The following is a 288,358-nucleotide window of genomic DNA, read 5'->3' as shown; positions in this document are numbered from 1 at the left end:
GCGTTTTATCTTTGCTGTTATCTTAACTCTACAAGTTTTATAAAGCGAAAATTTTTAAATTGTGTTTGTAATTTAATAATTATGAAGAACTGGCGGGATGCGGCAAGTATTATTTTGGCAGCTCATTATAAAAATAATTTGAGTCAACAATTAAAAACAAATGTAAGTTTAATTTTTTTTACTATTTTTAATAATTAAATTACTTAGTTGATTTTTTGTTTTTCAAAAAAAATAATTCATTTTTTTATATTCAAGACTGGGACAAAATTAGTATAAAAAATTCAATTAAATTTATTAAACTTAGACTATAATAAAAAAATTTTTTTAATTTTCAATTTAAATAAAATTTTTACATGATACTAAAATTAGCAAATATCTGAAAGTTTTTTTAAATATTTACAATCGATTAATTATTATAAAAAATAGATTTTAAAATATCCGTATGAGTAATTTTTTTTTAATTTCTAAATGTGGAATGTATTTTATCATAATTTAATCTATATTATTAAAAGAATAAGAACAATTTTTTGTCCTGGATAGTCATATGATAAAATAGATTTTTTTAGTGAAATTTAGTGTCATTGCAAAGGTCTTGATTTGAATTTATGCCTTTTCAAGGTTTCATATGATTCTCATCGATCGTTAATTTATTATGATGAATTTAGACTGCATTCAAAAATACTCTATCTCTAGATACATAATTAAGAAATGACCTGGTATCTTATGAAATATTGACATTTTTAAAGATATAAGCTCATCCTGATGTTACACTCTTCGAGACCTTTCATTTAAGTACCCACATGGCAATTTTTATATATTTTATATATATGGTATTTGTGAAATATATAAATATATAAAATATATGAAAAATTGATGTGGGTACTCAAATGAAAGGTTTTGATAAGTGTAACATCGGGGTGATCTTATAACTTTAAAAATGTCAATAGTTCACGAGATACAAGGTAATTTCTTAATTATTGACATTTTTAAAGATATAAGCTCATCCCGATGTTACACTCATCGAGACCTCTCATTCAAGTACCCACATGGCAATTTTTATATATTTTATATATATATGGTATTTGTGAAATATATAAATATATAAAATATATGAAAAATTGATGTGGGTACTCAAACGAAAGGTCTCGATGAGTGTAACATCAGGATGAGCTTATATCTTTAAAAACGTCAATACCTAAGAAAGTACAGTGCAATTCAACATAATTAAGAAATGACTTTGTATTTTGTGAACTATTGAAATTTTTAAAAATATAAGCTCACCCCGACATTGCACTCATCGAGACCTTTCGTTTGAGTACCCACATCAATTTTTCATATATTTTTATATATATATTATATATATATATATATATATATATATATATATATATATTTATATATATATGAAAAATATATAGAAATGTATGTGGGTACTCAAATGAAAGCTCTTGATGAGTGTAACATCAGGATGAGCTTATATCTTCAAAAATGTCAATATTTAAGAAAGTACAGTGAAATTTAACAAAAGTCATTATTTAATTAAGCAAAATTTTATTTATTTATAGTTTACAATCCTCGGCAGTCACATAGTGACTGCAGGTTGCTAGTTATAAAAATCTAAAAAATTGTTAGATGTTTGTCAAATTCAGTATCATAAATTTTACTTAAATTTTCAAAATAAAATTTTATTAATACCAGCAAAATTTTAAAACAGTTATTTATCACTTAAAAATACCGTTTTTATCCAGTTATATCTATTTTTAAAATAATCATAATAATAATTAATAGCACAATTATTAATAGATATTTGTACAATAATTATTTTCAGTATGACTTCAAATTACTTTGTTTAAAACGCCATAAAGATTCATCATTTATGCCCGGCAATTATGTATTCCCCGGTGGCGTTGTAGAGCCAGCTGACGCAGATTTTAAATGGAAAAGCTTGTACAAAAAATTTGGTTTTAATGATAACCATTTTTTATCACTACTTCCTAACAATAATAATAATTCAACAGCATCTTCTTCAAAATTAAAGCCAATTATTTTCGAAGCACAATCACCGAACGAATTACCACGAGAAGTATCATTGAGGATAACGGCAATACGCGAAACATTTGAGGAATGTGGTATTTTAATTGCAGCGTCTAATGGCAAAAATTCAGCTCACGCTCAACATTATACAAGTAATAAATAATAATAGATTTAATTAATAGTATAAGTTTTAATGATATGTCATTTCTTGGTTTATTTAAAAAATTAATAAAATATGTTTTTAGTCACCGGAAAAAAATTGGTTGATTGGCAAAAAAAAGTCCACGCTAATGCAGCTGAATTTTATGAAATGTGCGAATCGTTACAGTGTTATCCAGATTTATGGTCTCTGCACGCGTGGAGTAATTGGTTAACGCCAGTGTTTCTTGGTGGAAAACGTTTTAATTCTATTTTTTTCATCGCATGCTTGCAGTCGATTCCTGATGCTCAGTTTGACCCCAAAGAAATGGAAGCTTTGATAGTGAGTAGAAAAAATATGATACTGAAATTAACAGATGATAATTTTTGGAACTTTTATAACAAATCAAAAAAATATTTAATAAAATTCACAGTTTTATTTACTTATTTACTTGTAAAGAAACGCTCTCGGCAATTTACAACTATATGTTACATTTTCATGTGTAGAATATTTAGTAATGATTTTATACAATAAATAGCATCTGTAAAGAGAAGATAGATTTAAGAAATTTAAGGGGGTATTCTAGTCTAGAAGCATGAGTTTCAGGTAATTTTTTGAAGTGCCGTAAAAAAAGGCAATCAATATTTTTAGCATCCAATTTTTTATAAGTTATTTATTAACATTACAAGAATACAGAAAAAAAATAAAAAAAGTTGAAAATTCAAAAAATTAGCAGCTCATGATTAATCTAGAGTAATGTCGCTATGGCATGAACTAGGGAAAAGTTGAAAAAAAATTTTTTCACGAAATGGCGATTGTCTGAAAAAAAAAATGTTTTTTGTTCTACTTTTTTTTACTTTTTCGAATTTCTTAAAAATAGTAAAAATTGAACTACGGTCATCCCCAAATTTCAATTTTTACTATTTTTAAAAAATTCGAAAAAGTCAAAAAAAGTAGTACAAAAAACATTTTTTTTTTTTCAGGCAATCGCCATTTCGTGAAACAATTTTTTTTCAACTTTTCCCTAGTTCATGCCATAGCGACATTACTCTAGATTAATAATCTTTTTTACTTTTTTGTTTCTGATTGTTAGGAGGCTTGGAATCGTGGGCATGGTCACGTGCCAATTTTTTGAGACCCCCCAACTTCATGAGCTGCTAATTTTTTGAATTTTCAACTTTTTTTATTTTTTTCTGTATTCTTGTAATGTTAATAAATAACTTATAAAAAATTGGATGCTAAAAATATTGATTGCCTTTTTTTTACGGCACTTCAAAAAATTACCTGAAATTCATGCTTCTAGACTAGAATACCTCCTTAAGGAATTTAAAAAATTTGAAAGTAAAAATTTTAAAAAATTTAAAAGAAAAAATTTTAAAAAATTGGATAGAAAAAATTTGAAAGAAGAGAAAAACAAAACAAGAAAAAAATGTTTAGTAATTGATAATTGGTAATCACTAATTGATAATCACTATCGAATATATCTGATAGTTTATAATCACTATTTGTACACAGAAAAAAAAATGTTCTTGAATCAAGTATACAGGGTGTCCCAAAAGTCACAGACGCCATTGTAGCATCTGATGAAAAAAATAATTCTGAGACGAAAAGTCCTTAGCCATTTTTCAATTAACCGCATAGATAATTAATTATTAATTAAAAATAACGTCTCTTTATTTGTTAGAGAGAGAGCGCCAGTGTCCAGTAAAATATGTGCCAAACAAAGACACAACTAACTGTATGACTAACTAGTTTCTATAGCTAACGTAGTCACACATTTACTTACACATTCACACGTGCAAGCATCTTCGTTGGAACGCACTTGACTTGACACTAGTGCTCTCTCTCTAACGCATAAAAGAACGTTATTTTAATTAATAATTAATTATCTATGCGTCTGATTAAAAAATGGCTAAGGACGTTTCGTCTCAGAATTATTTTGTTTATCATATGCTACAATGGCGTCCGTTACTTCTGGGACACTGTATAATTTTGAAGAAATTAATTTTCTTGATTTGAGTAGAAAAATTCTTGATATAAAGAAATTTTTCTTAAGGAAATTTTACTTGATTCAAGAATTTTTTCTCTTGATTCAAGACAATTACCCTCTTCAAAATTATATTCTTAGTTCAAGAATTTTTCTCTTGACGCAAGTTAATTTTTTTTTCAGTGTACACCTGATATGTTATTATTTTAGAATCACCCTTTTTGCTTCACTTTTTATTTTATCTGCTGGTCCTCCAAAAATGTTTTCATTTTTTTTAATTTTTACATGTGGAATTTTTTTTAAAATTATTTTAATTCCGAAAATCTAAACAATTGTTAGATGTTTGTTAAATTCAGTATCATAAAAAAATTCATTTTATAACTTTGATGATTAAAAAATTATTTGTAATTAATTTTGCAGTGGGACACTTCCAAAGAGTTGGTTGATAAATCAGAAGAATTCAAACTCGCACCGCCGCAACAATATCAAATCAATGAAATTTCAAAAATTCATCAGTTGAATGATTTATTGAATGAAGCGATTGCGAGAAACAAAAAGGACATGCTGTTATATTATCCTGTGATTAATTATCCGTCTTAGATAATTTTATTATATTTTTAATTATTAAATTTAAATAATTTTTATTAGTAATTGGTCTAATGATTTTACTTTATTTCAGATACGTATTATATTGTTAGATGGGATAATTTATTTGTTTCCTGGCGATGCAATGTATCCAAAAGAAGTTCACTTGAGTGAAGTAAACGATATCGTTAAAAATAATTTAACTATTCAGGAGTTTCATGATCAATCAGTTGGCCCGAAAAATCGGATGTTTAGGAAAGGAAAGAATGCGTTGATTATAGTCTTGGAATAAGCAGTGATTACAATCGATTCTTTTATAGTTTTATTATTTTTAAATGAGTATAAGTTTTATTTTTTTTTGTTTTGTTGTGAAATATTTTATTGAATTAAATATTTTTATATAAAAAATTTTAATAAAATATCCAATATGAAATTTGTCTTTATTAATTATTATTAAGCTTTAAATTAATTTTAACATAGTCTGCAATTTTCATTGATTTTAATAAATCAAGTTTTAACTTTTTACCGTTAAGTATTTTAATATTGTTACAGAGTTTTTAATGTCATAAAAAGTTAATAAAAGAAAACAATTTTATTTCAATGGCATAAATAATCTATATTATCAAGAGAATAAGAAAAATTTTGTGGCCAGTGTATTTATATGATAAAATGAGTTTTTATGGTTAAATTTGGTATTGTTGGAAAGGTCTTGACCTGAAGTTGTGCCTTTTCAATGTTTCATATGCTTTTCTAAAATAGTTTATTTATTATGATGTCTTTAGGCTGCATTCGAAAATGCTCTGTCTCTAGATACATAATTAAGAAATGACTTTGTATCTTGTGAACTATTGACATTTTTAAAGATATAAGATCACCCCGACATTTCACTTATCGAGACCTTTCATTTGAGTACCCACATCAATTTTTTATATATTTTATATATTTATATATTTCACAAATGCTATATATATAAAATATATAAAAATTGCCATGTGGGTACTTAAATGAAAAGTCTCGATGAGTGTAACATCGGGATGAGCTTATGTCTTTAAAAATGTCAATAATTAAGAAATGACCTAGTAACTCGTAAACTATTGACATTTTTATAGATATAAGCTCATCCCGTTGTTACACTTATCGAAACCTTTCATTTGAGTACCCACATCAATTTTTCATATATTTATATGTATTATATATATGTATATATAAAAAATATATCAAAATGCATGTGGGTACTCAAATGAAAACTCGATGAGCGTAACATCGGGATGAGTTTATATCTTTAAAAATGTCAATAGTTAACAAAGTACAGTGCAATTTAACAGAAGTCATTATTTAATAAAGTAAAATTTTATTTATTTATAGTTTACAAGTCACGACAGTCACATAGTAACTGCAAGGTTGATAGTTTATAAATAAAACAATTATTTCTCAAATAAAATTTGGAATTGATCAGTTAAATTAAAATTGTCTACTATAAAAAAATAAATTTTTATAATCTTTAAAGAAAAAAGAATAAGGTAAAAAGAATAAAATAACAAAAAACAATTAATCATGTTTCTAGCATTGTAATTTTTTTATTATTGATTACCATGATACACTCGAACACTTATCATTTATCATATCTTTATTAATGATTACAATACTTGAATATATTTACTGTTAATATTATTCATTATTTAGTTAATATTCGTTATAGATTAGTCATACATTCGCCAATAAAACTATATTTACAAGAATTATATTTTGGGCAAAAATAAAAGTATCATAAAACGAAAAAAAAAAGGTATAATTTTTTACTCGGAACAGCCATGAGGGGAAAGAATATTTATTAATTAATTTATTTTCATTTTTTCTTGAATAATAATTTAAAACAGAAGAAAATTAAAATCAAAAAATAGTTTATTAATTATCTAGATCCTCATAATGAAATAAAAAATTTGTTTCTCAAAAAGTAATGAATAAGATGCACGTAGTGTGAATCCTTATGACTTCTGTCTGATACTGAGTTTTAATTTGCTTTCACTCAATGAGAAATATTACTTAATCCTCACCGGCCGTATTACCGCGTCAAGGCACTTAATTATAATAACAATAATTACTAGTCATTATTATCATGTCTTTTATAGTTTAATTAATGCAACATTTTTTTTTTATTTTAATTATTACCATCATTTTAGGAAGTATTATTCAATTTATGATGTCAGAATAATTATTTAAATATATAATGCTGTTATGTATCTATTTATATTTAGATAAATGCTTTCAATTATCATTATAATTAATTATAAATTACTTATCAGACGACACAGAAAGACAAATTTTTTTTCCCAAAATTTATCTTCTGAAATTAATATTTTTTATAAAAATAATTTTCAAGTCTTGCTGTATCATCTAAAGCTTATTATTTAAATTATAATTCTATCGATATGTTTATTGATACGCCTGTCTTCTTAAATGTTTTTTAATAAAAAAAGAGCTTAAAAAATAATTTTTTTTCTTCTTTCAACAGAAATGTTAAAAAAACCAATGAGAAATAATTTTAAACAGATAAACGGCGTAAATTATTCGGAAGACCTCTAATTAAATCTTATTTATTTAATTAATTACTTTATTATAGCATAATATTATTACGTGTATTATTCTTACGATTATAATTGTATATTATTTATTATTATAATTATATATCGCACATTGTAGTTAATGCGTGATAAAGTAAAACCCACAAACGCCTAGAGGTCGCTCTAACGGTTTGTGTTTGTGGTTTTCATCAATTAAACGTGAAAACCCGTACCTGTTTTAAATATAAATTAAAAGTTAATACATATTATATTCATTTTATTTTATAAATCGACAAATTTCCATTAATTTTGTCTCATCTCGTTGTTATGCATTGTGATTTAACTTTCTGTTTATTTAATTTAATTTATTATTTATTATTCATCTTCTTTGAAAAAAGAAGACAAGAAATTATTTTTTAATTAATTCGGCCTTTATGAGTCATATAACTAAGACTGTCGCTAAGAAGCTTTTCTCTGGCTGCTCGTCGTATTCTCGAACAAAGAACAAGAAGTGTACCTACCATTATGCAAATTAAACCACAACTAAAACCTACTATTGTATTAACGACTGTTGATCGTAAACAAACTTTATCTCCTGTTGCTTCACTTACTCCTGTAAATCAACAACAATATAATTATTATTATACTTAAATTAATACATTATATTATTTTTGCCACTAAGAACAAAAAATTTCTTTTTAAAAAAATTAACAATGTTGTAATAAGAAATAAATTTTTAACAATTTTTTAAATTTATTTTTTTTTAATAACTAATTTTTTAATTAATTTTTTTTTTTAATAACTAATTTAAAAATTTTTTTTTATTCATTTTTTTGGTAAAGAAATAAAGATTTTTTCTCACAGTAATTTTTTTTTCAAAAAAGTTTTTTAGATTTGGAAAAAAACAATTTTTAATGAAAAATCTATCTGTTTTTTTTTTCCAAATCGAAAAAATTTTTTTTCAACAAGAAAATTATTGTAATAAAAATTTTTATTTCTTAAGTTAAGAAATAAAATTATTTAAAATTTTCAACAAAATAATTTCTTGTTACAATGTCAATTTAAAAAAAAAAATTGTTTCTTTCTGTGTGGTTTATTTTTTATCAAATAACTTCCAATTAAATTTTTTTATTTTTTATTTATTAACTTCTCTACCGGAAAAACAATTAAGTATTACACGATATTGAAGAGTAAAAAGTTTTCAATTCTTTGAAATGTTGGTAGATTAAGTCATTATATATTGACGAGGTTGTAATTACGATGAAATTATATGTAATAAACATACTATTGATGGAATAATTTAGGGCATCTACTTATTAACAGTAATCATGTAAGTTTACTATTTTATTTAAAAAAAAAAATATTTGAAATAAAAAATTATGATCTTTAATAAAAATTTCAATTTAGAGATAAACTTATTCTTAGAAATTAATTAAAATTTTTTCATGAATATCTGAACTACTAATAAAAAATTTAAAATATCATTAAAAAATTACTTTACTTTTGTATAAAAATTGTTATAAATTAATATGTACTGATTTTCTGCTTCAAGAATCAATACAAAAAAATTTTAACATAAGTTTGTACGGTTAAAGAAATATAACGTATTATTTTCCGTATTATGTTAATAAAAAAATAAATAATAACAAATTCAGTGATTGAATTTTCGTACCAAGAAATTTGAAAAACAGTTAGCCCGTTCCGAGAAAAATCACCGCGTGTAGATGTAAAATTAAATTTGCCCGCATTCCGATTACTTAAAATCCCGTAGTACAGTAATTTTGGTTCTCAACAGATTAAATTATCTTGAATTCTTAAAATATTACAGATGAATAAAAAAAAATTGATAATTTATTCAAACAATTGGAAAAATATTCCATTTGTTTTTATTATTGTTCTTGGTACTATTAACCGCGCTTGGTTGTTTTATTTTTTCCGCGGTGAATTTCAATTTAAAATTTTAGTAATTCCCTAAGGTGTAGTATTAAAATAAAAAAGATGATCTGTTAGATAAATTTTACCGGAAGTTTTAATAAAAAATAAAGTAAAGTAAATAATATTTACCGCTTTGAGATGCAGTTGTTGTATTTTGGAATACTTCTGCTTCAGCTTCACCTTCTTGAAGAACTCTTAGCGATTGGAAGAGATTTACATTTTCGGATAAACTCGAAGCTGGAGTAGTGAGACCATCAATAGCCAAAGAACGCTTGGCAACATTTTTTGAGTTTCTCCAATGACATGGTTGGCTCTAAAAATTAGAATTAAATTACTCAAAAATCGTACTTAGTAATTCAGATCCCAGTTGGTATAATAATAATAATAATAAATAATTCAGGTTATTACGGATCAAAGATCCTTATGTCAACTTTATTTTTCAATTCAGGGACGTTTCGCCATAGATCATGGCTTCTTCAGGCATCTAATTAAATATATACAATATTTTTTTTTTTTTTTTTTTTATACTACTGAGTCATTGTAAAAAATTATTTATCAAATATATTTTCACATATATTTTTTTTGCGCTAAATATATGTCCGCATATATGTTCACATATATGCGCGCATATAAATGCAATATATATGTCTAGAGATACACAGAAAAAAATTTAACTTGAATTAAGTAAATAATTTTGAAGAATTTAACTTTCTTGATTTGAGTAAAAAAATTTTCAAACTTAGAACTTTTTTTTTCAGTGTATGCTTACATATATGTCTACATATATTTTAGCATGTATCTCTGCATATATGTCAGCATCTATGTGAAAAATATATGTTGACATATTTTTTTTTTGAGTAAATATATGCGACATATATTTTTGACATATGTATATATTTCTCCATGCGGGATAAGAATCTTTGATCCGTAATAACCTGAATTATTTATTATTATTACTCAAAAATTTTTATTTTAATTATTACTTTGCTTGAGAGCAATAAATAAATAATTATTTTAAAGGAATAATTACCGGACATCTTCCGTGACACATTCTGACATCGCATTCGATGTACAAGGCCGGGGACCCAGTGAATCTGAACGTCTTCATGTAGGCAAAGACTTGAGTCTCAAAGAGCCCGCTCTCGGACCAAGATCCTCGGAACCGGCTGATAAGTTTATCGTCTACCGGGCATCCGTATTGATCAATAAGCTGGATCCTCTTGTTACCGCCATTGTGCGCGTAGCAATCATTAACAACGATATCGAAACCATCGTATTTACTACGCATGTAAATGATAAGAGTAAGTGGATCGCCAACTCTTACAGGCCCAGCTACTCGAGTTCCAGTTGTTCCGTAACCATATCTTATCTCCATGTAACATTCTGGTGGTTGTAATGTAAAAACAACTGGATTCCCTGTTGCAACTCTGCAATACACATTTTAAATATTTATACAAATTTATTTTTTAACATTGAAATCTCTCTTTTTTTTTTTTTTTATATTTTTCTTATAGTGTTTTTAAAAAAATTCAAATGACTTTTTTTAAATTTAACTAATTAGAATCAATTGACTAGAAGAAAAAATTAACTTGATTTAAAAGAAAAATTCTTGAATAAAGTAAAATTTACTTGAACTAAAAAAAATTTCTTAACTCAAGAATTTTTGCTTGATTCAAAATGATTTTTTTTAATCAAATTAATTTTTTTGTAAGTGTATAAATAATAAATTTTTTAATTATTAAAATAATAAACTTACTCGACATCTAAAAATGGAAATGTCACAGTTTTCCAAAAATCGTAACCATATTCACAAGTTACTTTGAAATGTTCGTCAAACTCTTCTTCAATGAGTGGATTGTATTGAACTGTTACTGTATTCCACATCAAATTTTTCTATCGAAAAAAAATTATTATTATTATTATTTTTTTAAGGATTGGGGTGATAATTCATATACTCTTTGACCGACTAAGAGTTTAACTCTAAAACTTAATTAGTAAAAAACTACTAATCTATATTATTAAGAGAATAAGCAAAATTTTGTGGCCAGTGTATTTATATGATAAAATGGGGTTTTATTGTTAAATTTGGTATCGTTGGAAAGGTCTTGACCTGAAGTTGTGCTTTTTCAATGTTTCATATGCTTTTCTGAAATAGTTTATTTATTATGATAGGTTTTCGAAGTAGTTATAAATAGATTCGAATTTAGCGATAAACAAAATTTGTTTATTTATTTATTTTGTTTTGTACACGTCAATGTGGTTATATGTCAAAAATTAATTTATATAATTAAGAGACTAAGAAAAATTTAGTAACGGGTATATCTTTATCGTAAATTGGGTTTGATATTTCTTAGCGATTGTTATTTATGATTTAAATAATTGAGAGAGAAAGGAAAATTTTGTGACGAGCATATTATTATTTTTAAAGAAATTTTTAAAGTTTCATTTGGTATCATCAGTAAGGTCGAGACAAGAATTAGTGCCTTTTCACGGTTTTATATATTTTTCAGTGATAGTCAATTTTTTAAGTTAAGTTTTTAGAGAAGTTTTAATAGTTTTTTGGTTCTATAAGTCTATTCGATCACATTTGTCCATTAAATTATTTGTAATCGATCCTGTGAAAGCACTATTATTTTAAAAATTTTTTTAAAAAGTATCCAAACTATGTACAGTGTGATTATAAATATTAAAAAAATTATTAAGTCAAAGTTTTCTTATTCATAATTCGTAAATCTCGGCAGTCGCATAGTGACTGCAAGCTGCTAGTTGATAATCAATTAGTTACTTTTTCAAAATTTTCAAAGTTTACTCCTTTATTAAGAAAAACAATTTGAATCAATTAAAAATGATTTGAGTTGACTACTGTATAGACATATACTTTGCATGAATTGATTAATTTTAAATTGTTTTTCTTAACAAGAGCTACTAGTAGTAAGTAGTTATTAATATTTTGAAGTAGTGGAAATAGTCACATTTTGATTCAGTAGATTTTTTACTAATTAGAAAGTGAAATTTCACAAATGACAAAGTTATTTTTCTACTAATTCTATCGCGAACTTGGATCTCCTGACTTTTTTAAATTACTAAAAAATAATTGATTTAAAAGTAAAAAGTCTATAGATTTACTAAATTTTTAGACGTTTATTTTAAAACTACTAATTTATCTAATTACTATGTCAATAAATTAAAATTTTACTACATTTAGTATTAGAGAATTATTCACTAAACTTTTTAATTTGGTAACCCAGCCAATATTTCAAATGACTAATTAATAACGATTCAATAATATATTATAGTTCAATACTGAGAGGAAGTTATAATAAATTGAAATTAAAACAATTTTTTCCTCATTGGAAGCAAGTTATCTAGAAAAAAAATTTTTTTTTCAAGAATCGGAACCAAGCCAGGACTAATTATTATAATTATTGCGCTTAAAAGCATAAATAATTTATTATCCAATAAACATTCTTACCGTTGGATTTTTCCTGCTATCTTGATGATGAGTGTTCTCCCCAAGAGTACCACATCGGTTAAGCTGAATATAAAACTCGTAGTAATCCCTTCCAGTACCGTTGACGTACATGCAGTCTGGATCGTAAGAGTAACCTGTAATTAAGGAGCAATTGTCTCTCATCAAATTCACCAATCGGCCGCAAGGGGTGGATATATATGATCTCGCAAACACAAGATCGATATCGATCAATTCCGAACAACGGTCTTCGATCATTAGTATAACACCTCTTTCTTCATCATCATCATCGTTATTATCATTATCGGGATGTTACACGCCTTTTTTCCACGTCATCAAGCTCACTATTCGCAACTCATTATTTTTCTTTATTTATATTTTTTTAGATTTTTTCATGATCTGCCTTTCAGATACAGCCAATTTAATTTCATTCGTAACAATTACATTCCCATTTATCGTGACTCAGGATTATTCAATTGTAGCAGACCGCGTGAGAAATAATTTTTTTAAATTTTGTTTTATCTTATATTTTATTCTTACCAGCTGAGTACAAAAGTCCGGCAAATGATCCATTGAAAGCGATACGTATTTTCATGTAATCATCTTGACATTCAGCTTCGATATCTGTAATCAAAAAATATATACATTTTTTATTTTCATATGTTATTATTTTTAAAATATTTTTGATTTTGAAATAAATTTTTGTAATATTTCTTCGATAAATTAACTAATCTTCAAAATTGATACAATAATTATTACTGTTAATTAATTTATAGCCATTGTGAATCTATATTAAATCATATTTTTTTATGATTTATTTGGAATTATTCATACTAGCAACCTTGCAGTCACTATGGGACTGCCGTGACTTTTAAACTAAACAAAATTAAAATTTTGCTTTATTAAATAATGACTTTTATTAAATTGCACTGTGCTTTCTTAAATATTGACGTTTTTAAAGATATAAGCTCATCCTGATGATACACTCATCAAGAGCTTTCGTATGAGTACCCACATGTATTTTGATATATTTTTCATACATTCATATATATAAATATATAAAATATATGAAAAATTAATTGGGTACTCAAATGAAAGGTCTCGATGAGTATAATATCGGGATGAGCTTATATCTTTAAAAATGTCAATAGTTCGCAAGATAAAAGGTAATTTCTTAATTATGTTAAATTGCATTGTACTTTCTCAAATATTGACATTTTTAAAGATATAAGCTCATCCCGATGTTACACTCATCAAGAACTTTCATTTGAGTACCCACATGGCAATTTTTATATATTTTATATATATGGTATTTGTGATATATATAAATATATAAAATATATGAAAAATTGATGTGGGTACTCAAATGAAAGGTCTCGATGAGTATAATATCGGGATGAGCTTATATCATTAAAAATGTCAATATTTCGCAAGATAAAAGGTAATTTCTTAATTATGTATCTAGAGATAGAGCATTTTCAAATGCAGCCTAAATACTTGTCACAATAAATTGACTATGGGTGAGAATGAAATGAAACCTTGAAAAGGCACAAATTCAAGTCAAGACCTTTGCAATGACACTAAATTTTACTAAAAAAACCGATTTTATCATATGAATATCCTGGAAACAAAATTTTTCTTATTCTCTTAATAATATAGATTAATTGCGTGAAGGAATTCAATGTATTTCTCACTAAATATGTCAAAAAACAATAGGATATCTCGTTAATAAAAAAAAATTAACAATAACTTGAATTAATAATGATATCAGATAAAAAATTTTGGTTGTTCTACAAATAAAATAATTTTTTTTTATAATTGACGTTGATAAATAAAAAAAAATTAATTTTGAATTTTATTATAAGTATTCTAAATTTTTTTTTAATTAATTTCATTAATGAGATTACTAAGATCTAGATAAAAATACTGCATTGTTTGTAATATGTAAGACAGTTTTTTAATTATAATATAATTGCTCAATAAAATCTTAAGATTCTTTTATACTAACTAAAAAAAATTAATTTGAGATAAGAAAAAAAATTTTAAACCAAAAAAATAATTTATTGATTAGAGTTTTTCTATTCTATTTAGAATTAAAAATTTTTTTTTTGTATAGAAAATTCGAACAGTGTTGAAGAACAATTCTAAAAATTTCAAGTCATCAAAAATATTCACATAAATTTTTGGTATTTACAGAAATTAAAGTAACTAAATTTCAAAAGCAATTAATTAGACAGAAAAAATAAATTTTTTTGACTCGAAAAAATATTTAGGAAAATGAAAATTGTCTTAGTTGAATTAAAAAAATTTTTTACAGTAAAATTTCTTCTTTTTTTAAAACATTTTAGTTTGAAAAAATTTTCGTAGTTTTTATAAGTAAAGTTTTCGAAACTATTCTACTTATTATCACTTAAACCTTCCATGACCTCAATTATTTCTACTCAAGTAAATAAATAATTAAAGGAACGTTTATAATAAAATTGGAGATCGTTATTCACGGCCTCAAGATTATTTCTCGTGCAACATCCGATGTATATAAATATATAGATATATCGACGTAGATGTTTATATATATATATATATATATATGTATGTATATGTATATGAACGTATAAGGTAAATAAGTTTCCGTTGTAGTTGGTGGAATCCGGTCATCGATACGATGGAGTATGGAGTAAGTGAAAGTAAAAGGAGCAAATGGGTTCTACGTGTGTACACAAACAACCGGCATGCACGTTCACATAACACATGTAATGTATTTGTGTACGCGTGCTCTTCGTGATAAGGAGGATAGGATAGGTTAAGGAGGTAAGGATACAAGTAAAGAAGGCACACGTAACGACGTGTCTAAACAAGCGGCGGTCGAGATTTTAAATCGATAGTCATGCATCAGGTAACTCTGGAATGATGATACAATGTTCCCTTATAACGTTTTTATTACATCCCAGAAAACAGAAAACAGAAAATCCGATTGCGTTACTTTATTTTTAAATTTAAATTATTTAGTGCCATGCTCTTAAATTGCTTACTTTAATTACTTTTTATTACTTCCATCGTCCGACGTAATTTGTTATTTACAACCCGTAATTCAAGGCTTTAGTTATTGGTATTAAATATTATTGTAATCATAGTGTTGAGAAATGGCAATGTAAGAAATTTTAAATAATAGTTCTCATTCTTGTATAAAATTCCTTGTACGCAATTTAAAAATTTTTTCAAATTGTTAAATAATTATTAAAAAAAAATACTTGAAAAATTTGCACATCTAGTTTTGTTAACTTTCTACATGTGCAGTTTTTTTTTTTTTTTTTACTTATTTTCGTATTTTATTAATTATATAAAGAAAAAACATAACAAAAATTGTCAAATAAAAAGTCACAAATCGACGCTCTAATTAACAAATTGTCTAACTCCATTTTAGAGAATCTTCCATTTGTACGAAAAACACAATTAGTTTAAAATTTACTATCACTCTAAAAAACCATTCAATACCATTAATATCTAATAAAGGTATAATATTTTGGTTTGAATCATTCAAATAATTTATAATTAGACTATTGCTACATCAAAATGTTAAAAAATCACCCTCTAAAAAATAAGGAGTTAGACCAATTGCTAATTAGACCGTTGAAATGTGTTTCAAATTTATAGCAATACTTTTTTCATTATTTATTCAAATATTTGTTAAGTAAATTTAAGCCTAATATTACACTAAAAAAAAAATTAATTTGATTCAAATGAAAAATTCTTGAATCAAGAATTTAATTTTGAATAGGTTAATTGTATTGAATCAAGTAAAATTTCCTTAAATCAAGAATTTTTCTATTCAAATCAAGAATATTAAATTCTTCAAAATTATATACTTGATTCAAAAACATTTTTTTTTTCTGTGTACTATATTAATCGATTATACTCCGTTAAAGTTACATAAATTTTATGAATTTCCAAAATTTTTATTTAAAATATTTAAAAATTTTTTTCTTAAAAAAAAAGTATTATTTCATGAAATACTTTACAGAAATCTAATTTTATCTTAAAAAAATTAGTAATTATAAAAATAACATGTGCATAAAATAAGAGTAATTTATAAAACAAAAATAAATGTTAGTTAAACTAATTTTCGAGTGAAACGATCTGGAAATAAAAGATCGTATTCAGTATAATAGAGTGCAAAATCTTGGCATCACAATAGAAAATTTTTTAGCTTCCGGAGAATAGAAGAATGAAGTAAATTGGTGTCTATATATATATATGCTAAAATAGTGTGTAAAACTCGTAGTTGTTAAAATATTGTACGGAGAGAAGTTTTACAACAAAATAAAAGGCTTACGAACAAAATGATGATGATGATCAGCGTGAAACTCTAAAGAATAAAAAAAAAGTTTAGGAAAATACGAGTAAAAAGTAGATACTGATGGAATGGGTTTAAGTGTCCCGGTGGATAAGAAAACATAGGGTTAAGGAAGAAATGGTGGATTAGATGAAAAGAGCCGAGTCTGAAGTCTAATAAAAGAAGTGGATAAAGAAAAACAAGAGGCGAAGAAAATGCTAAAGACAGATAGGAGGAAGCTGAAGAAGAAGATAAAGAAAAATAGGAATTCAGTGATGGAGAATTTATGGGAATCGGGCAGAGCCTCAGCTCTTGAAGAATGCTGCACTCTGCTCTAAACCTATAATCCCCTAGGTCTTCTTTTATTCGCATAATTCACGATTCCGCATACATACATTCACCAGTATTCACTTCCGGGCCCCCGATATGTCTTGTAAATTAAAGTTCTCTTACACAACTGTTTCATAACCTCATCTCGAAGAATAACTGACCAACGACTTAATTCGATCTTTTTTCAATTCTCACATCCAGCAAGCACTAATGCTCTTATAATGGTTCCTCGTCAATTTGTTGGTTTTCTTCATATATGTTAGTGAATCCTGAGTATAGTATAGCTTAGGGCTAATCTGTATCAGCAACGACATCATAATTTATATGACCTCCTGTACATTGAGCTCATCAGAAGCACTTGATAATTGCACCAGTACAGCTGATACACTTATAATATAATTGAGGCAGCGAACCAATAGAGCAATCCATCATGCTGATCGGTATAATTTAGTCATTTTTAATTCATTTATTTATGATCGCTAGTTCGTCCTTTTTCTTCTTCTTCTTATTCGTTTTCTGGAGACTTTAGTGATTATGGGTGATTCTCTGTAAGGATGTTTTTCGCTGTCCCAGGCATTTTTTTATTGGAAAAATTGTTATTTTGTTACTGAAAAAAATTTTTTACAAAAGTAAAAAAACATTTCTATTTAGAGGATTAAAAATTAAAATGAAATAAATTTTGGTATTTTTGCTATAAATTTGTAAACTACCGAAATAACAGTTCCTTGGGCTGTCCCATTCCCAAAATTAAAATTTTAAGATTAAATTTTATGTTATTGGTCCATAACATATAATTTGATCCATAATATTTATAAACTTAATTAGTTAACTAACAATCTTCTTCAATAAAAAGTACCGAAAATTAATTTGTTTCATTAAATTCATTAAACCAAAGTTTGTCCCAGACATTTCAAGAACAGTCCCCTGCCAGAAGTTTAAAGCCAAAAAAAAAATCCAGCGTGTTATTTTACCTTTTGTAAGGTTTATAAGGATCTAACTAGCCTTAAGTTAATAACCATATATGGTTATAGGGCTGTTAGCGCTTTATCGGCATTTTATTTAGTGTCAAAGCACCGTTTGTGCTGGACATATGTGTCTGGGCCACTTCAAAACTCAGTCCCCTGCACGGAAAAAAGTAAACTGTAATAAATAACAGTCGATTTATAATAAGTAATGATCAACTGCTAAAAATTACCATTTTAATCGTGATTTTACTATTCACTATATCATTTTTACCATTTAAACGTTACAATTTACTCTTTACGTGGAAGAAAATACTATTTCAAACAGTAATATTCGCTATTTAAATGTCTAAAATGTTAACGTATAATAATTAAGAATTCAGACTTTGATATTTATCATCTCGTACCTAAAAAATGATCTTATGATATGTAAAAAGTATAAAATAAAGTTAGTAAATTTCTAATACAAGCAACGTCAATATTTATAAAGTAAAATGGTAAATTTTAAGCGCAACGCTAAAAATCAAACTGTAATTATTGACATACAGCAAGTATTGACTTGCTTGGACTGGTAAAATGTATATTTTAAAAGTATAATTTTTACTGTTTCAAATGTTAAATTCAAATGTTAGTTTCAAATGTTTAATTCTCCCAGAGTGAGACCCCCTTCTCTTTCATCTGAGTTCCCCTTCTCCTCATAATATGGAATATATATCGAAATGGCAATTTTTACTGTTTGAAACTGTAATTTTTTAAGATGAAAGAGTCGTTATTTACTAGTGACAGCTACTAATCACTTATTTTGGATATTAAATTATAAATTGTGGCTTTTATACTTTCTATATTAAGTTCTGTAATATTTATATTTTTGCCACCCCGATGTCCGCTTTACTGTTTGAAACTATAAAAATTAATCGGAATCCGAGTGAATATTACAGTTTACTTTTTTCCGTGTGGCAACTGTTTTTATTTATAATTTATTTATAAAATTGGATTCATAAGGCTTAATATTATTCTAATTAATGTAAACATTCATTGAGAACTTGAAAAGTTGAATGCATTGAAATAGTTTGCTTGATTTTTCTCAATTTAATAAAAAAAAACAGTCCCCTGGCAAACAGTCCCCTGTCATGTTATATGGCAAAAGACACAAAAATATCGAAAAAACAAAAATTAATTTGGCTGTTTATTTATTATCATTAAGCTGATAGTTTTGTAGCCCTTGTTAATTTTTTTCTAATAAAATAAAAAATAATTTGGTCCGAAAATTTTTTACAGATTTAAGACGTCCTTACAGAGAATCACCCTTATGATTATTGATGATCATTACATGAGCTTGCACACTCTTTGTCATCGAGCTAAGTACCCGAGTGACGTGATCGTCTTTATGCAACAGACACCTGGATTATATTATGATAAAGAGAAAGAGTAATGAGTTAATGGTAGTGGCAATGGCAATGGCAGTGCCAATTGGAATACAAGTGCTGCCGTACTGTGTGTCAGCGGTGTATGAGCTCCAACACCGTACACCGTTTTAATTGGTATGCTAACGGGACTGATCCAGACAAGTAATATTGTTTATTTAGATAGTTGATGGGTGTCTAAATCTCTTTCAAGGAGAAGAGAATCTTCATGGTCCAGACAACTTGTCTAGGTCATTTGTCTAAAATGCTGCTCCTTTTATTGCCAAGATTTATGATAACCCAAAAGTAGTCTTTATTACTAAGTGCTCTCTGTCTTTATTGCTAATTGTATGTAGTATACTTCTGGTACGCTATGAGTTATTTATGGGCTATATGTTAATGCTTCAACACATACTTCAAGGTTGAGCAACTTTAATTCTTATTTTTATTCAAAGAAAGCTCCAATTTTTAATACTACGTTTTTTATGCACAGTTACTTTTTAATTGGATGTCATAAATTCACTCAGTACTTTTTATTTTAATTATTACTTGGTAGATTAATTGCTTGATCTATTTTTTAGGCTTCAATTATCTGACTGTCAAAAACGGTATTTAATGATCAATGTCATTGTTAATCAAGGTGATAATTGATTGTTAGAAAAGGAGAATAAAGAAATGAATTTTTGTTGGTACCGTTTTTAATTCGTACTTTAAAATTATTATCAATTTTTAGTTTTTAGAGTTTAAATTGATTGTTTTAAATTATCAATTTCATTTAATTATTTGTATTATTGTAAAAAATAACTGCAAATTAAATTTTTGTTATTAAGTGTCAAAAATGACGTTAAATTAACACTGCTTGTTAATAATAATTATGAAACGTAATATTTAAAATACTTTTGATAATTAAAAAATAAACAAGTTTATAGAAATAACTATGTCAACAAAACGATTAAACTCCACGTAATTTGCATAATATTATTTTTAACGCTATAAATATGACAAGTACTTTCATATAAACCGGTTTAGATTTCCGTGTAAAAAAAGTCAGTCTGTCATAAATACCTTTCTTTTTTATCATTTCTAATGCGCTAATAGAATAATTTTATAATGCGAGATAACACTTGAAGCCTTTGAAATATGCCTTATGGGTTTAGCATTAAAAGTCTGATTTTTAAGGTTGCAACCGAATTTTTCGTAAATATATGTAAATAGCATTGAAAAAAAAAAAAACAATATTCAAAAAGAATGTCTTATTAGTTAACGCAAATAAATTAAAAAGGTGAAAATTAATGATTATTCAGTCTAATTTTAAATATTCACGTAATCCTTAACAAGAAAACAATTTTCCATATTCAGAATTCGACTAAATATTGCTATTACAAAGAATAATTTTGTTTATTATCGCTTTTTTGAGCTAGACAATTATTTTTGACAGTAAGTTTTTATTTTCGCATCAATTTGTCACTAATTTACTGATAATAACACTGAACACTGTTTAGTCAAACCGGAGTAGCATGTTTACAGTTTCAAACAAATAAGTTTCATTGAATAAGCTTCAAAATTAACCTGTGCACACACGAATCCGTTAATGAGATTCAAGATAGATGAGGAGACACGGAAAAAAGTATGTGAAAATTACGTGGTTCATGTTATGTCATTTTAACGGCAAAAATGTTATCTTTCAGGTAAATTTTTTTTCTAGTGTTACAAAAAACAAAGTTTTGTATTCGGTCTCTCGGTAAGACTGTGAATCAATCATTCTTGGAACTTGAGTGTATTTTCTTATTACAAAAAAAATGTATTTAGAATTTTTTTTTAATTCTTCTTGTACTATTAAAAAATTAACTTGAATAAATAGAAAAACTCTTGAGCTCAGAACATTTTTTGATTGTTTTGAATCAATTAGAAATTTTTTTGGTTTCAATAAATTTTACTTGATTCAACAATTTGGCATCTTGATTCAAAACAATCAAACTTATAAAAATTATTTTCTTGGCTCGAGAATTTCTCTCTTGAATCAAATTGGTTTTTTTCATTAATGTTACCCGTAAAAAAATTCTGATAAAGCCTGATTTAGCTAATTTCCATAATTAACACTACTTTCGATCAAAAAATTATATATGAGCATGTTAGACCATAATTAGGCTTAATATCGACTTATCAAGTCATACCAGAATATATCAAACTAAATTGATGTTCTAGATTCACGATTTTTGCTCTTGAATCAAGTTAATTTTATATCAGTCTATAAAAATTTGAATAATTTATAAAATTAAAAATGTAAAGAAATTTTATCTCCACACGGAAAAAAAGACTCTGTCAAAATTACAGAAAAAACTGTCAAATTTACAGATTTACCGCTGTCAACCCAAAAATGTCAATTTTACAAAGTTAAAAATGTTATTTTCACATTGTGAAAACTGTCAATCTAAAACTGTTAATTTTACAGTTTTTCAATGTAATAATGTCATTAAAAAAATGTGAAATTCACTTTTAAAAAAAAAAAGTTAAATTTATGTTAAAACAAAAATTGAACTTGTTATTTATGAGTAAGATTTTCACATTTCGTGAAATGTAAACAATAAACAAAAAAATATTTTAAAAATTAAAGTTTTAACTGAAAAAATTAGGTCACATAAAATAATTGTTCAGATCTGCAAACCATAGAAAGTAAAAAGCATTAAGATACATATAACTATAATAATGAATATTAGATTTATCTATACTGTTAAGAGAATAAGCAAAATTCTGTGGCCAGTGTATTTATATGATAAAATGGGTTTTATGATTAAATTTGGTATGGTTGGAAAAGTCTTGACCTGGAGTTGGGCCTTTTCATGATTTAATATCATTCTCACCAATAGTCAATTTATGATGATAAGTACTTACACAGAAAAAATTAACTTGATTCAAGAGAAAAATTCTTGAACCAAGAATATAATTTGAAGAGGGTAATTGTCTTGAATCAAGACGAAAAATTCTTGAATTAAGTAAAGTTTCCTTAAATCAAGAAAAATTTTCTTAAATCAAGAATTTTTCTACTCAAGCCAAGAATATTGAGCTCTTCAAAAATATATACTTGATTCAAGAACATTTTTTTTTCTGTGTAGGCTGCATTCAAAAATGCTCTATCCCTAGATACATAATTAAGAAATTACCTTGTATCTTATGAACTATTGACAGTTTTAAAGATATAAACTTATACCGATGTTACACTCATCAAGACGTTTCATTTGAGTACCCGCATCAATTTTTCATATATTTTGTATATTTATATATATTATATATATGTATATATGAAAAATATATCAAAAATGCATGTGGGTACTCAAGTGGAAGCTCTTAATGAGCGTAACATCGGGACGAGCTTACACACTGACAAAAAAAGTACTACTCTTGAGAAAATTTTCTTGTCACAGGAATATATATTCTTGATAATTTTCAAGAATATATTTTCTTGTCTCAAGTATTGATCGAATTAATCGAAGTATTTATTGTTTAATTCAAGTGAACCTATTTGTTTGTAAATCTATCGAAATTAATGCAAAAATTTTATTATGATAAATATTGATATTTTTTTGTTCAAAAACTAAAATTCATCTCAAGGTAGTACCTCCACGAAAAGCATATTTCAAGAAACTTATGGAATTTTTTTATCGAAAGATAAATATATTAATAATTCACCACCAAAATTTCAGATCAATTCACTGCACCGTTTTTGAATAATTAATTTTCAAAATTGCATCTTTGACACGTAGGGGTATAGAGAGATGGTAAAGTTAGTATGAAATCTATTTGCATCACTTGAGTGGTACGGAAGATTTCATACTAACTTTACCATCTCTCTATATACCTCTACGTATAAAAGATGCAATTTTGTAAATTAAAAACGGTACGGTGAATTGATCTGAAATTTTGGTGGTGAATTATTAATATATTTATCTTTCGATAAAAAAAATTCCATAAATTTCTTGATATATGCTTTTCGTGGAGGTACTACCTTAAACGATTTTTGAGCCAAGAAATTTTTTTCTGGACAAAAATTTTTTTTTTCTCAGTGCATCTTTAAAAATATCAATAATTAAGAAATAACTTTGAATCTTGTGAACTATTGACATTTTTAAAGATGTAAGCATTTTTTCAAATTTTTTGTTTTAATTTAATTTTTTTTTTAACTGAGGTCTTTTGCTTCATTTTGATTTTTTCTTTGTTCTCAGCGATACTCAAGACTTCGGGCGATACTTAAGAATCGTGGTTTTCCCTCGACGATGTTTTCTGGGAGGAGAATATCTAGATTTTGATGACATTGGCTTAAAAAAAAATAAAATTTGTTTTCATATGATTTTTTGGGGAGAAGACCGTCGTACCCCACAAAAAAAAATTTTTGTTTGATTTTTTGCAAAATTTCGACTGATTTATTCGAAACAGACGGAAAATAAACGAATTTGATAGTTAAAAGCCGCAAAAACCGTTAAGGGGACCGTCGTGCCCCAGGCTCCCCTAATTAACTTTTTACATATTATTACTGTAAATTTGACAGTTTTTATCTGTAAATCTGACATCTTATGGTTATGTTATTTTCACATATTATTTATGTAAATTTGACAGTTTTTCTTTGCAAATCTAACAAAATCTGGCCATGTCAATTTAACATTCCCATATCTGTCATTTCCACAGATTATTTTATTCCGTGCAGCGTATTTATATGGTAAAATGGGTTATTAAAATTAATTTTAATGTAATTAGAAAGATAGTAACTTGAATTTGTGTATTTTTAAGGTTTCATATGGTTTTTAATGAGAATTAATTTATTGTGAAAAGTTTTCGGAGTTTTTCTAAATAGATTCGATTTTCGTGCTAGATAAAATTTTTTTATTTATTTTATTTTGTCACGCGAATGTGCTTATATTTAAAATATTAATCTGTACAATTAAAAGAATAAAAAAATTTTGTGACACGGGTATAAATTTATTTATTGAAAAATGGTTTTCTAGAGTTAAATTTGGTATCATCGGTAAGCTCTTAACGTGAATTAGTATTTTTTAATAATTTTACATAATTTTGGTGATAGTTAATTTTTTGTATAAGTTTTGAATAGTTTTTCTGTAATAGTAATATCATTAAAATTTATTTAAAAATTATCTAATCTATATTGTTACTAAAAAAATTGAAAAATCATCAAGCCAAAGTTCTTTCATTCATACTCTGTAATTCAAAACTGTTTAAACTTTCATATTTTTATGACGTTTTAATTGTTACACTTATAACACCTTGACAGTAATTGTTTTGAAAACAAAAGCAGTTAAAAACTTGAAGATTATCAGAGTTAATAGAAAAGACATCGTTAATCTCCCGATGTACCGTTGACACATATTGCAACATTACTTAAAAATAACTGGAAGGAGGCTTAAAGTATGCAATTATCTAAAATAATAACATTAAATAACAGGAATAAAGTATTACTCACGTTGCACACGCGTGGTATTAGGCCTATATCTCCGGTGCTCTCTGTCCCAGGTTTCCGGATGACGTCCCCACTCATCATCGCTGGAAAGAGCAGTTCCGCCTGTCCCAGTGGCAGAGCCACCGCCTCCAGTGCCTCCAGTCGCTCCGATACCCTGAAGACCTTGTAGAGTTTGTAGAGCTTGCAAATTTGGATTCAACGGTACTCGAGGCTTTATTGCCGGGACCGGAACGTACTGAGCGCCTTCGCCTAAGTACACCACCTTTGGGAACAAAATAGAAGAGAACAATAAATTACTTAACTGTAGCATTGTCTATTTGTATTATAAAAAAATAAAAAAATCATCTTGGATTGAAATTGTCCAATCTCGATTAAATTTGCCGGACAAACTAAACAAATAACAAGGCATCAATGCATGTGTGTAAATAAAATACACGTACAATATTAAAAGACCAGGAAGCGGAACTGTCACGTCAAGAGTGCGTCCTCGTGGCAACACGACATCTTGTAGTATCCATCCCGTTTGTTTCACGTCTCTTCGTGACATGTCGACGAGCATCACGAAGACGCACGAGTCGACACCCGCGCATTCATGCGTCGATTAACGGTCACAAGGTTCACCATCTTAAATCATTAGTCGAGCTACTTTATTCGAGAATCCAGAGGGATGCTTACCTCCTGATTACACTTTTTTATTCGGATAGGATATTTTACGGGCAGGAGGATACGCAGCAGCTACACCACCACTTATTCTCCTCGGTGAAGGTGGATTAGATGTTGTCTCAACAGACAAGACAAGGTTCAGTGACAATGCCCTGCAGATAGACTAGATCCACTTGATACAGATACACTAGACTAAGACTAAGACCTAAGTAGTTTTGATTCTTAACATTTACCCCTTTTTAACTTATTTTATCTCCCATCTCCCATCTCCCATCTCCCATCTTGCTTTAAAATGTCTCATTTAATTGTATTTAATGCCTCTAATGGTTTAATTTATACGAGCAATAACTTGTAAACACTTTTTTACTCGGTATCTGAGGAGTTTTTACTTTTTTTTCACTACCAAAGCTTGGCTACTGGGAATCTAGCACCGGTTCTTCTCTCTAGTGACCAGTTTTACTCCCAGAGATTAATATCTGTTTTATTGGTTGATAATTAAACTGTTTAGATTTATTGCGATCGATCTGTGAATCTATCGGTTATCTGGACTTGGTAGGAAATATTTTTACATTTCAGCTGTCTTGTTTCGAAATACAGCAATTTTTATAATTTTTTAATTTTTTCTGAGTATTCTAGCAGTTTCTTTTTTAAATCCACAATTTAGGCTGATTAAAAAGTTAACGATTTGAGAGAAAATCCTTGAAATAAGAATATAATTTTGAATAAAATAATAATTCTCGAATCAAACAAAATTTAATTAAGCTAAGAATAATTTGTCAGTTTAGAATATTTTTGATTGATTTCAAATAATTATAAAATGTTCTTGGTTCAAGTTTTTAGCGTAGCAATCGATTTGAAAATCCTGAAAAAAGCAGAAAATTTCGTAGTAAGTTATCATTATTTTCATTAATTTTTACTAATTTTTGATGAAACAATCAAAATTAAATTTCAAATATTCGCGTTGTTTAAACTTTACTAATGAAGAACTTTATTGAAGAAATTAAATTTATCAAAAATCAATCTTTTTTTATCTATTTTCCTTTAAATGTTCATCATCTGTGATATAAACGATAGTTAATATTGTTTTATATTATTTATTTTTTCTAATTTTCTTTTTTTTTTAAGGTTGTATTCTATATTAATTAAAGAGTACTAAAGAAATAATTAATTTAAACAAGGCAAGTATTAATTCTCTCTCATATTATTCGTTGTGTTTTAAAAGATTCTAGATAATTTATGTAATAAAATTTAATTTTTTAATTAAACAAGAATCTATAAAAACATTGACTAAGTAAATTATAGCCACAAAAACTTTACGCTGTTTTTTATAGTATTTTTAAATTATGACATAGACTATTTAGTGAGATAATTGAAAAATTTAACATCTCTATTTAATTTTCATTTTTTATGTAATTCCTGAAATTTTATTTAGAGTCAAGAGAAAGGGAATTTTAAAATAGCTTTAAATCATCACGTACATACTAAATTTTTTATCAATTTAAAGTTCGAACTTTTTTCTTATAAAATAAGTTTGAAAAAAATTTAAGAATTGTCAATTATTGTGAAACTGAGCACCCGATTTATTTTCCCGAATAAAAATAATAAATTTAAATTACCAACAGACTAAATTACAATTATAATAACTTAGAATTTTTAAATTTAAAAATTAATTAACAATAAAAAAAATTTGACTAAAACGATCATCTTAATTTAATCAATTTTTTAACTCGTCTAACATTAAGCTTTTTCATAAATAAACGGTAAATTCAATTTACAAACTATTTCTTCCCTCTCGAAATTACACAAAATTTATTCCAAAAAAAAAAAAAAGTCATATCCTGTTCCATCTCTCTCCGCTTAAAAGAAACCCATCACATAAATAGTCATAGACCAGCAATTACCAATAATAAATAAATTACCCGAACAATTTAATGATACATTTTATCTATTAAATATGAATAACAAACGGCCAAGTGTTGAATTATTTTTATAGACCGTTGAATAATAAATTTTTCTTAACATTACATTTATATTACCCAATACAAGTTAAAAGTTTGTATCTAGCCGATTAATCTATCGAACTAGTGTCCTAAATCAAAGCGGTAATTTAAATATTTATTTATTATTATCATTATGATTATTATTATTATTATTATTATTATTTTAGCAGCCGGTGTTTTTAAATTTACCCGAGAAAATTGATGCTCAGCGGTGATTTACGGCTTACGGTAAACCGCGAAAGAAGCTCTCTCTACCTCAGTACACTACTTATATACACTTTATACTCGGTAGTGATAAAACGCGATCGCTCATACACTGGCAGGCTTAGCTTGGCTGTATAATAGAGTAAAGAGAGTGTAATGCATAATGTTGATAAAATAGTGTGGAGTATCTAGACAGAGTACAGGGGCGTTAACCGACGAAACGTGCAGTAGCCTTATGGAAGGATTATGATATGCCCCTAGTGGACCGGTACTATTATACCTGGCGCATCATCCCCCTATTATCCAGATCTCGGGATTATTTGCCTCTCTTTATTTCGCCTATTGCTCTTATAATGCATAATACATAATATGTAATATATGAGCCGTGTGCCGCTTGATACGATGCGATACCAAAAGCTATCATGTACAACAACCCGAGCTACCATTCCGCAAGCTGTAAGCTATAAACTATAAACTATAAACTATAGAGCATGAGTGCTTCCTTAATATAAACAACGTGCCGTTTTACTCCGAACTACGCCGCGGATCTAAAGATATATCTGTATCCTCGCTTATCCTCATCCAGTTGTTTGGCTGGATGAGCATCATGTCATAGACTAAGACCGTAGACGCTCTTCCTGTCGGCGAACAAGACGAGAAACCGTTGCTCGATCAACTATCCACCGGTGGAAGGAAACTTGCAACTTGAATTATAATACAAGTATCACGTAACCAAATGCTTGGTCACTATAATTCCGTTCTTTTGCTTATTACTCGTTATTTTGTTGCTGCATTGTGTATTATACTTGTTATTTTTATTTTTCTTTTGACTTAATATCAGAGGATTATATTGAAAACTATTAGAGTACTCACGGCATCCTGGTCACTGGCTTCGTGAGTTAATGATTCCCGGGTCTCGGTGCGGTTTAGCTCCGTGGCATCTTCTGGTCCCGCGCCGCTACCAGCCCAATAGTCCTCTGTCGTGTCTTCTATTAGTGTGTCCAAGTTTGGCTTTTCTGGTTCTATCACTTCTGGTAGAGCCTGAAAGATTTTTTTATTTTTTAGTTGATATTATAGAATAAATTTTGTTCAGAATATTTCTGTTCAATCTAATCGGTGGTTTTTAATTATTCTTTAAAACGATGTTAGTCAAATTTTCGATTAATGAAATAGTAAGTAGAGAAATTTACTTTTAAATTAGTCAGTTTTTACTAATTTAAAAAGTTATCAAAAAATTAGTTGAAAAAAAACTATTGACTGTTAAGCAATTAATGATTTTTCACTGATTCAGTTTTGTAGAGTAGCTTAACTTGTAGCTTTAGGCGTGATATCGAAAAAAGGGGGTTTAATTTCCAGACACAACCGCTATAAACTTTAATGTAGAATAATTAAGTGTTTAGTTTAAATTTAACAGGTAATATACTGTTCAAAAAAAGTTTGGAAAATCCAAAAGTGCACGCCTCATAACGCTCATTCATTTTTTAAGAAAAAAATTAACTGTGTAATTTATTAAAAAAAAAAAAATTATAATGAAGTAATTTCTTATAAAGTATTTTTTATTTTTTTTTTAAATATCGGCGCCGTTTTTTCTTGTCATATGCGCACGCAATCTTAAAAAATCTAGCTTGATCAAGTGGCGCCATAGTTTTCACGTGACAAATAAGAAAGTTCGTTTGGCTTTGTACGGTTGTATCGTAGTGAATTTTAATAAAAATTCAATTTAAAAAAAAGTACGTCAGCTAGGCCACTGATATGAAATACGGACCCAGTTCATCGAATTCTTAAACTAATAAAAAAGGTCCGGTCTTGAAATATCAATTTGTTCGGGAGTAATCGTTGGTACATCCAAAATGGGGTGACATCCGGACGTCCACGTAAAATTTTTTTCAAAACGTTTTTTTTTTCAAAATAGCAACATGAAATGATTTTAGAAAGTAAGAGATGGTTTAATTTAAGTGTTTTTTCGGTGTACATCTACTTATATCATTGTATAAGTGTAATATGGTTGCGTTAGAGGCATTTAAAGATCACAAAATTGCTTGACCTTGACGAGTCGAGTATAAAGCACAACCTCACGCGCTTCGCGCTCTGAGGCGTGCAATTAATGTAATATCCTAAAAATACAAAATTACCGATCGAGTGAGCAAATTACTATAACAACGTTGATATAAAAGTGAATTAGATAAATTTTGGTTGGAATTTTAAAAAGTTAATTTGTGTAAGACTTAATGGAAATATGTATTGAAAAATTTTAATTGGTGACTTCTTATAAGCCATACACTGAAAAAAAATTAAATTGATTCAAAAGAAAAATTCTTGAACCAAGAATATAATTTTGAAGAGGGTAATTGTCTTGAATCAAGACGAAAAATTTTTAAATCAAGTAAAATTTCCTTAAATCAAGAATTTTTCTACTCAAATCAAGAATATTAAGTTCTTTAAAATTATGAACTTGATTCAAGAACATTTTTTTTTCTGTGTACGGTTATTAAAATTGTGAATTTGAAATTTCAGATAGACTGTGCTTGAGATAAATGAATTATTAGTAAAAAAATAAGTATATAAGTTGATATCGTTCAGGAAAAGTTTTCAATGGCAGCTCAAACATATAATCGAAATATTTAAAATTTTTATAAAAATGCATTTCTTATGTCCAACTCATATTTTATTAGGGTAGTTTTTACTCTAAAATTCCCCCCTGACAACTGAAGTTTTAAGTAGAAATAACACGTAAAAAATTCATTTTATTCTTTGGAATTTTATAAACCGTTCACATATATGCTTAAAATTATGCAAAACATATATTTACTGGTATAAAAATTTACCTCTCTACGAAGAAGGTCTCTTCATTAATTATAAAAATGAAAATACAAGTTTGGTGACATAAAATTAAAAAAAAAAAATTAGACTCCTCTGAATGAAGTTTAATAGATAACTAAACTACTCAAAGTTAATAAATAGAACTTATGCATGTATAAATATTAACGGTTTTACCTTTAAGTATAGTAAAAAGTACTCACCTGAATGGAATTTATAGTAACAAGCAGGAGAATCCACGCGAGCCTGTAAAAACATAAAACAAGATATAAATATCCGTGGAATCTCAATACCATAAAATAAATAAAAAACTTAATGAGTTTTCAGTTAGCATTAAAAAAGTTTAACTAAAACATTAAAAAATAGCCAAGATATTCTTAATAGAACGCAGTAAAAAGCTCATATATGCATGCACAGTAGCGACAAAATAAAAATTTATTGATCACGGTTTAGAATTCCTTCCAAGTAGGTACAGTAGTTTTCATTATCCCGAGATTTTAAATAATTATCCCGTCTTCTTATTCTAGCTCTCTATCACTACTAGTACCGTAGTATACATCAACACACCACAATAAAATCTAATATAACTCTCTTATATAGTATAGAGTTAAGTCTAGAAAAGTTATACAGTATCCTTGATGCTCCACTTCTGTCCACGGTTGAGTTGATTCAGTATGCAACAAGTAAAGAACATGAACAGCAGGAAGATATCCTTCAGCCTTAGTTCTTAGCTCTTATTTCTCAGTTCTCTACACACGCATAAAGATGATTCTGAAACTATTGGCTCTTAACTTCTAACTCTTACCTCTTAACTCAGAACGACCGTGAGGAATAGCCAAGTGATTATGAGTGAGATCTTAGTACTCAGATATAGTTTATTCTTCTTCTTCCGGGAATGCCCGATGAATCGAATCGAAAAGTACTTATCGCTTCAGGTTAATACAACTTGGGGAATCATAAATCCATTATATTATAAACTCACATTTTACTTCATTTCAACTCATATTAATGTAAAACGTTATATTAATCTACAATAATCATTTTGTATTTATGAATACACATTATGAATTTATTTATTTTATATTCACTTTATTATCAAATGCATCAGTGGAGTTATATTAGCAGGGAGGAGCTAAACAACTATCATATAGGATTAAATTACCAATTATTAACTTTTTTCTGAATCCTAATGCTCTTTTAATATCAATAATCTTTTTTTTTCTGCAATATGGACAAAGAGGCGTCAGTTTATCCATTTTGCTGAAGGGAACTTGAAATAATAACACCCGTAAGTTTTTTAATACAAGTTATGATTTCATAAAATTTTTCTCCAATAATTTGGAATTTATTTCCTCCATACAAGTTTCCTAGGTCGAGACAAATTTGAATTTCAAATGGATAATCGCAAAAAGTTGATTGTTAATTTGTTTTCCGCGAATAGTTATAAACTGAGCAGTGCCGCGAGGCTTGAGATGATTAAGCGTCATAACTTACATAATGTACATTCCACAAATATTTTACTGACACTTTACGTCTTAAGGTTCTTTTTCATGGGATGTTATGGAGTAGAGTGTTGAAGAAAACATTTAAAATTGTTCTTTAATTAAACATTTATCACACTAACTAATTTTGATTAAAAAACTCTCTATTTTACGATAAGTTAAATATAATTTTTTAGCATTAATTATTTTTGCTAAGATTAATTATTTTTTAATTAAAAAAAATTCATTTCCATTATTTAAAACTTTATTCACATTCTAAGAATCTATTTTTTTTTTAATTATAGGATCAAAATTTTTTGGATGGACATTTATATTTAATGTTTAATTTTAAAAGTTTAAGGTAAAAAGATGATGTCCATTGACAGTGGACGATATAACTGTATATCTCAGAAAATATCTTTAGTTTGTCTATCTTAATTGGAAGTCCAGTTAATTAATTATCATGGAACAAACATAAAAAATTTTACAGATTTATAAATTATGTATAAATGTAACTATGAACTAATGTGCCGTAAAAAAACCAACTAAAGTTTCTTTTAGAGTCTTATATAAAAATATGTTAGTTTATCATGTTTTAAACACTGTTTTTAAAAATTAATAAAGCAATAAAAGATTTTTACAGTTCGCTCAAGAAATTTTAAACTTTTAAATAATACTTGAAATGTTTTTGAACGACTTCTAATTATGAATATTCCTATAAATGATTTCTAATCTTTTTCTATCAAATTAAGTTATTGAAGAGTCTAAGTAATGCACGAGACATGAATAATAGTCAGAAATACAACTATTACTACTGTATCATAATTAGCACATATTTATTCGGCAATATTTATTCCTAGAAATCAACATTTTGACTTGAAATTTTCAGAATGTACATAATTTTTAACCAATAAAATATTGAATAACAAAAAAAAAGATTAAAGGCAAAAAAATTCGATTTTTGACAATTTTTCGAAATTCTAAAAAATTATAAAAAAATTTTTTTCCAGCTGATTTTTTCCGAGAAAATTTAAAAAAGAAAAATAGTAGTTTTTTGCACCACTAATATAAAAATAGTGTTAATAATTAAAATATCCCAAAAATCAAAGAGTGACAGAATTTTAATTTTACAAAAATTTCCAAAAACTTTTTTTGATTAAATATTCAAAAAACCTTTAAAGAAGGTCACAATACCTCAAGACATATCACATTACACTAAAATTCCCCATAATTTATCTTTTTCCACCTAATGTACATTATCCAAGGTTTTATTAGGCTACGAAAAATACATTGATAATGTCTGCAACCAAGCATTGATAATAAATAATTCCAACACGACTAGATTTCAGGCAAACATTCCCGCCTTTCCCTGTCATTACGTAGTCACCCTTAAATTCAAACATCACGAGAAATAAGTCGCGGTTTATTATCAATATCGGGACAGCAGACAGCTCGCTTAGCCCAAGCTTCAGGGTAAACATGCCCACATACTTATATATTTATATTGATTATCCATATCCACACATATGTATGTAAAGTGCTTAAGTACTTAGGTATGTCTTATGTAATAGGAATAGCGGTGGTAGCGCATCATCACTATTTTGACCTAGTGAAGCTTCGTAACAGTCTCGTAACACGCAACCGGTAACGTAATAACCTATAACAACAGCTTTTGCTCCCGTGGCATCACATGTGCGAACTGCCGTGTGAGAATCATACACGTTAACTGGACATATAAACTCAAAGAAACATAACAGAGACAGTGTTATGTTACATTATACATTATAGAAGTGAGAAGAAATGATAACAAGCTGAGAATGAAGGGAATAAGATTAAAAACAAGAAGAAGAGAAGGAAAAAGAAGAATAAGAAATAATAAATAAAGGAGAGCTGGTAGAAAATGAATGGCCGCATTCTGAAGACTATACCGCAATGTTCTTATAACATATCCGGCGAACGTGCTCGAGTTTGTTTCAAAGAGTATTAAATAAAAATAAAAATAAAAATAAGGAAACAGCGAACTAAAAAACTCGTGTATCGTGCATGGGCGAGATGGTATATACCTTGCTGTTAGTTACCGGAGTTGGGAATTCGCATTTGACAGCTATTCACTGATAATTAGGGCAATACCAGGGAATAATTAACACCAAAGGTACTATTATGTGTCAGTTAGATAACTTTATGTTCTGAGAATTCAATTAGTGATATTACTTTTTTTTGCTATATTTATTCGCTCTTAATTGAGATGGGGATTATTTTAAAAGTTTACATTTTATATTTACGCTTATTCTTATGCAGGATAATAGAAGAGCTGGAGGTTGTTAGCGATACCGTATTAATGAAAATATTTCATTATTTTTATCTTAGATATTTTTTTAATGCTCATTATACATTATACATGAAAATATTGTTTTGTTATTTTCTGTTAAATTACCTTTATGTTGTACTGCGCTCATTGTCAGACTTTCCGTTAAATCTTGTAACTTTATATAACTTCCAATTATAAATTATTTATTATTTGTACTTATTTATTTATCATCGAATAAAATATTTACAGCTTTTGAGTCAATTGAGATTTTTATTTTTTTTTTTCAGTTCAGTAGTTACGATAGAGTTTTGTCAAACAGAAAATTTCCTCACTACACACTTGAAGAAAATTTTTAAATTTTATTTACATAAGGTAAAAGACCCAGTTATTGACACTGGCCTAGTTGTTTGACACTTGCAATTTTATTCTAATTAAAAAAATAAAATATTCTCATAAAACTAATTATTTAAAAATTTATAATTCAAAAATTATATTTATTAATTTATTAGAGTTGATTTGTTTTTTTTTTTAACTAAAATAAAATTGTAAGTGTCAATAACTAGGCCAGTGTCAATAAGTGGGTCTTTTACTTTATTTAGAAAATTTTTTTTTAAGTTTTACAAATCAAAAATAATTCAATTTAATTAAAATTTTCCGTTGTTGGATCAAAAAAATTTTGAGTAAAAAATTTTTATTGTAAATTACCTCGATAGGATATTTTATATTTATCTGGTCAGTAAATAAATTAAAAAAAAAGAATATGTAACTTTTGGGCGTTAATTCGATAAAGTTGTGCAAAAATATTTTTAATAAAAATTTTGCATAAAATTTTTCTATGAAAATTTTTTACGAAGGTAAATTTAACTACAATTTTTATAAGTTTGTTCTTTCATAAAAAAATATTTTTAACCATATGTAAATGATTTTTTTTTTTTTAAAGCATAATTCGAGTAAGTTAACCAGAAAAATAGTGGTAATAGTTCAACACGTGACTACTTAGACGCCTAAGTGTGTTCAACAAACCAAATCTAATATAAGTACATAAAAATAATTCAGTACAATACATATGTGTTAGCCAGTGGAGGAAGAAAATATGTAATAAGTAGATATTTATTATAAATGAATAATAAATTGAGGATAAACATAAAAAGAAATTTGCGAATAGAGGATGGATGGAGTAAAAAGTGAAAAATAATAATAATAATCACAATCATCGAGATAGTACACACTGAAAAAGTATTATCAGCAGGAGATGGATAATGATAATGCTAATGAATGATATGACGTCTAAAATGTTAAAATAATTGTATAATGATAGAGAGTAACGTGGGTAGAGTTTGATCTAATTAATAAAACGGAGGTTGGAATCAGCAAACGGGAAACTTGATTTGCCTAGAGCTTTAACTCTTTCTCTTTCTCTTTATTTTATTTATTATTATGAGTTATTTTATTTTTACAACTAAATACATTTAATCCTTTCTTATTTAGTTCTTTCTCTTTCTGTTTGTCGTTTTTGTTGTATAAAGATAGTGTTGCCTTGAGTGGATAAAAAAAAGGTTCTCGCATTCTCGATGAACTCAAGTAGCAGGCCCACTTGAGCTCTATTTTCTCCCACTAGTTTGTACGGGACTTGGTAATTCATTTTCTTTTCTTTGCTGTTATACGAAGACACCTGCTATTACGTATGCGGTTGCGTGCAAGCAACTTGATCTTGACGCTCGACCACTAGGTCAGTGATATTCTTCCTTCAATTCACTTATTTTATCTCATATCCACTTACACGTGTGTGTAGTCACATACATATTTATGTGTTTATATCACTGATGGATATACATCATGCGAGCTATTATTTCCTTTAAATAACCTTATTCATTTTTAAGTACATCTACTATAAATTTAATTTATAATTGTAGGAGACAGCAAAACATTTGTGTCTTTTCGTCTAAAACATCTGTCATTAACTTTTTGAAATTATTTTTTTTGCTTTTAAATAAATACTGCAATTAAACATACAGTAAACATTTAGTTAATCTTAATTGCAAGGATTTAAAATAAATCTTTACACTGTTATTCGGTTGAAAAAAATTTATAATTTTTTATAATTTTGAACAGTTAAAAAATTAATATCAGATAAAATTAACCCGTGAAAAAATTTTTTGGTATGAACAATTATCATAAATGTTCTAATATGATTAACTTTTTATCAAATTATGCATATGATTATTAATAAAAAATTAATACAATAAAAATTTACAATTTTTACTATAAAATAACAACTAATACAATTAATACAATAAAAAATTTTTTACGGGAAACAAGAAATTATCATGAAAATTTTTTTGTGATATTTCGATTCTAAAAATAATCGAAAATTAATAATTAAAAAATTTTTTCTACCGATTAAATTATTACAGAAAGAAATTAAAAAATAATTTTACGTGTAGAAATCTTAAATATTTATTTAAATAAATTTTTTTCAAATATTTTTTTTTTTTAAATAAGCAATTGTTATTTCGAACTGATGATTACAGATAAATAACTTAAATCCAGTTAATTAGAGTACTTTAGTCAAATAACAATCTATTTATCGATTTTTGTATTAAATAATATTACAATAAAAGAAAATAGTATTATAATTTTTATGTGCATGATTGGGTGGAACGGAATATCCTAAATGGCTCCAATAAAAATCTATTCCGAGAAACTTGCTCACGAATCTTAAAGAAAATATTGTTTTTGCAGAAATAATCTTAAATTTTTCAATAAATAAATTATGATCCCGTATTTTTACCCTAGGTATGTATAAAATTCATAAAGTGAAATGCATTTAGTTTAATAAATTCATAGAAACGATTGGTTCTCAAGAAAGTTCTAACGGAATTACAGCTGTGAATTGCTGGGAATAACAAATTGTATTCTGTGACTGTGAATTTGTCTTGGAGTTACAATTTTAAATTTTCTTAAGGTCGAGTATCGGTATTTATTCTCAGAAAATTCAAAATTACCAGCGGATTTCCGTTTTTTATCCGTTACGTATTTTTTTTTCTCACAAAAAATATACGCTAACTTGGCCTGAAATATTTAAATATTTTTATTACAAATCGTAAATCATATTTTTTTTTTTTTTTTTAATAATTTGTATGTAAACTAGATTTTTTCTATTTCTACACAAAAACAAATGATTATCTTACGCCAAAAAAATTTTTAGTAAAACCAAAATTATTTTGGAGCAAAAAGAAATTCTCTTAGCTCACGAAAAGTTGACTTCGTTTAAGAAATTTTGACTTTATTCAAGAAATTTATCGACGGTCTAATTAGCAATTGGTTTAACTCTTTATTTTTTAGAGGGTGATTTTTTAACATTTTGATGTAGCAATGTCTAATTATAAATTATTTGAATGATCTAAACCAAAATATTATACCTCTATTAGATATTAAATAATTTTTTAGAGTGATAATACATTTTGAACTAATTGTTTTTCCGTAAAAATGGAGATTCTCTAAAATGGAGTTAGACAATTTGCTAATTAGAATGTCGTTATAATCTTCTTTAATATTTTCTCGAGCCAAAAAAATTTACCCTTAAATTAAAAATTTTTACTTTCTGCGTATATTTAGTAACTCATTTTTTAGTGAACAAATTTTTAGTTATTAAGAAATCATAAAACTTCACAAAAAGAAAGGTTCACTTGAGCCAAGAAAATATTTTTCTTCCTAATTATTTACTTGGGCGAAAAAAAAAAATTTTTTTTGACACAAGAAATTTCACTTATTCCAAAAAATCAATTCCTTTGCTTCAAGAAATACGTATCTTGGTCCAAGTCAATTTATTTAAGTCAAGAAAATTTTCTTGTTTTGAAAAAATTTCTCTTTTGCTCCAAAAAATTAAGTTTTTGACAAAAGTAAATTTTCTTGTCTTGAGAAAATTTTTCTCTTGCTCCAAAAAATGAAATATCTCGATAGTAAATTTTCATTAATATTTCTGTTGACTAACATGTCAAATGGGAAGATCAAATAATATTGAATCATTTTTTTTCATTCAATATGTATAATTGCGCGCCAAAATAATCTAAAATGGGTATCAAATATTCAAGAGAAAAATTTTCTCAAGATGAGAAAATTTTTTTCTCAGCTGAAGTAGGTGGCGCTGTTTCCCTAAAGTATCTAAAAATCTTGATCAAATATAAAAATTTCTTGTATCAAGTATTTATGATAATTTGAATTAAGAAAAAATGACTTCTATCAAGAATAGAATTTCAAGAAAAATTTTTACTTCGGCCAAGACAACTTCGGTCTTCCTTCGGGCGACCGAAAATTTACTTGAGCCAAGAATTTTGTTCTCCAGTCAAGAAATCTTTCTTTCTGTGTTGATCTGTTGCGGGATAACACGCGATTATTTACCCAAATACTGTAAAAAATAATGGGCCTAATTAAAAAAAAAAAATTAATAAAATTTTTTGTGTAGAATCTAGGGAGTAATTTCCGTTAGGCCATTCTTGGCAACTAGATGCAGAGAGCAGGGCAGATGATGAGATATCGTAAGAAGACTTAAATAATTTTGAAGTTAATATCCTGGGAGTTGAAGATAATTGAAAGCAGATCGCGTAGGTAGATTAACGAACCTAGAAGAATACACTCGGGTGGTACATATATTTTCTGATTTAACGATCCAACCACTACTAGTTCGTGCCATACTTCACTATCAAGGTAGACAACACACAACGCCAAGGAATTCCCAGATCCACCATATGGGAAAACAGATCCGGGGGAGAAGAATACACATTTAAAAAATAAAACGTCAGCAACAACATAAACTACAGCTAAACCTGAAAGAATAAAAACAAATAACTGCAAGAACTAATCTGTCATCTTTATCGTTAACCTGAATCATCTTACGCGCAGGCGTGCAGTCATTATCACCTCGACATCAACATCCACTGCTAAGTTAACACAATAAATTAATGCTGATGATATTCTTCCTACATAACAAGACAATGTTCTACAGCATTCCTGTTAAATTCTTTTCAAGCACGAAACAAAAGATATAACATATATTCATACTGAGATTTTTATCTTGAGCAATCCCTTTAAATTGTATCACAATTACTAATTCACTGGTACATTTTTTTTTCCTAGAATTTTTTATATTTTTTCTAATAATTAAACACTTGTTTTTTTTTTGTGTAAAATATAAATATTTTAATGATCTAATTTTTGTGAATGATATAATTATTTTCTTAAAGTTTATTGAAAAGAAAATTATTTGAAAATATCTATTTTTTTTCGAATCATGAATCAAAATTCATTAATTTTTCAAACATCTATAAAAAATTATAACATTTTTTTTTTTATTAATCTGTTCAATTGTTCGTGGTCTTTAAGGTAGTTCCACAAATACCACAAATCTAAAATATTGAATACAAAGTCTCTTTTAATTTACGCAGTAAATTTACCTGTATATAATCTAGCATTGAAGAAAAAAAGCCAGAAAATTTTTGATAGTTTTTCATTCATTTTTACTATCGCATGCTCTCAATTTGTACTTTTAATTATGCAAAGTATTCAATATATTATTTCTTATTATTACCTAAATTTTTATTGAAATCTGAACGGTACTTTTTATGTTAAAGCACACATGCAATGTTTAAAAGAATTTTTGTTTTAAGTTTTAGCTTAAAATTAGAAATTTCTAAATTTTTCAACATTATTAATATTCACAGCAGGAAGTTAAAAAATTGAACAAGTTAGTTTTCCAATTTTTTATGGCGAAAAATATGTAAAATTTATATCTAATACTTCACTGAAAAAAATTAACTTGATTCGAGAGAAAAATTCTTGAATCAAGTAAAATTTCCTCAATTCAAGAAAAATTTATTAGTTCAAGAAGATTGTTCTTTAAAATTACCCGCTTGGAAAAGGTTTATATGTTTCAAAATATATGGTTTAATATCTTGATATTATAATGTGATGTACGGAACGATATATAAAATCATATCTATAATTTTGCCACAATAATATGAAAAAATATATAGTAAATAAATATATCATTCTCATGTATAAACCATATACTCATCAATATATTTGCTTCATGTATACACGATCCATATGTGTATCGGTACAACTTTTTATATATTGATACCTTATTCTTAAAATAATGTATCGATAAATATATGGTGTCACATATATTCTTCATACATTAAACATGATATATTATATATGGTTTTTATGTATTCGGTAATATAGCAGATGATATATACTAAACGATATATGGATCACCATCTATTAATGAATATATTATTTAAAATACATGGTTCCATATATAGAATAAAGTTATACTTTTCAATATAGACAATTTTGCCGCCATATATTCATCACTTATTTGCAATATATTATGTATAATATATTTTTAACGATATACAGTGCTCCCTCCCTAAGATATTTTAGCTCTGTCGCAATTTTTTCATTAGTTACTAACAAGAGAAAAAAAAATAACCTGTTATATCTTAGGGAGGGAGCACTGTATATACTTGATTCAAGAACATTTTTTTTCTGTGGGGGATTTTCATTAAAAATTTATGTACGAAAAAAAAAGGTGTAAAAATCGCATCAGATGATAAATAATCTGTATCTAATGTATTTTTAAATGGAACTAACTTAGTGGCTTTTAATACATGTAGATGGAAATTTTTAACTAGTATTTCTAATGGACATATTTTAATTTTAAATGAACATCTTTTAAATTTTAAGTGATACAATTTTCGTATCATTGTGATTCTAAAATTAAACTACTTTCAAGAAGCAATTTTAGTATCACTTATATGTAATTTTTAGATCAATATTTTTTCCGTATAATGACTTGATTAGAAAAGACAGAGCTCTAGCAATCAATAAATTAAAACGGGATCAAACAACATAAAAATATTACGAATTATTATTATTGTAATTTTGATTGCTATCTTTATTGTTACAAAGTAAGTAACTAAAGCAAAAAAAAAAGTTAGTACAAGTTATAAGTATAAGTAGGAGATAATAAAAGTCCCTTATTATTTCCATTGAATAATAAAGAAAAGAAATCATTAACATCTTGCGTCTATGCGCAGTTATGCGGCACAGTATTTTATTTATCTGAATGTTATTCTCTACAAAACATTTGCACGACTATTTGCATGTAAATGCAATTAAGTTACTCGCCGTGAGGGTTAACGACGTACGTTAACGTAACACAGCAAAACATGTGTTGACTGCCCGGAGAGACAAGAATAGCATGTTCTTGTTGTTGTTTTCTCAATATTCTATCTATATCTATGTCTATAGATAATACGTATGCACATGGACGAGTGAAAGGAGGAAAGGTAAAAGGAGTGTACTCTCCCGGTTTGATGATACTGATGCACATATATGTGTATAAAGATGCCTAAGAAATATAAGAAAAAGAAACAAGTATACCTGCACGGACTAGCTGACTAGCCCGAAGGATACTCAGTTACCGTTGTGTCTTAACCAGTTCGATACACCGGCTAGATTAGGATATTTTGAAATCATAAAATCAAATCAAATCTAAATAAACAAATATTTAAATGGATATAAATATATATACGCCCGTACTTCTCTATGTACACTTACATGTAATTTCAATATCGAATAGCCTATTTTAACTGTCTATGCATTATTTATCCACTTTTAAATTGAAATAATTTATATGCATCGTTTATTATCGAGGAATTCATTTTTTTGGTTCTCAAGCAAAATATCCTGACATTAATAGAGAAGTTATCTGATAATTTAAGTCTTGAAAACGTATGTTCGATTTATGATTTCATTTTTTCATTACCTCGAGAAATATCGAGCTATAAAAGTCTGTAATAATCATCGTGAATAACATAATTCAATGCAATCATTCGAGGAATGAATAATTGCCATTTTTATCTATAAATTAATATTTGTTTTTATTATTGAAAATTGATTCTATCGGTCGTGTAATCATCTAACTACAGTTTGAGCGTAAAAGTTGATCATCTACTTTTCATTTCAACTTGGAAGAAATTGTAATTATGCATTACGTCAAACTGTAACCGTCATTAGACGTCAAAATAAAAAAAAATAGTTACAAAATTTTATCTACAATAAAATCAAATTTTTGGGTTTTTTTTTATTACTTAAACATTCGTTTTTTTTTTTACAAAAAAAAAATCAATTTTTAATATAAATAAATATTTATGAAGACAATAGTAATTACTTTGAGTAAAATCAAATTTTCTAGAGTGAAGACAATTTCCTTGCTTCAATAAAATTTTTACATGAGCCGAGACTATTTTGATCTTCCTTATTGATTTCTTTGGCTCAAGTGAACCTTCTTTCTGTGCATAGATATTTGTTGACTCGTGAAAAAATTTTTTGATATGGTCAAATATGCCTATACATAATTTTTCAACCAAAAGTAGTAATGAAAAACTCCGATAGAGGGGATATGATCGCTGAATTCTCTTCTAACAAGAGAATCAATCTAAGGTGTTGTCTAAAATAAAAATCATTTTTTTCTCTACTAAACCTAAATATTTTGTCAAATGTTTGTAAACGAACGAAATTTAATTCATATTGTAACTATAAGCTACCACAACATATCATTATGCATGAGACATAAAATTAACAATTCTTCTTTTTAATCTTTTTCCTAAATCAACAGAATTCTTACTGGGTTTTTTCTTCCGCTTTTTCCCAAAACTAAAAATATGTAAAATCCTATATTCAAATCACTTAAATATAAATGGCTCAAAATTGTGAAAGCCTAAGGGCAGGGAACAAAATGTATAATAATGTATAGATATATTGTGGTACTTGTTATGTATATATCAAATTTTATCAATAAAAAATCTTTAAGTCTAAGTCTAAATTTTTTACTCTATAGTCGAGCCAAAACAAGGAATCATAAAATTACAATATTGAATTATATTTAATGAAATTTATACAATTTATAAAAAATGTAAAAACATCGAAACTATCAATGAAGAGATTTAAAAATTGGAAAAAATTTTTTTACTCTCCGGAGAAGCTTAACTGTCGTTGGTTTTAATTGTAATGAACTACTAAATTAATTTTTTTTAATACGATGTGTTAATTGACGAATACAGTTATAGAAAAAATAAAAAATTGATAAATTATTTCTTAGTCTCACACATAGTTTGATATAGCCATATTAAGATATATATAACCATTTTGAACTAGATAAAAATTTTTATATGAAGAAACATATAGCTTTAAACTAATGAATAATTACTTTGTAGAAAAAAATTGCTCAGTTTTTCTAATTTTTAAAAAACCACTGAAGAAATTCCCACTTTACCTCACATGATTACCTCAGGGTGGTTAACACGAGTAGTTGCTCAAGTATTTGTAATTTGAAAGAAGTTTAAACTAAGTAGATATAGCGCCACTCCCTGGTGAAACTTAACCGTGCGCCTAAGGAGATATTAACACCTGTTTGCAGGACTGCTATTCCACGGGTATGTTTATACTGTACAAAGTATATAGCACATGGAGTTTATTTATGTCTTGGCTTATATATCTGGTTAACTAACAACGACTTAATTGGCTAGCTTTTATGTATAGCATCCTCGGAACATAAAAAGAGCTGCGTTAATGTATCAAGTTACCAGTTTGTATTTGTGATGTTTGATGTTAATAATTTTTACTGTTATATCATCCGAGAGCTCGGCTATCAAGTTCCTCGCATTAAAATTATAACCGAGGCACACTTTTCAACTGGCTTCAATCGTTAGTCATTATCTCGAAGATTACATAAATCCATAAGATCATCACATTACAAATGATCCATGATCATGGTATGTGCTTTAATTAATTAAATTATAAAACTATGTTAGTTTTATCACTTATATTTGTAAAGATTTTTCATGCTACACATATTACTAAGTAATTACATTAATTTAAGCGCTAATTCATGTTACACCGGATAAGAAAAGTTGGATTAGATAAGAACGTGTGAATAGTTGATGGATTATCTGGTATGAAAACTCGATGCTTATAATAAATCTCGTGTGCTCATGCACTGATTTTAAAAAGGTTTATCTATAAATATGCTCTAAATACTTAGTACTCTATAAAAAATTTTCACATGTGGCCATATATGCCCTGGTTTGTTTATATATAGACACATCAAACTAATATATGAAAATAAAAAAATAATTCTTGATAATCATATTAAACATAATTTTATTCAGTAGTTGATCAATTTCAAAAACATTATACAAATTCATTTGAAAAATAATTATTGAATGGTAAGTTGTTACTAATTTTTAAAATTAATTTGTAAAATATTCTCTCATACTATGCTGAGAAAAAAAAATACTTTTCTTCTAAATTTATGTCCTTGATACAACAACGGACATTCTCAAAAATTTACAAAAATGTACTTTTTTGTGTAAAGAATTTTTTTTGCTTGAAGAATTTGTCGAATTGATTAAAATAATTTTTTTTCAATTCAAGTGAAGCTATTTTGTTTACTTATTATAATGGAAACAGATATTGATATTTTTTTGTCAAAAAATTAATATATTTAACTGTCAATTTTAAAAAATTGTTGAGTAAAGAAATCGTCTGAATATAATTTTTATTTTGTCTCAGTGGATTAATACTTATTACTATTAATAATGATAATATTATATAACTTGATCTCACTCTTATAAATTTAATAAAATACTTTATTCACTGATAGAAGGATTTCTTGGCATTTAAAAAGATTTCTTTGTATTTAAGAAATATTTCTTAGTATTTATAATATTTCTTAATATTTAAGAAATATTTCTTAAATACTAAAAAATCCTTCTATCAGTGTTTACAAAATTGATACATTATTTTTATGTATTTACAGTTGTAATTTTTGTAACTGATTATTTTCGCCACATATATATATCCTATATACTAAAATTGATGGTAGAATGAAGTTAGCTTAGTATCGAAAACATGGACCCTGATTCCTTATTGGTTCAAGATTAGAGCGCGCGCGTATGCGCGCAATTTGAATTTCTAGTAAAGAAATAATAAGCATATATATGACTATATCAAACCTGATCAAGCCATATACGTCCTGATATGCCCATGTGTGATCTGATAAGGTCAATTTTCATATCAGTTCAAATGTAGGCACATTAGAAAAATTTTTTATGGGACATCAGAGTCAGAATAGAAAAAAGCAAAAAAAGTTAACTTGAAATAAAACGAAAGAAGGAAATGTAGAAGAAGAAAAAATAAAAAGTTGCAAAGACTCATGCTGGACTGATCGGCGGAATAGAAAAAATAGCTGGACTGCAGAAGTGACTGGTGTGATTGCTATGGCATTGAGAGCTCTCCTATTCTGCATGCGGTTGAAAAAAGATGAAACTAAAAAACAAAAGCTCAACGAGAGTCAACTGGATTACACTTGGGTTGAAACGTTGGTTTGATCAAACAAAATAGATGGGATTGCTTTTCCGTGATCTTGAATATACTCAAGAGCCTTTAAGTGCCCTAAGACCCCGTCGGCAATTGCGGTTACAAGCTCCGGAGATGGAAAAAGATTGCCTGTACATGTATATCTTTCTTGCGAACGCAGTGTAAATAAAACTCGGGTATATTTTTTATTACACCCTGCACTACAACTGTAAATTCAAATTATTGTTATTATGTTACTCGGTTTTTATCCGCGGAATTAAAAATTCTCCGAGTATGTGTAAATCAAACATCATTACTGAAAATCAAGGAGGAAATTGTTTATTCAGACAATGATTCAACCACGCGTAACCAAATACTCGAGATTAACTTCCGGCCTCAAAGAGAAATTACTCTTCCTCATCACTCCTCACTATTCTCGTTTAATAGGCAAATATTTGAATAGATTTAGTTCTTTTATTTGCATCATTTTTATCGAGACTCGAGATTAGTCAACACTCATTAAATTTTAAGCTTTTCTATAAAAGTCTGTCTTCCGTTATTTAGTCAGTTTTAATTGAAGCTCTTCAACACAAGGAAGAACTATTATTCTTATTTTCTTAGCTATAAATTCCTATAAAATATCTCCACACATACTTTATTTACGTTTGTCAATAAATTTATTCTTTATTATCGTCACTAACCTTTCAGATAGTAAATTCATCATTTATTTTATGGATTTAGTTTTTTGTATGTTTATTTCGTTCTGTACTGTACTTGGGTAAATTATCCAATAAATTTATTTATTAAGATTCTTAACTTATCTAAATACTTGCTAATGACAATAATGACAAAGCACTTCTGTTTTTATTTATTACACTAACGTCGTAATAATTTATTATTTAGTACTACACTGAAAAATAACTACTTGGCTCCAGAAAAATATTTTCTTTAAGAATGCTGTTTAAATTAACTGATTCTTGGATTTTTACTACTTTTTATAAGAACACACCGAGGAAAAAAAAAACTTTATTAAGAATATTTTTTTAAAAGAAAAATATCGACGGTCTAATTAGCAATTTGTCTAACTCCTTATTTTTTAGAGAGTGATTTTTTATCATTTTGATGCAGTAATAATCCAATTATAAATTATTTGAATGATTCAAACCTAAATATTATATCTGTATTAGACATTAATAATATTAAATGGTTTTTTAAAGTGATAATAAATTTTGAACTAGTTGTTTTTTTCGTACAAATAGAAGATTTTATAAAATGGAGTAAGACAATTTGCTAATTAGAACGTCTATACATATTCTTGATAAATATGATAAAATCCTTATGTGGTAAATATTTTTTTTTCTAGTGAAAAAAAATCTCTGATAGTTTTTAAATAATTTCGTATTTTTTTAAATATTTATTTTTCTATATTTTTAAACTAAAAATATAAAATTTTTAAAATAAAACAAAATTATTTTTAATTTTAAAAATTACTGTAGATTGAAAATTTTTCCGTATCGACTGAAGATAATGACGTTTCAAATTAAATGCCGATATATATCGACTAAAGATACAAATCTGTTGAACAAAGAAGGGGAATCAAAGACAAGAAATTCTTGAAGCATACAAACCGTTTGTCTTCAAACTAATTCTCTTTTTTAGAAAAAATATTTCTCTTAAATCAAGATAATTTTTATACTAGCATAGATATCAGTAATTATATTAAGTAAAATTAATAAAAATATTTAATTCATAATTTCAGTAGTTTTATCATCTCTCTAATTTTTCTAATTAACTGTATGAAATAAAAATAAACTCTACAAAATATTAGACCTTCTAACTGTTTAACTGGCAAGGCATACCACTAAAAAAAACTACGACCTATATACTACCAGCATTGAAGCATATTGAACATGACAAGACAGGATAGTGCCTTCTTGAATTTCTTCAGAGCGTAAAACACGGTATGGTAATATAAACATCGAAATGTAGTATCATTATATACCCACAAGACACTTGATATTCCAGATCAACTAGAGTGGTCAGTAGCATCAGCACGTAACACATCAGCATCAGGATCAGCATCGGTATTACGACCATTACCATCACCATCACCATCACCATCACTGGATCAGTATTATTATACCGTTAACCAGTTCTATTAATAATTAATAACAGTACCTACAATGCTTAACTTCTAACGCTATTTATTACCCACTTCCGATTCATAATTCATCGGAATGAAGGTTCTCTTCTTAACAGATGCAGAGCCGAAGACAATGCTTTTATCCTCGTCCTAGTCTCGGCTCTGTCTTCAGACTCTGTCTAAAGACTTTCTAACTGGTGTCTGCTGCCGGTTCTAAAGAATCCATACCTGTACCAGGGGACTGTTTATATTTAAACTTTAACTGGGCAAAACACTGCCAGATCATAAAGCTATTTATTTCTTGTCATGCTCAGTGACTCAGTAACAACTGACCCAGCAATCAAAACCATCAAAGTCCCGCAGTGTGATGATGAGAATTTACGATCAGCTTTATCCGTTACCATGGCAACGTCACACCAAAACGACCACGAGCAGCACCGTGATCATCCGTCTTTTTTATCATCTTTCGAGGGAAGATCTTTTCAGATCCCGACCTGGGTCAATTATCCTTAGGTTACGCTTGACTACTAAATCTCGACGCCTGCTGGCTTATATAAGTTTTAAATCTTTTACTTTTATGCTCCAGAGACTCGATTGATCGGAGGAACTCAGGGAGCTATCGGACTCCAGCATTCCCGCAAGGGATACCTATTATCTTTCTTTCATATATATATAGTTGTCAAGTTATATATACAATAATCGATTTGATGAGGTCAAGAGGTAACCACAATCCCTCGATTTTATGCAATAACATTTAAGAAAAAAATTTATTGAACGATTTGATGGTTTCATCAAATTAAAGAATTGAAGAGTAAAGTAAGAAATCTTGATAAAAAAATATTCATTTCAATGAATTGGCTCGGTTAATTTTTTTTTGGATGATTCTTTGCGAATAAAAGCAAGAGTGAAGATTAAAATAAGTGAATATAAGAAAGGACTTTGGTTTTATTTTTATGGTTAGTCTCTGAAGAGATTCACTTTTAAAGTATGAAGGATTTGATTCTAAAAAATTGAACGAAGGTTACTGGAAAAAAATTTTCTGATGTGTCCTTATATGGTCATAAATGTCCACAAAAAAAAATTCCTGTCAAAATTGCATAAAAATTTGTTAAATTCATGTTTTACTTCTGGCAAAATAATTGTCAAATTAACATTTTCACAAATGTAATTCTTATACTATATAAATTATCAGCCAGAAAAATGCATTATCTGAAACTATATAAAATTAGATGTGACCAAAACTCACGTATAACTTCATATAAATATTTAAATAACTATATAAAAATTTTTTCCTGAGTATATAGAATTTTTTTCCGGGCATAAATAATTTTTTGACCAAAAGTAGTGTTCAAAATTTCTGACAGAGTGCGTATGATCGCCAAATCGTCTCTTTACAAGAGAGTTAAGTTCTAAAATATAAGTAAATTTTTTTTTTGACTAAATCGATTTTTATTCGATACAAAATATTAATTAAAGTACAAATTTATAGGAAAAATAAAAAATTATTTTACTATTGTCATATATAACTGGTTTTCTGTAAAAAGTTTTGATTGCGATGCCGAAGTCAAAAACACTGCACATTATATAGAGTTTCATAATAGAAAATTCAAAACTGACCATTTTCTTTAAATTGTGAATATGCCTTGAAAGAATTAAATGAAAAGCAAGTTTATCTAGCTGGTGCTTTGTTCCCACGGCCTTTGCGGCTTCTTGGCAACGCAAGCGCTGGTTAAGAGTCAGGGGGGCAATATTGTGGGAGTCGGTGGTCGCCATAGTGGACATACGAGCGCTTAGAGGGTAATTTAACTGAAGGGGATCCCTCGCGGTAGACACGAGTCTTCTTGTCTTCATTATCATCATAATGGTGGTTAAAAGTTAACAACTCAGCATTAGTACTAAAGCATACACTGGCTCAGCAAACAACAGCTAAACTAACAGCTACCGTTGCAGCAAAGGGTTAAACTGACTATTTGCAAAACCAACTCCGGTCTTTTATCTCATGGCTTCTGGTTCTTGGTTCTTAAGTTAAAGGTCAACATTATTAACGTGACTTCATTTGGGTCGAGTGTGAAACTTTAACTTTTTGACAGATTACTACGGAAAATCATTGCTATTATGTCAGATATTATTTACTATTAGTTTTAAGTATTTTACCAAATTAGTGTGGACAAAAGATAACGGGCTTTTTTTACCTTAATTACCCGTAGTAAGTTTTTTGATTTTGATGTATTGATAAGAAAATTATATTGAAGCAAGTAAAGAAATTTTGAACCTCGAAAATAATTATGAAGAGTTTTACTATTTTGTATGAAGCAAAAAAATTATTCAATCAAGATTTCTTAAATCAAGATAAATTTCTTGGCTTAAAAACTTTTCTACTTGATCAAAGAAAAAAATTTTTTTCAGAATGATTTTCTGGTTAAAATATTTTTAAATAATGATTAATATAAAGACTTGTTGATTAAATTGGATAAAATGTTAATTTTATTTTCAATTTTCCAACTAGTTCAAGTAACTGTGCCGATTAAATTCAAACTACAATGATTTTATCAAAAAATTTCATCACATTAATTAAAGAACTTAATTTGTCTCTGGTATTATACTTAAAATCATATTTCTCAGTAAAAACTGAGAGAAAAAAAAATAATTATTTGAACGGAGACTTCTCGGCTCTCAAATTTGTTGAAATAAACAATTTAATTCATTAATTTCTTAATAAACAAGCATATAAATAAATAAATAAATATAAACTTAATAAACCTTAGCAGTCTGACTGATAATACTACATACTCTGAGTATTATCTGGCATACTAAAACATCACCAAGAATTCAACATTGTAAGCCTGTCATAATCATCTCTAAGAATGTGTAACTATGTTTTGTTTCCATTTTTTGTTTTATTTTTTACTTTCCTTTAGCTTCTGGTCAAAACATTGAAAGCATTGATTAATTAATTAATTTAAGTGAATAATTAGCATTTAAGAATTAAAGATTTGGTTTATATAGAGTCATTATATATTATATAATATTGTTTATACTCTGTTACTATCTTCAACTCTGGATCTATTGAGTAACCCTGTTATTGGCCCTCTGTTCTGTTGTGTTTTAATAAAAGAAATAAATAAATAAACTGTTTTTTTTAAATTAAGTAAAAATTATATAGGTCAATTTGACGAATTCAAAACAGGAAAATATATATTCTCAAAGATTATCAAGAATATATGCCATAAAAGTTTGGGAAATCCAAAAGTGCACGCCTCATAACGCTCATTCATTTTTTAAGAAAAAAATTAATTGTGTAATTGATTAAAAAAAAAATTATAATTAAATAATTTCTTACAGAGTATTTTTTATTTTTTTTTTTAAATATCGGCAGCCTTTTTTCTTGTCATATGCGCACGCAGTCTAAAAAAATCTAGCTTGATCAAGTGGGGCCATAGTTTTCACGGGACAAATAAGAAAAATCCGTTTGGCTTTGTACGGTTGTATCGTAATGAATGTTAATAAAAATTCAATTAAAAAAAAAAATACGTAAACTAGGCCACTGATATGAAATACGGACCCAGTTCATCGAATTCTTAAACTAATAAAAAAGGTCCGGTCTTGAAATATTAATTTGTTCGGGAGTAATCGTTAGTACATCCAGAATGGAGTGACAACCGGACGTCTACGTAAAATTTTTTTCAAAACGTTTTTTTTTCAAGATAGCAACATGAAATAATTTTAGAAAGTAATAGTTTGTTTAATTTAAGTGTTTTTTCGGTGTACATCTACTTATATCATTGTATAAGTGTAATATGGTTGTGACAGAGGCATTTAAAGATCACAAAATTGCTTGGCCTTGACGAGTCAAGTATAAAGCACAACCTCACGCGCTTCGCGCTATGAGGCGTGCAAAAGCGTGTGTTAAATGAAACCCCCAAAATCTAAAAATCTCCCAGAAGTGTTGAAAATCTTAACACGTAAACTTTTCTCAACCCAATCTTTGAATGTGAAAGACCCTTGAGTGTGTAAGCATATCTTCCCTGAAAAAGATACTGCAATTAAAGATAAGATAGCATCGTAATTAGGCGAAGAATTGTCTTCACGTGGATTAGAAGCAATTTAATATAATTTTAATTTAGTTTGTTTACGTTGAGACCGGAGAAGTTGATTATTATAAAGGCGGCATAGCAGTTAGCAGTGGAAAGAGCAGGGAGAGATCATTGGCCGACCTTCTCGAACTCGTGGCGGGTTTATGTGATGTAAGAGAGCAACAAAGACGTATGACAGTATAGTTAAGTGTACGAGACTGCACAACCGGTCTCCGTCTCAGTCTTACTATCTAGTAATCCGTGTGTACACAGTATGTACTTATATATATTAATATATAAATATATATGTACATATTCTGGGTGATGAGAGCAATGCCGTCACCGCGGTCGAGACTAGACGGCCACCCAACTTACTCAACGCCTTTCATTCTGTTACTCAAGACCTTCACCGCTAATAATATTTAGTTACGTGACAAGGAGTGGAATCATTACCGCAAGAAAATGCCTAGGAAATCCGATGATTAATGCCGATCGATGATTAACATTTACACTATCTTCTTCCATGTGCGCATTTATAATTATAATTATAATCAGTAATTAGAGCCCACAGAATTGTTACATAGTATGATAATGCTTAATACTCGATACTTAGTATACTGATACGCATATTTATGATGTAAGCCGTAGTTGTAGACATAGATGTTTGACGACCAAGTGACGTTAACGATCGTTGATGGGTATTAATTAGTTTGGCCGTTTAAATACTTGTCAGACTTGTCTTTACGTCCTTGAAGCGTCTCAAGGCTAAGAAAATTGTTGTCCGTAATGATTGATGGACTTGGTTATTAGTTATTAGTTCATTAGTTTTTAATGTGTGAAAGTTATTCCATCATTTTGCTCTAGTCATGATTGATTTAAATTTTGTAAATTTTGAGGAACTTTTTACGTAAAGTTTCACACATTTTTTCAAAATTGAAAGAAGCGAAATCTCTAATTTTTCTTTAAATAAAAATTCAGTTTCAGTTAGGGGCCATTCATTAATTACGTAAGGATAATTTTGGTGACTTTTGACCCTCCTCTACCCCCATGTAAGTATACGTAAGATTTCTCGAACCTCCTCCCCTTTTTTACGTAAGATTCTTGATCTTTTAATTAACAAAAATACGATAATTCACGGAAAAATGTAAATATAATTTTTTCTCTAGAACCAAAGATGAATAACAATAAAAACATGAAATTTTGCTAATTTCTTTTTTTTTTGTAATAATCTATAAAAATTATTTAAATAAAATAAAAATTCGACTGTACCCTTTAAAATTAAAAAAACTATTTGAAATCCAAAATAAAATTAGATTTTTAATATTGAATTTTGATTCACGAAATATAACGTAAGAAAATGAATTTCACCCCTTCCCCCCAATATAAGGACATATAGAGATTTTCTTAACCTTTCCTTCTCCTCAATACCCTTACGTAATTAATGAATGGCCCCTTAAATAAAAAAAACATAATTATTAGTCATCGATAATTTCTTATAATTAATTAATAATGCACCATATTTAATTTTTTTATAGAAAAAAATAGTTTATTGTACTCAAAAATTTATGAAAAAATTGTTTTATAAACTAAAAATAAAATTAATTTGATTGAAAACAAAAATTTTTAAAATAAGAAAACTATTTTGAAGAGTTTGGCCAATTTGGACTAAACTACGTTTCTTAATTCAAAAACTTTTCCATTCGATCAAGCTAATTTTTTTTCACCTATAACAGCAACAATTTAATTACAATTCTCATGATCAAATTTCTTAAAGTCAGATACTGAAATACCATAATCAGCAAGTAGTTGTCGCGCTTCTTCTATTAAATTTTCTGATGGAAATTTATCATATGTAAAAATGGTGACGGCCTTCACACTGAAAAATTTGTTCATTAATTAATTTTTAATCACACCTTACATATCAAAATTTTAAACTAAATGATAAACTCACTGATTCGAGCCAAAATTTTCACAACCTAAAGCTACGAAATGGCTACCGTACACTACTTCAAAATTTTGGAAGGTGAAACTTCTGAATCCAATGATTCGTCCAGAGGTAAAGGTACGAATCACATAATCTTCACTTATAGTAATATTGCTTTCGATTATCGAATGATCGCCTGTCCTGTTTTATAAAGATTTTCAATTATAAAATTACAATAATTTTTTTAAAGAAACCCAAATCAATAATAAAAGTGTATAAGTAATTACTTTTCTAACTCAGCGGTAGAAATAGCTATTGCTACATTATTTTCGAGGGGAAACAAGTCATGCATTACACACTTTAAGCCACTAACATATCCATTTTCGGTACTCGCGTACTGATACCATCTTCCCGCCAGCTGAAAAAATACAGTATGTATACATTAAAATGCTAAAAATAATCGTATTTTTATTTTTATACTTTTATTGTAATTTTACAATTTTTTACAAAAAAAAATGTACTTACTCTAGACAAATCAGTTTCTACAGTATTGATATGGGGGCAAGGACCCGGTTCTATAAAAACTGCAAAAGATCCAGCGAATAAACAAAAAATGATTGTTACCGATAACATTTTTTTGATGACTTTATTTTTCTTTCACTTTTTATTCACTGACACACCTGGTACTTACGCAAACTTTTTATTCATTATAGCTAGTATTGATTTACGGTCTGTAATCGATAAAGCATATTCTTCCTGATGCAATAATTCCGTGCAAATATTATCGACAATTTTGTTAAATATTGCACAGGTGAATAAAGTTTGCGAATTTGGGATAAAGTTTTTATTAGTGTACAAAAACTTCATTGATCATTCATTTTTAATATTGAACTTTTTCTTCTCAAATACGGCAATGAAAAAAATGAAGTTTAAAATAAATTCAGATTAACAAAAAATTAACTTAATTAAAAGAAATTAAATTTGGAACGAAGAACATAATTTTAAAAAATTTCATTATTTTGAATCCAGTAAAATTTACTTGAAGCAACAATTTATTAGCCAAAAAATTCCTGTGCTTAATTCTAGATAATCAAACTCTTCAAAATGTTCTAAGTTCAATAAAAAATTTCTTCTAATCAAGGTAATTTCTTTCATCAGTGTAATCTTGCTTCAAGAATTTTTTGTCTTGAATTTAGATTAAATATTTTAAGACAAATGTGAATTTTTGAAGAAACTTTTCTTAAAGCAAGTAGTTTTTCTTCAGTATACAAAAAGTCTTCAGTGTAGCAAACCATCAGCTTGAAGTTATTTTAAAGACAGCAGTTTAAATTAATGAAAAAGTTACAACCACTTTCAAAGAAAAACATTATTTCTAGTCGATCGATTCTAAGTAGTACGGCTCTACGAATGTGCCGCGCATTAATATAACTTCTACAGTAGCTACCGAGCTACGCTACTCTTCACATTTAGCTCGACACAACAGAATATAATACATACAGAATCCACCGAAACATTAAACAAAATGCCTCAGCTAGATAAACTATCTTTCAGCAAAAGTATTTTAACTTAAACTCCAATAAAACCCACAGCTGCTAAGCGGATTTATAACTTTTAAAGAAACTCTGGTGCAGTATACCTTGACTTTGTACTTAAACGCTTTAATACGTCTTTAGAATGGATTTCTAAGATGCCTAGTGCTAGTCGGGCTCAGTTATTAATTATTGTAAAATATATCCCAACACTTAACTTCTCGGCTGTTGCTGGCGCTTGATGGTGATTCTGGTGATAATCAAAAAGCTATTGAATTGTATATAACCCAGAAGTAACTATCCCGCCTTCTAGTCACGACTAACCTAGCTTCCTACCCGTCGTAAGTTGATGTATTCTACCACTTCTTTCTCACTCTTACTCTATTATTATCTTGGAGTAAATTTTCTAAGCCTTGAACTGGAAATTAATACTAATAAAAAATTTTTTGAACCAAATATGAATGCCTTGAGCATTTGAAATCATAAAAAATTTATAAATTAAAAATTAGAGAACAAAATTTCCAACAAATTTTATATTATACGATTTTTTATCCATTTACTTCTTTGAATAACACGTTAAAGTTGTATAAAAAAATTGCTGTTAACGCTAAAAAAAGTGTAGAGTTATTTTTTAAATGTAAAATGCATTAAAAATCGTCTTTATGGAAAAACAGTTCTGGAAAAATTTACGAAGCATCTATTGTAAGTTATATTTAATGAAAACTTTTGTCGTTATTAGTCCAATATTTAATAAAATTTTTTTTAAGGAATTCTACTTTATTTTATAGTATACACTGAGAAAAAAAAATTTTTTGTCTGGAAAAAAATTTCTTGCCTCAAGAATCGTTTAAAATAAATTTTGGTTTTTTGACAAAAAAATATTAATATCTATCATAATAATAAAATATTGGCATTAATTTTAATAGATTAATAAATTAATAGGTTAACTTGAATTAAACAAAAAATAATTCGATCAATTCTTGAGACAAGAAAATATATTCTTGAAAATTACCAATATATATTCTTGTGAAAGAAAATTTTCTCTCAGTGTGTAATAAAATTTATACTAATTTCGTAATAATTTTTCTTAAAAATTCTATTCAATCGTACTTTAACAGTTTATCAAAAATAAAAAAATTGATTTGTAAATTTTAAGACGAGCGTAGAGCATAGCCTTGGTTCTTGAAGTCTGCAATCAAGAAAAGCAAGAGAAAAAATAATAACAAGAGGTATTTCAGGAAATGAAACCCCCTAGCGTGAAATAATCGTTAACGGGGCTGATGATAGTTTGAATAAAAGGCCAAGTAGTTTAATTCGCGCCTCGAAGCTGTTAGTAATCCAGGACTCTTTCTCCGAGAGGATATATTAATCAAAATCCGATCTACTGAGAGGTATAAATATGCCGGCTGAAAGCGTTTGATCAACTGCAAATGGATCTTCGTTCCCCGGTAAGTAAATGTTGCTATACAAGTTACTGCACACATTATCTATTATGTATCAGTACAAGATTCTCCTTTCCAGTGAATATATTTATAATATAATACATAAGTGCAGTAGTAGGTGAGGCTAAATTATTCCTCGGGGTATCCGACCAGCCAGCGTTTAGCTTTGTTTTATTTAGCTTTCTCCTGGTTAGAACCAAACAAGAAGCAGCCTTCGTAAAGAGCAACCTTGAGTTGTGAAGCAAGCTCAACTTTTGTTATAGATATCTAGTGTATAAACCTTTTTGTTTGCGTTTTATAGGTATTTGTGTGTGGAAGTATCGTATAGTTGTAATGAGAGAGCAAAAAAAAAAAATAGTTGAGGGAGACGTTTACTTGGGACGCCATCTGGAACGGCCCGTTACTCTGGATTACTTTTTAGCGTTTTATTTATATTTGTGTTTACTTACTCAGAGAATAGAGACTAAACCTCGGAGATTATCATCATGATTATGATATCTGATGGCAATCAACCGAAGAGAGGAGTTAATTTATCAAGGACTTGCCTGTGTTATAATTGATCGTAATCGGTTAAGTAATCAATGGTATTGTCTCCTTGGTGCTTTTTGTTCCTAAACCATCTATATCGATATCTATATCTATATCCGATAGAAAATGTACAAACATTGCGGGTATTTAGTGGAAAAATAATACGGGACAATTATTTACAATGTCAACTTTCCGATACTGTTAGAAGTGTAATGAAGGGTATCTATTGCAAATAAATCGATTTTGCGGTTTCTTTCCCCGTCATCAATTTATTTATTCTAACAGTGCCCCCGGTTGGCTGGGCATCAGTTAATGTTCTTGTTCTTTTTTCTCAGAAATGCTGATGCTGGATTAACTGATATGGGTGTAACAAATGGATATGAATTATTTAGTAGACACAGTTTTTCGTTTTATTCGTAATAAAAAATCTAGATGTAGTACAATTCGTTGCTAAATATTTCTATGACTTTTGATGAGGTGATAGAAGCATAGTTTCCCAAGTGATGTTAGCTACAAAATAGATATTAATTAAATCAAAAAGTTGTATCTAATTGTACAAACTATTTTGTAATTAAACATTTATGTATAATAATGCAAAAATTTATAATTTATATCGCGACCCAAATGCCAAAAGGGCGCATATTAATTTATACGCCCTTTTGGCTTTGCAGTGGCAAAAGGGCGTATAATTTTTTTTTTTTACTAATCGCTTTTTTAACATTTTTTAAGCCTTAAAATAAAAAAAATAAATATCCAAAGCCAAAAGGGTGTTAAATTTTATTTTATATTTCAGAGAAAAATTGAAAGTTTTTTTATATGCTCTTTTGGCTTTAGGTTAAACATTTCTAAAGCCAAAAGGGCGTATGTTTTGAGATATGCCCTTTTGGCGTTAGTACATTGAAAAATTTTTTTTGACAAATCTTTACGTTTTGAGCAGTTCCAAGTTGAATGGCGAAAAAAAAAATTTCTTATACGCCCTTTTGGCATAAAACCCTATCTAGCTGCTATAATACGCCCTTTTGGCATTTGGATTGCGATATATCAAATATAAAATTTAGTGACCTTGTTACTGGCCCTTGGCTTTTAGGTCTTTTTCAAAGAAATAAATAAATAAATAGTAATTTTGACTTAGTTTCGTTTGGTGCTTTCTGTGATGTTTTGATGTGAGAATTATTTAATTAATTTTAATTTTTATAAATATTTCTCTTAACTTAGTCAGAATTTTATTTTGTGATAATTTAATTTGGGTAAAAAAATCTACTTGATTAAAGAAAAATATTCTTGATCCCAGAAAATTATTTTTAAAAGACATATTTGTCTTGATTCGAAAATTTCTTGCTTTGAAATTTGTTACTTTAGTGAAAAAATTCGAAATTTGAGAATCAAGAGTATTATCTTCAATCAGAACAATTAAATTTGCCATTAAGAAAAAACTATTCTTTAAAATTAAAAGTTTTCTTTTAAAAATTTTATATCCTTTGTACAAGAAAAAGTTTCTTCATTTAAAATAGCAAAAAACTTAAACAAAATTTTTTTTCAGTTCTATTATTAAAATAATATAAACAAATTTTGTTTTTTATTTTCTTGATCCTATTTAAAAATCTCTTTAGTTAATTAAAACTTGATATCTCGAAATAAAAGTGAAATTTTTAAAAGAATATTTTTTTTTTTAGTGTAAAGAATTAAATTTTTAAAAGTTTGTTCGTTAATTTCCATCAGGATTTTAATGTGGGAATTTTTCCTTCAACTTAATTGATAACTTGATTATCCAAAACAACTTCCGCAATGAAGCAAACTTACAACTTTCCAAAAGTCTAATCAATAATTAGAAAAAAAATTTTCTCAAAAAAAAAGTCTCTTTTAAACTAGTATCTGATTATCTTCGGAAAGAATAGAAGTTAAAAACCTCGCCTCGACTTATTACTGACACGAAACAAAAAACTTTAATTGTGCTCAATTTTAATTATTACAAACAAAGCAAATACGTAGGAAGCAAAGCCCTTCCTCTGATTACGCAACACTTAGGGCGCTAGTAAATTAAAAAAGCAAATTGCTCAAGTTCATGAACTCATTAAAATAAGTCAAGAAAAGATTGATCGCAATCTCTCATTCTCTTTGCTCAGTAACTATTTTTTGTACCCATACCGCTTACAAGTCCTGTACTATCCTCCTCATTATTTTATAAATCCCACGTTGGAATACCCGGCGAAATTATAAAAATAAAAACGTAATTATTAATTATTAGCTATCAACTATTAACCATAACTTTTTAAAAAATACACCCGCACTGTAAGCTCCAGCATATGCATGATAAATACCCCCACGAATCTGATAAATTTATAACATTTAAGATATAAGATACAAGTTACGCAAACAACATTGTGGCTAATTATTTTGTTGCACCAGGGGCAACATCTGAGTACATATTTTCCAACGAACACGATAGTGTTCCGCGTTCCAAGTATTTTCTCTCAGCACGGCTCCAAGAATACCGGGCGTAACAGCAACAAATTGCTCCGTTTGTAGGTCTCCATTGTATTGTAAAAGGATAAAAAAATAAAACAATGTTGAAAAAATATCAAGTGAAGAAGAACGCAAGGATGGAACTAAATAAAAATAAAACCATAGGATTGCGAGTTGGCGTGGTCGTGATGAAAAAAAAATACATTATACTTCACTCTTGACTTGCATTTAGCCGTGCATTCCCTTTCTACAGTCGAGCATTAAGTGTAGGTGTGTGAGTATGTGTGTTCGTATGTTATCCGGCAGATAACTTTAAGAGAATTTAAGATGGTAAACATTACACCAGGATATCTCGATTCGAGGATCATTTTACTCGGGTTCAGAGTACATGCATTTACCAGGGACTTGGAATAGACCCTTGCTGGCTTTAACTTTACTTCGCTGAAAGGGCGCAAATCAACCGAGGGGCTCTGCTCTCTAACTTGCTAAAAAAAATATACGAAAAAATTCACCTCGTTTTGTTTTTACTTTAGCTTGCTATTTCTCGTGCCGATTCCGGTTGGTTAATGTTACTGTGCTCTTACATACCACGTGGCTGCAATCACGGGTAATGTAATTTGTGTATATGATCTCGAGTGGAGTTAAGTCACGAATTCATTATATAATCATGTTAGATCTTTCCTGATAAACCTTGACAATGATTAATTAGATTCCCATTAATCTTTTTTTTTTAAGTTTGCTTTATATTTATCGTACACTTTTGGGTAAGTTGCTTTTTAATTGCTGTGAATTATTTCATCCTGGATGATTCATAACTCAGTTAAGTGGAAGTTGGAAAATCGAGTGATTAATCAACTTTAAATTTTATTTGCTAGTAGTTGACTTTTATAAAATGTATATATTATAGATGTTTAATAATTAAGAAGTTAAGATTGATTAATGTTTTTTCAACTAAGAAAATTTGAAGATTTTTTATATTGAAAAGAAAAAAATGTTAGATTAATAGCTCAATTTTATTTTCTAGTCAAAGAAGATAATTGTATAATCAATTTTTAATTGGAATAAAATATGGAAATCGTTGCATGATTATTTTTATTTTGTATTGATTTAAAATTTGTTATTCTAACAAGGAATAATTTTTTTAATTATCGGCATTTTTATTTTTAGACATTTTTGATAAAAAAAGATTTTTGTATAAAAAAAAACGAAACTTTCTTAATCAATACGAATCAAAATTTTTAATAAATTAGATGTGGTTCCTAAATTAGTAAAAAAATGAACATAATTAAGAAGAAAAAATCTTGAATCTAAAAAATTATTTTGAATTAGAAAAAAATTTTTTTTGGCTTACATGAATTTATACTTTTTTTCAAAATAATTTTTTTTATTGAATCAGCTGAATTTTTTTTTCAAAGGCAATACTTTAAATTGTATTTTATAAAAATGATATTAATAAAAACTGTAATTTTTACAATTACTTAAAATTTACTTCTTAGACAGTTTAAGAAAATTTTATTTTAGAATTGTGATTTTTTTTTTGATAAAAACAAAACTAACATTAAAAACTTTAAATTAAATTGAGTAAACCTTGAAAAAAAAAAAAAAAAATTAAATTACTTTTAATTTAAAATAAATTTTAAATCACAGCAGAAGTTGTTAAACTAATCTAATTTCGTTTATTTCAAATAAAATAGACCAGATACACTGATCATTGTTATAAAGTTAAAATCGATCAAAAAGGCACGTGTTGGTTCTATCTAACATTACAAACGCTTCGATTCTTTCATTAGGTTATTTCTCGTTATTCTTTAATTTGTAGGTCTTGGTCTGGGTCTGGGGTCTATAGATACAGATATAGATACAAATATAAATGTGTATGGTATAAAGGCTCTCGCACTTAATCAACGCTCGCGTAATTGGGTACCAGCCCATTCTCGTGTTGCATATATACTTCTCCAGCATTATTGCCTCTTACTTCGTGCAGAGTACTACCTTTTATACAGCCACAGCCACGTACACTCGAGTACAAAGTGGGTAAATTGTCAGGATCATCAGCAGGCATAACCTTATATTTATATATTTATACGTACAACGTACATACACACTTACGTATAAATACAGTATATTATACATACACCGGAGAACCATTAAACGCCTTAACATCTGTTTGATTTTACGTTACTTGTTTTTCTATTTAGCAAATAAATCATCTGAAGCGACCTCGACCTAAATTGAGGTCGATTCACTGACGTTCAACTGTTATAATGATGTAAGGATAAGAAATATACCCGCGGCACTCGCTCAGCTGAATCCTTGAACTTGAATTATTAAATGGCTTGTATAATATTCTTTTTTTTTTTCAATTATTTTTTGATTTTTTTTTTTATAGAATTTGTTTTTTTAATAATGAAAGAAAATTTTAATCCGTAAAAAAAATTGATAATTAGTTTGAAATTATTAACTTTTTATCGATTGATATTGATAGTTATTATACGACAGTAATTTTCACTTAAATTGAAAAGCAAAAAATTAAAATTTTCATAAAAATTTAATATGTTTAATAAAAATTCAAATTTATTTAAAAAAATAGTCTACTAAAATTTATTTAAAATTTCTGTTAACTCTATTTAAATAATTATAAAAAAAATTTTAAAATTTTTATGATAATTAAATTTAACAATTAACATTAAAAACTTTACAAGTTAATTATTTAATCAATTTAAAATTATTTAAATTCATTGCAATAATACCACTTTATCCAAATGTTTTGCCGAAATAATAATTGTTTATTATCATTAAACACAATTGATGCTTAGCGGCTTAAATAGTAAAAATCATAAAGTATATTCTTGAAAACTATAAAAATTGTATTATTTATCATTAACAGTTTTTACTTAAAACCGCTTAAATATTTAGAACTCCTAACCCAATGTTTTTAATTAAGTTAAACTTTGTAATTGTTGTTTTAAATTTAATAAAAAAGTACTAGACTTTTTTCTCAGTGCAATTTAATTTAAAAGTGCAACTGCTCTCGGTTAATTACCAGCAATTTGAATGTCATAAATAAAATAAAAGTACATTTTCACTAGAGTGAGTAACAGTGAACCCATTTATACATATTCCGAGAGAAAAATAATTATCCACCACAATTAACCCATATATTATACAATATAATTTTCGTAACGTTAGATTTTTTTATATACTCGTGCTTCGGTGTAATATATGTACCAAAGCTAGCAGTATTTAATTGCAATTGATTAACAGTTGTCTCAATTACATAAAACGAAATAATTTTTACGATTTATATTATATGTATTCAGCTTAAAGGCTGGGCTTGGTTAAAAATGTGCCAATGAATACAATTATCTGTTATAAAAATAAAACAAATCGGAAGTTTCCTTCGCCAACAGATTTATTTATTTATTTATTTATTTATCTGTTTATTTATACATTATCCACATAATAGATAAGTTTGCTCTGCAATGCAAGGAGCTAAAGATCCGTTACAGAGTTACGTTATTCACCTGTATTTGTACTTCTTTTATTTAATAGTAAAACCATCCGATCACTTAATGAATAGTAATTCTAGAATAGTTATTATATTATTATTATTTATTATTATATTAAATATAAGGGAGATGTGAGTAATCTCGAGTAATTATTAAATACCTACGGACCTTATATTTACATTTAATAACATGTAATTAATCATAATTATAATAATTGCTATTTATGTTCACTTATTATTTTATTTAGAAAAAACAACAACTATTTAAATATTTTAACATTTATAATTATTATCTATAATTAACTATTATAATATTGTTTATAAAATCTTCGGGGTCTTGTACTCAGTAATTCTATTTTGATTAAGGCTGATACAAAGACGATGTAATGTTAGTAATTTTTTCATTTATTTTGACGTTTTATCGATGATTAAAACACTTTTTATCTTTCTGTTAAATTCATTAAATTATTATTATTTATTTTTTTTTAGTAAAAAAAATTTTTAAAGTTGATTATTTGAATAATTCATTAATAATACTTCCTATAAACACTGCAGCAATTATTATAATAATTATTATCATTATTGAATTAATGAGCAAAAGGTAAATGATTAAATCTGATGTTTATAAATTTTTCTGTGGATACATATGAAAGCGAGAGGAATATAAGAAAAGAATAAAAAAAGGTAACCGGTGAGAGTGTTTCGTGAAACACGTCGTGTCTCATTACCGAAGCTTGTCACCTCGGTCATCTTGGATTTGTTTTTACCTCTACACTATCATGGTACAGTGAATAGTGCCGGATAAAACGGTGGGTGGCGAGCTAGGTCTGTCCCCACACCGTTAAGGTCAATGTACAAAACATCTCAGTTGCATAAACACACACATCTATCCATGAATACATCACATACATACCCTGTATATATCCATATATACATATACATACATATGATATGCAGTGCTTCAAAACAACATGTAACATGTTACATGTTACATGTAACATGTTATATGATGTTACTCGGTTAGGTTTACCTACCTCATTTAGAGTTAAGTCACCGAGAGATATATTAAAGTTGAGCTACGAGCAATGTTAACTAACGATTAAGTAAAAGTTACCTCCGGGCCCCTCGTACCCAATCAAATTAAACATTTATTCTATTTATACTATTATCATAATAATAGTAAGAATAATAATTATAAACATAATAGTGCCGGCTTTATCTCCTTCACATCCAGGAAATTATTTAAAATTACTTTCCAGGATATAATAACTCTATGTGATCACATTAAGTGATCATTTCCTACCACCATATATTTCTAATGACTGCGGTTCATGTCACATCGTTTCCATCATTTTTAAAGTTTGATAATATAAACACCTTATTCTATTTTACAATTGATGCTATTAGTATCATATTGCTATTTACAATCAATATTATTAAATTAAAGAGCGGCCTAACACAATTTTCAGTGAAAGTAAAATTAAAAAATTACAAGTATTTTTTATTTAATGGTGTTGAATTTAATTGATTTTTTCTGTTCATGCGTGTGATGTTGCTTATTTTGGTCACAAGTATATACACTGATAAAAAAATTGACTTGACTCAAGAGCCAAACTCTTGGACCAAGAATACCATTTTGAAGAAAATGATATTCTTAAGTCAAGAGAATAAATTCTTGAGCTAAGAAATTATTCTTGGTCTAAGAAAATTTTCTTGAGTCAAGAATTTATTCTCTTGACTCAAGAAAATATTTTTCTTCAAAATGGAATTCTTGGTTCAAGAGTTTGGCTCTTGAGTCAAGTCAATTTTTTTATCAGTGTAAATGTGTGCAATTACTTTTTCTTTTTTGACTTGAGCTGTAGACACTGTTCTGTATTATGTATTATTTTTATTAACTAAGTATTTTGTATAAAATGTAAATAGTGCTATGGGAAATTCCCAAGAAGCAATAAATAAATTAAATTAATTGATTTTTTCTGCACTGATAAGGAAAATTTATTTGATTGAAAAAATCTTAAATGAAGAAAATTCACCAAGAAAAAGTTTTACTTGAAATAAAAAAATTAATTAGGAAGATTAAAGTGATCTTGATGTAAGTAAATTTATTTTTAAAGCAAGAGAATTTAGTTTCAGTTGAAAACAAAATTTTTTTTACTCAAAAATTAATTTTTTTTGTGTATTAAAAAATTTTATTTTATTAAATCGGGAATAAAAATTCTTGAACTAATGTATCTATTTTCCTTTCAATAAATTTTGTACAGTTCAAAAATTTGTATATTTAGTGCAAAATATTAAAATTTTTTTAGTTTAAAATTTTTAATCCAAACAAGTTAAATTACTTATTGATATAGGATTTAAAACTATCGATTTAAATGTATGAATACTAAGTAATCAAAAACATTAAGAATAAAACGATCGCAATATTATTTTATAAATTTTAAACTATCATTAAAAATTAAATATTTTCTAGAATTTAAATTAATATTTGAAAAATTATTCAATTCCATTAAAATTTTTAATCAGAGTTAAATCAAAAATCATTAATAGATCCTAACTATTTCCTTATAAAATAAAAATCTAAAGGTTTTTGATCTCTTAGAAACACTGAAATCGTAAAACTCTGTTTTACGACGACTGTATTTGAGCCTACATACAATTACTAATTCTCATTGTAGTCCGCGAGTATTATACCGAAGAATTGCACCCCCTTAGACTGAATGCCTGACTAATACTCTATAAATCGGCATGGTTAAGCTTAATTTTCTTACTCTACTACTACAACCGCTTTAATTTTTTTGTTTTTTCCAATTCCAACCATTACCCTATTACTTAAACATTGGAGAGATAAAAATAATATATTTTAACCACCATTGGTAATGTAACTTGAGCTATGGATCAGTTCACGAGCGCTAACCACCAATAGCTACAGATTGTTCTGTAAGTACGGGCGTATAGCGTCGATTACTCATTTATACGAGGCCATTATCCCTTCCATATAAAAGTGCCACCCGCGAATAATTCGCCTGTAGTTGCGTAGGCACTGGTTGTTCCTCCTGAGGATTTAATTTTAAAAATAAAGCATCCACGGATACTGATGCTCTGTACATATTCTATCTGGACATAACAGCAAAGGATAGACAGATAGACGGATATAGGATAGGAGTAAAATAAAATAGTTGAGGAGATAGTGTAGGGTGTATATGTATATATATATATATATATGCATGTATATGTATATATATACAAAACACAGTACCAGGGAACATACAGCAGATAGAGAGTAGAGGAAAGAAGAAGGATTCATGAGAAACATCTTTATCTATAGATCTGAAGTCCGGATGGGATCCCAAGTGCTTCAGAGAGCGACATGCACCAAGTATTAACATTGCTAAAAACCTTTTTCTCTTTTCTAGTCTCTTAGTCTATATATATACACACTATATATAAATATATAGGTACTGATCTATCTTGTTCTCTCGCTCTCGTTTTCCGTCCTTCGGGCGTCTCGTTTATTCTCGGCATCGGAGCGTATTACGGCTATTCATTAACGTGTAATTGACTTTTCAATACGAGTAGGCGGAGGAGAGAAAGAGTAAGAGAGAGAGAGAGAGAAAGAGAAATAAAATAAAAAAATAAATGCAACAGACGGGATGAGTTACGATCGGATAATCCGACGTTCGATTCGAGATCGAAGAAAGATCCTTTGCTAATGTGTACTTTCGGGATTGCTCTGGTCGTTAAGGCTCCACCTCATCATCTTACATCAATACGCAACTTGATACTGCTCTATCAGAGCTAGTAAGTTTTCTTTTTGTTGTTTATTGTTTTTTTTTTTTTGGTAATAAGTAATAACATTATTAGTATTTGGACAAGAATCGGTAGTGTTTTAATTAGTGTTTTATTAGCTATTATAAGCTATTAAATTCTTCACAGGATGCTACTTTAATTAAATTGCAAATTTTTTTAATGAAAAATCGAGGATATTATGACAGAATTTTTAATTATTATGGAATTAGAATTTATAGAAAAATTTAAGGCGTGCTCGTCGATCGGTTAGATTTTTTTGTAATTTACTTACTTGAAAGTGGTGTAGAAGTTAATTGATTATCAAATGAGTATAATATTAATCATTAATTTTGACCCAGTTGTAATGTAATCATTGAGAGAAAAAAATCGCAGTTATAAGTACACAAGCAAAATTTTTTACTTAATAAGTCTTGAGGTAAATAAATCAGAAATTTTATTAAATCAAAAAATTATTTTTACAAATAAGATAAATACATACTAATTCAGACAAATATTTACTCAACTTAATTTAAAAAAATTCATCTTAAATAAATGTATTTACTTATTGTGGCTGTGAATAATTTTATCAATCCAATTTTTCAATAAATTTTTCTACAAAAATCTGATAAAATATTTAAAAAAGAAGTATTGAAAATAAAGATAATATTACATCAATCAATATATAAAAAAAAAATTTTTTTTTTTTACGACTACAATTTTAAATTCTAAAAATGGAAGTTTGACCAAATTTTATCACTTGATTCATACTTAACATTAGAATTTTTTAGTTAAATAAAAAGTGTGATCAATTTGCACAAAAATAAAGGGAAGAATAAAAAAAAGCAGATGGTATAATTGTTACAATTATTCCTAGTTCGTAAACGGTGTTAGTATTTAAAGTTAATTTGCATTCGCTACACATTCCTTCGGAGCTTATGCGTAATAATAATAATAATAATAATAATAATAATAATAATAATAATAATAATAATAATAATGGTACAACCGGGGGTATTTTCCGGAGTTTATTTAAAGGAAAAGTATAACTAGAAAAGATGCTGAAAAGTTGAAGTTCAAGTAAATCTAAAATAAGTTACTAAAGTTATATGAAAACAACGGAGTAGTCTACATTTTATGGTCCAGTATTTCATGGATCAGATAGACCATAGACCAAGCCCGTACACATTAAAATAATTCTTCTTCTTTTCTCAGATTTCCTTTCTCTCTCTCTCTCTCTCTTTATCTTGCAAAGATGAAAAATTCCGCATTTTCTTATTATCTGGAGCACTGGCATAACTTGTTACATTCTCAGTAAAAGTCACCAGCACAGTATAGTGATGCAGTGTCCTTAACTTCTATTCGCTTGTATCGCAAAGAGTGGAAACAGCAACAAGAAGAATAAGAACAAGAATAACAAAAGGAGTAAAGAGAGAAAGGAGTATAGCTGAGTTACTTAAACTATACTGCTCTCCAATACTCATTTTAAGAATTACCGTTTAGATGATTATTCTTTCACTCTTAAATCTTTATCTTTGTCTTTTCTCAAATAACCAATTTAAATCCCATACTTATTATTAGTGTCATTTTTTTTATTTTATTATGCTTTACAATATACTTAAAAATTTAAACCGTTATAATTTTATTGTCTATTGTCCATTTTTTTCCATTTTTAACTATCTCAAATTTTTTATGATTCATTAAATTTATTTATTGCTTAATATTTATTGTTTTGTCTTAATTGTCATTTTAGATTTTTTTATGTAGCTATTCCGAATCTAAAAAACATTGGTAATCGCTATTTATTTTCATTTCAAGTGATAATTAGATGACATTTTAAAATTATAACCACAGAATTTTCAATACACCAGAAAATTATTCTATTAAAAACTTAGGACGTTCATGCAGTGCTTTAAAGTCAAATTAGCACTAACTGGTCACGAAATTTATCTAAGAATTTTAAATACGTTATTGTCATTAGTCTAATTTGGACCGGAATATTATTTTTAAACGCAATTTTTAAGTGAAATGGCGAAGCGGTAACTTCATGAAACTGATCCTCAAAAGTGCAGGGTTCGAATCCTATCGAAGTAGAAATTGATATCTTAAACTATCAATTCTTTTGGTTTTAATATTTTTACTAACTGAGCTGATTTTCTAAAGGGTATCTTTTCATGTTTTAAAAGAGCAGTTTTTTGAACTTTTAAATATTAATTACTTCGAGAATTATAAAGATTTCTAAATGAAAATCGAATTGTAGCTTCACAACCGATAGCACTTTATAGCTAAATTAAAAAAGTTCAACAAAAATATTTAAAATCGAAGATAACCAGTTTTTTGTCTCAATTCATCAAAAATGAAAAGATACCCTTTTGAAACTCAACTTCTCAACTATGATATCTAAAAATTAGTTACATAACTAGGAATTCAAATTTCGCGCGCTTTAATCCTAACCAATAAGGAATCAGTAACCATTCTTTCGAGATTTTCGATGCTAAACTAACTTCAGTTCAATCATCAATTTTATATTATAGGATATATTGTCAGGTACAAGTAAGTAATAAGGCCTAACTAAGCGATATCCGTAAGGAAATACTATCAAGGTACAAATTTATTATCGACGATAACTATTAAAAAAATTTGTTTGTTTTTCTCATAAGAAACTTTCACTTTTTCTTGTTTAATTCTTTCATTTTTGAAAAGTGGTGTTTTTTCATTTTCTATTTTTTTAAATTGAAAAAAAAATTTTTCATCTGGGTTTAAAACACAAAAAAAATTAAAACGAAAAATTGAAAATGGTAATCATCGAAAAAAATTTTTTTCAAAACAGTAAAAAAAAGAACAGAAGACAACTTTGATTAATATTTTTTATTAAAAACTGCATTTGAAAAAAAATTTTTTTTTTATTATATTTTATAAAGAATGTCCCTAAATAATGATTAACATAAAAATGGATCTATATTTTTCTTTTCATTTCAAATATCTCAACTAGATCTTATTATTCACAAGTATCTCATTTAATTTTTGCCCAAAAACTCTATCTGCCTACGTTAAACGGATTTCTAGATAATAATCTTCAATAAACAAAAAGTTTTAAGAGTAATATACGTATACATCGTCATAATAATTTCAACAGATTGTAAAAGCCTGTCAATCAAGCTGTCGGTTCAGTTACTATTGAAACATTAATATTCCCAACAATAAAAAAAATAATTATATCGACACCAACGGAGCGACAGAACATAATCGATAAAAAGCACATACCCATGCTCATAAAATATTTAATTATTTCCATATAAAGTTTAATACCTTGAAGAGAAAATAGTGAGTACAAAAAGTACAGGATAGTATTATATATTTATATATATAAAATATATATGTGGTGCAGTAGGAAAGGCGTAGATACTCGACAAAAGTTACGTTATATTTAATAATATCATTCATCTTATTGGTCACTTATTCACAGCATGAGCATAACATAAATAACCGTGTAAATTTAAATATCTTCAGTTAGTTTAATTAGATAACGGAGTGAATCGGCAAAATGTAACTCGTCTACTCAAGTATCGGCTACTCAGTTTTACCCGAGCTTGTGCCTCTTTTTTTAGTTTTAATATTCACTCACTACAAACTAGCTGCAGGTACAAGTAAATGTACAGTATCCTAGTCTGTATACCTAATAATATAATAATTTAAATGATATAACATTATTTACCTCAAGCACGCGTTTTAGTAAGACTGTCTTACTAACAATGCTCGAGACGTGATATATATAATATATAATATACATATATAAGTATTAACACAAGCATAAATAAAACGGTGTTAAAATATTTAACAAAACAAACAAAAACTTAAACATTATTCTAAAGTGTGATCCTGAAACACAGGAACGTTAACGGAACGCACGTGTCGTGGTTAGTTGACCACTTTAATAGCGTTTTCGTGTTAAGTTCACGACTTCGGTAGCCGTAAGAGAACGTGCTAGTGCTAGTGCTAGACAATTTAAGGGCATTGGCACTTGATAAATTTTTACCCGTTTAATAATTTAATAAATTATTATTTATTATTTAATCATGTTCATTGTTAGTCGCAGTCAATTTTGTTGACAGCACACCATATGAAAAAGTATTATGATACTTTTATGGAGAAATATTAAGATTTATTTAGAAATAAATGATAGATTGTTCAAGCAAATTACATTACAATCAAAATTGGACATAAATTGTTAAAAGTTTTAATTTATCCAAAAATTGATGCATGTTCATTGATCGCAAGTCATTTTTTATCAAATTAAATAATTTATTGTTTAGTAGATTTATAATAAATCCAAATGATAGTTATTTTAAGAGAAGTTAAAAAATTTTTAAGCTGCATTCAATTATTAATTTATTACACAACTCAATTTCAAAATACTGTACCCAAAATAATAGCTTGAAATTTAAAGAAGCTAAACCTCATTAAAAAAATAATATCAGTAAAATATTTTTGAAAAATTTTAATTCACAAAATTTGTTTTACGATTATTAGAATTTTTTAAAATCAAATTTAAATAGACTGAGACATCAATTATCAGTATCATCGTAGATCATGATTATCGTATTTTTACTAAATTTTTTTTTTAATTTTGAACTTATGCTAAATTTTTAGCCAAATATATGTTAATTTAAATACCATAAAAAACCTCAATTTACAATTTTCCATGATTTTTAAATGAAAAAATAGACTATTTTTTATTTTTTTTTTCTATGAATCTATCATTTATTCTGTTTTCTTATTCTATTAAGGTATAACGCTTTTATTAAAATTCATAGTTGATTTTTTAATAAAAAAAAATTTTTTTTCAAGTCATTGTAATTTCAATTAGAGTCCATTGAACTCACGTAAGTTCATCATTTAAACTTTTGTATGTTTACATTTCTCAAATCAAAACAAAAAATCACTTGACAAATATTTAAAAAAAAAAATGTAATTACTTAAAAAAATTTTTTTAAGTGTTTAATTTTCATTAAATTTTATATTTTAATCATAAATTTTTTTATAAAACATCTAGACTAAAAACTGATAAAAAACAATCCCACAAGATATGATTCTCATTAGCAAAATAATGATAGAAACTAAATAACTACAACCTTTTGCAAAACACATTAAACCTTGTGTTGCAAAGTTCATATAAAAAACAAGAATCCACGAGTTTTTGCGTTATGCACTTACATTTGAAAGAAACACCTATCATATCATCTTATTATTATATTATATATTATGTGAGATTACTTGGGTAGGAGTTAGAATTTATCGTAGGTGAGAAATGAACTACCAGGTTTTTAAATAGAAAAGTATCTATTCCAGATAAATCAGTGGTTGGTTTGATTTTTTCGGATAAATCTTGGTTTCAAATGGTTTGAAATATACTTCACATTAGCCAATAAATTAGACTCGTTAAATGTAATATCACATTCCTGGATCAGAGATTATAAATTTAAAGCGTAGTGGTAGTGATCTTGGTAATAGGTAATAACTTTTACGAATGTTATATATATATATTTTAAAATCAGAGGGTAGTCGTGCGACACAAGCCCGTCGACTAGCTGTAAATCGACCATACCGTGACGTAAATGATATTAGTCATCGAGAGTACTCGCGTTCGCTTCCTCCTCATCATCATATTATTTTTATTCTTATTTTTATTCATACTCTCAAAGCATCTTCTATTTCTTATATTTATTACACATTTTTCCTATTCCTTTTTTTTACGTTTTTATCTATAATTTGCTTTTGCTTTTGCTCGTGCTCTTGCTTTTGCCTTCCTCATCATGTTGTATCAATGATCCACCGACACGCTAATATTTATGTCTGTAGAACTGTGGTTACAATGTCCCGTTTGATTTAACTTTGATTTTTTTTAACTTAAATAAATAGACTTTACTTCTTTTTGCTTGCTACCAAGAAAATTGAATTAAAAACTTCATTTAATTTAATTTATTATAATTTTGCAGTAAAAGTCATTTGCAATCAAAGCGTTTTTTATTGAATTAACGATTAGGATTTTTTTGTGAGTATTATGTAAAAAGTTTTAATTAAAATTTTTCTTTCACGTTTAATGCAATTTTTTTTTTTAATTTTGCACTTTACAATTAATTTTCCAATAAAATATTTTTTAAAAATGAAGAAAAATTGTTTTTAATAATTAACTTTGTAATGAAAATTTTCTTTTATAAATTTATCATTAGTTCATAATTTGAAAAGTACGATAAGAAAATATTTAAAAAATTTAGACAAATTTTCTATTAAAAAAAAAACTTTAATTCAAATTTCATTAAAAAGCTTGCAAGAAATTTTCTTGAGTATTGACAATGAAATCAAAATTTTTTAATTTGCAACTCCGAAAATTTCAAGTCAAGTTTACTATCAAAAATTAAAAATAAAATTTTTTTATAATTAAATTTGTTTTAATTATTTTTTTATAAACTTACAATTAAGAATTATTTAAAATAAAATCAATTTTAAATTTTCGTCTATAAAATTGTGATTAAACTTTAATAACATTTTTTTCTATAAAAATAACATTCTTCTAACTTTCAGTAAAAAAATGTACAATTAAATTATAAATTTTACAGCAATTTTCCTAATCGAATTTATTTAAAAATTTTTCCCAAAATTTTATTAAAAAAATCCGTGATCAATAAATTAGCCAACTAAAAACTCATTAGAAAAAAAAAGTACTAAAAATGTAAATACCTTGTAGCGAAACTCTTCTTATCCATTTTGACTCCAAGTAATTTTGCGTTACACAAAAAAATAGTCGAAAAAATTGCACAGAGAAAAAAAAATAAATCACAAAAAAAAATGTGAAAAAATTCACAGAACTCGCACAATTTGTTCTCGTTGACTCGTTCGCGGGGTATAATAATGCAATATATTAAGTTACCGGAAGAGATAGGCTGGGTGAAGAGTTGTAAGATTGATAATAAAATGTCCTTGTATGAACCGAGGCAACTCTTCACCTTGAAGACGTGCAGTCAGAAACAGAAAGAGTCTCGGGCTCTTCTGCGTTGGCTGCTGACGCAAGAGTGGGCGAACAATTCCAATTGGCTCCTCTCACTCTTTCTTTTGCGAGAGGACTGTGTCTGTTGTCTCAGAGGATCTGTTCTAGAGGGAGAGTTGTGGAGAACTCCTCACCGGAGAGAACAGATAAGACGAGTGGAACAGAGGACTAGAGACTAGAACTGTAGACGAGTGCTATGCACCAGAGTCGAGTGTTAAAGGGAAAGAGAAAAATTACCAAGGAAGAGGTGGACAACGAGGTGCCGGAGAAGGAGGAGGAGGAGGAGGAGGAGGAGGAGGAGGTGGAGGACGATGAGGAAAAGGAGATGGATTATGGTGATGACGATGAAGAAGAAGGAAGTGCCGGTACGTGAATATAGTATGGATATATTTGTATATGTATGTTATGTTATATTACGTTATGTTATGTATTCGTATCGTTGTAAGAAAGATATTACGGTTTTGGCTCGTCGAGAGGAGAGAGAGAAACTACTATCTTCACTGTTCACTCTGTTATCTGCAGTCAGCAGTGTTCGGTGTTCGGTGTTGTTAGAGGCGAGCACCGCGTAGTAATGACATGGTCTAGGAGATGCCGGTCAGTTTTGTAATAGGGATGGTAAAAAGTGAATTTTACTCAGGTGGGGAAACCAGCCACTGACCAATAGTAAACTCCCGAGTTTAGTCTTCCTAGTCCATCGCTACTCAGTTGTGAACTTCTGGGGCTCCAGCTTCAGGACCAATTGCAGTACTTCTACATTCCTTAGTTACTCTTTACCACATGTTTTGCGTTCTGATGATAATTTATTGGGTGATGCTTATCTATTTCGATTATTTAACTCCTGCTATTATAGCTGCTTTACTCGATGGATCGATTGATAAAAACAAGCGGGAAAGGGAAATTTCCTGTGCAGGGCTCACACGTTTGGCTGGTAATTAAAGATTTGAGAAATTAGGAAATTTTAATACTTGAAAAAATTCTATTGATTTAATTTTCAAATTCAGGAAATTTACTTTTGATTTAAATGTTTAACAGTTACTAAATTTCGATCTATGAAAAATTTTTTTGATTGTTTTTGTGTTAATGTTTAATTGATTATTGATAAATTATTGATTATTTCAAATCCTTGTCAAATATTCAAAGAAATGTTCTAATACAGCCATATATGACTTGGTATGACGATATATGGCCTATTTAACCATATATGATCAATGATCATATAAAGCTATATATGAGAATCAAAAAATAATTTATTATAATTAAAAAATTTTTACTTTTTTTTAAAAATGAATACTTTAGTTAATACATCATTTTAAATAGAAATTGATTTAGTAGTTGATGAAATTAATTAACCAATGTCGAAAACAAGCTTCTTACGAAGTATAAAAAAGATTTTTATTTTATTTAACACCTCAAAATTTAAATTTTTTTTTTTTTAATATATTTATTGAATATTCATATTTACATATATATTTATACAAACTTTGTACAATTCATATATTTTATTTAAGTTCATTCATATTTCCTGGCCATTTTTGGCTTCAGCTTATATTAAATTTTATTTTATTTTAATGATAATAGTTACAATAATTTTTTCTGCCCTCCAGGCGGAAAGTGGCAACTTTCGGCCCGCTGCGCTAAACGAAATTGCCGCTTTCCGCCTCTGTCGGACAGAAAAATAGTATACAAACCTATGGCAGCAAAATAATAAATATCTCAGATCACATATGTCGACCTCGGCTTCGCCTCGGGCAACATATATGTGTTCTGAGACATTTCTCATTTTCTTGCCACAGGTGTGTAATATACTAAAATTTTTCATAATATAGTTTAGTAACAGCATTTAGGAAAAAATTTTAATTAAAAACCTAATCAGATTGGTGTTAATTTGTTATTTACTTAGCCTACCTTAACCTAATTTCATAATTTAACTCTTTAACAGGGAAACGATTCAGTGATCATACGCCATCTATCGAATATTTGCAATAGTTTTTGTGGTCAAAAAATTGTATATGGGTACAAATGACCATATCAAGTCATATGTTACAATATAAAATTTCTTGATATGGTCATAAATGACTTGATATAAACATTTTTGCCAGAATATCAAATATTTTCATTAAATAATTTAATTTTTTTTTCACATAAATTATATAAAAATTAATTTAACTCAAGAAAGAAATTGTTGAACCAAGGAGATCATTTTGAAGAATTTGATTAATTTGAATTAAGTAAGAAAATTCTTAAATCGCGTAAAATTTTCTTAAATAAAGAATAATTTCTTCGATCAATAATTTTTTTCACTTAATTCAAGTTCATCAAACTCTTCAAAATGATGTTTATTGCTCAAGAATTTTTTTCTTCAATTAAGTTGATTTTTTTTTTAACAGTATATTACTTTTAACTTCAACATGGATTCAAATATAAATTAAGTTCTATTGAATACATCCGATCCTTTTTTAATTCTAATAAAGTCCTCAATGAGCTTTTTCACCTAAAAAGTACATAAATATAAAAAAATATTAATTTTTTATGTTGCGTATATCTAGTAAATGTATCAATTATGCAAATAAAACCTATTACTTCAAGCAGTAACTTATAAATTTAACAATTTTTTTATCATAATCATATCGATTTAAAAATGAATAATAACATATAATCATGGAAATAATGGTGTTAAATTAATAACTCAGCATGAGTGGAAATTAGATCATATATCTATAATAAGATAAAAGTAATCAATTTCAATAACTATCTCACCTCGTAACATGTCCTCATACATACAATTATCGTCTCCAGAATAAAATTACTATACTAAATACTAAAGAGTATCCACGCTGACCAGTTTTTTAGTGCTTCATAGTGGAATACTTGTCTGTTTATAAGATCGTAAACGTCCGTCTTTAGTTTTCAAAAGACAATAATTATAATTTATTTTATTTTTAAATTGAGCTTAGAAATTATTTTTGTTTGAATAAATTCTACTTGATTTAAAATTTTTCTGTTTGATTCACGAGAATTTGATTCTTCACAATGGTTTTATTGGTCCTCGTATTATTATCTTGAATCAAATTATTTTTTTTTTGTACATAACATTACCAGATTACTATTAATCATAAAAAGTGATATTTTAAATTACCATATCTCGAAAAAAAAAAATCAAGCTTAATCTATTTTTTTTGTTTATTTAGAAAACATTCTTTTCTACTTTTCTTTTTTTTTTCTAATTCTGCTGAGTAATTTTTCTGATATAATAAAATGTATCAAATGAAAAATATTCCGAAAATTTGTCAACTTTTTTAATCCATCCATAGTAAATTCAACACCCATGATTTAATAAATTATAAATTGTTGTAACAGGAATCAGAACATAATAATAAAATGTTTATTTCTTAGTACATCTTTATTTCAGCTACGTTTCGGTCAAAATTTGACCTCCCTCAGGCATCTAAACTATAACAACACACATGTTAGCAAGTACAAAATTATCTAACGCTCCTGTGTAATACTATATTTACCATAATATGTACTTCACAATAAACATTAAATTATCATGCATTTTACAAATGATTGCAAATAAACGGGGTTTGTTAAAATCCATTAATAATACGTTGTGTGTTGTTATATTTTAGACGCCTGAGGAAGCTTAAATTTAGGAAATGTAGCTGAAATAAAGACGTACTGAGAAATAAACATTTTATCAAGTCTATATTCTATTTTTACTACTATTCTACTATTAAAACAATTTAAAATTCATTATTAATAATTTCGTGGATGCTAAAGGGTTAAAAATTCTGAAACTTCGAAATTTATTGGAAAATATTAATTTTAGCTTATAAAAAAAATATTGAAAAATTCTGGAATTATCTTAAGTTAATTTTTCAAGCAATCACGTACAAAAAAATAATTGTTTTGCATATTATGGAAGAGGTTACCAATTGGTGTAATCAAATCTTATTCCCTTGATAACTTTAAAAAGAAAAGCATTTGAATTTTTCTTAAATCTTGAAGCCATTAATAGTTGAGCTTGTTAGCTCGTTTATTTTAGTTTGGTTTGTTTGTTATTTTTATAATTTTACCATATACTTATTTCGTAAAAATGTAACGGTGTGTTTTGTATTATTACCATCTGGTTTAAGCCTCGGCATACAAATTTAATAAATAATAATTGAGCAAAAATTAAACTTGGAAAAATTTCCCAGTGAGTTAAAATGGGTAAACAAGTGATAACTTGGGAAGAAAAAAAAACTTAATATTTGCTAGTTACAAATAAAGATCAATAATTTATAATGTAATAATTTCAATACGATTGAAATAGTTCTGCAGCCTGGGAATTGTATTTACTATCGTTCTCCATGTTCCAAGAATCGCTCAGATTCCGTCGAATAGGAAGACTTTGGAGTATCCAAAGATTGTAGCAGTAAGCCCAAGAATGAGAAGGAGACGAGCACGACGCGGAGAAGAGCGTGAATAAGAAGAAGTGCACTTCACGGAGAGAAGAGAACCAGAAGAGGAGTCAGGAGTGAAGAGTTAAGAGTAAAGAGTAGGAAAAGAGTTAAACCAATTTCACTGATCCGTAGTGTCGAACCGTTAGACGCGTGCAGACCCGGAAATCCCGAGGGCGTGTATATACACCCGTAACTCTATTTTTATTAGAACTTGTTGCCAACCCTATGGCACACGTATGGCGCCACCACGTTACCTTAATAGTTACCTGTCTATCTCGTAACACAGTCGGCGATTGCGTGGGATGCCGTTCTGAAAAATCACTACTCACGAAAGAATTTTCTTTGGGCTCGTGATTTACTCGTTTAACTCTTCAAGTACTGTCGAATAACGGCAAAGTGAAATTATCCCTTTACTTACCTTTACTGTGCATTACCTTTGCTTTGTTTTTTCATTTCCGTACTACAACGCTCGAAATCTTAGCCATTTTTTAATCATTCTCTTTGAGAAAAAATTTTTTAAATGTTCAAAAATTCTTGGATTAAATTTTTTTATTTTCAGCAATTATGCAATTGCTAGTTATTGAATAAATTATTTATATTTAGTTCTAGCTGTTAATCTCTTGCTTTGTTGTCCAAGAAAACATTTTTTGATATGGCCATATATATATATATATTGGCCATATCAGGACGTATCTGGTATCTGGCTTAATGTAACTTGACATGACTAAATTTTCATACCAGGCCTTATATACTCTCATACAATTTTTCGACCAAAGCTAGTGTTAAAAATTTCTAACAGGTGGCGCATGATCGCTAAAGTGTTTCGTTACAAGAGAATTAAATTTGACAAGATTTAAAGTAAAAATTATTTTTTTGACTTTTCTAAGGAATTTTTGTAACTTTGGTGTTTTAAATCAAGAAAACTCGAGTAAAAAATTTAGTATTCTAGATGGAAAAAAAATTTTTTTTTTCAGTGTAGTCATATATGACCAAATGCGTATTAATTTATTAGTTTTCAGTGTTAGGTACTTAAAAAAAAAAAAAAAAAAAAAAAAAACATTTTTTTATTCACTACTCCAGATAGATTAAAAAATCAAAGAATCAGTACAACGAAAAAAAAATCACCTTGATCTAAAAACTGTGATTTTCTTAATAAAATTTCTTTTTTTAATTTTTGAAAAATTGAAAGCACTAAGTTCATTCTTATCATATTAAATAATTTATTCTCTCAACAACATAATTTTTCCTTCACTCTCAATTTCAGCGAGAAAATAAAAGTAAAACTTTCATACGTTGGTTGAATTAAAAATAATAAATTCAAAGTTAAATCCTTTGTCCTTGATCGATTATCTCGATTAGTCTTGACTCGCTAGGAGTCCTCAAGGATCCACGGGGAGTCTAATCCACGGGCTTCATTTTATCCCTTAACCATTTACCATATATATATTTTCTTACCAGCCACAGGAGTTAAATAATAATTTTTCCATGTAATATGCTATTTCTTCATTCGACTGTAGATTTTATATTCAATAGGATTTCATGCTGGAATTGCCGGCGATCACTCATCAGGTGATTTGATAAAAAGACTTGGACACGTCATTCATCTTCACCTCGTCACATTTTATGCTTTTGTTTTATTACTTTCTCACACTCTTCCGTTTATTCATCAACTTTTTTTTTAAATCAACACTTGCATGTCCATATTTAGTCTTCACTTTCTTTCCTTCAATGAATTAATTATTTTAATCTTTCCTAGGTCATTCATTTTCATTAATTACTTAAAAATTTTATCATTAGTTTATTTTATAATAATTAATTCTACAAATTTTTATTATTAAACTCTTACAATATAATTAAAAAAAAAAGAACAAATCAAACTTGAAGTTTTATCTAGATCAGATATGATATAAATGGGTTTAATTTTGATGGTGCGATGAAACAAAGTAAAGTGCCTTAACATTTTTACGCTGACAAGAGTAAAGTGTAAAGGAGGAAATAGTAATGAAGTAAGTTCTGATTTATCTCACATTAGTATAATAAAAATATGAATCACGGAATCATGACTACAGCTAAGTTGAGAAGCTTTAAACTCGACTACAAATAAACGAGCATCATTTCAACTGATCGCTGTCAGATGAGAAAAGGTTCCCATTGGCCTCTGCTCTTCTTCTTCGATTACTATAGAGCAAAAATAACAAAATAAATACACTTATATAAAAAAATATTCTATTCTTCAATTCTTATTATTTATAGACAAAATTATAACTCATACACTAATAAAAGAATTTATTAACTGTTAATAAATTCATTCATTTTGAAACAATTTATTCATTTAATCAATATAATTAATTGTTTTTTTTTTTTTTTCACTATTAATAAATAATTTTAGGAATAAAAGTACATTTATTAATGGTTAAAGAATATTTATTAACAATAAATTTTTTTTGGAAGTGAATGAGTCTAGTTTAGAGTACAAGATCGTTCATAAATACGATAAATGTACTCATAATTTTGACTACAAAAACAAAATCCTGTAATTTATTACAACCATTTTTTTATTAATCATTTTATTGTCTTATATTTTTTTTATCCATTAAATTTATGGGGTTTTAATGAGTGTCGACGAATTTCATACTTATTTTTATACGACGGTCTAAATAAATTTTTATTAACACGTATTTTTAATAAAGGATCTATTAACTATTAATAGATATCTATTAAATTAATGTTAAAAAATCATTTATTAATTATTAACAAAGCTTATTGAATACTAACAAATCCCTTAATCATTGCAAATCTAATAAATATCTACAAAATAAGCTTTTGCGATACTAAGATAGGAATGTATAATACTCTTAAAAAATTTATATTTTAAACTAATAAATAAATAAATAACAAAATATTTTAGACAAAACAGCTAACCCTTTTCTAAACTCAGAATAGTTCCAACGTCTATATAACTTCAAGTTCATAATAAAATAAACTGCACTTTGCAATTTGTTATCTCAGGATAATTTAATCTTGACACTTATGTAAGTTTTTCCATGTGGAAAAAAAATTTTTTTCAATATCTTTACTCTCATAATTTTACATTTTTTAACTTAAGATGTTACATCTCCAAAATACCTACAAAAGTAATCAACATACGAATTTTTACCGTGTAAATTTTGAAATGTAAAATTATGAAAAATTAAGGGATATAAAAAAAATTCCAAATTTTTGGGTGATTTTCAACGAGCTCTAACTCCGAGGAAAATGGTCGTACAGAAAAAATAAAAAAAGCAAATTATAGCTCCAAGTGTCTAGTTTTCAGACATGACCATAAAAATTTTTTGTCCTGTCCAGGTCTGGAGAAATCCTTAGAAAACTACCGAAAAAAAATTTTCAAATTTTTTCTCGTCTAAAAAAAGGTCTACAGGCTTCAAAAAATTTTTTTCCATTGTTTATTTCCAAAGTTCTTTTAGAAAATTTAATATCCTTAAATTTGACGTAGTCAAAAAGCCTGTACGATGATTTTCCGCGGAGTTATCGTCAATCAAACTAGGATTTCTCTAGACCTGGACATGACAAAAAATTTTCCATTTTCCTCGGAATTACAGCTCGTTGAAAATCACTCAAAAATTTGGAATTTTTTTTATATCCCTTAATTTTTATGACTAGTGTATTAAAGTCTGGTTCTAGATTATAATGCGAGAATTGTAATTTTTACAACAATTTTTTTCCGTATAGACCATCCATTGTTTCATCATTTTGACTCTTTCAGAATTGATAGTAGAGGCTATAAATAATAAATAATCCTGAATATTTTTATAATCTCCTCCCTTCTTCCCATACTGTGCAATAAACAAGAGTAACCAATACAAGGGTCAGGTAACTCGCCGCAGCTAATATAAGAATAAGGATATAATAAGAATAAGGACGGATATAATACAATAGACCATGCAATAGTAAGAAGCAATAGACCTTCCACCTTCCACTAGAGTGCAGGAAATAAAAGTTTTGATCCGTGAGAGAGCTTTACCAATTTCATGGCCATTTATTGTCACGGTTATAAGAACTTATTCTTCACCGAACAGTCGGCAGTATATTTCATTTTTCTTTGTCTTCTCAATCCTGTCTTTTCAATCTTCAATCCTCGGATCGTCATTTTATCCCGCTTGCAATTTGTAACACCCCCACAATAAAATCCACTTTTATAGCTAATTAATAATTGAGAGTTATTTATTGGCATTGGCGTGGTGTTATTATCAAAATATTTCATTTGCCGAGAAATATATGTACATACGGAAGTATACAAGTGCTGGAGTTGATCATGAAGGATTAACATCAGGATTAATGGCCGGAAAAAATAAAAATTAGATTCTAGTGTTCATTCGGCTAATCGATCAGCTATTAAATAAAAGTTAAGTAATGGAAGGGTTGGCGTTGATGAACTTACATATCTCTTGAGGTATATATACATCACACTACCCCGATGGTATACGGTAGAAACTAACGTAGAGGTCGATCTCGTGCGATACCCTTCCGAGTGCAATTATTTGTATCGCAGTATCTTTTTACATTTAATTTAGTACTTGTTTTTTAGCGATATCGTTTTTTTATTCGCTTAATAATTTATTTCTAAGCTTGTTTAATTTTACAATTACTCTTAAATAAAACTGTAATTTTACATAACTTTTAAAACACTCAGTTTAACGTTTAAAAATTTGTAAAATAATATAATAGTGCGTGTTGTAAAACAAAAAGCCATTACTTTTGTATCATAAAATTACACTCGGAGAAATTATCATAAGAAAGTAAAACTGAATTTAAAATTGTTCAGAGCTGCATAAATTATTTACTGTAGAATATACAAATTAAAGTTGGTATTGAAATATTTTATCGTTGAAGTTTAGACTTTTTTTGTTAATGTATAAACTGTAATTATTATGTAAACTTATGTTATGATGAGTTATTTGTGGAATTGTAGGATTGATTTCTTACATCATAAATCAAGAAATCAATTTTTGACTAGAAGAACTTTGAAGTATGATTCAAAGCTTAATATTTTTGAAGTTATGGAAATTATTAAGCCATAAAAATAATATTTAAATTTTTTTAACAATTAAATATTTTTTTTCTGGCATTTCATCAAAAAGAATTTTTTTTAATTATAAATTTTTGATTATTTAAAAGAAAGTAAAAAAGATGGGATTTTTTCAATTTTTTTTTTTTTTTTTATAAATGAATACTAAAAAAAAAATACTAGAAATGATTCAACTTATGCAGACATTTTTGATTAACGATTTTTAGTTAAAATTAAAAGCTAAAAATAAATAAAAAAAATTTAATTTTACAATTTTTCATGATTATTATCCTAAATTTGTCATTAAATAAAATAAAAAAAAATAATTTGTCTCTAATATTTTTTTTGTTAATTTTTGACGAGTCAATTTAATCCAAATTATGATAAAAATTATTAGTAGTTTTTATTTGAAAGATTGTTATAAATTTTTTAACTTTTGTCGACTAAAAGAACATTAAATTAATAAGTTTGCTCTCAATAAATAAGTCATGAAACTACGGAAAAAAAATGCATGAAATAATTTTTAATTAATAAAATATCTATTATCATACAATTGGAATAGAATGAAAGAAGAAAGGAGCTAAATAAAAAAAAATTAAAATTTAATTATTTTCTCTATATCTGATTACAATATATTACTGTTATTATAAATTATAAATATGATGCATATATAATTAAAAATTAAAACGTCAGTATTAATGATGATAAACAAAAGGCTCTATCTACCTCGGGAATTCCCAGTGAGAAAGCATCGACCGTTGACGACGCCTGTACAAAGAAACGTATTGTCATCTTACGTCAGCGAATTGTACTATAAACACAAACTCTATTTTAAACAGTATGATTTTACTCTTTGATTAACCTTAACCGTTCATTCATTCTCCTGTCACTTGGTTATTTCATTTGCAAAAACCTTCCCCGTCAAATTGTAGATTAATTAATTGTGTAATTTATCGCGCAATAGCCATCTGGATAATTAAATTAATATCAATTATAAATTATAAATATAAATAGGTAAAAATGGATGAAAGTTCTGATGAAAATTTAAACGAGACTGACGGATCTTCTCGACCCGCAGAAGTAACTTGTGGGTAAATTATTTCATAATTAATAGCCATTAAATTAAATAAAAATGAACTTATACTTATACTCAAACATTTAATTAATTTAAAAAGTACTTCAGGGTACTTACGTCACTTCCTGACTCCCTTAGTACTTAACTCGGAAGATTATTATAATCATCTTCAACTATTCCATCCCTTCTTCGTCGTACTTGGGTGGTCTCAGTCTATTTACGCCGGTAAAATGACAAACCCTAAGATATAATCAACTTACAGCCTGCAATGCACCTCAACACTTAACATCACCGACACCGTCCATATCTTCATTGTTGTTGTTGTTGTTATTTTACTCTAAATTTTTATTTATTTTTTTGTTTTTCATTACAGCTTGCAGTGTGAAATGTCAGAAATAATTTGCGACACTTCCGGCCTGCCAATAAATCGTGAGTAATATAATTTTTTACTCTTTACATTGAAGAACGACAAAGAGATATTAAAAAATAAATAAATATACTTCATATACTTTAAACATAAAAAATCAATAAAATTTTCGCTTGAGATATTACTGAGAAGAATTTAATTTTAAAGTTCATTTTTTAGTTTTATTTGCTTTAAAAATTTTATCGTGGGAAAAGGGAGAAAATAATTAAAATTAATCATTGAAGATTATTTTCTGAAAAAAATAAAAAATATTTAAAAATATTCAGTACAAAGAAAATTTTTATCATTTGAAATTATTAAAATTTTATTATAAAAATTTTTTCGTACCTTAAAAATAATTCTGGAGGTATAAATTTTTAAAAATTAGAGTTATAGAAACAAATCAAAATATTTTAAAACTAATTTGTTTGTAAAATATTTAAAATACGCAGAAATCATAAAAAACTTTTTTATAGAAAATTTAATTCTCTACAAAACAAAACTTTATTATATCTCTCATATTTAAAAAAAAAATTTAATTTTCAACTTAAAATTTGATAATTTAAAATCTTTTAATCAAAATATTTTCTTAACCCGTCGAACTCACGTGAATTTTAGTGTCTCACTTGCACTACAGCGCTGCTCTATAAGTCGGATGTTGTTGCGTGAGCAAAATGCTTATAACGTGAGTGCTGACGGGTTAAAAATGTAATAAAAAATTTTAAATCTTTATACCAATTTATTTTTTACAGTGTTTAAAATTAATTCTTTACAGTGTAAAAAATCAATTTTTTTTTTAAATGCCTAATTTATTTAAAACTAATCAATAGACAAAACCAATGAAGCATTTCATGCTTCCAAAAAGAAAATTTACTAAACTTTTGCCTTCGCTTTAAAATTCCACACGCCCCTAAATTAAATATATTTTGACCAACAGCTCTAGATAACATACAAAACCAACCATTTACCTCGACAATAAAAATAATAATAAACTCATGGAGGAATTGGTTAAGCAATCTGGAAATCGTGACTAACGTCTTAATATCCGACATTAAAACCCTTTGGATAATAACAAGTTACGTGAGATAAATCATTTGAAAAGTTTAAAAATCTATACACAATAATTTAATTCTATTTTTTTTATTAACTCCAAAAAAATAAAAATAAAACAATTACTGTAATAACAGGCGGAAGTAATTTGCATAAAACAAAAGTCATAGGAAGATTTATATTTTACTATTTAATAATAATAGCACTTTGGATAATTGAAAACGGATTTTGGTTGAACAAGAAAATTTTAAACGTTACATACGACGTCCTTCTGAGAACTATTCAGTGAGTATATTAATTATATTAATACTAAATCAGAGCTATGTAACAGTAGATGTGTATAAACACAGTAATGACGGATAAAAGGAAAAAGTTATTTAAATATTCAATTGACTGAGTGTATTACTAAAAGGGTCTTGAACAGTTATCATAGTTAAAGCAACCAATTTCGTATGCAGATAAACAATGAAATAGCGTTTCGTGAAGTAAAGTGAACATACATTATACATATAAACATATGCATACTATAGGTACTAGTACATGAAATATTGTTGAGAGTATTAGAGTAATTTGTTCACTCATAAAAATAATATTTCCCTAGTCTTTCTGCGGTCCTTACGACCGTCCAGTAGAGTTATGCTTTGAGGAGTAAAGAAACCGCCTGGTCATTCTTCCCGCAGTTGTACATAAGGGCGAGTGAAAACGTCCAAATGAGTATAGAATACAACTTACAAGTATACAACAACTTTTCCTGGTTGCGAATGCAACTTTAGTTTAAACTTTAATACTCGCAATCCTCTCACTTATTATTTTACACTACTCGGCTATGTATGTACGCTCTAATCTATGTTGTGTAGTACTCTACATTACTGTGTTACTACGTTACTACATTACTATACTCCTCACCTTCGTTTTCCTCTTTTTTATTTTATTATTATTTTTATTGTTATCGTTATTGTAACCTAGACCTTTGTATTTAACGATTAATTGTTATTGTAGTAATTACATTTTATTTATACATTCATTTCTCGATCTTGAAGAACTTTATCTAAATGAGACCCCTATTAGATGGAGATTAAATAAATCTTGAAAAAAAAATTATTGAATATTTGATACATTTTTTTTAAATTTTTGTTTAGTAAGAAATCAAAAAGTCTCGACTAAAATTCGAACAGAGGACCTGTTAATTGTGATTATATGTTTAGATTTTTATCCCTTGCCTTCATTTAAGATTTTCAAGACTCGCTAATTTTAAATGAATTTTCAGAAATTTAACTTTTTCACGTCTGAAATAAATTTGGAAAACAAAAAAAATAAATTAAAAAAAAATTAACTTATGAATGATAATTGCAATAATTTTTTATTTTATTTTGAAATTTTTTCCAAAATCAATTAATAAGACGTTCAATAATGTATTTTTTTGAAACAATATTAAAATGTAAGACAATTTTACTTATTGGAAGTAAAGATCATGTCGAGTACTTTATCGTTTAAATTACCCAATTATTTAAATACAATTAATTATAATGTCCTTTCTGAGTTTTGTTCTGTAATACAGTAGAACCTCTATAACTTGAACTCCAAGAGAGAGGCAAAAAAATTCGGGTTATAGAGGATTTCGACTTAGGCAGATTTTGATTCGACATAGAGGTTGAAATTCATTCTTATAAATTTTGAACTAGAGGGGTAAAATAAATAGGTTCCATGACAAAATCTCCCCGACAAAATTTCCCCGACGAAATACGCATCAAAATCTCGTTGTGCCTTTTTATCATGGTTTTTGTGTATATTTATACGAAATAGACCATCACAACTGTCAGGGATAATAATATTATAATTTAAAATTAGATTTTTTCGGAGAGATTTTGTCGTGTCACCCCTTAAAATAATAAAATATGGCATTAAAAAAAGTCAGTAATTTTTTTTTGCTTCAGATAATTCGGTTGTTCTCTATCTATTCGAGTCATCTTAAAAGTCTCATATAATCGAATTGTAAAGGTTGTAAAATAAAACATTGCTATATTCGGAATACAGAAGTAAAATTTAATTTTTCGAGTTATAGAGGGAAAATATGTACAGAAGTAGCTTGTGGGGACTCACTAATTATTTCGACTTATAGAGGTTAAAAATCTCGAGCAATGGCGGTTTTGAGGCTTGGAGGGAAGGGGATGAAACATTTCTTCGAGTATAGGAGGTTTTCAACTTATCGAGTTTCGACTTAACGAGGTTCTACTGTATATTATTGAACGTCTTCAATTAGTTGTTGTAAAATAAACTGGATTTCAATCAAAGAGTCATATGAGATCATTTATAATACACAAAAATCCTTAATTCAAATAAATTATAATAATGATAATTTAATTTAATTTCAGAAACAACCAAATAACAACAAGAACAACAACAACAGTACTATTTATTTTTATTGGTATAATTTTACTTGGTTTTCTGCTTGGAGGAACAATCACGTCTTCTGCATGCGACGATTAACAGACTCTTCATTCTTTTATTTATTTTTTCTGTTCTATTCTTACCTCGTCTAACGCAAATGTCACGATTGTGTGCACGCGAACCATCTAAATCGATTTCACAATCAATAGATTTAAACATTATCTCAAGTTCAAGTAAATCTCAAGCATGATCATGAGAAGTGTCTCTTTTCTCCTTTCTTTCAATGTCAACACTAAATCCTCCCTCGAGAAAAAAAGCTCCCTCACCATACCATAATTATAAAAAAATATTCTTGCATAAATTTATATTCAATAAAATCAAGTAATAGTAAAGTAATTAAGACACCAATTGGTCAATTACCTTTTTATTTTATTGAGAGTGTGCTCTAATAAGCTAATAAATGGATATTGACAGGAGAGCATCATCTGTAAAGTGAATTGATGCGTAGGTATAGCCAGATATTTGCGCCCATTATATGCAACACCATGAGTGGGTATGTCTTTACTCTTGCGTCTGCATAAATGTGGGCAGATTAGATGTATATATGAAATATAACAATAATATATAAAGCAGGATCACGTTACCACGCGTATGTAAATGAGAAAAAGGGTTATATACGTATCTACCGCTATAAGAGGACCGCTAAGAAGACCACGGTGTGAACCGTGTGAATCCCAACACGGCTGTTGTTACCGTTCTCGTTCTATTCCTCATCCCATCCTTTTTAGTTTCCTTCCTCTTTCTCTCTTGATCCGTGATCGCTTGGCTCACGGGAACCCCGCATTTTTTAACGCTAACGAATTGTGCATCAGTACGATTGTAGACAAGAGAGCTAACCAGAATGTAAAAAATATAAAAATCACCACAACAACAACAACAACAGCATCTAAAAATAATAATAAAACTAAAAATAGTAAAAAGCATAGACTTTATCACTCGCGGCTCTTTTATGTTCTCAAGTTTTATCAGACAGCGTTAAGATCCTCAGATCCTATGGCAATAAAAGATCCTTCGGCTTATCGCAAATCTTCATTTTTTTAACAACTGAGTCATTAATTTTAATTCAACTCCATAAATGTGATTGTACCCCGTGATTTATTATTTTTCAGGCGGTCATTTTATTTAATTAATTCGAAGCAGTTTGTTTATGTAATTATTCATTGTTTTTACCTTAAAGTTATTAAAATAATTGTAGAAATTTTTTTTAAAATACACTTGTAGAAAAATTAACTTAATTACAGTTAATTTTACTTGATAAAAAATTTTTCGTCTTAATTAAATTCTTCGAAAATATTTTTTTGGATCAAGAATTTTTTTCTCAAGTCAAATTAATTTTTTTTTCAGTGAATATTTTTTTGTTTTGTTACTCTTGAAAAGTTTAGTAATAATCCTGGCAGTAAAATAAAAATTTCAGGATGTAATTTTTATCTTGCCCTAAAGAAAAAAATTTTTTTTTAAACTATGAAAAATTTATTTCATCTTAATTTTTTTCTCAGTTGAAGAAAAGTTTTTTGTTTTACGAAAATTTAATTCTTGTTCTGATTACATTGTAATTTTAGTTCAAGTTTAAGTTCAAGCTTTCTCACTAATAAATTATAATAATAAATTTCTGTAAGCAACATTATTGTTTTATTATATTATATTGTATAATAAATATTATGAAAACGATTGTATAAATCTCTGATACGATTAAAACTATTGGAATTTATGAGTCGTACAACATTGGTCACGATTTAAGTTATCATCATTCAACAGTAAAAGTATCTTAACTTAAGATTGATATTTATATTTGGTGTTTTTTATTGCAAGCGATAAAACTCATTTTGGACGAAAAGTAACTTAAAAAAAAAAATTAGGAAAACGGTTGACCCTAAAGGCCATCCCTGCAACTTCCCGCTAATTCCGTTAATACCTGGCCGCTTTTTTGAGCTCTTCGAGCTCAAAAGTACAATCTGTGTGTTATTTTAAGCTCTCCGAGCTCAAAAAGATACCTTTTCTATGCTTTTGAGCTCTTTGAGCTCAAAAAGTCTGATAGAAGTTTCATAGAACACTATTTTTTGAATGTTCATACCGCAATAACTTTTGAATGAATGAACCGATTTTTACGCGGTTGGCGGCATTCTACGTTGTTTTTAAGCCTTATAAATAATTTCTAAGTTTCAATTAGTCAAACTAGAAATTTCGAGTAACTCTGAAAAACACTTTTTTCGGTTTTCTTTCGTTCACGATATCTCTCGAACGAATCAACCGATTTTGACCGGATTGGCGGCGATCGACGTGGTTTTTCAAGGTTGAGAGCTGATTAGTTTTTGGAATCGATCGGTTGAGCCGTTTAAAAGTTATCCCAAAAAAACCACTTCAGAAAAAAATTTTTTTCCTACTTTTTTTTAGATTTCTCCAAATTTCTCAAAATCTATCGGTCCGAATCGGTTCAAATTAACAGGAAATCTAAGTTTGGCGAAGCCCTTTCGAATGGCACCAACCGCGATGAAATCGGTTCAACCGTTCAAAAGTTATAAGAGGTTTACATACTTACACACACGCACACACACACACACACACACACACACACATACATACAGACATAGTGACACCCTCGCGGAAATAGTCAGGAAAGCTTCCTAGGACCTCAAAACTTCGAGATCTGATGAAAACTCGATTTTCGAAAAACGGGGTAAAACCAATAACTTCCCGATTTTTGAAAATTTTCAATTTTCTTAGCGGTAAGTTAAAAATGAAATACTTAAATAATTTTAAAATTCATTGGAAGTTTATTTTATATAAATTTTATTAATTAATCTGAAAATTTAAGAAGTGATAAATTTCTAAATAATAAGAATAATATTAAATAACGCGGAAGTTAAGGGACAAAGTTGCAACCTTCGGTCATATAATATGAATGACGCAATCAATTTTTGAGACGAGAAGAGTATAAAATATAGATAAATAAAAACAGGGGATGAGTGAGTGTAATAATTTTTTTAAAGCGAGAGTGAAGTAAAAGAGAATGAATAGTGCCGTTGTGAGTGCGAGTGGAAGGTTTTTAGTTGTTTTTTGTACAATCAAAAGATAATAAAAGTGCTATACATGTAAGCATCTACAGTGAAGAAGAATTCTTTCACATTTAGTAGTTAGTATAAGGTAATGTCCGGCAATTTTCAATTTCACTGACTCGCTGCTGACGGAAGTCTAATGCGATTGAGACACGACGACAGACAATCACGGTTATGCTTGTATTATGACGCCTTTACTTTTTATGCCTTTATTTATAACGTTTAGATATGGACAGCTGCTGGTGATCATTCGGTATGCTGGGTTTTATTTTTTTTTCCAGTTGCTAAAAACGCGCGTAATTTGAAATATTACTGGAATCATTTTGCGCTTTTCACACGATCTTTTTTTTTTTAAATTAATTATTAAAAAATTTCTAGCTGTTGAGTTTATATTAGTAAAATTTGTATTCATTCATTCATATTAGGCTGCAATGGAAACTATTTATTTTTTTTCGAGTTTTTCATAAAAATATATTTAGTTCATGTTTTAAGAACCTTCTCCAAAAATTAGCTTGATATAAAAATTTTAGAAGTCCCTTTAGATTTTTTGAACTTTTAAAGTAGAGTATTTGAAATTTTTTCGAGCGACTTTTGAATATTTATTAATGATTAATATTAGGCAAATAATCATTACTCTGCATTTTAATTAATAAATATCTATCCGGCATTTTTGAAAGTTAAAAAAATCGAAATTTCGACTTAAAATTTTCAGAATACACTGATAGAAGAATTTCTTAGCATTTAAAAAAATTTCTTCGGATTTAAGAAATAATTTCTTAAACATCATTTCTTAGCATTTAAAAAATATTTCTTAGTATTTAAGGAATATTTCTTAGTATTCATAATATTTCTTAGTATTTAAGAAATATTTCCTGAATACTAAGAAATATTTTTTAAATACTAAGAAATGATGTTTAAGAAATGATTTCTTAAATACAAAGAGATATTTTTTAATACTAAGAAATCCTTCTATCAGTGTATGTATAATTTTTAACTAAGAAAATAATAGATTAATGACAAAAAAAGATTAAAACAAAAAAATCAAAATTTTGACTAATTTCGAGACTTTGAAAAGCCTTGAGTCATCTACTGAAATTTTTTTATCGGCGACTCGGAAAAAAAATCTGAAAAATGGTTGACCTTGCCAACCGTTCCTGTAAATACCTCTATCTTGCTCAAAAATTTGAGAATTGTTTTATAAGATTGTTTTTTTAATTTTTAAACTGCAATATTTTTTGAATTTGACGTTCAATTTTGATTTTATTAACGTAGTTTTTTGAGAAAAAAAAACTCAATAAAAAGTTTTGAGTCAATTGATATAAGAATTTCAAAGATATTTAGAAAAAACAAGTAAAAAATTTTTTGATTTTTATTTTTTACATATCTTCGAAAGGGCTTGATTAAATAACTTCAAAATATTCAAAATCTAATAAGATTAAAATTTATTATTCAAAATTGGATCAAAGTCAATAACTTCCTATGATTTGTCTCAATATATAGATATACATTTAACATTGGCTAATGGCGACATTCATTTTTCTTTTAATTAATACCCTTTAATTAGTCGGGCAAGTGTCAATTTTTTTTAATTAAATTTATCACTAATATATTTACTTTCATCCATAAGTTTTTTAAAAATATTCACCGACAGTTTTACGAGAAAAATACAGAAATGTATCAATGCTTGAAGGTTACCCCATAAGACCAATGTTAAATTGCTCAACTTTGAAGTTAATTATTTATTTAAATAATCAGGCAATCTCTTTCAAATTTTCCGAATTTGCTTAGACATATTTAAACTTCATATTAAAAAAAAATCAAGCCTTTTATTGAAAGTTGTCTTGGTGCTTGTACTTCCTTAAACAGAGAAAATCGGAGAGTTTCAATGTTTTGAATCAAACGAAAAATTCTTGAATCGCGTTAAAATTACTTAATAAATCAAGAAAAATTTGTCAGCAAGAATTTTTCTACTTAAATCAAAAGGCTTAATTTCTTCAAAATGATTTCTTGGTTCAAAAATTTTTCTCTTGAAACAAGTCAATTTTTTTTCAGCGTGATACATATTTACAACAACAATAATGAATTTATTTAGTTTTAATTTAACTTCTTAGAATATAATATTTGAAAAGTGGCATCTAAATGCTCTATTTCCGTTTTGTGCTTAAAGTAACAGAGCAATTTAAATCATGGAGACGTTATACATATACATACTGCATTAGTTAGAGTACAGACTCCGGGTAACTCCCGCGGCCTTGTGCATATCTATTGTGCATAAAGTTGCATTATGCAGGAGGCTCTTTCGTTACATAGCTACTATACTAAGTACAGCCACTACTTGTACTCACTAGTCACTACACTTTTGAACAGAGACAGACTTATAGGACCCTCTGCTATCTTCCAACATTTATCCATCTTGTTCTTGCTCTCGTTCTTGAATTTTTTCAATTTTTAAGCTCAAGTTTAAGTTCACGGTCGACGCCCGGCCTGAGGGTACTTTTTAAAAAGATACTTTCTATGCTCACCTATGCCTCAAGCCTTCTGTTTTTTTTTTTAAGATTTTATTCAATGCTATGAAACTATTTAAACTCAAGTGATTAAAATCTGCTGATTTTTTATAAATTCGCAATTCTATTAGAGTTTTTTACCCGATTAAATCCTAAATGACAACCGCGACTAATGCGATTCTCTGTGGGAATAAGTATTAATTTACGGGATTAGATATAGAGCTAAGTACAATTAATGTTAAATACGTTGCTGAGTTTTAGTTTGAGTTTTAGAAAAAATAAAACAGTAATGCTGTAGATTATAAAGATAAGTAAGACAACAATAATATTAATGATAATGAGATGAGTAAATATAAAAGATGAAAATAAAAATGGTTAAATAGAGCTACATATGTTATGAAGACATATGCATTGCAATTGAACGATATTTTTATTGTTTACTTCCTGTATATTATTGATGCATTATTCAAATCTAACGGTCGCCGAATGATTCATAAAGGTCGTAGAAGCGTTTCAAATATTTATACAGTCCACTTGACTGAATAACCACATTATTCTCATTATTCATTAACCGTTTGTTTGTTTAATCATTTTTGCTAGTGTTATTTTTAATTATTATATTCAGAAGTAAAAAAAAAATTAATTTCTTATTTAAATATTAATAATAATATAAGTTTTATTCGTATCACTTTTTACATTTAGTGTTTTACAAAATATGATTCATTTATTTATTTTTTATATTGTGAAAAATAAAAAAGGATTAGTCTTATATAAATATTAAATCGATTTTAATGTAAAAAAAAATTATTTTGAGTAGAGAAGAAAAATTTTGAATTAAAAATAAATCATTTTGAAGAATTTTTCTTGAGTTATGTGAAAGAGTTTTTAAACGAATTTTATTTGAGTAATTAGATATAAAATTTTTATGCTTTATCAAGACAAGAGAATTTAATAAAATGATTTTATTCTTGGTTTAAAATTTTACTCTCTAAATCTGAAACAGTGAAAATCACTGAAAATTAGTGGTATTAGTATATTCACTATTTCACAGTTATAAGTATACCACTTGATATACTTATAGTTGTGAAACAGTGAAATTCAACTGATTCATTTTAAGAGAGTATACTTATGTTCATATATCATGTTCATATATCATGTTTATATCATGTTTATATCATGTTCATTTTTTTTCCAGTGAATAAGAATTTGCAATCATGACCTTATCAACAATGTAATAGTTCATTACTCTATAATTTATAACAGCAATTAAGTTTTTATTACTTGTAATAATATCCGCTGATGAACCTCGTTATTTGATTAATAATAAATAAAGATTCTTTAACATAAATTATGGTTTATATTTTTAAAAAAATCGTAATGAAAATTATAAATATTAATTTCTAATCAAAGCTAAATTTTTTTTTCCAAAAATTAAAAGTTAATGAAAATTTTTATATTGTTTAAATAACGAGAGAAAATTAAAAAAAAATGAGTTTATACAGAGCAATGAGGCATCATCAGAAAGGTCTTGACCTAAATTTGTGTTTTTTCACGATTTTATATATTTTTTTATTATAGTCAATTTTTTATGTTGAAGCTTTTGGAGTAATTTTGAATAGTTAGTTGGTAATATAATTTTGTTTCTTCAAATTTTCCATCAAATTATTGGCAATTGATCAGAGCAATATTATTTTTTATATATATTTTAAAAACACTTAAACTTTAGATATTGTGATTATAAATATCGAATTGTTAAGCTATTAAAGTTTTTCCACTCATAATTCTCGGGGGCTTGCTGGTATTAAATAATTATTCAAGAAATTTGGAGATAATTTTGTCGACGCATTTCATAATTTAAAATTCATAGCATTTAATTTAAATTAAAAACTAAAAATAAACTTTTTTTTACTACATACATGATAATTAATATAAAATAAATAGTTAAAATTTTTAACTTCTGAGTAGAGTTTAAAATTAATTAATTACTTTAATAATAAAATAAAAATGATTTTTTAATTTTTATGGCCTATTAATAATAAAAATTAAAAATATCAAAAATTAAGTTGCCATAAAATAATTATCAAAACAAAAAAAGTAATAATCTGGTTCATTAGCTTAATGACGGTGCAATAACATTTACAATTAATTGCTCGAATATTGAATTACAAATTAACAGACTTACTCTATAGTAAAGTAAATAAAGTAAAGTAAAGAAATAAAAACAGTAAATCATCCACTTACTCGAGTGCTTCATTTTTACTTACGGGTAATAAATTATAGACGTTAAAAAAGTGTTCTATATAGCGCGATCATAACTCTCTTCTCGCGTACGATAATGTATTAATTAATATTAATGAAGAAATTATTAAAGCATAAAAAATGAATCCATTTTTTCGCTAATCACTAGCCAACTTAGTTTAATTCACTTTTGCGATAATGAAAATAACGGACAGAGATCTGAGACCGTGACTATTCATTTAAATTAAATTTCTTCCTCTACTCTACACTACATTCAGACAAAATTGTCCCACGGCCTTAACATCAAAGCATCAAGCTTATCGTATTCTTCATCATCATTATCATTACCATCATCATCATCATCATCATCATCATCAGCGTCATCAACGCCATCTAACACGCTTTTGACTTATTTTCTCCAATGATCCATCGTGAAATTTACACGCTGCATTCACACTAAAGTTCTCATCAGCTGATACAATTTTTATATTTATAGTAATACTATAGCAACTATATATTCGTGCAAAAAAAAATTAATCTCACTGTCAATTTCATTATTGAATTCATATTTTTAAACAAATCTAGTTTTATAATCAATTTATAAAAAACCTTTTCAATTTTCTTCAATCATATTAAAATTTTTAAAAAATAATCTTTGCTGAAAAAAAATTAAAGTTGAATTTTTTACAAAAAAACAATTTATTACTAAATCATTTTCATATTTATTTCATTGGTAGTTCCATATAAATTTTGTAATAATTTTTATCAAATTTATCATAGATTACTTTTCTTTATTACCTTAAATTCCGTCTTTTAACAAAGCTAAAAATATTCTTCTTTTCAATTCGAAAAAAAAAAAAACCATAAAAATTGACTCACTGATTTTTTTTCCAACATTTTTGTAAGGTAATTAAAATATTGTTATTATAAATTAATCATAAAATCATACTTGTTTTAAAATACGGATTAAAGGATCAAATTTACTATAACAGACACATTTGTTTTTTTTGAGGGACGATTACTGTAATTTCAAAATTTAAAATAAGAAACTTAAACCCAAAAGACTCTTGGTTAAATCTATAAATAAAAAATTTAATGTTTCTTCAACTTTTCGTTGTTTAAAAATAAGAAATAATTCACTATCAAGAAAGCTATTGTAAGGTACCTACGGATAATAAAGTCTAATCAAGAGATATTTTTTACGGAAAGAGAAAAAAATCTTGAAGCAAAAAGGGCGTATATAAAAAAAATTAAATTTTTTTCTCTAACTTTCCAAAAAAATTGTATCTTCAATTTTTTTAATTAATTTTCACTTATTTATATTCCTGAGCTGATAGTAGAGCAAAAAAATTTATACATGCTCTTTTTGCTTTGGAAGCGCGATATGTGGATATTTAAGATAAAAAATCATGTTTAATCCAAAATAATGCCATAGATGATTAAACTATGGTGCAAATTAATTATTTTATTAAAATAAGTCGAAATTATCCGACTATCGCAAAATAAGCTTTAATTATTAAGGTTCCTTAAAATGTTTAATTTTATTTTCATTTATGATAAAAGTAAACATTTTATTGTTTATGTTTTAAAGAAAATTTTCTTGAATAGGAATTGACATGAAAAAATCTATTGATTAAATTTGATATTTGACATTTTCTTACAAATATTTTTTACCTAGACCTTATTACCCGCCGGTACCTCACATAAACATCTATTGATAAAAGCAAAACGACTTCTTAACTTTTCTATAATCTTACCTTGTTAATTTTATTTTTCAAAAAATAAAAAAAAAAGAATCTTAATAATATAAATGAAAGGAATAAGTCCAAGCATCAAAATAAAAAATCTCTAACTGAGCGCCTAGAGGATAAAATCAGCATTTAATTACCTAAATTACACAAAGCATTACGCAAAAAGTGTATTGCTGCAAAGTAAAACAAACATAAGAATAAGTAACAAACCAAAGTAAGTACATTTATGAAACTAACCTTGACCATTGCATTCTGTAATAATTACTGTCTATAAAATATGAATTAACTTGGTATAGGAATGGCTCGAAACAACGAAAGGCTCTAAGAGATATTATACGGTTGTTGAACGCGGGAATGATGAACAATAACAACAACACGTCAGGCGTTTGGTGTACCACACATGATACGTCCATGACGCTATTACTCCATCAGGTGGTCCTGCTTGAGTGACTCGTAAACTCTACCAGCAGAACATCTCTACCGTAAGGACTGAGGATTCAGGATGACCAAAGAGAATAATGGGAAGAGGCGCTGTAATACTTACCAAAACATCTTTTTTTAGTTTCAAATCCAAAAATTTTCCGCAAGTTACTTGATACTTATTGTTATTGTTCATTGTAACTTAACGTAAACCTTGAATGTAATTTATTAAAAATTTTCAACAAAGGAACCAAAATCATTGACTTTAAAAACTTGATTAAGATTTTTTTGTCAAATTTAAGATTAATAATTTTGATTTTCATAAAAATATTTACTTGTTTCATGTTTCAGTTATTTATATTAATTTATCTACACACAGAAAAAAAAATTAACTTGAATCAAGAGAAAAATTCTTAAACCAAGAAAATAATTTTCAAGACTTTCAGTATCTTAGTTTAAGAATTTTTCTACTCAAATCAAGAAGATGAAATTCTTCAAAATTATTTACTTGATTAAAGTAGATTATTTTTTCTGTACAATAAAAAATTTTGCGTCATTGCGTCAAAAAAATTTTTTTTAAATATTCAACACTTTTTTGTGTTGATTTAAAAGAATTAACACAAAAAATTTTTAAATTTACTCTTAAAAAAGTTGATGAAAAATTTTTTGACGCAATGACGCAAAATTTTTTACTGTGTCCTTCTTAATTAAAATTAATTAAATTTAATGAGCAAAAAATTTTGAAACTGAGAAGAAAAGTCAAAAAATTTCTTCTTTTGTGTTCTAATTTTTTTTAAACTCAAATTTAAAATTTTTCTTTTTAAATTATTCTATTATTAATGAACTTAAAAAAAAACTATGATTGTTAAAAAAAATTCCAATTATCATTTTCCGGGTTAAAGTATCGTAAACCCTTTTTCCAAATAACTACCGAAACTTTTACCACTCAATTATTGAATTTAATAATTGTATAAAAAATTCAGCGGCCAATCGTAATTTCTTTGTTTTAATTTAAACATAAATTTTTTCCATTAAAAAAGTGAAAGAACTAAAGAAAAATTAGAGAACGAAATGAATGTTCATCCCAACAGTTTTAAGTCAAGTATTAAGATTGCCCCCTGTAATTATTGCAGCAGGTCTCCCATGCCCAGAAAGGTGGTAGCTAACATTATACATTCGTAGTAGCATCCATATTCACATAAAAGGCCTTGATGAAGTTTCACTTTCGACACATCCTGAAGTGTAACGCTATCATCCAGGTTTGAGTAAGTGAGAAAGAAGTTTGTTCAGCCTTCACCCACATGCTCGTCCTTCTCTCCTGACTACACGATCCCAGGTACTAGATACTAGATACTAGATAGTGAAGACTAGAGACTAGATGCTAGATTCTACACCAAGCAGAATCAAGTAGGCTTGTATCTTTCCTCCTTTTATTTAGTTACAAGCTATCACACATCTTATTCATCATCATCAGGAACGTTGACGGTTACTTTTTTATCCAATTGAAACATCTTAAAACATGTATAATACATGCACCAACGAGCAACTCTCCTCACTCTCTACACTCAGAGCCAGCTAGACTACAAGCTACAAGCTACAAGTTACTAGTTACAAGTGTTAATCCGTTCTGTACTGGTACTGAGTCCAACAAATCTGGCTTTGTCCTGGTATCCTTGGCAAAGAGATTTAAACTGATTAGAGCTACGCAGTACATCGGTACATCAGTACATCAGTACATCTGTAAATTATGATACATTCACCAAGTCACCAAGGACTTCTGTTAATGTTATTGTTTTTTTATTACTCAGTTGTCTCACTTTCGTAAACGGCTATTCATTTCGTTTAATTAAGTTATTTACTGTCTGATGTAGGAAGACATGTTTTCGTTTTTTTCCTCTTTCCTAGGATGGATTTCATTGTCGGACATAAGATAAGATGTTCTTCTGAAGGTCTTAGTTTCGGTAATTAATTCGACGATTTTATCGAGAGTTATTAAGGGCCAGTTTTTCAATCCGGGATAAAATTTTATCCGAGATAAAAGTACCGCCAATAAAATAAAAAAAAAAATAAATAATTCAGCGACGTGATATTGCTCTCAATTAGTTCTCCATGAATTTGGTCGTTTATTTAAATAAAAATAAATAAATATATCATAAAAATAATAATAACCTCTTATTGTGTTATTTAAATTATTTTAAATTAATTAACACAATTATAAATTAATAATAGATATGTCAAACGCAAGATATGAGCTCGAAGGGCTCAAAAGCATAGAACAGCTACCTCTTTGAGCTCATAAAGCTTAAAATAACACATAAATTGTAATTTGGAGCTTGAAGAGCTCAACAACATTATAAGTGCAATTTCAAGCGCTTAGGTATGGAATTAGCGGGAAGTTACAGGGATCTCCTTCCGGGTCATCCGTTTTCCTAATTTTTATTTTATTTATTTACAATCAGGAAGTGGTCACAGTTGGAGGTGAATATTTCTGTGACATGTGGCTAATGTTTATTTATTTTAATTCAAAATAAGTGACTGAAATCAAGGAGAATTACTTGTAGGCAATATCACTGTGCTGAATTATTTATTTTTTTATCATAATGGCAGTACTTTTATCTCGGATAAAATTTTATCTCGGATTGAAAAACTGACCCTAAGCGCTTTATAAAATTAACACTATTTATTATGAAATTTTTTTATTCATATGCTTACTTTCGCGATCAGTAAAAAACAGGAAGACATGTTTGACTAGAAAATATAAAAAATTTTTTACAATATACCACTTTTCATATCATTTATCACATTGTTTCAATTATAATACTCTATTTCTTACAAAATAATTAGTTTAAAAAATGATCGGTAAATAATTTAGCGCTAAAATTAAATATTTACTTCTTTTTCTCTGTTTTAATATTGGTTTTACGGGAAGTGACGTACATAGATGGCGTATTGGTAAGTGCGCGTAATTTGAAAAATTAACAAAAGTAATTTGATAATGTTGAGAAAAAAAGTTTCTTTCGCGTTTTAAACATACTAACTATGTTACTCGCCCGCTCCACTGGGCGCTTTAAAGAATTGCATTTTTAGATCTAGACTTGAAATTTAATTAATTGTTTTGACTTGCACAAATTCCCAATTCTATCGAATTGGCATGCACCTTTTATCTATGTAATTATTCTAGCTAATATTCATTGTAACTTTCAATGTGCAATCATTATAACGTTCCCGTGTCTTTCTTACAAAAATTAATAATAATTGATATGAAAAAAAAATTTGTAATGAGCATTGAAAGTTTCAGTTAAAGAAATTGCAGGTCTCATAAGTGAAGAAATCTACCTAGTATATAAACATAACCAATAGAATTAAAAAATTTATTTTAAATAAATCGAATAGAATAAATTTAGTTACAATAAAAATTTATTATTTCTAAGCCAAAAAATATAGCTCCAAATAAGTAATCACCACCATATCATATACTAAAACCTTCTCCGAAACACACTGCATATTATGGTATAAGTATTATTCCGATCGGTTCAGTAGTTTTCGCAGTATAACGACAAAAAAACCGGCTCTCCATTTATTAGTATAGATTAATAAATCTTTTTAAATACTAAGAAATATTTGTTAAGAACTAAAAAGTGGTCTGCAATAAATGATTTGTTAAATATTAATAAATATTTGTAACTATAAACAAATCCTTCTATCAGTGCATTTATCACATCGTTTCAATTATATTCTATTTTTTACAAAATAATTAGTTTAAAAAATGATCGGTAAATAATTTAACGCTAAAACTAAATATTTTCTTCATTTTCTCTGTTTTAATATTGGTTTTACGGGGAGTGACGTACATAGATGGCGCATTGGTAAGTGCGCGTAATTTGAAAAATTAACAAAAGTAATTTGATAATGTTGAAAAAAAAAGTTTTTTTTCGCGTTTTAAACATATTTCTTAACGAATTGACAAATGTCTTTATTTTTTTTTACTGCTTATGTTAATAAATAATTATTTATGAGTAAGAAAAATTAATTTTATGTGAAATTAGTCAAAAATTCAAATTCAAATTTATTTCTTCAGTTTGTTAATTAAATAAATTTATTTCAGTTTTAATGTTTTTTGTATGATATTTATATTTTTGAACCCTAAAACTTTAAAAATTAATAGCATCAAAATTATGATTGTAAGTTTGTAAAAAGATCAAAACTTTTTCTAAGTTTAAAAAAATTTCATTGGTTATTAATTAAAAGAAACGGCATTTATTAATTGAATCATGTTAGTTAAAATACTGTTAAAGGTTACAACAGAAGCGTTTGATTGGCGTAAGAAAAAAAAACACTACTAATGGCATTGTTATGTTTAGTAGACATAAAATGTTAGAATAAAATGTGTAAAAAAAGAGAAGAAAGGTCATATCCTACGAGACAGTGAGTAATAACAAAGACTAAAAGCATCTTAAAATTAAATGACAAGAATATACGTGAATAGCATAACATATTATATAGAGAATGGAATCAGAAAACAAAATCTCTCGTGAAAACCAGTAGCGAACATTGTCAGAGTAGCACTCATTGCGAGTAAGAGATGAAGATCTTGAATAACGGTCGTCATAAAAATTCCCACGACGGTTACTTTTTAGGTTTTAAATTTTTAAAAACTCCACTGTACCGATAAACGAAATTGCGGGAAAATAATCTGGAAGCTTCCTGGATAAATCCAATAATTTTGTTCTTCTATCGCATTATCCGATTATTGTTGTGTGTAAAATAGACAACAGTATTATCTAATCAAATACAGTTCGCGAGCTATGAATATTTATACGAATGTACGTTGAGACAAAGGTACAGTTTAAAATGGCATGAGGAAGAACAGCCTTTGTTCAATTGTTCATAAATTCTTTTTTATTAATTTTCATTGAGTCATTTTTTTCCTACCGGTGAAATATGGCACAGAATAAATTACTCACAAATTTCAGTGATACAAAAATTAAAACAACTATTTTTATATTCAATTGAATTGTTCATTCATTATTGAAAGATTCAATTTTTTTTTAGCTTTAATGTTTTTTAACTAAGGTAAAAGCCCCAATTATTGACGGGGGTCTAAATATTGACACCCTAAATTATTTTTAAATATATTAAATTATCTGTAATAAGAATAACGATCAAATAAATTTTTATTAAATTCTAATTAATTAAAAAATTGAAAAAAATCATATTCAGTTCAAAATATTAAATATTAATTATTAAAAAAAAATAAAGTTAGCACCAGTTCATCAAATCAGCTTACGAGCGTCTATTTTCTTAACAACTTTGGTTAGAAAAGCATTTTTTTTAACTGCCGAGTTTAAATTAATTTTTTCATGTAATTATATGATCTATTTTTTTTAATTAACAATATATAAAATATTTATAAAATTAAATAATCGAAATTAATTGTATGCTTTATGATATTTAAATAATGGGAGTCAATAACTAGTTCATAATTTTTATGGTGAATCCCATATTGACAGCCAGTCGACAGCGCTGTGACGCCTTTTTTTTTAAGTATAAAATACGTTATATACGCGATTATATTCAAGGCTTTTAACTGTCAAATTACTCGGCGTGTTTTAGTGTTAAATAAGTTTTTAAATAAATTGTTATATTTTTCATAATAATTATTCATTCATAGAAATTATTATTAATTAACTTTAATAATATTGATTACTTTATATCAAGTTTTTGATAAATAACAATATAACCAAATGATTCGACGCATGTGCAGTAGGTGACGGAATGGTAGTTACGGACAATGTCTCGGATAGCTTAACTGGTAGAGCCTTTGGCGCGTAACCAAATGATCCGGGTTCGAGTCCCGGTCTGGGCTGTCTGAATTATTTTTTCGGTTACCGAAAAATTCCTACTGAGTAAGGTCCCTCCTCCCCCCTTTATCCTTTATTTCCCCAGTTCCCAAATTTATCTTTAATGACAAATTTAGCTATAAATTATGGCTCTTTACCGTAAGATGGACGGTGGTGTTTATTACTCGGTAGGTCTTATTAGGTGACGGAATGGTAGTTACGGACAATGTCTCGGATAGCTTAACTGGTAGAGCCTTTGGCGCGTAACCAAATGATCCGGGTTCGAGTCCCGGTCTGGGCTGTCTGAATTATTTTTTCGGTTACCGAAAAATTCCTACTGAGTAAGGTCCCTCCTCCCCCCTTTATCCTTTATTTCCCCAGTTCCCAAATTTGTCTTTAATGACAAATTTAGCTATAAATTATGGCTAACGAATCATTTTATATCATATCAAATAATAAAAAAATGTAATATTATTTTATGATTTAAAATGATTTGAAATGATTTCAACTTCCAAATCATTTTGAATAATATTGAATGATAAAATAATATTATAATTTCTGGTTTTCTAGATGATTTAAAATTATTTGAAATGATTTCAACTTCCAAATCATTTTGAATAATATTGAATGATAAAATAATATTGAAAATTCTGGTTCTTCAGATGATTTAAAATTATTTGAAATGATTTCAACTTCCAAATCATTTTGAATAATATTGAATGATAAAATAATATTATAATTTCTGGTTTTCTAGATGATTTAAAATATTATTTTCTAATTCTAGTATAAAAGATGTCAAATGCTTGAATTATTCCAAAATTTTTTTAAATATTAAATAAGGACTTGACAATTTTAATATTATTTTTTGATTTAATATAATTAAAATAATTTAATTTGATAAATTATTTCTAATAATAATGTTGAAAAAATAATTTAAAATTAATAGAAATTAAATTTCAAGTTATTTTGAATTAATTTAAATCATAATTTTACAATTTTTAAGTATTTAAAATGAGCAATTTTTAAGTATTCAAAATGAGCAATTCTAAATCATTTCGAGTTATTTTAAGTCATAAAGTTATGGTTCAAAATTATGGACAGCTAAGAATTTTGAATCATTTTAAATAATTTCAAATAATATAATTATGATTTAAAATCATATACTACTAAAAACTTTTAATAATTTTGAATAATACAATTATGATTCAAAATGATTCAGAACTAAGAACTTTGAATCATTCTGAATAATTTTGAATAATAAAATTATGATTTAAAATTATTCAGAACTAAGAATTTTGAATCATTTTGAATAATTGTGAATCATAATTTTGTGATATCATACAATATGAAATTATTAAAATTTTTCGAATCATTCCAAATCATATTTCTTAATCAGGGAGTTTTTTAACCCGTCAATAATTGGTGTATCCAGATCATATATTTAATTATTTAAAATTAATTAGTAAATATCACTGATTATCATTTTAAAAAAAGAAATTGATTAGTTAAAACATTACTGAAGACATTACCACAAACAAAATTTATCGATATTTATATTTGATTGCTTAAAAAAAATGAAATCATAACTTTGTCTCTTATAGCGTCAATAATTGGGGCTTTTACCTTACAATCAGGAAATTTGTTGACATGTAATTGATAATAAACTTTATTTCTTCTTGGAGAGAATAATTTGAAATTATTAGAAAAATATGATATTAAAATATCAGCAAACATCTGAAAATTTTTCGGACTTTTATGACAAATCAATTAATTATAAAAAAATATTTTTAAACATTCGCACTTGTTATTTTTTTTCATAATATTTTAATTGTGATAAAAATCTAAAAAATTGTTTTAAATCAATACACTGAACTTAATTGACATTAGAAATTTTCTTATAATTAAATAGCAATGCAACTATTGTGAAAAAAAAAATTTAATGAAAAAATTCTACATGTGAAAATTAAAAAAATTGTTAGTGGAAATTTTTAAAACCATTTTTTAATTGTAATTGATTTTTTAAAAAATTAAAAAAATTAACAGCTGTCAGCTAACTTCAGTATTATTTTACATCTCTATTAAGTTCAATTTCATAATTTTTGACCGGTAATTGAAGATAAACTTCATTTTTTCTGTAAGGAAAAAAATTTGATATTCTTAAATATTAAAAAGTATTAAAAAGTCTGCAAATAGTTTTTTAACTTTTCTTCCCGTAAATCATATTTTTATTTTCAATTCTTTGGTCCCAACCATTTAATTTAAATGTGCTGCCATCTTTGGTCTAAAAAATAAACTACATTCACTGACCACGGGCGGTAAGACAAATAATCATATGTTTTACATTCCTGATTTTAGTGTTATGACTTGTGATTGCGAGTGAAGTGAGAACTGAAAGGAAAAAAGAGAAAGCTAGAGTAAAGTAAGTAAGAGGTTAATAAAGTTAAACACAAGTGTCCATGCGTTTAGCGGCGCACCGATTAATTTTTTACTAAATAAAGTATCAAATAATTAGCATATTTTAGTCGCAGGAATTAACAACAAATAAATAAATGATGTTACGTCCGTCAAGGACTTTGGTGACAGCTCTTCAGCGTGTCAAAGACTGTTGCCCAATATTACGCACTGTTCGACAGCGTTCTGATGTCTCCGAATTTGAATGTAATTACTTTATTTATTTTTTATTATTATCATTGATAATTGTCTATTTATTATTTTCATAATAATAAATTTAATTTTTTCTTTGTAGCTCCAATTACTGATGAGTATAAAAGGGGTCCTGCAGAAGGGCGATCTCTTTATCTTGATGCACAGGCGACAACACCTATGGTATCTGATAATAAATATTTTATATTATTACAAGTATTTTAATAGTAAGAATATAATATTTTTTTTTTTTTTTTTGATAGAAAAAAATCAAGTTCAATTTTTAAAAGTTACAAAAGATTTTTTTCTAAGTATAATTAAATGTTTGATAGAATCAGTAGACAGTTCAAAACTTTTTTTTTTATTTGAGAAGTAACTTGACATGTACTAAGAAATAATCTTGAAAAATTTGTTTTTATAGTTTTATTTTATTTATTTATTTATTTATTTATCTGGTAAAGAATTCTATCGAGGTGTAAAGACACCTATTTATAGAACCAGTACAAAAATACCAATTTTACAATATATATAATTTTTACAAAATTTTTGTCGATAATACAATGCAAAGAGATAATAAGTACAAAAGTAATAAATTTATATAGAAAGAAATACAAAATTATAGATAATTATCATAAAAAGAAATATCCAATCAAATACTCGCATTTTCCATTACATTTTTCAAGTAATTAATCCATTACGTTTCTTATCCAGTAACTTAACTTTTTTTTTAACAATTTTTTACGACAGACAAATTTTTACACATATTTTTTTTTTTAAATTGATTCATTAAAAAAAATTAAAAGTTTTCAAATAACTGAATATATATTATACTGAAATTGAGAGACATTTGATCATTTTTTTAACAAGTACATTTTAGCAAGAAAAATTTATTTAAAAAATTTTATATTTAAAAGCTTTAAAGAATTATGAATGCAATGATTAATAACACTTTTTACTAAAAATAAAAAAATTTTCAAGTGTCTACTGATTTCAATGTCATGAATATATTACTATTATTATGACCAATTAATTTTAGACATATTTGAATTTATATCGCGTTACTAATGCCAAAACAGCGTGTAAAAAAAAACTTTTTTTTTCTCCAATCAACTAGGGAATGTAAAAAAGTAAAAATCTGGTTGAAAAACGCAAAAATTTTTTTTTTCAACACGCCCTTTTAGCTTTAAAAAAAAATTTTTTTAAAGCCAAAAGGGTGTATATGAAAAAATAGTCAAAGTAGCTTCTAATGATCTTAAAATGTCGAAATCTACCGAAAAATTAATTTTTTGAAGTGAGACTGAAAACACTCACACATCTCAATTTTGTTTAATTTTCAATTTTTCGTATTTGATGAAAATTCGCTGAAAACATTAAAATAAAATTTTTAATTTCACCTTATAAAAATTGACAATTACAAAAAAATGGGCTGTGATAGTATTTTCAGTTAAATTTCCAAAAATAATTTTTTCATTAGGTCTCGACGTTTGGAGGTACTTTGGCTATTTTTTTATACATGTCTTTTAGACTTTAAAAATTTTTTTTTAAAAGCCAAAAAGTACGCCGGAAAAAATTTTTTTTACGTTTTTCAACCAGATTTTTACTTTTATTCATTCCCTAATTGATTGGAGAAAAAAAATTTTGGCATTAATAACGCGATATAATAAACTATAGTAAAGACTAAATTTAATTAAATACCTGAAATATTTTTTTTAAAGATAAATGATCAATTTAAATATTATTTTTCCTAAAAATACATTTATTTATTAAGGACCCAAGAGTATTGGATAAGATGATGCCATACCTAACAGCGTACCATGGTAATCCTCATTCACGGACACATATGTATGGCTGGGAGTCTGAAGCAGCTGTTGAACATGCCCGTCAGGTAATTACTCCAATTAATAATAATAATGAATTAAAAAAAAAAATATTTATATTAACCAAATTAATTTGATTAAAAATTACTACAGCAAGTAGCCGATTTAATAAACGCAGATAAAAAGGAAATAATTTTCACATCCGGTGCTACTGAGTGCAATAACATTTCCGTAAAAGGAGTTGCTAGATTTTATAAAGCCAAGAAAAAACACATTGTGACGACTCAAACAGTAAGTACACTTCATTTACAATTACTTATATTTATTTATTTCTCAAAAATACATATAAAGTTGTACACATAACTACATATAATCCCTATAGAGACAAATGATTGACTATATATAGGGTAGGAAAAAAGAGATAGGCCTAATGCCTAATTATAAACAATAATATTAATTAATAACTGAATCACTCTCTCATGAGCCTTCTAAAGAGAAATTACAATTAAATTTTGACATATTTCATATTTGGTTTTTAGTATTTTAAGCCTTATTTTATTTTGTATTTAGTAATTTTAGAAACTTAGTTGATTCTGTGTATTTGTTAATTATTTTTTTATTTTAACCTTGTTCGTCTCATTAATTTCCGCCAATTATTTATATTCAGTTGGCAAAAGATTAAAATATTTTATAGCAACGTAGTATGAACTTTGACAATATCTAGTCTTATTGATTTTACATAGTTTTATCTTTTTGTGTCTAGATCTTCCAGCATAATCATTGTACAATTTTTTACATGCATCATAGTAGTAAAATAAACTATTAAAGATAAAAGTTTGAAGAAGATATGTATTTATATTTGCGTTTAACAATTTAATTAATTGTTTTTTATTTATTTAGGAACACAAGTGTGTATTAGATTCATGTCGAGCACTTCAAGCTGAAGGATTTGACGTAACATATCTATCTGTTAATTCAAACGGCTTGATTGACTTAGAGCAATTAGAATCATCAATTAGACCTGACACCTCTCTTGTATCGGTAATGACCGTCAATAATGAAATCGGAGTACGACAACCTGTCGAAGAAATAGGAAAAATTTGTCGGTAATTTTATTTTTCACAAATAATTTTTTTGGTTATTAATTATAGAAAAATTTATTATTTTTATTAGTTACATTAAAAATTCTTGTTTTCTAGACAAAAGAAAGTATTTTTCCACACAGATGCAGCGCAAGCGGTGGGAAAAATTCCAATAGATGTACAAGCGATGAACATTGACCTAATGTCGATGAGCGGCCACAAAATATATGGTCCTAAGGGTGTCGGTGCTCTGTACGTAAGAAGAAGACCCAGAGTTCGTGTAGAACCGATCCAAAGTGGCGGAGGACAGGAACGAGGCATGAGAAGTGGTACTGTGCCTACTCCGTTGGTTGTGGGACTCGGTGCCGCTTGTGAATTGTCTAAAAATGAAATGGAAGTTAGTAAACATTCATTTTTTATCGTTATCATTAAATAATTAAGTAGTTAATGAGTTAATTAACAGTGTGTCTTGATTTTAGTATGATAAGAAACATATAACACATCTTGCGAATCATTTAATCGAGAAGATATCTTCAAATTTACCTCAAGTAATACGGAACGGTGACCCGGTTGCTTGGTACCCAGGATGTGTTAATTTGTCTTTCGCGTACGTTGAAGGAGAGTCTTTGTTGATGGCACTGAAAGATATTGCTCTGAGCAGCGGTTCTGCTTGCACGAGTGCCAGTTTAGAGCCTAGTTATGTCTTGAGAGCTATTGGCGCTTCCGAAGATTTAGCACACTCGAGTATTAGGTTTGTTGGAACTTTAATTTATTATTATCATTCATTTTTATTTTATTGAAAAATTTACTTTTTACTTCAATTACTAAATGATATTAATTAATCTTATCTATCTTTTATTGTTACATCAAATATTCTTAAAATTGTTGGTTAATTCATTATAAATTAAATTTTTATACTCAATCATAATTTTATATAAATTCAATATTACACGAAAAAAAGTAAACTGTAATATTCACTCGGATTCCGGTTAATTTTTGTAGTTTCAAACAGTAAAGTGGACATCAGGGTGGCAAAAATATAAATATACAGAACTTAATGTAGAAAGTATAAAAGCCACAATTTATAATTTAATATCCAAAATAAGTGATTAGTAGCTGTCACTAGTAAATAACGACTCTTTCATCTTAAAAAATTACAGTTTCAAACAGTAAAAATTGCCATTTTAATATATAGTTTATATTAAAGGCTGGCAATGGCCTGGTCGGGCTCGGTGCTCGTTTTTCAAAAGAGTGGGACTCGGGTTCGATCCCAGCACGCACCAATATTTTTCAGTGATTGGAAATGCCAGCCTCTGGAAGTGGCAGAGATAAACGGGCGGCACACGTCTGACTTTGGGCGATCACACATTTAAGCAACAACTTGAATGGGTGACCACTCTAGTCAACGTTGGCTAGCGCGAGGGATCTCTGCACACTAGGAGAGGGGCCTAATGCTCCAGTGGTCGATAAAGAAGAGTTTCTTATCAATCACTGTAGACTTAGCCCAGCTCCGACTGTACTATCATGGGTTTTTCTCTGTGGTTTCCCCATGATTCTGTTCCAACAGCCTGAGAAGGTGAGGTTCAGTGAATACGGTACAGAAAGCACAAGTCGGTCCACAGCCGCAATAAAGAGGGAGTATAGAATGGAGATAAAGTGGGATATCAGCCTTGTAAAAACCAGATAACGGTATACAAGTAAAACTCAAAAATAAAAAAAAATAATATATAGTTCATATTATGAGAAGGGGAACTCAGATGAAAGAGAAGGGGGTCTCACTCTGGGAGAATTTAACATTTGAAACAGTAAAAATTATACTTTTAAAATATACATTTTACCAGTCCAAGTAAGTCAATAATTACAGTTTGATTTTTAGCGTTGCGTTTAAAATTTACCATTTTACTTTGTAAATATTGACGTTGCTTGTATTAGAAATTTACTAACTTTATTTTATACTTTTTACATATCATAAGATCATTTTTTAGATACAAAATGATAAATATCAAAATCTGAATTCTTAATAATTATACTTTAACATTTTAGACATTTAGACATTTACATAGCGAATATTACTGTTTGAAATAGTATTTTCTTCCATGTAAAGAGTAAATTGTAACGTTTAAATGATAAATATTATAAAGTAAATAGTAAAATCACGATTTTACTATTTGAAATGGTAATTTTTAGCGGTTGATCATTACTTATTATAAATCGACTGTTATTTATTACAGTTTACTTTTTTCCGTGTATCTATCCAAAAATATTCTTATGTAAAACATTCTAAATGTTTATAGTTTAAACTACACAGTAATGTAAAAATTCTTTTGTATATTTTCTCTTTGCCATTCGGCGGCATCAGCCGGCATAATTTGTTAATACTAAACTAAACTACACTAATTTTTAATTAAGGGGTTACATACGTTTCACGGTTTCAAAAAATCGATTTTTTTTTTAATCTCTTATTAAATTCTTAAACAACTCTAGAATATTGGCCTAAAGTTTCAAATCGATCCGAATAATAATTTCGGAGATACAATTTTAAAAAATTACGCGCTCAAGGCACTGTTGTATTGTCACTCAAAATTTTAAACGCGTTTTTCTCAAAACTATGTTTTCAAAGACGGTTGTCAAGATTTCTCGAGAACTACTCAACCGATTTTGATGAAATTTCAGACAGGTCTTCGAAATATAACTTACAAGGTCTGGAACGAAGGATTTTTCTTTTTTTCAATTACAACTATTAAAAAAAAAAATACCGCGAAAATTTAGCCAAATTTTTAATTTTTTTAAAAACCTCTGGCAAAAATCCAATTTTCATTTTTTTTTCCTTCGTTCAAGACCTAGTTTGAAGTCTTAACTAAAGCACACATTTTTTTTTTCACTTCAAATAATCCTGCTAGTTCTGTTATCAATGCAGATGCATTTTTTTCGCCAGAAATGACGTCTCAACGATAGTTTTTAATATTTTTTGTTTTAATTTTAGTAATTCCTTATTAACCATGTGTCTTTAAGACAGTAAAAAGTTTGAGTAAAATATTTTATTTTTTATATTAAAAAAAAAAAATTGTTGAAAGTAGGCCATTTTTCCCCGGAGGAAACCCATGTAACCCGTTAAATAAAAAAATTTTTTCAAAATTCTAAATGTGAAATTTTCAAAATTTTATCTATGCAATTTTTTTTAAATATTTTTTTTCGTTTAGAAAAAACCAAAAAATAATCAAATTTCTGCTGGATTTAGTCTCACAATTAATGATGAATTAATTTTTTGATTTCTTCTAGTCGTAAGAAAAAAAATAATATAATTAATAATATAGATTTTATTAGATTTGGCATTGGTAGATTTACGACACTCGAAGAAATTAATTACACTGCTGAGAGTACAATTCGTCATGTAAAACGTCTCCGAGATATGAGGTAATAAATTTTTAAAAAATTATCAAATTTTATTGAGGTAATGATTTATTAAATTAAGTTAATTTATTACAAAATATGTTTAGTTAATTTACTAATTCAATTATTTAAAAAATATCAATAATCGTAAATTAATATTAATAGTAGCGTAAATTTTTGTTACAGCCCACTTTGGGAGATGGTTCAGGATGGAATCGACTTAAAGACAATCAAGTGGACTCAGCATTAAGTTTTTTACTTTAAGTTATCTTAAAAATTATGGCTTTTTATTTAAATAAAAAAAAAAGCTTGCACCAAGGATTCTCAAAATTATCTCAAAATGCTTAAGAATGTAAATTGTATATTTGTAAACGAAAATTGTTATTCATTCCTTGTTTTCGTAAATAAAAGTACTTTTAAAGTGAGTTATTATGTTACGTATTAGTTTCTAGGTAAAAAAAAAAAAAAAAACGCGATGTAAATTCATAACCGAGATTAAATTTATATATATATATAAATATATTATTCGTTGTAAATTAGCACAAGCATGACGGATCGTTGGCTTCGTCGACGTATGAAATTTTGAAGTGGTCGTCCATGTCATGTAAGCCCATCTTTGATCTATTGGCTTCCACCAAATGTTGAGCTATGTCTTCGAACATTTCATTTATACCTTCTCCGGTTTTACATGACGTTTTGTAAGTCGCTGATATTAAATTATGACATTGTTCACTGAAAAAATTTTATTATTTTATTCATTAATATTTCTTAACATTTAATCACATCGCTTTTAATAATTTCAATCAATAAAAATTTAATTCTGAGATTTTAATTTTGATAAAATTGTTAATTTTTTTTATTCAATCAATTGATGTATTAATTAATTAATCATAATTTTATCAATTATCTTTTGTGGAAATATTCCTCTGAAAAAACTGAAAAAACTTTTTTATAAAACTTCAATTTTTACTTTTTCTCTAAAAGTCTGAAAAAATCTTACTAAGGCAAAAAAACTTATCGTTATTATTTACAAGTGAAAGTGAAAAATTAACATTTAAAAATTTTTTTTTATTCTGATTGTTTCTACAGCGCATTTATGATAAAAAATATCGTGAAGGAAAAAATAAAGATTTCGATAGCTTTTTTGCCTTTAAAAGTTGGAAAAAAAATTGGCTTTCATGTTTTTGGATAAAATTTCTATTTTATCTTTTTTTAATGTTTTTGATATTTTTTAACAATTTAAAAAAAAAAAATTGATCAAAAAAAAAATTAACCAGACCCCACTAGTAAATAATTACTAAACTTTTAATTTGACATACAAATTTAAAGTATTTGCGAGATTTTTGATTCTTCCAGAAGAGTTATCAAGAGTTATGATAATGTTATTCATAAATTTTTTAATTAATGAGACCCTTTGTAAAAAATTGATTTTTCTATATTAAATTATATAACTTGAGAGAACTAGTTTTTCTTTTTTGTTTTAAAAAATTTATCAATAAACCTAGTAGAAAAATAATAATACTAAAATTAGCAGGTATCTAAATAATTTTTTTAATTTTTATTACAAATCAATTATAAGAAAAAATTGTTTTTTTTTTAATTTGCGCTTTTAATTTCTAGATGTGAAATTTTTTTACTAAAGTTTTTTCATAATAATTTAGTTGTAACAAAAATCAAAACCATTGACAGATGCCTGCTCATTTCAGTATCATAAAAAATGTTATTATCATATAAAATTCATATAAAAAATGTTATTATCGCTCTAGATCATCTCAGATTATCATCTTCTATAATTCGTATAATTTGTACCACTGAGTTTAACTCTTAAATTTTTAATGCTCAATTTTTATACTGAAATTTATTTTTTTTTCTTGTATTTGTCATAATTGTATTCCAAAGTAAAGTAAAGAAAACCGATCAATTCTTAATATCTAATATTTTTGAAATTTTATATTTTCATTAGTCATACGTGTACTTTTATTGTAACTCTTTTTGTATACTTTTGCCATCTGGCTATACTGCCTTGGCATTGAAATTAAATAATAAATAAATATAATACTAGTTAGCCGACTTTTTTAATTTTTTTTCAATAATTAAATTAGAACAAAAAAATATTTTTTAAAAATTGCACTTACACTTTTCCAAGTTAAAATTTTTTTTTTATTTTTTTGTAATAATTTTTTCAATAAAAAAAAAATTCTAAAAATTTTCAGATATTGGCTAACTTAAATTTTAATGAAAATTAAGTTAGCCAGCATCTAAAAATTTTTAGAATTTTTTTTTATTGAAAAAATTATAAAAAAATAAAAAAAAATTTTTCATTTGTAAAAAACTTGAAAAACTGTGAGTGCAATTTAAAAAAAATTTTGTTTTGGTCTAATTTAATTATTGAAAAAAAAATTAAAAACGTCGGCTAACTTTATTATTATAAATTTAATTATTGTCATAATTATTAATAGAATGATAAAAGTGATGTAACAGTAGATAAATAATAAAAGACTTGAATAGTAAATAATAAACAAACCAGAATTGTTCCATCTCAGCATCAGTAACAAGAGGATCATTAGTTTCGATATCGTTTTTATTACCACATAAAAATATTTTAGCGTTTTCAGCGTAAGTAACTATATCAAGTAAATGTTGCGATAAAAGATGAAATGAGGTTGCATTATCAAGGGCGAATACTAGAATAGCAGCTTCTGCGAATTTATAATAACTTGAGGTAACTGATGCAACTCTTTCCATGCCTCCCGTGTCCCATAATTGGAGCTGAAAAATATTATTTATAATATTAATAATAATTTATGCTAATTGATGAATTCATACTTGTAATATTAAATTGAATTTATAAAATAGAATATAAATTACTTTGATACGTCGATCGTCGACAATATACTCTTTGTCAATGTTATCAAGTCCAAGAGTGGATTTTCTGTCAGTACTTGTCACAAAACTGTTGTTAGCGAACCTTCGAAAAATAGAAGTTTTTCCCACACCATATTCGCCACACAGAATAACCTTTTGCTCAGTTACTTTAACAGTTGCCATTTTATTTATTTAACTATTTAAAATTTTTAAATTTAATTAAATCATTCATTTATAATTACTCATGACTGGTATTTTAAAAACTCGCGATTATTTAGAAAATTTTATAAAAAAATATTTTTAATGCCTGTCAATGTTTTTTATTTAAATTTTTTATTGATTGTTTACATTTAACTCCGATGTGTTTTTTATTATTATTTCTCTGGTCTTCTCTTTCGATGTTCTATGACATTATCGTTATTATCATTTCCTGTAATTGGTAGTTTGTATTTAAAAAATAAGTAAAAAGTATGAAATATAATTTGAACTTTTTCACATGGCTATTTATTGAAGAAATAATTTTAAAAATTATTGTGTGATAAATACGATAGTTATTAATAATTTTTATTAGAGATATTTAAAATCCGTCCGCTGATAATTACTACTTAGATCATACTGAGTATCTCGGAAACGCTGTGGCTAATAAATACTAGCGCTAAAATATTTGTGTAACTTTATTAATATAAAATTTTTAGTTTTTTAATTTTGATTATAAATATATAATAATAAAGTTAGCCGACATTTTTTATTTTTTTATTTTGCTTAATTTATTAATTTATAACTAAAAAATATTTTTAAAAAATTGCACTTATAGTTTTTAACAAATGAAAAAAATTTTTTTTTATTTTTTTGCAATAATTCTTTAATAAAAAAAAATCATATATCGAATTTTTAAATGTCGGCTAACTTTATTTTCATGATAAATATGAGTTTTATGATTAAATTGCAAATTTAAATAATTTTAGAACTTTTTACAGCCTTCATGTGAATTTTTCCTTTTTGAAGTGAAACTTCTTTGCGCGCGTTGAGGGTAAAATTTCAAGGTCGCGTCACAATAATCATAATATGAGCGTCACATTAAAGGACGCATATATGTACGTAGTCGGAGAGAAAAAAATAAAGATATAAAGGAAAACTATACTTTTACACTGTAGAAATGTTATTTTCATGTGCGCATGCGTTGTATTTTAGACTGTAGGTACACTGCTCTTAGATATTATTATTATTATGTATTTTATAACCTCGTGTTTGTTTATACTGTTTTATTCATTCAGATATTTTTATAGTAACTAGTGGTAAATATTTATTGTTCGTTGACAGTTAATAAGAAATCCTTGTTGATCAAGCAGTTGTTCGCAGTAAGTAATACTTTATTTATTTCTTTTTTCATTAATACTTATTATTAGATTGAAGCGGCATGATGGCCGAGCGGACTAAGTCATTATCCCGTTAGTTCGTGCAGCCGTTAGTTCGAACTTCGTGCATCATGTCGTGAGGCGAGGATTCGAGCCCCGACGGTTGTTCGAATAGTTCCAACACCAACCGTCGGGGGTCGCTCCGGTAGCCAAACTGCACTGGCATGGGTTTTCTCTGTGGTTTCCCCATCGCCACTACATATTCCAACACCGATAGAAAGGGGTGAGGAATAGGGTGAATACAGTACAGAGTACAGAAAGCACAATTTGGTCCACAGCCGCATTGAGAATAAAGTTATGTACGAAATTATATGTTGATTATAAAAAGTGGAGAACATGTTGTTGATTATAAAAAGAGTGGAGAATATGTTGATAATAAAAGAGTTGAAAGATTGTGTTGATAATATAAGTTAAAAGCCCCAATATATGATCATGTACCAGTATATGATCACTCCATGTATTTGTATTCGCTGGGTGCGTGACCCCACCGCCACCTGACGATACAACTTACGGTGGCTTTTTTAAGAAAATTTACATGTATTAGATGCCAAATAGTTATTTAAACAATTAAATAAACTTGAAAAAAATTTGTTTTCTATGTAAAATGTGACATATTACACAGAATGTAGATTAAATTAAAAATTTTTTCTTGGGTCAGTTGAAAATAGTAAGGAAAATAAACACAATAACTAAAACAAATCTCAAGTGAATTAGGTTAATCAGTGTTAAAATCTGTCAAGGTGTTTATTGTTAAATTAATATTAAATGAAAAATCAGTATTAATATTAAATATATAACAATCTGAAATTATATAAAAAATAACGAATAGCTCTATTTAACATAACTATATATTTACGAATGTATCTTAAATTTTTATATTCTTTATTTAATTTTGCAATCTATTACCCATAATATTATTTTTCAACCACAAACTTTAATAAAGGGTAAAAATTTAATCCTGGCTGAACATATGAGAGATGTTGAGCAGCAGCTATCCATTTTTTTCGCTGATTTAATTTCCAATTGGCAACCGGAAACTTATAAAATTTACAATCACTATTTCTACTAGTATTTTTACAATTAACTACACAACAATTTTGATGACCCATTTTATTTTATTTATTTAAATAAACTAACACACGTGTTATTTTCATAGCTTTTAGTAATAAAGAGCCACCCTTAGTTCTGTATTGTCCCGCAGCGGGCGCTGACATCAGTTTTGTGTCCCCCACTATGCCTTACGCACCCAGCGAATACCTATATGTGTGAATATAGATATACAAATACATGGAGTGATCATATACTGGTACGTGATCATCTATTGGGGCTTTTACCTTAGAGCGGAGCATATATTGATAATAAAGAGTTGAAAAAGAGACTACATGCGGAGATGCTGAGACAATTAGCCTTGTAAAAACCATAAATCGGTATACAAGTAAAACTCATAATAATAATAATATTAGATTTGAAATAAATGTACATCAAGTAAGGTATACATTATTTAACTGATGTAATGTTAATAATATGTTTATTTTTTTATATTTAATTGAATAATTAATTTTTTTAATAATTACATTTTTCTTTTTATTTTGATCACATGAATATGCGCAAAGTACCATGTATAACCTACATTCTCTATATTGCATTCTATATAATATTTATACTATCACTGTTGCCTGTCATTAATTAAGTTCATTATCTATTTTTATTGTTATTAAATTTTTTTGTTACATAAAACATGTCGACAACTAAATACGGAACCACAATAGATGCCATTTTTACACGTTATTTAGAAAATATTGAAACAAGAACTTATGTTTCATATTTGAGTTACCATAAGGCTTTAGTGACAACCATACCATTACAAATACCATCAGATAATGTTGTACATATTGAAGAAATAAATTGAAATAATATGTGATATAACTAGTGTAAATTTTTCTCATTTAATCCTTTCAATACTATATATGCATAAATCCTTTATGTTCCGGTCTTTGAAATTTATTAACTATTAATTAATAAATTTTAAATTGAGTTTGCCAAAGAAGTTTCACTTCTAACATGTGTACTCTGTACACACGCTCTTTTTTTGTTTTTTGTATGTAGAAGATCATAAAAATTCAACAAAAAATAGTTTCCGTAAAAACTCCCGCAAAATTTACTTTTACAAAAATTTGTATAGAATAAATAAAAATTAAGTTGGCCGACATTTAAAAATTTTTATTAAAAAAATTATTATAAAATAATAAAAAAAAAAACGTTTTATATGTAAAAATATTAAACAACTAGGAGTGCAATTTTTAAAAAATATTTCTTAGTTAGAATTTAATAAATGAAAAGAAATCAAAAAATTAAAAACGTCAGCTAACTTTAGTATTAAATAGAAAAAATGTATTATTCACAAAAATGTATGAAATAAAAAATCAGAAACGTCATTTTCAGAATTAAAAACTGCTTCTTAAAATGTTTTTTTAAAACAATGACACTCAAAAGCAAATACTTGACAATTTTATGATTCTTCTTGAAAAATAAACTAGACCTAGAAAAATGTTTTTAAAAAATTGCATTTGTAATTTTTTAGAGCTTTTAATGATAGAATTTTTTAAATAAATTTTTCTTGCTAAAATGTACTTGTTAAAAAAAATAATCAAAATTCAGATGTCTCGCAATTTCGGTATAATTTAAAAATAATGTCAAAATTTTTTGTCATGTTAATGTTATTGAGCAAACTACTTTTTTATTCCCAAAAAATTTCTTTACATAAAAATGGGCTTCTTTATTTGAATGAAATTGCAGTTCAAATATTAAAAAAAATCAATCTTTATAGAAAAACTACATTTTTTCACATTTGTATGATTTTTTTTTAATTTTCTTCCAATAAAATTTCTTACAGGAAATTCTACAAATTTATATAAGTTGTCAATTAAAATACCATAAATTTTTCAAGTAATTTTTTATTATAAATTTCAATTATTAGATCTTTAATAATCAATTAAAAATTTTATTTTAATTAATCAGTACTCTGAAAATCATAATTTTGACTCACTAAATATAAAATTCATGGACTAATTATATGTGATTAATAATTGAACGTTTCTTTGAGTTATTGTGCAAAATTGATTTTTGCAATTAATTAATCAATGTCTCGTAATAAATAGACACTTGAAATGAATTGAAAATGCCAATTTATTCTTAAAAATTTTAATAAAATATTAATATGTAGTTCTTTGTAAAGTAGAAGGAAGCTCCCTCGAGTAAAATTAAGAAAGTCTTTTATAATTCGTATTACTAATTGTGTAAAAAACAAAAGTAAAAATGATGAAATCATTTATTTCACTCATACCATCGTCAGACAAAGTGCCTGCGTCTAAAATTGAAGTTTCCGAGGCCAATAATAAAATAAACGAAAATCTTCTATTCGTTTTGACATCGCTGATCGGTCTGTGCCTTCTGCGGGTTAGTTTTGTTGTTATAATAATTATCATAGTTCTTGTGTACATGTTGTACATAAATTCAATTAGTTTGGCAACAACATTGATAAACAATTCGTCATTTTCATGTTTGTTTGGCGGCGACGATGAAGAAAATGAAAACGATGCTGATGATGATATGAATAATGAACAATCCGAAAAAGATATTGAAGAAATTCCTAAAAAGAAAAAGAAAACTATTGAAATTGAGGAATAATTTTTCTTCTGCTAACTTTAAATAAAAAAAAAATTATTAAACTTTATTTTATTAAAAAAATATGCAATGACAGTTATGACATTAATTTGATAAAACCTTTTGAAAAAAATTTGGAATAATTAATATTTTTGATTAAATTAAATCTCACTTTTAAATTATTTTTTTTTCAATCAATACTTAAGAATTACTCATAAAACTTTTCATGTCATACCAGAGATAATTTTCAAATTAAAATTTTTATAAACTATTTAATAAATAATGTAAACGAAATTTTACTTTAGAAATTAATTATTGACAAAAAAAAAACGATACTAAAATTAGGAGACAATTTTTGATTTTTTAAATCAATAAAAATAATAAGTAAAAAAATGTTTTTTAAAAATTGCGCTTAGAATTTTTAAAATGTTATACATGTCAAATTTTTACTTTTAATTTTATTTAAAATAAGTTTTCAATAAAAAAAATTCTAAAAATAATCAGATATGTCCGCTAATTTAATTTTCATACAAAAAAAAAAGTAAACAAAAACAATTTTTACTGCAGAAAAAAAAATTATAGATAATTACCTTTTCTCGTTTTAATTTTAATGTTTTATTGCAAAGAAATTCAAAACAAAAATAATTATTAACTCCTTTCAATTATTCTCTGGTTTAAATTAATTATATGAAATAAAATACCACTTCGAAAATTTTCATTCAATATTTAAAAATTTTTTTAACATATGCGCAAGCACTAAAAAGAAGGCGCATTTTTACTTGTCGTTACTTGTTGATACTTGTTAGTAACATCATGTTTTATTATTATTGTGACGGTTGATGACCTATAAGTACTTGATACGCAATACATGGGTGCTAGTATTCCAAAACACGCAGCGCACGTGGTTACATATAACTACAATTTTTCTTATTTTATTTGTTTTTATGAATAAAATTAAAAAAATTTAGATTTATTAAATAAAAAACATTAAAAAAAAATTAGGAAAACGGTTGACCCTGAAGGTCATCCCTGCAACTTCCCGCCAATTCTATACCTAAACGCTGGAAATTGCACTTATGACGTTTTTGAGCTCTTCGAGATCATAAATACAATTTATGTATTATTCTGAGCTCTCCGAGCTCAAAAAAAAGCTTTTGTATGCTTTTGAGCTCTTCGAGCTCAAAAGTTTGATAGAAATTTGATAAAACACTATTTTTTTAATTTTTAAATCGCGATAACTTTTGAATGAATGAACCGATTTTCACGCGGTTGGTGGCATTCGACGCAGTTTTTTAAGCTTCATGAAAAATCTTTAAGTTTATATTGACAGAGTGAAAAACTTCGAAGTAATTCCGAAAAAACACTTTTTTTGGTTTTCTTTCGTCAACGATAACTCACGAACCAATCAACCGATTTTGACCAGCTTGGTGGCGATCGACGTGGTTTTTTACTGTTAAGAGCTGATTAGTTTTTGGAATCTATCGTCGGAGCCGTTTAAAAGTTATCGAAAAAAAACCACTTTTGAAAAAATTTTTTTTCTTAGTTTTTTTAAGATTTCTCAAAATCTACCGATCCGAATCGGCCCAAATTATACTCAAAATCTAAGTTTGACCAAGCCCTTTCAAATGGCACCAACCGCGATAAAATCGGATGAGCCGTTCAAAAGTTATAAGCGATTCACATACTTTCACACACACACACACACACACACACACACACACACACACACACACACACGGTGACAACCTCGCGGGAGTAGTCAGGGAAGCTTCCTATGACCTTCAAACGTCGAGATCTGATGAAAACTCGATTTTTGCAAAACGGGGTGAAAACAATAACTTCCCGATTTTTGAAAATCTTCGATTTTCTTAGCGGGAAGTTAAAAATAATGTTAAAATTTACTCATCGTTAATGATAATGATAGATGTCTAATGAATTAATTCAAATTTTCATTAGGTAAATCATTCATTGTGTCTTCCAGTCATAGAGTTACACAGAACTATAACCGTCTATTGAAAATATATGAACAAAATTATCTTAGTTTGAGTCTCATCAATAGTTACTAACGGTAAGAAAATTTTTTATATTTATAATTTATAAAATAATGAAAACTGAATTTTTTGTTTTAGAAATCCTGAAAATAATCATCCAAACATGGAAGTAGAACAATCAAACGTTTTACCTTACCAACAAATCCGGGAGAAAATAATGCAAGGATCCATGGACGTCAACACTAGATATCCAGGAGCTGAAGATCCGTCAGTTCTACAGTTGGCCATCAAAAAACAAGACACCGAGTTAATTGATTATCTTTTGAAGAACAATGCTGACGTGAATATCGTTTCAGAATCTTGTGAATCTGCACTGAACCTCGCCATTCGTGCAAACAATTCAGAGTTGGTTAAGAAAATCATTCTTCTGGTCGCTGATCTGAATTTCAAGTCGTATGATTATGGCGAAGACTATGACAAATAGCCGAAAGACTTCGACGAGAAAACCTTTAAGATGCAACAAAAGTTTTTCGCACAATTTGATGTGCCATTAAGAGAACCACCGAAGCCAAAAGGAGCGGCTCTTAATTTGGCAATAACAGTTGGAAACATGGAAATTATCAAGACGTTACTGGATGCAGGAGCTTATATTGATCCCTCGAACGGTCTTAGGCCTCTGCATTGGTCTATTGCTTTAAATAAATACGAGATTGTCGAGTACTTGATAAAACGCGGAGCAGACATCAATGCTCGTTGTGATACCAAAAATCCAGTACATGTTGCTGCTGAAAAAGGGCACAAAGAAATTCTTGAATTGCTTATTGATCATAATGCGATTATTGATCCTCGGGCTATTCATGATGCTATTCAAGATGCTCTACAAAATCGTCATTTTGAAATTGTAAAAATTTTGTTAGATACAAGTGCAAAATTATATCCACTGAGGATATGCTCTCCACTATAGCTGGCTGTTATCCTAGGAGATTGTGAGTTTGCTGAATATTTGATAAATCGTGGCGCAAATATTAACATTCAATGCACTGGAATGACTGCAGTTTACTTGCCTGTTCATTTGGCTGTTATACAAGAAAACCAGGAAATGGTGGAGCTGCTGATAAAGTACAATACAAACCTCGATGTAAGCTCTCCAATGGGGTTGCCGATTCATTTGGCAATAATACGTAACAATCTAAACATTGTTAAGATTCTCCTAAAAGCTGGTGCTGATCTTAAAACTCCATTACATCTTGATTCAGTCTCAAGATTGGCGCTTTCTCGTGGAAATATTAAAGTTTTTGATTTTTTGTTGGATATCGGGGTAGATTTCAAGAATGACTGTTATCTCGATTTGATTAAAGCTGGATTTTATCCTGAAGCTGAAGAACCCAAGATTAATCATCACTTTGTTAAGTTGAAGGCTGCTGATTTCTTTGTCGCCCCCAAAAATCTTCAGTTTATTAAAGATGAATCGTTCAATGACTTTCACAATAAATGTTACGCAGAAGTCGAGTTGATGAAGAACGCTAGAATCGATGGGACCAGTGTCAGTTTCTACGATGTTTTGCATAAGAGCAAGCAACAACTGGTCGCTGATCTGCAGAATGTTGGCGAAAATGTTGGTGTCACTGAGCTAGAATTGCGGGAAAAGTTTCCATTGTACGGAGGATGGATTTGCTACCGGTTGGAATACGAGCAGAAGAAAAACTTGGGTGGAAATTCTGATGATCAGTAAAATATACAATTTTAATTCATTATTTTTGTATAAAACTCAATTTATAATTAATTAAGAATATTTTTTTAATTGTATTTTTAGGTATCTATCTCAATAAATAAGTTTAATATTTGAAACAAATAAGAAAAATATTTGTTGATTGAAAACATAATTTTTTCATCACAAACCATCATAATAAAGTGAAAACGACTTGTAGGTGTTTAGAGACATTTAGTGAGTCTGTTTTCGCGATGGAAATCTCAACAACACGCCATTTTTTTAATTTTAAAAATTTTTTTATTTCCAGATATAATTATACTCATACATTAAAAATACGTTTCACTCAGATTTAAAATTTCCTCTCTTTTTTATTGTCAAATAATTAAAAGAGCCAAACTTGATACGTCAGCCAGGTCAATTTTTTTAAAGTCAAGTACAGTGTCATTTTTATAATAATTAAACTAAAAAATTTTTTTTGTAAATAATACTATTGAGGTGATATAATACTTCTACAAAGTTTAAAAACTTTTTTTCATTATTGTCATTGAGAAAAAAACATAAAATTTATGGACTCAAGACTACCGAGTCCCCATAGAAAAAATGATATTACATATATTGATAGTAATTAAAAAACAATAATTGTTTTGCATCAATTGTTAACAGAAATCAATATGAATGATGTAAAATTTGTATTTGCAATTAATTTACAAATGTCTAACAGTCAACAAGGACTAGAAATTCATTGGCATTTTCAATTAGCTGTAAAAGATTTGAACAAAATATTAATATGAACTTTTCCTGTAGGTAGAAGGAAACTCCATGCAATATACAAAGACTAACATTTCGAATTAAAAATAATTAAAAATGATGAAATCATTGCTGTCATTAATTCCATCATCGGACAAAAAATCTGACAAAGAGCCGAAAAATTTTAACGAAAAAGTAAATGAAAATCTTCTGTTCGTTCTGGTATCACTGGTTGGTTTATGTCTTCTTCGCGTTGACTTCATAGTAATTCTTATTATCGTAATTCTTATGTACATGTTGTATATAAACGGCGTAGCTTTGGCAACCTCATTCGTCATGAATTCGTCGTACGCATTCTTGTTCGGTGGCGAAGATGAAGACGAAAATAACGATGAGAATAGCGATAATGAAAATGATATTTCCGCTTCTGAGGTTGTAGAAATCGCTAGAAAGAAAAAGAAAATCGCGAAAAACGATGAATAATTTTCTATTTTATCTCACCTTATATTAGAAGAGAAAAAAACTAGATTAAAAATAATTTGTTTCAAAATTTAACGCCTTATATTAGTTAAGAAGAAAAGTCGTCGCATTCAAATCAACAAAAAAGACTAATTAATTCCTAAAAGATTAAAACAAAGTAATTACACGATGGCTATTGGTATCAAAACGTTCAAAAAAGAATTATTACGCAATAATTACTTGAAGAAGTACAAAAAAGAACAACCGGAAAAATACGATAAAATAATAGAAGTAGTAAATGTTTATGAAAAAGATACTGTTCGTAATTACAATGATATTGCACCATGCGTAGAAAAAATTAGTAAAATACTTGGTTTGAGTCAGTTGGAAAAAACAATTATGATAAAATATATTAAAAATAGAATATTAAAATACAAGGCTCCTGCTGAAAAAGAAAAATAATTTTATACAGAATGATTACAAATGAATAAAATTATATTATAATACAAAATATGAAATATGAATTGAATAAAAAAAAAAGAAATATTTTGTGATTTGATTGTAATTATAAAAAAATTTTTTTTTTCATTTATCGTATTTATACAATCTAATTAATTATTATAGCTAAAATATAATTAAATAAATTTTATAACTTGAAAATGTATTTATTAAAAATTTCAGATAAATATACTCCAATATACAACCAAGTAATCAATATAAATACATCCATTTATATATAGCATAGTACATTTATAAATTTATTTATTAATTATATTAAATATAACTCAGTTTTCACATTTGTCACTGATTTATTAGTAACTGATGATGGCTGAGGATTAATAATAGACCATTAATTACAAAAATAATTAGTCACGATTGAAAACAGATAAATTGATGACTCAAAAATACCTCTAGTTAAATTTCCGAGGGTTTTATTCTTAAAATAACAGGAACGCTGGTACAGGGCAAAAAAGTTTGGAAAATCCAAAAGTGCACGCCTCATAACGCTTATTCATTTTTTAAGAAAAAAATTAATTGTGTAATTGATTAAAAAAAAAAGTTATAATTATGTAATTTCTTAGAGTATTTTTTAATTTTTTTTAAATATCGGCGCCTTTTTTTCTTGTCATATGCGCACGCAGTCTAAAAGAATCTAGCTTGATCAAGTGGCGCCACAGTTTTCACGTGACAAATAAGAAAAGTTCGTTTGGCTTTGTACGGTTGTATCGTAGTGAATTTTAATAAAAATTCAATTAAAAAAAAAAAATACGTAAGCTAGACCACTGATATGAAATACAGACCCAGTTCATCGAATTCTTAAACTAATAAAAAAGATCCGGTCTTGAAATATCAATTTGTTCGGGAGTAATCGTTGGTACATCAAAAATGGGGTGACATCCAGACGTCAACGTAAAATTTTTTTCAAAACGTTTTTTGTTTCAAAATAGCAACATGAAATGATTTTAGAAAGTAAAAGATGGTTTAATTTAAGTGTTTGTTCGGTGTACATCTACTTATATCATTGTATAAGTGTAATATAGTTGTGATAGAGGCATTTAAAGATCACAATAGTATATTACACCCCTTGGGAAGGAAAATAAGAAAAGCCTCAGATCACATGTAATTGTTGGCCGAGGCGAAGCCGAGGTCAACATACATGTGATCTGAGGTTTTCTTTTTTTACTTCCTAAGGGCTGTATACTATTTTTTTGATCGACGAAGGCGGAAAGCGGCAACTTTATTTAGCGCAGCGGGACGAAAGTTGCCACTTTCCGCCCGGAGGGCAAAAAAATTACTTGACCTTGACGAGTCGAGTATCCCTGTTGAAAAGCTCCAATAAGATCCCATCAAAAGCGACAAAAGCCACTTAGAAACCAATAAAATTTATGGGTTTCTAAGTGCGGCTTTTGTCGCTTTTGATGGGATCCTATTGGAAATTTTAAACAGGGATATAAAGCCCAACCTCACGCGCTTCGCGCTATGAGGCGTGCAATAGCAAGCTCAATAAAAACAGCAGTAACAAGATCGGCAGGAGTAACGTCGTACATAATATTTAATAAATTCAATGTTTTTTTAGCTCGCCAGTTAGCTAAGGTAGATGTTTTTGTTACTGCCGATAATATTCGACTGCAATTCGTCAGCATCACCGATATCATTGCAAACAATCGAGTCTATTTGTCGCACTGACAGCTTTTGTGCGTTTCGTAGGCCACTAAGACAGGAACATTAAATTCTTTGGCCATCGAAGCAACTTGTGCAGTTCCTGCACGTGACATTACAGCTCCGTTGGCTAAAATTGCATCTCTCGGCTTTTATCCGCTCCCGTGTCTCACTTGTCCCGTTATTAATTTTATTAATTGTTATTTTATTATCAATATTGTCTATTTCATTCGTGCTATTAATTTTGTCCTCATTAACGTTCATACTCTACAGGGACACATCATTAACTTGCTCATTTTTATCAGACAATGAATCATTAACATTAATAATTTTGTTATCACTGTTAGCGTTAATTATCGAAATAATTCTGGGCGCAACAGAAAAGCCAAATTTGAAAGCCCTTTCTGAATATCTTCAAAGCTGTTTCACCCTTAGATCCTCTTACTCTGAGTATTCCTCCCTGATTCACTTCCACAAGAATCCAAATTCATGTGAAATAACCTCTTCCCTTGACTAACTTTAAATCTGTAATCCTTCTAGTAATGTGGTTGAATTATGTTTGAATTATGTTTGAATTATATTAGAATTATGTTTGAATTACAACCGAATTATACTTGTATTAAATTTGAATTTATATTAGACATAGCAAATATTTTAGGATAGCTATATCTCACCTATCAGCCGATCACATACATTCATACTCTTATTATATCATCTTCATCTTTTCTCTCTGCTCTACTGTACATTATAGCTCCTAAGTTTAAATTTGTAATTTCTGTATCTACCTGTATCTCAAACCTCTTGTATATAGGACTATGTCCTTTTGATACAATAAAGATTGAATTGAAATTGAATTGAAAATTAATTATCGAAATATTACTACAATTTTTTTGACTATCATTTCGTATTAACTCTAAATTTTAGGGGTGTGCGATTATTCGAGTTTACGAATTATTCGTCTCGAATTTGAGTCGAATTATTTGATATAATAAAAGATATTACTGTAAAAATATATTTGACTAAATTATAATTAATACAAATTTATATTATATGTTATGAAACATGTATTGTAATTGTATTATGTATTGTAATTAAGCACATTTTACTTTTACATTTTATTTTAACGTTTATATATCTCAATAAATTAAATTGATCAATATTATTTTTTTTTTTTTTGAGATTATTTGCTCACTGTCAAACTTTTGGAACAAGTACAAACTACGCGAATTTATGCCAGCTAACGAAAGCGACGCTAGTTGTTATTTTAATAAACACATATTAGTATTTAAGAAAATTTTATTAAATACTAATAAAATTTTATTTCTATGAAATATAATTTTATTAATATTAACTAAGTTTTTTTTTTCAAGTTCAATGTCCAAATAAACTTTTTTGTTACTATTAAATAAAATTGTCTCTCAGTGTTGGATATCGGAGTTGATTTCAAGAACGACACTTATAGAAATTTGATCAACACTAAATGTTGTTCTGATGAAATCAAGATTAAGTTTAAACATCAATTTGTCAAGTTGAAGACGGCTAATTTTTTTGTCGTCCCAAAAAATCTTGAAGTCATTTAAGATAATTATTCAATGAGTTTTACGAGAAATTTCACGCAAAAGTCGAGTTGATGAAGAACGCTAGAATCGATGGGACCAGTGTCACTTTCTACGATGTTTTGCATAAGAGCAAGCAAAAATTGATCGGTGATTTGCAGAATGTTGGCGAAAATGTTGGCGTCACTGAGCCAGAACTGCGGGAAAAGTTTCCATTGTATGGAGGATGGATTTGCTACCGGTTAGAATACGAGTCAAAGAAAAACTTGGGTGGAAACTCGGATGATCAGTAACATTTGTGATTCAAGTTCATTCTTTATTAAACAATTATTTCTATTTTTGTACAATTAAGTTTTATATTTACATTAGTATTGTTATTAAATTTAGATTATTTGGTTTCAGTTTAAATTTACTAGATAGAAGAACTTTTGTTGATCGACAATTCAATGTAAAAAAAAAAATAAAAGTGTTTTATAGCACTGCGTGTCCTAAATTCGTATTTAGGACTCGCTCAACTGTTGACTTAAATAAACAATTATGAAACGAGTAAAGAGGAATTTTTTAGGCTACGGACTCATATTTACGATCAATTCATACATTTCTGCTCTAAAAATTTGACTTTCACCGCAAAAAAAAACGAAAAAATATATTTAAAAACATTCAAAGCCCCGAAAAAATACAAAATAATAAATAATTAATGATTAAAATTACATCTTTTTGTCGGTTATGATTCAGTCTGAAGTATGCTAAAACCTCTATTAATGATTCTCAAATGTTTTTTATTAACGATTTCGCTCAGTCGTAAACATTATTCTGGTGTGAAATATTTTCTGAACATTATTTAATTTAACAACAATCTTATTCCGTAATAAATATGGACAGTGATTACAGTGATTTAGACGATGATTATGATTTTGTTCCTGACGAGATAAAAGAAAAGGCGAAGAATATAACTTTACAATCAATGCCAACAAAATCTAGACGAATGTATGTGGCAACTTATAATGCTTTTAAAGCATGGCGTAAAGAAAATGTTAAATCAAATTCTTTTGCTGAAGATGTAATTGTAGTCTACTTTGATAATCTTTCTCAAAAATATGCCCCTCATACATTACGCCATCAAAAAAATTTAAATCTACTTTGCAAGAAAGAAAAATTCAACTTCTCAATTCGACGATTGTGAAACTCTTCATTCATTTATCTGTTCTACAGTATTTTATGATCAAGACTTAGATTTGTGCGTGAAAAAATTTGAAGAGTCTCAATGTATGGTATTCCAAAACTGCCATTTCACCATTGAAGTTCAATCAGAAGAAAGATAAATATTCGTTAAGATTTTACATTTTATGATTTTAATAATAAATAGAAAGTGGAAATTAACATTTTTAAGAAAATTTAAAAATTATAAAGTCACAGCTAAATTTAATGTTATTTAATTTTATGTATTGATTGTTTCAATGTGTGAATTTATTTTTTGTTAATTAATATTAATCACTTTGAATTTATTATTTGATATATATTTGTTTCTTTTTTTTTAACTTTTCATTTGTTGTTGGGACTAGAGGGGCTCTGCCCCCCCCCCACCCCCCGCCTGGGCTTCGCCCCTGGACCCCGATTTTAGGCCCCCATATATCGCCGCATTTGTAATAAAAAATAGTATGTGCAACTCGTGCGACGTTGTCGATTACTACAATTAGATTACACTATTAGACTATTTTTAAGCAATTATTTATTTCAGCATACTAAATTTTATTTATTTGGAATGCTTGCGGTCCTGCTATGCATGATATACTATTTTTGCTTTTCCTTAATTTTTATATTTAAATTTGAATAAAACTGAAGACGAATTTAGGACACTGGTGCTACAAAATAGTGTAAGATACTCGTGGCTTAAATGAGCGATCGCTTCGCTCGTGCGCTAACTTCACGCCGTGTCATAATCGCTCATTTAAGCCACTCGTATCTAATGTACTATTATCAAATTTCTATCAAACTTTTGAGCTCGAAGAGCTCAAAAGCATATAAAAGCTTTTTTTTGAGCTCGGAGAGCTCAAAATAATATACAAATTGTATTTATGAGCTCGAAGAGCTCTATAACGTCATAAGTGCAATTTCAAGTGTTTAGATATAGAATTGGCGGGAAGTTGCAGGGATGGCCTTCAGGGTCAACCGTTTTCCTAATTTTTTTTTTCATTTATCGTGTTTATAAAATCTAATTAAGTAATTAACTTAAAATATAATTAAATAAATTTTATGACTTAAAAATGTATTTATTAAAAATTTCAGAATAACATACTCCAATATACAACCAAGCAATCGATATAAATACATAGATATATCTATAGTATAGTACATTTATAAATTTATTTATTAATTATATTAAATCTAACTCAGTTTTCACATTCGTCACTGATTTATTAGTAACTGATGATGACTGAGGATTAATAATAGATCATTAATTACAAAAATGATTAGCCACAGTTGAAAACAGATCAATTGATGACTCAAAAATACCACCAGTTAAATTTCCGAGGGTTTTATTCTTAAAATAACGGGAACGCTGGTACAAGGCAAAATAGCAAGCTCAGTAACAACAGCAGTAACAAGATCGGCAGGAGTAACGTCGTAGATAATATTTAACAAATTCAATGTTTTTTTAGCTCGCCAGTTAGCTAACGTAGACTTTTTGTTACTGCCGATAATATCCGACTGCAATTCGTCAGCATCACCGATTTCATTGTAAACAATCGAGTCTGTTTGTACGCGCTCACAGCTTTTGTGCGTTTCGCAGGCCACTAAGACAGGAACATTAAACGCTTTAGCCATCAAAGCAACTTGTGCGGTTCCTGCGCGTGACATTACGGCTCCGTTGGCTAATATTGCATGAGCTCCGAGAAATACTTTGTTTACCTACAAAAAAAAAAAAACAAAAAGTACATTACATTAATTATTAATTCAATTTTTTTATGGTAAAAATTGCTTTAAATAAATTTTTCTTTAAATATTTTATATGAAACACTTACGCCAGGCATTATAAAACTAAGAGCATTAATTAGTATGTAAGAACATTCAACTCCATGTTTAGCAAGTCTTCTTAGCAATTCTCTACCTTCAAGCCAAGGTCTTCCATCAGCAATTATCACGCGAAATTTGAGACCAGCATCGTAGGCATCACACAGAATTTTTTGAATCAACGATGAGCTGAAATTAAATTCAATAAAATTTCATTATTTTATTTATTAATAATTGACAACTGTAAACTTAGACACAATCTAACATTCGCCAACATTATTAATGATTGTTCGGAATCTAATTAAGCTAAAAAATTCCAATTGGAGCAACTAATTAGTAATAAAGAAGTCCTAAATTTAACATTACAAATAAATTAACGCCCACTCGAGTGGTACGCAAGATTTCATACTAACTTTACCATCTCTCTATACCTCTACGTGTAAAAGACACAATTTCGAAAATTAATTACTCAAAAATGGTGCGGTCAATTGATCTGAAATTTTGGTAGTGAATTATTAATATATTTATCTTTCGATGAAAAAAAATTTCATGACTTTCTGTTGAAATGCCTATCACGCAACAACTACCTTAATGTGTATAGAATAAGCGAAAGGAAATTTAGTATAGACCGGATAGCTCAAATGGTAGAGTAGCCGACATGTCTTCGGAAGGTTCTGGGTTCGAATCCCAGTCCGAGCTATCTAATAATTTTTTCTCGCAAAAATGTGGAACGGAAAAACATTTTTACAAATATAAATAAATAAGCATTTTTACAAATATAGGTATATAGGTATTTTACCTTACAGGTGTAATAAAATAGATAAAAATAAATATATTTTTCAATTGGAGGAAAAAAAAAAAAAAAGAAACTTACTATCCATAAGTCAAAATAACATCGCCGTTAGAAATTTTGGTCCGTATCGTCATCGAAATAGCTTCATCTGCCAGCATTATTTGTTCTTGAATATAAGTATCAATTGCATTGGCCAATTTACTTTTCGCCTAAAAAAAAAAGTTTATCAATTAAATTCCAACATAACTCATGCATCAAATAAAAAAAAGCAAAATACCGTATCATCAGAAAGATTCCTCGATAACTGATTCATCTTCCACTTGATATGCTTCAAAGCATTCTGCATCGAAACAGCCAGCGGTCTGCAGTAATGTAAGTACGCCATAGACTCCTGAAAAGCGCTCTCCAACCCCCGAGTGAAATCAGCCTGGCTCGGTCTCTCGTAGTCGCAAATCAGTTGCTTAAGCGCCGACAAAAAAGCAACGCATCTCGCGTTACTGCCTACAATAACTTTGTCTTTGTACTGGACCCCAAGTCTAATAATCGCTGGATGTAAGTGAGAGTTAACTACCGGCACATCAACATGACACTGCTCCCTTGCATGATACAAGTGCTTAAACAAACTCATCTCATGATTAATCACCCCAGAGCCCGTTACCTTTTTCACAACTTTCTTCACGACCTCTTCTTCCTTGGTTCTGGCAACAGGAATCGCTTCACCAGCTTCTACTTTTTTACCCTGAGTATCAACTTTATCCGAGACTTTGGATTTTGCTTTCTGACTCTTTTCCGACTCTTTAGCTGCGCGTTGCGCTTCTTGTTTAGCGCGTCTTTCAGCGCGTAACTCTGATTTACTTTTAACAGTTTTTTCATTGTCAACATTGTTGTCATTTGTAACAGAATCTGAAACTGAAGCTAAAGTTTCTTTTCTGTTTCCTTTTAACTCACTCTTACAGTCGTTAATTATCATATTCTTCACTTGGTCGTTCAACGACTCAATGTCAGTCGGCATCGTTTTTAAAGAATGACTAAAATCGGTAGTGTCTGTTGTTAATTCATCTTGCTTATCACTAATAGATGAGCGCCCATCACTTACACTTGCTTTGATTTTATCATCGCTACCATCAGCTGTGCTTTTGCTTTTTTTGCTTTTGGAAGCAGCTTTAGCCAATTTTTTAGCTTCTCTCTCGGCTTTTATCTGCTCCCGTGTCTTACTTGTCTCGTTATTCATTTTATTAATTGTTATTTTATTATCAATATTGTCTATTTCATTCGTGATATTATTTTTATCCTCATTAATGTTCATACTCACCAGGGACACATCATTGACTTGTTCATTTTTATCAGATAATGAATCATTAACATTAATATTTTTGTTATCACTATCAGCGTTAATTATCAAAATATTATTGTAATTTTTTTGACTTTCTATTTGTATTAGCTCTAAATTTTTTTTATTTTCCAACTCGTCGCTGTTATCTTTTTTAATTTTTCTACGCAAACGGCGCGCTTTTGATTTTGTTAAATTGTTAGAAATTAAAGTTTCACCCTCCAGAGATTCTATTTCTGGCTGTGGTGATATTAATGCTGAATTATTTTTATCGACAAACTCTATAGTTATGTTTTTTTTCAGAGCTTCTTTCCGTGCTATTAGCAAACGTTTGCGACGGAGATGGCGAGCATGAGATCGTGTTAATTTAGGCTTTTTCTCGTCGATTAGCTAAAAAATAAATTTTTGTTGTTAGTTATTAATTTTTATAATCTAGTTATTAGTTAGTGTATGTATTTTTCAAAACGACAGTACAGTGAAATTTGTTATTAATGAAGAAATAAATTTTTTTAATCATATAAAAAAAAAATTAAGTACTAAATTAAATGAAAATAATGTTCTTTACTGAAAAAATTATTTAAAAAAATTTAGAAGGTTTGAAAAGCTATGAGTGTAATTTTTTTTTGGCTTTAATTTAATAAAAAAAAAAAATGTCAGCTGTACTGTTATTTCTGAAATTAAAAAAAAAATAATAAATTATTGAACAATTAATAAAACCAATTGTAATTATATAAAAAAAGAAAATATAAATTGAAAGTTTGTAATTAAATAAATGTTAATTTAATAAAAAATTATTCATGCTGGATTAAAAAAAAAATTAAAAATGGATGAAAAAATGAAAGGTCAAAAAATACTGAAATTTTTCAAAGATTTAGTACCTCATCAGCCATTCCCACACGAGTATCAGCGATAAGATCCTATTATAAAAATTATCCATTTAATATAAATATAAATATCAAATAATTATTAATTACTAATAGCATTGTCGATAATGCAAATTTTTTTTTTCAGGAAATTCACAATATATATTTTATATTTATAGCTGTGTAAAAATATTTCAATGTTAAATAGGTTAGAAAAACTTTCATTTTATTTTTCTTTCAAGAAAATAGTTCATTAAATATTTACCAACTCCAAAAAATAATTATTTTAAGCAATTACCTGATTTAGAACTTATTGGCTCTTTTTGTAGTTAACGATTTATTAAAAAATTCTTTCAGTATTTCTGATACTATGTTGGACTACTCGAAAACTTTTGCTTACATTACAACATATTCTGCAAACATATGGATGTATAGCTTATAGATATATACAGTGTGTAAAATATATCTATGTATAGTGTGTATGAACGCCCCCTTTTATTATTATTTAAATAATTACCAAGTAGTAAAAAAAATTTTTTTTTATAATTATAAAAATAAATTTTTAAAAATTCTCACGTGTATAAAACAATAAAATTTTTTCAAATAATTTTTTTTTACAATTTATTTCTTCAAAGAAATTTGTGAAAAGTTGTCAGATTTTAGTATGATGACATCTAAGAATAATTGTGTAATAAAAACAATTAATGTTTTGTTTAAATTGATTTTAAAAATTAAATTTTTTTTTTTTCAAATTTTTGATGAATAATTTTTCCAATTTATACTTGATAATTTACATATAAATATAATTGACAAATGTCTGCTACTTTATGAAACAAAACGCCTCAAATAAAAAATAATTTTTTAATTTTCTAAAACAAATATATTGAGATAAATAAAAACTAATTAATAAAATAGTTAAAAAAATTTCAATTACTGTTTTTCAACTCCTCTAATACCTCCACAATTTCCAATTAAAATATAATTATAATTAAATGTAAAAACTATTTAAATTAATTAAAAAAATAATAGAAATGAAATTTTTAAAAACCAAATAACAAATAATTATTAATCGATTTCAAAGTACTTAATTCTAATTAATTAATATTAATCTTGTAAAAAAGGAGGAATAAAAATAATGAGAAAGATCCACTGTAAATTATGGTTTTTTATTTATTTAAACAAAGAATATGTAATTTATTTCTTTTGCGCAGCAGCGGCTTCGTCTTCGCGTTGGTAAGATTGCAAAAGCTCTTGTTTCTTGGCTGCGATTCTCTCAGCACGTCGCTTGCGGGCTTCACGTACCTTGGTACGACGGGCTTCGGCTTGGTCAGAAAGCATCTCCGTACGCGCCTTCTCGGCCTTCTTCTTGTGGATGTACTCCATAAGAACACGCTTGTTCTTGAACACGTTACCCTTAGCCTTCATGTACAAAAGGTGGTACAGATGTCTGTCAATTTTCTTTGTCTCACGGTATTTTTTCAAGAGACGACGAAGGACTCGCATGCGTTGGACCCATAATTCCTGGTGACAAAATAATCAACATTAATACTTTGAGCTTTTGCTACTTCAATATAAATTTGTTTTTCGATAGATATATTTTTTTTTTTTATTATTTAAGGAAGTACGTGCGCTAAGCGGGGTGGAGATAGGTATCGACTCTAGCGCGGTAAGGGGAGAGGAGTAACAATATGATTTTTCTCGATATATAGATATGCATTTAACATTAGCTAATGGCTGCATTTATTTTTCTTTTAATTAATACACTTTAATTAGTCGGGCAAGTGTAAATTTTTTTGAATTTTAAAAATATTCACCGATAATTTTGCGAGAAAAATACAGAAATGTATCAATGTTAAATTGCTCAACTTCAAAGTTAATTATTTATTTAAATAATCGAGCAATTTCCTTCAAATTTTCGGAATTTATTTAGACATATTTAAATTTCTTATTAAAAAAAAATCAAGCCTTTCATCAAAAGTTGCCTTGGTGCTCGTACTTCTTTAAAAACCTTTCATCATAATACATTTCATATTTCATTATTAAAATTTAATTCTTAATAATTATAACAATAAAGTTAGCCGACATTTTTGATTTTTTTATTTTGCTTAATTTATTAAATTATAACTAAAAAATATTTTTAAAAAATTGCACTTGTAGTTTTTGAAGTTTTTAACAAATGAAAAAATTTTTTTTTATTTTTTTGTAATAATTCTTTAATTTAAAAAATGATCAAAATTTTTAGATGTCGGCTAACTTTATTTTCATTAATAATTTAATTAAAAATACTTGAACAAAATTTTATAATTCCAACTATTCATTTAGATCAATTTTATATTGATTAATAAATAATAAAAAAAAAAAAAAAAAACATGAAATAGTATTCAAAAATTAAAGTATTTTATGAGTTATAAATCCTCGGTATTATTTATTATACTTTGAATTTATAAATTAAAAAATTAAATAAAAGTCTGATAATAAAATTTGATAAATAAGTTACCTTCTGTGGTGTACGCGCGTTAGCTGTACCCTTTCTTTTACCAAAACCACAGTGACGACCTTTACGTCTAGCTTCTTGGTTTTTACGTACACGGGCACGGGAGTGTACAGCTACGGGTTTTTTGATGATCAAACCATCCTTGATCAATTTTCGGATGTTTTGGCCTGTAAAACAAAATTATAAAATTATTAATGTATAAAAAACAATACTACTTTAAAGAAATTCTGAATAAATAATTCTAACGAAAAAATTACAAGTCTAAATTATTTTTACAATTAATTAGTCGCAAAATAGTGGATTGATGATTTGAAATAAAAATTTCTAATCTTGTTCAAAAAAGTATAAAAATCTATTTTGTTTCAATTCAAAATCAATAAGCGAAACATTTTTTTAATATCAATAGTTTAAATAGGAAATTAGTTGTAATTTCAATTAATAAAAATAAATTTTCAGCAGAAATAATTAAGTTACAAAGTACAATATGTTTAAATTTAACTAGAAATAGATGCAAAGCCTCAAAAATTTATTAGTGTACTTTCTGTTAATAAAAATTACAACTGTTGAATTTTAATTATTAAAAAAAATCAACTAAAAAATAAAAAAAAACTTACGGGAGTTGGTGTTGGAGATTTCATTTATTTCATTAGGATCCAACCATACCTTCTTTTTACCACATCGCATCACCGATGCGGCGAGACGTTTCTGGAGCTTGAGACTGAAAAAAAAAGTAAAGTTAGGTTATAATTTCTTTTTAATTATATTCTCATAAAATAAATGATTCTACGCTTGCACTATCAAAATTAATATTTTCCAAAACTAAAAAAAAAAAACTCAGGTAATTTTCAGATAATAATTCACACATAAGTGGTGAAAAAAAAAAATAAATATTTTCTCGGCCATGTGACCGTAAGAAAACAATCACTTAACATGACAATATCATTTTTTTCACAGCAATTGTTGAAAACTTTTTTTTTTTGACATTAAGAATGACAGCTAAAATATCTGAGACATTTTTTATGCATCTAATTGTTAATAATTAATTAATTATCAATAAATTAAGCATTACCTCATGATGACCAGACTCTTGGCCCACGGGTTTCAACGGAAAAGAGGTTACCGCAGTGGCAGTAAGAGTACGCTTGATATTCGCGTGGTCAAAATAGTTGTCAATTTTTTTTTTAGACACTTACTTAGTCCAAAAAATTTTTATTAGAAAAATTAAATTATTTTATTATTATTTTTAAGAATAATTAAAGTACTATTTAATTGTTAATTAATAATTATTATTTAATTATTTAAATTAATATTGACCAATTTCCTGCGGCCATTTTAAAAAAACTGACACTTGCTGCCATCTGTTGAAAAAAAATCAAACTCTGTTCTACTCATTTTTTGTATTTATTGGCGATAATTGGTAAGTTCAATTGCGAATTGCAGTAATCTAGACACTGCGCTCATGCAGAGGTTGACGTAAACAAAATACACAAGAAAAAAAATAATTACAACAAGTAATGTCAGTTTCACTTGTCAGTATGACAGAAAAAAAAGAGTGAGACAGCAGATGAATAAATAAGTCCTTGATGTTCGGAGAAATTATACATCATTTGCGATTGCTATTGGCGGAACGTCATCAGTCATCAGTCGGCTGGCAACTGTAATGATTACCAGTGCTTTCAAATGTATTTACTGTAAAAACAAAGTGAAAGTTTTTATCATTTTTTGTTGTTTTTAATTCAGTATTGTTTTAGTACTTAAATTTGTATTGTGTCTGTTGTATTCTTCAACATTGTTTAATTGAAATAATTAGTTGCAGATTGTATGTTCGAATTTTACTGCTTATTAATTTGAATTTTGGATTGCAATATGACAGAAGTGAACAAGGATTTGCAACGCGAGAGAAATAATTGTACTTTTAAGCCAATTGAACTTACGCATCTGCTGGATGGCAATGCGGAGAAAACTGCGATCCGTCATGAGAGAGGTGATTTTTATTTTTTTAATCGCTAAATTGAGAGTTATACTTTTTTGTTTCATGTGAAGTTAAAGTTATAATTTCAATTGATTTTTATTGACGGGTAATTTGCAATTCTAATTATCAATTACTCTTACTTCAATTAATGACTAATGTTTTTTTTTCTACTAGTTCATTTGAAGTATTTATGAAAATTAATTTAATAAATAGCCGTGCAAAAAAAAATTCTCATTCAAAATGAATTTAATATTGAAATTCATATTTTAACACAAATATGAATTAGTTTTGAGATCAATTCAAATTTGAAATTGATTTGTAAATAGAAATTAGCACGTCTGTAGAACTTTCGATCCTATTTCAAAATTTTAATAAAGACTTAAAAATATTTAGGATTGATTTGATGTATAAAATATTCTTAAGTCTTTATTAAAATTCTGAAGCAGGACCGAAAGTTTTACAGACGTGCTAATTTATATCTACAAATCAATTTCAAATTTGGATTGATCTCAAAACTAATTCATATTTGTGTCAAAATATGAATTTCAATCTTAAATTCATTTTGAATCAGAATTTTTTTTGAACAGGTATTTGATATTTTTAAGAATTTTTGTTAGAAATAAATTATGGCAAAAAAATATGAAAATTAAGTTAGCCGACATCTAAAAATTTTTAGAACTTTTTTTTTATTGAAAAAATTATTACAAAAAAAATAAAAATTTTCACTTGTGAAAAACTTGAAAAATTATAAGTGCAATTTTTAAAAATATTTTTTAGCTCTAATTTAATAAATGAAAAAAAAATCAAAAAATTAAAAATGTCGGCTAACTTCCGTATTATCAAAAAAATGAGAAAAAAAATTGATATGTAAAAATTTTAGTAAATTAAAAAGGCAATTTCTTGAAAATAACTTTTGTTAAATAAAAATTTTAAATAGTCAAGTGACTAATAAACTAAAAGTTTATTTTTTAATTCTAATTTTTATTAGATCTATATTCTTTAATTTTATTGTGTAAAAATAGAAAGTTTGATTCTTTTTTTTTCTGGCATTTAAAACTAAGAAAAACTGTTAACAATTTTTTTTTTTACAATTTTTTTGATATCTATACTCTTTAATTTTGCTGTGTAAAAATAAAAAGTTTGATTAGTTTCTTTTTTATTTTTTTCTCTGACATACAAACACTAAAAAAAAATTGTTAACAATTTTTTTTTTACAATTTTTTTTATATCTATACTTTTTAATTTTGCTGTGTAAAAATAGAAAGTTTGATTAGTTTTTTTTTTCTGGCATTAAAAACTAAAAATAAATTGTTTACAATTTTTTTTTTTTTAATTTTTTGTAAATACAAGCAAAAAAAAATAAACGTAATTAATTGTTTCTTGATAAAATTTTTTATAAAAATTATGCGATGGTCACTTTGAAACAATAAAAAATTTGTTCAAGTTTAATGTATCGATAACAGTGTTTTTATTACTGAAATACGACGCTAACATGGTAATCTAATCAAGAATTCTTTAAGACGATAATAAATATTAATATGCGCTCAAATATGTAACAAAGTGTATGTAAAAAATATTATTTTCTGAACTTTCAGAACCTAGTTCATTAGATGTTTCTAACTCAATAGATAAATAATTAAACTATAATCATTAATAACACTAATCAATGTGTATGATAGCTAAAATATAAAACTTGAACTTATCACCTTCAAGCCATTTTGTGTATAAACAAGGATTTATTCTTCATTAATAATCACTAAATAGTGATTAACGTTTTACTGCTTCTATAAGAAGTTTTATTCCGCGAGAACGGGTTTACTAGTTTTCTGCTCGGATATTTTTTGTCTCTATTCAAAGTCTAAAGTATTATGTTGAGCAATTTTAAATTATACACTGTAATTTTTTCACGCATGGTATTTTAGTGTTGCTACGTATTTATAACGGTATAATTTAATTTTTTATTGCCATTAATCATCTTGAATTTACATGTAAAATTTTTTTAAAGTTACGCAAAAATAATAAAAAATTCAATTTTTTAATTATTGAAATTTTTTATTTAACTAAGTTAGAAAAAAAATCATAACTATATTTTGTGTTACAGAGGAATATTTTCTCAGCGATCCAGAACTGAAAGATAAAATTCCAAACAGTTATAAAAGTCACAAAGAACTTTACGAAGATGCCATCAGGAAAGGTTGCGTTGTATTACGCAAAGTTAAACAATTACAAGATCAGGGTAAAGGAGAAATTGATTTGTATACGTGAGTATTTTTCTTCTTTTTAAATAATTAATTAATTCATTTCTGAACATTCATGAATACTAATTATTATTGTTAAAAAAATATAGACATGTATTAGGAGGTATGCTGGGAGCAGCGCTTTTTAAAGATGGAAATCCATTAACTCTTCACTATGTGATGTTCATACCGACAATCATGGGACAAGGAACGATTGAACAGCAGGGTTATTGGATTAGTCGTGCATGGACGTGTAGTATAATCGGCACGTATGCACAGGTAAAATTTTTATCGTCAATTATTTATATTATTAAGAGAATAAGCAAAATTTTGTAGCCAGTGTTTCTATGTGATAAAATGGGTTTTTATCGTTAAATTTGGTATCGTTGGAATCCTTGACTTGGAGTTGTGCCTTTTCAAGGTTTCATATCATTCTTACCAATAGTCAATTTATGATAAGTATTTAGGCTGCATTCGAAAATTTCAATTATTAAGAAATTACCTTTTATCTTGAGAAATATTGACATTTTTAGAGATATAAGCTCATCCCGATGTTACACTCATCGAGACCTTTCATTTGAGTACCCACATCAATTTTTCATATATTTATGTATATTATATATATGTATATATGAAAAATATATCAAAAATGCATGTGGGTACTCAAATGAAAGCTCTTGTCTTGATAAGTGTAAGATCGGGATGAGCTTACATCTTTAAAAATACCAATAGTTAAGAAAGTACAGTGCAATTTAACATAATTAAGAAATGACCTTGTATCTCGTGAACTATTGACATTTTCAAAGATATGCTCATCCCGATGTTACACTCATCAAGACCTTTCATTTGAGTACCCACATCAATTTTTCATATATTTTATATATTTATATATTTCACAAATACCATATATATAAAATATATAAAAAATTCCATGTGGGTACTTAAATGAAAGGTCTCAATGAGTGTAACATCGAAATGAGTTTATATCTTTAAAAATGTCAATATTTAAGAAATTACCTTTTATCTTGAGAAATATTGACATTTTTAGAGATATAAGCTCATCCCGATGTTACACTCATCAAGATCTTTCATTTGAGTACCCACATCAATTTTTCATATTTTTTTATATATATATATATATATATATATATATATATATATATATATATATATATATATATATATGTATATATCAAAATATATCAAAATGCATGTGGGTACTCAAATGAAAGCTCTTGATAAGTGTATCATCGGGATGAGCTTATATCTTTAAAAATGTCAATAGTTAAGAAAGTACAGTGCAATTTAACAAAAGTAATTATTTAATAAAGCAAAATTTCATTTATTTATAGTTCACCAGTCATCGCAGTCACATAGTGACTGCAAGGTTGCTAGTATTAAATAATTTTTCCATCAAACTGTTTAATTTTAATTTTACTTATTTAATTGAATGTTTAATATTTTTTCTTAAAAATTAAAATTATTATATTCCAATAAAAAATTATTTTCATACCTAACAAGATAAGAAAAATTTTTAAGTACATAGTGAAGCAATAATTACATGCATAATTTCATTGCTTAAAGAAATATTCGCTCAAACCTCATTTCTTCAAGCAATCAATAAATCGATTATAAACACTAGACTGGGCCAAAAAAACTGACTATTTTTTTTTTCTATCGATACTGTGAAAATATCATTCATGATGATAAAAAAAAATTATTGTGCAAGTTTGAGTCCTTAATAATAATATTAAGGGGTGTATCGTTACGACTATTGATTTTTCAACAGTAATCGCATTTTTTACTCAAAATTCGTTAATTATCAATCTGAAAAATTTTAGCGATATGTATTCTTATAGGAAATTAAATTTCCTAAAAAAAAGTTATCTTTGTAAATTACTGTAAAACAAGCCGTTTCCTTGTAATCATGCCTTAAACAAAGATTTATTTTTTCAATTTTGCGTTTCAATTTTGGATTTTTGTAGCTACCAGAAATATCAATATTTTACAATTTAAAAATACTTATTTTCAAAGGAAATTTAATGCTCTACAAAAAGGTCTCTTAACATTTTTGATTAAATTCACTCCTTTCAAAGTTATTCGACGTTGAAGTTAAATTCAAAAATAATTTATCGTTTTTTTCGCGTTACACATGATTTTTTCCTTTTGATTGAAAAATTTATGACTTTAATATTGAGAATAATTTTTTTGTTAGAAGACTAAATTTTTTATAAAATCATAATTTACCAATGTATTATTTTTGCTTTTTAACGATTAATTATCGACATAAATTCATTTTTACTGTATTTAACTAACTCCAATAGTAAAATAAATTCGGTCCCTTTATTATAAATTATTTATTTGTATAGGGATATATTTTTTTTCTATAAACTTACACTTTTAAACTTCCGTTTTACCCCTCTTGTTGTTTTGTCCTTTTTAATGTCAACGAGAATTTAATTTTACTCTCCCTCCACGATTACATTTGTAAGTGTTTATTAGCGAAGTCGACCACCTGAAAATGACCTTGAAAGTTTCACGTTACAGCGCTGCGAGTTATCGTGAGCTTTTCCGTAATCTGTTACCGAAGCTGAAAACATAGCCTTCCTTTCTCCCACCACCTTGCTTCTATTATTGCGCTTTTCAAAAAAAAGGCAATATTTTCCGTATATAATAACTTTGATTCCTTTTGATCGGAAAATGACCTTGATTGTTATACGCTACAGCGCTGCCTTTCTTCACGCCAAAGCGCTGCGAGGTATCGTGAGCTTTTCCGTAATCTATTACTGAAGCTGAAAATATAGCCTTTCTTCACTCCCACCCCTGCTTTTTATCATTGCATTGTTCAAAAAATGAATACTCTTTGTGCATAATTACTTTGATTCTATTCTTCATTGTGCAAAGTAACTTAAACGTTGTCAACGCAAATTTGAGTTTTCATTAAGTATTTATTTATTGTTTGGTATATAATTTTCTTCTTTATTTCTTTAGATTGTTTAATTGTAATTGATAGTTTGAATTTATTTATGGTATCTAATTGTTTCAGTATTACAAATTAAGCGTTTAGTTAATTCTGTGTTTGTGAATTGTTTCATTACGTTACTTTGTAACGTTTAAGTTCGATTTGATAAAAACTCGCCACTATGTCATTGGAGAAAACTTATTTAATCGGTGTTCCTATTGAGAAAATTAATAACCGTAAGCTTCCGACTGTCAAAGAAGTTTTATCATTATTTTTATCAACATAAAGTTCTCAAATTAAAATTTATGATAGTGCTTCAAAAACTGCTAGTGTCGTTCAAGACTGCTGGAATAATTTGCAGATTTCAACTTCTGGTTTTTGCAACATTGTAAAGAAAAATAATTAGTATTTTCAAAAAGTGGAAATATTTACTGTGCAATCGCAAAAAAAAATCACGTGCTCAAAAACAAAGAGAAAATAGCTTTGAAAAAAAACTCGAACAATTATTTGACATCACTGGGAAGAATAGTTTAAAAGGTTTCGATAGAAATAATAATATTGATTTTCAACTTTCAATGTCTTCAAATCTGCAAGAAAATAATAATAATATCTCAGACGAAAAACACGAAGAAATAATGGAAATAGAGGCGATAGGTACGTATTCATTAATAATAGTTTAATAAAGTCAAAATAACTATTTTGTACCGTGCTAATAATAAGTTACTATGTTCTAATGAATAAATACTTATCTAAATTATTATATTCAATAAATTTTTAAGTTTTACACAAAGTAAGAAAAAAATTCTTCAATAAAGAATCAATTTTCTCAACTGATGAAAATATATCCAAGAACACTAAAATAATTTGATTCAATCCGAATTTTTTTAGGCCAATGAAATTATTTTCACGCTCGAAAAATCTCAGATTTTCCTAAAATTTATATGGCTGATGATATAATCTTTTTCTGTACAATTAACTTAAATTATGTTAAGATTGACAATTTTTATAACTTATTTTTTGCATATTTTCTACACAAAAATAATATTTTAGTAGTTAATTGCCTTGCAAACTTACACAATTGTGTAATTTTTATCATACTCTTACAAAAATTAAGGAAGTAAGAAAGAAATCCAAGTATTCGGAGGATTTCCAACAGGCTGTAACTTGTGAAAAAATTATCGTACAGTAAATAAAAAAGGAAATTGCAGCAAATTTTGATTAGGCAATTGATTTTTAAAAACTACGAAAAGCCCTTTTTGTTGCTTTTAAATTCATGTAATGATTAAAAATTTTTTCAAAAATCAATGGCTAATTCTTGTAGAAAATTCATCCAAGTTTTCAAAACCCATCTTGAATTTTCTTTACGATCATTGGTTGCTGAGGTATTGATAATCAAAGACAGAATGGTCTTTTTTCATTAAAACGCCGATATCTCAGCGAGAAATGCTCAAATCGAGGTTTTCAAACTAACAAATCGAAGCTCAATGAGCAAGATATCCAGTCCATATAGAGATTAAATCAAAAAAATTTTTTCCAAATCCATAAGCTAAGAATAAAACCAAAAAAATTTCAAAAATTTTTATCTCGGTAGATTTCTTAAGATTAGGAATAAAAATTTTTGGAACTCAGATCCAAAAATAAAAATACTGAGAGCTGCAATTTGCTTTTTTATTTGTTGTACGATAGTTTTTATAAGTTACAGACTGTTGAAAATACCCCAAATATTTTGATTTTTTTCTTGCTCCCTTATTTTTTGTAAGAAGTGTATTTTCTATTTAACAATGTCAAAATAATTTATATTTTTCAGAAGACACCTCTCGTGATTATAACAGTAATGATGATTGTGATGCTACAACATCTAGTCAGGAGTTGCAATCAAAGTCAGATTCATTTATGAGTCAAAATTCAAATGTGTCTAACTTTGAAACAGATTTTTAACAGCAAAACGGACACCAAAAATTAATATTATGACGCCAGAATTAGCTGCTGCACTGGATCGTGGTAATGGGTAGCCGAAGCGCCACATATGTTTTGGCAGCTACTTTAAAAGTGTGGGATTCGATACTGGAATGTAAATTTGAGTTATAAAACTATTCAACGACAGCGTATAATTCATCGGAAAGAAATTGCTAAAGGCTTAAAAGAAGACTTAAAATTCAATGACAATTATGTGGTCCATTGGGATGGTAAACTGCTAAGTGATATTGTTGGGACAGAAACAGTAGATAGGCTTCCGGTGCTTTTTAACATCGTCTGGCAGTGAACAGCTATTGGGTATTCCAAAAATTAATTCAGGATCTGGGATTGAGCAAGCTTTAGCTGTATACTCAACTATGGAGCAATGGGGTGTCAGTAATTACATAAAAGCGATATGCTTTTGATACTGCAGCAACCAATACGGGTAAATTTTAATTATTAGTCTTATTTACTTGAAAAAAAGCTCAGATTTGAAAAGTAGAGAAAATTATACTTAAGATCTTTTTCACAATTATTTTTTCAATATTCCAATTAAAACCTCTAAAACCGACAAGTTGATTTTTGCCAAAATAAAGTTTTCTGTGGTCAGATGATAATATTTAAAAATAAACTTTATTACAAAAATTAACTCCACTGATTGTTATATTTTCAGAATTTATGGAAGTAATATAGTTCAAAATAAAAAATCACTTGATTTGCCATTCATGTTTCTAATCAAATCTTTATCTTTCTAATCTATAGGAATTCATCATGGCGCTGGCGTAGAGCTTGAGAAAATTCTGAAACGAAAGCTTATATGGTTACCCTGTCGTCATCATGTAATTGAACTTGTCATAAAAGGCGTTTTTGAAGCTTACTGGCCAGTACAATCAGGTCCGAACGTTCCATTTTTTAATCGATTTAAAATCGGTTGGAATAAAATCAACACATCCAAATATAACGCTGGCATCAACGATAAGATAGTGGCTAATATACTATTAAACAAAAAAGATGAACTATTAAGTTTTATCGATAATTATTCGCAGGTATATTTTGAGTTGTTATTTGAGTTGTAAAAGTACACAGAAAAAACTTTTTGGTCAAAGAAAATTTTCATTTTAGGCAAGATAGTGTTCTTTTTAATAATTTTCTTAATTCAAGTTGACCACGTTTTGTGTACACAATTTAAAATCTCCAGTTCTCATGTAAAGATATTACCTTTCAATAATAACAGAAATGATCATATTTTTTTGCAGAAATTTCTTCCAAGAAATGACTATCGAGAATTTTTGAGTTATCATCTATTTTCTTGGGAGCTACGCCAAAGGATAATTACACTTTTAAATGTCCGGGAGCAATGAGTCATGCTCGTTGGATGTCGAAGGCGATTTATTGTTTGAAAATATTTATTTTTCGAACAGAGTTTAAGATTACACCTAAAGAGTTAAATAATCTTCGTCATATTTGTATTTTCATAGTTACAACTTATATAAAAGCTTGGTTTACTTCATCCTCGGCAATTTTGGCTCCAAATAATGATTTGACTTTGATGCAACAATTGATATTATATAACAAAATAAACTCGACTGTATCGCAAGCTGCTCAAGAAGATGGTGAGCGATTTATGGTATTTGAGTGATCAAGTAGCCATAATGTCTCTATGTGATGATTCTATTGCCCGGACTGTGAAGAAAAAAAAATGCCTGATTGAAAATCTAATAAATAATAAATCATCAAATACTAAAACCAGAAAATATGAAGTAGCAAGCGATTCAGATGAATTGCTAGAAAAAGATATCAGTGACTTCATTTCTGTAGAATCGCTCACCATATTCAAAGAGAATTTGATTTTGCCGTATGATTTTATCGATGAAGACATAAGCAATTGGTCCAATAATGATAGTTTTCAAGAGTGTAAGGAATTTTTGGAAAATTAGCTGTCGTCAATGATGTTGCAGAACGTGGTGTATCATTAATTGAAGATTACAATAAGTGTCTCACTAAAACGAAGAACAACTTCAGTATTTGTTGTTAGCCGTTAGTGAACACCGGAAAAAATACCCAAATTGTAATAAAAGTAATTTGATTGAATAATTATTTTTTCAACTGATCATTTGCCATAATTTGATAACAATTAAAGAATTTTTTTTGTAAAATATAAATTATAAGTGAAAATAAAATGATTTTTTATCTCTTTTATTGATTTAATTTGTTTTGACTTATTATTCAATTTTTTTTTTCTGTAAGTAAAAAGTATGTCACTAGGCAAATAAATAATTTATAATAAAGGGACCGAATTTATTTTACTATTGGAGTTAGTTAAATACAGTAAAAATGAATTTATGTCGATAATTAATCGTTAAAAAGCAAAATAATACATTGGTAAATTATGATTTTATAAAAAAAATTAGTCTTCTAACAAAAAATTATTCTCAATATTAAAGTCATAAATTTTTCAATCAAAAGGAAAATCATGTGTAACGCGAAAAACGATAAATTATTTTTGAATTTCACTTCAACGTCGAATAACTTTGAAAGGAGTGAATTTAATCAAAAATGTTAAGAGACCTTTTTGTAGAGCATTAAATTTCCTTTGAAAATAAGTATTTTTAAATTGTAAAAATATTGATATTTCTGGTAGCTACAAAAATCCAAAATTGAAACGCAAAATTGAAAAAATAAATCTTTGTTTAAGGCATGATTACAAGGAAACGGCTTGTTTTACAGTAATTTACAAAGATAACTTTTTTTTAGGAAATTTAATTTCCTATAAGAATACATATCGCTAAAATTTTTCAGATTGATAATTAACGAATTTTGAGTAAAAAATGCGATTACTGTTGAAAAATCAATAGTCGTAACGGTACACCCCTTAATATTATTATTAAGGACTCAAACTTGCACAATAATTTTTTTTTATCATCATGAATGATATTTTCACAGTATCGATAGAAAAAAAAAATAGTCAGTTTTTTTGGCCCAGTCTAATAAACACTCACTGTGTAATTAAATTTAAATTAAAAATTTATATCGACTTTAGGACTTGAAAAATAATTGATAACATTAATTAACATAGAAAATTTTTTCAGACTGAATTGGGTCATGGAACATTTATTAGAGGATTAGAAACAACTGCAACTTATGATCCAGATACTTGTGAGTTTATTTTACACAGTCCAACACGTACATCTTATAAATGGTGGCCCGGTGGTCGTAAGTATTAATTATTTTTGACATAAAATATAAATAATAATTAATAATTAATAACAAATAATTTTTTTTTATTAGTTGGTCACACGGCGAATTATGCAGTGGTGGTGGCGCAATTGCATACTCAAGGTATTTGCCGAGGAATTCACCCGTTTATTGTTCAATTGAGAGATGAAAAAACACATGAACCACTACCTGGTAACAAAATTTTTTTTTATCTGGTTAATTATAAATTATGAGATAAGAGTTTCTAACACTTGCAAGGAAATAAAATTTTTTACAGGAATAAAGATTGGTGAAATAGGCACAAAGTTGGGAATGAATGCTACCAATAATGGATTTTTGGGCTTTGATAGGGTGAGAATACCTCGGGAAAACATGCTGATGAAAAACGCACAAGTCCTGGAAGATGGAACGTACGTGAAACCGGCGACAGACAAACTTACCTATGGGACGATGATGTTTGTCCGCGTGTTATTGGTACGCGATACCGCGAGATTTTTGTCGAAAGCTGTTACCATCGCGATACGTTACAGCGCTGTGCGTAGACAGAGTCAAATAAAAGCAGAGTAAGTTTTAAATAATAAAATATTGATAATTTTAATATCTATGAGAAAAAAACAATTTTAAAGAATATTTTATATGATAAAATGGATTTATTTAGTTCAATTTAGTTAGTAGTATCAAAAAATTTTTGATGAATTTGTAAATTTTCAAGGTTTTATGTTTTTTATCGATAGTTAATTTATCATGATAGATTTTCGGAGTAGTTATAAATGGATTTGAATTTCGTGCTAGATAAAATTTAGTTATTAACTCTTAATGACACAGACTAGCAACCTTGCAGTCACTATGTGACTGCCGTGACTTGTGAACTATAAATAAATAAAATTTCATTTTATTAAATAATGACTTTTGTTAAATTGCACTGTACTTTTTTAACTATTGACGTTTTTAAAGATATAAGCTCATCCCGATGTTACACTTATCAAGAGCTTTCATTTGAGTACCTACATGCATTTCTGATATATTTTTCATATATGCATATAATATATATAAATATATGAAAACTTGATGTGGATACTCAAAGAAAAGTCTTAATGAGTGTAACATCGGGATGAGCTTATATCTTTAAAAATGTCAATATTTCACAAGATAAAAGGTCATTTCTTATTGACATTTTTTGAGATATAAACTCATTTCGATTTTACAATCATTGAGACCTTTCATTTGAGTACCCACATGGCAATTTTTATATATTTTATATATATATATATATATAAATATATAAAATATATGAAAAATTGATGTGGGTACTCAAATGAAAGGTCTCGATGAGTGTAACATCGGGATGAGCTTATATCTTTAAAAATGTCAATATTTCACACGATAAAAGGTCATTTCTTAATCATGTATCTAAAGATAGAGCTTTTTCGAATACAACCTAAATACTTATCATAATAAATTGACTATTGGTGCGAATGATATGAAATCATGAAAAGGTACAACTCCAGGTCAAGACTTTCAACGATACCAAATTCAACCATAAAAACCCATTTTATCATATAAATACACTGGTCACAAAATTTTGGTTATTCTCTTAATAATATAGATTATTAATGAATAATTTTAAAAATAGTGCAGGAGAGTGTCAAATAATAGATTTTGTAACGCAACAATACAAATTATTCCCCCACTTGGCGTCGTGTTTTTCATTTATGCTGTCTGCCGACTGGATATGGGAAATGTACAACAATGTATCTGCTGAATTACATCAAGGAGAGTTGGAAAGATTGCCTGAGGTAATTTAATAATATTATTAATAAATTTATAGCTTGTAAGTTAGTAAGTGATAATTTAGATAATAAAGAAAAAATATTCCAGTTGCATGCACTGACGTGCTGCTTGAAAGCAGTCGCCTCATCAGATGCAGCTATGGGAGTCGAACAACTGCGTCTAGCTTGCGGCGGTCATGGATACATGAACGCAAGTAATTTACCCGGGACTTACAGTTTAGTAACGGCGATCTGTACCTACGAAGGCGAAAACACCGTTATGTTATTACAGACCGCGCGGTATCTGGTAAAAGCTTGCAAGCAGGCGCTTGCTAGTGATCCGCTGACTCCTACTGTTAAATATCTATCCGTGTTGGCGAAAGGCGGTAAGCGACGACCATGGAAAAATACACTGACTTGTATTATTATCGCTCATCAATCTGCTGCTGCTGGGTAGTTATTTTGTTATTCAAATTTTTTTAAATTGTAATAATTTTTTTTATTTAAAAATAATTTTTTTTTTGTATAGAAAAATCCGTACAGCGACTGAAAATATTGACAGGAGAATACGCAAGGGTGAGAGTCCAGAAGATGCCTGGAATCATACAAGTATTGAACTAGTACAAGCCGCTGAGGCTCATTGTCGCGCATTTTTGGTATTAAGATTCGCTGAGTGGATCAAAAGCTTGACGAATATTTCCAAGGAGTTACATAATGTATTGAGAGAATTGTGTGAAATGTATGCTGTTTACTGGGTTTTACAACGACTTGGTGATTTTTTAAGAGTAAGTATTCATTATTGGTGTATTGAAAAAAAAATTGAGTTGATTTAACAATAAAATGAAAATTCTTGAATTAAGAAAATCACATTGAAGAGTTGCAGTCTTAAATTGAAAAAAAAAAATTTCTGAAACAAGTAAAATTAACTTAATTTAAAAAAAAATTTCTTAATTCAAGAATTTTTTTATTAAATCAAGTTAATTTTTTTGATTCAAAAGATTCATTGGAAAAAATTAAAAAAATTCGCTCTATGCAAATTCTATATTTATAGATATATACTGAGAAATTGAAATCAATTGAAATTATTGAAAAAAAATTCAAATCTCATGAAAGTAAATTTTTTTCAATGAATATTTCTAAATAGGAGTCTTGAAATGAAAAAAGATTTCATAATTCAATCAAGTTAATTTTTTTTGTTTCAAAATAGTCATTGAAAAAAATTCGCTCTATGCAAATTCTATATCTATATATATATATATATATATATATATATTGAGAAATTAAAATCAATTAAAATTATTTAAAAAATTCAAATCTCATGAAAGTGAATTTTTTTCAATGAATATTTTTAAATAGGAGTCTTGAAAAGAAAAAAAAATTTCTGAAACAAGTAAAATTTACTCAAGTTTAAAAAAATTTCTTAATTCAAGAATTTTTCTTTTGAATCAAGTTAATTTGTTTTTTCAATTTACATTTCGACGGTCTAATTAGCAATTTGTCTAACTCCTTATTTTTTAGAGGGTGATTTTTTAACATTTTGATGTAGCAATAATCTAATTATAAGTTATTTGAATGATTCAAACCTAAATATTATATCTCTATTAGACATAAATGATATTAAATGGTTTTTAAAGTGATAATAAATTTTGAACTAATTGTTTTTTTCGTATAAATAGAAGATTCTCTAAAATGGAATTAGACAGTTTACTAATTAGTACATCGATTTATAATTTACTGATAAAATTTATAAGTTTTTAATATCTCTCAAGAGAAGATTTTTTCATAAAAGAAAATAGTTTAATTTAATAAAAAAATTAATATTAATATAAATTATTGATATTTTCTACTACACTGAAAAAAAAATACTATTTTTAAAAAAAAATTTTCTTACCCAAGAACATGTACCTATTCTCAATAATTATTAAAAATATATTTTTTATCTGAAAAATTTGTCAATTTGATGGAAGTAATTTTTTTTTAATTCAAGTAAAATTTGTTTATCTTTTATAATAGAAGAAAACATTTTATAAATCAGGCAGATATTAATATTTTCTTGTCAAAAAATTAACAAACTTAAATTGTTTATAATAAAAAAAAATCTTAAGCTAAGAAATTCTTATCTGGACAATAATTTACGTATGTAAAGTATATAACTTAATAAAATAAATAAATATTTTCAGTTTTCATGCTTGAAAGCTGAAGATGTACCGGCTCTCCAAAACCGTCTTGAAGAACTTTTCCAGTCAATAAGAATAAACGCCGTTGGTTTAGTCGACGCCTTCGACATCAGAGATGAAATATTAGACTCAGCTCTCGGCGCTTACGACGGCAACGTCTACGAAAGATTATTCACTGAAGCGATGAAGTCTCCTTTGAATCAAACCAGCGTCAACGAATCATTTCATTCTGATTTGAAGCCTTTTCTAAAAAGTAATTTATAAAAAACTATTACTTATTATGATTATAATTACCTACCCAAATACTCTATTTTTTATCGTGCCTTTTAATAATGGTGGAGAATGTTATTGATTAAAAAATAGATTTATAAAATGTTTTAATGTTTTCAATTATTACTAATATAAATTGTTGCTCAATTGTTTGAGGTTATAGTTTTTATAATTGTTTGATAATAATAAAAAAATATCCAATTAATAAAAATGATTTTTTATTAACATTATTCCCTTATTTAACATTAATAATTGTACTCCAGTCCCGACATTTAAAATAATTAATATTCTTACAATTAAATTTGGGATTTAATCGGACAAATTTATCCGTACTCGTAATTGATAATTGAGAGAGGCCTAATTGGCCATACTTATTGGACCCACATCCCCAAAGTTGACCGTCATCTGTTTGGCAAATTGTAAAATTATTACCACATTCTACATCTGTTACATTTACATCAACTTTTTCTTCTTTTTCATTGTAAAAATCTACTATGGTAGGAACCGCAATCACTTTCTCAGAACCAATTAACCCGAGTTCCCCGTTAGTATTCCAACCCCAAGTGTACAAATCCTTATCTGAAGTTATAACAGCATTGTGCCACCCTCCAGCTGCTACTTTGGTTGCCTTCAAACCAGCCAATGCTTCGATTAATAGAGGTTCATCAGAGTTTTCTAGATCATTGTGTCCCAGTTGACCTCTGCTGCCCCCGCCAAACGAATAAACTTCACCATTGTTCGTCAACACTAAAGTGTGTTCGAACCCGCAGACTATATCAGTATATTTTGAGTCGTTTCCAGTCGGCATTTCCAGAAGAGTTGGAATATTGTAAATTCTTCCGTAGTTTGTTAAAGCACAGATATTTTGATTTGTTCCATCGATTTTTAAAACTAACTCATCTTTAGCTGTGAAGTTATCTACTTTGTTCCATTTGTCGCTGTACAATTTGTACTGCCATATTTGATTGTCTGTTGAGATGAGGGTAATTGAGGATTTTCCAGCGAGAGCGCTAGAAAATTTTGTTGATGGGCTGGTAGGTATCGACAATTGTTTCTCATCACAGTTATTTATGTATTTTTCGGATATAAATACTGAATTTTCCTTCCAAACTAGGAGATAATTCCAGCCCAGGGTTATGCTTGATAGGTTGTTGATTTTAACTTCACTGAAGTTGTCAATGATTGGACGGTCATTGTTACTGGATGTAATGTTCGGACTCACATTGAACCCGGCGTAATAAAACATTGTTGAGGTTATGTTGGAAAGTTGACTGTAAAACGGGAAAAATTATAAAACAATTGCAATAATAGAGAAAGAAGAAATGTTTCGTGTGATGATATGAAGAAAATAACAGTAATTTATTTGAAAAACTTACATATGTTGGGATTATTGGTCATGAAATCACGAATTATGGTAGATGATACTCTGATGATATGCGTATTAGGCGAAAGAGAAACCAAGCGGCAGCTGAAGAAAACACTAATAAGTCCTTGATTTAAGGGGGGAAATACGAGTACAGGCTTAAAAAAATTCAATTTTTTTTTTTTATAAGTCGCTTGTAAAACTATTCAAAAATATTGATTTTTAATTTTAAGTAAAAATTCCTATTCGTTCAAAAGTTATAAGCGATTTAATAATTACTTTAATACTATTTTACATTAAATTTTTCTGTCACTTTTTTTTCAAACACGTTTTTCTCGAAACGAATTTTTTCAAAACTGTGTACAGTCTAGCTCAAAGAGTTTTAAGCCAATCATTTTGCGATATGGCTTATAATTTTCTTTATACAATTGCCTTGAATATGAACCTCAATCGAAAGCGATATTTTTATTTAAACTATTTTTAACTTTCCGCTAAGAAAATCGAAGATTTTCAAAAATCGGGAAGTTATTGTTTTCACCCCGTTTTGCAAAAATCGAGTTTTCATCCGATCTCGACGTTTGAAGGTCACAGGAAGCTTCCCTGACTATCCCCGCGAGGTTGTCACGGTGTCTGTATGTATGTATGTATGTATGTATGTGTGTGTGTGTGTGTGTGTGTGTGTGTGTGTGTGTGTGTGTGTGTGTGTGTGTGTGTGTGTGTGTGTGTGTGTGTGTGTGTGTGTGTGTGTGTGTGTGTGTGTGTGTGAAAGTAAAGGATTAGTATTATTCATTATATTATACTTATTATTCATTTATATTATTCATATATATTTGATTGCAAACTGCACTTGAAAATGATAATGTAAAAATAGGTACTATCTGCAGATAGATTTTAGTTAAATTCCAAATGGACGCCACTTCTATGTAAGATGGGACTGACGAGCATGCGCGTGGTACTGACAACCATCTGAGACAAATAAATCTCAGATGGCTCTGAGCCCCATCTCGGATTGAACTGAAATAAACGGAAACTGTACCTACTACAGTCTACATTGAAGTAGTAACCATTTGTCAATTTTTTTCACTATAGATGGAACTAAGTTCCGTCCAAAATGGAAACCAGTGAAATCTCGTTTTTTCCGTGTAGTCAATGCATGATAAAATTTATTTGAAGTACTGAAATTTACAGCTTTTTTTCTCTTAGTAATCTTCAGTTAAATGATGAAATTTTTTTTTTAACCTAAATAATCACAAATTTGGCGATTTTTCTCGCCGAATTTTCTCGCAAGCTATCCTCCCAATTATCCTGTTACGTGAATGTAGAAAGCTTCACGTAATAATTGCCGTAACTCTTATTCTTTCCCGCTTCACAACATTATTTAATTTTAAAAATGTGGAATGCTTCACGATTTTGCGTGTCATCCTTATTTATGAATCTTCTCCTATTCTCAGTTTATTTCTTGTATATTTTTCTGAGTACATATATATTTACTATTTTCCTAAGATTCATAACCCGACGAAAACAGGATAAAAAACGGACGAATTTTAAGAGAAAATTAATTTTGTGTTCGTTATTATCTAACATATTTATTATTATAGTTTTAAGAACAAATTTTTTTATGTTGATCGTTATTAACACCTAAGTTTATCAAGATCGTGTTGTCAGCATGCTAAATCCTTTATTTGTGTTTTTTAATAAGTTTTTTTTTAATTATCCTAAATGATTTTTAATTAAATATATAAACAATTATGTTTCTAAGGTTAAAATAATATAAAAGTCTTTTCAATAAACAACTTGATGTAGACATTTTGTACTTGTCCCACCAGTCACAATAAAAAACAATTTTTTTAATTGTTTCTACGTAGGTAATCAGTCTAATTCTTCATAATATTGAATGTTTGTAGGATAAATTTTGTATTGAGGAGGGAAGTATTTTTTAAAAGTTTAGTGGTCGAACTGAAATTCGACTTTAAGTATACTACGGTAAGAGAGAAGGATTTTTCGATGTCCCACCAGTCACACTCAGTCAAACGATAATTACGAGAAACTTAAAAAGTAATCGAAGTTTTTGACAAAGGGATGTTGTTAATTAGTTATTCTTCTACACTATAAGATACATTTTACTATAGTATACGTTTCAGTCACATAATTGTAGCTTATAATTGATGGAATTCCCGAATCAAATGTCCCACCAGTCACTATGGAATGCCCCCTATACTAAATCACGTTGGAGAAAGAGAGACAGAGATAAATTTTGAATGTTTTTTATTAATAAATATTCTCATATTCTTGAAAACCATACTGATTGTTATTAAATATGTTCTAGATGTTATTTTCTCTCGTTGTCTTGATTTTTATAAGAATCTGAACGTCCAGTTTTGTGAAATAAAATAAAGTCTGTGATTCTCCATAAGGATCAATGGTAAAAGTAAAAATATGTAGATATTAATATCTTTTTTTCAGGACTTGCCAGACTTCAAGAAATTTTACTGCTTAATTATGATGTTATAAAGTACCAATATGCCAAATTTCATTAAATTCTGAACGTCAATTCTAAAACCGGTAGTACTACCTTAAAAAAAATTTAGTATCAATGAATGAAGATGAAAAAAGTTTCAAAAATTATTACATCAATTAGTTGTTTGACACTTGCAATTTTATTTGAATTAAAAAAATAAAATATTCTCAAAAAACTAATCATCTTAAAATTTATAACTAAAAAATTATATTTATTAATTTATTAGAGTTGATTTTTTTTTTATTAAAATAAAATTTTAAGTGTCAATAACTGGGTTTTTACCTTACTCGTTTATCTATGTTTAAAATTATATTTATTTGTAATTTAATTACTAAAAATAAAGACACAGGATATTAAATTTAATTTAAGTTTTATTCTTAATCTAAATATACAATAATATTTATTATTCAAATTAAGTTAAATTTTATATAAAATAATTAGTCAATTTTTTACATAATTTTGACACTACTACTATGATAACAATATTTTACAATGTTAAATTAATTTTCTATTCAATACAAATACAAATGTGCAAATAATAATAAAAATCAGATTAAAAATTTTAAAAATCTAAACACCAAAAAAACTTATTTACATAATTAAAAAAAAAATATTTACAAAATTAACAATATTTTCTTCGTTTCCTCGAAGGAGAGGGTGATTTTCTGCGTCCCTCAAAGGACCTGGAGCTTTTAGTCCTATGTCTCTGGTTCCTCTTCTCAGCATCCTTCTTTTGAAGATACCTCTCAAATTCATCAAGAGGATCGTCAATTACCTGCGTTTGTTGTTGGTAGCTGTAGTCGTTGTAACTGTTGTATCCTGGATAACCATCTACCTCCTGGTAAGATGGTTCCCCTCCAAGATATGGCTGATACACAGGGTACCCATAATAACTGTTCTGATACCCCGAGCCTTGATAATCCGAAGATGAACAGTACCAAGCATTGTCGGAGGTGTTCGGAGTATAGCTATTTGGTGAAAACCCGGTAGTACCCTGCGATGATGATGATGATGATAATAGCGCTGGTGACGACGCTGATAAAGAAGATGATTCTTCTAGTGGCAACGATGGCGGAGGCGCAGATGATGATGGTGCTCGTGACTTCGATGATGGTTTCGGTAAAGACGATAATGATGGTGGATCTGATGATGACGATGTTAATGGTAATGGTGATGGTAACGGTGACAATGGAACTGGCGATGACGAGGACTTTGATAGTAATGGCGATGGTGACGATGAGGCTGGAACTGACGATGACGAAGACGTTGCTGATGGTGGTGATGATGACGGATGTTCCTAGAGCCCAGAGTAAACAACGTACTTCCCCGTTGCAGCCAGCATGGCTCCTGGAACTTCGGGGCCCTCGACTTCTGCCATCATCGTCTTCGGGATTCCTCTAGCCTTTTTTATCGAAGCCGGCTTCCCGTTGACGGTGAAAGTACATTGGTACACCCAATGACCAGGCTTATGGCAACGGCGGCAGACGTAAGAGGTAGGCACCGGTCCAGTTTTTTTGAATGGCACCTTCAACCACTTTGACGGTGCATAATCCACCGTTGACATCTCCATCATCTTTTTGATTTTTTCCTCTTCCGTTCCTTCCATCTTCGTAAGGTCTATTTGCTTACGGTCGAGGGCAGCTGACTTCAACTCCTGTAACTGTTTCTGGAGTTCAGTTTCGCGGCGCTTCCACTCCAGCTTCCTCTTCCTCTCCTGTAGCTGGCTCTCTGGAATGATTCGGCGTTGGAGAAGGATCGTGGTGTCACGGCGCACAGTGTCCTCATCCTTGTATTCCTTTTTGGTCTTCAGATCCATCGCGATGATCTCCCACTCCCGATCCTCACTAACACGCATTTGACGGATCACTTCTATCTTAATATCCTTTATCGAGATAGACACCTCATCAAAATATACGTGGTACAATTTTTCAAAATTTTTTAATTGGCACATTACAGACATTTTTTCTTTTTTTTTTCTTCACAATTTACAAATGAGAAAAATACAAAATTTACTGCGCTATTAAAGCTCTTGAAGATAAAACAAGACCACAAATAAAAACATTGATGATTGCACAGTTAAAGCACTTGGAGATGTATATTAAAAATTCACACGTCTGCACAGAGCGAAGAATTTTAAAAAGTGATTCTTACTTTACCAAAATTAGGCGTATTTATTTGCTACATCCCCTCTGCTAAATGTAAGGCCCAATGAACGCTCATCAAATCAATTTTCCCAACTGATGAATTATGATTATCCTCTAAGGGTCTAATGAAAATTTACCTGGATATGTCTCCCTATCATTACTAATTACTCGTGACGCCAAGGAGATTTAAGTATTATTGTATGTAGCCTAGTAATTGTAAATCAACAGACAGTAAGCTTTTTCAATTGAATAGAACAATACAATATAAATCAAAAGTGCTAATCATCGGAATAATTAAAATATTTTTCGAGTCACAAAGAAGAAACTTCCCGCTATGTACGAGTTCAAAACGTTCAGTAAATTGTTTATTCTAAAATTTTTAGCTTCAAACTCAAAAATACAACTCGTATACTTTTTCGAGCTCTTCGTACTCGAAAATTTAGTGGTTGTAAATACATACTTTTTTGAAAATTTTAAATTGCAATATTTTCCGATTGGATCAATCGTTTTTGATGGGACTTTTTATTGAAAAAAAGAGCTCTCCGAGCTTAAAAATTCAAAAGTTATATAAAAAAAAATAATTATTAAGAAATTTTTCAATGACTATAACTTTCAAAGTTATACACAGCAAAAAATTTTGCGTTATTGGGTCAAAAAACTTAGTGTTTAAAATTTTTGTGTTAAATACTAATGTAAATATTTAACACCTATATGTATGAATTTAACATTTATTATGTTAAATCAATACAAAAAAGTGTTAAATATTTAACATAAAAATTTTTTGACGCAATGACGCAAAATTTCGACGCAGTTTTTCGAACAAAAAAAAATTATTCATTATCTATCAAACGATTCAAAGTAAAATTTTGAAGTTATGTTAAAAAAAAAAAAAAACTATTTTAATTAAATATCTCTGGAACGATTTGACCGATTTTGATACGGCTTACAGTTTATAATTTTTAGTATAAAGTCTTAAGATGTTTTTCTTCATAATATTTGTAGAAGTAGAGTAATCACAGAAAAATCTTCAAAAATACCCGATACCTGACAAATTGATTTATTTTTAAATTATTTAGTATAATTTAAAATCAAAAGCATTAAATTGTAATAACTTTTAAAGTGAAAATTTATATAAAAGGACATTACAACAAGAGATAATACTGTCTGGCAGAAAGATTTTTCAAAATTTACCATAATTTGTAAACAATGACTTTAAAAGTCCCATCATGAATCGTAGTATTCATTACTAATTACTTATTGTATACCTGGCACAGTGACGCCTAATGCCTGTCTCGTTCAAATGGGACTTAGTGACCCGAATTATCAATACAAAGTAATTCATAAGTAAGTCATAAATATTTTCAATACAATAGCTTGTAAAGTATTATCCGATCTCTTTTCGAAGAAAGTAACAAAAATCTATTATATTTATTCCGTAGAATGAAGGTAACGAATTGAGGGTAAAAATAATCCCCTATCGAAACTTATTCAATAATTACAGCATTAAGTTAAGAATTCAAATAAATATCTAATGGCAGTTTTAATTTGTTTTCAAATTATGAATTAGCAAATAAAATGTAAATTTCAAATTTAAAATGTCTGAAACTGTTAATCTGATGTGTAAAATTCTTATAAACAAATTGTAGAGCTTGAAAAACTCTACAATTTCCTTTTTTTAAATCTCTATTTGACTAATTTATTATTAGTTTAACACAAAATCAATGTTTTATAAACAAATTGATGTTGCGAGCTGAAAAATTATCCGATCGTCTATTTTTGTTCTTTAATAGATTTCTAATATTAAAACGAACATTTTAAGCTATTGATAAAATGTTTATCTCAAAAATTCGATTTTTTAGAATCAAAAAACAGATTTTGCATTGAAGACCGTATCTTAGGAACAAATTAAGCTACAGATTTTTGAAAAAATTAATTTTTGTAAATATTGAGTGACTGTGAGTTGAACGAAAGCGGATTTTGACCGAGCGCGTGGTAGAAGATTTTTTTTTACGTTACACACAGTAAAAAATTTTGCGTCATTGCGTCAAAAAATTTAGTGTTAAAAATTTTTATGTTAAATATTTAACACTTTTTTTGTATTGATTTAACATAATAAATGTTAAATTTACACATATAGGTGTTAAATATTTACATTAGTATTTAACACAAAAATTTTAAACCCTAAGTTTTTTGACCCAATGACGCAAAATTTTTTGCTGTGTATAACTTTAAAAGTTATAGTCATTGAAAAATTTCTAAATAATTGTTTTTTTTTTTATATAACTTTTGAATTTTTAAGCTCGGAGAGCTCTTTTTTTCAATAAAAAAAAATAAATTATAAAAATTTACTGGTGTCGGCGAATTTAATTTTCATATATTTTTATATTGGTGATAGCCACTGTAAGGATCGAAAAAATAGGTGATTTTCGGGATTTTTTTTTACTGGGATAAAGGAATTTAGGGATCGAATTTTTTTTTGTTTTATAAAGTATACGTTAAAGATCATCCTCCTGAATTTTTATTGAAAAATATAATGTTGTTAGAAAGTTATAAGGATTTTTGTGGAGCACCAAAAAAATTTCCCCCACCACGGTCTCATCTTTAACACAAAAACGGATTATCTAAAACAAAAAAACCAAACTGCGTTGTAATCTGCATACATGTGATTATCGTTCCACGCAGGGGATTTTGGAAATTTGGATTAAAAAAAAAATGGAGATATATTAAAAATTTTTTCGTTTTTTTTTTTTTTTTCATTTTTTTGGATTTAAACAGCCTTAAAAAATCTTAAAAATCAAAATTTTCGAAATCCCCTCTTTGCAACTATAGCTACTGAATAGACGAATAAGAAAAAAAAAAGTTGCAAATCGGTTCATATTTATGCAAATTACAGATGAGACTAGTTCGAGAAAAGTAGTTTGAGAAAAACGCGTTTTTGTCGGAGCGCCGCGCGTGCTCAATGGTCATTTGACGCGCTGTCACAAAAATGACTATAACTCGAAAAATATTCGAAATTTTCATATAAAACTCTAGAAACATATACTTGAATATATGGATGATTCTCTGTAAGGATGTTTTTTACTGTTCCAGGCATTTTTTTGTTATAAAAAATTGTTATTATGTTACTAAAAAAAAATTTATTACGAAAGTAAAAAAACATTTCAATTTGGAGCGTTGAAAACTAAAATGAAATAAATTTTGGTTTTTTTGCTATAAATTCGTAAACCACCGAAATATCAATCCCCTGGGCTGTCCCATTCCCAAAATTAAAACTTTAAGATTAAATTTTAAATTATTCGTCAATAATATATAATTTGGTCCATAATGTTTATAAACTTAATTAGTTAACTAACAATCTTCTTCAATAAAAAGTACCGAAAATTAAGTTGTTTCATTAAATTCATTAAGCCAAAGTTTGTCCCAGGCATTTTAAGATCAGTCCCCTACCAGAAGTTCAAAGCCAAAAAAAAAAATTCAGCATGTTATTTTACCATTTGTAAGGTTTATAAGGATCTAACTAGCCTTGAGTTAATAACCATAGGGCTGTTAGCGCTTTATCGCCATTTTATTTAGTGTCAAAGCACCGTTTGTGCTTGAAATATGTGTCTGGGCTACTTCAAAACTCAGTCCCCTGGCAGCTATTTTTATTTATAAAATTAGATCCATAAGTCTTAATATTATTCTAATTAATGTAAACATTAATCAACATGCTTGATTTTTCTCAATTTGATAGAAAAAAAAACAGTCCCCTGTCATGTTATATAGCAAAAGATACACAAATATCGAAAAAGCAAAAATTAATTCTGCTGTTTATTTATTATGATTAAGCTGATAGTTTTGTAGCCCTTGTTAATTTTTTTTCTAATAAAATCAAAAATAATTTGGTCGGACAATTTTGTACAGGTTTAAGACGTCCTTACAAAGAATCACCCATATAAACTTTGATTTAATAAAAAAAAAAAATTTTTTTTTAACTTCCCGCTAAGAAAATCGAAGATTTTCAAAAATCGGGAAGTTATTGGTTTAACCCCATTTTGCAAAACTCGAGTTTTCATCAGATCACGACGTTTGAAGATCACAGGAAGCTTCCCTGACTATCCCCGCAAGGTTGTCACGGTGTCTGTATGTATGTGTGTGTGTGTGTGTGTGTGAAAGTATGTGAACCGCTTATAACTTTTGAACGGCTTGACCGATTTCATCGCGGTTGGTGCCATTCGAAAGGGCTTGACCAAACTTAGATTTTGAGTATAATTTGGGCCGATTCGGATCAATAGATTTTGAGAAATCTTCAAAAACTGAAAAAATTTTTTTCAAATGTGGTTTTTTTGGAATAACTTTTAAACGGTTTGATGGTTCAATTCCAAAAACTAATCAGCTCTTAACCTCAAAAAACCACGTCGATAGCCACCAGTCCGGTCAAAATCGGTTGATTCGTTCGAGAGATATCGTGAACGAAAGACAACCGAAAAAAAGTGTTTTTTCGGAATAACTCCGAAATTCCTAGCGCGATCAATTCAAAATTTAAGATTCTTTGTGAGGCTTGAAAAACTGCGTCGAATGCTGCCAACCGCGTGAAAATCGGTTTATTCATTCAAAAGTTATTGCGGTTTAAAAATTCAAAAAATAGTGTCATCAAATCTCTATCAGACTTTTGAGCTCGAAGAGCTCAAAAGCATAGGAAAGCAATCTCTTTGAGCTCGGAGAGCTCAAAATAACCCATAAATTGTATTTTTAAGCTCGAAGAGCTCAAAAACGTCATTGGTGCAATTTTAAGCGCCTAAGTATGGAATTAGCGGGAAGTTGCAGGGATGGCCTTCAGGGTCAACCGTTTTTCTAATTTTTTTTTTTTTAATTTCACAGTGGCTATCCCCCTTAATGGACTTCATCTTACTATAATGGACAATATCTTACTATAATTTACTAATATGTCAAAATTTATCAAATTTCAAACGGTAACTTTCTAATCAAGGATAAGGTAAAAGCCCCAATAGATGATCATGTACCAGTATATGATCACTCCATGTATTTGTATACCTATATTTGTGAATATAGATATACAAATACATGGAGTGATCATATACTGGTACGTGATCATCTATTGGGGCTTTTACCTTACTACCTTAAAGGAAATCAATGAACAGTCATAAATAATTATTTTTTATACATTACAGTGTTTATTTACAGAAAAGGAGCGACCACATACAATAATTGTTATTCATACTAATTTAATATAGTGCAATTATTATTAATTCATTTCTTCTCCTTCATTTCATTCCTCTGTTTGTCGATAAATCAATTAATCAATAATAATCATAACATGTTTAACGTACAAGCGTTCTAATACGAACGCGAAAGCATTGTCTTAGTCCCAACGAACTCCATTTCTTATTTTTCATACTTTACTACTTTAAATTACTCTTTCTCATACAAATATAATGTTTTTATCCTCTGGATCCTAGCTTCTGTTAGTTGAATTAGAAAAGTAATTGCTCAACGAGTTACAATCATGTTAGTTACATTACGCAGTAAATAAATCCATAGCTTCATTAACGGCAAATTATTCAATAATCAATAATTAATTATAGTAATTATTAATATTTTCAAAAATTTTATATTCATTATTTATAATAAATAAAAAAATCATTACAGAAGTTAATAATATCTTCATTTTCGTGCGAATAAGTACATATACATGTATATATGTATTTACTTGTAATTTTCTTTTAAATATGATGTGCGATTGAGATAAATATATACACATATATGTAAATACTTGTTTTACCAAAATTTAGTACTTACATACAAAGAAAAACAATATCTAGGTTATTTATTATCAATACAAATTGTTAGTTTTTAAATATGTAATTAATACGCAATCATAATTAATAATAATATTTTTCGAAATTTTTTCCACGCAATTTTCTTATTTATTTTTCCACTTACTTCCTCGATTATTTAAATAATTATTTTCATTACCGTATATAAGTATTTAATGAATACATTCTCTTATAAAATATTTCATTACAATTATTTTTCTTTTAAAAAGTAGACAATTTCTTGTTTTTTTTTTGTTTTTTTTTTTATCAATACATTTTGTTTTACCCAAGGACTTTTTATGTTTTAATGCGCCATGTGAATAACCAGCAAGTTATTGTTGTTAGCCATTTTTACGCGTATTTCCAAGATGGATCTTCCAGACATTAATTTTAAAACTATTCGATAACAATAATCTCAAAATGTTGTTAGTTTCTTAAAAATTTTATTAAAAGTAAAAATTTGATATATTTACTGTATTTTATTGATTAAAAATAAATAAAAGGAACAAAATAAATCTAAAATATGCACGTAATTTTATTAATTAAACCGTTACTCGATTAATTAACTTTTGTTTGTTACTAGTTAATTTTAACCGGGATTAATTTTTGATAATTGCATTAAATGCTCACGCTTTGTGAATTTGTCATGGTTTACAGAGTAATTAACTTATTTTATAAAATCAATAGATGCTTAATTATAGCCAAAGTAATTAAGAGTACAATAAATAGATCAATTACAAAATTATTAATTCAATTGAATAAATGCTAAGCATCAGAGAGTTTATTTTTTTTTTTTTTTCAATTTGTTTTTGCTATTAAAGGTTTCAAAATGTTTTTACTCTTGACGAAATGCCGGATAATCTTAATTGTAGTATGGCAGTTTTAGTATGATATTAATCGTTTTCTTTCACCGTTTAATCACTTTATCTTATTCTTGCTCGAGTTCATTTCTTCTCATAAATCTATTATTTTATTTATATTTCAAATTTACTCTCTTTTACATGCTTTAGGTTTGTTATGTATTTATATATATGTATATACATATATTTCAATATGTATGCTGTAAAGTTTTTTTTATTTAGTTCATTTGTTTTTTAATTTGTTTCATAGTTATCTTCCATAAATTAAAAGAAAAAAATTTATTTATATTTTTTGATAAATAATTAAAAATTTTTTTCTCTTCAAACACAGAAAAAAAAATTTACTTGAATCAAGTAAATAATTTTGAAGAACTTCATCTTCTTGATTTGAGTAGAAAAATTCTTTATCTAAGAAATTTTTCTTAATTCAAAAATTTTTCGTCTTGATTAAAAACAATAAAACTTTTCAAAATTATTTTCATGGTTCAAGAATTTTTCTCTTGATTTAATTTAATTTTTTTCTGTGAATAAATGTTTTTTTTTTAATTTATTGACGTGTCATTTTTTTTAATTATTGACAATAATTGATCATTTATCAAATAAAAATTTGTTAATTTGTTAATGAAACCTAAAAATGTATATATTTTGTTACACTAGTCTTCACTGTGCAATATATTAAAAATTAAAAATAAAAATTTGCGATTAAAAACTATAAAATAAAATAATGATCTAAATAAAATAAACTTTAGTATGTATATATAAATTTATAATTATTTATCATTTAAATATTTAAAATGTATCGATAATCTCGACTTATTGATCATAATATACCTGCAATCGTAAGAAAATGTCTCGAATTTACAAATAGCTGTGTTAATTTACTCGATTGATTAAATATTAAAATTCTACATAATAATAATAATTATATTAATAATAATTAGATATACAAAGTTTGAGAAAAGTCAAATGCCATGATGGACACGTTTGCTTTTGTTGTTTTTATTATTATTTATTTAATTATTTAATCATTCATCTTTTGTTATTAACTAATTTATTTATATTTATCAATAATATATAATATTTATAATTATATTTATATATTTATATATATAGTAATTAATGAATTATTTTTTATTTTTTTTATCGAAAAAAAAGTGTTATTCATTAGTTGCCGGTTAATTGGACGATATATCAATTAATGACTAAGGAATGATTAACAATTGGTTAAAAAAAAAACAAACAAAGATCATGTATAAGCAAAAGAAATTAACAATAATAATTATTAATGCGTAATAAAAAAATAATGTATACAATATATTGTAATGTGAATAAATAATGCATTCGATTATTATAATAAATTATGGAATTATAAATTCCGGCGTAGATAATTTTTTTTATCAATTAATTAATTAATTAGTTTTTATTTTTTATAATTAATTTAATCAGCATGCTCTCTTGTATTCGTCGTTCATTTCATACATTCTCTCTTACTAATTTTTTCTTTTAAATATAATAATATATGGCAAAAAATTGTATGTTTCAGTCAATCAAGACTTGTGTGCGCTACTTTTATTAACAAGGGGCACAATTGTGATTATTTACTTTTTTTTTTCATTATTTATTATTAATTAGTTTTTCTTTTATATTTCATTTCTTCATTAATCCATCACAAAATTTTACAGTGATCCCTTTTATAATATTATTTTTCAGTTACTTGTATTAATAATTTAACTGTAAATAAATTTTGTTTCAATATGGCAGACTAAGAATTTATTTGATTAACATTCAAACTCTTTAGAGGTTAAATTGATTGTTCGGGTGATTTTTTTTTTTTTTTAGTTACAATTTAAAAACTTATTTATATATTTAAAAAACTAAATATAGTATTAATAAATGAGTATTAAGCATTAATAGCGAGTTAATTTATTAAAATTGAAGCAATTTGTATGCTGGGTAATTACGACAAATTTGCTATTGCTTGTTTGCGTAATAATGTAAATTATTAGCTACTTGTTCGTCATTAAATCAAGCACACACTTAAAATATAAATTGATTTCTTATTTAATTTATCTACACGCAATTAAATTCAGCTGTGTAATTAGTTAATCAAAAATTTTAAATCAGTACTCTTATAGTTTGTTGTAATTTTTAGGTTAGTAACAAACAATATAACCAATTCTACAAATTAATTCATATTGTTTGCAGTTAACCTTTTTATATTATTTTTTGAACAGAAAAATAATTATTTGACAAATTATGAAATTCAAATAATTGACAAAAATTTACATTGTTCATTTTAAGGTTAGGTACCAACACTTTGTCTACAAGACAAAAATTTCCAGTCTGCCATTTTTTAACAAATTGATAAAATAAATTTTTGCAAGTAAAATAGTATTGCGAGAAATTAAATAATTATAATCATATTACGTCATTTATCGGATTGTTTCAGAGAGAAAAATCATGCCCAACATATTAATTAATGATAATTACGTACAAAAAATAGTTTAAAAAAAAACATGATTTCTACAGAAACTTCAGAAAGAATCTGTGTTTAATTTCAATCTCTCAGTCTCGAGAAAAAATAAAAAAAAAATTACAATTAATCAGAGATTCAAGTTATTCTATAACCTCTCAATACTATACACACACGCACACAAATAGCATTATCACGCACACTTACGGACATTACAGATTTGCACACATACAGACAAACATGAGCTTAAATATTTTCTCACGCTTTTTACGTAAATGCATTTGGAATTTTTTTATGTCGGTCACGATGACGCAAACTGAAGAGTAAAAATGATGCATAATTGGTTTTAGCTAAGTTCAAAAAATATCTATAGCGTAATAATTTATCTGACAATTAATAATTATTTAGTACAAGATCAAAAGTAACGATGGAAGATTAAAAATTTGAAAGCGTTGCAATTGCTTGAGTCTTAAAAAAAATAATTTTCAAATTTAAAGTTGTGACATTTAAAGACTTTAAAAATTCCATCAGCAATAAATTGTTTGTTCGTCTCTTATTAGTTGATATTTTATTTTTTTTTTGTCATTTTTCACGGATTTTTATATTTTTTTTAAATTTACTTATTTATTTTCTAATTAAATCGTATCTTCTCACTCGGTCAAACGGTTATCATTGTTCAAGTAGAGCTTGGCACGAGGATTTCAAGCGTAAAATTCACGATTGTGATGTGGCGCTCCGGCCTTCGGATACGCCGCAGCTGCTGGTGATCTTCTTGGTTCGTCTAAGGCATATGAACCTTCGTCTTTTTTGCGCATTCTGTATACGATAAACATAACAACTAATATTGCGCATAATAATCCGACTACTGCTCCACCAATTACGGCTGAAATTAAAAAAAAAAGTTTATCATTAATCATTAGTTTCAATCAATAATATAATCAAATTTTTGTTAAAATTTAGGCTGAGTATTGTTGATAATAATAAAATTTAAATTATCGAAATGATAATAATAACGAAAATTCCTAGACGTAATATTTTTGGAACGATTAAATCACTGTTAAAATATTTATATAAAACTTAAATATTTTTTCGTCAGTTAATTTATACGATGTGAAACTGAAAATATATAAATTTCTAGCGGTCTTTAATCAAGTGACTTATTTATGAATAAAATTAAATAATTTATGAAGTTAAAAAATATTTTTTCTCGAGGATATTAATATAAATGAATATTTTATAATTTTAAATCAATTTTATACCTTATGAATATTAATTTGTTAAATATATATTCATTAAATATTAAACAATATTTATTTAAAGATGAAGTAAAACTGTTGAAATTGCAGGAATCAAATTTAAAATAAATTTTTTAATTTAATTAACTTAGTATTAAATATAGACAAAATTAATGAAAAAGTATATTTTTAATTTCATCAATTAATATCCATAATTAAGATAAAATCTTAATTTAATATATCAAGAAATGAATAATAAATTAATTTTTATGAATAAAGTATCAACAGTGAATTCTTCTATTAATAACTTGCACTGCAATAATACTAATAGTTGTCATTCCACCTATAATTTTGCCATAATCATTATTCGTAACATTATCAGCGTAAAATTAAACTTAAACCCAAATTATTGTTATTATTATATATTGTTATATAATAGTTACCAGCAAGTACACCTGGCTGCGCAAAGAATGAACTAGTACGATCTTCGTGTTTAGGATTCATTATCAACACTTCGTGAGTGTCTTCAGTGTCTTCGTCTTGATCTGAATCTTCTTCACGGTCGACTTTGTCGCTGACGTTTACGTCGTTATTATTATTTTCTTTGTTGATCTTCGGTGGCGCAAGGTCCTTTTGAAAATACAGTTTTTATTAGTCATCATCAATTCTTCAATATGTAAATAAATGTATCAATAATAAAAAGTAGCATTACCTCAGAATCTTTTCCTGGACTCTGCACGTCTTCAACGTAAACTGGACGGTCCGATTTATCTGGTTTTGGCGGGGTGTCTAGTTTATTAGTGTCATGTTCTCGGAACGGATTATCTAAAAAATTATTATTATTATTATTATTATTATTTTTATTATAGCAACTGAGAATTGTTTAGCCTATGGTGGTTTTAATTATTATAATCAATTACTAGACAGTCTAAAAGAAGAAGACAGATTATTTATGTTTAAAAGATGTCTCAAAGAATTTACAACTGAGAAATTTATCTTGAATTAATATGAATGTATATGTGCAAGGGAAAATAACATTGTATGTACACTGATAGAAGGATTTGTTTATAGTTAAAAATATTTGTTAATATTTAACAAATAATTTATTAGAGACCACTTTTTAGTCTTTAACAAATATTTCTTAATATTTAAAAAGATTGATTAATATTTAATAAATGAATATCAGATTTATTAAATACAAATAATTATTATTATTATGCTTTACTTGTACACCTCTCGGTTTTTACAAGGCTGATTCCTCTTTTTCTCCTAGCTCTACGCTTTTTCTATTTCCCATATTGGACCTCAGCAAGTCCCACCCGACACTTCATTTCTACTTTTAATTTTTGCGGCTGTGGACCGACTTGTGCTTTCTGTACCGTAGTCACCCTGAACCTCACCTTCTCAGGCTGTTGGAACAGAATCATGGGGAAACCACAAAGAAAACCCATAATAGTACAGTGGGAGCTGGGTTAAGTCTACAGTGATTGATAAGAAACTCTTCTTTATCGACCACTGGAGCATTAGGCCCCTCTCCTAGTGTGCGGAGATCCCTCGCGCTAGCCAACGCTGACTAAAGTGGTCACCCATTCAAGTTGTTGCTAAAATGTATGATCGCCCAAGTCAGACGTGTGCCGCCCGGCTATCTCTGCCACTTCTAGAGGCTGGTAACGTAACGTAACGCACATATTTTTAATTATAATCACTGAAAAATATTGGTGCGTGCTGGGATCGAACCCGGGTCCCACTCTTTCGAAAAGCGAGCACCGAGCCGACCAGGCCATTGCCAGACTCAATATTAAATACAAATAAATTATTTTAAATACTAAGAAATATTTGTTTAATACTAAAAAATGGTCTCTAATAAATGATTTGTTAAATATTAACAAATATTTTTAACTATAAACAAATCCTTCTATCAGTGTATAGTATTATAAAGTAGCTATCGCTAAATATATATTATTAGGGGGCGTCCATAAATTACGTGAGGCATTTTTGAGAATTTTTTAACCCCCCCCCCCCTTGATAAGATTTCGTAAGATTTTCCTCAACTCCCTCCCCCCTCCCCTAATCTCACGCGAGATTATTCAAAATTTATGTTTTGGCTGTAAACGGGTTGGATTATTGAGAAAAAAAGTGCCATTCGGCTACACCCGACATGGATAGGTAGATTTCTTGTTTGAATATTGAAAAAAACACGTTATTAAAAGGCCGTAATGTCCTAAAATTTATTTTTTATTATATTTTTGCAAATAACGATATGAGACTGACTACAGCAAATAGATATTTAAAGACATCTACCTAAAAAATAGGATTTTTTACATATAAAAGTCATTTGATGATAAAAGCTAAAATTTAATTTATTATTGATTTTTTTTTAATTTTCTCAACTACGAAATAAATTGAAAAAAGTATTAAAAGTCGACGAACAATAGTTTAAATTGAAGATAATTAAACATATTATGACAAAATTGTATTAAAATTACGACATGAGACCGGCTACCACCGATAGATTTCTAAAGAAATCTATACCTAAAAAATTAGTGAATCCTATCGATCAATAATCAAATTAAACAATCGAGCGCTACTTTGCTGCTCTGCAGGATTCAGACGAATACGACAAACACTATTGGGTCGAATTTGGCCATATTTTATTATAGAAATACTTTTTCACGCAATATTACACTGTTTTCTGCTAGAGAAAAAATTACGTGATATTTGTTAAGATCCCCCCCCTTCCCCCTAAGTGAGATTTGGTAAGATTTAGCATGATCCACTCCCCCCCTAGAACACCTCACGTAATTAATGGACGCCCCCTTCTTCTTCTTCTTCTTCTTATTATTATTATTATTATTAATCTCAATCAAGAATGTTTGGAAATTTTGCAAAAAATACAAAACTCTGCAATGAGAGCGATATTGAGAGAGTAAATATATTAGGGTAGAAGTATCATTTTTGGCCAGTTAACATTTGAATTAATTTATAAAAAATTATAATATTATAACCATATTTTTGTTGAGTTTTAAAAAATTTATATTAAAACAAATCGAGTTTCTAATGGTTTATTAATATAAATACATTTCTATCGTTTATTTGAACAATAAATGGCCATAAATGGACAGTGGCCACAAATGGTACTTCTACCCTACACCTATTAGCCAAATATTGAAGGCGTTGTTTTATGGCAGTAGAAGAGAGAATAAAGTAATAATGTATTTGTTTTTATATATAATATTGAAAATAATTCGATGTCTGTTTATTGGTTCATGATCGTCAAAAAACTATAACATAATTACAATACTGGAAATAAAAAGAAACTGGTAAAAAATAAAAAAGGACGACATCAGAAGAGAAAACAATCGATTCACACCGGTGTGAAATTTTTAATAAATCAAATACAATTACTAGAGAAGAAAAATCAATGCCAATCTTTAAAAGACTATTGAAAATTGAAATGAAGAACTAAGTTATTTAATGAGTTTGTGTTATTAATTTCTTTTTTAAAGCGAAATGTATTTTTTTATATATTTATTATTTCTGTAGCTGAAGGTGAATAAATAAACATTATTTTTTTTTTTTTTACTGAAAGTTTCATGTTTAATTTTTTTCTAATAATCACAAATTTTTTATTGAAAATTTTGAGTTCAATTTTTATTCAATAAAAAGAAATTTTTTTTTATAAAACTGGTAATTAAAATAAATTTAAATGCAACTTTAAAAACTATCAAATATTACTTTGCTAAAATAGCGAATAGATAATTGATATAATTTAAAATAAAAGTAGTTATTAAAATAATGTATGGAGTATGTAATATTGGTAGTAGGGGAAGGGGGGGGGGCAAAATGGGCCCCTTAAGAAAAAAATGTTGATATCCTTAGTGTTTTTCTCTGGTTTTACTTTTTTTTTATTCCCTTGCCAAGTATTTGACCTCAATTTGCTCTGTTCATTAAAAATAAAAAATTGAAAATGTGGGGCAAAATGGGCCACCTTCAGAAAATTTTTATAATATGAGTTTTTCAGCTCGTTTTACTTTTTTTGGCCTTTTACTTAGTTTATGGTATTAATTTTTTTGTGTATATCGAAATTAAAAAATTGAGAAAAGTGGGATAAAACGGGTCCCCCAAAAAACTCAATATATTTCTTACTTGTTTTATTTGAATTTTTTGAATTTTGTTTTGAATTTTTTTATTATGTATTCAGTATAAGAAATTAGGATAACAATAGACCCTAAAAGCCATCCCTGCAACTTCCCGCTAGCTCCATACCTAAGCGCTCCACATTTCACGCCAAAAGCAATAATAAATCAGGTAAAAAATGTCGGTGTAATTTAAAAAAAAAACGCGTTTTTTGAATTATTTCGACAACGGAATCTTTCAAACTAATCAACCAATTTCAGTCGCGTTAACGGCGATCAACGCGGGTTTCTAAGCTTAAAAACCGAACAGTTTTTCGAATCGATTGGTTAAGCCAATAAAAATGTATCACAAAAAAAAACAATTTTTTAGAATTTTTTCGACGATATCTCACAAATGAATTAACCGATTTAAAAAAAATTTAAAGGTATTCTATGCAGTCTTTCTAGAACAAAAAGATTATTTATCACTAACCAAACAATCGGACTTGAAATTTCAAAGATGTGTTAAAAAAATACTTTTTTTAATTTTTTAAAATTAAATATCTCTCGAACTATTCAACCGATTTTGACGTTATTGGTGGCGATTGAAGTGATTTTTTAAGCTCTAAAAATCATCTCGTTGAATCAAAAATGATCTAGGAATAAATGTCGGAGTTATGTAAGAAAAAAAAACACTTTTTCCCTGATGTTTTGTTCACGATACCTCACAAACGAATCGACCGCTTTTGATCACGTTGACGGCAATCGACGCAGTTTTTTAGATCTAAGAGCTGATTAGTTTTTGAAAACGATTGATTCAGCAGATTAAAATTTATTAAAAAAAAAAACATTTTCTGAAAATTTTATTTTTGAGATTACTCAAAATCTATTGGTCCGAATTACCTTAAATATTTCAAAATATCTAGGGGCAAAGAAACTCTTTCGATTGCTGTCAATCCCGTTTGAATCGGTCGAGCCGTTTAAAAGTTATGAGAGGTTTACGTTCATACACGCACACACACACACACACACACACACACACACACACACACACACACACACACACACACACACACACACACACACACACACACACACACACACACACACACACACACACACACACACACACACACACACACACACACACACACACAGAGCATCGCAAAAATAGTCAGGGAAGCTTCTGTAAAATAAATAGTTTTTTAACAAAAAATATAGTAAATAATGCTGTTATTTAACTCGCGACCTAGTTCGTACTTTACCTATATAATTTTTTCTATAATTCGAAAATTCTAGAACACGTTTAACTGAAAAATATTCTTTGGTTTTTAAATAAGATCAATAGATAAGATCAATAATACTTTAATTCATGATAAATTGTATTTATGTAAAAATTTTGTAAAATTATTCTTAATATACTCTGTACACTACTTACTTAGTTAATTTAATATTATGTATTAATTTTTATAAATGTATTATATTTTTCTGGTGTCTATGCACAGGTGCTTCTTGCACCTCTATAGAATGTTTTACCAGAAGTAAATAAATAAATAAATAAAGTCTAATCAGCCCATTATACATCCCAAACACTGAGAGTTGAAAATGTTGGGGGCCCATTTTGCCCCTAGGGGCCTATTTTGCCCCCCTTTCCCCTAAATGAATATAGATCAACATCGATGGATCTACAAAGTATCAAAATATGAAGGGAGATTAAAGTAATATAATAAACATGAAATGGAAGTGATATGATACGAATACGTCCATCAAACTAATATTTGATCGTCATTGGATTTACAGGTGTCGATATGTATATGTATATGAATGTGTGTATGTATGCATTTATTGTTTATTTATCGATATATATATATACTTTATATGAAAACAAAACAGCAAAATGAATTTCCGATAACTGTGAGTTAGTGGAGAGGCCTATGGGACATGAAACATGGAGCATGGATATAAAGATAGATAGTATAGAGAGATATGTAGGTATTGATATTGATATGAAATATTGAATACTGACACTGTGTGATTTATTTATTTTGTTTCGACGTAATAAAAAAAATTTATTTATATATTTTTAATTTATCATTTTGTCAACTTCATTTTTGCGTATTCCCGCGATAATTTTGTTATTTATTATATACTGTCATTGTCTGGTTAATAATCAATAATTATCAATTGTATCATCGATTGCTCTAATAAGCTCACTCAGTTAGTTATTTATTTCTTCATCAAATCAACCCATTACATATTTATTGCGGAATCAATAACAGCACTGTAAGTATATTAGTTGAACTTGCTGTAATTGGTGATTGGGGCAGTCGGTTAGAAAATATCGACTAGAGCAGAGATTGGATTGGGAAAAAAAAAATTAGAGAATACGTACGTGATGAACCATCTCCGTCCTCGTCGTCAGGACCATATCCACTTCCTGAGGCTTCTAAATCGTCTCTTACTTCACCGCGACCGGATCCTTCCAAGGCGTCCTGGTCGTCGAGGTAAAGGTCGTCAGGGGATGAATTGTATGTTGTGCTTCCTATCGACCGTTCTTTGCCGCTTGTGTCTTTCTGCAAATTTTAAAATTTATTTTGTTAGTTAATGTTCGTAAAAGTTGAATTTTTTTTAACTAATTGACTGTATAATTTTTGGAAAAAAAAAATTGAGATAATAAAAAATAGTCTTTAAAAAATAAAAATTATTTATATGACAAATGATTATTTCTTTAAAAATTTTTCAATAAAAAATTGAACAAAATGCTTTATTATTTTAAAATTAAAAACATAACTATGAATATATTTGGTGTATCTTCGTTAATAATATCATAAATTCGCTGAGAACAAAATAAAAAAAAAAGTTTGGAAAATCCAAAAGTGCACGACTCATAATGCTCATTTAATTATGGGATAATAATAAAATAAAAGAATCTGAAAAAATAATTTATAAAATAGCTGAATTCGGACAATAATGCGCATCAGGTGCCTCTAGTGGAATAAATGTACACAATAGATCAATAAATGTACAGTAATTTGGTTTTTTTAATATTATTAATTGCAAATAAACGACGCTGAGTTACCTAGCCATTCGCATTCGGTGACCTACAATTCGTTCAAAAAATTAAAAAAAAAATTTTACTCAATTAATAGATTTTTTTGCAAGTTGTAGTGTTTTCAGAGTTTCATACATGACGGACAGGAAATTTTTAACTTCCCGCTAAGAAAATCGAAGATTTTCAAAAATCGGGAAGTTATTGTTTTCACCCCGTTTTGCAAAAATCGAGTTTTCATCAGATCTCGACGTTTGAAGGTCACAGGAAGCTTCCCTGACTATCCCCGTGAGGTTGTCACGGTGTCTGTATGTGTGTGTGTGTGTGAAAGTATGTGAACCGCTTATAACTTTTGAACGGCTTGACCGATTTCATCGCGGTTGGTGCCATTCGAAAGGGCTTGACCAAACTTAGATTTTGAAAACTATTTAGACCGATTCAGATCAATAGATTTTGAGAAATCTTCAAAAAATTGATAAAAAAATTTTTTTCAAATGTGGTTTTTTTGGAATAACTTTTAAACGGCTTGATGGTTCAATTCCAAAAACTAATCAGCTCTTAACCTCAAAAAACCACGTCGATCGCCACCAGTCCGGTCAAAATCGGTTGATTCGTTCGAGAGATATCGTGAACGAAAGAAAACCGAAAAAAGTGTTTTTTCGGAATAACTCCGAAATTCCTAGCGCGATCAATTCAAAATTTGAGATTCTTAGTGAGGCTTGAAAAACTGCGTCGAATGCTGCCAACTGCGTGAAAATCGGTTTATTCATTCAAAAGTTATTGCGGTTTAAAAATTCAAAAAATAGTGTCATCAAATCTCTATCAGACTTTTGAGCTCGAAGAGCTCAAAAGCATAGGAAAGCAATCTCTTTGAGCTCGGAGAGCTCAAAATAACCCATAAATTGTATTTTTAAGCTCGAAGAGCTCAAAAACGTCATTGGTGCAATTTTAATCGCCTAAGTATGGAATTAGCGGGAAGTTGCAGGGATGGCCTTTAGGGTCAACCGTTTTCCTAATTTTTTTAACTATTTTGATGTTTTTTTCCGTTTCTGTTGCACTTAAGGTAGTACGGTTATGAAAGCAATATTTTGAGAAATCCTCGAAACTTTTAATATAAGTCATTAAATGCATAATACATATGCTGTTAAAATTTGAAGACGATTTACCGTACCTAATTTGAGATAATTGCAATTAAAAATGATATTTTTTGTACATGTAACATAGGAGAAGCGTGGAAAAATGACAGTATTTTTAATTTTTTCCATTGAAGGAGTTTCACTACTTTATCGAAAAGCTACACGGAAAAAACAAGATTTAACTGGTTTCCATGTCGGATGGAAGCTAGTTCCATCCATAGTGAAAAAATGTACGGATGGTAAATACTTCTATGTAGATTATAGTGGGGACAATCTTCGTTTAACTCAGTTCAATCCAAGATGGGAGTCAGTTCAACGAAGATTGTCCTTACTACAATCTACATAGAAGTAGTTACTATCTGTACATTTTTTCACTATAGATGGAATTAGGTTCCACCCGACATGGAAACCAGTTAAATGTTGTTTTTTTCCGCGTAGTAGATTAAAGAATATGATATTTTGAACAATTAAAAAAAAATGAAAATTATTTACAGTGTAATTTTCGAGATTAATTATAATAAATTTCACTTTTAGAGGATTACTTTTAGAAGAGGGGGTACGAAAAAGAGTCGCTAGTCACTGAAATCGTAGTGTGTGTGTATATGTATAGAGAATATAGTAGTCGAGGAGTACAGTAACGTTAAAAAAACTTAACCTAAAACCTTAGCTCTGTCGATACGTATAACATGGATAGTGAGTCAAAATTTTTTATCTGGACTGTCGCGGAGGTACTACCTTAATAAATTTTTGAAAAGTATGGAATTAATCTCCATTAAATTATCTTCACAATAGTATGCAACATATTTTGATTCCTTGAACTAACAAGGTTATGATAATAAAAATAGTTGCCGTAATGAGACGAAAAAATTTTTTTCGACCGTAAAGCACTTTCTGATGGTTCGCATCATGAGTTGTGTAAAAAATCTTGTATTTATTTTGATGATTTTTTAGGAATGATTTTACCTATTTTGGGTCATAAATCATAACACATTATTGAAAAATTTAGCTATCGACAAATTTTTGAAGTAAACATTTTATTTTTAGTCACTTTTAAGGATGTAAATTGATGAAGATTTTAAAAATTCAAATTTTTACTTGAAACTTTCTTGATTGAATTTTTTCAATCAGTCACAGATTTTTCTCAAAATTTATGAAATAATAATTTTTAGAAAACTTTACTTCTATAAAATTGTTGATATTGATTTTCTGTGTTTTAAAAAAAATTCTTTTTATAAAACTAGAAACTAAATATAAATAATTGATAGCATTACAGGTTATCAAACCCAGCATATCTGAGTACCCTATAAAAAGAAAAAACCTTTAATGCATCAGACAATTGTCATTAAAACGTAATCAAGAAAATCGATCAACCGCTTGCAAAATTAAATTCAATTAATGGGGAGTAAAAAATTTTGCCTGCCTTATATCTCAGTAATTTTTCAATCCATTTTACTAGATTAAAAATATAAAACTGGAACTAGAATAAAAGTTTAATGACAGTGGAACAAGTGTAAGCGTAAGGTTTAGAGTTTATAGGTAATTCATGTTATTTTTTATGATACGGGTGTAAAAATGGCAATTTGTTAAGACACTGAGGATATTGGCACACCGTGTTAAAACACAATGCCAAGCTCGTATATACCTTAGGTACAAGTAGTACAATGATAATGATACATCGATGTATGTGCTAGTCTATATATATATATATAGCTATGGTCCATAATAGCAAGCATCCAAGCAAGTCTATACTGCATACCGTATTTCCTCACCGTAATTCTCCATTATGTGAGTATGTGACATAGAAAACAATGCAATATGGATAAGAGCTCTCTTGGCAACTTTGCTAGTCAAGCAATAAAAATATTTAAATCTTATACATTTTGACCTAAAATTCTATTTTTATTTATTGTTCATAATATTATCAAACTATTTAAATTTTATTATCCTGTTTAAATTTTTTTATGTTTATTTTTTTTTTTTTTGGAGATAGTATTTTATAAATATCAAAAAAATTTTTTTATGAATCAGGTGAAATTTTTACAAATATAAACAATGCTGTGAAGCGGGAAAGAATAGGAGTTACGGTAATTATTACGTGAAGCGTTCCAAATTCACGTAACAGGATATTGGTAGGAAAGGATTGAGAAAGGAATGTGGAGAGGATCATCTTAATGTGAGTTTATAGAATATGCGAGAAAAAATTATTAGATAACTCGGACTGGGATTCGAACCCAGAACCTTCCGAAGACATGTCGGCTACTCTACCATTTGAGCTATCCGGTCTATACTAAATTTCCTTTCGCTTATTCTATATACATTAAGCCACACCGTCCATCTTACGGCAAGAATTTTTACAAATATAAATAATGCTGTGAAGCGGAAATATCCTAAACTTTATCGATATATTTCACATAAAATTTTATTAGATTAGAATTTTGTCCAATGTGCACTTAAAAAAAAAAAATAAAATAATTAAAACAAAAATGAAAAGATACCTTTTTCAATTTAGCATCTCATTTTTAAGAAAATTTTTTATTAATTGCATTAAAAAAAATATAAAATTTTGACCAGGATTGTCTGACAAAAAAAAAAACAAAATGCATAGTAAATATTGTTCTTCTTTCGATTGGATAAAAATTAGATAAAATATTGATGTCTGACACTTCTGGTTTTTAATTGCAAACTAAAAAATTTTTAAATAAATTACAGTTTACAAAACTAAAAAGAACGCTTTTATAAAAAATCAAACCATTGAATAAAAAACAATTTCTAATGATTTTCAATAAGCTTGAAATTAAAATAGAGTTATTAACAAAAAAGTTCATTTTTTTTTTTTTTTTAAACGAGGGATGCTTTTTACGATATTTCTGTAATAAATTTATTTTTAATTTTTTTATAATAAAATTAATTTTTTTTAATCACTTGATTCTTGCTATAAACTTATCAAAAATCATTCAAAATAATTTTTTACTAATTAGTTCAATTTTTTTTCAATTTTTTCAAACTGTAAATTATTTCTAAATAAATCAAAGATATTTTTACATGGTCATTAGTTTGTCAAAAATATAACTCATAAAGTAGGTAAAAATAAAACATTTTCGAATTATGGCAATAATTTTCTCAATTGTATGAATAATCGTTCTTAATACTAAAACACATAAATCACTGTATCAATTTACGATGAAAGTAAAATGATAACTATTATCATTAATCATTATATTAAAACAAAAGTTTTTCCCTATAAGCTCTCAGGTCAATAAATAAGAAAAATTGTTTCACTATCGCAGTCTTTTTGAGTAACAATTCAACCCTCATTTTTCATACTTTAGTATTTTTTATTGTTTAATAATTTATAACAATAAAATCAAAATTTATAATTAAAAAATTTTTTTATTTATAATTCAACTGTGATTATAATCATAAAATTAAAAAAAAATTTCCTAGCACAAAAAATGAGACTAATTCTAATTACAAAATAAAATCTGGCGATAATTACCGTTGACGTTAAATTGCACCAGTGTAAACAGAGTAAAAATAGAGAAAATTGCGCAATGAGGATGTGGTAAGTGGTAATAGCCACAAAAAAACAAAGAGCATGCTAATGACGTTGATCTCAACACAGGTAATTGTAAACTGTTATTACACTGATAAATAATTATTTTGCTAAATGTTAATATTGATTTTCGCATCTAAGACTTGAGATTAAATATCATGGATAAAATTAGCAAGATTTTTGTAAATGCGCTTGCGTAAATATTGACCTAATAAAACAATAATATAATTTATATATTTGATCTGGATATTTTTTCAAGTTTTTCTGATGCCCCAATTTTATATTTTAAATTTCACCAATTAATTTCTAGTTTTTTGCAAAAAAAAATTAAATCACAAAATTGAAGATTTACAAAAACTAAAAAGTCTAAATTGATAAGTTTTATATAAAGTAAATAATTTATAATTTTAGATTGGATTGCGAGGTCTCTTACCTCTGTCAACACATATGGAGCTCAGTTCTTAAAATGTTGAGCAGGATTAACCCGTTGTCAGTCGCAATAAATAAACTGAAAATATTTGCAAGTTCGGGCACTGGCTAATGAGAGTTAAAAGTACTTGACGTTTGATTAACTTGGAGAACAACAAGTAAAACAAACGTGAGAAATATCTTACAAGATGTTACGCGCTTTTAGGCCAAGGGGTAACTATATGCGATTAGTACGAGCTTCAGCCGCGAGGCAGCAGCACATTTGCTCGGGTTTTCAACCCCTACTCTGTTGTTCCATTCGTCCAGGAGCTCCTGCAGGGGCGTCGGAAATCCGGGCGCAACCTATTTATTTTTATTTCCATGCCAATCAATCTCAAAAAAAGGAAACGAAAAATTAGCAATGGAAAAAATTTTTTTTCAACATTTTTTGTTAGTTTTAATATTTCCTGCTCATTTGTCGAACCTTTTTCAAGGATTGCTTTTTTAGTTTTTCTGTTTTTTTTTTTTAACCGGGTTAATTTGTTATCTATACCTAACTGGCTGGGAAATCTGGGAAAAAAGTCTGTACAATTATTTGGTTAATTAATTTGTAAATGTTATATAAAAGAAAAAAAATAATAACAAAAATCAGATTTTGTAAAACTAATTTAAGAAAAATAATATTTTTTTTTATGAAAATTTTTTATAATAATAATAATAATTTTAAAAATAATAATAATAATATTTGCAACATTAACTGGAGCTTAAATTTTAATTATTCGTGACTATTGACAAAAGAGATAATTACTAATTTAATAGACGATGACTCACTAGATATTTAAATATTCAGAACAGCTTTGACTCTAGTTTGCTTAAATACATTATAAATGTAAGCAATAAATTTTTTTTTTAATTTTTTCGAATTTTTAATTCATCCATCCTGCTCAAATAAATGATTTATTTAATTTAATTATATAGATATATTAAAATAAATTAAAATGGACATTTGATTTTATTTGCTGAATTAATTGAACTAAAGTACTATCTACGGCTAACAGTTTAGCACATGAAATCCTTCCATTTGAATAGAATCAGTCAATCGTAATTGATTTGAATCAAGAATCACTATCCGATTCACTACTTCCCTTTTCGTTGGTGTACATTTTAAATTGATTTCGCAAAAGGCATATTTGGATTGTAATTTATATTTCTATGACTTTTCCCACTTTCTTTTATTTTATTTTAACATTATATTAATTTTCTTAATTTTTTTTTTTCTAAAATAAACGTTGTTTTGAGGCAAAAAATATTTTTGCATAAAATTGACATCAATAGCCTACAGAAATTAGTCAATTTTGCAAAACTAATTAGAAAGCACTCGGAAAATTATGATTTCGGTAAATTTCGATACCCAACTGGTTAGTTAAGAATTCTAATAAGTATCTAACGGTGGATTTAATTTTTTTATAAATTATAAGTAAACAAAATAATGTAAATTTAGAATTAAAAATCTCTGAAACTATTAATCTAATGTGTAAAGTTTCTACAAACAAATTGTAGAACTTAAAAAAGCTAAAATTCCTTTTTTTTTTAATCCCTGTCCAACCAATAGATCATTAGTTATAAACAATCGAAGTTTTATAAATCGTGTAAAATTAGGCATATTTATTTGGTTACATCTCCTCCGTTGAATGTAAGGCCCAATAAACGTTAATCAGATCAACTCTTCCAACTCCTACTCTAAGGGTCTAATGAAACTTTCCTGGAGAGAAAAAAATAGTAATGATTACTGTGTTACATTGGAAAGAGTGAAATGGTAAATCTCGCTATCCTATATGGGAATCAGAGCTATGTAGAATGGTACTCAGTTCCAGCTAGTTAGCTAGTATAGCTAACGTTACCATTTAGAATAGAGGGGATTATTATGACTTTTGACTTTTGTCGCTGAAAAATCCCTATAACTATGCAACATAGTAATGATTACCATTTTATATACGAGTGGCAAAGTAAAAATCACTTTTTACAATTATCTTCTTTATCTTCATCATGATCAGCGCCATAATCATCATCGTAGAGTACGAATGCGTTCTCACTAACTAGTTATAACCTGAACATCTCTGACAATGCTTGGTACTGTTCATATTCGGATGATTAGGGCTCGGGCTATCAGAACAGTTATTATGGGTACCCTATGTATCAGTCATATCTTGGAGGGGAACCACCTTACCAATAGGTATATGGTTATCAAAGATACAACTACTACAATTACAGCTACCAACAACAAACGCAGATAATTGAGGATATCCTCTTGATGAATTCAATATTTATAGTGAATAGAAAATTAATTTACTATTGTAAAAAATTGTTATCATAGTAGTGGTAGTGTCAAAATTATGTAAAAAATTGATTAATTATTTTAAATAAAATTTAACTTAATTTTAATAATAAATATCATTGTAATCTATACTAAGGTTAAGAATAAAACTAAGATTAAATTTATGAATTTTATGATACTGTGAGATTTAATTATTGGTAATTAAATTATAGATAAATATCAAATTTTTGAGATAATCACTTTATCAAAAACTTAAAATGTTCATTTTAATGTTAGTTATTATTATTATTATTATTCAAAATGCTTTCTTTAGTTTAATATAAATATATTAAAGGTTTTATGCATAAAATCATAATAAAACTCGATTTTAAAACTGAGTGACTTTGTATCTTATTATCCCTTTTATACATACATTCATAACAGTATCTTTTGATAAATTGTCTTCCAAGTTTCTTAACGAACAAAAGGAGTTAGTTAGAAGTTATAAATGTAGAGTTGATTATTAAAGCTGTGTAAAATATTTCAGTCAATTAAAATTTAAATATTGTAATACTAACACTAAAAGCGCCCGTATATATATACATAATTTAAATTTAAGTCGTTAAAAGTTTAAGTCATTCACATACAAGTCGTAAAAAATTTCAGTTAGTATAAGTACGAAATTTTTACTTTACATTCACACATATATATAAATAGATATATTATATCTACACTATGTTTTAATTTTTTATTTTATGTCTATTGTCACATACGGTGCATATTACTTATCCATATATGTATATATATTTGATGGTAAACCAAGAGATAATTTTTTTTTTAGCACTCAATTTTTTTTCAGCCTATAACTATTGTAAATTCGTTTTTTTTTTTTAGTTTTTGTAACCCTTTTTATTCAAGCCCTCAAGTATTTTTAAGAGCTGAAACAACACACGAGTCGGGGATAAAAAGCAACACTTGGCCTTAATAAAGCTTCGATATTTTTTTTCTCCGTTAATACTTTTTTTTTTTTCTTAACATTTTCTGATGTTATCTTTGTGATTACAATAAATTCATTATTATTATTTCTCAAGTATATATTATAAAAAAAGTAAATAATTTAAAGCATATTGACTTGACTGTTAATCACAAAATTATTATACAAAGGCAAAAAGTCACTAAACAAATCGTTTAAACTTTTTAGGCGTGGTAAAAATGAAATTACGATGAAAATATTCATGTAAATTTTTGATGATTATTCTTTAAGTTTAATTTTGCTCTCGAAGAGTTTGCCGTGAGAATGAATTGATTTAAATGCTAATTTGTTAGTTTGTTTTGGTTTTTTTTACCTCTTTACAAGAACAAGTAATAAAATAGAGCACGAGGATGGATTCATACCTTGGACGCAACGCCCAAGAAAACGTCTGAAGATCATTCTAAAATATCAAACCAATTAAAAATTACAATTACAAATAAGTAACTCCAGTTATTTAAAATTCTAGGGACAATTTTTTGTGATCATTAAATTTTTTTACTGAAAAAAAAAGAGCCAGTGTGGGCTCAAGCACAATTTTTTTATAAAGCATCTATAATTCAAGGGTTAAGCAGCATGACTATGACTTATATGTAATTGCGGTATGGCATGAAAAGTAGCTTAATAAATAACGCAGAACCCTCAATTAATTCGTGAGTTATAGAGAAAAACTTACTAGAGCAGATTCTAGCCGGTTTTGCTCACTCTAAGACTTGATATAATGCACTTAGGCGGATAAAAATATCAAGGTACATTTGGAATTTCAATTATTTGATGAAGACAATAAAGTAAAGCTCGTTTTGAAATTCATTTTGATCAAAAGATTTAAAAATCTCTTTCAATAGGATTTTAATGTAGGTTAATCTAAAGCCAATGTTAAATGAATTAGGTCTAATTGCTTTTTCATATATCAAGAAATCCGAGTAAATCCTATTCTTTTAAACTAATATTGCGACGGATTAGAAAAAAACTACTTTTCGATTTTATAAATTTACTCTCAATCGCCCACTCTATTGAAATTTGTTTGTTTTTTAGTTAAAAAAATTTCGAAACATCAAAAAGTGCTTTATGATTAAAAAATTTTTTTCGCTTTATTTCGGCAACTATTTTTAGTATTGCATCCTTGTTAGTTAACGGAATTTAAATATTTAGCATGCTACGGTAAAAATAATTGAATAGATATTTATTTCATACTTGTAAAAATTGATTTAATGCAATAAAAAACATCAAAATATGAAACGAGAAAATAATGTTACTTGAGAAAAAATCCATTGATTGTCAAATTTTTTTTAAATGTCGTTTAATGTCGTTTAAATGTCGTTTAAAATGTCGTTTAATTGCAATTACATGTAATCAATAAATAAAATAAAACAAAAAACCAAAATACTGTATATATGTTAAGTTAACATCTATGATGATGTATTATATACATATTATGTTCATTTATTCCACGAGGGGCGTCTGCGGATTTGCGTCCTAGTTAAGTACAGTTGTTTTATATTTTTATTTGATTACTATTTAATAATTGAATGAATGTTATGAGTCGTGCACTTTTGGATTTTTCGAATTTTTTTTACATCTTACTTTAAAATTAAAATACTATAATGACAACTCACTTAGTTTGCATACTTAATTCATCCTACACTGATACAAAAATTAACATAATTTAAGAGAAAAAATTTTAAACGAAAAAAATTATTTTAAAGACCTAGATTATATTCAATCCAGTGGAAAAATTCTTAAACTAAGAAATTTTTCTTGTCGTAAGTAATTTTAATTGAATCCAAAAATTTTTTCATTGATTCAAGATTATCTAATTCTTCAAAAGAATTTTTTTGGTTCAAGATATTTTTTTTCAATCAATTAAATTTTTTTTGTCATTGTAATGTTAAAAATAAAATAATTAAATTAAATATCATTGGAAATATTGATTAACGTGAATAATAAATATAACAATTAATTTTTATTCTTATTTCAAAGAAATGACAATAGAAAATAACGAATTTATAATTAAAACTTGTTATTTTTTAAGCCAAAAAATCTAGGTTAAAAATGAGCACTTGAGTATATATTAGATACTAAAACTTTCTTCTTTTGGTATAAATTTTATGTATATTAATTTAATACTTTTTTTAATTAGGCATATTAAAAAACAACGTCTTCTTATTTATTAGTACAGATAAATTGAAGTACATTTTGTTTAATCAAGTTATTGGTTTAAATTACCATCAAATTTAAGTTTATGTGAAAAAAATGCAATAAAGTTCTTATCAATTTTGAGGTATGCGATAATTACGTCAAAGTAATTTTACTAATGGAATATGTTTTATTATTGTAGAAGACTCTAACGATCTTTATGATGCTTGTAAATGATATAGAAAATTAAATTAACCCCAATTTCGGGTAGAGTATAATTAGCAATGTTAAATATATGTTAAATTTTAATTTGAATGTCTTGCAGATGTTAATTGTTTTAAAATGGTTTGACAAGTTCTGAGTGAAAAGCTGAAGAATTAATAGATAAAATATTTTCAGCTTTAATGATAATTGATAAAATGACAGTATTATTTCAGACATTATAATCAATTTTGAATATAGAGTGTTTATTATTATGGTTAATTATGTGTCATATAATTTAAGTTACAGTGACTGGTACCGATTACTTTAAAATATCCTGATTTACGTTATTAATTTAATTTTGTGAATAACATAACTGTCAGTTATTAAATAAAACTTTAAATTAACAATGAAATTTCTTTAAATACAGTAAAAAATTTTGTCATTGGGATAAAAACTATTTTCAATAAATTTTCAAATGCATGAAGAAAACTATTATTAGCAAAAATATATTTTTATTAATTTTTAACAAACATTTCATTATAATGAAGGACAAAAAATTTATTTTTATCATCTCTTATTTGAATGATTTATTTTAGTACATTACTTTTATAAAAATAGGACAATAATTTTCAATAATTTTTTGGGGGAAAAATGGTTGTTATTTTTTCCAATTGACATATCGTTACGTAAATTTAAAGAAAATTTGTATCTTTATAGAACTTATAAGAAATCGAAAAATTATAAATTCATAATTTTTCTCGGAAAAGTATCACAATAGATTAAAAAAATAAAGATAAAATAATTTTTGTATTCATGAAATTGTCACGCTAAAATCGGTTCATAGTTTCTGTGAAAGCTTTTTATCTCCTGCATTATACTTATTAAATTATATATGATAAAGTTTCAAACAAATCGGGGTCAACTTAATCAAAAAATAATTTTTTCCATTCTACTTATTTTCGCTTTTCTCAAAAATTAATTTAAATGAGTTTGAAATTGTTTGGATTTTAAGAAGGGTTTACATTTTTTCTCTCTCTATTGGACAAACGAAAGTATCTCTGTCATACTTGTACAACAAATGAAATCTTAAAACGCATTTTATGCATAAATAAATGAAAATTTTCCAAAAAAGCGCTTCGCTCTTCGATAGATAATTTAATTATCTATCGAAGAGCGAAGCGTTTTTTTTCGAAATTTTATCACATACATGAGAAAAACACGTTTGAAAATCAACTATAAACCGCTCTTAATATTTTTATAGTACTTATATACCGATAATATTATTCATAAATTACAAAAGGAATTTTATAGGTTGGCAATAGCCTAATCGGCTCAGTACCTGCATTTCGAAAGAGTGGGACCAGGGTTCGATTCCGGCGCGCACCAATATTTTTCAATGATTATAAACTAAGAATATGTGCGTTTCATTGCCAGCCTCTGTACCGGTCGGGTTTTCTGTGGTTTTCTCATATAGTTATGGAGGTAAAATGTCATTATAGAAGTATCTCCATACTATTTAAGACCGTAATGCAAATGCAGGTACTGATTATAACGCGTAAGTCGGCCACAGTCGCAGCACATGTGTGTCGGGCATGAAAGAAAAAATCCCAACATGCAGGGGGGTGGGGGACGAAAAAGTGGTTGAGAGTTATAATGACGGGGTTGAGAGACTATATTGCGGAGAAAAAAGTGGAGAGACAATAATTCCCCACCCTCCCTTGTAAAACACTCTACAGTGATACAAGTAAAACCATCCTCAATTACAAAAGGAATTTTAACCCTTCTTGTTACTCTACAGATTTTGAATTATAAATTTCACTAAATTATTGAGTAGAACATAAGACATCTAAAGCTGTGATTTATCAGTAGGGTTGCTTACTCAAGATGAGAATTGTTCTTGTGCTGATATTAAATAATTTCGGTTCTGCGTTAAATTATCAAATTATTATTATGATTTATGATTGAAGATGAAAATTGGTGTAGAGCTTTTTGATTGAGGCAAATAAATGTGTAAGTGCATTGCAATGTGGCGGTTAGTTTGTCTTATTTGAGCAATGTCTTGTGGGCACTTGAACATTCAATCTAGATATTGTCAAGCAAACGAATTGACTACCTACTGTAAGCTATTCTATATTGACCTCAGGCTATTTCAATTGGGGTACATTGACTTGAACAGAATTGTTGAGGGATGTTAAATATGCGGGTCAATTTAATAGTTAAAGATTTATTTTACACCGTTATAGAATCTTTAATATTTATGTTCTATAGTCTGTCTAACTACCAAACTACTGAACTATTGAACTACCGAAAACATTATCCCGGTTATTTTTATAACTTTTCATTGTTTATTATTACAGTTGTTGTTATAATAACTTACAACTCGTACTTATGTTAATGCAAAATCATATTAATAATTTACGATAAAATGCTCGGTGAATAAATTTCAATAAAAATAGTAATAAATATTTAGGAAAAGGATCACGATAATAAATTTGATAAATATAAATATACTCAAACTCAAAACGATAAAAATATAAATAAAAACAAAAAGTGAAATACTTTCTGGGAATAGTAATCTCTATATTTATGATACGCAACAAATTGATATATCTATAAATGCAAATCAATAATAATACTCCTCTAAAAGTTTAAGTTATGAAGATTAAACTGTCCGCAATTTTAAATTATTCCTGCCGTTAAAAGAGATTGAATTTGATCTCTATTTATCTATTGTAATTACGTTAATTATTACTATTTATTTGATTTATTGTTAAATTGGTTTTTAATTTTTGTAAAATTTGGTCGAATTAGAAAAAAATTTTAATGAATTATATAATTTGATAGAATGTATAAAATATTTGCTGTAAATCATTAAAATGTGAGAAATATTTTGAATTATTTTTAAAGATTTAAGAAAAGATTTGAACTTTTTGGAAATGTTCAAATTTTTACTTATTTGAGAAATTCAATGCTAGTTCAAATTTTTTCTTTTTTTTTTTTTGTAACAGTACAAATATCAGTAATTTTTGAAAAAAGACGAAATATCGTGATTTTTGGAAAAAAATCAAAATATAGTAATTTTTGAATTTTGTTCTAAAAGTTAAAAAGTAAACATTTTTTTTTTTTACGTACAAGATTTGTCATTGATGAAATTTTTTCATTAATCAATTGAATAAGATTTTGAGGAAAAAAATTTTCAATATTTTAAAGCAATGTATAAAAAGTTCAAAATTTACAATAACTTATGTCAAGAAAAAATAAAAATTATTATTTTTGAAACTTGAAAACCAGCAATGAATTCAATTATAGCAATTTTTAGTCAATCAAATGTTTATTCTGTTTGCAACGTTGAAAAAAAATTTTAAATATCTACGGTCTAATTAGCAATTTGTTTAACTCCTTATTTTTTAGAGGATGATTTTTTAACATTTTGATGTACTAATAATCCAATTATAAATTATTTGACTGATTCAAACCTAAATATTATATCTCTATTAGATATTAATGATATTAAATGGTTTTTTCTGCTCTCCGGCCGGAAAGTGGCAACTTTCTGGCCGCTGCGCTAAACAAAGTTGCCACATTCCGGCTACGTCGAGCAGAAAAATAGTATACACACCTTGACCAGTAAATAAGAAAGCCTCAGATCACATGTTTGTCAACCTCGGCTTCGCCTCGGCCAACAATTACATGTGATCTGAGACTTTTCTTATTTTACTGGCCTAGGTATGTAATATACTATTTAAAGTGATAATAAATTTTTAACTAATTGTCTTTTCTTGCTCTCCTAGCCGAAAGTACGCTCTTCCTGGCAGCAATTTACTCCAGGAAGAGCAACTTTTATGGCCTGATCTAACGCATGCGCGCTACGCATATTTTCTGGCTCGGCAGCACAGAACCTCGCTTTCTTTCATATTTTCGTGGCGCGATCGGCCTATACAGCGAGTTTCAACTGTATATATAACAGTCACAACATCGTCTGTATGTAACATGTCAGCGCATAAACTAACCAAAAAATGTCAAAAAAATAAAAATAATTTTTAACTAGATCATTGTTAATGAACTATTTAATAATAATACTGCACAAATAATTTATATAAAAAGTTTAAAAAATAAAACATAATAGTTTTGTGAATTTTATTTGCTTTTTTTTTTTTATATTTTGATACTTAGTAAAGCAATGTTTATAAAACGATCCATGTACTCTACAAACTTGTAATAATTTAATTTCAATCTTTCTTAGCCGTCGATTACTAATTAAAAACTAATTTTTAATCAACTTAAAAAAATAAATTCTGTAATTAGAATGAGTTTAAATATTTGTGACAAATTATGTGCATGATATCACTCCTAATCAGAGCATTTGTTAGTAAAGTTTAAAATAACATTTTTTTTAATTTATTAACTTTTGTTTTTTTTTTTTTATACCTGCCCCGACCAGCAAAGCCTCGACTTTGCAAAAGTCGGGCGGCGCCCCCCTCACGCCCGGCAAAACCTCGGCTTCGCCTCGGTTTTGCAAAACCCCTTCCACGGGGTTGCATACTTTCGGCTGGAGAGCAAAAAAAATAGTATACAACCCATGACCAGAATGTTGGATACCCTGACGTATGTGATATGATGGCCTATACGCCAGGAAATCCAACTTTCTGGCCTTGGGTTGTAATACACTATTTCGTACAGATAGAAGATTCTCTAAAATGAAGTTAATAGTATATTACATACCTAGGCCAGTAAAATAAGAAAAGTCTCAGATCACATGTAATTGTTGGCCGAGGCGAAGCCGAGGTTGACAAACATGTGATCTGAGGCTTTCTTATTTACTGGCCAAGGTGTGTATACTATTTTTCTGCTCGACGTAGCCGGAATGTGGCAGCTTTGTTTAGCGCAGCGGCCAGAAAGTTGCCACTTTCCGGCCGGAGGGCAGAAAAAATTATTTGAGGACTGTCAAAAAATTCAAAGCTTCAAAAATTTAACTCAACATCAATTGCAAGTCATCAATATTTTCCTTTGTAAAAGGTGTCTAAAAAAATTATCACAAATAAAATAATCATCTTCAAACAACAAATAAAAACCAACTCAATCAGCATAATGCTTATTGGAATAACAGAATTTCAATGACAATTAAATTTCCGAAGCCTTTTAGCAATTTCATCACTTGACATGTTTGACTTAGAGCTATGGCTCTTATTAAACATTCCGAGGAAAGTTTTATTTTCAATTTCACTGAAATTCCCATCCACCATAATAATAATAATCAGTATTGCAGACAAACTTAAATAAAACATAAACACAAACATAAATATAATTTTCCTCATAAAATAAAAAAGTTTAACATGATATTAAAAAATTTTTAAACTTCCTTGAGGGTTTAGAAGTTATAAAAATTATACTTTAATTTGTCCTATCAAATATTTATAAATTTTTTTATTTAGATAGAATTTAAAATGTATGAAACAGTGAAAGAAAATAAAAAAAAAAGAGTAAAAAAACAAAGCGAGTAAGAAGAGAGTTTAATGTAATGTTAAGAAACATTAGATTCTACGCCAGTGAAAAGGGACGAGAGGGTGACTTACCACTCCTGCAGAGGGTAGTTTAGGTAGAGGGGATAGTGAATCAATACAAGGGCCACCGCCCGCTCTACTCGCTTTTGCCCCTTCATTCCATATATGTATACACATATACATATACATATGACTACACTCACACTGATATCAACGTTTGTATTTATATCTATATCTCAGCTCTTGGGTGCACATCCTCACAAACGATAGTATTATATATAATAAGAGTTGAGGTGTACGAGTGGGTCCTACACCTACACCTCGGATATATACATATATAGATATATAGAGAGTGCACCCTTAACCTGCTCTGGCTGAACTCACACAAAACGTTGTCTCGCTCGCTCAATCTCAAGCAAGATAATAGCCAGCCATTCTACTTGACAACGTCTGACGTCGATCAACGCCAAAGGAGACTCCAAAGTCGTATTCTCTGACTTTGGTTTTAACACTCTCACCACCCAATACCCCTTACTACTTTAAATTACGCTTTAAACAATTATTTTATATCTACATAATTATTCCACAGCGTTTGTATGTTTTTAAACTTTTTTTATTTCATTTCTACTTCTTTGTTATTTTTAATAATGATAATAAATTGAATAATTTACTAAGTTATTACAAAATTTGATTGCTTTGAGTGAAGAACGAAATATTTAAAAAATTATTAAAATTTTTAAATATGTTTATAATTATTGAAAATTAATGGCAATCCAATCTTATTAAACAAACAATTTATTAATTATGATGAAATTTTTCGGTTGAATCTCCCTTCGACTATCATCAGGCTTAAATTCATTTTAAATGATACAAATTTTTATTTATCTTCCGTAGAAAAAGTAAATATGCATTCTTAATTACAATTTATAGTGAATTCTGTAAAAAAAAAAAAAAAAAAACTTATTTTATTTTTTGATTTCTTATTGTAATTGTAAATACATCAATAAACGTAATTTTTAATAGTTAAATTTGTTCATTTTTAATACGTGTATGAAAACTAAAAATTAACTCGTCAACTATCATTTTAGAAATAGATTAATTAAAAATAAAAATAAATAATAATAATCATGTAATGGATGTATTAACTGATCGTATAATTATGTCCCTTATCGACCAAAAGATGGAATACAGTAATTGTATAGAGTGCAAAAAAAGTGTTCAATTTTAGCTGCAATAGAAACCAAATTAAAAATAAAATATAAATTATAAAAACCTATAACAAAGATTAGGGTTAAGAAATGATTGTAAAGGTTTTTTATCGCTTAATTGTACAGTTTAATTTCGAAAATAAAAGAATAAAATTTTCTTAAGATTTCGAGAAAAAATTTTACAAAATTTCAGACATCAAACACAAAATTCATTATTATTATTATTATTGTTATTACTATTGTTGTTTATGATAATTTTAATATAATATTATCAATTCTACCAGTCAAGTTTTGAAAATTTTTAATGCTTTCATAAATTAAATGATTTGGCACATAATCAATAACGCTATTGATTTTACGGTAAATCTATAATTATATTCTATCCCCAGGATAACAGACAATAATGCATAATCAAGTTTTAGAATAAAAAAAACATACTGTAAAATAGAGTGTTGAGCTCTCATGTGAGACTTCTGCGATATAATAGATAATATGACACAAGCATTATAGTAAATAAATAATACTATTATGAAATTTTTATTTTGCCGACGGCTACATAGAATTTTCTATAAATTTATAAATGTTTCATAAACCAAATCTTTAATCCTCAAATTATTAATGGTAAATATTAAAGTTAATAAAGATAATTATTTCCTCGTGAAGCTAATTGGTTATTTTATGTAAAAAAGAATTAAATTTTTAACAAAAGAATTTTTTATAAAGTAAATATTGAACTAATTGAAAAACTCAAACGTTGAAATAATAATTCTTTTCCAATAGAACATAAAAATGATGTAAGTTAATTTAGCTTCTCGAGCTGAAATTTAATCGTGTGTACCAACAGACGAACCGAAAAAAGCGGAAATTTAAAATTCAATTTAATTTTTTGACATGAATATCAAAGTGACTATCTACAGCACCATTCTTTTTTTTTATTACAACTTTTTTCTGTAACAGAGTATAGTATATCTACCGACACTTTTTGCATCAATTTATCGCACGTGTTGTTTGTATAGACATATACATATACAATCTGTAGATTTTCCAGATACGATTCTACAAGTAAGCATCAGCAAAATTTTAAAACTTTCTAACTTATAAGAATAAATCCCTTTTATGCAAATAATTTATCGATAAATTTCATATAAATAAAATTTTTACTTAGATTTATTTAAATTCTTCAAATATCATGGCTACATCATTAACAATATCAAATATCATTACTGTACTATATTATAGAGTATAACAATACTATCTATTTAACAATACTATCTATATCAATAACACAATAGTATGTTATGTAATCCCGTTTAAGGCCTATACATTCCCAACTCCTATTTTGGTAAAATTAAATTACCAGCGAAAACGCCAGAGGGCAATCGGGCGAATCAAAACCCCTCAGTTTGAGTTTATAAAATTAGTTTATTCATAATATCAAATAACAATTAAATCTTGTGCATTAATTTCTATGCAAAATTCAAAATAAATAAAAATCTGTATGTTTTTTATCTGTAACATAATAATAAAAATTTTTCTCGACCCTACCTGATCGATAACAATTACATGACATAAATCAAAAGACCTATCAAGATCCTGATCCTTCATGGCAAGACCCTTTACAAATTTTCATATTCTTTTAAAATTAAATATTTTAAATAGAATGTATCTATCAAAGTCAATCAGAATTCCGCCAACAATGCTAAATGATAAAATATCTTTGTCAATTACTCAATACATACAAATTAAAATGAATTAACAAAATTACTAAAATTTGCAAAAGTAAGGTATTTTTATCAATCGAAAATTTCATTATACTTCTCATTCAGAACGTGAATAATTTAAAATATTCCTTAAAAGGTATTTTTTAGTGCAAATGAATTTCAATGAAAAATTGACAAATAAAAATCCGCATGAAGAAATTAAAAAAAAATTATTTTTTTTTTATATTTTTCAAGTACTAATTTATTCTCTAAGGTAAAAGCCCCAATATATGATCATGTACCAGTATATGATCACTCCATGTATTTGTATACCTATATTTGTGAATATAGATATACAAATACATGGAGTGATCATATGCTGGTTCGTGATCATCTATTGGGGCTTTTACCTTAAATAAAATAAAAAATAATAAAATAATTTTTTTTATACTCAATAAATTGAAGTTTATTCAGAAATCATTATTTTTATCGCTAATATAAAATCTTCCATACTTCACGTAGGAAATCGTTGAAAATGTGTTTTTGATATCGTAGCACATGTACATATGCATGCATATGCAAAAATATATCACCGTAAACATATATTTTTCTAAATTCAGAATTCTAGGCCAACAGGGGACATTTCGTACAACTTTTTTTTCTTATGATTTTTTCTTCCCTTTACTTGCATTTTTCCGATTTTTATTTTTCTTTATTTTCCGTTCTCTTTTCTTCCGTACTTCTCTCTATCGTGGATAGGAATACCTTCCGGCATTTGTCAACCGAACGTTTCGGTAACAGCTGTCTAATGTGGATCGACATTTTCTTTAACACTTCCGGCATTTCTTGAAGTTTGTCATAAGATTTTATTTTATTTCTATCAATTTTAAAATTCACAGATTTCAAATAAAAAAAATTCTAAAATTAACTATAATAACAATAATAAGACTGTTTATTTTTTATCTCAAAAGCAAATTTTAGTTCCCGCATAATGTTTGATGAAAACATTTGATCTCTGATACGAATATCGAGATAAAGATAAAAAAAAACTTCAAATGTTTATGTACGAAAAAAAAATAAAAAAAGTGTGTTTAATAACAAAATTGCTAACTCTGTAAAATAAAGAGTGAACGACTAAATAAAATAAACAAAGGTACCAGCGATAAAATAAAAAAAATAAAATAGTTTTGTTTAAATGAAACGTAAATGAGAACCTCTGGACACGTAACGGGCAAGTAGGTCACAGATATCCGATTAAATTCCTCACGTGTCATAATACCCTGGACCATTATACATTACTTGAGGATCCTACGGATTGTTATGCCCTTAATGAGAGGATTGCGGAAAAGTAAGTATTCACCTCATACTCGACAGTTTTAATTTCAAGACTTTTACCATTTTTTTTTTACTTTTAACATTTTCATTGATCCTCTTTCAATTATTTCTCTTTATTGCTCATACAACCGTAATATAGGTGCGGGGTGAAATAAAGACTCAAGTTTAATTATAATTTTATTCACACGTATAATTTTTGTTTTGTTCCAAGTCATAAAAAAAAGTCATTATAGTTTATTTGTTCTTATTTTTGATATTATAAATAACTGTTTCGGGGTTTGGATATTAAATCCGAGCAATAAACGTCGGGAATTCTGAAGGAAGGGTCGAATTTTAATAATTTGAAGGACCCTCTCAATCCCATTTATGCTTAATTAATTATTAAAATTCCTTTGAAACATCCTTGAGTAAACATAAAAATATTTTATCAGATTATATAATGTGTCCTTAAGTTAAAATAAGCTTTCGTTCATCAAACAGATGTCTATTAGCCTAATAATTGTGGGTATTAGTTAATAATTAATGATTTCAGTCATCGATTGTTCAATTTATTTGACTACGGATAATTTAACCAAGCTAAATGGAAGGGCGTGATGACAATATAATGTATTAATGTTCCGTATGATCACAATAACGGGAATGTTTATGAAAATGAATGGTTGTGGACTGAAGAATTTATTATTTAAGATAATTATCAATGTTACAAATGTGTTGTTCATTTATCAGGCTGCTCTTGTTTTGTGATAAATAGTCTTTTGTAGTAAAGGGTCATAAAGCTACAAAGTAAAGCGCGCTTTAATTTGATGATACGGTTTGAATTAAAAAGTCAAAGGATTTCAAATTTAGAGGACATTTTTATCAAGATAGATATTTTAAACAAACTCAATTTAAATTAAAGAGAAGAAATTTTTAACAATTAAAATTTTGAAAAATTTTCTTTATTTTGAATTGAACAAATAAATTTGTTAATACAAAATTTTTTTGGTTCAAGTAAATTTTTTCTTGAAAAAAGAACTTATTTTCTCTGGTAAAAATTTTTCCTGTTTCATTTAAGACAAAGAAATTCTACAAAATAATTTTCTTGGATCAAAATTCTCTCTTGAATCAATAAAATTTCTCAATCAAAATGTACGGATTTTTATTTTAATTTTAAATTTAAGTTCAAGAGTAAATAAATAAAAATAAAAATTTGTATCAATGAATTTTATTTTGCATTTTTTTAAAGTGAATTCTTAATTTAAAACAGATAAATTGTCACGAATGAAGTAATCACATTATTTAATATCTTTGTAAATTTATTGCGAAACATAAAGACCTAATTGAAAAAACAATTGATTAAATTAGTAGGATCAAGAAGAGAATGCGCTTGGAAAAATAACCTGTTATTAATATTAAATACACTCTATAAATTTTAATGTCTAGAATTTCTAGTGTAAATAATAGCTGCTTCTCTATCTGCCATTAGTTTGCGTTGTAATTTCCACTAATTTACATCCTCTGTGCTAACAGTCACCATAGATAATAATTATTACAACATACTTTTTTATTAACTATTTATATTGAATTTTTTATTGTTTTATTGCAAGCTCTTGAGAAATAATAATTGTAATCTAAAACTCATCTACAGTTCTGAAAATTAAATTTATATCAAATATGTAATTTTTTTCTTGTACTGTAATTATGTATTGTTTTTTTTTATGACACTCTTCTTTTCAATATGCATGTTTTTTTGCGTATATTAAGCTTGAAAATTACAAAATTTATAAGTTCAAATGATGTTTTTTATAAATCTACTAAAATGTAGGAATTATTAATAAAAGAAACTGCCGATAAAAATTTGGAAAATTTCAAGAAATATTCTGGATTGGATAAAAAAAATTTGGAATATTTCTAACCAACTTAAAAAGTTTTCTTACAGTAAAAATCATAATCATAAAACTTAATTCTTACAAATGTTTTTTTTTTAGTTGCAGTTGTATCCTTTTAAATGATTTACTAATCTTAAAAATTTAAATACTATGTTAAAGTTTATGTCATCTTTTATTAATGAAAAATATGCAAAAAAAATTTTTTTTTTGCTAAATAATGAATAAAAAATACTTCTATAAAAAAAATTCAGCGCTATCTGTTGATTACATATTTAACTATTTTTTTTTTTTTTTCATTAAAAATAATATAAAGTACAAGACGTTGGTTTAAATCAATGTAGCCAAATATTTAACTATAAAAGCCGCCATCTATTGACAGTTTGTTTAATTAACACGTAAAAGTGAAATCTATTAAATAAAATCTGCAAATTTTAATAAACGTGATATAAATAGTTATTTACAATTCAACATAATAGTATATTATATAGTTGAATAAATATGTGATGTAGGCGCAACGAGCGAAGCGTATGTGGCAACACACGAATATCAAAAGCCTCATCCACTCAGTTCTTACAGAAGTAAATATAATTAAATATAACAATTAGCATAATATTTTATACAACATCGTGATCAGAGAGCGAATAATATTATAATAGAGAAAAGAGTAAATATGAATATTTATTAAGAAAAGATATTTTATTTTTAACATTAATGAATATCACGATATTGTGCGAAATAATAACAAGTTTTAAAACTTGAAAATTAATTTTTATTATCTATAAAAAGATAATTTTAAAAATTATTGATAAAATGAATGATTAAAAAATTTTTAAAACAAATAAAAATAAATAATGGTAGAAAAGAATCCTTAGTTTGTCGAATCAATAAAATTGAATATAAGAAAGCATAAACAAATAGTAAAATATAAATATGAAGGAAGACAAAATGTCGCTTGGCCATAATTATATTTCCTCTTGAAGCATCCGTAGTTTTATTTTTTTATCGATAAAAGTTTGTGCATTGATAGAAGAGTAAAAAGAAAAATAGATATATAAATAACTGGATAACTCGGTTGCTCGTTTTTATTTTTTCATTCTTCATCTTTTCAAACTGTCTGCAGCAGCAGGTGAGAAAAAAATAATCTACTTAAATCTTAAAAATATTAATATTTATTTTGTTTTTCAATCTGTCGGCTAATTAAACCCCAGTCATTTATATTTTAATTAACTTTGATATTTTATTAATCGTACAAACTTTACTCGCGGCTGATTTTTAATTAATTAGTCTTTTCTAGATCGAAGTAGCTGTGATAGTTTGGATTTAATAATTAATTGTTCAAAGATTGAAAAAAATTTATTACTTATATTCTGTCGGTCAATTGTTTTTTTTCTTTTCATTCCTCATGCTTGGAGGGAAAAAATCAATCATAAAAGATATCACACTACCTGAGGATATTTTTCATAGCTGAGAGGGTCGTTTGAGGAAGATAAAATAAAGGGTGAAAAAAATAAGTGGAAAGAATGAAATGAAATAAAAACTATAAAAAAGTATATAATAACGAGAAAGATGTGAGAAGATTTATTTTATCTTTCAAAGTGGATCTGTGGATGATAGATCGCTGGCAATAATCGGGAAATCCATTTTAAATAAAGTAACACAAAAGGATTTTTTATGCGACCGCTATTGTGATTACTGATAACAATAAGACGTTAATTACCCTGGAAAATATAGTCGGTATCTTAATTCAAAAAGTTTTTACTTTTATAATTGGAGATTAAAAATTTTTAATTAACCAATAAATTATATTCTGTTTTTTATTTATGAATGTAAATATTTTTTAATCAAATTGTTTCATTAAATATAAGTTTTACTAATTTCACTCGGATTAAAAATTAAAATAATTTAATAAAAATAAATTTATGTTTTTTGTTGATAAATTTTTTAATTAAAAATTGAATTAATAAAGAATTATTCCAAATGTTCGGCGAAACTTTGAATTTTTTTTTTTTAATTTAAAAGAAATTGTTCGATAAAATGTTCATTCACCACAAATATATATAAAAAATGTGAGAAAGTGAACAAAAAAAAAAAAAAAAAAAAAAAAACTTAGTTTAATGAGATTACCCAAGCCGGGAGTCGAACTCGGATCATTCGATTGCTTAATGAAAGCTCTCTACATTCCATTGAAGTTTTTCCAATTACTTACTTTTTGAATGAAAATTAATACACTAATGACAACATTAAATTGAATGAAGTAAAATTTATGTGTAAAAAAATTTTGTCCTTCAAGAGCTTTTCTGCTTCATTCAAAACGATGAAGTTCTTCAGAATAATATTTTTAATGTAAGAATTTTTCTCTTGAATAAAATTTATTTTTAATATTAAAAGTGATGAAGATTTATTCACAATTCTGTCAAAAAATTTTGAATTGTATTTTCAGACTTTTTAATTAAATTTTAATGTATCATGTTTTTGTTACGGACATAAAAATCTAAAAAATGTATGTCATAAAAATTAAAAATCTAACATGTCTAACTATAGAACTTCATTAAAAGTAAAACAGATACATTTTTGACGTAGATAACTGACAACTCAATTACCATCAGTCGGTTAATTAAAACTCAAATGAATAAATAAGCACCTAAACCAATAATACACGGCAGTCAACTAATATGACGCACCGCCAAAAAAATCAATGCCTAATTATAACTATAATTATAATTATTTATAGATCTAATTAAAAATCTGACATTCTTGTTATTTTCCCGTCAACCAGTAGTCAAATCAGTCCTCTAACTATTTGATCTATAGAAAGAGAAAAAGAAAGTGTAAAAGTAAGAGAAGATACGTTTTCATTACCAGAGCAAACATAAATAGAATAACAAATGGAATAGTAAAAAAATAAATGATCAGAAAATATCGAGGAAGGAATTACAGGAGCGGTTCGTCAAATATTTGTCGGAGCACGTGCATAAGAATCCGCCCTTTTTATTAACCTTTTACAGTTTTTTACTTTTTATTCTCTTCAATGCAGATCGATTTGTTGGCTGGCTTGCCTAATACTAACTCGAACCTTTATTACCAGCTATACTGACTCTATATATTAAATATAGAAGATTCTCCCAATATTTCGCTTTCCATATTTTTCATCACCCCTCTCTCTCTTTCCACCCTCCAATTCCTTCATTCTTCGTAATACTTATGCTCAATTTCGCATTGGAAAAAACAAACTGAAAGTTAATACAGCAATATTTGTACTTGGGATCAAAAATTTTCGATAGTTTTTTCATTAAAAAAAATGAAATCGGTTTTTAAAATCTAAAACGGGGGCTTATTAAAACTCGACAGGGTAAAAGTAATATTTTTTATTGTTTATCGAGATTTTTTTTTTAATTTTATTTTATATTTTATATATAATATGTAATATATAATGTATTAGTTATAGGTCAAAAGGTATTGATTAACATAGATAAAAAAATATATGCACATGGCTACTGTGACGATTTTGTCCAATATAAACAATATAATGTTTAAGCCTATACTGTGTACGTACATACACAGTACACAGTTTTGCTCTCGATAAAAATAGAGCTAAGGGTAAAAAGAAAATCCCCTCTACCTCATCACTTCTTTTTTCTATATACATCACGTTTGCTCATCGATTCGTCGTTTTACCACGTCAATCGAATAGAGGCCTCTACTCGAGAAAATATATCGACAAATACTTTAAATACAAAATGGAATCTAGTTTAAGTTTAAAAAAAACCCATTGATTATAAAATTATAATTAATGTAAGTAAATCAAAAAAAAAGCATTCATAAAAATCAAATCTTGGCAGAAATTTTTGACTAAACGGTAAAAAATTTTTTTATAAGTTAATATTTGAATTTTTATTAATAAATTTTTTTTATAATCTAGTATTCTGATTTGATCGATCGCTGTATTTTCGGATTGGTTATTTAGAGAGTGCATTGATTTACTAGACTAAAGACTCTTGTATAAAAGATACTTCAAAGAAATTGGTACTGTTTTACAATATTTCAGCGATTGATAATTCATTTTTAAAGAGATTTATTTCATGAGAATTTTATAGTTCAATTTCTTTCGTTTTGAATACTTAACCCTTCGTAGGTAGCGTGTCTTTTCCGAACTAAGTCGGTCGCATGGTGAGCGCTCCGCCGCCGTGTTAAAATGTACGCGCTGTTGCCAAATGTAAACTAATACTATTTCTTTGTGAGATAAAGTATTTTTTCAATGTTTTATGATTAAATATAATTTTACTTTTATATTTTATCATAAATTTAATTGAATAACAAATTTTTTTTTTTATCACATGTGATTAAATTTAACATCTAAGACCAGATTATAAAATTATAATATGACATTAAATCTAGCTGTCACTTGAAAATTTTTTAATTTTTTTTAACAAACAAATTTTTTCAAAAAAATTATTTTTAACAAATTGCATCTTTAATTTTTTAAAACGTCTGAATGTCAATTTTTTATAATTATTTTTGTCATAATTTATTTGCTACAAAAATTCTTAAAATTATCAAATATCCGCTAAAATTAATTATCATTAATTAATTATCATTAAGACTAGCCGACACAATCTTTGTAGAGGGGTGTGCTATTCACTTATAGTAGCACTGTAAATACCTTGGGTGACTATAGATAGTACTCTCTCATGGGAGAATCAAGTAACAAATGTGTGCAATCGCGCTATGAGTATTCTAGCACAACTAAAAATAAACAATGAAATATTTAGTGAAAGTTTACGTATAAGTTAGTATCTACTTTAATAATTCCTCTCTTTGATTATTGTTGTGCGGCGTATATGAATATGTCAAACAAATTATTATTAAAGATGCAGCGTAAATTGAATTCATGTGTTAGATTTATCTATAAAGTACCAAAATGTGAACATGTTACTCCATATTTCAAAAGTTAGGTTGGCTAAAGCTTGCAGCGAGAAGAGATTATTTCATTGCTTGTCTGTTTTATAAGGAAATTCGACTAAATTATCGGCAGCTATTCGGCTCAAAAACTAGACTTTTGCCTGTAGCACTGCGTAGAGGTGATGTCCGACAAGACTATCTTCGTATACCGCAGGCTAATTGTGTCATGTATGATAATTCATTCTTAATTCATGGCATACATTATCTGGAATGCAGTGCCAGCTGAGACTGTGGCTGTAGATAATTTGGTTGAATTTAAAATGCTTGCTTCAATCACTTTTTTGAACATGACAATTACCAACAATTGCAAATCTTTATTTTGGATCTTATTTAAATATTTTTATTTTAGAATTATTATGACTTTAAATTAAGTTATTTGTTTGTATTAAATAATCTATTTGGATTTTATAACATTTGAAATTAAATCTAATTGCAAACCTTTAATTAGTTAAGTAATCTTGTAACCTATGTAAAACCAATGTAATTTAAATATTGATGGCTTTGAGGGAGCTTTAGGTTCCAGAGCCAAATAAATTTTTATCTATTTATCTATCTATCATAATTAGAATTAAATTCAATCAAAAAAAATAATTTGAAAAGAATTGGCATCCATTGTTATTTTTTTTTTTTTTTAATTCGTTCACCTGAAATTTTTGTTTTCTCATTATTTAAATAATTAGTAATATATAAAGCCAGACATCTGTTAATTTTTAGTATGATGTATTATAAAATAATTTATTTAACAATTGTATTATTATTACTATTTTTATATAAATAATATTTAATATGAGTGTAATTATTACAGTATTTTGAACAAATCACAAGTTATAATGTAAACAGTAAAATTAACCTCAAACATTACTTTATTTTTGTACCTCACATGCGGTAAAACAGATTGAAATAGTGGCGGTATCGACATTTTGGCAACAGCGCAGTTAGAAAATCTCCCGGAGGCTCACTCGCACCGGGCGGCATAGCGCCGCCCGGTTCCGAAAATTGATTTTTTAAGTTACTTCGTAAATATTTTTATGTTTTTTGATAACGTCACAATTTTTAGAAAGGTTAAAAGAATGCACTTAATTTTTTTCAAAATTATCAATGAACTCAATTTCGAGAAAAAAAAAAAAATGCAGAAAAGGCGGCGCCGCGCTCATTATGCGACCTACGAAGGGTTAAATACTTATTTAGAGTGCAAGCCGAGTAGATACATTGATGAAAAAAATTGATTTTATTCACAAAAAAAATTACCAATACTTTTATGACCATAGGTTTTAAATATTTATTTAATGGATAATAGCTACATCAAAAATGGATTGAAGGCAGAAGATGACTTGGAAAAAATGTGGGGATGGGAACTAAGCCGGGAATCGAACTCGGATCTTCCTGATTAGATGTCAAGAATTTTATCGCTCAAGCTACCGTTCCATTCTCAGTACTTGAACATATGACTTGAGCAACCGCGTTGGTATGAAAGTAACTTTTTAAAAAGAAAATAATTTTTGATAATCAAGCATAAAATTCTTTAATCAAGTAAAATTTATTTAGATCTAATTCTTCGAAATTATCTTCTAAGTTCAAGATTTTTTTCTGTTTAGCCAAGTTACTTTTTTTCCAGTGTACCTGTTCCGCACTCGCGCAAAATTGAATTATAATTTTCATTTAAAAAATTTTTATTAATATTAAATTGTATATGTTCTGTTAAAAATTTTTTTAAAAAGTCTTATGGCAAGCCGAATGGCTAACCTAGCTGAAAGTAACGCTATTTATATTGTTTTGACAGTTGTGTTAAGTAATTAATTTATTTCGAGGTATGGTTTTATTAATTTATCAATTATATGTAAAGTTCTTCTGTAAAATATTTTTATATATGTATGTTTGTTATTAGATGCCTGAGGAAGTCACGATACGTGACGAAACGTTGCGGAATTGAAAAATAAATAAATTAACATAACAATAATATAATATTGATCTGTATAAACCTGAACTACTATAGTTATAATTTACTGGGATCTGATTAATTTAAGAATATGTTAATTTTCAATTTTTATGGGAGAAAAAAGCAGAATTGACGAAGGATTTTAGTACAGCTGATTAAAAGATGTTAAAGTTAAAAATAATGCATGAACTTTTTTTTGATAAAAAATTTGAAATTCATGTATCGACGATTATTTTTCTGTTAAAATAAAAATACAAAAATTGTTGAGTTTATCTTGAAAGTAACGATGTAGTGATTTAAAACCTCTGAACACGTCAAAGTACTGATAACATTTTTATTAAGACATAAACCTTAACCTTATAAAACATCTGCTTTAGGAGATGATGTATCTAATAAACCTTAAAGTAATTCTGTTATTTTACACGTCATACAACAGTAATATTAATATTTTTCTCGATTTTACGAGTTAAAGTTCAATTTTCAAGCTTTGTTTGCTCGATCTTTACTTTTTGATTCAAGTAAAGAGTTCAACAAAATGGCCCCTCAGTGACGGTTAACATACCAAAACCATATAAATGTAAAAATGATATTTTCGTACACATAAAATGAATAAAAAAGTGTTCGGGTGAAATGTGTAGCGTGTATAATATAAATAATGATAATAATAACAGAAATGGATAAAAAATCGTGTAAGTGTTAGGGTAACTTGTGAATAATGTAAACCATGAGTTTGGCGCAGTACGATACACCGAACGTGATAGGAATGAATGAGGATTGGGTAAGAAAGTATATAATAGCGAGAGTGAAAAATAAAATGAGACGGATTGACACGAAAAGCCCTCACTACAAAAGCTAAATAAAGCGAGAGGAAAAAACGGTTATCAAAGGGCGACGTGATCCTCTGATACATCGATAATATAAATATAAATTATAAATTTATATTAGACATTACATGTAATGGATAAAAAATGTCTTTGTAAACAATTTAATAAATAACCTATATTCCTTTTATTACCCGGTAAATTTTTCTTTTATTCGGCGACGATCGTCTGTATGTATAAATCGGAAAAATTACTGGTAAAGAAATATATTTCTTTTCCGTGTAAAAAATTTCTGACGTTGTGATACGCTAAAAAAAAGTGTCTGGAATCAAGAGAAAAATTTTTGAACCAAGAAATTAATTGAAAGAGTTACATTGTTTTGAATCAGAATAAAAAATTCTTCAATCGTGTAAAATTTACTTAAACCAAGAAAAATGTTTTTGTCATCCAGATGCAGTACAAAATATATTTTTTCTTCTTTTGATTTGTTATAATATTATGTGAGACAAATATTTTTATATATTTAAAAAAAAAAAAAAAAAAAAAAAAAAGAAAATAAACAAAATCAATAAGAGTAAATGTTGTTGTTGGGCTGTTTATTTGATAAATTTTCTGCTTGGTTGTTAATTTTATGTCTATTGTGCACACAGCATTTTGCGTACGTGAGTATTTAATACCTACGGTCGTTGAACTTTATCATTAACGAGACAATGAAATTCAAATGATGGGTGTGTAATGTTAATTAGAATTTTTTTTTGCTAAAACTTCCAACAATTTCAAAGAACAAAAGTTTATGTTAATCATTTTTTTTCATAACTGCATTGCATTAATTTATTTACTTTTTTTTATGATATATTATACATGTAATATATTGTATATCCGAGATTACAGCTCGACAAAATTCCATGAAAAATGATCTTTTGCACAACAATGCAATGTAACACAATATGCATATATAAAATTATTCCAATGCGGTATTTGAATTTGACCGAGGCTCGCATGAGTATTGATCCATAATTCGAGAAATGTTTGGCGATTATCTCAAGCTAAGCCGATTTCTGGGAACGGATGCTGATTTTGGAGTTATGAATCTTTTCCGAATAATCAATTTAAGCTGTTCCACGTACATTTTGATTCGCCGAACATAAAAACGCCCAGTTTGATAGCTTTTCCAAGTATGTACTTTCATTTTTATGAACGTCATAAACAGATTTATGGTTACAAATCGTAGTTATATCGATTTTTAGCTCAAAATTACTCTGGGGCTAGTAAGCAGAACTAACATTGGGTGTAATGTTATGGTGGGGCTTTTTTTGGAGTCTCTGACCCGATAAATAGGGAAATGCACGATTAAACTCGGTGTTACATCTGCTTTATAATCGGCAGCTTAAAACTGACTCGGATTTCCTGCTCTTACAGATTAATGATGAGGTGAATCTGAAATAACTTTATTTCTTGGAAGACCAGAAAGCCATGGATTAGTCGATAAAAGCTTTACGAGAGAATTTTTCATTTTTTGACGTCCAAAGTTATTAAATTTTCTAAAGAATACTTAATTTTTTCGAACAATGATTCAATTTTTGACTGAATAAGAATCTCAGAAAATTTTTTTAAATTAACTGTAACAATTTAAGAAAAAATTTTCAAATTGTTCCAAAAATTAAAAAATGTACAATTTAAAAACTTTCTTTGAATCGTCAAAAATTTAAATATTGTTCTAAGAAATCTTCGAGTAAATTTGCATTGAAAGTAATTAAAATTTCGCTTCAGACTTTGTTCAAAATTTCTGAACAACTGATACTCAATTATTATGAGCTTTAACTGGAATTCCAACAAATCGATACGAAGACTCAAAAAAGTTGAGATGTCATTACGAATTCAAGCATACGAATAATTTACCCCTATTCATCCAGTAAAAAAAAGTAATTTGTTTTCTGAAGTCTTTAATAAAAAAATAACAAGGAAAAAAAATATCAGGATGTTATAAATGGTGTGTGAAATCGAAAAAAAAAAATCTAAATTATATAGAGATTAAATTAATATTAAATTCTCACGGGAAAGTTGTCAACTCTGGAGTAATTCCATCAGCAGACTAGGCTTTCCTAGTGTACTGCCCGTCCATCTTTCGTATTTCTCTCCACTACTTTCTCTTCCTCTCCTTTCTCATCTGCCTGTAAATCCTCTGAGAGTTCACTCAGCTGAGCCGGCTTAGTTATGCTTAACCTATACTATACCGTGTAGGACTTGCATTTACTCCTACTGCTCCGACTACTCCCTTTTACTTTGCTATACCACCCTATCTGCTCCTCTATTCCTTCACCAACCTATTTTAGATATTATATATAACATATACGACACACAGTCTGAACCCGGATTTTCAGCTCGTGGAAACTCTAAAGGCTTCACCCTAACTCAAATTATTTGTAGAGGTGTGAAAAGCCTCAAAAAGTTGGTAATTTTATAAATGTGCTTACTCAATTGTAAATTATAATCCATAGTTTTTAATGTTATCATGCCATAAAAAGTACGCATCGCTTCATTATGGATCATCTTACCTGCAACAAAAAAAAAAAAAAAAAACAATTATTAACATTTATTTTTTATTTTTTTCTTTAAAATATTCAGAAAATTAAATTGTTAAAACATTATTATTTTAAAATAATTTATTCACTAGATGACTGTTGAAACTATTCAATATAAATATATTGACATATATATATATATATATCACTTTAGTTCGAATTTGATGACTTAAATTGGTTGGGTGACCATTAAAAATATTGTAAGTCATATTATTTGAATTATAAAACTTTGTTTTTAACAATACAACTTTAAAAAAGTTTGGAAAATCCAAAAGTGCACGCCTCATAATCTCATTTTTCACAATAAAATTGATTAAAATAAAAGATATAAAGCAAAATAATAAAAAACAGAAAACTCTGCTATGGTTTAGTGGCGCCATAACTCTAAGGTGAGGAAAAAAAATACTATGATAAAATGTATATATAGGTATAAAGCGGCAGGATGGCCGAGCGGGTTAAGTCATAATCGGGGGTCGCTCCGGTAGCCGACGTACTGGCATGGGTTTTCTCTGTGGTTTCCCCATCGCCATTCGAAAGAGGTGAGGAATATGGTAAATACAGTACAGGAAGCACAAGTCGGTCCACAGCCGCAAGAAATACGCAGAGATTATAAAAAGTTGAAAAAGCAGGTTGCGATATCTAGGTGCGAAATTTGAAAGGCAGAAAATTTGAACGCAGTGAAAATTTGAAAGAAATTCAAACGCAGTGAAATAGAGAGAGGCAGTACAATTGCGATGAAAAAATTGTAAAAGGCAGTTCTTACTGCTGTACAATGTAACAAATCTATCTATCTATATATAGATATACAAAAAAAGCCACAGTCATGTATTAGTTTTTTATAAATAATAATTTAACGACAGTGAATTGAACGCTCATATTAATTGAGAAAATCCGTCGTGGATTACTTTAGATAATAAAAAAAAAATCATTCCGGTACGATCATTTTTTCGACCAATTTCCCTGCCTCATACACCCATTCATATACACGGACGTCTAGAAAAGATTATGTTTAATGTTATTATTCACTATGTTAAACACAAAAATTGTTATTGAAATATATTTTATGTGCCTGACAAATTATTTGACTTGATATAAGTGTACTCATATTAACCTGTAAGTGCGATATAAATAACAAAAATCAATTTCAGTTTTGAGAAAACTGCTTTTTTTAAAATGTCGAGAGTAGAGCACAACCTCAACGCTTCGCTTATGAGGCGTGTAAAAATGGTTGGTCAACAATCTAACGCTGAAACAAAATGTTTTTTCTCTTTTTGGACAGTTTTAATGTTGGCAATATGGGTAATGACGTACGTAGATGTCACGTCAGTCAGCACGCGTAATTTGAAAAATGAGATGAAGAAAAATCGCTTGTTGAAATCGATAAAATATTCTTTGTTAAATACATTAAATTGAAATCTTAATTGAACAATAATTTTTCATTCTATTCGATTTTAATAATTTGTTTAATGTTAATAAATAATTTTTAACTAGAATTATTTATCATTTCATAAGTGTTAGAGATTTATAAATAATTGAGTTTCAATATCGCTTTTTACCATATCATACACAAGGATTAAAATAAAAAATATATTGAATATGGTTTTTGCTATAGAATAATGCAAAGCTCATACAAAATAATTTAAGTAAATTAATTATAAATTTGGATTTTATCGTAAATGTTTCGCTCGAGCAGACTGATAAAATCGTAATTTGAAATTTAACTTTGTTTTTTAATATTAAAATCCCATGAATAAATTTATAATTACATCAGCTGAATTATTAAAGTAACCTTTTTGCACGGGTTATTATATTTTTTAATACGGATTGAACAATGTAAACTGCAAACATTGAAGGATAAATTTATCCATATTTGTCAGCAAAATAACAAAGCAATGAGTAATTATATTAATAGGAGGGTACATATAACTTTGGCGAAGAATATTACATGAACTAATGAAATGCAAATAAAGGAAAATTGTAAAATATAGTATAATACAGTACAAAACAGTTATTATTGTTATTAATTAATAATGTAATATTTGGGCAACTGAATACACACTCAGAACAATAGACTGAATAAATTGAAATATATTGCCTAAAATTGTATCTTTCTCTCTCTGTTTGTGGTGTTCAATAAATGGCCAATCACTACACATGAAGTATATATATATATATATATATATATATATATATATATATATATATATATATAGATAAAGTACCAGCGAATTCACCATTTAAAACGAGGATGCAAGTGGTAGATAAAGCGAAATTTAATTGACGGAGAGAAAAGGAATGACAGCCATTATTATTGATAAATTATTATCATAACAAGAAAAAATGATTTTATAATTTTCTGGTAAAAAAGTTTATAATCTATCAATAATGATCTGATCTGTAAATAAATTCATTGCTCGATTCATCCACTTTATTAAAACTTATGATTACTTTAATGGAACTTCAACAATGATACAATTTGTACGAAAGAATACTCAGTTATCAAATTGAAAAAAAGATTAAACAACTTGGAATTTTTATCACTTCAATGGCAATCAACATTTTTTTAAAGTTTCAAGTCGACTTATAATTGCACATCTAAAACAGTGTTTTAGATTTTAGATTTCAATGTGTCTTTTCTTTTTAAAATAGTTATGCTTAATCAATGCTATAAGAATTAAGCAGCCTGCTTAGTTCTTACACAAAAATAAAAAATTTATTAGAATTAAGAGAATTTTGAGGATGTCTTATGTTGTTTTGGAACAAGAAGAAATTTTCTTAAGACAAGTTTTACTCTCCGTGAGAAAAATTTTTATATATAGACTGATTTGGTCATATTTAGCTATGTCAGTCTTTGTTTTGTCTTATATTTCTGAAGTTTTTAATTTTTTCTGGAAGTTTCTACGTTGATTAACAGGTGTATACAAAAAATTTTTGATTTTAAGTCAAATAAACTCAAAAACCAACGTCAGACTCCTGATGAGAGCAAAACGAATGATTTTTATTTTAGAATTTAACTTCACAGATTTAACTTTCTAATAAGGAGGCCATCCAGCGATCATGCACCCTCTGTTGGAAATTTTTAACACTTGAGTCGAAAAATTATAAATGGGCATATCAAGTCACATCAGAACATGTCAAGCCATATGTAATATTAGAAAATATTTTTATGAGTTCTCTTCAAATTTTCTAATAAGTAAATCAATAAATGTGCATTAAAATAATTCAAACTAAAATTAGTAGTAATAATCTAAAAGCTTCGTGTTTTAGCAACAGTATTTGTTCGTGTTTTTCCATTCGATTTATTGATTTTGTCGATTGAATAATTGAACTGAAATTATATAAGCCCAATTTTCCCCCATTTGAAGGTATTGCCGTTGCATGAATCATTGTCATCTAAAAATAATGGTTCCACAATAATTATCCTCTCAAAATTCAATCAACATAAATTGAGCATATAAAAAAAGAAAATTTGAATGTAAACTATTTTAATTATGACTTTTTTGCTGTTCAATGAAGCTTTTTATTTGTTGACATTTAAATTCTGCTTGAATTTGAAAAATGACTTGATTACTTAACCGAATTTGAGAACAATGAAGCGCAGCTATAAAATGAAAAATGGACATTCGGGAACAAAAACCAGTCACCGCTGGCCAATTATGTATTGAACAAAAAACATCTATTGTTATGTACTTGAAAAGGAGTAAAATATTGGATAAAAACATATGATAATAATTATAAAATAAGGAGTTTAAAGTGGGCATTGTCCTTTGATGAAAATGTAAAGGATCTGAGAGGACAATAGCCTTATAAAGAGTGAGGAAGAAAAAGATATAGCCGGAGAGTATAGGAGGAAGCTAATTAAATACGGCGAGTTTTCTCCTCTCCAGCTTCTCTTGGGATTCCTCTTTACTCCTTTTACCCTCTTTTTCTGTCTCTGTCTCTTTTCTATGTACTTTCATCCCTCTTTATCGTTTGCTTTCTGCTTGTACTATACCTACCGTACTTTACTTTACTGTACACTCGACTCTGTAAATACATATATACCTCACCTACACCTTTACCAACCAGTTATATAGCATAGTTGTACCTACTGAGTTTATTACGACGATGTCTCAAGGAGCCATTGGCAAGCCGACACTACCATTGTATCTTTAATTAGTTGCTGTGACTGTTGAAGTTAAATATAATTTCAGTCTTAACAATAAAATAAATTAACAAAAAATAAATAATTAGGTGGGATTGTAAGCCAACAGCTTTTCAATCTCACTGTGTTTGATATAATACTAGTTACTAACTTCTGTTTATAGTTTATACTTATTCAAGTTGAATTGTTCTACAAAACAACAACCGAATAGCAAATAGTATTTTTATTTTTATCTGTTACATAGATTAAATTTCATTTTACTTGTGTGTACTCTGAGAAAGATTAAAATGTCTTAAGAACTGAAAGGTAAATCTTTATTTTTATTTGAAATCCAGTAGATCGCGTTCAAATGGAGAAAAAAACATCAAAAAATTTGGTATTGGAATAAAAAATAAATCTTTTGCACAAACATTAAAGAAACGTATACTTCTTTTGCATGATTCAAAGGACATTTTATGTGTACTGCAGAAAAAAAAAATTATTTTTTTTTTTTTTTTATGTTTAATTCCTTTGAAAAATATTTTATAAAATTTTTTCGCCACGTTAGCAAAGCAAGGATATGCTTTACTTTGATATGAGAATGTAAACATTGATTTCATCGTTTTGAAATACGTTTAAGCTGGATACACCCACACTGAAAAAATATATATGCGCATATATGCTGACAAAAATACATATACGTCGCACATATAAAATATATACGCCACATACTTTTTTTTTGCCCCCTTATATGCGGCATATATTTTTTTTCAGTACGGGCGGCATAGATAGATATACATGAATATCATCATATTAGATTATTTGTCCGGTTTTGTAGTGAGATGAGCAAGAATTTTTTTAAAATAAAAATTTTTTTTGTCGATTTAGTTTTTTGGAACTCGAAAAGATGGCAGTGCTGTGCAAGTCTTGAAAGTATACTTGGAAAAGACGTTTTTTGTGTTAAATGAAAATCGTAATTTGAAAATAAAGGTCCTAATACTGTAAGAAACAAAAAAAAAAGTTTGGAAAATCCAAAAGTGCACGACTCATAATGCTCATTTAATTATGAAATATAAAAAAAACTTAAGTCGTTCAAAATTAATTGCCGAAAAAACAGCTGTAGTAGGAAGGTACTGCACAAGCGCCCCTGGTGGAATAAAATGTACATAATATCTATAGATATAGATATATCACCATCCATGTTAATTTTACATGGATATATATAGATATACAGTCTTGTAATTTTCGTTTTTTATTAATTGCAATTAAACGACACTGAATTCATTAATCATTCGCATTCAGTGACCTACAATCGTCGATTAGAATTTTTTAAAAAAAAATTTAACTCAAATCATGGATTTTTTCACAAGTTACAGTGTTTTCGGGTTTCACACATGACGGACAGGAAAATTTTCTGACCTATTTTGGTTTTTTTTTCCAATTCTATTGCAGTAAATCAATTTTTAAAAAGTATGAAATTAATCTTCATTAAATTATCTCGACAATAGTATGCAAAATATCTTGATTCCGTGAACTAACAAGGCTATAATAATAAAAATAGCCGCCAAAATGAGGCAAAAAAAATTTTTCGATCGTAAAGCACTCTCTGATGCTTCGCATCATGAGTCGTGCAATAAATATCAACATGATACTGATATCAGCAGATCGCTCACAATTTTTCGGTTTTATTTAACAACGAATGTTTTTTTAATTTGCATGCATAATTTTTTTTGACATCCACATGCAAAATTTTTTATAATAATTCACTTATTAAAAAATTTAAACAATCTTAAATGTTCGCTAAATTCAACATCACAATACTAACCTATAAAATAAATATCAAAAAATTTAATAATGAAAAAAGGAACCTAAAATGATTTTTTATAAAATGACCTTTCATATTATTCAAAAATTATTTGAAAATAAGTTTACGAAAAAATTTTTCAATCAAAATGAAAATTCATTAACAGCTGGTCCCTAGGATTAAAACATTATATTTTTCTTCTAGACGAAGAATTTAAAAAAAAAAAACGCTCTGCTACGTAGTAGATTTTTTAAATATCTATTTCGTAGTAGAGCGTTTTTTCTCGAAATTCTCATTCGTTTATAAGAAAAACATAAAACTGCAATAAATTTATAATCATGAGTGCAACAAGGATAGTACCGTTTCTTGAAGTAAGTGCGACGTGAGAAAACAAGGGGACCGACTGTTAAGACAATAATTCTCTTAATTCGAATTGACCTTCTGTTAAAGAGCATCAAATAGTTGAAAGTTTTCATAAATTAATTAAAAATTTTGTGGTTGCTGTATTAATTATAAACTTAATTATTAATATACTTTGTTAAATGGCAAAGCTTACCGATTCTTCACGGTAAAGTTTCTTTACCAAATAAAAAATTCAACTTTATTAAATCAAAGCACAAGACTTTGAATAATAAATTTCTGAATTCGTTAGTATTTTCATCCGAAATTTATTAATAATAAAAATAAATCAAACGATTTTCAATAAAATTTTACTGTAGGCTAACATCTTTACGAACAAAGTCATAAAAAATAAATCAGGTTAATTGAATGAGACTTTTGAGTTAGATCGAAGCTTGCATGGTAACAATGCCATTTTAAAATTCAATTTGAATTTAAAGCTTTTATATGAATATTAAAGTAAATCGAGCTGTAAGAACATCAGTCTTATTTATGTCTCCTATTTGTAACCGCGTATGCTCACCTCTATAAATTGTCAGTGTGAATTAAAGTGTTCGAGAGAAAATTTTAAATTCCGCTGAGCACACCCGGAGGCTTTGCACTCAGTGTGCAATAAAATTGTGAATTTCTAAAATAAAATTAAAACCCACCAGTTAAAGTCGCAAGTTTACTTTAAATTTATCAGATGTCCCATGCATAACGTTAAAGCGGTGCAAGCATTAAACTTTGACTTTTTAATTTCAGTTACTTATTTCTTCGACGGAAAAATTACAATAATCGTGAAAAAATGATGGAAAACCTTTAATTCAAATTTATAATTTTAGACTTTACAACAAAAGAATTATAAAGTGTAATGAACCAAAAAATTTATTGATGATTAATTTCAAGAAAAAACTTTAAAATAAAATAAACCAATTTATTAGCTTAGTATATTATTCATACGTATACATATGAACACACTGATGATTACGACTTAAGTAAATAGTAATTTCATCTCATTCTATTCAATGAGTATATCCGTTTGCTTGATTCAACAATTCTTATCACGCTGATTGTTTAAATGTTAATTTATTAATAAATGTATGCATCATATGCCTGTATATAAGATTTGAGGATCAAAACAAGTGTGACCCTTATATGACACGTTTATGCATTACGCAACGAAAAAGTTTGTGTTAATAATGATCATTATTTATATGATACATAATAATACAATATTATAAATAATGTATTTTAAATTTTTGATAAACGACCTTTGAAGTCGTAATTTAATCTGACATTGAAGTTTGCAATTTAACATGTTCTTAGTTTAGGTGTGCTAGTATACCCAAGTGACCTTGCGGTCCTCATCATCATGAGTATAATCCTAAAGTGCCCAATCACGGTAATACCACTTCTAGAGTACTGACTGTGACGTAATATGCCGAGTTTAATTTGTCCAATTTTCCATGTCGATCAAAGTCGTACAAGTGTCACAAATTGCATCTCTACATCCTCCGAGCATTACAATACACCTACTTTGTATAAAATATATATAACTTATCTTAGCAAATCTTCAAGAGTTTCCTTAAAGCTATTCATTAATTCATCTGTTTCAACAATTCCCTTTAATCATTTAATTTTACATCGTTCAACTTTAAATATTTAGTATCTAGGTTAATTGCTTCATTGTATCACATGTCGTGAATTAATAATAGACTTATTCAAATATCCAAACTGATCGTATTAAGTGTTCATCTATTAAGTGAACACAAATTCAATTTTTCATCTGTTGCTATTAATGTTTTATTTCAAGAAAATGGATTTTTTTCGACTTTGACATCTTTAGGAATTTGTAACTTGCTCTATTCGCAATTGACAGATGAAGGGGTATGAATAACTAAAGAAAATTTTGTTACTTTATTGACAAACGATGGTTTTCATTGTTTCATCTTTATTTTTAGCTAAATTATTGAAAGGGTTTTGTTATTCTTGCCGACATTATGCAACTTAATGGCTTCAATCTTGCAATCGAGTAAATTTTGGCAACTTCGCTGAAGAAGCCTATCACATGTCTGTATCAATATCATACATCTGATTTTTTGTTAAAAGTGACTACTATTTGGCAACGGCTGTTATGAAATTTCGCAGAGACGTTTAAAGATCCTCATAAATTTCATAACAATTTTAAGATAACTGCGCATGCAAGTTATGGATAATTCTACTGTCTAATTCGATAATTTATTTTTTTTTATTCACTAATAAAAAAACAAGTTGATTCATGAGAAAAAAATCTTGAAGTAAAATTATTTTGAAGAATTTCATACTTGATTCAAGTAAAAAAAATTCTTTAAAATAACGTTTATTACTTAAAATTTTTTCTATTACACTAAATTAATTTTTCCATTATTATTATTATTACTATTATTTTTAGTAAAATCAATAATTAAGTAATCAATTAAGACATCAGATTTAAATAAAAAAATTTACTATTAGAGTATGGTAATATTTGCAAGTCACAAAAAAAATAAATTGAGATTAAAATATACATGGCGACATGTAAACTTTCATGTGTACATATGAACAAATGAATGTACACATACAAATGTATACATGTGTATAATATAAGTGTAAGATACATTACAAGAGTCACATAAATAAAGTGAGACAAAGAAGAAAGGAGACAAAGCTCCATCCATCCAATCCATAGAAAGACGTTCCCACTTCCTGAAACCAAGTGCAAACACGAGGCGACAGGAAACGCGTGTGCTGCCAACTTACGTTTGTATTTCTACATACAACCCATATGCACATATTATTCCTACATCCTCGCAATAAACATACAAAATAACCGTGTATGTTTATAAATATGCAGATATACATTGTACATTAGCTTGTTATTTATTGACAGTATTCAAATGCACCAACTACAATGTTACTTCCAAGTTTGAACTTTACTTTGCTACTTTTCATCTATACTAATAGATATTTTTCTCATGTGTAATTAATGTAATTACAATTGCTTCATGGAAGTCCTTTTTTCATCACAAAATTTTTCAAGAAACTATAAAACTGAAAAATGTCAATAAAATAGAATAATTTTTTCAAATTAGTCTATTGTTTTTGAACTTATCCAATAATAAAAATTACTTTCGTTATGGAAATTTCAAAATTTCTTACTTTTGGTTACATTAGTTATATTCTTAAAAGGTGTTTTCTTTTCAAAAATAATTTTCTCAATAATAATTGGTATTTAACTATAATTATAGTTAATAAAAAAAAAACTTAAATTCGTAATTTTACAATTTAAAAAATTTAAATCATTATGAATATCCACTTTATTATAAAAAGTTATAGAACACTTTAAAGAGGTATTGAATTGAAGGATATAAAAAAAATTTATCCCATTTAAAAATATCAATTTTTTCTTTTTTATTCAAAGAATTTTATTTAGAAAATATGGAACGCGGTTGCGGCGTGGTAAGACGACTTTTTATTGTTAGAAAAACATATTTAAGAGAATTATGTAAAAAATCTTTGGTCAACGTGAGTCTTACATTCATGCGCCAATTTTTCCTGGTCTATGTGTACTTTAAAGATAAAAAGTTACGAATTTACGATCTTTTTATAGTTTCTAATCTCGCCATAAAATGAAGTTTGTTTTCAAAAGTAGCGCTAAGCAAATAAAATAAAATAAAAATCTACAATATTCTGGAACTGATGTTTTATATAATAACAATAAATTTATTTAAGTAAGAGCAGAGCGGAATATATGTCGTAGATAAACAACTAAACGTCCATTCAGTCTCTATCTCAATACAACTCGAAAAATGTGTAACAATTGAGGCCAAGAGTTATACGAGGAACAAGAATGGAGATATTCTAGACTAAGCACTTGGATGATGCTCAACATCAGTTCATTTCTGTCTCTTGTACCCGTATACCTTGTCTCCCTTTTATTTTATACATATAACACATAAACTTTTTTTCTTCATCTTTTCTGTTTTTTCGATTTTTTTCCTTCCATATATGTACTTCTTTCACTACATGAATCTTCAATCTACCTTCACACTGTACTAGTAACCGACGGTACACCGTGACTCTCTAAAATCCCACGTTTAGATTTAAGGCGAGGTGGGTCACCTGCCTTTGAGATAATTGCATTTAATGCAACCCACACTTAAACTCTCTACAGCCCACGCCTCCACACTCCAATGCTACTCTTCTATTTAATCTTCTCTATACTCGATACTGTTCATGTTAATTAATAATTTATGATATGATTTGAATCGATATTTTGATTTCAATTTCACCAAGATAAATTATCTTAAATGCACGCATAAAAATGATTTTGTTGAAATAACAAAAGACGGGATAACTAAAAAATATGTTCTGGTAACAAATGAGTTTAGTTATAGTAACAAATCCATCAATCGCATTAACAAAATGTTTCAAGTTGTACTAACAAACCAGTCTGTTAATTCACCAAATCAATTTGTTGTCCTAATGAAATCATTTTATTGCAATAACAAAACTAATTTGTTGCTAAAATATTTTCCAAATCAGATATCACTGATTATAGCATATTTTTAAATTATGGATTCTTATAAAATTTAATGTAAATTTATTTGTTATTTTAATAGAATAATTTTGCTGTTTCAACAAAAAAATTTGTTATACTAACTGAATTATTTGGTCGAATCTACTTAAAGATTTTGCTATAGTAACCAAATTGTTTTGTTGTTATAACATATTAATAACTTGCTATAACCTAAATTTTGTTATTTTAACATATAATTTGTTATCCCTATGTTAACAAATGCATTTGTTACTAGAACATATCTTAAGTTATTTTAACAAAATTTTTTTCTGCGTGTGATCTGTCAAATTGCTTTCATTTGAAATTGATGTACAACAGAAATATTTAAATACATTAGAAATTTAATTATGCCTGTAGAATTTTTCATTTCTTTCAAGTTGATATTACTTTCAATTTTTAAGTTTTTTTGAAGATTATTTTTCATTAATAAAAAAGTAACTCGTAAAAAAATTTTTTGATATTAAAATTGGCTCCATCAAAACATATTCGGCTTAATATTTCCATATGTAATTTTTCAACTAAAAGTAGTGTTAAAAATCTCCAACAGATGACGCAGGGTCGCTGAATTGTCTCCTAACTAGAGAGTTAAATCTGTGGAGTTGAGTGATGAAATGAAAATCATTTCTTTGGCTCTTTTAAGAAGCTTAATTATCCGTCATTATTTTAGTTCAATTAACTATTGAACCAATTTTCAAAATTGAAAAATTATTTTTTTTATGCTTATATACGGCCAGATCAGGCCATAAATAACCATATCGAAGTTTTTTTACGGGAAACTCGATTCAAGCGAAAAAATCTTAAGCCAAGAAAATCATTTAGAAGGGTTTCTTTATCTTAAATAAAAAAAAAAAAGTTTTTAAACTATTTTTGAGAGTAAAAAAAAATTCATTAAACTATTGAGATTATTGAACTGCAAACATTTGTCACATTTCAAGAGAGAGCATTCAAAAAATCTAGCACTTTTCAAGAACTTTTGAACCATATTAAAACACAAGATCATCTTCAAATTGAGTGCATGTGGACATGTTTTTATAATTCCAAGATAAGGTATCTCTGAAAATTGTTTTTCATATCTCAGAAAATAATGTAACCGAGTTTACACAGTTCGTGAGTGTAATATGTGAATGTCACTTTGTGTGTGTTTGTTTATTCATATTGACCGGAGACGCGTGTAAGTAACAGTTACATCGAGTTATGGAAACAGGACCGGTTTTTCAGAGGTGTGTGCAACTGGTCCGGCAAATCGGCGCCACAGACGACGTTAGTTCGTTGGATCTCAGCCCCGGCTTTGATAAATCCAAGATATTCAATATAATACATATTGACTTAAATCGACGTGATGATAGAGTTTGATTTTTTTATTTTATTTAAAACCATTTTATTTTATGTTTATTTCCTCCTAATTAATATTTTATGTTGATCTTTAGATCTGTGTAGACATTTGATTTTATATTTACTGATCGAAATTTATCTTATCTGCTACATCGACTGGCTTGTATTACATAAATTATAATTTGAAATTGTAAAATGAATTCTTTTTTGAATTTGTCACGCGGCCAATGACCTAGTAAAGGAGCATACATGTATAGTACTGATTTATCAAAATTAATCCGATTAAGTTGTATCGAATGGAAGATCTTGCTATGGGTGGATGGCTGACTTCGAAATTTTCGAATTTTTATTTATTAGTTGGATTTAAAGTGAAAAGTTTTCATCTATTAAAAAGTAAAGAAAAAGAGAAGAAATATTGAAAAAAAATTAGGAAAATGGTTGACCCCAAAGGCCCTCCCTGCAACTTCCCGCTGATTTCATACCTAAGTGCTTAAAATTGGGATTAAACCAAAGTGCTTAAAAGCTTAAAAGCGGGAAGTTAAAATATTGTTTCAATAGTGAATGAAATGAAAATGAAAATATTGCGATGTTTGTTATTAAACCTAGTGAGTCATATTGGCTGTTAGATTGAAGGATCAAATCTCCAGTCTCCCTACAACACGTATTTTCATAATATTTATGATTTATAATTATAGAGAATGCTTGAATCCAAATGTGGTATTATTTAAATTATTCAAACTTGAGTATGTAATAAAATAAATACGTCAATAATCAATACGTTTGCTTCATTTAATCATTGAATATTAATGAGCATTAGAAAGTTGAAATGCAGCAAAAAATTTGCGTATATTATATTTTAGCAACTGAATAATTTATTTATTTTAAAAACTGATTATTTTCTTCAAATATGATTATTTCCAAAAGTAGATAAGACAAGGTGGTTTATTTAAATAAAATAAAAAATAAATAAAATTGTGACAGTAATCGAGGAAGTACCAGTGAATCACAGATTACATCATATGTAATGTTAGATTTAATTTGATTTAAATATTAATGAATATAACATGACTCTCGGCTACTGAGATTACTCAACAACTTTAAGCACTATTTAATAATATAAAACAAAATTTTACGTTTAATATTCACCCGAAGATAATTAAATTCTTGCATTAGCTTTAAAATTATAATAAATTAACATTTTATTTACAGTTAGCGGCACAAGCTCATAATCGCAATATTTACTACCACTTGTTATTTTTTTTTTTTTTTTTTTTTTAGAATAAAATTCGCCGATTTTTATGGGAAGTTTTACGTTAAAAAAATTTCAAGACCAACCTAATACACGAATTTGCATTGATCAAATTAATTTTTATTATCTATCAACCTGCAGTCACTATATGACTACCGAGAATTACAAATTATAATTGAAATTTGACATTTTTAATTATGGTATACATAATTGGTGTACTTTTAGAATAAATTTTAAAAATAATATTGCTATGATAGGATCAATAATTTCAAAGAGAATGTTTGTAAAAAATATATATCTAATTGTGGAACATCACAATTATACGTCAAGACTTTTCTGATGTTACCAAATTTAACTTAAAAAATCCCTTTTAAAATGAACATATGCTTGTCACAAAATATTCCTTGTTGTCTTAATTATTCAGATGATAAATTGACGGCCACTGAAAAAATATATACAAAAATATCAAAGCGTGAAAAGAAATAAATTTAAGTTATGACCTTTTGAATGGTATCAAATTTAACAATAGAAATTTTCCCTATTCGTTTAATTATATAGATTAATATGTGACACATAACGATATTCATGTATACAAAACAAAAAAAATTTCATCTAGCACAAAATTCAAATCTATTATCTTAGAACTGTTCTTAAAATTTATCGTAATAAATTAACCATCGCTAAAAATCATATGAAAAATTTTTTTAATTATTCTAAGTTTAACTTATTTTTGTCCCAATTGTAAATATTATTTTATAAAAAACAGAAACTTCAATAACCTAAATGTCTAATCACTTGAATTGTTGCGTTAAATCCAATTTTAAGGTTTTTACGCAGCAGTTTTTCTTAATGGGAAATTTCTTTCTGCGTAATTTAGGGGGTGTACTATACAACAAATAATTCCATGGCATCTGGCGTAATTTCGGGCATTGTTGTGTAATAAATGAGCCTACGAGTAATTTCTCAAAAATTGGGATATTAACTAAGGCTTCTGTGATAGTAATAACAATGATAATAATAGCGATGTAAACAGTACATGTGCAATGCAGTATGTAGCATGTAGTATGTAATATAATGATAAAGCATAAGAAAAGAAGAGGACAGTCAGTCACATCAATGAGCATAATAGAATAGAACAGACGGGATTTAAACTGTTCTCTACGTCTCTATCATTGTCCAAAGGCTTTTATTGTTGAGTTTTAGTGCATCACAGACTGTGGTGCGATGATGTACAATATATATCTCCATATATGTGTGTATATATGTATATATTTTGCGTTGTATTCCATTCACGTTCGCTTGCGGATACAAAATGCTCCAGAGACGAGTCGTCTGGAAGCATCGCATCGTTGATGGTTGGGGTGGTTGGTTGGTTGGTTGGCTGGTCGGGGTGGTGTGGTGGGATCTAGAAACTAGAAACTGGGTGCGCTATGGAGTATAAAGCACCCTCGTAACCCGGAAGCGTCCATGAACCAACACAATTGCCACTGCACGGACGAACTCAACGATTTTCTCTCTATTCTCGTGGAATAAAGAAAACTATTCGATTTATGAAGTGCGAGATCGAATTTTAAATTTTTCATCTTTATCTCTATCTTTTACCTTTACAATTTGCTCACAATTTTTTTATATATCTTAGTATACACAAACTGAGATGATGGGTAATTTGTGAAATGAAGACACGGGTTTGCAGTTTGATACGTGAAGGAGGCACTGCAATTGATTAGACATAATAGGATTTTTTATTAGAAATAAGTATACAGGGAAAATTTGAAAATAATTAATTGCTTATTTGAATATGTTAAAGCTTGCTAATTAATTTTTATTTTTATTATGAAACTAGTCTTCATTATTAGAGTATTAACTTAATTAAAAACCGGTGAATTGAATCTGAAGGCAGTGAATTGACGAGAATAAATGAAAATTAAATTCATCGATGAATTTCATCAGAGAAAAAATTGAGTTGTTATTGAGAGAATCAATTGGCTGTAAATGTTATTAATATAATTAATTAGTGGATAAAAATTGACAATTCCAGCTTTCAGTACAAAAATAACTTGTTATCTCGATTTATTGGTCTTTAATTAGTGTTATGAAATAGATAACGTAATTGCTAACTACCTGGAATGTTTTTATTCTATTACTTGGTACTAAAACGTTTAACTTTTTTTTTATTTGGTTTTATTTTAGCAAAGTTAATGTGAAGTATATCTTTAAAAAGAAATAATTAGTCATATTTTTATAGTTATATTTACTCAGACGATACTGAATGATTCTGAGCAAACATTTATTAAACTACCAGTTGTATACAGGGTACTAGTTTTGTAAAATTAAGCAAGGTAAAATGGAAGACTTGATGAATTTGCTTTAAGTAAAGAAGGGCGCTGCAATCGTCACAAGGGGTGTTTGTAATAGTCAGTGAGAAATTACTTCAAAGGTGATGAAAAAATTTTTTAATGTTGTGATTTTTTATGCTGACAAAAAATTTAGATTGTTTTTATTTATCAAAGTTTAAATGACTGGTTGTTTATTGAAATAAACATTAAAAGTTATTTTTTGTCCGCAACATTTGTAATAATTCTTAGATTGCTCATATTAAAAATTTCTTCTTCCAAGAGTTTTTCGATGTATAAATTGTTCATATATATTTAGTATTTTTTTTTGTTCGAAGAAATTTATAGATATTTTTTTATTATCATGAATTCTTCTGAAAAGTTTGATTTGAAATATAACTATAAAATATAATTACGAATTCAGTAAAAATTTTTTTGCAACAATTACATCACTTTCGTTTTGGTATTTATAATAATTATATATTATGTTTTTGGTAAATGAGGATGCTAGAAAATTTATTAGCACTTGAGACATGTAGGGGTGAGGAAACTAGTCAACCAGCTATTTCCATACCAATTTCTATTCTATTTCCGTTGACGTGGCAATTGCGTTCAATTATAGAACTGCAATATTGAGGTATATGCAGTCACGTTTTACCAATAAATGCAATTCCAAATTTTTCTATTATAATGATCTTTTATTTTATTTTTTAAATATATTTGTATTCTAGTCGGGTTTAATAGACTAGTTTTATTTTTATATTCAAATTCTTCCAGTGTAGTCTATTAGAAAATTTGAATAAAAGCTAACACGATTTTATTCTACGTTATTTATAATTTTTTTTCTTCTGTCAGAGTATTGTTAAAATGTATTCAATTAATTCTAAAAAAAGGTTAAGGTAAGGTGAATATCCCATTATTCATTTTGTGATAATGGAACCTTCTAACCGCCGAAGCGTCTAAAGCGTGCAATATACTAAAAAAGATATTAAATTAGTAAGTTATGATAATGATAGTACTTAAGATAGAAAGCACAAGCTCAATAGGCATTTTTATTTTTATATTTGAATAACAAGAAATCTATTGACACGCTAATTTTTTTTATTTTTTATTGTAAAGGAACGGAGGAGGATCTCAATATTTCGAAAAAATTTTCCTATGAACTGTGGTTTATAGAATTTATAAAATTTTCTTAATCAAATGAAAGAATTGAAATATTTTGAAAATAAGAAGAAATTGTGGAATTTTTTAATGATAAAGAAAAAGATACATTTCAATTTATTTAAATTTTTAAAACATATATTACTCATGTTCTACATTATTAAAAGGTCAATATCCAACGACCCATTCATTATTTCACCCGCATCCTTTGTTGCCCTCTTTGAACTCTAACGTCAGTTTACTGTCTAATTTTAATTAATGTGGAAGAATACCCTAAAATAATAACGTGAATAATGAAAAATTCGGAATAATTTATTTATTAATTTAGAAATAAGCCAGACAAAAGATCGGAAAATACAAAAGTGCATGTTTCATAATATACGGCGTTCATTCAATTTTTGATAAAGGATAAATCATGTTTGTTGGAATATAACAACGATACATACAGCATCGAAGATGCGTACAGAGTTACCTGGAATCTAGTAACTCGGTCAGTTTTATGACCCTTTTGTATCCTCAGTACATGGGTCTTACCAAAAGGGAAGGAACCATAGTTAGTGTCTTTCTGACATTCGTGCTGACCACTTGTGCCGATCATTGTTAACTTACATACTTGTAATTTGTATCTCTTTATCTCAATACTTTAAATAAAGCACTCGTGCCATTCTTTGACTTTAAATATACTCTTATAAATTAAACTAAATCATCTTCATATTGTTGAGTTTCTCCTTCCGAATATCCTGATTCTAACAATGTTAGTAGTCTATAAACTAACCTAACAAAAAGGAAAATTTATTTATGCTTATAATAAAAAAAAAAAAAGAAATGAATTGAGAAAAACAATAAGGTAAAAGCCCCAATTATTGACGCTATAAGAGACAAAGTTATGATTTCATTTTTTTTAAGCAATCAAATATAAATATCGATGAATTTTGTTTGTGGTAATGTCTTCAGTAATGTTTTAACTAATCAATTTCTTATTTTAAAATGATAATCAGTGATATTTACTAATTAATTTTAAATAATTAAATATATGATCTGGATACACCAATTATTGACGGGTTAAAAAACTGATTGATCTAATTATTGACGTACCGTAACCCCAATTATTGACGCCCCTACTGCACATGCGTCGAATCATTTGGTTATATTGCTATTTATCAAAAACTTGATATAAAGTAATCAATATTATTAAAGTTAATTAATAATAATTTCTATGAATGAATAATTATTATGAAAAATATAACAATTTATTTAAAAACTTATTTAACACTAAAACACGCCGAGTTATTTGACAGTTAAAAGCCTTGAATATAATCGCGTATATAACGTATTTTATACTTAAAAAAAAAAGGCGTCATAGCGCTGTCGACTGGCTGTCAATATGGGATTCACCATAAAAATTATGAACTAGTTATTGACTCCCATTATTTAAATATCATAAAGCATACAATTAATTTCGATTATTTAATTTTATAAATATTTCATATATTGTTAATTAAAAAAAAATAGATCATATAATTACATGAAAAAATTAATTTAAACTCGGCAGTTAAAAAAAATGCTTTTCTAATCAAAGTTGTTAAGAAAATAGACGCTCGTAAGCTGATTTGATGAACTGGTGCTAACTTTATTTTTTTTTTAATAATTAATATCTAATATTTTGAACTGAATGTGATTTTTTTCAATTTTTTAATTAATTAGAATTTAATAAAAATTTATTTGATCGTTATTCTTATTACAGATAATTTAATATATTTAAAAATAATTTAGGGCGTCAATATTTAGACCCCCGTCAATAATTGGGGCTTTTACCTTAGATGAGAAACTTTAAGCTTAAACTTCACGGAAAAAAAAATTTCGTTCTGGTAACCTAACTATAGAGTTACCACAACTATATACAGTTTACTGTTCGTTGTAGAGTTACAGTAACAAAATGTTATTTAGTTCTGATAACTCAATGTTGTTGAGCTCTCAGAGCTCTACGGGATTGTTCTCAGAGCCAAACGGTATAGTTGAGAGCGCTCTACGTTGCGCAGTAGTAGAGTGCGCTGACATATTTCATAACCTTCTAAAATGCTAAACATAATTATTTTGGTACTAATATATATTATTAAAAATATATGAGGACAATTAAGTTTCCAGTTTATTTATTTAAGTAAATAGATTTTTTTTTTTTTTGTCAAATTGAATTTCGTTAGAACTGTTTTGTATTTATGGTTTTCCAAGGTTCATTTGCAGTGACTGTTAATTTAATTTATTAATTAAATATATTGTGCATTTAACACAAAATAAAATTTGTTTTCGTTTATTTATTTTTTCTTGTGCGTATACGGTAGTGATTTTATGTCCAATATTTATTGATATTATTAAGAAAATAAGATAATTTTGTGACAACCGTATTTTTATTTTACAAATAATTTTTATTTGTAATATAAGTTCTATTATTATTTTATTTCTATTATAATACTATTCTTATTTGTCATATACAATTATTATTGGCAATATAAATTCGTTCTGCTGCATTTATTTATTAAATTATCAATGCTAAATCGTAAAAAAAAATTATTAAGCAGACTTCCAAAAATTTGTTATAGTCTCAGAACGATCCTGTAGAGTTGTGAGAGGTAAATAACGTTTAGCTCTCAGAGCTCAACGATGTAGAGTTGCAGGAGCCAAATGGTATAACCTACTGGAACTTTTTACAACTAACTAACCACTATCGAGTTCCTATAGCAAAATTTTTTTCTCCGTGTTGCGTAATAAACGAGGAAAAATTTGAATTTCATGTTATAAATTATTTTCACACAAAGCAAAAATTAATTTGATTCAAGTTAAAAAATTCTCGAGTCAAGTAAAATTTATTTCAGTAAATTTCTTAGTTAAAAAAATTTTTCTTGTTTCAAGAATTTTTCTCTGGAATCAAATTGATAATTTTTTTTACAATGCAAAAAAGTATTTATTTTTATCATATTTTTACATATCAACACGGATAACAGATAATACAAGTCTGATAATTCGAAACTAATTTTGTAACGATAAAAGATTCAGTTGCAAATGATTCTTTAAACATGTTTTAAATTAATCCAACCTTCAATCCGTTTAATTATTCACGACGCACATATATTAACAAGTAGAACAGATTTAGTCAAAATCCATAATTAAATACCAACATCCGCATGTGTGTTAAATTTAAACATAAAGCGATAAAGAAATTCCGTGAGCTTTGAATAATTTAATAACATTCCTCTCTAGTTAAAATAGAAACTAGGAACACTTTCAACTGTTTAAATAAAACTGAGCAAACCCACTCATTTTTATTTATAAAAAAAAAAGGCTCTGCTTACTTTGAATAAAAAACAAATTGGCGAATTCTAATTTCTCTTGAAATTATTCAAAGATTTGAACAACTACGTTCCCGGTATAGCGATACTTAGTTAAAATTTTTCAGAATTAGTTGATTTCCGGTGAAACATTTCGATAAAATTATTTATTATCTCACTCATTTTTAATAATTTCAATTGTTTTATAAGAATAGAGATTCATTGTTTGTTTGATAAACGCGAATCATGAAATTACTGATCGTGATAAAACATTCTGTGATAAAAAAAGGGGTTTAACTCTTTTGTTTTGTTCCTGTTAAATGCAGTCCACTTTATCGCGAATAATTATTTCATCATGTTGTTTATGACGGAAGTGCAACATTGTATTCAGATACGCAATGATGCGACAATTCTGAATTTTTGAATTGAATTTTTAATTTCTTCATTTATCTCCGCAGCTTTACACAGAATTTTATTTTTCACCCGATAAAAACCAAGAATTAAATGGTAGCGGATTAGATTAGCGTGAATGATTCACGTAAAATGTGGACACTATATTGGTTGCTAAAATCCACCGTTCTGTTCAAATTTACCCGTAAGTTTAATAAGAAATTCGTTGTAGTTCGATTGTTTCGAGTGTTGACGCATCAAGTTTTTATTTAAACGTAGGAATTATGGCTTATAACTGGTAATATTTATTAATTAAAAAGTAAACGACAGAAAATAAACTTCAAACTTTATTTCGTTTATAAATTAACCTCTACTCAATTACTTCATGATATTAAACAATTAATTAGCTTTGAAACTTTCCAAACTGGGCTTTAGAACGATCGTCAAGCCATTATGCCTTCGCTTGGTTAAATTTTCAAAAATCCATCAATAATTCAACTGTCAAAAGCTTAATTTCATCCTTGGTTATCAACACTAAAATAAAAACTCTACGCTTATTCGACAATACTTTTATAAGACACAGCCAATTGTAAAATAAAATTAATCTCTTTAATAGGCATTCAATATTCAAAATAAATTTCATTTCAAAAAGTTTCTTTTCACTATATGATACTTTTATTCAAATTACATTTTATCAAACCGAACAAACTAAATTCATCATTATAAACAGCGATTCTTCCAATTAAAATTACATCGTTTAATTAAATACGAAATGAAAATTGAAGCAAAGCAACATTAAAATAGCAAATAATAATTCTGTGAATATCAATCCTTTAATAATCCAAATATCTACAAATAATGAATTCCAATCAGCCACTATATCAATAAAAAATTATGTCAATTGAAAATATTTGAACATCCATATTCACAATTTACCGAGAGTTTAATTAATATGAAAAAGGCTACATAAATGTTACAAATATTAAATGTAATACCACTATACACATAAATAAGTGCAAAAGAATTTTTGTTTTTGTCGTTAAAAATATTAAAGCAGAAAAAAAAATCCCTGAATTTTTTTAAAAAACGCAACTCGACCTAACGGAATAGCTTCAATTTTTTTGCTCCCTGCTCCTCCTCCGCATTTTTTTCATCTACTTCTTCTCCATCTTCTGTATTATTATTATTATTATTTTTTCCCCATTCATTCTATACTCTCTTTTTTTCATGATAATAATTTTCTTTTTTTTTTTTCATCTTCGTTTCCATCTCCATCTTGTTCGCTTAGACAGAGAAAACTTCTTAAGACCATCTCTGGAGATTACGATGAACGGGATCTTTGTTTATGTACAGTCTTATACATACATTCACGACTGGTCTCTCGTCTCAAGTCATTAAATGTCCGACAGCCATCAAGTCATTTGTGGAAAGCATGTCCATTCAAAGAATCCTCTTTACCTTATTTCATATATATTTACTCCTCTCTTTATTATGACACCTAATTTCAAAGAGCTTTTACAATAAACTAATATACAGTCAAAAATTTTTTTATATATTTTTCTACTTGCAAATAACGTACATCTACATAGCTTACTAATTTCAAGATTTTTAAAAGCCAGTCCACTCATTTTTCCACATTAGTAACACTCTTCAGCTTAATTTCAACATATGGTCTCGTCTTGTTTTGATAGATTAAAAAAATAATTTATTCGAATAGTTATTTTAAACCAAAAGACGGTTATAACTATTTTTAATAATTTTTGCTTTTTTAGCATAAATTTGAATGATTTAACTATCTTCAAGCAGTAAAAAAACCAAAATATTTTTCAAAATTATTTTATGGTAATTTAAGAATATTTACAATGTTTTTTCTTTATCAATTATTTCTTTAGTCTTGATAATAATTCATTAAAATGCTAAATTAAGATTAAAAAATTCCAACACTAAAATTCCAAAACCCAACTTTATTTCTTCTTATCTAAAGTCGTAAACCATTTAGTAGATGCACTAAAAATTCTGCAGATCAGCTTTTATTTATGTAAGTTATTTTATTATTTTAACAATGCCTGTAGATAGAAACATGTGATACGTTACAATGATATCATACGTTTCAAAAATGCGTATTGCAGTAAATAAATAAATAGCATTATCGAAAATTTCTATCGAGTATAAAATAATATGACAATAAAAATATTACAAATAATATCCAAACATCAAGATTATTGACATATTGACATCATATCAAGCTTGCAATTTCTTTTATTGATATTAATGCAATCAATTTAGTGATATTGCAAATAAATTCAATGAAATAAAACATGTAATAGACTAAACATGAAATATAATATGTCTTAAGACTCGAGACCTATCTAATCATATGCGTGCGATCTTTAGTAATTCAATCAAGGCGTTGCAAACAGATTCCACTTGGCTTCCGGTTATGTCCAACAGTATGGCGGCGTAATTATTGTGGTTCGCCCACACAATCGAACCGTTACCGTACAGGCATTTCATTGCTATGTGCACATTCAAATTTTTATCTTTTTTTTTGTCATTTTATTATTATTCGCGTACTTTGTAGTCGGCAATATTAAGCTTTCATGTGTAATATGCATGAGTTTTCATACACGAGGAATTTATATTGAAGTTAATATATAAGACACAGAATTATTAAATATTTCAGAGGAGAATAAGTTTCAGAAGACATTTTGTAAAATTAATAATGTAGCTCGTTCCTTATCGAGCGGTTGATAACTTATCGGAAGAGATGAGTTCGATTACTCGATTGGATGTGATTAGGAATTTGAATGTTTGATTATTAAAATTGTAATTTTAAAAGCGAAGTTGAGCTCCGCAAATACTAACTTTAATTAGGTTGATTAAGTGTAATTAAATGAGGATTCAGATTTGAATTAAAGTTTTCTGTAAGATGCTACTTTAAAAGTTTCGGATAATAGTATAAGCATTTTTATCTATTTTTCTAAAAAAATTCAACAAGATACGTCTTAAATTTTATTTCTAGTTTACAAAAAAATTTTTATAAATTAATTAAAAAATTCAGCAGCTTATTTTTGGAAAGTTCTTCCATTAAATACCAGAACAAATTTATTGATAAAGTGTGAATAATTCACATAACTACGTACAAATATGTCAGCAATTTATAGACCGCAGCACTTTGCGCTGGAGGTGTGCAATTACTCAATATCGAGTAAATAGAACAAGTACGACATTATATAGAATAATAAACTATTCAAAATATTAAGTTAATTATTGAAAAAAGCAATTAAGAAATTATCAGAAGTGCTTAGCTCATTTTATTTAAAACTAAAACTTAGTAATAGCATAAATTATTTAACAATTAAAGTAATGGCGTTGAGAGATTACGTTAAGAGTTTAAGTAACTAGTACCTACTAAGTTTTCATTAAAAAGTTATTAAAATAATAACGAATAAGATTCGATAGTTTTTACTGCTTACTATTAGTAAAATTTAACATTTTACATAGACTAATTATTAATCTGACTATTGGTGAGTATTATAAGTAATAGTCAAGCACTTAAAACATTATTGATGATAGATTATTTATAGCAATAATTATTACTGTAATTTAAGACAAAGCTCTATTTAAAGCTCAACGAATTATCAAGTAGTACGATAAGATTTTCAACTAATCAACTGCTTTGCTGCTGTTTAAGATTTAATATACTCTCATTGTGTTTGTAATTAAAAAAAAAATTGCTCTCAATCCACGGAAATTAAAACAGGAAGTTACAAAAAGATAAATATGAGATGCAAAATGCTGGGAAAAAAAAAAAATTGTTTTTAGCATCAGTAAAATCTTTGAAAAGAAAATACAAGTGTAAAAAAAATTTTGTCGCTCTAGGGAGATAGATGAAAAACTTTTTCCATTCCTTTTTGCAGCCCTTTTACTGTCTCTAAGGGGCATACGTTGAAGAAAACTAGAAAACTACCAAAGTAAAAAGTAATAAAGACTGTTTTCTTCAGCATGACAACTTGCGTACTACTATTTCTTACTATTTATATTTTAATACCCAAATATATAGATCATCGTCACAGGAAATTACTCTTTATGATGTAAAAAAATATGTAATATGTAACATTAATGATAAGTTGCTCTGTGTCTCTTTGATCATTTATCCTCTAATAATTAAGCAATTATTTATTTTCCGTCCTTATCTTTTTTTACGATGAGGTTCATGGGAATTACAGTTGATAGCGTTTTATTTTATTGTATAATATTGATATTGATGTTTTATAAAATGTGTGATGATAAAAACTAAGAACTACATGTACTACACTAGATAATAATATACATATATATGAGCTATGACGTTCAGAAAGAAATAATAATAACAATAATTAAGTCATTTTAAATATATCTTGTACCTTGACCTTTCATTTTTATCAAAATGTTTATCGCTAATAAAGTAAGCCTTGTTATTATTTTTTTATATACCGTTAATAAAATTATTTTTATAATAAATTAATAATCGATACTTGATAATTGCTTTTAAATAATAACTTTTATTAATGAAATTTCTTTATGCAACGAGGAAAGTTTATTATTCAACAAAGTTTTAATCTTTTGATACTTGTTATTTATTTTTTCATTTGAAAATTACTGAATAGTAAAAAAATTTTACAAAATTTGGATTTTTAATTTTTTAGGAGCAAATAGTTTATTTAGAAAAAAATTATCAAGTCAGTTAATTTAAATATCGTCTGTAATTGCACGCCTCGTAAGCGAAGCGTTGAGGTTGTGCTCTACTCTCGACATTTCGAAAAAAGCAGTTTTCTCGAAACTGAAATTGATTTTTTGTTATTTATATCGCACATGCAGGTTAATATGAGTACACTTATATTAAGTCAAATAATTTGTCAGGCACATAAAATATATTTCAATGACAATTTTTTCGTTTAACATAGTAAATAATAACATTAAACATAATTTTTTCAGGACGTCCGTGTATGAATGGGTGTATGTGGCAGGGAAATTGGTCGAAAAAATGATTGTACCGGAATAATTTTCAACTTCCCGCTAAGAAAATGGAAGATTTTCGAAAAATTGGGAAGTTATTGGTTTCACCCCGTTTTGCAAAAATCGAGGTTTCAACAGATCTCGACGTTTTGAAGCCCTAAGAAGCTTTCCTGACTATTTTTACAATGATGTCCGTACGTCTGTGTGTGTGTGTGTGTGTGTGTGTGTGTGTGTGTGTGTGTGTGTGTGTGTGTGTGTGTGTGTGTGTGTAAACCTCTTATAACTTTTGAACGGCTTGACCGATTGGATCGCAGTTGGTGTCATTCGAAAGGTCTTCGCCAAACTTAGATTTCCTGTAAGCTGGAACCGATTTGGATCAGTAGATTTCGAGAAATTGCAAGAAAAGTGAAAAAAAAAAAGTTCTTTTTTTTTCATTTTTTTAAAATATCTCCGAATTGGCTGGACCGATCGACCTCAAAAACTAATCAGCTCTTAACGTTGAAAACCCGCATCGATTGCCACCAAAAGCGTCAGAATCGGTTGATGTGTTCGTGAGATATCGTTGTCGAAAAAAGTGTTTTCTTTATAATAACTCCGAAATCAAATCAATTTTTTTGTTCCAAATTATTCATAGAACTCAAAAAACTACATCGATCGCCGCCAACCGCGTGCAAATCGGTTGATTCATTCAAAAGTTATAGCAGTTTGAAAATTAAAAAAATCGTGTTTCATCGAACTTTGATAAGATTTTTGAGCTCAAAGAGCTCAAAAGCATAGGAAAGCTATCTCTTCGAGCTCGAAATGTCACATAAATTGTATTTTTGAGCTCGAAGAGCTCAAAAACGTCATAAGTGCTATTTAAAGCGCCTAGGTATGGAATTAGCGGGAAGTTGCAGGGATGGCCTTCAGGATCAACAGTTTTTCTAATTTTTTTTTATTACCTAAAGTAACACGACGGATTTTCTCAATTAATATGAGCGTTCAATTCACTGTCGTTAAATTATTATTTATAAGAAACTAATATATGACTGTGGATTTTTTTGTATATCTATTTATACATTTTATTATAGTATTTTTTTTCCTCACCTTAGAGTTATGGCGCCACTAAACCATAGCAGAGTTTTTTTTTTTTATTACTTTGCTTTTTATATTTTATTTTAATCAATTTTATTGTAAAAAATGAGATTATGAGGCGTGCACTTTTGGATTTTCCAAACTTTTTATCAATTTTTGTGCAATTTAAATGATTAATGTCTTCCAATAGTAGCCCAAAAATTTTTCAGTCACAGTTGCATTGAACTTTAATCCTCTCGACTCTATACTGTAAAAGTAAGTAATAACTACAGATCAGATGTAAAGTGGGTGAGATAAAAAAGATTAAATGAAAATAATGCGGATAGAACCTTTGACGCAGATATAGAGACAGGAGATCGAGAGTGTAATAACTAAAATTGAATAACAACTTCAATAGAGGTATCTCTACTGTAAATAAAAGGGCTCTATCGAAAATTTGGTCCTGGTAATTTCGTAAGAGGATAAAAAGATCCTTTCGCATGATACGATGCCGAACGAATAGGATAGACAGAAGGGTGAGTTCATGTCTGGCTTCTATTCTGCAATGTATACTTTACACTGTACATACATATATGTATATATGATGTATCTACACACGTGTTTGTATGTCTGTCTATATATAGACGCATAGACGCAATATTCACCAGATTTTAACGCGTAAAAGGGCACTTGAAAGCTGAGTACTAATGTATTATCGTCGAATACAAATTTATCTACAATATCATTACGTATATTACATTATCCAAGATAAAATAGATGGATGTAATATGAGCTTATTAACTATCATGATAATAAACACATGATAATAATTCTTCTCGGATCGCGAGCATTACCTGTACGTTAATTGCCTACTGTACGTACATGTCTAAAAATATTTAATTACTTATTCAAATATGCTAGAGCTTGCTAGTTAATTTTTATTTTTATTATGAAACTAGTCTTCATTATTAGGGTATTAACTTAATTAAAAACCGGCGAATTGAATCTGAGGGCAGTGAATTAATGAGAAGGAATGAAAATTAAATTCAACGATGAATTTTATCAGAGGAAAAATTGAGTTGTTATTTTGAGAATCAATTGGCTGTAAATGTTATTAATATAATTAATTAGTGGATAAAATTGACAATTCGAGCTTTCAGTACAAAAATAACTTGTTATCTCGATTTATTGGTCTTTAATTAGTGTTATGAAATAGATAACGTAATTGCTAACTACCTGGAATGTTTTTATTCTATTACTTGGTACTAAAACGTTTAACTTTTTTTTATTTAGTTTTATTTTAGCAAAGTTAATGTGAAGTATATCTTTAAAAAGAAATAATTAGTCATATTTTTATAGTTATATTTACTCAGACGATACTGAATGATTCTGAGCAAACATTTATTAAACTACCAGTTGTATATAGGGTACTAGCTTTGTAAAATTAAGCAAGGTAAAATGGAAGACTTTATAAATTTGCTTTAAGTAAAGAAGGGCGCTGCAATCGTTACAAGGGGTGAATGTAATACTCAGTGAGAAATTACTTCAAAGGTGATGAAAAAATTTTTTAATGTTGTGATTTTTTGAGCTGGCAAAAAATTGTTTTTATTTATCAAATTTTAAATGACTGGTTGTTTATTGAAATAAACATTCAAAATTGATTTTTGTGTCCGCAACATTTTTAATAACTCTTCGACTCTTTTCAGACCATAACTTTAGTGAAATCATACATTTATTCACTTTAATTATATACTATTACGTTTTCACAAAATAATTTTGAATTGGATGGTCTGAATTTAAAAATAACTTTCGATAGTTCGAGTGTTTTTATCAATTACTATGGATTTATATTACATAAAAATGTCTAGAGGTTTTTATTTTAGACTTGAACGATTAAACCCAGCGGTCTATGTTGATTTGAACCGTTTTATTGGATCAATTTCAAATTGAAAAAAAAAAAAAAAAAAACTAAAATTAACTTTTGATTCATTCAAATGCTTTATTGAATTGTAAACAGAATCATAGGCTTATAATAGAGCCGCATATGTTTTTTATGTAAAATTAAAAAAAAAATTGAGGAATCTCTGTAGGTATAGAAACGAATAGAGGCATGAATTAATTATTTAATTCATTACAGTAAAGATCAAATGGAAAATATAAAAGAGAAAAATTGACTATTACATGGAATTTTATAAAATAAAAATATTTATCTTGAAATGTATATTTTTTCCATGAATACAAATCGGGTATCAATATTTATGCGTTTTCAGCGGATCGGATTTTATTTTATTTATTGTAAAAATCAAATGATAAATAAATAATACGTTAAAACTTTTTCCATTGGATAAAAAATTTCTATCGAATATTGCGTTCGAATAAACAAATAACGAAGTTTGTGGACGAATATGAGATGAAAATTGTTTAAAAAAAAAAAAAAAAAAATTATTTAATCAAATAATGAAAAATTAAAGTGATGTTAGTTCTCCGACAGCCGCAAAGTACATATCACTTGATATATAAATGTGTTTTAATGAATAGAGCATAATAGTAGAACTGATGTTATATATCGAATTTTATGTTACGAATACCAATCTCCAATAACTATTCTGTATTGTCTCGTCACAATGACACCCATGAGTATTATCTCCGTCTTACTCTCTCGTTTGCTTTCTCATTTCATTGTACGAGTTAATCGTGAATCAGAAATGATCGAGCGACATATGGACCAAACAGATCAAAATAATAATAATAATAATAATAATAATAATAATAATAATAATAATAAATGATTTTTTAATTGAAGTGCTCGAAAAAAATTGTTAATTTTTATTCGAATGCAAAACATAAAAAAAATCGAGAGTAAAAAAAAATAATTTTTATTGAATTTATAATATTTTTTTTTAATGCCGGAAATTTTAGATGACTCAGAAAAATATTTGATAAAAAAAATTGGGCTTAATAGAGAATTACTCATATTAATTCTTCAAGATAAATTGCTATTGACAATTTTTAAAAAAATTTTCTAGCAAGAAAATAAAATTTCTGAGAATTCTTTTTAGAATTGTAATTATTCTATTGAGATAAAAAAAAAGTATAAAAATATTTAAGATACTACTTAAGGTTTTTATGGACTCTGAATCTCTGAATTCAAAACATCATAAATTTAAACTTCAAATGTAAAAAATTCTGATGGTATGTTACTATTATTTTTCTCAACTTTTTTAATACCGGAAATTTTTTAGTAAAGCAATTATTTCTGCTTATTTATAGTTTTTATTTTTATAAAGAAAATTTTAATTCATAAGAATTTTCTATTTATTTAAATCTCACTCTACAAATAATAAATAAGACATGACTCATGTTAGTAATTTTTTACTATAAGGTAATTTTTATAAAAGAGGAAAAGGACATTACATTTATGACCTTTCGCTCAGAGATAAATTTTTTTACAGCAAATTTGTTCTGCAAATATTGCATAAGCTGAGGTTTTTTTATCATATCATTCAAGAATTTCTCCAGGAACTTTAAATTAAACAATAATGAATTTTTTAAAAAATACATATAATAATTATTTCAAATTCTCGGAATGCACTTCTCAAACTTTTACTCCAAATAACTAAAAAATTGACATTTATCCTTTTTAAAGTTAGAGCTTGTAGATATTAAAAAATGTGTTTTCAACTAATTAATAAATGTATGCCTTAAAAAAATTATAGTGCCGTATTTTACTAAAACTTAATCTTCTTAACAAATCTAATTAAATAAGTAGATATTTTTTTGTGCACAATTTATTTATTTAAATCTAACGCTGATTTAAAACATAAAAGGCTACTTTTTTTTTCACAAAAACTTTTAGGGTAATGAGCGACTTAATTATCCTTATTAATATAAGCTATCATTATTATTACTACTATGACTACTATTAATATTAATTAAAATTTTTATTATTAAAATTTACTCCAAATTGTTTTTTAATAATCTCTGTTATAATAACCCAAACTAACATTTTGAAAATAAAAAAAAAATAATTATTTAAAATGTTTTTATGATTCTTAAATAAAATTTTTTTTAATATTAGAATTTTTTATCAACAAAAAATTGTCAGATATCAAATTAGTTATTTTTTACTCAAAATATTTTTATTATATTATATTATTATATATAAATATATAATAATATAATATAAATATTATATATTATATTATAAATATTAATATTATATCATTATATATTATTAAACAAAAAAGCTTTCGAAAAATTTTTACATACAATTTTCTATGAGTGTGAATTTAGCAGACATCTGATGATTTTTTAATAATTTATAAACAATTTATTTGTTACAGAAGAAATATTATAAAAAAATGCATATAGAAATTTTCACAAGTTTTTTCGATGCAATTTTTTAGATTTTTTTTACAACCATTGACTTAAAATAAATCTACAAATTCTCAAAAATCAACTGTCTGTTGAATTTACCCTCATAATTTTTTAACTTTTTTCAACAATTTCATTAAAAATTTACCTACACCTGCTACTTTCACCTAGATCCAATTTTTCAACCTAAAATTTCGATAAATTTTTTCATTCTCATACCGTTAGCCCATGACTAAAACTCAGTGAATCTTTCTCTAAAATTCTTAAAGTATATCAAATCAAAATGTACCCCAAAAATGAACAAAACAATTATCCTAAAAATTATAAATATAAAAACGAAAGAAGGAAACTTGTTGTCTCCACTCCCTTTTGAAGTACTCCCCGTATCCACAAGACCTTCGACTATTTTTACGATTGACAAGCCGGCGACTTGCGTCGCATTCCATTGCTTTGTCGCGTACCTTTTTTATTCTTTCTTTTCTTCATTTTTTTCTCTCCGATACAAGTAGTGAAGAGATGGAGAGGATAACCGTATAATAACAATATACGGTACAGCACACGGCACACTGTTGGATAGATGAGTGTACCTACATGTACAGTGCAGACTGAACTAAACACTAAATAGTGGTTTTGTCATGTCATGAGACAAACAGAAGCTTTGGAAATCATTTGTCAAATTTTAATAGTCTACCTAAACAATAATAATTAATTATTCATGCAGTCAGTAATAAATAAATAAAATAAAAATAATTTTTAATTTATGTTCAGAAATATTTTAGAGTTGAAATAAAAAACTAGAATTTTTTTCTTGGAGTTGATGACGGGCAATAAATATAAACGCCAAGGAACTTTGGCATCTAAACGTCAAACATTTATAATTTTTTGTTTACAGTAAAATTGATCTGAAAGTGAATAACGCTCACCTCATTAACAGCAGCATAAACCTCGCCGAAGACGAGAGCGCACGCAACAATCCAGTATATCCTCGGACGCATTTTTTAAAACAAAACTATAACTGATAACTGATACTTGAACGTCCGTTCTCACGGGGCTCCACCAGAGCCCGGCTACTGAAATCACTGGATTTATTTTTACTATTGTAATTTTTTATAGCGACAATAATAATAATAAGAATATTATTATTGTTTACTGTTGTTACTAATTATTTATTTAATAATAATAACCAACGTGTAAACGTTGGATTATTGGACACCAAAAAAACTCCTAACAAGAGCAACAATCTAACACACACCACACTGATCGATGAACCAAGAGACACTGAGGGCGCGACAATCGACGGCTTCTTTTCTCTTTTCACAAGATCATTCCACGAGCATTCACGAGTCCCAGCGCCTTTTTTTTATTTTATTTCAAACGCATTCGGGCGGCCATTTTGAAAAATGCGCGCGCTCTAGTGGAATAATTCTAGCGCGGGAAATTTTAAACTTTTAGGATTTTTTTTAAATATTTGAATAAATTTTGATTTATTTTTATTAAAAAAAAGGAAAATTTTGAATTTTTTTCGCTTGTAAATTAGGCAATAAATTTTCATTATTATAAATTAGGCACCTGATAATTTTTTTTTTTAAATAAATAAATATGAAACTGAAATTAGAAGACATCTGAAAGTTTTTCAAGATTTTTCAAAAAGTTCATTATAAAAAAAAAAACAATGACATTAAAGTTAGCAGTCACTTGACTATTTTTTAATTTTTTTTAACAAATAAATTTGTTCCAAAAAGTTATTAAAAAAAAATTGGATTTTTAATTTTTTTTAATTTCTACTTGTCAATTTTTTTTTGCCATAATTTATTTGTTATAAAAATTTTTTAAATTATCAAATATCTACTAAATTAATTTACATAAAAAAACAATTCTTTCTAAATTGACCTTATGAATTTTTCAAATTGCTACATGAAGAATTTTTTGATTAATTTTTATTAAAATTAAAAGAATTGTAAAATATCTGCCAACTTCAATTTTATTAAATAAATTACTATTGAAGAAATATTTTTTGAAATTACATCAAGAATTTTTTTTAAGTTCTATACCAGTGAAAATTTTTTTATTTTCTTTATAAAAATTTATTCATTTTAAAAAGCTTAAAAATTATCAGATATCTGATAATTTCGGCACTATTATTTTTGAATATTTTTTTTTAGCGTGAAAAAAAAACCTATAATATTTAATAGTATATTACACCCCTTGGGAAGGAAAATAAGAAAAGCCTCAGATCACATGTAATTGTTGGCCGAGGCGAAGCCGAGGTCAACAAACATGTGATCTGAGGTTTTCTTTTTTACTTCCCAAGGGCTGTATAATATTTTTTTGTCCGAGGAAGGAGGAAAGCGGCAACTTTGTTTAGCGCAGTGAGACCAAAGTTGCCACTTTCCGCCCAGAGGGCAAAAATAGTATATTACACACCTGTGGCAAGAAAATGAGAAATGTCTCAGAACACATATATGTTGCCCGAGGCGAAGCCGAGGTCGACATATATGTGATCTGAGATATTTATTATTTTCCTGCCATAGGTTTGTATACTATTTTTCTGTCCGACAGAGGCGGAAAGCGGCAATTTCGTTTAGCGCAGCGGGCCGAAAGTTGCCACTTTCCGCCTGGAGGGCAGAAAAAATTTTTTCTGCATTCATTCCTTGATACATAATAATGTCTTCTTTAGACCTCGGTCGAAAGTACGCATCTTTTGCATCTATTTCGAGGCAGAAAGTTAAAGATTCGTGCATTGATTAAGCTACACATTTGTCTTCTATAACAGCGGGAGTAAATGCTTTCGCTACCGCAACTGACATTAGTCATTTGTTACTAACTATGTTTTATTTACGCTGATCATTTACGATTGATGGTACAATACAACTTGGTTATATTTCTTTTTTGCCCTCCGGGCGGAAAGTGGCAACTTTCGTCCCGCTGCGCTAAACTAAGTTGCCGCTTTCCGCCTTCGTTGGACAAAAAAATAGTATACACTCTACGGGAAGTAAATAAGAAAGCCTCAGATCACATGTTTGTTGACCTCGGCTTCGCCTCGGCCAACAATTTTATGTGATCTGAGACATTTCTTACTTTACTTCCCTAGGTGTGTAATATACTATTCTTTCTTCTACTTACATGAAATATTTCATATATAGATAGAGATATAGATAAAAATATAACTGTCGTAAGATTGAGTAGATTATCCGATGTAACTTATAACCAGGCTGTACTGTACTGAGATTCAGTTTGACAGTGACGTGTGTAAAATGGATCAACTTTATTTAATTAATCAATTATTTAGAAAAATGTACGCAGTAACAACACTTTAATTTGATTTTTATTCATTATTATTAATTTTCAGATAATATGCTCGTTTTTTCTATTTTTAACCGAGAATAATCTTTATTATGTTTGTCGAATTCAAGAAATTTCAGTTTTATTGAATCTAAAAATTAAAAAAAAAAAATATTTTTTAATTATTTTTTATTTGATTTTACATTAATTTTTTTTTTATTTGATGCAGTACATGAAATATTTTACGTACTTTCGACCGGCTATAAAGAAAAATAGTATACACTACACGGGCAGAGGTTTGAGAGCTCTGAACTTCTCGGCTACGCCTCGGGCATCATGGCGCGCAGTGCAGAAATCTCAAACTTTCTGCCCTAATAGTGTAATATACTATTTTTTAAAGCTTGAATTACAAGTTTCTTATGAAAGCCAACATTCAAATTTTATATTTTCTTTATTATACATCATTTAAGTTGTAATAAAATTAAATGAACTTAGAATATGCCTGATAAAGTAATTCATCTGTCTGTTAATTTAATAATAAAATGATTGCCCAATTTAAATAAATTAATCAATGAAATGAAAAAGTCTGTTGTATGTGAAACAATAATTATACAAAAGTAATAATCTGATAACTTTTATGAATTTATAATTAAATTTGATTTTAAAAAGTATACAAATGCTATAAAAAAATTTTACATAACTTTTTTTCGTTGTTTTAGTATTTATTTTATTCACTAAAAAAAATATATATATATATATATATATATATATATGGTCTGTTGTCTTTAGTATCATTTAAAGTTTTGATATCTGAGTGTAAGAATTTGATTATATAATTTATCAAATATTTATCGAAAGAAATTAAATCCAATATTCAGCTAAATAATGAGTTGAGTCATTAAAGATAAGAGGTACAAAAGTAATAAAATACTTGATAACAATTCAACTGATAGAAAGAAAATTTATTTGAAAACTTTACACAAAGCATAAAAAAAGTGATCGACTAATCTAATTAGGCCACTAAATTACAAGCATTAGTATATCATTCCCTCAAGTATAACAACATTTTTCAATTGATGTATTGCGAATCAAGTTATTGTTAATCTTAAGTTTTTTTATTTATTTAATAAATATTTTTGTTTGATGAGTAAGACAACAAGTTAGGTCTTTACTTTTTGTCCATGGTCTGGATTCGTGACTTATGGCGAGTGATGGCTTCTTGATGACGTTTTATTTGTTCCTCATGGAATGAGATTTCATCATGTAACTCGTCGCGTAATTTAGCCAATTGATCTTTCGACTGAAAAGTTATAAATATTATTAGTATTCAATCAATTACTACTCAGACTACTAAATATAATATAAAATATTTAAAATAACATCATATTAAAAATTCCTAAATTCTCTAGTAATAATACTATTTATGAACATTCGTTTGTTGTTTCGGCTATCAGGTTCAGGCAAGATTTGTCACCTGAAATCCCAAAGTCTCTTAGCTTAGAATCATTTAAATCCAAACTATTCGATTTTCTTTTAAGTTTAGATTACCGAGATTTCGATTTAAATTACTGTTAAATACTGGTGAAGTGTAAAAATGTATAGGGTAAAAGTATCGTTTTTGACAAGTGTACCTTTTTTGTCCACTTTATTTTCAAATTATTGTATAAATATTCCTGCACTGAGAGACAATTTTATTTAATAGTAATGAAATTTTATTACTATTTAATAAAACGTTTATTTGGCTAATCCTAAATAAAAATTTATTAAATATTAATAAAATTTCCTTAAATACTAATAAAAATTTTCTTAAATACTAATAAAATTTTATTTATATAAAATATAATTTTATTAATATTAACTAAGTTTTTTTTCAAATCCAAATAAACTTTTTTATTACTATTAAATAAAATTTTCTCGAAGTGTATAAGCCTAAGCCTATGAATCCAATTCGTATAAATCGCGTGCTAAATGCCAAGAGGGCGAATAATTTTTTTTTTTGGTGCCAATCGCTTCGTAAACATGTTCTGAGCCTAAAAATGAAAAAAAAATTTTCAAAGCCAAAAGGGCGTATATCTTTAGTTATACGCCCTTTTGGCTTTAGAACACTGAAAATTTGGTGATCAAAAGCCAAAAGGACGTATAATTTTTAACTTCCCGCTAAGAAAATGAAATCCTTTCCTACCAATATCCTGTTACGTGAATGTGGAACGCTTCACGTAATAATTACCGTAACTCCTATTCTTTCCCGCTTCACAGCATTATTTATATTTGTAAAAATGTGGAGTAAAAAAGGAAATTAGTACATTTAATGTACTAATTCATAAATTCTATAAAAATTCTACTTGAATAGTTAAATTTTTTACAAATTCATCAATATCATCAATATCATCAATATCAAGTGGCCAAAAATGGTCCTAAGATGACCAAAACCGGTACTTCTACCCTATATTAAGATATTTAAAATTGTAACCATGCTACTCTTTTTGAATGTACTAAATTTTGTATTTACTTAAGCTATACTTCAAATTTTAATTATATTATTTATAGATAATACAAAATTTTTATTAAGCTAATACTTCTAATCTTAATTTTATTACTTATGTGAAACAAAATTCTATGTATTTACTTCTTGCTATTTGGGTTTATGCCTTGGCATTTAAATTGAATAAATAAAAAAAAATAATTTACTTTAAATCATACAATCGTTCTTATCAATTATAATTTATTTATTTTATCATCTTCAAACTATTCATATTTAAAAACTCTACTGTTGATAAATATCAAAATTTCTGTGACTAAAATAGAGCTCTAAAATTAGAAAATTTATCAGAACAGTGTATATATACAATAGCAATGAGTCAAATGTCCTGACTAACAATTATTATTTATACAAATGTCATCAACAAATAATGTTTCAGTTTGTTAGGCAATTTTTCGAACCAGTCTTTTTATTTATATAATAAAATCAATACTTAGGAATCTTAAAAAAGAAATGATACAAAAATTAGAAGACGTATGACTTCTTTTTAGTTTTACTTAACAAACAAATTATTTATAGGAATTAATTTTAAAAAATTTAATCTATAGATTTTAAAAATTTCTACATGTGAAAAATTTTCTTCATGATTATTAAAAAAAAAAAAAAAAAAAACATAAAAATGGTCTAATTTCACTCTGATTCAGTGCCTTGAAAATAATTTTTTAAACAAACAGAAGGATAATTTACCTGGTTGTAAAAATATTGATCTTCATTAGCAGCTTCCATTTTACCAAAGGAACCACCAGCTTCACGAATACTGCCACCACCACCGCCTCCTTTTCCAGCACCAGAACCACGTTCTCCAACCATTCGTACTTGGCTGTAAATAATAAAAACAATTATTAAAATACGAAAAAAAAAATTAATATAAAAAAAAAGTACTTTAAACTGGTTGTCAAATTAATTCTAATGTTTCATAATACTAAAGTTAGTAGCCGACGTTTTTAATCTTTTTTAATAATTAAATTAGAACAAAAAAATATTTTTTAAAAATTGCACTTACAGTTTTTAAATTTTTTTATAAATGAACATTTTTTTTAATCATTATTTTTAATGAAAAAAAATCTTAAAAATGTTTAAATGTCGGCTAACTTAATTTTCATTAATATTTCATGAAAATTAAGTTAGCTAAGTTTAATAACACTTAAGTTAGTTGACGTTTTTAATTTTTTGATTTTTTTTTAATAATTAAATTAGAACTAAAAAATATTTTTTAAAAATTGCATTCACAGTTTTTCAAGTTTTTTTACAAATGAAAATTTTTTTTAATTATTTTGTAATATTTTTTATAATAAAAAAAAGTTCTAAAAATTTTTAGATGTCGGCTAACTTAATTTTCATCTAACTTTATTGTTCTAATATTTCACACAAAAAAACCAGACAATAAATCCATTTAAAACTCAATATTTATCTAGACTATACTCAAATATTACATAATTATCTGGTAATTTGTTACATCGAAATTTTTACCTGATTTACTGTCTACGCCCAATCAATTGAAAGTACTTCAATCAACTGACAATCACAATAGTATTTAAATGAAAACTCTTTGCTAATCATGAGTATAAATAAAATCAATTTGATTGGAAGTAGAAATAAACAATTGGTTGCCGGTAGATTGACTTTATACAAAAAAAGACGATGACCGCTTGCAATAATATTTTTATCTTGTAAAAGTGTGTTATTAATAAATTTATTTATGTAGTTTTTCATACCTTAATGAAGCCATTGTACGTGAGCTAATCAGTAGAGCACGCTGCATTTTTTACTTTAACTGATTTCAAAAAATTTTGATCTGGATCTGCAATTAGCAATATGATAATTTTCAATAGAATGTCATGAATATATCTACGCAGTACACAATAACCTGTGACATGTTATTTTTATAGAACGACCACATAACTAATGAAACAGTTTACCTGTATGTCGACTGCGGAGATATTTCAAATTTTCGGCGCTAGATGTCAAGTAGTCCCGGTAAAAATATTTTCATTTATTTTTGTCTTAAAAAAATAAAGAAAAACATTTAATCAATAATTAATTATTAATTGCTTTAAAGTTAAAAAATTTCAAAGTTGATTTTTATTTTTAGTTCTTATGATTTATTGAGCGTAAATACTCAGCCCGTGTCTGAGAAAAAACTCCCGGGAAAACATGGGCGCCATCTTGTGGAGACAGAAAGCTCATAATAGGGATGGAAACATAAGCTGAAGGATCGATTCTCGATTCCGATTCTTTTTTCAGAAATTTCGATTCTCAGATTCGATTAATCAATTTCAAGAATCGATTCTTTTAAATAATCGATTCTGAGTAAAATTTTTTTTTCAATCAAAATTTCATAAATTTTTTTAATTTTAAAAAATAAAACTAGCATAATAAGGTGAAAGGTACAATAAAATTCAAATTTAAAAAATATTATTACATTTTATTAAAAAAGTAACATTTGAAAACAATAAAGTTAGTATTTTACTCAAATAGTTAATTAAATATTATTATGATAACCACGAATTTGTAAGATAGATTTTAAGATAACCAACATATTCTGTTATGTCCTTCTCCTGGTGGACAACGATGGAAATCTTGATTTAAATTTAAAGTTACCGACGTGGTCTTTGATTCGCCCGGGAATATTGAAATACTCAACTTCATCAACGGGAATTTATAGGATGAGGAAGATGATAATATGTGAATATAAATTAAATAAATTTTTGAACGGAATTAAGTTAACTAAATTGAAATATGTATTCAAAAGACTTTACACAAAATTAGAAACGAGGTGATAGGTCTGAGCTCGAATAATATTCTGATATTTCTCAAATATGTCTAAGTCCGACTCCTAGCACTAGAAGTGGCGGGGGCGACTCTCCCTACCATCCGAGTATTCCGTTGTACTGGCCTTTTGGCAACGTTGATTGGTCCCTCTCCTTCCTACTGGGTCCTATAGCTGTACTCCTACTCAGGTACTCGTCCTTTCCGACCGTTGTTGAACTACCTGGGCTCGCTAGCAGAGTTGTCCGAAGTTTCATCATCTCTGGGAATTTACCGGACTGAGTGGTTGAGCTAGACTCGTCATAAATGAGGGTCACTAGTCGGCTCAGACTATTTTCTCGCATTTTTTTATACAACATTTTATATTTCTTAAGAAATTAAAATATATTTTCTAATTTCTATAATTACTTAGGTCGAGAGCAGTTAGGTAGTAAATTTATATATTTATGGCTTAATCCTCTTTACTATCTTATTATTCCTAGTCTATTGTGATAAATTTTCAGAGAGTAAAAATACATTTTAACAATAACCTTTTTTACTAATGGCTAAAACTCTAGACTTAGGTTGTGGGGTTTTCCCAAAATTTTCTTATAAATATAAATAGATCTAATGTTAAATTTAGCGCTATCAAAAGGGGTATCGTCAGTGCTCGCGAGGCGGCGCCAGTCGCGATTCAGCTAAACCGTGATATGATATCACAATTCAAATGATTGGGTGATAATGTACTTCTGAGCTGATTTGCAATCAACCCTGAGTGTGAAAATAAGCGTTCACACGGTGTTGATGTTGCAACCACACTTAAGTATTTGATAGCTACAGTCGACAAATAAGGGTAATCAGATTCGAGCGATTTCCAAGTTACAATCAGGTTAGGATTAGTTTTCCAGTCTACTGTAGATCGATTAATAAACTGCATAAGTTCGATAGGCAGACCGCCTGCTTCATCACTGTCAGCGACTTGAATGTTGTGTTGCACAGCGTCGTCTAAAAAATCCCACAGATCATTACTACCTGAAGATGGTTGATGATCTGTAAGATTATTTTCGCAGGTAATCACAAGAGTTTTCGATGACTTAATTTCTTTTTTCAAAATTTCACGTATACAGACAAGATTTCAATACCGCCATATTAAAATCATATACAAATGAAAATAAAAATTTTCTCAAATATTTAAATTGAACGAAATCCGATTGAATGCGAACGCACAGTGAGCGCTAAATTTAAAATATTTTCATAATGATATATAAAATTACTTTGGGCCATTTTTTATTTAATATATTGATGCTATAGTGTTATTACTCCGGCATTAAAATAAATTATAGACTCGATCACTAAGAATCGATTCTAGATCGATTCTGATAACTGGAAATCGAGTCTAAATAATCGAGTTTTTTGACCACAGAATCGATTCTCGGGTAGAATCGGAATCGATTTTACCATCCCTAGCTCATAACCAGTACAGCAGAGCACAAGATACGACGTACTATCGTTCGCGACAGGAGAATCTAATTCCTTATGATACTTCGCTTCGGTTTGAATTTATTTATTTATTTATTTATTTACTTCCCAAAAAGATAGATATACAAAAATCGTACATATAAATCCTAAAGAGGAAACACAATGTTCCCTGTGCATAGGTTCGGGAAGAGTTAATAGGCATATATGGTTAATTTATCATATATGCCTATTTAACAAAATATACTTAGCATTGAAAAATTTGTACATTATTTATAATAGAAAAATATAAAGCGAAAACATAGAATAGCACCAGAAACGTGCAACTTTTGTAAAAGTTATAATTATTATTCTTCATACGATTAAATACTATTATTACGACTAGCGCAAGTGACATATCTTTTATTCGGTAGCTAGTTGTTTCTGACTGGACGTCAACCATATTTTAATATTATTTTTAGTTTTTTTAGTAAATGTATGTGTATTCTTTATTTCATTCGGTAGCTTATTAAAATATTTAATTGCAGTATACAGTAGACTGCTTTGAAATTTAGTCTTCGTTATTTTAGGTTGTAACGTCCACGTTTTCAAAAATTATAATAAATAAATAATAATTTATTTGTCCCCGGAGTCCAGGGTCTTAAACGGGGATTACATTATCAATAACAAAATAATAAACAAAACACTTTATTTTAAATAAATCAAAGAAAAAAAATAAAAACCTCTTTATTGGCCTGATCATGTTAATAAACGATATAAACAATATAAACAAATTAAACAATATAAACAATATATTAGAACACTCTTCTCACACATACTCTCACTCGCCGTGAGCGTCAAAATCGCGAACTAAACTTCAAAAGCTGGTTCCCCGCTTCCCCAGGAGACTAGCCGTCACCCCTGGGCCTAAACCTCTACCCCGAGAGCGAATGGAGAGTGTCCTCTTCGCCCCCACCTACACGGCTTATGATCACCTACCGTACCTCAGCTGAAGGCTTCGGCACGGGGAGAAGCACTTTCATCCGGTCGGTTCATGATACTTACCTGGGCCTTGGTCAGACTCCAGGTAGAGTATCATCCTCTGGAATTACTTGGTGAAGCGTATTCGCCCGAGTGATTCTCCCGAGAAAGAACTGCTTGCTTTATCGAGCCAAATTTTGGCGTTTATCATTTTTTGCCTAACTCTCTTGTAACGAAAAGGAAGAGTCGTTTTAGACACCTGTCCGGTGTTCTCGAACTAGCATTCAAAAATAATTATTTATTATTTTAATCGCAATTTCCTTCATTTTCTATCCATTCGTCTCGCCAAATTCTAAGTTTTTATTTTTGAAACTCAAATCTTTATTATTTTAATCGCAATTTTCTTCATTCTCTATCCATTCGTTTCGTCAAATTCACAATTCTTTATTATTTTAATATTGCTGTTTAATATTTAATATATATTTGTACTCTACTCTAATTTTTTTTAGAATTCGTTCTTGTACAGTAAAAAGTGGTTTGATAGAGTTGAATGAGTTTTAGGATTTTAAAATACTAGAATCGAATTTGCGCGCCTCATATTTTTTGTCATGGTATATTTATGTGTCGTTTATGTATATTATATTCACTTTCAACCAATCAGAATGAGAATAAATATTTTCAACCAATCACATCACGAATAGATTGGTTTCACATACATTTCATCTCAATTTTATTATGGGACTAGGACAGTTTATTAATTAGTGAATAAATAAATTAAATGATAATAAAGTTAACAGATATTCAATAATTTTTTTAACAAATAAATTATGGCAAAAAAAAATATAAAAAAAATTGACATGTAGAAATTTTAAAAAATTAAAAACGCAATTTTTAAAAAATAATTTTTTAGAATTAATTCAATTGTTAAATAAAATTAAAAATTAATCAAGTGACAGCTAACTTTAATATGATATAAATGAAAGAAAAATATTGAAATAAAAAATAAACAACTTCCAAGAAGTCTGGTGACAATTGATATAAGATGAACGATTGTCACTATTGTTATTATAATGAAAATAAATTTAGCAGATGTTAAATAATTGAAAAAAATTTTTTTTAACAAATAAATTATGGCAAAAAAAGAAGTTAGAAAAAAAATTGAGATTTAGAAATTTAAATAAATAAAAAATGCAATTTTTTAAAAATTATTTTTTGGAACTAATTTGTTTGTTAAAAAAAATTAAAAAATTCTCTAATGACAGCTAACTTCAATGTCATGTTATTATACTATGACTATAATACAAAAATTAAATTAGCTGACATCTGAAAATTTTTAAAATCTTTTTATTGAAAAAAAATATTAAAAAAAAAATGAAAAAAAAAAAAATTTCAAGTTTAATTTTTTTACTGATTCATAATTTTTATTGATTAAAAAAATCGAAAATGGTTAAATGCCTGCTAATTTTAGTATTATGAATATTGTTTATAATAATTTTTTTACGTTTTCAAAGTATTTTTTTTATTTTTAACTCTGTTTTTAAGTGACTAATTAGAATATTTTTTTTTTTTTTTTTTTTTTTTTATTAATTATTATTTAGAGTCGGGTTTAACTGCTGTGGTCATATCGCCGACTTTAACTGTTGGGAGTAGTACGTTGGGGTCTTTTTGGGTTGTGTAAATCTTAACCTACGCGGCAAGGGCCGAATATCAACCAAGTTGGTTTCTAAGACCAGCTTGAGATTCGAACCCACGCCTGGCCAGTAAGTTAGTCCGAGTCTTCTATAGGCCATCCCTCGCGGTTTTGATAATGCCGTAAAAATACCGTAATTTTTCGGCATTTATGCTCATGCCGTATATTTATCGTTATAATTCGGTAATAATGCGGTTAAACTATAGTTGTTTTGGCCAGTTTTTATACTGTAGTTATCCAGTATATATACTGCACTTATGCTGTACAGTTACCAAAAATATACTATACAATTACCGCATTAATGCCCAAATTTTACCCAAAAAATTCCAAATAATTATCGTAATAATACAGTAATTTTGCCGAATATTTTCTGACATAATGGACAATTATTAAAGATTTAGTTTTATTTTTAATTCACTTCTATGTTAGAAATGAATAAAATGAAAAATTTCAAATTTTGCTTTTTATTCTCCATCGCTACTTTGCAAAAACAAATACTGTTTTTGAATAAAAAAGATGTAGAATATTATTTTTCAATTAGGTATTTAGCGATAATTAATATAAAATAATACATATGTTAAATAAATATATTCTAATTTTAATTTCAATTTTTAATTTCTCACTTAGAAAATTGAGAATTTTCTAAAATCGAAAAGTTATATTGTTTCACATGTACAATTATATTATTTAATTTTAAATATGCTTATCGTAAGATGGACGGTGTGGCTTAATGTATATAGAATAAGCAAAAAAACAATATGGTATAGACCGGGTAGCTCAAATGGTAGAGTAGCCGACATGTCCCCAGGAGGTTCTGGGTTCGAATCCCAGTCCGAGCGTTATTTAATTTGATACCATTTTTTAAATATGGTTTTAATACAGTCATTTTACCATCTTATTACCGTAAATATGCCGCATTTTCAGCGTAAATGTATCGCATTTTTACGGTAAATGTTCCGTAATTTTTCGATAAAAAAACTGACCAAAGCAACCAAAAAAATGCTGAAAAAATACCGCATTAATACTGTATAATTGCGACATTTTTTCGGCATTTACAAAACCGCTAGGGATGCGCCTTAGACGACTCGGCTAACGTCACCGGTTAAAATAATAATTATTATTTATTTAAAAATTACAAAATGTGCATTTAAATATTTAAAAAATGAATCTAATCTCTATACTTAATTTGATATGTCAAATAAATTTTAAAGTTTATTAAAAAATTGCATCAACTTTTTTTTTAATTTTTATGAATAGAATTTTTTAATAAATTCTCGCTATATTAATTGATTTGTTACGAAATCCTAAAAATTGCCATATTATTTACTTTTTACGTTAAAATTTATCAACAAAACTTAAAAACAAATAATTTTTAAATAATTGAACTCTTTGTTGCAATTTGGTGAGATATTTAACTGTAATTTATTGAATATTTATTTCATACAGTCGCATTTTAAAATAACAAAATTTTATTCTCTTTTCTTTTGTGAAACGCATCCCATATTGCGGCAGGTTATTTCATCATCAGCATCAGTAGGTACACGGCTACAGTGTTCCTCCGTAATGCAGGGATCTTTCAATTCTGATAAATGTAAAAATATGGTTGTTATTGTAAATGCTCTTAATTTTATAACAAAATTATATTAGACTTACCTTTGGCGTAGTAGGAATCTCTGACTTCTTTATTGGAAAGGTAGTCCTGGATCGCTTGGCACTTACTTTCAAAACACCCTATGTCCATTTGTCCGCATTCTTTATGGCTACTGCAATGTTCGTAGAGTTTACTTGCATGTATGAAGCACATAAGGGTGGCCATCAAAAGCACGGCAAAGAACTTCATCTTGAGTCGAAATAATTGTAAATGAATATAAACAGTTACTTGTCAGTATTTTTTTTTGTGAGCGTTTTAGAGCACGGTTGCTTATATATCAAGAACTGCTCCTATGTAGGTGCACCAAATATAGAGGGGTGGAAATATTACCAACCGTGTACGTTTGGGATTAGTCAAAAGAAAATTAAAATTTGTCACGAAAACGTGCGAGACATTAAATATGCTGATCATACTTAACTTTGAAAATTTTTCCATGAGTCAGAAATCGCGGACAATAAAAAATAATCAAGTTTAAACATTAAAATTTTTTAAGGAGGCTGAGTCATTGTTTATTTTATTATTTATATTGAATTTTGACTTCTTATTATGATGGGCAGTGAATAAAAGTTCAACACAATATTTAATCAAACTGAATCTAATCATTATTAGAATGTTATTAGAATTAGAGAGGAATGCATATAATTAGAATATTATATGCATTTAAATTCCTAATTTTTTTTTTTAATATAATTATTGAAGCGGCAAAAAAAACATCATACGATTTTTCGATGTCTGCTGGCTCAAAATTTTAGTATGTATTCTTTTTTTTTTTTTTTCACATGAAAATTCATAAAATACTTAAACTAAAAATTTTATTATTTTTCAGATGTGATTACGAGTGGATAATAATTATTTTGTGGTGATAACTATGAAATATGATCCTGTTTCTGGTGCCTTCATGATCCGGTAGCAGTCCATCATCTGGCGTCGTCCGGTAGAGAAATCGAAGTTAAGTGATCTTGGTTGGCAGTCAAAAAAATGACACTGAAATAAACAAACATCTAACAAGTTCTAGGATTTTTTTTGTCGAGATTAATTAGTAAAAATAATATTATTTTGAGAATGAACAAGTTGTCAGTTCAAAACACTATCAGTTTTTAATTAATATTGCTCAAAGAAAAAATTAATATCGTCAGGTGTATGTTGATTTCGGTATCATTTGAAAAATGGAAACCCTTCTGCGTATTATTTCTCTGCCGAGGTTTGTTGATAATTTATTTACATTACAAATTTTCAAAGGGGCATGTATAAATTTATTATTTCCCAAGATAATTTTTTTGAATAAAAATTAAGGTTTATTTATCATCATCTTTGTCATTAAGACCATTTCTGGTAGACGCGTTCGACTAGACTTTTCAGAATATTAAAACATAGTCAATGACGTTCTCAATATATGACTGGTTTGGTTTAACTCAGTTACTTGTACACGTAAAATGTTAGAATAGAACGACAAGGCCTGATTTTGTCATCCCTAACTTTTCCTATCAATATGAAACGAACAAATTTTTATGGATTTGGAAAAAATCAGAAAAGTTAGAAACTTATTAGAGAATTTAAATAACTTTATCCCCGTGCAAAAAAAATTCTGATTCAAAATGAATTTAAGATTGAAATTCATATTTTGACAAAAATATGAATTAATTTTGAGATCAATCATAATTTGAAATTGATTTGTAAATAGAAATTAGCACATCTGTAGAACTTTCGATCCTGCTTCAGAATTTTAATAAAGACTTAGAAATATTTAGGATTAATTTTATAAATAAAATATTCTTAAGTCTTTATTAAAATTCTGGAGCAGGATCGAAAGTTCTACAGAAGTGCTAATTTCTATCTGCAAATCAATTTCAAATTTGGATTAATCTCAAAACTAATTCATATTTGTGTCAAAATATGAAATTCAATCTTAAATTCATTTTGAATCAGAATTTCTTTTACACAGGTCGTTTCACTATGTCGGTTAGATTGAAAAAAGTTATTAAAAATATCAACGAACCAAAAAAGTTAGCGTCGCCGATCTTTTGTCTTTCTTCTTCAACGAAACTTAATTTCTGGTTTCAATAATCACTCTCACCATAATTATTATCATCATGAACTTACTAATTATCAATTTTCAAAAAACAATCAATTATTGCTAATAATACACAGAAAAAAAGTTTCACTTGAGCCTAGAAAATATTTTCTTCCTAATTATTTTCTTGAGCGAAAAAAAAAAAATTTTTTTGACACAAGACATTTCACAACACAAGACTCAGTTAGTTGTCAGAAAATTGACTCCAAACTTATGAGTTCATTAAGAGCTCTTAGTTCTGACCTCGTAAAAAAGAGCTCCTTAAGACGTCACATTAGGACTTCTATAAGAAGTTTTTTAAAAGACTTCATACTGAAATCTTTCTGACTTGGATGCTGACTGGGTATATGGTTAATTTATCATATATGCCTATTTAACAAAATATACTTAGTATTGAAAAATTTGTACATTATTTATAATAGAAAAATATAAAACGAAAACATAGAATAGCACCAGAAACGTGCAACTTTTGTAAAAGTTATAATTATTATTCTTCATACGATTAAATACTATTATTACGACTAGCGCAAGTGACATATCTTTTATTCGGTAGCTAGTTGTTTCTGACTGGACGTCAACCATATTTTAATATTATTTTTAGTTTTATTAGTAAATGTATGTGTATTCTTTATTTCATTCGGTAGCTTATTAAAATATTTAGTTGCAGTATACAGTGGACTGCTTTGAAATTTAGTCTTCGTTATTTTAGGTCCTTGGATTATTTTGTACCTAGATCTACCTTCATAATTATTATATTTATATAAGCACGTACTAAAGAATTTATCAAACTACAAAGTACATATTGCTGTTTAATATTTAATATATATTTGTACTCTACTCTAATTTTTTTTAGAATTCGTTCTTGTACAGCAAAAAGTGGTTTGATAGAGTTGAATGAGTTTTAGGATTTTAAAATACTAGAATCGAATTCGCGCCTCATATTTATTGTCATGGTATATTTATGTGTCGTTTATGTATATTATATTCACTTTCAACCAATCAGAATGAGAATAAATATTTTCAACCAATCACATCACGAATAGATTGGTTTCACATACATTTCATCTCAATTTTATTATGGGACTAGGACAGTTTATTAATTAGTGAATAAATAAATTAAATGATAATAAAGTTAACAGATATTTAATAATTTTTTTAACAAATAAATTATGGCAAAAAAAAATATAAAAAAAATTGACATGTAGAAATTTTAAAAAATTAAAAACGCAATTTTTAAAAAATAATTTTTTAGAATTAATTCAATTGTTAAATAAAATTAAAAATTAATCAAGTGACAGCTAACTTTAATATGATATAAATGAAAGAAAAATATTGAAATAAAAAATAAACAACTTCCAAGAAGTCTGGTGACAATTGATATAAGATGAACGATTGTCACTATTGTTATTATAATGAAAATAAATTTAGCAGATGTTAAATAATTGAAAAAAATTTTTTTTAACAAATAAATTATGGCAAAAAAAAAATTAGAAAAAAAATTGAGATTTAGAAATTTAAATAAATAAAAATTGCAATTTTTTTAAAATTATTTTTTGGAACTAATTTGTTTGTTAAAAAAAATTAAAAAATTCTCTAATGACAGCTAACTTTAATGTCATGTTATTATACTATGACTATAGTACAAAAATTAAATTAGCTGACATCTGAAAATTTTTAAAATCTTTTTATTGAAAAAAAATATTTAAAAAAAAATGAAAAAAAAAAAATTTCAAGTTTAATTTTTTTACTGATTCATAATTTTTATTAATTAAAAAAATCGAAAATGGTTAAATGCCTGCTAATTTTAGTATTATGACTATTGTTTATAATAATTTTTTTACGTTTTCAAAGTATTTTTTTTATTTTTAACTCTGTTTTTAAGTGACTAATTAGAATATTTTTTTTTTTTTTTTTTTTTTTTTATTAATTATTATTTAGAGTCGGGTTTAACTGCTGTGGTCATATCGCCGACTTTAACTGTTGGGAGTAGTACGTTGGGGTCTTTTTGGGTTGTGTAAATCTTAACCTACGCGGCAAGGGCCGAATATCAACCAAGTTGGTTTCTAAGACCAGCTTGAGATTCGAACCCACGCCTGGCCAGTAAGTTAGTCCGAGTCTTCTATAGGCCATGCGCCTTAGACGACTTGGCTAACGTCACCGGTTAAAATAATAATTATTATTTATTTAAAAATTACAAAATGTGCATTTAAATATTTAAAAAATGAATCTAATCTCTATACTTAATTTGATATGTCAAATAAATTTTAAAGTTTATTAAAAAATTGCATCAACTTTTTTTTTAATTTTAATGAATAGAATTTTTTAATAAATTCTCGCTATATTAATTGATTTGTTACGAAATCCTAAAAATTGCCATATTATTTACTTTTTACGTTAAAGTTTATCAACAAAACTTAAAAACAAATAATTTTTAAACAATTGAACTCTTTGTTGCAATTTGGTGAGATATTTAAATGTAATTTATTGAATATTTATTTCATACAGTCGCATTTTAAAATAACGAAATTTTATTTTCTAATTTTCGGAGAATACTTTTTGAGGCATACGTTATCGGAGCAGATTACTTTATGGTCAACATCAGTAGGTACACGGCTACAGTGTTTATCCATAGAGCAAGGATCTTTCAATTATGATAAATGTAAAAATATGGTTGTTATTGTAAATGCTCTTAATTTTATAACAAAATTATATTAGACTTACATTCGGCGTAGTAGGAATGGCTGACTTTTTTATTGGATAAATAGCTCTGGGTCCATTGGCACTTACTTTCAAAACACCCTATTATCTTTCGTCCGCATTCTTTATGGCTACTGCAAAGTTGGTAGAGTTTACTTGCATGTATGAAGCACATAAGGGTGGCCATCAAAAGCACGGCAAAGAACTTCATCTTGAGTCGAAATAATTGTAAATGAATATAAACAGTTACTTGTCAGTATTTTTTTTTGTGAGCGTTTTAGAGCACGGTTGCTTATATATCAAGAACTGCTCCTATGTAGGTGCACCAAATATAGAGGGGTGGAAATATTACCAACCGTGTACGTTTGGGATTAGTCAAAAGAAAATTAAAATTTGTCACGAAAACGTGCGAGACATTAAATATGCTGATCATACTTAACTTTGAAAATTTTTCCATCAGTCAGAAATCGCGGACAATAAAAAATAATCAAGTTTAAACATTAAAATTTTTTAAGGAGGCTGAGTCATTGTTTATTTTATTATTTATATTGAATTTTGACTTCTTATTATGATGGGCAGTGAATAAAAGTTCAACACAATATTTAATCAAACTGAATCTAATCTTTATTAGAATGTTATTAGAATTAGAGAGGAATGCATATAATTAGAATATTATATGCATTTAAATTCCTAATTTTTTTTTTTAATATAATTATTGAAGCGGCAAAAAAAACATCATACGATTTTTAGATGTCTGCTGGCTCAAAATTTTAGTATGTATTCTTTTTTTTTTTTTTTCACATGAAAATTCATAAAATACTTAAACTAAAAATTTTATTATTTTTCAGATGTGATTACGAGTGGATAATAATTATTTTGTGGTGATAACTATGAAATATGATCCTGTTTCTGGTGCCTTCATGATCCGGTAGCAGTCCATCATCTGGCGTCGTCCGGTAGAGAAATCGTAGTTAAGTGATCTTGGTTGGCAGTCAAAAAAATGACACTGAAATAAACAAACATCTAACAAGTTCTAGGATTTTTTTTGTCGAGATTAATTAGTAAAAATAATATTATTTTGAGAATGAACAAGTTGTCAGTTCAAAACACTATCAGTTTTTAATTAATATTGCTCAAAGAAAAAATTAATATCGTCAGGTGTATGTTGATTTCAGTATCATTTGAAAAATGGAAACCCTACTGCGTATTATTTCTCTGCCGAGGTTTGTTGATAATTTATTTACATTACAAATTTTCAAAGGGGCATGTATAAATTTATTATTTCCCAAGATAATTTTTTTGAATAAAAATTAAGGTTTATTTATCATCATCTTTGTCATTAAGACCATTTCTGGTAGACGCGTTCGACTAGACTTTTCAGAATATTAAAACATAGTCAATGACGTTCTCAATATATGACTGGTTTGGTTTAACTCAGTTACTTGTACACGTAAAATGTTAGAATAGAACGACAAGGCCTGATTTTGTCATCCCTAACTTTTCCTATCAATATGAAACGAACAAATTTTTATGGATTTGGAAAAAATCAGAAAAGTTAGAAACTTATTAGAGAATTTAAATAACTTTATCCCCGTGCAAAAAAAATTCTGATTCAAAATGAATTTAAGATTGAAATTCATATTTTGACAAAAATATGAATTAATTTTGAGATCAATCATAATTTGAAATTGATTTGTAAATAGAAATTAGCACATCTGTAGAACTTTCGATCCTGCTTCAGAATTTTAATAAAGACTTAGAAATATTTAGGATTAATTTTATAAATAAAATATTCTTAAGTCTTTATTAAAATTCTGGAGCAGGATCGAAAGTTCTACAGAAGTGCTAATTTCTATCTGCAAATCAATTTCAAATTTGGATTAATCTCAAAACTAATTCATATTTGTGTCAAAATATGAAATTCAATCTTAAATTCATTTTGAATCAGAATTTCTTTTACACAGGTCGTTTCACTATGTCGGTTAGATTGAAAAAAGTTATTAAAAATATCAACGAACCAAAAAAGTTAGCGTCGCCGATCTTTTGTCTTTCTTCTTCAACGAAACTTAATTTCTGGTTTCAATAATCACTCTCACCATAATTATTATCATCATGAACTTACTAATTATCAATTTTCAAAAAACAATCAATTATTGCTAATAATACACAGAAAAAAAGTTTCACTTGAGCCTAGAAAATATTTTCTTCCTAATTATTTTCTTGAGCGAAAAAAAAAAAAATTTTTTTTGACACAAGACATTTCACAACACAAGACTCAGTTAGATCCCGAGTCGAAATTTTTTTTCGCTTAAAACCCATTTTAACCTGGGATAGTCTAATTCAGGGTGAAACAGAATGAAATAGGTTTTAAGAAATAAGAAATTGCATTGATACTAAACTCCGTTTCACTCTGGTAACGTCTACTTAAGTCCGTTTTCAGACGAGTTAGGTTGAAGAAGGTTCTTAATAAAACTCTGTTTCACTCTTTTAGCGCCTAGCTGGGATTGCACGATGTATACGATTTTTTGTTTCTCAGACGAAAAAGTGTCAGGCAGGGTTTTATTAAAACCTATTTCAACCTAGTTCAACCTTAATAGCCTAAACTGGTTATATTCATAGTAAAAAAAAAGAAAAAATTGTCATAAACTGTTGGTTACTTCATGTTATTATTTGCATGACTGTTAAGGTAATGATAACTATTAGTAATATTAATTTATAATTATACAAGAAACGACGAAGAAAACACAAATTTCCGTTGAAAAAAACTCAGCTTTACTGGGATTCGAAATCGAGACCTCACGATTACGAAGCAAGACTGGACCCCCTCTGCTACTCGAAGACTAGTCACACAGTAGAAATATTTGTTTCCATTTAAGCTACAACTGACAAAATTAAAATTAACTCATGTGATTAAATATTATTATTATTTCTTATGTCATGGTAAATATTACTGTGATTATTATTATTAATTTTACAACGTTACTTACAAAGTGCTTAAAAAAATTTCATCGCGAAAATTGCCTAAATTTTTAACTTTCCGCTAAGAAAATTGAAAATTTTCAAAAGTTGGGAAGTTATTGGTTTTACCCCGTTTTTCGAAAATCAAGTTTTCAACGGATGTTGACGTTTTGAGGTCCTAGGAAGCTTCCCCGATTGTTTCCGCGATAGTGTCCGTTTGTCTGTATGTATGTAAGTATGCATGTAAGTATGTGTGTGTGTATGTGTGTATCGCGATTGGCGTCATTCAAAAGGGCTTGACCAAACTTAGATTTTTAATATAATTGGGACCGATTCGAACCGGTAGATCTTGAGAAATTTGAAAAAAACTACAAAAAAAATTTTTTCAAATGTGTTTTTTTTTTAATAACTTTGAAACGGCTTCACCGATCGATTTCAAAAACTATTCAGCTCTTAACATTAAAAAATCACGTCGATCGCCGCCAACCCGGTCAAAATCGGTTAATTCGTTCGTGAGTTATCGTTGTCGAAAGAAAACCGAAAAAACTGTTTTTTCGGAATTATTTCGAAATTTTTCGTTTAATCAATTTAAACTTAAAGATCCTTTATGGGGCTTCAAAAGCTGCGACACAAAAATTATATTTTTGAGCTCTTCGAGTTCAAAATGTGAAAAACTGTGCTATTTGTTCATTCTTTAAATTTTTAATTTGGCAAACTATTCTTTTTAGCAATTAGGTCAAATTTTTAAGTAGAAAAACTTGATCTTTCGTATATTTTTAAATTATTCTTGCACAAACCATAATTTTTTATTTAAAGCACGAAAAGTATATACACATGAATAGTTAAATAGTTAAAATATCTGAAAATTATTTCGAAAAAATTCTGGAAGAAATTATTTTTGAAATTTTTATAAGGTATAATTTTGTAACATATCATTCGATTTCGATTTTCAAAACGGTATTTAAAGTAGTTTTTAGAGTAGTAATGAAAAAAAAATTTGTATATACGGGTTTATGTTGAAAGGTTAAAGAAGCCCGGTAATTATTTTCGAAAAATATCAAAAAAAAATTATTGTAAATTTTCAACCAGCTGTAACTTTTGGACGCGTCGATCGATTTTAATTTTCCAAATGGTTTTCAACACAGTTTTTAAAGCGAAAAAAGTGGATGTCCGGGCAAATATCGTTTGGTTAAGAAATTTAAATGTTATGTCGAAAAAATACTGAGAAAAAAAATTTTGTGAATTTTTAAACAAATATAATTTTTGAACGCGTCGTTCGATTTTAATTTTTAAAAAAGCATTCGACGCAGTTTATTAAGCATAAAAAATTTATAAATGGTTTTGTTGTGATTTTTTCGCACGTTTTACTGTAATACATTTTCAAAATAATGATAATAATTTTTATTACTCTTATTTATTTTGAAAAATGTATAAAGTTTTAATCTCTGTTTCACCCTAGGAAGCCTACGCGATAAAATTCTCATTAAACCCCAGCTCACTCTTCTATGACCTGAATTTAGATGAATAAGGTTTAAACAGAGTTTTAAAATTTGAACTAAACCCCAACTCATTACTCCTCACCCTGATGCAAGACGAGTTAGGTTGAAACAGAATCTTAAAATTTAAACTAAACCCCGACTCACTATTCCTCACCCTGATATAAGACGAGTTAGGTTGAAAAAGGTTCTTAAATTAGAGCGGCATATGTCTACATCAAAGGAATCAGGCTCTACTAGGTTGAACTGGGGTTTTAAAATTTCGACTCGGGATGTCAGAAAATTGACTCCAAACTTATGAGTTCATTAAGAGCTCTTAGTTCTGACCTCGTAAAAAAGAGCTCCTTAAGACGTCACATTAGGACTTCTATAAGAAGTTTTTTAAAAGACTTCATACTGAAATCTTTCTGACTTGGATGCTGACTGGGTATATGGTTAATTTATCATATATGCCTATTTAACAAAATATACTTAGTATTGAAAAATTTGTACATTATTTATAATAGAAAAATATAAAGCGAAAACATAGAATAGCACCAGAAACGTGCAACTTTTGTAAAAGTTATAATTATTATTCTTCATACGATTAAATACTATTATTACGACTAGCGCAAGTGACATATCTTTTATTCGGTAGCTAGTTGTTTCTGACTGGACGTCAACCATATTTTAATATTATTTTTAGTTTTATTAGTAAATGTATGTGTATTCTTTATTTCATTCGGTAGCTTATTAAAATATTTAGTTGCAGTATACAGTGGACTGCTTTGAAATTTAGTCTTCGTTATTTTAGGTCCTTGGATTATTTTGTACCTAGATCTACCTTCATAATTATTATATTTATATAAGCACGTACTAAAGAATTTAGTCAAACTACAAAGTACATATTGCTGTTTAATATTTAATATATATTTGTACTCTACTCTAATTTTTTTTAGAATTCGTTCTTGTACAGTAAAAAGTGGTTTGATAGAGTTGAATGAGTTTTAGGATTTTAAAATACTAGAATCGAATTTGCGCGCGCAAGCGCGCGCCTCATATTTACTGTCATGGTATATTTATGTGTCGTTTATTTATATTATATTCACTTTCAACCAATCAGAATGAGAATAAATATTTTCAACCAATCACATCACGAATAGATTGGTTTCACATACATTTCATCTCAATTTTATTATGGGACTAGGACAGTTTATTAATTAGTGAATAAATAAATTAAATGATAATAAAGTTAACAGATATTTAATAATTTTTTTAACAAATAAATTATGGCAAAAAAAAATATAAAAAAAATTGACATGTAGAAATTTTAAAAAATTAAAAACGCAATTTTTAAAAAATAATTTTTTAGAATTAATTCAATTGTTAAATATAATTAAAAATTAATCAAGTGACAGCTAACTTTAATATGATATAAATGAAAGAAAAATATTGAAATAAAAAATAAACAACTTCCAAGAAGTTTGGTGACAATTGATATAAGATGAACGATTGTCACTATTGTTATTATAATGAAAATAAATTTAGCAAATGTTAAATAATTGAAAAAAATTTTTTTTAACAAATAAATTATGGCAAAAAAAAAATTAGAAAAAAAATTGAGATTTAGAAATTTAAATAAATAAAAAATGCAATTTTTTTAAAATTATTTTTTGGAACTAATTTGTTTGTTAAAAAAAATTAAAAAATTCTCTAATGACAGCTAACTTTAATGTCATGTTATTATACTATGACTATAGTACAAAAATTAAATTAGCTGACATCTGAAAATTTTTAAAATCTTTTTATTGAAAAAAAATATTTAAAAAAAAATGAAAAAAAAAAAAATTTCAAGTTTAATTTTTTTACTGACTCATAATTTTTATTGATTAAAAAAATCGAAAATGGTTAAATGCCTGCTAATTTTAGTATTATGACTATTGTTTATAATAATTTTTTTACGTTTTCAAAGTATTTTTTTTATTTTTAACTCTGTTTTTAAGTGACTAATTAGAATATTTTTTTTTTTTTTTTTTTTTTATTAATTATTATTTAGAGTCGGGTTTAACTGCTGTGGTCATATCGCCGACTTTAACTGTTGGGAGTAGTACGTTGGGGTCTTTTTGGGTTGTGTAAATCTTAACCTACGCGGCAAGGGCCGAATATCAACCAAGTTGGTTTCTAAGACCAGCTTGAGATTCGAACTCACGCCTGGCCAGTAAGTTAGTCCGAGTCTTCTATAGGCCATGCGCCTTAGACGACTCGGCTAACGTCACCGGTTAAAATAATAATTATTATTTATTTAAAAATTACAAAATGTGCATTTAAATATTTAAAAAATGAATCTAATCTCTATACTTAATTTGATATGTCAAATAAATTTTAAAGTTTATTAAAAAATTGCATCAACTTTTTTTTTAATTTTTATGAATAGAATTTTTTAATAAATTCTCGCTATATTAATTGATTTGTTACGAAATCCTAAAAATTGCCATATTATTTACTTTTTACGTTAAAATTTATCAACAAAACTTAAAAACAAATAATTTTTAAATAATTGAACTCTTTGTTGCAATTTGGTGAGATATTTAACTGTAATTTATTGAATATTTATTTCATACAGTCGCATTTTAAAATAACAAAATTTTATTCTCTTTTCTTTCGTGAAACGCATCCCATATTGTGGCAGGTTATTTCATCATCAGCATCAGTAGGTACACGGCTACAGTGTTCCTCCGTAATGCAGGGATCTTTCAATTCTGATAAATGTAAAAATATGGTTGTTATTGTAAATGCTCTTAATTTTATAACAAAATTATATTAGACTTACCTTTGGCGTAGTAGGAATCGCTGACTTCTCTATTGGAAAGGTAGTTCTGGATCCATTGGCACTTACTTTCAAAACACCCTAAGTCCATTCGTCCGCATTCTTTATGGCTACTGCAATGTTCGTAGAGTTTACTTGCATGTATGAAGCACATAAGGGTGGCCATCAAAAGCACGGCAAAGAACTTCATCTTGAGTCGAAATAATTGTAAATGAATATAAACAGTTACTTGTGAGTATTTTTTTTTGTGAGCGTTTTAGAGCACGGTTGCTTATATATCAAGAACTGCTCCTATGTAGGTGCACCAAATATAGAGGGGTGGAAATATTACCAACCGTGTACGTTTGGGATTAGTCAAAAGAAAATTAAAATTTGTCACGAAAACGTGCGAGACATTAAATATGCTGATCATACTTAACTTTGAAAATTTTTCCATGAGTCAGAAATCGCGGACAATAAAAAATAATCAAGTTTAAACATTAAAATTTTTTAAGGAGGCTGAGTCATTGTTTATTTTATTATTTATATTGAATTTTGACTTCTTATTATGATGGGCAGTGAATAAAAGTTCAACACAATATTTAATCAAACTGAATCTAATCTTTATTAGAATGTTATTAGAATTAGAGAGGAATGCATATAATTAGAATATTATATGCATTTAAATTCCTAATTTTTTTTTTAATTATAATTATTGAAGCGGCAAAAAAAACATCATACGATTTTTAGATGTCTGCTGGCTCAAAATTTTAGTATGTATTCTTTTTTTTTTTTCACATGAAAATTCATAAAATACTTAAACTAAAAATTTTATTATTTTTCAGATGTGATTACGAGTGGATAATAATTATTTTGTGGTGATAACTATGAAATATGATCCTGTTTCTGGTGCCTTCATGATCCGGTAGCAGTCCATCATCTGGCGTCGTCCGGTAGAGAAATCGTAGTTAAGTGATCTTGGTTGGCAGTCAAAAAAATGACACTGAAATAAACAAACATCTAACAAGTTCTAGGATTTTTTTTTTTTTTTTTATTTATTATTATTTAGAGTCGGTTTTAACTGCTGTGGTCATATCGCCGACTTTTAACTGTTGGGAGTGGTACGTTGGGTCTTTTTGGGTTGTGTAAATCTTAACCTACGCGGCAAGGGCCGAATATCAACCAAGTTGGTTTCTAAGACCAGCTTGGTATTCGAACCCACGCCTGGCCGGTAAGTTAGTCCGAGTTCTCTATAGGCCATGCGCCTTAGACGACTCGGCTAACGTCACCGGTTTTCTAGGATTTTTTTTGTCGAGATTAATTAGTAAAAATAATATTATTTTGAGAATGAACAAGTTGTCAGTTCAAAACACTATCAGTTTTTAATTAATATTGCTCAAAGAAAAAATTAATATCGTCAGGTGTATGTTGATTTCGGTATCATTTGAAAAATGGAAACCCTTCTGCGTATTATTTCTCTGCCGAGGTTTGTTGATAATTTATTTACATTACAAATTTTCAAAGGGGCATGTATAAATTTATTATTTCCCAAGATAATTTTTTTGAATAAAAATTAAGGTTTATTTATCATCATCTTTGTCATTAAGACCATTTCTGGTAGACGCGTTCGACTAGACTTTTCAGAATATTAAAACATAGTCAATGACGTTCTCAATATATGACTGGTTTGGTTTAACTCAGTTACTTGTACACGTAAAATGTTAGAATAGAACGACAAGGCCTGATTTTGTCATCCCTAACTTTTCCTATCAATATGAAACGAACAAATTTTTATGGATTTGGAAAAAATCAGAAAAGTTAGAAACTTATTAGAGAATTTAAATAACTTTATCCCCGTGCAAAAAAATTCTGATTCAAAATGAATTTAAGATTGAAATTCATATTTTGACAAAAATATGAATTAATTTTGAGATCAATCATAATTTGAAATTGATTTGTAAATAGAAATTAGCACATCTGTAGAACTTTCGATCCTGCTTCAGAATTTTAATAAAGACTTAGAAATATTTAGGATTAATTTTATAAATAAAATATTCTTAAGTCTTTATTAAAATTCTGGAGCAGGATCGAAAGTTCTACAGAAGTGCTAATTTCTATCTGCAAATCAATTTCAAATTTGGATTAATCTCAAAACTAATTCATATTTGTGTCAAAATATGAAATTCAATCTTAAATTCATTTTGAATCAGAATTTCTTTTACACAGGTCGTTTCACTATGTCGGTTAGATTGAAAAAAGTTATTAAAAATATCAACGAACCAAAAAAGTTAGCGTCGCCGATCTTTTGTCTTTCTTCTTCAACGAAACTTAATTTCTGGTTTCAATAATCACTCTCACCATAATTATTATCATCATGAACTTACTAATTATCAATTTTCAAAAAACAATCAATTATTGCTAATAATACACAGAAAAAAAGTTTCACTTGAGCCTAGAAAATATTTTCTTCCTAATTATTTTCTTGAGCGAAAAAAAAAAATTTTTTTTGACACAAGAAATTTCACTTATTCCAACAAAATTAATTCTCTTGCTTTAAGAAATACGTAACAATCCAAGAAAATTTATTTAAGTCAAGAAAATCTTCTTGTTTTGAGAAAACTCAGCCTCTTGCTCCAAAAAATTTAGTTCTTGATAGAAGTAAATTTTCTTGTCTTGAGAAAATTTCTCTCTTGCTCCACAAAATTAAACATAAAGATAGAAGTATAAATTTTCATTAATATTTTTATTGATTAATATGTCAAATGGGAAGATCAAATAATATTGAATCATTTTTTTTCATTCAATATGTATAATTGCATGCTAGAATAATATAAAACGGGTATCAAATATTCAAGAGAAAAATTTTCTCACGGTGAGAAAATTTTTTTTGCCCTCCGGGCGGAAAGTGGCAACTTTCGTCCCGCTGCGCTAAACTAAGTTGCCGCTTTCCGCCTTCGTCGGACAAAAAAATAGTATACACTCCTCGGGAAGTAAATAAGAAAGCCTCAGATCACATGTTTGTTGACCTCGGCTTCGCCTCGGCCAACAATTACATGTGATCTGAGACATTTCTTACTTTACTTCCCTAGGTGTGTAATATACTATTTTCTCAGCTGAAGTAGGTGGCGCTGCTTCTCTAAAGTATCTAAAAATCTTGATCAAATATAAAAATTTATTGTATCAAGTATTTATGATAATTTGAATTAAGAAAAAATTACTTCCACCAAGAATATTTCAAGAAAAATTTTCACTTCGGCCAACACAACTTCGGTCTTCCTTTAGGCACTCGAAAATTTTCTTGAGCCAAGAATTTTGTTCTCCAGTCAAGTAATTTTTCTTTCTGTGTAACATTTATTTTTTCAACAGCATTTATAAGCACAGATTAGCGAATTTTTTAAATAAACACCCGATTTTTCTATCATACGTCATTACATTACTCCTTATTCTTACATAATATATAATATATCATCTCACAAAATGAACTAATGTAATATGAGTACGCGGATTTGAAAAATAAAAAAATTCAGTGGCGAGCTCGGGTAACCAGATTGAATAACTCGTTCTCAGTCACCCTATCGTAACTGAGTCGGGCGTTTGTTGTCTTCTCGGCGATACATTTGTATGTCATTCAGTCTTTTTTTATAAATTGTTCAATAATTTTTACAAATACTTTCTAAAAAAAAAAAAACGTCAAGAGAATTGTTTTCTAAAATAATTATTCGCGCAGTTTGGGAATTTTTATCACCGTGTATCTTCGTCAGAAAAAATTGATAACATGGGTCATGATCCAGAAAACATAATCTCACTTACTAATTATCCATGTATTACATGAATTTCTATTTAATCAATTACTTTTAGTGAAATTGTTTAAAATAACTTGTGAAAGTATTAAGAAGTGTTTTGCTTTTCAAAATTTTCAAGGTAATTATTAATTAATAATTATTTATAAAATTTTCTGCTGTATAATAAGAAAAGTCAAAGCTATTAATAAATAGTTTATTGAGTAATGTGTTACCTACATTGTTATCTTAATGAGAAATAATAATAATGATTATATTAATCCTAATGACAGACACAAAAGATTCTTTATACACACAATCAACAGATTGCAGCATAAATTTACGATTATGTGCACTTTTCAATAAGTGAACTCATTATTCTTCTAATATGAGTGCAAATATCTTACATACCTATTAACTAGTTCATTAGATAAACATTTCATCGAGACGTCTTTGGTCATTTCAAGCTAAGAGTTTAATACTTTCGCATTTGCATTATACAACAAATTACACTTGCTGAAATTTTTTGTAAAATAGTTGTTACTAATTTATTGTATTTTTTTTGAAGATGCAACCACGGTGTAGACAAAGTGTAAATGAAACTGCGCTGTGTTCGCCGACGAATTTAACGTTATCGTGGAGTAATATTTGTTACAAAGTTAAGGTAAAAAAAAATGACAGTTACGTGATGGATTTTTTCAAAGGTCGGCAAATGGAGTACATCAGTATATTGAATGGAGTTAGTGGTGTTGTCAAATCTGGCACTCTGATGGCAATTCTAGGATCTAGGTATCAGATAATTAACTTGTTTTTTTTTGGTAATCCATTTGTAATTCTTTTTTATATTTCTAATTTTTAGTGGAGCGGGTAAAACTTCTTTGTTAGCAACGATAAGCAAGAGAATAAAAAAAAGAACGACAGGGGACATTTTATTGAATGGAAAATTGTTTACTCGTGGATTAATGGCGAAAATCAGTGGTTTTGTACCTCAGGAAGATCTGGCTGTTAAATCACTTACTGTACAAGAACATATGGAATTTATGGTAAATCACACTGACAAAAAAATTATCAATGATTATTTACAAATTATCAATGATTTGAGAGAAAAAATTTTGGACTACACAGTAGAAAAAAAATTTATTTAAATCAAGTAAATAATTTTGAAGAATTTCATCTTTTTGATTTAAGTAGAAAATTCTCAAACTAAGAAATTAAGTAAATTTTAGTTGATTTAAGAATTTTTCTACTTAATTCGAGATTATCAAATTCTTTGAAATTATTTTTTTGATTTAAGAATTTTTCTCTTGATTCAAGTTAATTTTTTTTTTTTTCAGTTTAAGAGTATCATTTTAAATAATTAATTAATTCAATAATTTCTCTGTTTGATTCAAGACAATGAAATTATTCAATACAAAATTATATTTTGATACAAGATTTTTTCTCTTGAATCAAATGCATTTTTGATATCTTCAGTGTAACGTAGCAATGTTTTGTACACCTTAAATTTTAAGCATAAATGAAAGGATTAATCAAACAGAGAATTTAATTTTGAGAAAAAGCATGACCGGAATATATAAGCAAATTTACAAGAATTATTATATATTTTACTGACTTTTTAATTAAAAGTTTTAATCTGTAGAATTCAATTTTGTTATTAAAAATCATTTACCAAGTACAAAAAATTTCCCTGCAGAAAATTAAAATTTGCTGTAACTTAAAATGTATATTTTATAAAATTAAACAGTTTTGAAATTTAATTAAATAATTTTAATCGAATTAAAAAAAAACAGGCTAAAATGAAAATAGACAGACGTTACCGTCGAGTAGCTCGGAGTCAAAAAATCGACGTGCTGCTTCTAGATCTAGGATTAATCGAACTCAAAAACTCAAAATTGTCAACTCTGTCAAACGGCGAGTGGAAAAGAGTATCTCTAGCTGTTCAACTCTTGACAGAACCAAAAATTTTATTCTGTGACGAACCAACTACTGGATTAGACAGTTATTCAGCAACAGTGGTCATAGATGCGCTAAAAAACATTGCAGTTAAAGGCAGAATTGTTATTTGTTCCCTTCATCAGCCTGCTTCTGGCTTACTGGATCATTTTCACAAAATTTACCTCCTTGCTGCGGGTAATTTAGCTTTTCAAGGAAGTCTTTCTGAAGCTACTGCATTTTTCTCAAGGTATTTTCCAGAAAACTTCGATTATAATTTCCAATTGTTGAATTTTTTATTTAATATTACCTATAGTTTAGGTTACAATTGTCCATCAATTTATAGTCACGCTGAGTTTTTTGTGTCACTATTATCTATTATTAGAGGAAATGAAGATGAATGTTTCAAAAAAATAATTAGAATATGTGCGGAGTTCAAAAAATCTGCATACGGAAAAAAAATGACCACTTCTATTGAAGAATCTTATGCTGGAACTTCAGTAGATATTGATGATGGAGATGGTAAAGACATTCCGCATCCGATATTTGCTGCTAATTACTTACCACTGAATGACTTCAAAAAGATTCCTAGTTTCCAACAATTGAGGTGGTTAATATGGCGCAATTACATTGACTACAAAAGAAATTCATCGGCAATTTTTCTAAAATTTTTGATCTACATAATTGGGGGATTGATTCTTGCGACTCCTTATATACATGTTACGAGGAATATCGACCAGCGCAGTATACAAAACGTTCAGGGTTTGATGTATTATATTGTGACTGAGACAATATTTACCTTTCATTACGCTGTGTTCTACACGTTTCCTAAAGAAATGCCACTTTTGTTACGCGATATGGCTAATGGACTCTATTATCCTCTGCCTTATTATGTCAGCAAAGTTGCCGTAATGGTGAGATAATTTTTTTTACGAAAAAGAGATTTTATCATGATTGTAACAAAGATGATTTTAGAATTTTCGTATAAAAATAATTTTATGATAGCATTAACGATTTTTGTATTGTAGTTTTTCATTACTATACGATAGTAATCTTCAAAATGAAGTAATTGTAAGGTTTACTATTTATACTGAGGAAAAAATTAATTTGATTCAAGAGAAATATCCTTGAACCAAGAAAATTATTTTGACGAGTTCTATTATCTTCAATCAAGACGAAAAATTCTTGAATCTAGTAAAATTTAATTAAATTAAGTCAAAAAAACTTTTTCTATTCAATAATTTTTCTATTTAAATCAAGATAATGATGCTCTTCACAATAACTTGTTTGGTTCCAAAATTTTTTCTCATATCAAATTGATTTTTTTCCCGTGTGTGATTAAAAATCATTATATTGTATTATGGTTTAATAGATACTAGTTTTTTTATAAAAGCGTTGAAACTCTTTCTAAGCAAAAAAAAAACATTAAATTTTGTCGCTTTCTCAAAGAAAAAAATCATTTTTGACTGCAATTGTCTCAATTTTGGTCAATCGACTTCAAATTTTAACACCGTGTGTATTATACATCTAGTTACGGATATTCTAACGTCTGAAAACTTTTTAATAAATAGGTCTTTGCGTATGTACTACATTGATAAAAAAATTAACTTGACTCAAGAGCCAAAATCTTGAATCAAGAATACCATTTTGAAGAAAATTATTTTCTTAAGTCAAGAGCATAAATTCTTGAGTCAAAAAATTATTTTTGATTTAAGTAAATTTTTCTTGTCTCAAGAATTTATTCTCTTGACTCAAGAAAATCATTTTTTTCAAAATGGTATTCTTGATTCAAGATTTTGACTCTAGAGTCAAGTTAATTTTTTTATCAGTGTACAACCAAAACTACAATAGATAGATCTTTGACGCTTCCGTAAAATTGTCAATATTTGAATTATTGAATATGAATTTTTCCAGATACCAGGATCCATTATCCAACCGTTCATTTATTCAGCATTGATCTATTGTATCACAGGATTAAGAGGTGGATTAATAAGTTTTTTATATTTCGTTTTACCAGTTGTACTTGGAGCCATATCTGCCGGCGCCCTTGGTATTAACAAACCATTACTCTATTGTAATTATATTACTACTATAAATAATTATTCGCCACTCAACTATTAATTTATAAACAGGATGCTTGATGTCCGCATTGTTCGACTCTTTTGAAACTGCATCACTGTTATCAGTTTCTCTCGACTTTCTGACACTCATTTTCAGCGGAGTTTATCTCAATCTCGGGTAACCGCGTTCCTCATAATAATAATAATTAATGATAATAATAACAATTTTTATCAATAACTACAAACTACAATTAACAAACTGATTTTTTTCCATGTTAAAGAAATCTACCAGCGCGTATATCATGGTTAAAATATATTTCACAATTCTACTACAGTACAGAAGCTGTTTCAGTGACTCAATGGCGCGAATATAATTATATAAGTATGTAAATATTCAAAGTATACTTAACTTATCAATTTTATAAAGTAATTCACTAATCAAATAATTATGTAAATAATTATACTGCCGCTAAATTTATCATTCTTGACTAAAAATAAATTATTTGCTCAAGATTGTTCGACAAACATTGATACACCGTGTATAGCAACTGGTGAACAAGTTATGGAAAATTTTGGATTTGCACCTGACAATTATTACATCGACTTAATGGGTCTACTCGCTATTTTCACTTTCAGTCATTTCGCAGGTTTTATGGCTATTTTCTATAGAAGTTTCAACGAGCCCGTTTATTGAATCATTTTTTTTATTTTCTAAGAAAATTTTGAGTAATAAATACACGGAAGAAATAGATACGAATTTTTAGTCGTGAATCGGAAATAAACACACTGACAAAAAGATTTTTTGATATTTTATAAATTTTATTAACTGTTAATGAATAATGTTTTAACATCAGATGATGCAATGAACATTGATTAATAGTTAATAAATATTTGTTTAGATCTTCGAATAAAAATTAAACTTTGACATTTTTTATGACCCCACAACTTCAATAGAAAATATAATTTTATTAGATCAGATAGATTGACAATCTTTTTATTAAAAAAAAAAAAATAAATAATGGTCGTAATAAATTACAGAATTTTTTTACGGTGAAAATAATTAATGTATCGTACTTTTATTCTAAAATATTATGGTATTAATTATTTATAAACAATTTTCACATTGCACCGTAAACAAAACATATTCACTCCAAAAAAATGATCAACTTTTAATAAATTTTTCAATAAGTGAAAAATTATTAAATTAAATAATTGTAAGCACTGTAGAATACAGGGCAGACTTTTCTGACCATAAAAATGATTCGTTTCAGTAAAGAAAATATCACTATAAAAGACTTTATTCATTTTTTACATACGAATGACTATGCTGTGTTAAACGGTAATTATTCGTATCTATTTTTATCATGTAGTACGTAAAATTAGTTAATTATAAGTTAAACTCCATATAATTATTTTTGTACCTCGTTATCTGTCGAAAAAAATACTTGCAAATGTTATTTTTCAAATAAAATAATTGTAATTAAAATTAGATTTATAAATATGACTAAATTTTGTTGTTTTTATTATTATTATCATTATTAATATTTTTTGTAATTAATGTTAAGATACATTTGTGCTTCAAAAACTTTTGGTAATGACAGCCGTAAGTTTTCTTATCAATAAAAAACTTTTAATACTTCTTAAAAATAAAATGCAATTATTATTGAGTTTTGTAAGAGTTATTTAAAAAAATAAAGCTTCTTGATCATTACTCAATTTCTTTTGTCATTAGTGATTAACGAGTTTAATAGACGTTAATTAATAAGACCGCTTATTGACGCAAAAAGAATTTTTTTTTCTTTTTCGGGATTCCCATAAATTTTTTTATTTTCTCTAGATTGCGAAATGTTTCATTGGTTAAAAATATATTTCAATATCAATACAAGTTGCCACGTAAATTTTAGAATTCTGAACACATCTCTACGATCTCAACTACAAATAAAAGAAAGCAATTATAACTTTCATGTATTAGAAAAAGATATTTTTTTCTGAGATATATAAATATGAAAGAATCAGATTCTAACTACTCAGTATTGTCAATTTTTCGACATTGCTATTTAAAGAAATAATAAAACTTTAAAAAATTCTTTTACGATGGTCAGCTATCAATTAACAGCGTTTATTTCACTAGCATTGGTCTGTACTTGTTCCAATGCTTTTACATTTGAAGCCGTAAGTATTAACTGATAATTTCAACAATTTATAATTTTTTTTTTTCCAATTAAAAAATGGTGTATCAGATAGAAACGGCTTTAAATATTTTTAAAATTACTTGAATAATTTATTCAAAAATTACGTCAGTAATTAATATTTATTCATGATTAAATGCATAAATCATTGGACTGAGTATTTTATTGTCATGCAAATCAGATTGCTTATTTATAACATTACACTGGAAAAAAAAAGTTTTCTGCTCTGCACGATACGATATTGCTACTGTTGCGATACACACGTCGCTGTCTAGAGGATAGTGAGGTTAGAAAAACTGTATAGTAACGGAAGCAATACTATCATGCACAGCTCCCGAATAGATCGCGACGGTTGCTATCCAGACTGCTACTCGTAGCTATAAAGATTGTACCTGTAACGATACTCTCGTTGCAACACAGAAGATGTTGCCGAGCAGATAACTTGTTTTTCCAGTATACTCATTTTTTTATGGGGTCTATTATTTTTTAATAAAATGATTTAAACCACACTCTGTTATACATTGAACTACATATTATTTCACACTTGTTTTAAATACACCTCACGCCCAACATATTTGTCTGTCATATTATCATAATAACTTTACGTAAACAAAATTCGTCTTGTAAAAATAAAATTAATGTAGTGTTATATCAACAAGACCTTGATATTGGCCTTCAGGCATTTGAAGTCTTTTCGGAATAAAAACAGAGCAATATTCAATAAAATAAATGTTCCATCGATTATTCGGAAAAATAGTGTCATCAATGTTTTATCATTAATTTCTTTCAATGTTTTTTTATTTTCAGCCAAAATGCATTATTCGCAGTTATTGTGGAAGAGATAATGCGATAGTGAAACTTGTTCCACAGAAACCATTCAACGGATTAATTGGCACGGACGTTGAGAACCCAGAGTGTAAACTTAGATTCAAATCTGATGAGAAATCGATTTTATTCGATGTGAACTTCAAAAATTGTACATTAGGATCAAATCAATTTGTGTTACATGTTTACAGCCCTATAATGTTAACAGAAGATTTTGGGTTCCGTGGACCAGCTCTTATCTCTGAACAAGTCACTTGTTAACAGACGGACTAAAAGTAACAATGATTTTTGTAAAATCTCAAAAATCGATTCCATGAGTAAAAAATAAAAAGAAATCAATAGATCATTACACAAATTTTTATTTTGTACCTCAATAACACCCAAAAACGACAAATTGGTGACTTAGCAGGAACATAACGTCATTTTCAATATGGCGGCTATTTTATTGAAGCACTATCTGATGTTAATTTTATTTTAATTCGACATAATGTCTTTGCTAAAAATTTTATTATATCAACTGAAGATTACATTTTTTTTTCGAGCTCAAACAATTTTTAATTGTATGTAAAAGAACAATTAAAAGCTAAAAATAATTTTTCGTAAATCACTTTAGTGTTTTTTTTTACACAAAAACTTTTTCGATTTAAACATTTTATAAATTACTTATTTACTTTATAAACGTATATCTTTTATATTACGAAATAGTTTGACGTCAAATTGATATCGAATAAATTATTAACGGTTGATAAATCTGATAATTCGTCGATCATTTTTAGCAGTAATGAATTTTATATTTGATTGATTAGCCACCGTACGTCTAATATAAAATGCATCTCATTGAATTAAAGAGATATTGAACTGCAATCAGAGAATTGAATTCATTTAGCAAAAAATTTTCTGCCTACTCATTCTTAATAATTTGTCAATTAAATATTTTTAAAATAAATTCAATTATTCATTTTGAAAATTACGATTTGAGTATGAATTACTCATAAATTCATCATGTTAGATCAATATCAATAATGATTAATCGACTGTAAATTTCATAAATTTATTATACTATATCTGGAATAATTTTTGAAGCGTGACTAAAATTTTATTAAAATGCTCATTTGTTACCTTTTTACAACCAAAATATTTATTTTCAATTGAATTTTTTTTTTGTTATGGTAATGCATCATAACCGCATTTGTTTAATCATTATAGTCACCCAAACAGCTGTACTGCAAATTAAACGAAAATAAACAAACCAAGATAACAAAAGAGTTTTATGTTGAAAGAGTGGGGTTTTTAATTTTATGTATATATATGCGAAGAGATCGGAAGAAATTAATTCAGTTCACTTTGAAACAGTTTAATCGAAACAAACTTGTTAAATATAAAATATAAAATCAAAATGGTTAAGTTATACTTTCTTGCATTGGCTGCGGCGGTTTTAGTTCTTGCTCCGTCAGATGTCTCTGCTATCGTAAGTCATTGAAACAATCCATATATTTTATTTTTTGTGTAATTTATATTAAAATTCAAATCTACACTGAAAGAAAAAATTTCTTTTGAAAAAAATCGGCATTGTTGTGACAAAAAATTAAAAAAAAAAAGTTTCTGCTCTGCACGATACGATATTGCTACTGTTACGAAGCACACACGTAGCTATTTAGAGGAGAGTGAGGTTAGGAAAACTATATACTAACGGTAGTAATAGTATCATGAATGGTACCCGAATGGATCGTGACGATAGCTATCCAGACTGCTATTTGTAACTACACGGATTGTTCCTGTAACGATTCTAATTGTAATACAGTAGATGGTGCACGGAAAAAACAACATTTAACTGGTTTCCATGTCGGATGGAACCTAATTTCATCTACACGGAGAAAAAAGTATTGCTATTTTCACGATACAGTATAGTGATGATCACGATCCTCGTATGACTATACTTTAGATGTGCATATGCCCGATCTAGTGGATCGTGATTATTACGATCCACATGGATTCGGATATCGAGTGTCTATATTGCTATGGTTTATAGATGATTAAGTTATCTTTAATTAAATGTTAATTATATTTTATTGCAGATTATTGTTTTTTTAGTTTTTTGGTATATTATTGTTATTAACATAAATAAAAATTCCTATTGTAGCTTGATTAGTTTAAAATTTTTGTGTAGATTATGACAGTCAATAATTGGGTTAGGTTTAAAAATTTTTAAATAATGACTTACAGTAGTTGGACTTTATCTTATATAACTCTTTTTTTATTTTTACAAATATTATTAGCTTAGAAATTTGTATTATCGAAATATTCATTTAAAAGAGGCAAATATTTTTGTCATAAGAAAAAAATTTTTTAATGGAATTTTTACTCCTTTATTACTGAATGTACTCCATACAATTATATTTTTTTTTTTTATAAAATAGTATAGGATCAAATCATTTATGCTAAAAAAGACTTTTATGAAAACAAGAATTTTATTTATTTAATACAATATATAATGTACATTGTTTCTTCTTATCAACGCAGTAGAATTATATACAATAACCACGGACACGACATTAACACAGTTAACATAGGAAGATTTATTTCTTTACTATAGCCTTCAAAAATCGACACAAGTTTTTCAAGATTCCACTCGAGTAATTTATCAACAACCCAATCATCCATATCGCTGTTGATATTAATTAACTAATTTATGTAATTATCACTATTTTATCACAAAAATTGTAAACAAATCTACTCGTAAGAGTTTCAGACTTGGTTATGCGTGGCGGCGCTGAAGGCGTCGTGGATCGTGATAATCACGATCCATTTCGCCGTAGTAAGAAAACGTTTCTTTATGATCGCAATACGTTTTGACATATTCACTATACCATGGAAAGTTCATATAAGAATCCGAAGTATAGAGTATATCAGGTTATAATATCGTGAAAATGACGATACTGTTTTGAGCTAATCACAATACTACGTTCACGATCCACTGGATCACTATAATAGCAATACTTTTTTCTCCATGTATAGTGAAAAAATATATAGATGGTAACTACTTCTATGTAGATTGTAGTAGGGACAATCTTCATTAAACTGAGTCCCATCTCGGATTGAACTGAGTTAAATGAAGATTGTCTCCACTACAATCTACATAGAAGTACACAGTTAAAAATTGTGCGTCAATGCGTCAAAAAATTTTGTGTTAAAAATTTCTATGTTAAATATTTAACACTTTTTTGTGTTAATTGAACACTTTTTTTGTATTAATTTAATACAATAAATGTTAAATTTACACATAAAAGTGTTAAATATTTAACACAAAATTTTTTGACGCAATGACGCAAAATTTTTTACTGTGTAGTTACTATCTGTACATTTTTTCACTATAGTGGAACTAGGTTCCATCCGATATGGAAACCAGTTAAATATTGTTTTTTCCGTGTGCTGAGTAGAAAACTTTTTTTTCAGCGTACTTTTCAATTTCTCTTTGCAATGCAATTCTTGACTTTTTAGTCTAACAAAAAAATTAATAATCAATAATTATTTACAGAGTAATTTCCACTACAAATGTAATGGAGGAAATATTCTAGTAAGTTTCACTCCTTCGCGCGACCATTCTGGAACAGTGACCGTCGTGGGCGCTCGCAATTCAGCTTGTACAGTATCGTTCAAAGTGAATGAACCTTTTCAACATACCTTCGACGCGAAACAATGTGGAGGTTCAGCCATGAAGCTAAAAGTTATGGAATCTCAACTAGTAGTTCACGGTGGTTCAACTTCTTCATCATCTTCATCTTCAACCCAATCTGTTAACTGCTAATTTCTTCTGACTAATATTCATTGTAATTATTTTATCAAATTAAATTCATTAATTTGTTTATTTAATCCAGAAGTTGTATTGTAAAATAGTTATCTAGTAATTGATGGTTAAATATTAATGTATACTTATTAATTTTCTTTCGAAATATATGATTATTTAATATTACGTGAAATTGAATGTTTTTTTAAGAGATGGAGATGTTAGGCCTGAAAGAGCGTCAGTGAAGAACATTTTTTTAACCTCAAAATTAGTTTCAACTTGCATTTTTTTATTGATACCTTTTCTTTAAATTTTACAAAAATTGTAAAAATTGTAGCATCTGTTTTTAATGAAATTTTATCGAATTTTGTTGGAAAATTTGTCAGCATATTTTATCAGTAGCTCTTTTAATAAATCAATTCTTTTTGTTTGAAGTGAGTAAATATATTTGCAGATGTTTTGATAAGTGGAGATTAAAAATATTTCAATTTAAAATTAAATGTTATCATTAAATTTGTTAATAAGACAATAAATTAGTCGACAAATTTCAAAAGTAAATTGTTTATTCAATAATGATTTAATACATTTTAATTTAAAAATTCATTTTATAATAATTTCTTATTTATTATTTACTAAAATTAATTAAAAAAAAAAAAAATGTTCAAATTGATCTTTTGATAAAAATTCAAAATTAGTGGAAATTATTTTTTTCATTAAAAGTAAAATAAAAATTTTATTATTCAAATCAAAGCATAAAAATTTTAAATGTTCTCTCCAACTTGTTCAACAGCTGAGTATATCTAAATTTTTTCGTCATTATGTTGAATTAACATCTTCCATATTACCAATTATCACTTAAATTTACCGAATTTTAATAATTTTTTTAATCAATCGTTTCTCCACACATTATTCGTACAAACAATTTTTTCTGAGTGAACATATTTTTTAACCAAGGGAACTACGCTTTATGATTTACAATGAGTTTATCTCTACAAAATTTGTCAAATCATTAATTTTGATGGCTCTTTTTTTAATTATAAAGTACATTTTTTTCGTATATTCGTATGTTTTATAAATTGTCTGCGTTCAGCCTGAGATATTAAAAAAATCTTATTTTTTTTACTGATTGCATATATACGAGTCTGAAAAAAAATTATGCAAGAACATAAGTAAAAATTCAGTATTTTTAATTATTAATAATTTTATATTTAAAACAAACTAACACAATATTTTTCTTAATGAATCCCGTGCTATATTCATAAGACAGAAATAAAAATACCCAAGAATTTCGATAAAATTTGAATTTTGAAACAAAAAAAAATTGAGAAAGAAGAAATATTAATTTATCTTCATTTTTCAAGTAGTAAATTAAGATAATTGAATCAAATAAAATGTTTTGAATAAATACTGTGGTCTATTGTTTACTCCCCTGCCTTTTCATAGTTTAGGAGTGGGATGGACACACTTCAGTCTATAAATATAAAACTAAATTCATAATAAATTCAGTTTTGTGTTAATTCTATGTAAAGAAATATATTTACTTATCAAGATGTTGTACATAATATTAAAATATGCAACATAATTTAATTGAAAAAATGAATACCTTGTTAGTTTTACTTGCTGTAACAATTGCTATATTGACTGATAAATCTACAGTAACACCGCCTTCAGTAAGTAAATAATGAATAAGGATTAAATCTGTACAATTTCTTAATTTAAAACTTCAATTATAAAATGATAAATTCTTTGTACGATATTTTTTTTTAGTCAGACGAGCGTGTGACAGTTGAGTGTATGGCCAGAAATGTGAAGATGAAATTTACACCATCGAAACACTTCCAAGCAAAACTAGGCGTTGAGATGAATTTCAACAAGATAGGTTGTTTCGAATATGGTGATCCTGGCAAAGAAGTTGCGCTTGTTGTTAACTTCAAACATTGCACCAACAAAAATCATACATTTGAACTGCGTATACTCGAGAAGTACAAGGGTTTGGAACATGATCCTGATTTCAAGAAAAAGAGGGCTACTCGCGTCTCATATGCTACTATCACATGTCCTCCGTTTCCAAAAATACCAGCCGATACGCGTTTCGGTAAATGTCCTGGGTATATCACCAGGGTTAATGGCTGGGCAAAGTGTTTCGAATCCGAATAAGTATTGAATAATTAGGAGAGCCTGGGGCACGACGGCCCCCTCAAGCCGATTTTTCCTTTTTTTGGCTTTTAACCATCAAATTCATTTATTATCCATCTATTGCGAACGAATCAGTCGAAATTTTGCTAAAAATCGAAAAAAATTTTTTTTTCCGGGGCACGATGGCCCCCTCCTCAAAAAATCATATAAAAAAAAATTTTTTGTTACTAAAGCTATTACCATCAACATCTAGAGATTCTCCTCCCAGAAAGCGTCGTCGAGGAAAAACCACGATTTTTACAAGTCTTGAGTATCGCCGAGAACTCACAGAAAATAAAATTAACATGAAGCAAAAAAAAAAAGACCTCAAATAATCAAAAAATAAAATCAAAACCAAAAAATTTAGAAAAAAAAAAACATTTTAAATATAAAAATGATGTTTGCCATTGTCTTTATTGCAATGGGCTTTCCTCAGAGTCCTCACAGTCATGGATTCAATGTAAAAATTGTAATAAATGGTCTTATGATTCTTGCGCAGGAATTGGCGAAGAATATTCTGATGAATATGTTTGTGATCATTGCAAATAATCATATATTCATTAAAGTATCTCGATGTAATTTCCTAATCATCGAACATTTATATTTCATGGTTTATTCAAAGTTTCATTTTTGTTAACGTCTTAAAAAATTATCATAAATTTTATTGTTAAGCTGTTAATAAGTTTTAAATAGATATTAATTAAAAATATAATTAATTTCTTTTATTGCACTCAGAGATTTTAAACCTAAGTACAAGAAAAAATACAGAGATGTTATTTAGCAATGAATTGGTAACATTAGTTTACATTAATAAATACATAAATACATTAATAAATAATTAATAATTTAATTATTACTGGTTTAATTTTAAAAAACCGTGTTTTCAATTTTTTATAAGCTATATAATTCAACTTCTCATTAAAGTTTTCAGTTTAATTAAATTCATTCTGATTCATTGACCTACAAAAGGGGGGAAGGGCGTCGTGCCCCAAGTATTGTTACAATTTATTGTGTTTTTTATTTTTAACCGCTAAGAAAATTGAAAATTTTGAAAAATCGGGAAGTTATTGGTTTTACCCCGTTTTGCCAAAATCGAGTTTTCATCAGATCTCGACGTTTTAAGGTCACAGGAAGCTTCCCTGACTCTTCCCGCGATGGTACCGTGCGGATGTATGTATGTGTGCATGTGTGTGTGTGTGTGTGTATGTGTGTATGTATGTAAACTACTCATAACTTTTGAACGGCTCGGCCGATCGGATCGAAATAGGTGGCGATCCAAAGAGTATCATTGCCTTTCAATTTCGTAAAAATTTGAATTGATTCGGTTCGCTAGATTTTGAGAAATCTCAAAAATAAAATTTTCAAAAAATCGATTTTTTGGAATAACTTTTAAACGGCTTTATCGATCAACTCCAAAAACTAATCTGCTCTTAAGTTTGAAAAACTACGTCGATTGCCACCAGTCCCGTCAAAATCGGTTGATTCGTTCAAGAGTTATCGAAAACGAAAAATTTCGAAAAATGTGTTTTTTTCACATAACTTCGACATTTCACTTCGGATCGTTTTTGATGAAATAGAATAATTATTAGAGCCCAAAAAACCTCGTTGATCGCCTCCAAGAACGTAAAAATCGGTTGATTGGTTCGTGAGTTATCGTTGTCGAAAAAATTCGGAAAAAGTGAATTTTTCAAATTTCTCTAAGATTTTCGGTTCGATCAGTTTGTGTTTAAAAGTATATTGTATCCCGGATTGAGTACAAAAAATACTGTTTCATTAAACTGCTATCAGACTTTTGAGCTCGAAGAGCTCAAAAGCTTAGAACAGCTTACTCTATGAACTCAGAGAGCTCAAAATAACATAGAAATTATATTTTTGAGCTCGAAGAGCTCAAAAACGTCATAAGTGCAATTTTAAGAGCTTATTTATGGAATTAGCGAGAGGTTGCAGGGATGGCCTTAGGGTCAACCGTTTTCCAGATTTTTTTTTTTTAATAAATATTGTTTGAACATAATTTTAATACATTAATTTCATTAATCTAGTGTTGTTTAATTTTTAGAGTAACATAAAGTTAAATTTTAAATTTGAACGAATCATGATTTGCAAGCTGATGATAATTGCGTGTTCTGTTTTATCATTCGAATGCCGATAAGACAGAATTTCATACTCTGATGTTAACATGCATTTGTGTGTTGATATCGAAGTGTCTTCTAAATTGATGTAAATCGGATGGCAGAGTTATTAAAACTAAATTTAGTTAATGTATTATTTACATTTTGTAAATTAGTATATCTCTTGATAGCCAGCGCTTTCTTAGATAGTAGTAGATTTTCAGCAGTTATGGTTAACTTAACATCAAGTTGGCGGTAATTCTTCACTAAATAACAGTTGTAAGCAAATTGATGAAAATCTACGGCCGCAATTCGAATACAAGTTAACCATCAAACTTGTAGTTAAATTTTCTTTCAACTTTACTACAATTTGACTGAAATACTTGTAT

The 288,358-nt window shown here is 27.6% G+C and overlaps 18 protein-coding genes and 2 long non-coding RNA genes across 33 annotated transcripts in view; 10 read left to right on the top strand and 10 right to left on the bottom strand.

The window, feature by feature from the left end:
* LOC123260728 (nucleoside diphosphate-linked moiety X motif 19-like) overlaps window positions 1-5,112 on the top strand; it is a 6,260-nt gene extending 1,148 nt beyond the window's left edge. Inside the window, exons 2-6 of one of the 2 annotated variants that reach the window (XM_044722001.1) lie at window positions 107-162; window positions 1,829-2,186; window positions 2,280-2,515; window positions 4,581-4,739; window positions 4,840-5,112. In XM_044722001.1, coding sequence (XP_044577936.1) covers window positions 107-162; window positions 1,829-2,186; window positions 2,280-2,515; window positions 4,581-4,739; window positions 4,840-5,037 — 1,007 coding nt within the window. In that variant the 3' untranslated portion in view covers window positions 5,038-5,112. The remainder of the gene's footprint in view (window positions 1-106; window positions 163-1,828; window positions 2,187-2,279; window positions 2,516-4,580; window positions 4,740-4,839) is intronic. The other variant, XM_044722000.1, reaches the window with a different exon arrangement.
* A 2,193-nt stretch (window positions 5,113-7,305) lies between these two features.
* LOC123261217 lies at window positions 7,306-75,097 on the bottom strand. The gene is made up of 10 exons (XM_044722761.1): window positions 74,231-75,097; window positions 31,090-31,132; window positions 28,943-29,110; window positions 25,206-25,464; window positions 13,251-13,334; window positions 12,714-12,847; window positions 10,998-11,134; window positions 10,272-10,668; window positions 9,371-9,554; window positions 7,306-7,919 (listed from the first exon to the last, which is right to left on the bottom strand). Exons 1-10 carry the CDS (start codon window positions 74,254-74,256, stop codon window positions 7,723-7,725), a joined length of 1,629 nt encoding a protein of 542 aa, XP_044578696.1. The 5' UTR covers window positions 74,257-75,097; the 3' UTR covers window positions 7,306-7,722.
* Window positions 75,098-96,777: 21,680 nt separating this feature from the next.
* Window positions 96,778-114,189, top strand: LOC123260545 (cysteine desulfurase, mitochondrial). Of its 5 annotated transcripts, none has more exons than XM_044721698.1 (10): window positions 96,778-96,790; window positions 107,361-107,490; window positions 107,579-107,658; window positions 109,244-109,360; window positions 109,446-109,583; window positions 110,193-110,398; window positions 110,492-110,771; window positions 110,854-111,125; window positions 113,699-113,788; window positions 113,951-114,189. In XM_044721698.1, exons 2-10 carry the CDS (start codon window positions 107,382-107,384, stop codon window positions 114,012-114,014), a joined length of 1,356 nt encoding a protein of 451 aa, XP_044577633.1. In that variant the 5' UTR covers window positions 96,778-96,790; window positions 107,361-107,381; the 3' UTR covers window positions 114,015-114,189. The 5 variants fall into 5 exon arrangements, with proteins under 5 accessions (XP_044577633.1, XP_044577630.1, XP_044577631.1 ...); XM_044721695.1 differs by lacking the exon at window positions 96,778-96,790 and adding an exon at window positions 107,171-107,251; XM_044721696.1 differs by lacking the exon at window positions 96,778-96,790 and adding an exon at window positions 107,173-107,251 and having other exon boundaries at window positions 107,355-107,490.
* Window positions 103,874-119,297, bottom strand: LOC123260548. Its single transcript, XR_006508471.1, has 3 exons — window positions 118,497-119,297; window positions 107,174-107,177; window positions 103,874-103,886 (listed from the first exon to the last, which is right to left on the bottom strand). It is a non-coding gene; the product is annotated as an uncharacterized LOC123260548 (long non-coding RNA).
* Window positions 114,221-116,904, bottom strand: LOC123260547 (ypt/Rab-type GTPase Rab7). The gene is made up of 3 exons (XM_044721703.1): window positions 116,633-116,904; window positions 116,289-116,533; window positions 114,221-114,496 (listed from the first exon to the last, which is right to left on the bottom strand). The coding sequence occupies exons 1-3, from the start codon at window positions 116,810-116,812 to the stop codon at window positions 114,301-114,303; spliced, it is 621 nt and encodes a 206-aa protein (XP_044577638.1). The 5' UTR covers window positions 116,813-116,904; the 3' UTR covers window positions 114,221-114,300.
* LOC123260546 lies at window positions 117,849-125,835 on the top strand. Of its 2 annotated transcripts, XM_044721701.1 has the most exons (3): window positions 117,849-117,987; window positions 123,664-123,775; window positions 123,837-125,835. In XM_044721701.1, the coding sequence occupies exon 3, from the start codon at window positions 124,744-124,746 to the stop codon at window positions 125,428-125,430; it is 687 nt and encodes a 228-aa protein (XP_044577636.1). In that variant the 5' UTR covers window positions 117,849-117,987; window positions 123,664-123,775; window positions 123,837-124,743; the 3' UTR covers window positions 125,431-125,835. The 2 variants fall into 2 exon arrangements, with proteins under 2 accessions (XP_044577636.1, XP_044577637.1); XM_044721702.1 differs by lacking the exon at window positions 123,664-123,775.
* LOC123260483 (poly [ADP-ribose] polymerase tankyrase-2-like) lies at window positions 124,213-124,662 on the top strand. Its single transcript, XM_044721592.1, has one exon. The coding sequence runs from the start codon at window positions 124,213-124,215 to the stop codon at window positions 124,660-124,662; it is 450 nt and encodes a 149-aa protein (XP_044577527.1).
* A 6,745-nt stretch (window positions 125,836-132,580) lies between the features above and the next one.
* LOC123262305 (translation initiation factor eIF-2B subunit delta) lies at window positions 132,581-136,757 on the bottom strand. The gene is made up of 6 exons (XM_044724489.1): window positions 136,628-136,757; window positions 136,345-136,383; window positions 134,414-135,856; window positions 134,218-134,345; window positions 133,355-133,532; window positions 132,581-133,241 (listed from the first exon to the last, which is right to left on the bottom strand). The coding sequence occupies exons 2-6, from the start codon at window positions 136,354-136,356 to the stop codon at window positions 132,852-132,854; spliced, it is 2,151 nt and encodes a 716-aa protein (XP_044580424.1). The 5' UTR covers window positions 136,357-136,383; window positions 136,628-136,757; the 3' UTR covers window positions 132,581-132,851.
* A 705-nt stretch (window positions 136,758-137,462) lies between these two features.
* Window positions 137,463-140,051, bottom strand: LOC123262307 (60S ribosomal protein L19). The gene is made up of 4 exons (XM_044724495.1): window positions 139,893-140,051; window positions 139,438-139,541; window positions 138,827-138,990; window positions 137,463-137,850 (listed from the first exon to the last, which is right to left on the bottom strand). The coding sequence occupies exons 1-4, from the start codon at window positions 139,895-139,897 to the stop codon at window positions 137,524-137,526; spliced, it is 600 nt and encodes a 199-aa protein (XP_044580430.1). The 5' UTR covers window positions 139,898-140,051; the 3' UTR covers window positions 137,463-137,523.
* A 233-nt stretch (window positions 140,052-140,284) lies between these two features.
* Window positions 140,285-155,526, top strand: LOC123262306 (probable peroxisomal acyl-coenzyme A oxidase 1). 5 transcript variants are annotated; one of them, XM_044724490.1, is made up of 11 exons: window positions 140,285-140,505; window positions 140,640-140,807; window positions 142,897-143,056; window positions 143,143-143,311; window positions 151,040-151,163; window positions 151,239-151,358; window positions 151,444-151,729; window positions 152,800-152,962; window positions 153,045-153,388; window positions 153,465-153,720; window positions 155,116-155,526. In XM_044724490.1, the coding sequence occupies exons 2-11, from the start codon at window positions 140,690-140,692 to the stop codon at window positions 155,374-155,376; spliced, it is 2,001 nt and encodes a 666-aa protein (XP_044580425.1). In that variant the 5' UTR covers window positions 140,285-140,505; window positions 140,640-140,689; the 3' UTR covers window positions 155,377-155,526. The 5 variants fall into 5 exon arrangements, with proteins under 5 accessions (XP_044580425.1, XP_044580427.1, XP_044580428.1 ...); XM_044724492.1 differs by having other exon boundaries at window positions 140,634-140,807; XM_044724493.1 differs by having other exon boundaries at window positions 140,285-140,514; window positions 140,634-140,807.
* A 91-nt stretch (window positions 155,527-155,617) lies between these two features.
* On the bottom strand, window positions 155,618-156,876 carry LOC123260562 (RCC1 domain-containing protein 1-like). The gene is made up of 2 exons (XM_044721723.1): window positions 156,759-156,876; window positions 155,618-156,653 (listed from the first exon to the last, which is right to left on the bottom strand). Exon 2 carries the CDS (start codon window positions 156,626-156,628, stop codon window positions 155,618-155,620), a length of 1,011 nt encoding a protein of 336 aa, XP_044577658.1. The 5' UTR covers window positions 156,629-156,653; window positions 156,759-156,876.
* A 3,009-nt stretch (window positions 156,877-159,885) lies between these two features.
* LOC123260479 (E3 ubiquitin-protein ligase RBBP6-like) lies at window positions 159,886-161,223 on the bottom strand. The gene is made up of 3 exons (XM_044721587.1): window positions 160,618-161,223; window positions 160,490-160,560; window positions 159,886-160,441 (listed from the first exon to the last, which is right to left on the bottom strand). The coding sequence occupies exons 1-3, from the start codon at window positions 161,221-161,223 to the stop codon at window positions 159,886-159,888; spliced, it is 1,233 nt and encodes a 410-aa protein (XP_044577522.1).
* An 8,260-nt stretch (window positions 161,224-169,483) lies between these two features.
* Window positions 169,484-244,050, bottom strand: LOC123260484 (syndecan). 2 transcript variants are annotated; one of them, XM_044721593.1, is made up of 5 exons: window positions 243,688-244,050; window positions 178,299-178,479; window positions 172,504-172,616; window positions 172,235-172,421; window positions 169,484-171,439 (listed from the first exon to the last, which is right to left on the bottom strand). In XM_044721593.1, exons 1-5 carry the CDS (start codon window positions 243,757-243,759, stop codon window positions 171,258-171,260), a joined length of 735 nt encoding a protein of 244 aa, XP_044577528.1. In that variant the 5' UTR covers window positions 243,760-244,050; the 3' UTR covers window positions 169,484-171,257. The 2 variants fall into 2 exon arrangements, with proteins under 2 accessions (XP_044577528.1, XP_044577529.1); XM_044721594.1 differs by lacking the exon at window positions 243,688-244,050 and adding an exon at window positions 184,078-184,280.
* On the top strand, window positions 185,376-203,379 carry LOC123260485. The gene is made up of 3 exons (XR_006508467.1): window positions 185,376-185,470; window positions 189,815-189,818; window positions 203,368-203,379. It is a non-coding gene; the product is annotated as an uncharacterized LOC123260485 (long non-coding RNA).
* Window positions 244,051-246,987: 2,937 nt separating the features above from the next.
* Window positions 246,988-250,459, bottom strand: LOC123261241 (ATPase inhibitor mai-2, mitochondrial-like). Of its 2 annotated transcripts, none has more exons than XM_044722793.1 (3): window positions 250,301-250,459; window positions 249,273-249,405; window positions 246,988-247,346 (listed from the first exon to the last, which is right to left on the bottom strand). In XM_044722793.1, exons 1-3 carry the CDS (start codon window positions 250,345-250,347, stop codon window positions 247,215-247,217), a joined length of 312 nt encoding a protein of 103 aa, XP_044578728.1. In that variant the 5' UTR covers window positions 250,348-250,459; the 3' UTR covers window positions 246,988-247,214. The 2 variants fall into 2 exon arrangements, with proteins under 2 accessions (XP_044578728.1, XP_044578729.1); XM_044722794.1 differs by lacking the exon at window positions 250,301-250,459 and adding an exon at window positions 250,056-250,195.
* Window positions 250,460-256,786: 6,327 nt separating this feature from the next.
* On the bottom strand, window positions 256,787-257,372 carry LOC123260958. Its single transcript, XM_044722365.1, has 2 exons — window positions 257,113-257,372; window positions 256,787-257,041 (listed from the first exon to the last, which is right to left on the bottom strand). The coding sequence occupies exons 1-2, from the start codon at window positions 257,297-257,299 to the stop codon at window positions 256,929-256,931; spliced, it is 300 nt and encodes a 99-aa protein (XP_044578300.1). The 5' UTR covers window positions 257,300-257,372; the 3' UTR covers window positions 256,787-256,928.
* A 15,302-nt stretch (window positions 257,373-272,674) lies between these two features.
* Window positions 272,675-277,645, top strand: LOC123260733 (protein scarlet-like). Of its 2 annotated transcripts, XM_044722007.1 has the most exons (10): window positions 272,675-273,038; window positions 273,190-273,362; window positions 273,465-273,685; window positions 273,756-273,939; window positions 274,687-275,078; window positions 275,145-275,742; window positions 276,743-276,878; window positions 276,961-277,066; window positions 277,170-277,270; window positions 277,401-277,645. In XM_044722007.1, exons 3-10 carry the CDS (start codon window positions 273,465-273,467, stop codon window positions 277,580-277,582), a joined length of 1,920 nt encoding a protein of 639 aa, XP_044577942.1. In that variant the 5' UTR covers window positions 272,675-273,038; window positions 273,190-273,362; the 3' UTR covers window positions 277,583-277,645. The 2 variants fall into 2 exon arrangements, with proteins under 2 accessions (XP_044577942.1, XP_044577941.1); XM_044722006.1 differs by lacking the exon at window positions 273,190-273,362.
* A 1,238-nt stretch (window positions 277,646-278,883) lies between these two features.
* LOC123261222 lies at window positions 278,884-280,242 on the top strand. Its single transcript, XM_044722767.1, has 2 exons — window positions 278,884-279,060; window positions 279,885-280,242. The coding sequence occupies exons 1-2, from the start codon at window positions 278,983-278,985 to the stop codon at window positions 280,161-280,163; spliced, it is 357 nt and encodes a 118-aa protein (XP_044578702.1). The 5' UTR covers window positions 278,884-278,982; the 3' UTR covers window positions 280,164-280,242.
* Window positions 280,243-281,216: 974 nt separating this feature from the next.
* Window positions 281,217-283,872, top strand: LOC123261224. The gene is made up of 2 exons (XM_044722770.1): window positions 281,217-281,370; window positions 283,438-283,872. The coding sequence occupies exons 1-2, from the start codon at window positions 281,299-281,301 to the stop codon at window positions 283,705-283,707; spliced, it is 342 nt and encodes a 113-aa protein (XP_044578705.1). The 5' UTR covers window positions 281,217-281,298; the 3' UTR covers window positions 283,708-283,872.
* Window positions 283,873-285,212: 1,340 nt separating this feature from the next.
* LOC123260478 overlaps window positions 285,213-288,358 on the top strand; it is a 30,536-nt gene continuing 27,390 nt past the window's right edge. Inside the window, exons 1-2 of the mRNA XM_044721586.1 lie at window positions 285,213-285,356; window positions 285,454-285,781. Coding sequence (XP_044577521.1) covers window positions 285,258-285,356; window positions 285,454-285,781 — 427 coding nt within the window. The 5' untranslated portion in view covers window positions 285,213-285,257. The remainder of the gene's footprint in view (window positions 285,357-285,453; window positions 285,782-288,358) is intronic.

The sequence above is a fragment of the Cotesia glomerata genome, linkage group LG3, assembly GCF_020080835.1.
Source record: "Cotesia glomerata isolate CgM1 linkage group LG3, MPM_Cglom_v2.3, whole genome shotgun sequence".
NCBI lineage: Eukaryota > Metazoa > Arthropoda > Insecta > Hymenoptera > Braconidae > Cotesia > Cotesia glomerata.
Note: the sequence above shows the minus strand (reverse complement) of the source record. Positions and strands in the feature narration are given on the sequence as shown.

Coding starts and splice junctions, on each gene's coding strand:
- LOC123260483 (XM_044721592.1), top strand. CDS start 124,213: ATGCAACAAAAGTTTTTCGCACAATTTGATGTGCCATTAAGAGAACCA.
- LOC123261224 (XM_044722770.1), top strand. CDS start 281,299: ATGGTTAAGTTATACTTTCTTGCATTGGCTGCGGCGGTTTTAGTTCTT. Junction 281,371..283,437: donor CGTCAGATGTCTCTGCTATC/GTAAGTCATTGA, acceptor AATTATTTACAG/AGTAATTTCCACTACAAATG.
- LOC123260958 (XM_044722365.1), bottom strand. CDS start 257,299: ATGAAGTTCTTTGCCGTGCTTTTGATGGCCACCCTTATGTGCTTCATA. Junction 257,042..257,112: donor AGATTCCTACTACGCCAAAG/GTAAGTCTAATA, acceptor TACATTTATCAG/AATTGAAAGATCCCTGCATT.
- LOC123260733 (XM_044722006.1), top strand. CDS start 273,465: ATGCAACCACGGTGTAGACAAAGTGTAAATGAAACTGCGCTGTGTTCG. Junction 275,743..276,742: donor TCAGCAAAGTTGCCGTAATG/GTGAGATAATTT, acceptor GAATTTTTCCAG/ATACCAGGATCCATTATCCA. Junction 277,271..277,400: donor GCGCGAATATAATTATATAA/GTATGTAAATAT, acceptor TATTTGCTCAAG/ATTGTTCGACAAACATTGAT.
- LOC123262305 (XM_044724489.1), bottom strand. Junction 134,346..134,413: donor GGAATCTTTCTGATGATACG/GTATTTTGCTTT, acceptor TTTTTTTTTTAG/GCGAAAAGTAAATTGGCCAA. Junction 133,533..134,217: donor GTTATTTTGACTTATGGATA/GTAAGTTTCTTT, acceptor ATTTAATTTCAG/CTCATCGTTGATTCAAAAAA.
- LOC123260562 (XM_044721723.1), bottom strand. CDS start 156,628: ATGTTTTATTACGCCGGGTTCAATGTGAGTCCGAACATTACATCCAGT.
- LOC123260547 (XM_044721703.1), bottom strand. CDS start 116,812: ATGGCAACTGTTAAAGTAACTGAGCAAAAGGTTATTCTGTGTGGCGAA. Junction 116,534..116,632: donor TCGACGATCGACGTATCAAA/GTAATTTATATT, acceptor AATATTTTTCAG/CTCCAATTATGGGACACGGG. Junction 114,497..116,288: donor GCTGAGATGGAACAATTCTG/GTTTGTTTATTA, acceptor AAATTTTTTCAG/TGAACAATGTCATAATTTAA.
- LOC123261241 (XM_044722793.1), bottom strand. CDS start 250,347: ATGCAGCGTGCTCTACTGATTAGCTCACGTACAATGGCTTCATTAAG. Junction 249,406..250,300: donor CGTACAATGGCTTCATTAAG/GTATGAAAAACT, acceptor TATTATTTACAG/CCAAGTACGAATGGTTGGAG. Junction 247,347..249,272: donor ATCAATATTTTTACAACCAG/GTAAATTATCCT, acceptor ATAACTTTTCAG/TCGAAAGATCAATTGGCTAA.
- LOC123260479 (XM_044721587.1), bottom strand. CDS start 161,223: ATGTCTGTAATGTGCCAATTAAAAAATTTTGAAAAATTGTACCACGTA. Junction 160,561..160,617: donor CAGAAGTCGAGGGCCCCGAA/GTTCCAGGAGCC, acceptor TCTGGGCTCTAG/GAACATCCGTCATCATCACC. Junction 160,442..160,489: donor CCAGCCTCATCGTCACCATC/GCCATTACTATC, acceptor ATTGTCACCGTT/ACCATCACCATTACCATTAA.
- LOC123260546 (XM_044721702.1), top strand. CDS start 124,744: ATGACTGCAGTTTACTTGCCTGTTCATTTGGCTGTTATACAAGAAAAC.
- LOC123260545 (XM_044721698.1), top strand. CDS start 107,382: ATGATGTTACGTCCGTCAAGGACTTTGGTGACAGCTCTTCAGCGTGTC. Junction 107,491..107,578: donor TGATGTCTCCGAATTTGAAT/GTAATTACTTTA, acceptor TTTTCTTTGTAG/CTCCAATTACTGATGAGTAT. Junction 110,399..110,491: donor GAAATAGGAAAAATTTGTCG/GTAATTTTATTT, acceptor CTTGTTTTCTAG/ACAAAAGAAAGTATTTTTCC.
- LOC123260484 (XM_044721593.1), bottom strand. CDS start 243,759: ATGCGTCCGAGGATATACTGGATTGTTGCGTGCGCTCTCGTCTTCGGC. Junction 178,480..243,687: donor TTTATGCTGCTGTTAATGAG/GTGAGCGTTATT, acceptor TAAAATTTGCAG/AAAGACACAAGCGGCAAAGA. Junction 172,422..172,503: donor GTCCAGGAAAAGATTCTGAG/GTAATGCTACTT, acceptor TATTTTCAAAAG/GACCTTGCGCCACCGAAGAT.
- LOC123261217 (XM_044722761.1), bottom strand. CDS start 74,256: ATGGATAAGAAGAGTTTCGCTACAAG. Junction 29,111..31,089: donor TTACTATAAATTCCATTCAG/GTGAGTACTTTT, acceptor AAAATCTTTCAG/GCTCTACCAGAAGTGATAGA. Junction 13,335..25,205: donor TAATACCACGCGTGTGCAAC/GTGAGTAATACT, acceptor TTTTGATTACAG/ATATCGAAGCTGAATGTCAA.
- LOC123262307 (XM_044724495.1), bottom strand. Junction 138,991..139,437: donor AATCTCCAACACCAACTCCC/GTAAGTTTTTTT, acceptor TTTGTTTTACAG/GCCAAAACATCCGAAAATTG. Junction 137,851..138,826: donor ACGCGCGTACACCACAGAAG/GTAACTTATTTA, acceptor TTTTGTCACCAG/GAATTATGGGTCCAACGCAT.
- LOC123262306 (XM_044724490.1), top strand. CDS start 140,690: ATGACAGAAGTGAACAAGGATTTGCAACGCGAGAGAAATAATTGTACT. Junction 151,359..151,443: donor AACACATGAACCACTACCTG/GTAACAAAATTT, acceptor AATTTTTTACAG/GAATAAAGATTGGTGAAATA. Junction 152,963..153,044: donor AGTTGGAAAGATTGCCTGAG/GTAATTTAATAA, acceptor AAAATATTCCAG/TTGCATGCACTGACGTGCTG.
- LOC123261222 (XM_044722767.1), top strand. CDS start 278,983: ATGGTCAGCTATCAATTAACAGCGTTTATTTCACTAGCATTGGTCTGT. Junction 279,061..279,884: donor ATGCTTTTACATTTGAAGCC/GTAAGTATTAAC, acceptor TTTTATTTTCAG/CCAAAATGCATTATTCGCAG.